We start from the raw sequence: 255481 nt of genomic DNA on the forward strand, positions 1-255481 counted from the left end.
ATTACACTAGTACAGATTGTCATTTTTTGCCGTGTTTTTAGTCTTTAGTAGAAGTCTAGCTTTAGTTTACTAGTCTTAGTTTCATATGCATAACATTCATCTCTGTTGGTGGTGGTAGAACAAGCATAAATGATCAATGAATAATGATTAAAATAAATGTGGGTGCTTTGTGGATTGCTGCTTAAGGTGTAGAGAGAATAATAATGAGATGTAAATGCTAACTTAACTGTAAGTCTCTCTCTCTCTAAAGCAGAGTAGATTCTAAATGATTCAATTACAGACAGTAAGGTTGATATATGAACCTGAGGCATTTTGTATAAAGTCATTATAGATAATCGATTAGCCGAAGAAACGCCAAAAATCACAATTTGATGTGACTTATTATTCCGTATTTGTAATTATAGGCAGAGGTGAATAGCAAATAAAACCGGCTTAACTTAATCGGGTCAATATTTAAAAGTCAGTTTATACATTCTGTTTATTGAAAATACTGTCATATAATTGACATACAATAAGATGTAAACGGTTACTTTTATTTAGCTCTGTTTCATTAGATGGAGGAAAAAAGAGATATTCACACACAAATATGTGTGAATTCCTAAAAATGATAAATATTTAAATCTGCTTATATGTCTTTTGTGCTCTGTATTGTATACAGTTGATAGTTATTTCATTTTAATATATTAATATTTGACTATAAACACTATATGACACGATAGTATATATAATGAATTAATTTAAAACATGTATGTGGTTTGTTTAGGATTCACTCTGAATATACTACTGTCCCTGTTTCCTTGTAACAATTCAATTCAGTTTTATCCAATTTTATTTGTATAGTGCATTTTAGCAGGGCTAAGTCTTTCGCTTATGACGAGTTATACAGACCATGACTTTGTGGTTCAATGCTGCAAAACATCTGACAAAAACTAAGCTTGACGTGTTAAATCAGAAGAGATTACTGTCATGGATAATTCAATCCAGAGGGAGGCAGTACTGCAACATTACAAATGCAAACTGAGGAAGAAGAAGAAGAAGAAGACAACAATAACATGCTGATGAAGGTGGTAATGTGTGTGATACTCTGTCTCTGCAGTGATGAGACGGAAGATGAGAGTGTCACTCCCTCACCTGAACCTAGGACCCGCTCCCAATCTTCTGCCCAGCCAGAGTCAGGGATCAAACGCCTGTATGTGTCACTCACTCACTCACTCACTCATTCACTCACTCACGCACTCAGTGAAATTGAAATGGTAGCCTTGCATGAATAGAATAAAGGTGAATGCTCACTCATTTTCATATTATATACCTCATGACCTCATGTGCAGTAGTAATAGCATATAAACCATAAAGTTATTCTTTTGTAAAATCCTTTTTCTTTGATTATATGTAGAAATAGAACATTGACAAGTACTTAACACATTTTATCTGACCGTACATCATCAAAATATCCCTTTTTTCCGGTGTTGAGGAAACGTCAACTCACATTATTCTACCATTTCCTACCACGTTCCAGTTGAGAAGGTGGAGCGTCGCACTTATCTCTGGCTGGCCATCGTTAGCCACTGTTTGTTCGATACCAGTCCATAATAATGCTCTATGACACATGGTTCCTGTGTAAGGAACGACCCCATGACCTCCTTCTGACTAAGCCAGTACTGCTGAAACTGTGTGTGCCCCCTGCTGGTCAACAAGCAGAAGACAGACTTGTTTACTCCGTGAAAACAGTGAAAACATGGCTTTGTCAGTGAGGAAAAACACATTTTTATGAAATCTACACTGTGTTTTATGCCTTATCCTGCAGTTAAATAGCCTTTTCTCTCACTCTCAAAGTTCATAAAGATTAAAGAAAATAGGATCAACAACTTCTATTTGCAGTGATATTAAATTGCTGATTTTGTCTATGGACTTGACAAAATGACACAAAGCTGTAAATAACCGACCAACTACAGCTATCATATTATAATGAAGTACATGTAAGTAGTAGTAGAAGCAGTACTAAGTGACGTACTATTACCTCATATATGTACTTCATGAGAGTACAAAGTCATTCTATCATTTACACTTGTGTGACTCCGTGAAAGACGCCTTTCCTCTCAGCCTGTGTTTTCTGTGCATGTTTAACGCTGAGCGCATGATACACAACGCGTTGAGTTAATAAGCTGCAAAGTGCACATGTAATGTCTCTGTCTACTCTCTGCATGACGTCTTCTCTTGTTTTCTTTCATTCTGTTTGGGAGCCTGACATGAAGTCAAACAGAGGTTCAAAGGTTGACATGGTGCTTGTCTCCTCCCCCCTCTCTGTGTATGTCTTCCCATCTGTTTGTTTGTTTGTTTGTATGTATGTGTGTGTGTGTTTGTTTGTTTACGTCTGTGTAACAGGATCTTCACAGCTATTATGCCAATGGTGGCGGCTGGTTTGATCCCTGATGACCCCACTTTACAGCCAATCAGACGTCTCTCATCGCTTGTATGACTTTATACTTTGTTTGCCTCAGAGTCTGTCGCTTCCTCCATTAACGGCATGCGCTGCCTTGCATGCGCTTCCTTTAGCCCCCCTTTTCCATCAAGTGGTACAGTTCAGTTTAACCCTTTCACATCAAGCGTGTCGCAGACGACACATTGCATTACCGTAATTGCACAACGGTTTCTGAAAACAGAGAAGTTGCACGTCAAAGTCAACATGTGGTTATTACGGTAAGGGAAACAGTGGTAAAAACGCATGTGATTGGTTTAAATTTTTTGGCCTGTTTTTGGACATTGAGACAAAAACTAAAAGATTTAACAAGCAAAATCTGATGTTCATGTACAACAAGTGTTTTTCTTTATTTTAAATTGAGTGTATTTGATTTAAAATACACTACTTTAGCATGCAGTTAATTGTAAATAAGTGCCAGATATTGAAAGTTATTCTGGAAAAATGTGAAAAAGCACTTACTCACAGGACATTTTCTAGCAATTTTAAGGTTTAAATAAGCAAAAAAACATTTATAGAGATGCAAAGATCCATACTTATGTTGGGGAACCAAGCACAGTGGTCTAACCTATAAAAGGTGGACACACTTTAGTCTGTTCCTTTCTGAATCTCACGACTGTTTTGATGATTCAAAATGATTTCCGATTCAAAATCATTTTTAAAATCTAAATTGATACATAAAGCAGCTAATTTTAGGGTCTACTATCTATCTTTGAGTATAATAATAATCACAATTCGCTTTTCTATGTCTCGCAAACAAAGCTTTTCTTCTTCTTGTGATAAACACAAATTGGTCTTAGTTCATTGTGTCACTCCTGTGTCACTTTAAGTAGCTGAGTTTCTGTGTATTACGTAAATAGAAAGTCAGATCAGGTCGAGTCTGAACTGCACTGTATCACCTGGTGGAAAGAAGATTTGTCCAAGTCCTCCTCTCTCTCCCCCTTTCCTTCATTCTGATTGGCTGATTGTGGGGTTGTCTTATTGTCGTCCTCCACCTGGATGACTGTGGATATTAAACATCAGCCAGTCAGAATTAATATATCGTAGTCCCGTCTTCCCCTCACTGACCTCAGTAATCACCTGATCACCTCTGTAGCTGCGCCTCCAACTGACAAAAATAGCTGATCTAGCTGTTCGTCATTTACAAAAGGCAAAGATCTAAGCTCAAATTAAACATGTAGTCCATAATTCTTATAATTAATCTGAGTTTGTTACATGGGCAATGCTGATTAAGACTTTTAAGCTTCTTAGAAATAGTTTGATGTCGACAGAAACTAATAAAGCGAGACGACTGCAAACGCTAAAACAAAGAAATGAAAAGTATCAGAAGTGAATTCTCCTGCTCATTTAGCAGTAGTTTGACAAGATAAACACTTATTGACTCCACCCACCTCTGCACAGCTGCTGTATACACACAAACGCTCCCTCAGTCAGGTCTGATAGTATTGCTTGACAGAGGTGTGCTCCAGGTGAGCACTGACTCAAACCGTGATGAAAAAGGGATCTTTCAAACATGTTTCATTCCACAGATTGCATTGTGGGAAATGTGGTTTTAAATGTTAGAGATCAACACAAATTGATGCTGCAATTCTTATCAGATTTAGTTGATATTTACGGCGCTAAAGGGCAAAATACAACATTTTCTCTAATGTTTAATGTAACATTTAAATAAGTTGTATCTTCTGGTCATCTTTTATTTACTGAATATTTTCATCATGTTGAGTTTAAAGATGTAGTCATACCGAGAGACACACACAGTACACAGTTCTTATGCCATAGTAACGCTTAACACCGCTTCACAGGATCTTTAATATCCACTGCAAATGCTACATATTATACGTCTGTCACTGACAGCCAGTGTCCGTTAAAGACTTGCCCTCTCGTCTTCTCTCCACTCTCCTCACACAGGTTTAGTTTCTTCTCGCGCGACAAACAGCGGCCTTCGCAGCGGGGTGTGCAGTTTGACGGCAGCTTCGGCTCGTGGGCGAGGAAGGAGGACGTGTACACAGAACAAGCGCAGGAGGCGCTACAGCACATGTAGAAACTCCACAAAAACAAAAACAAACTCTTAACACTCCGCATTCATCGTTCTAGAATCTCCACTGTGACTCGCGCTCCAGATGAAACATCGTGAGAGGAGAGGAGCGACCGCAAGAAGGGTGAAAAACTCGTTTTTTTTAATAAAAATGTTAATTTAAACACTGTAGATCCACATTAATGGCTAATGCAGACTTTTAAAAAAAATGCAAGAATATATATTGTTGCCCTGAAGGTTTTTACAGAAAAAGACGAGTAGACAGAGGAGGAAACGTTGTGGTAAAGTCCAGAGAAAATGAAGAGTGAACATTTCTACATAGATGAAGATGCGGGACACAAAAGTGTGCAATAAATATTCTGTCTGAATACACAACTCAGTTGTTTGAGTGGAAAATGGAGTTGATATTTAAAGGGTTTCAAAGGCAAATCTGCACAAAGATGAGATTATTGTTATTTTTTTTCCCCTCATTCTGAGCTGAAGATTATTTTTCAAAATAAGAGCAACACTTTTGTGTCCCATTAAAGCTGCTGTCAATGAAATGTGTTATGTAGGTCCATATTGGGGCTTTTTTTCCAGTATCAGTAGACTCTTTGGTAGGAATGCGTCTTATTCCCAGCGTCCAGACTTGTACCGCCACCCGATGGTGACGTCAGATACTACAGGACCCTGACGCGCGAGTATACCAGGGTCCGCGATGTGCGACGCACACTGTGTACCAGGGCCTTAAATCTAGGACAAACATTGTCCAATATCTGTCCTTTCTGACCAAGAAAGACAGGAAGTCTGGGAGAAGATCACTGACAGCAGCTTTAATTGTTCCGTCACCAGCATTCAGTTGAACCTATGCAGCTCCACAGATTTTATTCATTCGGTGCCTTGCAATAAAATGTATCAACTGTATTATTCATGCAATGCAACATACAGTAACTATGGAAGCCCATTCTGCCATAAAAAAAAAAAAGAAAAGACATAGCTTAATTGTGATTAAAAATTTTAACTTTGACAGTTTTAACTTACTTACTGGTCAAATGTATGACTTTTCTCTTTTTGGACTCTTCATGCCAAGTTTGTCAGAGCCGTCATTAATTATTTTATCTTATTTAATTATTATTTGTAACAACGTTGACTTAAAGGTAGATCTGCAACTCACGTATTCAATAACTTTTCTCGATTGATTGAGTGTGAATTCTGAGATTGAGGGTGTGGCTCAGGTGTAGAGCAGGTAAACAACAACAGCAGTAGCAGTATTATTAGTTTTCATGAAGAAGTTTTCAAACTGTTCTTCATTTCTACAAATACATTTAAAAATTAGTTTAATAACAATTGCTCTATATAACTTGACTGTCTAACATTTATTTATGAAACTGACACATTTAAATGAAAATATGTGCAGTTAACTGTAATGCTTTGATTTGTTGGCATCTTAACTGTAACCTCATAAATCTTAACTTAGTTTATTTATTTATTCTGTATTATCTCTTCAGATTCTGACATTAATGGGCTTCCATACTGTGTGTGTATGTGTATTTTTGACTCAAATCAACCATGACATGAGCACAAATGTTCACCCTGTGAGAGCAATAGTTTATCACCGTCAACTCACGTTGCCAAAAAATGTCCCTGCTCCTCGTGCACCTTCTGTCTGTGAACCCACAGTGAGGCAAAAAGCAGAATTTTACCTTTGTATTGTAGCGTTGTATTTATTTTAAGAAGACTTTTGAGAGGTGAAGAGCATCGGTTTAAAACTGGTTATAAAAGACAAAGCTGAAGTTGGAGTAACGTGTTTTTAAAACTGCTAATCAGTGGTCGGTGCTTGTGCATTCGTAGCTCGCGTTCACACTAAAGCCTGACACTGACGGGTGTCTATGAGAGGCCGTGAATAACTGCAGTGTGAACAGGTGTGGTTTTTTTTTTTTTAATACTAGTGGCACTTTGTCTTCATTTATGGAAGAATATTAGGGCCACGTGTAATCTAAAAAACAATGAAACGACATGAATTCTGAGGAAAAAAAGTCAGTCAATTCATGCCGTTTTATTTATTTATTTTACATGTGGCCCTAATACTCTTCCGTATTCATTTATATTCACTTAAAACAGTGAGAATACAGTCGGGTTGGGAATCACGTGGCCATGCATTAATAATTTTGTGGGGCATTTTCCTCTATGAACAGCTGTGGCTTTGGTACAAGTTTTGGGTTTTTTAGGGTCCACGGTGGTCATGATTTTAGCGAATATTCTAAATTGTTTTAGAAATAGACACATGACATACGTCTACAGTGATTTAATGGGCACTACACTACAGAAGAATGGCCAAAAATCAGGAAAAGGTGTGTATTTTTTGCAAATGGGTGTTTTTTTTTGTTTTGTTTTTTATTTTATAGTGTTGTGGTGAAGATATGGGCAATTTGTAGACGGTCCCTGAGTAGTTCTGCATCACAGCCAGCTGTTCACAGAGGATAATGAGGTTAGAGGAAAAATCCACCACTTGTGTCTCAACAGTAACACATCATGTTTCTTTCTTACTGTGGGACAATTGAATTGTCAATAGAGTTATTAAAAAACAAACATAACAATGTGTTATTAATGCCTGGCTCCACGTGCCGTTATCATCAAAGGGAACTGAAGTTTAAATTCAATTCATGTAAATATTTAAAGGGAAATTTGGTCACAACAAGGCAACATTTTTCCATATATGATGCCAGGTTTATTTAAGTCAGTGTTGACCACATCTCTCATGTGTTTCCTTCCAGTCTTCTATGAACCCCAATTCAAATGTATATTTAAAAGACATCAGTGCTTTATTAAATAAACTGGCTTTTATTTGAAATGTGTCCTCTCAGACGTTTTTGTTTTCTTTTTTATCTGCCTTCATTTATCATTTCATGTAATTATGGAAGAGTATTAGGGCCACATGTAAAAATAAATAAATACAGAAAACAGAAAACAGAAAAAAGTCAGAATTCTGAGATTAAAGCCAGAAATCAGAGATTAAAGTCAGCATTCTGAGATTAAAGTCAAAATTATAAGATTAAAGTCAGATTTATGAGAGAAAATTCTGACTTTTTTTCCCTCAGAATTCACATGCTGTTTAATTTATTTTTTCTTTCTTTCAATTTTTTTTTAACATGTGGTCTCAATACTCTTCCATATGTAATGCTGACAGGTAGGAGATGATAACTATTCAAAACACTGTCCTTATTTGTGTTTATTTTAACCAGAAAATAGAGGAAATATGTACATTCATGTCATTTCTTGGATAATCCTGGTGTGACAGGTGTTTCCAATGACATCCAATGACATCTCTGTGGGTGTGTCTTATCCCTCTATCACTGATTGAGGCTTGTTTCCACCTTGTTGCAAGACATAAACCACACACACACACACACACACACACGTCATGACTGTGATGCTGAAGTTGACATGGATGAGACCAACCTTGTGGCCTCTGCTACTGTAAGTTGCATTCATCATTCATTTTGATGCTTTTCTGCTCACCACAGTTAAAAAAGATGTTTATCTGTAATGAAATATTATTATTATAATAATAAAATAATAATTATAACAATAATAATAAAAGGGGAGAATTTCCAGAATTTCCCCAGTTGTGCCAGTTGTGGGAAACAGATCCCGTCCACCACCAAATGTGTCCAAAGCAGTCCGCCCTGGTACTAGCTTGGTTTAATCACGGCTGTGACAATAATCCTTAGACACTGGAAGTCATGAAACAATATATAGTTCACAATAAAAATGTTGTTGTAATGCAAAATGAATCATTATATATCATCATAATAACAATAATAACTTAATAAAACTTAATATTGATTTGAGGGCCACATGAAATCCACTGTTTTAGAACATAACTAATGAAAGGCCCAGTGTGTAACAGTTGTGGCGTGTTTCCACCGGCACTACTCGCCTCGGCACGGCATGGTTAAGTTGTGTTTCCTCTAGCAGACTTTTTTTAGTACCTATTCTGGTGAGTGGTCAGGGTTAGGGTTAGTTTAGTGACTGTGTCAGACGGAGTCTAACAAATATTTTTAATTAACTGATTCTAATGATTCAGTTGCACTGAAAACAACTGCTTTACAAGTCACTAGTCACTCGTGTGTGTGTGTGTGTGTGTGTGTGTGTAAAATGGAAGTCACCACAGTTTCATGCAGCCGTGCAGTGATGACTCCGCCCACGTTGAGTAGGTACTTTTGAAAACTCAATTTCAAAGGAAGTCTATGGGGAAATATTTTCCTTCATGGTGTCAATCTAGTTTCATCTAATTCTTCATCTAATTCTTCTCCAAAATAGATGATAAAATATGGAACATGAGTGGACACATGAGTGTGATTGACAGCTGGCAGGAGCCTGGTTACGGATGACATGAATTTCCAGCTTCAAAAAATGACATGACAGCAGTCGTACAACAATCTTAAAGCTTCAGAACTGGAGTTTATTTTGCACCCGCAAGACTACGTCCACTTTTTAAATGGCGTCTATGGTTAAAGCACAACCTTTGCCTGAAATACATAAAAAAAAGGCTTATTCTAAAGGCAACAAAACCCGTTTTCTTTCATTTTAAAGTGATTACACACTTCATACTGGTCCTTTAACAAAGGCTCCTGATTGTATCTGCATGTTTTTTTATTCATTGATCTGCTGCCAAATGATTGTATAACAGCAGATTTTAAAAAAAACAGAAAGAAAAGTTACACCATTATCTTGCCACATTTATTTCAACACGAGAACAAACCACCCATGCCTGTTCATTTGCATAATACATCTTTATTCATCGATGCCTAAACCCCAGCATTAAGATTTATTCAACGCTACAACAGCAAAGATCTATTTATTACATCCTAAAATGGCCAACAGGTCAGTTTGGCCTCCCAGTAATTATTGCATTAGTTCTACATTAAGAAAAATGAAACGTTGGTTAAAGAAAGGCTCGTACGAAAACATTTCACACTTTCTAACACGATGCTACCGTTGGAGGTGACAGAGGAAGTGTTGAGATGAAAGGTCAGAATCAGTGTTTTCATGTATCAACAATGACACCATAACATCAAAAGAATCCTTAAAGTTCAATAGCCATCTGAAGATTTGGGAAACTTGTGACCCGCCGTCGCCATTTGGTGTCCGATAGGTATGAAAAGAGGATGGTTTAGGTTTGGTCGAGTTAGCATAGATTTGAAACACACGCTGCTACAAAATAACAGAAATGATTTTGTCATCCACTCTCTGTAACAAAGTAAATAAGCACGTCACTAAATGTTTATCTTAAGACAGTCTCATAAATCACCCCCCAAAATAATAACAACAACAATAATAATAAATCACATTGTCATCCTGCAAGAAAAAGTGAAGATTCACATCATGTGTTCACTAAGGGAAGGCAGAAAAGAAAATCAAAAAGTGACATGTGGGATATTCTATAGGTTTTGACTAAACAAACCCCATGAAACGCCCACTATTAGCAATGACCTGAGCCATCAACACGTGTTTATGTGATAAAACTCCATTTCTGTCCTGTCACCTCAAATACTAACACCACCACCACATGTGAATTCACCCACCACTGAAAATAAATCCCAACAAGTGCACCACTTCCGTTTGTTAGATAAAAACTATTCTAATGGGCCGTTTTATGATATTTAAGAACCAGCGCGTTGTTTGTTTGGGGTCTTTACATTTCATTTGTCCTCTGTCCCAGATGACGTAACGGACAGAGGACAGAGGATTGGCCTGCTACCTGTGCAGCACGCTTGTCACCATTTTCCTGTGGTGAAATAAATTATAGCAAGATTCTAGAACACTGTTAATAACACTAAGATTCTGTAGTATTACTGTTAAATTAATTAGGTCATTAGTTGCTAGACATTTTTTTTCCCTATTTCATTCATATCAAGGAATTTTTCAAGCAAAAAATGTTCAGTGATTTTTGGAAAAATTATATAAATCAAGTAAAAGAGTTTAAAAACCTTTTTAAAAGGAAGTAGGTGAGAGCTCTTGGACCGTCTGGCTACATACAGATAAACAAAAGGTGAAAAGGCTACTAACAACAATGTATGAAAAGTGACATGTTGGCAGTTCAGCTGTTCAATAAAACTAACAAATAAATAAAATGTTGACATGAAATATCTGCGTGAACAGAATGAAAACAGCAAAGCGAGGGGCGTGGACCAGTTTACCGCACACATGGCTACATGTGCGACGTATTCAAGAGTCACATGTGGTTTAGCTTTGGCCCGTTTCATGTCACAGGAATAACATGACGTTATTATGCTTTGTTGTGGAGAATTAAATGAGAAAAAGTATGAAGTAACAACCACCAGGAGACAGACAAGTTAGCCGAGGGTCAAGACTGGAAAAGGCGGCATAAAACGTTCGCCCATCTCTGCCCACAGTTAGCAACATTTAGTGCTTTCACTTTGGGCCATTGGGGAGGTTTTCAAACAACATCTATGCCTACTTTCAGCCTTTTCAGACTGGAAACTCAAGTTTGTAAAACCCTCACTCCTCACACCAAAGTCCATAGAGAAGAGCAGAGTTTTAACATCCCAGGAGGTAATGTTGTTATTCTGCTGTTGCCTCTACCACAAAGTTCAAATGTGTTATTTTTTGATTTTGGGGTTTAAAATCCTCAGTCAAGATTACCATAATTGACACGAACGTACAAAATGAGACAGCAGCAGACCAGCAAACCCACAAGCTACAAACACTGTTTTTTTCTATGGGTTTTGGTGCAGGACTTAAGGCCTGTACATATTTGTTCTCTCTCCCAGGGCTGAAAGAAAAGAACTACATCATATGAGTATGTACAGACCATAAGGGTGACTGACAAACTTCAATAACCAGTTGAAAAAGTGCATCCAGCGATGAGATAAAGGAGGGAAGGTGTCAAATTTATTATTGTTAAGTGGCTAAAAGTGGCTGTTTTTGGTCAGACGCCATGTCAATACCACTGCAACCACAACAATAACACTGAGGAGTTCAATTTTTGAAGCTTAGAAAATGACACTGTACTGTAGCTGCAACAACACTCCCGGGTTATGTTATCTTTATGTTAGTTCCAATCTTTAAAGTTATTAAAACAAGATAAAAAAAGAAAATAGTTAATTCATCAGACCTCCAGAAGATACTGGAGTTCAAACACTGCTGCCTTCATAAAGATAGAAGCTATGGGTGAGCTGCTCTGACAATCACATGTGCACCTGATATGGTGAATACTGAGCACATTTTTTCCTATTCAATGTATCTGGTCGTAGCAATTTAGGTAAAGTTTACATTATATTGGTTTTGTGTTTCTATTGTTCATCTGCTCTTTAGCTTCATATTCGCTAACTCAGCCACAAACACAACAGGAAGGTTGTGTGTTTCTGCAAATTAGTCTCCTAAAAATAAATTAAAACTGAACTGAAAGTCAAACCTCTTCAACTCACCCCTCACAAGAAAATAAATATATTTACACAGCACAGTCAAACAGAGACTGCGACCACCTGAAAAATCTTTATGCAAGTGAAATTAAAAAAAGGACCGTGGAGCACACTGGCTGGATAATCACAAGCCAGTATAAATTCAGTAAATCATGAATTCATAATAAACTGTCATAAACATTTGCCTTTAAGGAAACATAAGAAATCATAAAAACTACCTGCACTTCATAATTTAAATATGTATGGTGGCTCAGAAGACTCAAAACAGTGTGCAGCTTTACTATTAGGCAGCAGAGGAACGAGCTGAATGGAAAACTAAGAAGCAGTGCTTAAAGTGGGCCAATAATGTCCGTTACGTAGTACCGGCACTTCTTAAGTTTAATTTGCGTGTGGGCACTTACATTCATTCTTCCATTCAGCATGTTTCTCTGCTTCCCAATAAGTAAAGCTGCACTGTCCCGGGAAACCCAGACGTAAACTGGTGACTTCCGCTGCGGCTTTTGCATTTGTGTTGTGGCTTTTCTGAGTCGTGTTGAGTGTTCTGGGCCACCGTGAATATGCAGCTTAAATATTAAAAAATACTACATGCTTAAGACAAATGGTGCTTTTCCACTACCCAACCCCGGCACGACTCTTCTTTTTTTTTTTTGCTTTTCCATTAGCAATAGTCTGGAAGAGTCATGAGCACGACGTCCGACATAACAATCAAACCAAACAATGCTGAACTGTAGACTTACAAATCCTGAAGACGGAAATGTCTAAAATTTCAACATTTAACAGCGGAAGTCTGGTGTATTTAGCAACAGCACTGCCAAAATCCGCTATCATGGGCGGTGAGCCGCATCACAGTTCAGTGACTGTGTGCTACGGTCATGCAGGAAGTACTGAACTAATGCTTTCAGTTGAGTGAGTCCAATGATCCAGTTACACTGACAAGAAATGCTTTACAAGTCACTAGTTTGTGCCGTGCTATGATGACTTCACCCACGTTTAGGAGGTACTATGACGTAATAGAAAACTAACCAAACCGCGTAGTTGAGCCGTGCCGTGTCGGTACTTTATAGTGATAAAAGCGTGATAAAAAGGCATGAAATCATTCCTGTGTTAAGTCCCTTGAACAATTATTTCACACTTTAAAAAATATTGTAATGCTCTAACCCTGTGTCAAATAGTGTAAGTACCAAAATTGCCTCTTGAATATCAGGAGTGTGATAAACTGTTACACTCTCACTAAACGGTGACGGTCGACTGGGTGAGTTTAATGGCTGGAATTAAATCCCACTCTGACACAATATGTGTTTTAAAAAAGGGGTTTGTAATTTGCATTAGATTCAAAGTCTCTGTGGGGCCAGAAGTAGAAGTATTGCTAATTATCTAACCATGAATTAAGGAAAAAGCGGTATAAAAATGCAGAGCCTCGACTACCACCTACACGCTGGAGAAGCCTTGGTCTATAGGAAATACAAAAATGTACAAAATAAATGTGCTGCAAAACAACTAGAACGCTTCATGTACATGTATAAATAAAACTACCGATGTCGCCTGCCCTCAGTCCAAACATGATCAAAACCCCACTTCCATTATCAGCTACTAAACCCATCCAGCTTCTTTCACAATGGAAGAAAAGGGGGTACACGTTCTGTTTCTAAGGCATTTTGTACACTAGCAGATGAGAAACCCAAAAGTTACTGAATGTTTCCCTGTGTGTTTGTTTGTTTGTTTGTTTGTTTGTTTGTTATTGAGGTCCCCTCAGTCAGTACTTGAGCCACGGGTGAGCTGCGATGGAGGCTTTGCTGCGGTCGCCATAGTCGTACAGCAACTCCTCGCCCTTGTCGATGTCTCGAGAGGCGACGAGGATGAGGTGAGGGACGCCGTTGATGTCGTGGAGTTTGGTTTGGCAGTTTCCGATTTTACTGTGGTTTATTAAGCGACCCATTCGACCAGACTCTTTTGTGGCATCCACGCTGTCGAGAGACACAAAAACACACAAGGTCAGCCTCCGTATATAAAACATTAACACATAACACAAGAAATTTGCAGAATTTTCTTTAACTGCAAGTGAGGATTTGGGTGTAAATTGTTAAAATAACATGCATAAAATGAAGTTGTAATAAATATATCAAATACTTTTTCATTTATTAATTACAGACATTAAATTATGCAGAAATGGGTCATGGTTGATATAGTGATTTGGATCATAAAAGATAGATATTGAAAACTTAAAAAGATAAATGACTTAAATGAGTAGATGCAAACATACATTGATCAGTCAAAACATTAACATTAATTGCTGATTTAAATTTGTGTGTCTAATCCCAAGAAAATTATTGTAAATCGCTTTGGATAAAAGCGTCTGCTAAATGACATGTAATGTAGTGTAATGTAATCTAATGTAAAATGCCCTTCATTGTGATAGTTAAATGATTTGGGGTTAAATATCCAAGTGGGATTTTTCAACCAGATTTGATTTGCGATTTTCTTAAAGTCAAGATTTGATGTCTACACTAAACAAATTAGGGTCTAATAAAAAAACTGAACAATAACCAGTAGAAGTGAAGAGCAGATTATTTGTCTGTATTTCCATTTCTGTCCTTTATAAACCAACATATACTCAGCTAATGCCCTTATATATTGTGGTAATGATTTAAGAGGCTAAAATAAAATAAAAAAATAAAAAATGCAGTGTACATACCAGTATGTTTTGCAGAGGTACTGGAAGTAGTACATGTAGCAGCCTGTGGCAGGGTTCTGAGCATATTCAGCCTCCCTCTTTTTGGCATCGGTGATCTGCAGCAGGTCTCCGTGGTATTCCACCACATACTCGCCTTTCTGGAAACACCGCATGGCAAACACTCCTCTCCCCTTTCCTTCTATGTGCTGCACCTTTAATAAACAAACCAGAACAAGTAGAAAAACATGCATCACTCTTGTGCCTGTAGCTTTAAATATGACCTGCAGTATGGTGTGACTTTTAAATATCAACCCGGTTGTGCCGTATCTTTAGAGGGATTTGAATCATTTATTTTCTGAGGTTGGGACAGTCAGGATGACGACTGGTTGCTAAACCCGCATCACTGATAGTTTCTTGAATATAACTCTGGCTTTGAGGTACTGTTAAGGTTCTGAAAGCAGAAAGAGCAGCGTACCTCCATTCCTTCCTCTATTCCGTTTGTGATCAGGTCGTCTATCTGCTTCTTTTCTTCACACTGTGAACATGAAATGATATTACAGGAAAGCATCTATAGGGCAGTGTTCACACACAGTTCTACCAATTCCTTTCAATTCAGACTCTATTGAAGCAAAGGTTGGCCTCTATAGTGACCATAGGGCCCGTTAATGAGGCTCTTACTTTGTGCTTTGTAGCAAAAATGTAACATGTAACATAACGCGTGTGTCACGCGTGACGTGTAATATGTGACATAACAACTGTGTGTGAGTGACATTCATGCAGCTTGGAGTCTTATATCCCACATATAGTATACGATATCAAAGTGGGCCATTCTTAATATTCCAAATTAAAAACTTTGCCAAAACATTCACTCCCTTCCAAACCATTTCCAGGCCTGGAAAACAGTTTTTCTGATTTAAAACAACAATTTTTCCAGGAATTTCTTGGCTGTGATATAAACAGACTCCTCTATTGCCCCCCAAGCAGCAAGCCATTATTTACATGACATGGTTGTGGGTGAATTTCCAAAGCAGCAGAAAAACCAACAGGACATACAATGATATCTGTTCAACAGAAATGGCTGTGACAAATAACAAAATGAGTTCCTTCTTACCTTTAGAGCCGTTTCACTTTTTCTTGAGCTTCGTCTGATTGGATAATAGTCGGTAACTTTACGGTTTTGGGAATTTTTCCCAGCTGCACTTTAGTGGAAAAAGAGAAAACAACAACTATTAAACACTAATGTGGTTTCTTTATGTGCCATCATGGCAACACACAAATATGTTCAAAATTCCAGTATTTTGTCAAAAAGATTGCCGAAGATTCTCAGAAACTGTTCTTCCCTTTAATATGCAAATTGGCTGTATATAGACAGGTAATACATTCTAATCTACCAGACCCAGTTTGATAAGGGATTATTTTTGTATTTGGTTCTCCTGTGTGTGTGTGTGTGTTTTACAGTGAGATCTTCGGCAGCAGAACACACAGAAAACAGCGATGTGTAGTCGCGATCCATCAGTGACAAATACACTCAATAAAATGTGAAACAAAGGACAACACAGTGGCTAACAACTAGTAGGACGGAATAATAAACTTCCTTCCTTACTCTGATGTTTATAGGGGTTTTCCCTGGAAGTTATAGAGAAGACAGTAAAGTGGATGACGCCATCAAAAGTCCATTATCTTGAATAGAAATACGGATTTAAAGGGAGATGGAAACATTTTGGCACTACACAAGGATACCGCTCAACAAAATGTATTACATTAGTCATATTTTAATGCAGAAATGCTACATATAACATCTTTAAACTATCGTGCTTCTACTACTTATATTTTATACCATATTCAATAGCGTTACAGATGTCAGGGTGATGAGATTGTGACATAAAATAAGAGTAATGGGAACCTGCGTACATTCTTTGAGCCATTTTCTTTCCCTCGACCTTGGGCCGCATTTTTCTCCTCTTGTGGCCGTGAAGAGTGCTGCTGTTGCCAGTGAAGAGGAGACTGTGACACCGGCCGTTACTCAGTGGCAGGGAGGGCTCGGTTGGTGAACGTAGGCAGGTCTGAGGGCAAAGGAGCTGCGGAGGTGACAGCTGTTGTTCATCTGACCAGCAGGGCGAACACAGGCTCTTTGAGTCTTTTGGCATAGTGGTGGTGGTGGTGGTAGTGGTGGTAATGATACTTGTTCTGCGACCTGGCGGGGATGAGAAATGGGCTAAATTAGAATAAGGTACAGTATATAGGGATATAGGACCTTCATGCATTTGCAGTTCTTCTCTACCACTCTTACATAATCTGCCGACATATAAAAATAAACAGCGTTGTGTTTGCTCTCCTGCCTGTGGCATGAATCCACAGTGGAAACACTCTCTTTTGAACTGGAAATCAGCTGCAGCAAACAAACGTACCTTCTCCCTGCCTATGGGCATCATTTTGCTGCGAGTTTACTGGAGGGCACCTCCCTTCCTGTGTCAGCTTGATCGTCATTTCATCCTGACCTGGTTGTGTGGATTTGCTGTGGTTTACGATGGTGACTGAATTGCATACAATGTCCTGTAAATGCAGAGAGAAGAAAATTATCACATACAGTTTTCATACAAACATCAACGCTAAAATGGCAACTGACTCCTTTCTATCGCCAGTGGAGGAGTTTGTTTTTCCTCCAGCGAGATGTGTGATGGCACATGGAATGTGCACCCTGAGGGTGAGCTAAGATGGTGACATACCGTGTTTACCCAGGTTTCAGGTTTACATGTTTGCCAAATTAAACTACAGCTGATAAAAAAAAAAAAAAGGGTTGTCACTTTTATCCAAAATTCAGACACAGAGTTAAAAAATATACAGGTGGGAAGTGCATCAGACCATCTAAAAGGTATAAAGGTTGCTTGGCCTTAGATGCACTTAAATGCCCATCAGAAAAATAAGACGGTTGCTTTGCTGTCCTCCTGAATGGACATTCACAACTCTCAAACATCTGAATAATAGTGAGTGGAAGCATTTTGCGTTCTTAACTGTAGATGGCAAAGTTACAAATCTGTCCACTCAATTAGCTCAACCCAATTGAGGTGAAGCTAGAAGAATCACAAGGCCGGTCCAATACAACTAGAGTTCAACCTCACGTGACTGATGGTAAGAGTAATAATGAACCATGTCATCAGTGAACATCCAATTATCTTTGAAGGAATTGTCCACTGTGTAACATTTGTTTGAACATGTTAGACCTACTGCAGAGTCTTTTGATTTTAGAAGGAATGCTTACATAGTTCATGCTCCTCGTGTACAAACATTGGTGCAACTTGGATGTACTGTGGAAAAATGCTGATTCGCTCAATGAGAAGATAGAAGTCCCAACATTTTACAATTTTCCAGTGACCATTTCTGACCAATAATCATTCCACTAACCTCCAACTGGCTTTAAAACACAACCAGCTGCCTCTTCACTCTGGAAAATGCCCAATCACCTGTCTTCATATGACCATCACTAAACATGCTTCATATTCATTCCTAATAACTTCCTTCTGTTTTAACATCCGTTGTTGTAAGCTTCAGTCTTTAGACAAAGAGGATATTCTAAAGATAAGATATGACTGACAAAACCAAATGTAGATTTTAAAGATGCACTTTTCCTTTTGTCTTTGCTGGTGGCCATGTTTTCACTCATAGAGAAAGGTAAAAAAAACAATAATACACACAGTCACTGATTCTCTCTATGGACTTTAGTACGGGAGAGTGAGTGTACAACCTAAACTACCCCTTAACAATTCGTGATGATTGAGACAAAACACAACACGTACTCAGGTCCTGTATTTTCCATGAGTGGTGTGGGAGGGGCTGTGAGGAGGGTTCACGCTGACTCCACACCCACTCTCCCGTCAGTCCATTTAAAACCAAGTCACAGGACACAGGCCCTAAACTCTTCTTTTATTAGCCGAATTAAACACACACATTGTCACATGCTTTTAAACCACAACCCGCCCATCAGAGACAAACCTGTGCAACTGTTTCCACCGTCTAATGTCAGAAAACAGCGTGTTTTTATGATTATGTGCTCAGCGGAGGAGCACATGAAACCCTCATTACTGGCTAATGTTAGCAAAGCAGTACTCAACGAGGAAGCTCATTTGTGATCACTTTATACTTAAAACACTTTATACGTGTGGAAATTGTAATGTTATTTTCTGCAACGTACCCCAGCAAACTGACACTCCACTCTCACTCTGGAGTAAAGTGGCTTTCTTTGGAGCTACTTAGCCGATGTTTGACAGGGAGGTGATGCCCTAACAAGCAAACTTACCCCGTTCATGACTTGTTTTCGTCGCTCCTTACTAGGCTCTGGCGTCTCGTTTACGGGTAAAATAATAAATGAAAATGTCCGCCAAGTCCGAGTTGAAGCTAGTCCTGCTACACGGCAGTGTTGTCCAAACCCGCTGGTCCCGTCCACGAACGACTTTGGAGCTAGTGGTGTCAATAAACCTCCAGTCGTTTAGACTATGCAGCCTCCGCAGCTCCGCTCCGCCATTTTTCTACATGGAAATGAAAGAGAATACGCGAGGGAATGTCGCCCTCTGTTGGTCGACAGCGACAGTGCATGTATGCTCTTTTTAACCTCCCCTCAACCTACGGTATTTTGAAAATGAAATTGTGGGTAACAAAACATATTACTGAAAATTATCAGTGTAACCGTTTTAAATATTTTATTATCATTATCATTATCATTATTATTATTATTATTGTTATTAACTACTGCAATAAATATGACTAATATTGTCCTTTCTTCTAATCTTAATGCAGTGCTCTATGTAATTGAATACACACACAAATGAGTTTAGCATGAGCAAAGGCTTTATTTAATGGCTCTTCAATGATAAAGGGACGGGCTGTTCATAGCCTGTTCAACAAACTATTGGTTGAAGAGGTTGTGTTTATTTCTTTCCAAAAATAAAACAACTCAGTCAGATCTTTTTCTTTTTTTTCAGTGAAGCATGAAAAAACAAGAAAGTGATGGCGTGTCTACATTCATGTCCATTTTATTAGGTATGTCACATGTAAATGTTGTCAAAACGAGCTGCTGAAGTTCAAACTGAGCATCAGAGTGGGAATAAAAGATGCTTATGGTACTTTGAGCATAGTATGGTTGTTGTAGCAAGATGGGCTGGTCTGAGTATTCCAGAAACTGCCGATCTATGGAGATTTGCATGCACAACCATCTCTAGGGTTTATAGAAAATGTCAAAGTAAATACCACAGTTCACTGGGTGACAAGGCCTTATTGATGTCAGGGGTCAGAGGTTTGAAACAGGCTTGACATTATTGAACGGCAACACTAACTCAACCAAACATCACACCAAAGGTATGAATGGTAAATGCTCTGTATTTATATAGTGCTTTTCTAGTCTTGATGACCACTCAAAGCTGCTTTATACTACAGTTTTGCCATTCACCCATTCACTCACACTTTCACACAGCGCATCTATGTGCAGCACGTTTTCTATCACTCATCTTTCATCAAGGCGTTGAAAGATGACTCGCTCTACCACTGTAAAGAAGACCATCTCACAACACGTCCAACATTGAAAAAGCTGTAAGACAGCAGCAGAAAACCACACCAAATGCACTCCTTACACTTTATGAGGTGAGTTTATGTTGTATGGTAATCCAGACTGAAGGGGGCAGCAATACTCCATCGTTGCATCTGGCGTGCCAAATCAAAGACGAAGAAGAAGAATCTATCACCGTCACTTCCGACGCAGCCCTGCCTGAGTCACGTGACACCGTGTTAGCTCTGCGATTCTGCTATGTTTGTCGTTAGCATTAATGTTTTTAAAATGTCAAATTTCTCGCTTTGGTCGGTGCTCCGACGTCGAGGGGCGCGCCGCGGCTCTTCCGAAGCCCGTTTTTATTTTTTTTCATCGACGCCGGGACCGAAGGTTGAGCGAGAACATAGCCACTGTTCAGTCGCATGTCACGTGACCAGCATGCGGCGGAGCATTTGATAAAAAGATGGCGTGAGCGCGTCGGAGCGAAGAGGACAACAAGCCGCCGACAGACACAGCGACCAACCGACTGCCAGGTAACCGCAGCTCTAGTGGAGGCAACTGTTTGTGTAACAGTAATTGGATACACACTTGACTAAAGATGAAAACAAACAATGGTGGTTTGACACCATGGTAATGCTAAACACGCGGGTTGTTCAAGGTTTTAGGCGGTGACTGTAGCGTTTGTTAATGCTTCTTGTTGCTAACCTAAGCTAGCTACAGCAATGACACTGCGCGAGAGCAACAAGAAGAGTTGACCGACCTGCAGGATAACAGCCGAGAAACCGACAGACAGACACAGAGAGAGGACACCTTGAACCCTGCACTGGTGTTTCTGTAAGCAGAGGTGAGCGTTGTCGCTGCAGGTTTGGTAACATTTATTTGTTATTCAGTTTCATAAGACAGTAGCAGTGCGAGTTTGTTAGACACATTAATACTGTGTATTTGCTAACTAAATGATTGTTTGGCGTTCAGGGGTGTCACAAAGAAAGTTGGAAACACGAGGTTATTCAATTCATAATGTCACCGTGTGAGGAGAGGTTACAGCGGACAATTGTGACAGTTAAGACTTGCATGATCATACCGAAACTAATGGCTGCAGGATGCCACTTTCTGTTGTATTTCCTTCTGTTGGTTTGTACATATTTTGTTCCACTGCCTGGCTCAATTTAAGTGACGAATGTGAAAGTTTAGTAGAACACCACCGCTAAGCTGTGTCACCCTGAGCTATAACCGATCAGTCAGAAGCTAGTGTTGACATCGTGGGTACTTTCTGCATCCGATCGCCACCGATTTACCGGAGTATTGTTTTGCTACGATGACACCGCAGAGTTAGATCCTGTTTGTTTATAATTATTAACCGGTTGAGTTATTGCAGAGTCCGGGAGGGTAGATGGGGTAGTGGGGGCGGGGGGGGGGGGCTGTGTTGAGTCAGAGGGATCAGGAAGTTGAAAGCGGGGCATTGCAAACACGTGTCTTGTTGTGGGTCACTTTAGACCGAGACTCTGAAGGGATCTGGCGTGTAAACGCTTAATTTACGGATGTATGAATCTCATTCTTTTGTGGACACTGTGATAGTAAGTTGATGTATTCCAGTGTTCACGTACTTAAGTTTCATTTTCACGGCCCCCGGAGATGGTGTGACGAACGTTGAAAACGAAGCATTGGTGTTTTTATTGAATCACAATGAAATAACAACCTATATGTTACATTTGTACATTAGTTTGGTCGTTTTTTTTTTTGGAATGTGTGGAATCATTTGTTTTTTTTTCCTCCTTTTGTACTTGTACACGGCTGAAATGTGTTTATTAATTGACCTCACACGTGTGCTCTACGTAGGGCTACAGCTAACATTATTTTTGCTATTGACTGAGTAAAGAGCTATATCTCTAATTTGACAATTAGTACATCAAATGTTTTACCCTTAAATTGTCAAAATTACCCAAAGCTTATTCATTATCATATACCAAGGCTGCAAATAATATCAAAAATAATAATTATCACTGTAATTTAAGTATTGTTTTATTTCAAAAATTATATCTCTGACCAGAGTTCTAGTTGAATATGACATGGTTTATTCACATATTCTTATATGATCGTTGAAGTATTTAACTATCACTCAGAACTGCATGGGTAGAAAAATGCAGTTGCTTGTTAGCACTAAACCTTTCCGTTCAAATTTTAAATTATGCAATGAAAAAGTGGTTTGGTGAATAATAGAGTCGAAGATTATAGACCTTTTTGATGTATACATGTGAATTTGCCTTTCATTTAGTATGCAGCATGAAACCTATGATTTGCAGGTCTTTGTGCTGTATTGCTATATATTCTAGGACAGGCAACTATTGGCTTTGAGGAATATGCTAAACATTAAATTAATTTGTCAAATCCTCTGTCTATACAGTGTAAGACAATGGTGAAAAAGCCAGACACATACACATTTTCCAAAAATCCAATGCACTGTCTTCAAACTGCTTGCTTTGATTGGGATTAAAATTTCTGTAAAATGAGAGAAATTGGGAAATAGAATCTGGAAATCCTGGCATTTGTGAGCCTGGAGCAAAAAAAATATCAAATTGTAATTGGATGAAAATATATTATTCATGAATAAATAGTGTTCATGAATGATTCAACCATAATATTCCATACACTTGTCTTGCAGATGGATCCTGGACAGGATTTACTTCTCGCTGCCCTAAGTGAGAGTGGCATTTGCCCCAATGATTTTGGTCTATTTGATGTTGAGTCTCAGGATGTTGCACAGTCCAATACAACCCAGCAAGTAAGATTGTCTTCAGTTTTTATTTTTATGGAGTAGAAGCAATTTCTTAATACTAGTAGCTTAATATTCTATTTGGTGTTCCTATTTCAGTCTATCTCCATCAATGCCCTGGATCTTGGAGCGGGGACAGAGGTGGTGGAAACTGAGGCTCCAGCTCCAGTCCCAGTAGTTATCAGGGTGAGGTTGCCCAACATGAAGTTCCTTTAACTTACTGGCTAAGACATGATGCTGTGTATATTAAAATGAAACCTTATTGTCCAACATCTCCAACAGCACAAACCTCAGCCATCAACCACCACGTTTGTCTTAAATCAGCTGAATCAGTTGCCAACACTAGGAACTGCTGTGGCCAAGCAATCAGTTGCAAACCCGATCAAACATACCATAACTGTCACCAAGGTGGTCCATGTCGCTAATTCAGCCCTGAGAGGTTCGTCCTCCACTACAACGGCTTCATCATCCACAGTCGTCGTGCCTTCTAACAGAGATCAGGTATGTTGGTGGAAACGGTGTGTCAATATTGACTATAAAAAAGGAAATGGAGACTCGTAGTGAAACATAGTACTCTACTATTTTTTTCTTCTTAGCAGATTCAGTTGAAAGACCTGCTTAGGACAGGCCATGTGAAGAGCACTGGCCTAAAGGGCAACAGTCTGATGGAGCTGATGAGGCTGAAGCCTCCACCTGACATCGCTCAACCAGTAGCAACAGCTACCGGCCCAAGTGAGTTATTCAAATGTAGAATTAGACACAGTGTAATGGTGTGTTGAGAGGCCAATATGGTAAATAAAGTAGTTTGGATGACTGACGGAAAAGCAAAATAATCAGCTGAAATTGATAGATTCAGCACTCCAATGGTGCTTTTCCACGATACAGTTACAGCTAGCTCAACATGGCTCGACTCTGTGTGGTTTGGTATTGTTTCCATTACTACAGTACCCCCTCAATCATAGCGCAGCTGCATGAAACTGTTGTGACTTTGTTGTATATGCGACACACACAAACTAGCGTCTTGTAAATCAGTTGTTTTCGGTGTAACTGAATCAGTAGCCTCGGTTAATTAAATATATTTGTTCGCAGAATCGTTTAATACTTCCTGCAGACTCCGTTTGACACATTCACTGAACTGAAATATGGTAGAAGGGGTTGTGATGCGCCCTGCCAATCTTCATGTGTTTCATGAATTTTAGACATTTCCTCGCTAAATGTTGGAGATTAAGTCATGTCTTCAGGATTTTTTATGTCGGACGGTGTGCTTATGACTCTTCCAGTAACAACACTCTGACCAATCAGTGGCCGACAGTCTGTCTACATCACATATAGTAAAGACTCAGCTTGCTTGGAACCCTGCCAGAGCAGGTTCTAAAAAAAGTTCCAGGTACTATCGCTAAAAAAAAAAACGGAACTGCCAGAACTAAACAATTCCTGTTTTAATAAATAATAATCTAAGGTATTTTTTTAGCACTCATCTGAACCATAGAATGGACTTAGAACAAGTAAAATGCTACACATAAACCAACCTGTTCACATAGTTGAGTATGGTTTTAGGAGACCTGTATTTTTACTTTCTGAACATAAAAAGATGACCAGATACCTGTGTGAAGAGATGACACTATTTAAAAAGGTCATACATGAGCCTTTTGTGTATGCTTGATCCCATTTCACTCGTTGCCCCTAGAGAAATCTGTATGTTATACATTTATACAAGATTAACTTGAGTATCAGAGGAAATGGTGTGGTATATTGGAATATGCACACAGGCAAGGTAGAGCGCAGAAAAAATATTTTAGAACAAGTTCAAGAACAAAAATAAATGGAATAAGTAACTGTAAATGTCCCCATCTTATATTTAAGCATTCATTGGCATAAGCATAGGGTGTCAATTTTTTGTTAATGTAGAGGAGTATGGTGAAGTGTGGCTGCTATTACGCCCTTTAAAATATATTGATTCTTTATAGGCACACTTAAAATGGAGGGTATTTCCCAGAAGCCAACATTAGTTAGTATCATACAGCTATGCTAATCACAAGAAAACCTGTTTGCGGTCTCTTATATGCACCACAAACTGCTCCACCAGTATTCCCAGGTTTTAAAGACATTAACACTCTGTTTCAGGTGATGTTAACAATGGGATCAAGAAGGAAGTCATGGGTAAAGATGCTACCAGGATCTGGATTAATGATGACATTAAAATGCAGAACTTTTCACTTTCTCAGGTTAGTGCATTTAAAATTTATTTTTATTTTTATTTATTTTTGAATGATTCTCAGCTGCACATTATTTTTGATGTTGGCTTTGATCTGTTTATTTCTTGTATTTAGGAAACTGCTTAGAAGCCTGTGATTATTATAGAATGTGTCTCTTTTTTAATCCAGTTCAACTTTTTATGTAGAAATATTGAATACATTTTGTAATAAAACACCAAAACACAGTGGAAAGCAGTCTCTTAAATGGATGGGGGAAACTGCACATGATGGGTAAATAACTTGAAAATTTCATTCTGTCTTCAGAAATCTGCAGGGATGAAGGAGGAGGATGAGCCTGAGGAGGAAGAGGAAGATGAGTTGGGTCATGCAGAAACATATGCAGAATACATGCCAATGAAATGTAAGTACCCTGTAACTATTAGTGGTGTATTTGTTTTAAAAGGATCATGTTGAATTTGTAACGTCTAATGGTGAGACTGGAGATTGTAACAAACGGAGGTCTCCTCCAAACCATGATGATCGTGTAAACATAAAAGCGCAACAAGCCCTCTCTGGCTGGTTTGTCCAATTGGGCTGCTGTAGAAACGTAGTGGTAGCAGCCTCCATAAAACAAGGTCCCTGTCTTAATTACATACAAAATGCCAATTCTAATGCTATGAAAACTTAATGACTTTTATCTTAAAGCACTTGTACACTAATACAAACATCCTTACTGGTTGTATACTAAAATTCAGCCAATAAACTCTCCTAAATGTGACACGCCAGACCTTTTTAAATTTATGTTTAATCCACTTTTTTTTACAAAGAATAATGTCAAAGTATTCTATAACAGTGAGTCTGTTATTTTAATGTATAAGAAAGTGACTTTATTTTGAAAACCAATTAGTGTCCATGTTTCTTTCTCTCTTTTTTTTTTGACAACTTTAACAGAATCAGAGTCTGGTTATTGGCCAGGTAAATCTGTCACAATAGATAGATACTTTATTCATCTCACAGAGAAATTCACAAATTTCACAATATGAGGGCTTTGTTCTGTGTTGGTGCACTTAAAAGGTGTAAGAAACAAATAAAACAAACACACAATATGTGAAAATAGAACATAAAACCGTACAATTGTGCAATCTGCAATAGAAGACTGTAATCATACCGAATTAAGTTGCACCATTCAACCAGATACTACAAAATCAGACATGATGAGGAAAATTTAACTGACCAAGGGACAAATTTCACCGCTCGCTGAAAATACTTGATAATGTTGAAGGAAAAGCTTCCTCTCGGTGTGAACCAAACCGCTGACAGCCAGTTTTTCCTCCCTGTAGTGAAAATTGGCCTTCGGCATCCTGATCCTGTGGTGGAGACCAGTTCCCTGTCCAGTGTTAATCCCCCAGAGGTGTGGTACAGACTGTCCATCTCAGAAGAAACCATTGACCGGGGCTGCCTGTCAGCTCTGCAGCTTGAAGCCATCACATATGCAGCTCAGGTAAGCAGCCTGAATTCTGCAGACATGAACCAGATAATGAACCACATGTGTCCAAGGGAGCTGCAGCATCACAAGCCTGATGTGCATTTTTGCAAACATCTGCATTTGGTTTTAGGCAACTGGACTTGCTATGACCTGGATGACTGAGAACCTTCACAGACATTTTACAAACCAGCCATTTACACACATATTGTAAACTATCATTCATACCCTTTTTTACATATATAAATCAATATTTTTCTGCTGGACTTTTCACAGCAACATGAGACATTCCTCCCTAATGGTGATCGAGCTGCCTATTTGATTGGCGATGGAGCTGGTGTGGGCAAAGGCCGAACCATTGCAGGGGTCATCTATGAGAATTACCTTCTCGGCCGGAAGAGATCCCTTTGGTAAATGCACACAATATCATGCATTATGGGAATTTGACATTTCTTTTTACATTACAAGATTTCTTATATTTCCTTTCCTCTATTCCTATTTCAGGTTTAGTGTCTCAAATGATCTCAAGTATGATGCTGAACGGGATTTAAGGGATATTGGAGCCAAAAACATCCAGGTTCATTCACTGAACAAGGTGAGGCTTCACTCGAACAGTCAGAGGTTTTTTTTCTGACTTGCCAATATCAGTGTGACTAAATTACACTTTTGTGTTTTCAGTTCAAATATGGCAAAATCTCATCCAAACACAATGGGAGTGTGAAAAAAGGGGTGATCTTTGCCACGTATTCATCCTTGATAGGAGAGAGCCAGTCAGGAGGGAAATACAAGACGAGATTTAACCAGCTTCTGCACTGGTGTGGGGAGGATTTTGATGGAGTTGTATCCTTTTTGTGAAAGCTTTTTGGATGGCATAATCATTAAATGAAGCACCCGGTACTCACAAAATGATAATTCTGTTCAAGGCAACATCCATACTGCTACATTTTCATTTGAAAATGGCCTTTTAAAATGGGGAGGTGTCCATATAATGTAGATCATCCTTTGATCAGCCTTTTTTTAGACAAAAAGTGTTAACTGAGCTTTCTGTTCTAATTGCCAAGTTGTAGCAGATGAGACTCAATTAGAAATAATATCTTAAGTTTTTCACCAGTCAGTCAGAACTGAAGAAGCCTCTTTGATGTGATGAGAGGTGAAATGTTTAGTTGTGTAGTTGCCTGCAGCTACACTGTTGAATATGCAATGGCCTAGATGGCTTGGCACAATCGGTCAAGATAATCCTGTATTCACTTGAACGATTGTGCCAAGCCATCTATATCTAACTGTGTAATTTTTTCCCAAAAGTCTGTTTTTGCCCGGTTTTTTTTAAATTTTTAAATTTAAAACGAATCCACCAGCATTCCCAAATGTCTGTTTTAGGTGCTCTGAAATGCTGGGGGAAGACGGGTGTATCAAGTGCAGAATTAATGTGTTTTTCAACCAAAAATGTTTATTAGGGATGTTTTTTGTAGAAATGCAAACACTTTTCCTTAACCTAATATGTACAGATTGTTTATGATGAGTGCCACAAAGCCAAAAATGTTTGTCCAATTGGATCGTCCAAACCTACAAAAACTGGGCTTGCAGTGTTGGAACTGCAGAACAAACTCCCCAAGGCTCGGGTTGTGTATGCAAGTGCTACAGGTTCGTAAATGTTATCAAGTGACATTTGCTCATTAAAATTAACTGGCATAATAAACGTTCAATACTGACAATAGTGTATTTTTGTCTAGGTGCCTCTGAACCTCGGAACATGGCCTACATGAACCGACTGGGTATCTGGGGGCCCAAAACACCTTTCAGAGAATTTGGCAACTTTATTCAAGCTGTTGAGCGCAGGTAAATTGTGCTTTTTTGGATGTGACATGGTTGTTTTTTTTCTTATCCAAAAATAGCTAATGTTAATTGGCCGATGAGAATGAAATCTCATATCTGTGCTCTTATGTGATGTATGATTGTGTGTGTCTTACAGAGGTGTTGGTGCCATGGAGATAGTAGCTATGGACATGAAACTCAGAGGGATGTACATTGCCAGGCAGTTGAGTTTTACAGGTGTGACGTTCAAAATTGAGGAGGTTCCCCTGACTCAGCAGTACATCCACATGTACAACAAATCTGTGAGGCTGGTAAGGAAATAAGATTGAGATTGTCAAAGTCAATTTAAGCAATTACTTCAACAGGTTTGTACTTTAATTTAATGACTTCATTATGCTTCTCCAGTGGGTGAGTGCACGGGATAAGTTCCAGCAGGCTGCTGGACTGATGGACGCAGAACAACGCATGAAGAAGTCCATGTGGGGCCAGTTCTGGTCTGCTCACCAGAGATTCTTCAAGTATCTCTGCATCGCATCCAAAGTCCGCAGAGTGGTGCAGCTCGCTAGAGAGGAGGTTCACAATGGAAAGGTGAGACTCCAGTTGAAATACAAAAGAGCCTAATTTGAATTTTAAACAAAAATGTTTAATAAAGATAATTGGCATTAGCGAGGTCACGGTTTTCCAAATCCTTAATTCAATTCCATTCTATTTTCCTCTTTCTTTTAGCGCAGATGAGTGTGCCATTTTTGGACTTGTCTAATTTAGTCAAGGATCATCGTTTTATGTCATGATAATTGTCTATGTGATGTCATGTAGACAATTGAAATGGGAATGAGCGACATAATGTCCCTCATTTGTTTGCAATGTTCCACAGTAAGGCCTCCAAAACCTCTAATAATCTTACATGGAAGGCAACATCTTTGTAGTAAGATGTGCCAGGCATTTCGAAGCATGGTTCCAATGCTTAAATCGCATGTCTGATGCTACAAAACACGCCAATAGTGTCAATTAGCACTTTCGCACCATGGTTTTGTTTTTTCCTCCTGGCACGCCTGCAGGAAATCCAAATGGGGGTGTGGTTAAATCCTCAATTCCACCTTTGCTCATTATTTGGTTTACAATGGAGATAGCGATTCCCCTAGTTGGCATCCATACTGTTGCATTACTCTTCTTCATATTTTTCCTTGGTCCCTACTGCCTCCTTCTGTACTGTGTCCATGTGGAAACAATCTCTGCTTTATAATTATATTTATGCCCTTTTGGCCTTAATACTGATCTAAGTTAGTTCATTTGAGTTATTCCATGATTTTAGTGAACAGCCTGTGAAGTGAATACTTGTAGATTAGTTCATCTTGTACCCTTACACTCCTTGGTTCATAAATCTAAAAGTGTACATCAATGATGTGAAAGTCCACGGGGGAAAATTCGACTGATGCAGAAGGAAGATAACACCATGTTTTGCTCTTTTTTTTTTATTGTAACTGAAGAAACAGACTGATTTGCTACTGATTATTGTTGTTGTACCTCAGTGAATCCGTCTCCCCTGCCCTATTGTTTGAACTTGGTATCACTGCTTTTTCCTCTACAGTGTGTGGTGATTGGTCTACAGTCCACTGGTGAAGCAAGAACACTGGAGGCTTTGGAGGAAGGAGGAGGCGAACTCAATGACTTTGTGTCGACTGCAAAGTATGCACTGACCTTCACATGATTATTCTCATTCTGTTAAATCCGGGTAAACAAAGAATCATTGTGATAAAATATTCTCTGTTACAGGGGTGTCCTGCAGTCCCTGGTAGAGAAACACTTTCCAGCCCCTGACCGACAGAAGCTCTACACCCTGTTAGGCATTGACCTCTCAGCTAAGAAGTCTGTTATTGACACTACAGCACAGGCTGAACAGAAGGGCAAGAAAAGAAAGGGTAAATCCTAGTAAAACCTAACCTGAGATCAAATAAAATTAAGAAATATCTTTTCTGTGGATAGCATCAACGTTTATGTCCTCCTCTGATCATCTCTCTAGGTTCAGAGGTCAAAAATCAGCAGAAAAAGAAGCCTCGCAAGCACGGCGGCCTGTCGGGCACGAGCTCGGAGGAGAGTCAGTCAGAGGATTCAGATAGAGAGTCTGGTAAAGACAGCGACGACAGCTTCAAATCTGTCAGCTCAGCTGACGAGGACGATGACTTCAATCCGTTCAGAGACGAGTCGGGTGATGACGGGGAAGATGGTGAGGCTGAGAAGGGTTGTGAATGTTGAATAAAGGCATCGCATAGAAACCCTTACACTTTCAAGCTTAATACACTAAGGGATTTCTCCAACTCTAAGTTTTGTAATCTGTTATTTGTTGTTGGAGGGGTTGTGTTCTTTCAAGTATTGTATGATGATGCTTAATGACTCTGTCTTGGTAATTGGTTTTGTTTGTCAAGAAATATCCCATTGGTCAAAAACAGGTTTAATCCTGGGATAAATGGGTTTTTGACCAGTGGGAAAAAAATAGTGAAAAAATCTTAATATTCTTCTCACAGTGTGACTTCCTAGTGAAATAAAGGTTAAAATAAATACAAATGTCACCCCTTATCTTGTTTCAGATCCATGGCTTATCAGAAAGGAACCAAAGAAAGGGAAGGAAAAGAAGAAGAAAAAGAGAAAGAAGAGCATCGATCCAGACTCGATTCATAGTGCCTTGTTAGCCTCTGGGCTGGGTTCCACCAGGCCCGCTTTCACCACCTCTACTACTATTGCCAGTGCTCCTGCCACAGGTAAGCACACCACTGCATGGCAAAGCTGAGATAAAATGTTCTTTGTGTTGCCTTGTTACATATACGTAACACAGTGCATTTGCTTGCATTTAAGTCAAGGCAGAGAGTCAGGATCCCTACCTGACAAGTCAGGATGCAGTGGAACATGCCCAGAAAATGAAGAAAGATCTACTGGAGAAACTTGAGAAGCTGGCAGAGGTTTTACCTCCCAACACTCTGGACGAGCTCATAGATGAACTGGGTGGACCCGACAATGTAGCTGAGGTATGACCATCTCGACGTGTATGTCAGCAACAAAGTCATTATTTGTTTATGGATGAGTATTTGATTTAATTAACTTTCTCGTTTCTTCACCCATGCTTCAGATGACCGGTCGTAAGGGTCGCGTGGTCAGCAACGATGATGGCAGCATCAGCTACGAGTCTCGTTCCGAGCTGGACGTCCCTGTGGAAATCCTCAATCTCACAGAGAAGCAGAGGTTCATGGATGGAGAGAAGGTGAGGAATCAGTTACATTATTCATGGACGTTTGGTGCCATAATTGTGTCTTGTGTTGCTTTCACACTTGTAGTTTGGTTCATTTGGTCTGAACCGAGGGAAGAAAAATGAAATGGAGTTGACAACATGCTGCTGACTTGAGTTTTATTTTATTGGATACAGCAGAAGAAGAGATGCTTTGCCCAGGAATATTAAAAGCACATTTTTAATGTTAGATCATTGTTTTGTTTGCTTTTCAGTGTGGAACTGTCAAAGTATGTGGGACATAAGCTATTCATCCGCGTTGGCAACTTGTCAGTCTAATTCACTCAGAGAAATGTCCACATTCATATGTTGACAGGCACATCTTAACCACTGGATGACAAGCTGTAGTTTGTTTTTAATTATTATTGCACCACTACAAATGCAGAATTGTTCATTGGTTGATGTTGCTTTCACGCAACAGATGAAATCCTTGCTGAGACCAGTACAGACAGGGTTTTTATTTAAATTTAAAAAAAATAAACAAGCTGCAAATATATCCACTTTATGTGAAAAGTAATACTTGTTGTCTTTGTATCCGACCAGAATATAGCCATCATCTCAGAAGCTGCCAGCTCAGGTATATCCTTGCAGGCCGATCGTCGAGTAAAGAACCAGAAGCGGAGAGTCCACATGACACTCGAGCTGCCGTGGAGTGCAGATAGAGCCATTCAGCAGTTTGGTCAGTACATTATAGAAATAGAGATTTTGAATAGGAGCGAATAAGAATATGGTTGAAACCTTTTCTGTTTGTTTGGACACAGGGAGAACTCACAGGTCAAACCAGGTCACAGCTCCAGAATATGTCTTCCTCATATCAGAGCTTGCAGGGGAGCAGAGATTTGCATCCATTGTTGCCAAAAGACTTGAAAGCCTGGTAAGATCTTGCTGAATTTTATTTTGAAATGAAATTTCTCATAATTATAACTCATACATGGGAATCTTTCTGACAGGGTGCTCTCACTCACGGAGACCGAAGAGCTACAGAAACCAGAGACCTGAGCAGGTTTAATTTTGACAACAAAGTAAGTACATCACACATTGTTCTAAATTTAGCTTCTGCAATTGTCTTCGTTTTCCAGTGGCTGACTAATTTCTCTTTGCCACAGTATGGCAGAAATGCTCTGGAAATTGTGATGAAGTCAATCGTGAGGCTCGATACTCCACTCGTGTCTCCACCCTCTGACTTTAAAGGGGACTTCTTTAAAGGTATGACTCATGCCGCAGGGAGTCTTTGTTGTTTCAGTATGACATATACTCTGTCCAACAGGTTTGGCTTCTAATTTACTGTAATTATCGTATTAGAATTTGAAATCAGTAAAGTCATTTTGTTTATGTTTAAGTGGTTCTTGCCTTTTTTGCCCTGTAGAAATCCAGACTGGATTAATAGGTGTGGGCCTCATAAATGAGGAGGAAAGGTCTGGCGCCATGTCACTTGACAAAGGTGTGTGGGTTTTTTTTTTTTTCAAATCATGAAAGTATATGACAATACACCTATTTTTATTGTGGACTAATAATTCTAACGCATATGTTTTGTGACTGACAGATTACAACAACATTGGGAAGTTCCTTAACCGTATCTTGGGCATGGAGGTCCATCAGCAGAACGCCTTATTTCAATACTTCTCTGATACACTTGCTGCAGTCATTCAGGAAGCGAAGAAGAACGGCAGATATGATATGGGCATTCTTGGTAAGACAGTGTTAAGATACAAATTCATGTAATTGTGGATAGTCACAAGTTGTTTTGAGCAGCTAAATTCCAATTACACTTGTCTTGTATCAGATCTGGGTTCTGGTGATGAGAAGGTGAAGAAAGTAAACTGCAGGAAATTTCTGACACCAGGCTACACCACATCAGGACATGTGGAACTCCACACTGTAAGCTCATGAATGTACAGTCAGTTGTCGTGTGTTGCATTGGTAGATTACATGGTACCTGATTTCATGTCTGCGCGTCTCCTCACAGGTGAGTGTAGAGAGGGGAATGTCATGGGAGGAAGCCACACATGCTTGGGCTGATCAGAACGGACCAGACGATGGTTTCTATGTACAGGTATTTAACAGGTTTTTCCTGGTTTCTTCTATTTGATTGAATGAGCTTTTCAGTTCAAAAAGAATATCACTACCTTTTTGACCGTACTGATGGATTCAGCTATTACTATTAGAAAATGGTAAACATAGTGAACATTTCCAAAGCCATCACATCTCTGTGCCTGTGGGTTTGATTGTAGCTGTGTTGTTTTAAATGCATTACATTTTAAAGCTTAGTCAGAATGCACATATCAGAAAACTGGAAGTTAGCTTGCCTAAATTAAATGTTCTTGTTTTTAAATGTGCTCTATGACATGAGGTTTTCATTCTATTTAAAAGAGAATAAAGAAAACCTTAAAGTTGAATTTTTTGATTTTTACATTATTATGTCATTTCGCAGACGCTTTTATCCAAAGCCACTTACAATGGAATTGAGTACAATCAGCCAGACATGGAGTCGAACTTGCGACCATGATGTGTTTCGCACACAGGGTACCGGTCTTAACCACTGAGCCACTCCACCCCATTTTATATCCTAAAAGTTTTTTGTTATTATTCAATAAACTGATGAATATTTTTTTAGGTGAATTAGTTTCAAAATGGCCCTTCATACATCAGAATCGCAGAAGCAGCAGAGAGAGAGAGCCCATTAATGACAGATGGAGTACAACATCTTGCCAAAAATAATTTCTGCGACTATGCAAATGTATTCATTAGTGCATCTGTGAAAAGCAAGATATTGGTGATGTTGCTGAAGCAAATGAACAAGTCAACAATATTGCACCAGGATAAACGAAATGGACATCTTTTGGTCCTTTTCCCTTTTCCCAGTTTTAGCATAACTTGGCTCGACTTTACTTAGTTCCGTTCTCTGGTGCTTTTTTTTTTTTGGTACCTGCTCTGGTGAGGTTCCAAGGGAGCTGAGTCGATACTAAAAGGTGACGTCAACAGACTGCGGCCACTGATTGGAGTGTTGTCACTGCAGTCAGTGACAAGTGCGACGTCTGACACAAGAATCAAACTGAATAATGTCGGACTGTAGATCGGAAAAGACATAAAACCCTGCTGGATGTAGTGAACGATTCTGTGAACAAATCTTTTAAATTAACTGATTCTAATGATTCAGTAAACTGAAAATAACTGCTGCTATGCTGGTCACTAGTTTGTGTGTTTTTGTCACATTTTAAAACAACATCACAGCAGTTTTGTGCAGCCGTGCTATGATGACCCCGCCCAAGTTGATACCTGTCTGATACCCGGTCGAGCCGAGCACTGCTAGAACTGTATAATGGAAAAGCGCCATTTCTTAGTACCTTGCATTTCTGTCTATTACGTCGTCAAATAAACCATACCTCCTGGTATCCTTTTAAATCTGACACCCCTTCATCAGTTAATATAGTGTTATAGAACTGTCTCTCAATCCCATGCTGAATTTTTTTCTCAGATTTGTCAAATCTCCCCCAGAAACAAGTGTTTACACAAGCTTGACCATGTCTTCTTGTGTGTAAAATCAATGGATGCCCTCAAGAACTTGCACTTTCTTTTTTAGATGAGGAACAACAAGAAAACAGCCATATTAATTAAAGAGCTGAACACCAAGAAGAGGCTGTTCCTGGTCTACAGGCCGAACACCGGGAGACAACTCAAACTGGAGACGTACACAGACATCAAGAAGAAGTTTAAAAAGGTTCCACATCATCTTTAAAGATCACTACGAGACCACTGCACTAATGCAACGTGATACCGAATGGTTACATCTCTCTTTCTCTCTGTTAGGTCTTGTCAGACGATGCCAAACAACACTGGACGGATCAGTACATGTCTTCTGCACATATCTGCTCTCATGCATATTGGTATGTGCACTATGTGGAAAAAAAATAAACCCTGTATTTTGTGTGTGTATCGCAACAATAGAGCTCCGGAAGTCATGTGACCCAGTTAACACAGCCATGTGACAGGAAAAGCTTCTGAAAAATGAAATAGCGGTTCCAAGCTGCATTCAATGTGCAGTTTAGATTCATGGAAATCAAGCAAAGTATCACAGAATGTGACAGTCTGAACATGTCTGGTCCTTATACTGCCCCCGGTGCTGTAATGGGCCTGTGCCGACATTATTCCAGACATGTAGCATTACATCTCTAAATTTCTCACTGACCTTTGCAGTAAAAGCACGTAAAATATACAAGATATTTAAGTTGATTAGTGTTGGAATCTATAATGATGCTGAACTTGGCATTCAGTTCCACAACTTCCCTGTCTGTAGTTAAGGGAAACTTAACAGCGTGCCCCTTCCTCTTTAGGCTTCTTTTTTAGCGGTTGATACAGTGTCTGCCATCTTGTGTCCTCTTCTGTTACATCAGCTGTTCTCATGTCGTCCTTCACAACATCCATTAACCTTCTCTGTGCTCTTCCTCTTTTTCTCCTGCCCAGCAGCTCAATCTTCAACATCCTTTGCTCGGTGTAATCGCTTTCCTTCCTCTAAACGTCACCAAACCATCTCAACCTTGACTCTTACTTTATTTCAATTCAACCTGAATTGTACCTCGAAAAAGCTCATTTCTAATCCTGTCCATCCTGGTCATGCCCACTGAAAAAAAACAGAACAATCACTTGCCCGTAACTTTATCAAATAGAATAAAGGTTTTGAAATGTCATAGTGTCTCAAAATATAGTAAGGGTGAAACCTATACAAAAGCAACTTTGTGAAATTAAAAATACGGTTAAATTTCCATCCTTTCCTGATATTTGTTGATGATGAAAACTCAAGTACATGATTTGCCTTACATCCTTTTTTAGGTTGCTGCTCATTGCTAATTTTGATAGGACTTTTTGTTCTTCTGTCCGCAGGCGAGGAAACTGTAAGAAAGTATCTGTGGGTCTAAAGTGTGAAGTTGGCCTTCGGTGTAGGACGTACTACGTTCTCTGTGGCTCGGTTCTCAGTGTGTGGAACGAGCTGGAGGTAGTTCTGACTCCTGTCAGCGGAACAAATGTCAAGGTGCAGATTGTCCGTCTCAGAACAGAAGACGGACAGAGGATAGTCGGTAAGTTAAAATGCTGGTGTTACTAGTAACTAGTAACTATCAGAAACACAAGGCTTTATTGAGCTTCCTCCATTGTGTTTACGCATGTCTTAAAATGAGTAAATTAGATACTAAAAAGATTTGGCATTGCTTTTTAATGATTGAATGCAGAATTTCTATTTAGCTCCATCACCTGGAGCAAACACAGCTGTAGTTCTCATGGTCAAGGTGCTCGTCTTCTAAAGGGAAAGCAAAATTTAAAAAAATGCGTCCTTTTCTTGCTACTCATTATCATGAATTAGATTATTATAACCTGTACTGCTCAGAAGATCAACTTTTAATGTTTCATGATGTCACACAGACTTCTGGGCCTTTACCTCGGTCTTTTTTTTTTTTTTTTTCTCCATCTCCAACACCCATGCTACTGTCACACTGTAGATTCAGACTGACTTTTAGCTTGGCTCATGAGCGCTGTTTCTATCAAGTGTTCAATACAGTATGGTGACTTTCCATTTGCATTGTCTTGAAAAGAGTACCAAAATAGCTTCACAGAAATATACAAATGTTGCATCGTTTCTGTTCACAAAGACCAAACAGAGTTGCCATCAACAACAAAAATCCCCAAAAGTTACACACTGCAGATTTAACATGTGGCACTGGCAGTTTGAGTGAGAGTGCTAATAATGTAGCCAGTAAGTATGCCAGTATACAAAAGTGTCCCTTCCATATTTGACATTAAAGTAAACATTCATCACTGGACTTTGAGGTATTGCATTGGTGCCTAGTTGACGTTTAACCCTGTCTTTCATCCTCAGGTCTGTTAATTCCAGCCAACTGTGTGTTTCCACTTATTAACAAGCTGTCAACATCGGACCAGTGCCAGCAACTCGCTGTGCAGGAGCAGCAGAAGCGACAGCAGCTCCACCCTCAAAGTCTGAGTCACGCACCCAACACATAGTCGGGTGGACCACTCCCCTTCGTTGGCGTCAAGCCTTTCTCCTCCCCTCTAGGCCGCATCCCATTCTGAAGGGATCTGGCTCTGGTTAATGTCTCTGTGTGCACTACAGGCTCCAGGACCACTGTTCCTCATTCTGCACCCCACCCTTCCCATCAACGCTGAGGGTCAGAGGTGTCGCGGCACCAAGCTGTGGTGATTGTCAGTTGTAAAGGAGCGGTTGTACAGAGAAAATATTTCAGGGTTGTTTGTTTGTTTCTTTTATTTTATTCTCTGTAGACTCTTGTTTTCACCAAGAGAGATTTGACAGGTGATGTATTTGTCCTCTGACATTCAGAGTGAAAGGTTTAGACATTATTATTGATCCAGAGTTTAAGCAAAGAGGGCATTTTTGCCTGTGGCTGTTGTTCACGCTTAACCCGTGCTTTAAGCTATTTAGCCCAGATCACCTGGTATGAAGTGAAGACTTGGTTTCTTGGTCCAGACCAAAGAAGGATGAGACAAAGAGTTCATCTGTCAAAGTCTGACAACTTCATTAATTCACTAAAACAACGGCATTTATTACTGAAGTTATGTATGCTGAGAACCGTTTACAACTCTGCAGACATTATTCACGTTCTAATGTGGAGAGGGGAGTTGGTATGAAGTCGAGGAGGTGCAGACCTTTAGTTCAATTAGGTGCTGGTGAACCTGACGTGTTTTCAAATCTTTCTGATGCTCTGTAGCTGTTTTCTTCACTTTTCTTCAGAGACCAAAATGTCATTGTCGTTTTTTTCTGTCCATCATTGTGTTGGTGTGACACTGACCAAAATTCCTCTCTTCCTTTTCTTCCATTTTCATAATTTTGTTGTGCTTTGTCAATAACAGCCACTTTTTCCTGTTTTCAAATGTGCCCACATGTGGGTACAAACAGCCACTGCAATTGAACTCCTTTACAAAGAAAACATTAGTTTGCTGTTAATTTCTTTTCTATTTATAGTGCGTGATAAAGGGTAAACTCCAAAAAAGTGTTGACGAGACACGACGTTATGTCCTGAACACCTCAGGCTGAATTTACACATGTTGGATAACTGGTTTAAGGAGACGACAGTATTGTATTCATTATAGTCTGTTTATTTTATTTTATTTTGCAGTTACCACACACTAGTAAACGTGAGTCCAACTATTGAGGACATTTTAATATTAATGTTTAGTATTAATGATAAAAACTTCTCTTGACAATAATTGATATAATGGCTGTAGACGTCTTTCACAAATTGATTAAACACAATGGATATTCACAGGAGTTGAATTAACATAATATACACATCATACAGTCACATAATGTTTCAATTTACAAAATGTCTGCTGTTGATTTCTTCTACTTCATCTCACGTTATCAAAAGTACATATTCTTGATTTGATTAAAAACCACCACTGGTCTCCACCTTGACTTTACCTCAGTCAACAATTTTCTCCTCTGGTGTGATGTTGGTGATAAGTGTGGCTGCACTAGCTATACTAGACTATATAAAGCAACTGAGAAATTCAGAGTAATGAGAAAATGCTCTTGACAAAGATTCATTTGTTTGTTTTTTTTTCCCCATTTCATAGCAGGTACTGCATATATGCATTTTCTTTTCTTTCTTTGCTTTAATTCACTCAGGGGTTGAACTTGTATAATTTAAAAAAACATCTTTTGAAAAACACAAATCTAAGGTTTTACAGTGTATCCGAAATGCATGACTTCTACACCTCTTCTCAGTAATGTTCCTCTCTCGTTCTGTCTTTAGCTGGCTCTACAGCTCGTTATCTTTGTAGTACATGTTCTTTAACATGCCTCCCTAATGCCTCTGCTTCCTTGAGCCTGGTCGTAATTTAAATCAATGATGGCTTGTTTAATCCCGCACCTTGTTGCCTCCTCTGTCTAATATTGCATTCTCCTCAATCTGCACTGGATGAAACGGACTCTCGTCTGATTTATATGAGCGGTCCTCATGAAAGATGTTTCACCTGTGACTTAAATACTGGTGTTCAGTGTGTATTCTCTCTTGTTCTTCTTTGACGCATTTTAAGACGAGTGAAAAAGGAAGCAAAAGTCTTTGTACCATACCAGTGAGCATTTTGTACGATTTGTAAAACTAATTTCTTCGCACAGCATCTATTGGACAGTATTGGTAGATGCCTCATTAAAAGCATGGGGTCTCTTCTCCGTAATTGCAAAACACAATTATAGTTTTAAAAATGCATAAACGTCGTCTATATATTGAAGCCAACACATTTTTATTTGCTTTTTCTTGCTGTTCTGTACATGGGCTGCTGATGTATCATTGTTTTCAAATGCGGTGAATGTGATGGCAGATCAGCTCTTCTGAAGTAGAAACACTTGAACTATTGTCGTCCTATTTTTTTTTTCTTTCTCCCCTTCGAACATTGCACGAGTTGCACTACTGACATGAGTTGTACAAAAAATTTGACATTACCTGTACATGAATGAGTCTGATGCTCAATAAAGCTTGGTATACTTCTACCTCGTGTGTTGTCTATTATTGTGTAAGACTAGATGGTGTCTTTATTCTACTACAAAAAGGTACACATATTAGCAGCCATTAATACCTAATTATGTTAGGTATTGGTGTAGCTGGAGCTGGAACTTTAGAGGCTACAACAACTACTAAATATAATTTACTATTTGCACACTTTCATTTGCTTCTCAGCCAAGAAAAAATATTATGGGGACATAATTTGACCACAAATTGCATGTTAATAAAGTTTTCTGTGAACTATTTGAGATTACAAAATGTGTATCAGTTTTTCTACCCACCACCTTTGTTTAAAATGTAAACCAAAGGCTTATACATATTTTCATGATTATTGTTAATGGATGAATGTGGAATCTTTTCATTTAAAACCACTGCTTAGGATATTATTTACTCCCATTATAGAAGTTCTTATGCAGAGTGGCCTGTTTTTTTATTTCAAAAATAATATTGGGTGTTACACCAAGGGCAGTAATAAATAAACAATTTTGCTCTTCACAATTCATATACAATGACAATAACACATTGTATTTATAAAGCATTTTTAAAGGGTTCTCAAACACTTTACTTATGTTAAAAGTCATAAAATTAAACACAGGGAAGAAAATACACACAATTTCCTGCTGAATTTTCACAAGGTTTGGAAAAAATGGCTGTAGAGTATTACATCTATTCATTTAATTTAATTATAAGTATGAGTTCCTGTTATACAGAATGGCCCATTTTAGACAATAATATTACTTGGTGATATGGACTGATGCTGTATTGTTCTTGTTTACCATACAGTGTGTTAATTGGGGTTCATTTTAATCATTCATATACTACTGGGTTGTTGATTTTTGCCAGTAAATATTCAAAATTGTGTTTCCATTAAATGTCACTCTATTCTGTGTCCTTAAGTGCAGAGCTCCACATCTTCAGTGGTCCCAGGTCATGACCCTGAGGAACCAGGCCTTGTTCTTGTGCTTCCAACCATGTGGCTCAGTGGGGGTCAGAGCAGAGGGGGACAAGTATAATAGAGCTTCCCCTCTTTTTCTCCTCCTGTGTCTTCTGCTTCACAGCCACATGCTTCCACTATAGAGTGGCTGAATCCTTTAATTTTACTTTCTGAACAAGTTAATGTGAGGAGCAGCAAAGATTCATTTTATTCTCAGTGGCTGAAGCAATGGACGCGCCCCCACAGACAAAGACAGGTATCTGCCTCACTCTGTTTGTGTTCATGTGTGTGTGTGTGCGAGAGAGAGAGAGGAAAACTTAAACAAAAGCCTTTTACTGCACTTACTGTGTTCACTGTGAACTTAAATAATCAGCAAATATATCGTGTATGTGTGTGATTTATTTAATAAGTAACTTATTAATGCCTGTTTTTTTAACGTGGTATAATATTTGAGTTAAATTAAAAATAATTCACAGTAAAGCGAAGTTGACTGAAACAAAAGCATTTTACGACACACGTACAATGGCCGACTCATGTAAACATTTACCTAAAACTGTTTACATATGATATGATAATGTGCTCCTCAATGGTGTTTCCCTGCCTTTTAACGCGCAATAAAAACCGAATAGAGTTTAAAAAATGTGACAGAAAGCGACTCACATGTTCACACGCGACATTTAAACAAAAAGGCGAGATCATCTTTTATTAGAGTTTAAAAAGTGCCTTTTAAGTTAGCCCGCTGATAAATGTCACCGAAACGTGTTTAAAATGCGTTAAGCCGCGTGTTAAATTCCCCGTTCCGTGTCAGAAAAATTACGTTTTTTGTGTGTATTTCATTATTTTAAGGAAGGGGGGGAAAAAGCCAAGGGTTTGGTTGATAAGCCGTAGCGGTACAGTGTTACAAAGCACAGTAGTGGGTGTCAATATAAAGTGACGGCCATATTTGCCGGTGCCGCTGTTGTAAACAAAAAGTGAGAGACAGACGCTTCACTGAATTTCGGGTCATTTTTATTTCTTTAATTTACAATGTCTTTGGGAATGTCTTATAAACCCAATATCCACCAGCACATTCCGGGAACTTCTGGGAATCAGGGTAAGGAGAAAATTGGGCTGAAAATCAAAGTATCCGTGGGTTAAACCGTGTGTTAAATTCGGGGTCTCGGAGAATACCTGGAGAAAGACCGTGTCTGTAGTTTTTGTCCAGTTATATATATAGGGTCAGATCCTGGGAGCTAGGCTAATTCATATCCGCCATTATTACTAATGTAAAAGAGCGCCTTCCGTGGCATCGGTCGGCGGAGAAACACGGCCGGGATGTGTGCTGAGAAAGCGGCGGTTCCTAAAATGCGGTTCTCCGTCGTCCGAGGTCGCGGTCCCGGCGGGCGGCTGCCGTAACACGGTGACAAAAATGTATCACTTGTGTCTTCTTGAGCCAGCCTTGTTCCGTTTCCTCCATGATGCTCCTCGGTGCTCGCTGCTGATCGATCTGCCTCTGAATTTTTTTATGACTCTTTGAGGACACCTGGTGTCGCAGACGGGATATTACACGCGAACAAAGCAGCAGGGGAGCAGCGATGATGATGGAGGAGTAAAAAAAACACAAAAAAAACACACAAACAGGGGAAGAGGAAAAAAAAGATTAAATAGCGAGCAGTTTGTTTTTGATGTTGTGAAGTAAAATCAGCAACACATGAGTGTGTAAATACATTACAGCAAACATTTGGAGGGGACTGTGTACTTGTGTCTTTGTCTGCTTTATGATAATGTTGGATCTCTCTTGGTTGTTTTCTGTATGCTAATTTTTGCATCTTTGTGTGTGTATTTGTTTTTTGTGTGTTCGTATCTTGTCCCCTGTGTTGTCGCCTTCACCTTGTTTTGTTTCCTTTCATCGTGCATCTCGTGGTGGATCAGTGTATCTAGATTTTGTGTCACTCATTTGTTCTGCATCTCTCGTGTTTTCTGTCTTTTTTGGGGGCTTCTTTTCCGTCTTTCTCATTTTGTTTTTGACGGAATATTTTAGAGAAATGCTCATGCTGTGCAGAGGTCTATAAATGACTGTTGTGTGTCATGGTTATTGCATCTCTGTCTATTATTTTGCATCCTGTGGTCATGTGGTGTCTCTCTGTGCTTCTCTGTTGCCTTATTTGTGTCTTTTTTACTTGTTTGTCCTGTATATTTTACTCCTTTTGATCATTTCACATGTTTCTTTCCTGCCTTTTGTGTTCTTTCACTTTCATTTAATTTAATATCATGGGCAGCCCATGACCAAGGCTTGTGACCCAAGGGTTGCCGGGTTTGAGTCCCTGCCATGTCGAGGGAGAAGCTGTTCTTTATCATTACACAATTTGTTTTGTCTCATCGTCACATGTGAAAGACTAAATGAAATCAATATATTTATTGTTAATGATTAACATTTTTGTTTTGATCTGCCAACAGTTGGAAACCTCCAGTCTTCCTCAGCAGCGAACCTGGCCACGTTGCAGTCTTACAGGCCTCTCCTGAATGACTACGGACCTCCATCTCTGGGATTCTCTCAGGTACAGTAAAGCTTCACAGATGTTTTTACATGAAGTGTCTCCTAACAACATTATCTATTGACAATGACTTATAGCAAGTATAGCAAGTTACTCGGCCTCTCATTTATGTTAAATTAAATCAGGGCTGCATCTAACAATTATTTTCTTTACTATTATTCTGTTTTATTTAAGAAAAAAAACACAAAAACCTACAAAATGTCTTGTTTTGGCCTCGAATCCGATGACTTGATCATCAAAGTAGTCTGTACTTAATTAAGTATTGATACAACAATCAATCAATCGATACATTAATTTGCAGCTTTTTTAATATATTAAAAATTATTTTTATATTTAAATATGTATATGTATCATTTTTACATATATACATATATATATATATATATGTATATATATATATATACACACTATCAAAAGTGGATATGTGCCTCAGGACGTTAACTGAACTGAAAAAAGGCAACAAACAAAATTAAAAGGAGAGAAAGTCTAGTTAAACAAAAAGAAATATATACGTATTACAATTAAGGGCATGTCATCCTTCTAATTAGTGCTCATATATTTATCTGGGATGGATTGTGAGCCAAAAGGGTAAAAGGATAGGGCTGAGGGGCCCCTTTAAGATATAAGGGGTGAATGACATGGTATGTTTGAGGGGACACATAATATAACCAGTGTTACCTGGTCTCAGGGCCCATTAAAACATCGAGGTGAATATCATTCTAGTGAAACTATCAGGATAGTAGTGCAGAGACTTGGGCCTCAGGGCCCCTGAACTGGGGTCTGACAGGCCCATTGTTTATCCTGCTACGTCAGCTTCTGTTTTGTGATGCTGTCAGCAAACAAGTGCATTTTCACTTACCAAGAAAAGAGAAAGAGAGAGAGAGAAAAAAAGAGACAATTCGAAGTGTGTCAAATGTGGCTCATCTCATCTGGGTCTGCTCCAACCTCAGGGCTCCACCGGCAGCCAAGTTCCTCAGAACAAATATGCAGAGCTGCTGGCCATCATCGAAGAACTCGGGAAGGAGATCAGGCCCACATATGCTGGAAGCAAGACTGCCATGGAGAGACTGAAAAGAGGCAAGTAAAACAACAAATAACCCTAGATATGCAGATATGCAAGACTTTATAGGGCCCTAAACTGAATTTGAATTGACTAATAACTTAGCACCTTTCATACAAGGATTGCAGCTCAAAGTGCTTTACAATAAATACACAACACAGGGTGGAATGAAAAGGAAAGGTCTAAAGTCAAAAAGTAAAAACCTTGTTTTTTCAAACAATGCAAATAAAACGGTAAAATACAACACAGGGTGGAATAAAGTAGGAAAAGGCTTGAGTCAATGGCTTGAGTCAAAGGCTTGAGTCAAAGGCTTGAGTCAAGAGGTTTGAGTCAAGAGGTTTGATTTGATTTTATTTTATTTGAAAGGGACCATGTGCAATTAAAAACATAAATGTCACCATTTGATGCATTACACCAGAGTTAGCCTTGGGCTAATTTACATCTCTAATTTACATCTTACATCTAATTTACATCGCTACCTAAAGATAAATACAACACAGATAAAACATCAAATATCACTCAGCAGGTAATGTCATGTAGAAGGACAAATAAATACAGCACAGATAAAACATTACGCAACAAGTAAGAGCATACAGCAATGTAGGAAGTGCCCCTCACAGGTGCACACACACACACACACACACACATACACACATACACAAATAGCCACTGGCTAAAACTTTGTTTTTAACTTAAAACTTAAAAACGAAATGCAAATTAAACACAACACAGGATGGAATAAAAAGGAGCTAATTGAAGGCTAGAGTAAAAAGATAAGTTGTAAGTCTTCTTTTAAAAATATCCCCTGATATCTAAGGGTAGTGTGTTACAAAGTTCAGTGGCATAAGTAACAAAGGCGGCATCCCCAATTTTCTTTCCACTGTTGTGGGGAACCTCCAATAAACCAGCAGCGGAGGATCGCAGTGGTCTTTGCGGTACATAGAGAACAATATGCACTTTCATATTCAAAGTGAAGCACTAAGTGTGGTGATACTGAGCTTGAATTGAACAAGTAAACGTGTTTAATGACTTTTGGATTTTGCATATAACTTGAGCTCAACACTATTTCGATATCTAAATATATCTAAAAATGACTATCTCCACACACAGCAGCTGCATAATCCAGGCTCGGTGCACGTGTTAAACACAGAGCAGCAGTGGGTGATTAAAAGTCTGTTCATGGAGCGTGTGTGTTTGCGTTTCCTCACAGGAATAATCCACGCCAGAGGGCTGGTGCGCGAATGCTTGGCAGAGACGGAGAGAAACGCCAGGTCCTAGCTGCAATCCCACGTTCGTCCCTGCAAGAAGAACTAACCGTCTCATCGAAACAATAAATAAACTTGCATGGTATTTCCTCTGAGAGGAGGAAGTAAATGAACAAAGGATTGGAAAAGCAAGCTCATCTCCTAGAGGAAAGAAAAAAAAAATATACATACAATTCATGACTCCTGAGGATTCTGGAGGATCATTTAAATCACATGTCGCTCATTGGAATTCAAATATCATCGAGGATGTAGTTTGTTTTTAACGCCCCCAACTTTTGGGATCTTAATTTTGACTCCATATTTAAGCATTTTGGTTTCTGCATGTGAAAGGGCCCATGGTTTTAATTGTACCACACTGCATGGCTTGTACAGGGTTAGATGGAGACTTCTTTTTTGATAGTGTTCAGTCTGTTTTTCAGACCCATGTAAGACATGAATGAGTGAGTGTGTGAAGGACAGATGTGCCAAATGCATTGGTTCATTCGTGTTGAGGTTGGTTTTGGTATTAAAAAAAAAGGAAAATGCTGTTACTTGCATCTTTGTATGTATTTATTACTCAGTGTAATAAATTGTATTTTCAATATAGTTGTCCGTGTGATTAATTTTGTTTTAGAGGAGTACGGTGGCCCTGAAGGCCGAACTCGGCCGACATTTAAGACAATTTAGAAGGCGTGAATTGAATTTTAGAATCTATTTTAAAATCTTGACCCTAACTTTTAGAGTGTTGCATGGTCAAACCCCTCATTACATCTCTGACCTGCTACAGCTTCACAACCGACACCCACCAGTCTGAGGTCAGCAGGTCAGGTCAGATTACTCATAGTCCTAAAGACCCATTTTAAGGTGATTGCTCCTTTGAAGCAGAAGCACCTCGACTGTGGAACGCTCTCCCTTTTTCCCCTTTGCTGCCTAGACAATGTTGACTCTTTTAACCCTTAGAACACAGAGCATTTCAGCTGCTTTTTTCCATTACAATGTTCAAACGTACAGTATATACAGAGGCTATAAGAATGTGCAATATAGAGTGTCTTATATCCTTTTTTTCAGCACAACCTAGACAATCTATATAAACACACCTGAGCAAAAAGTACTCGAAATGTTTAAAATCGGATTGAACTTGTGAAATTTGGAAATTCGTCACAGTTCAAAGTTCACTTGGCTCGTTTTTATGAACAAAAAGAAGATATCACTACTAAAAATGTGATATATAATGAATCATATCTTTGACTCAACAACACATAAGATGGAAAAAAAATGAATATGTATATATATATATATATATATATACATATATATATATATATATATATGTATATCTGAGAGGAAGAAATAATTATATATGGCCATTATAGCATAAGCACACCTTCTTTCCTAAACTTCTTTACAGCTACTCAGACTTTGACTAAACTTTATTGATCCCTTTGGATGACTCCCTCAGGGAAATTAGATGACTCCAATCAAGAACAGAAAATAACCGAGAGAGTATTAGAAGAGGTCATTTAACCTGAGTAATTGAAGTCAAGATAGCTGTAAAACCTAATACATACATTTAAGTTTGTTTTTTTAAATGTACAACTACATTGGTACTGAAGGTAAAGCTAGTGGCCTGTATGACATTTGCACAGTATTGTATATTGTTTGTTTCCCTTTTTTAATTTAGCATAAATACATAAATGAATCTAATTCAAGATTCAAGATTCAAAGTGTTTATTGTCATATGCACAGTAAAGAAACACGTTTCCCTGTACAATGAAATTCTTACTTTGCTGTCCACTCAAAAACACCAGCATAAAGTAAAAAGTAAAAAAGAGATGCTTTTGTAAAAAAAAAGTATAAATATACATAAGAAAAATATAAATATTACAAGAGACTAAAATAACATATATGCATAAAATAAGTGTAAAAATAAGAACTGTACATAAAGTGAACACAGATTTAAAGTGACACACAGATTTAAAGTGACAATGTTTCAGGTTTTAAAGTGACGGTAACAGATAAAAGTGACAGTGTAACCAGGTGACAGGATTATTGTAGTCCCGTTCAGCTGTTGAGGATTCTGATGGCAGTGGGGTAAAAAGAGTTCTTTAGACGGGTTGTCCTGCATTTGGCACTCCTGTACCTCCGTCCTGAGGGCAGGAGTGTAAACAGTCCATGTTGTGGGTGGGTGCTGTCTTTGATGATGGTGGCAGCTCTCCTGTGGACTCTGCGGTGGTAGATGCTGTAGATGCCATCAGGCTGAGAGGTGTAATGCTGGTTATAATTTTTTTTAGCTCCACTTTTCTGTCTTAAAAAATGTGCACGCCCCCTTCAGATATCAGCCAATAAAAACAGGTTTTGAAAGTGACAGCCAATCACTGCTCTTCATTTTAATCACGTTCTGTCCAATGGCGTCGCAGCCTGTAAACGGCACAGTGGCCAGCTATCTCTGCAGTGCAGTGTCCAATTAGCAGCTAGCGAGCTAACTTGTCTACATAGAGAATTATGGATGAAATGATGACACAAGTCAACGGGTACGTCAGCTGCTCTTTAATGGTGTCTGTCTCTCCTTCTCTTCTCTGTCACGCAGTGTCTATTCCGCCGTGTGTCATAAATCCACGCGCCCTGCCTACGCTGTGCTTTACAAACCTGTAATACACCAACTTAGCTCAACTTAGCTAGCGAGCTAACATTTGAATTGACTGTACGCGGTGGTTGCAGCATCTGAAGCTAAAGAGGCTAATGTAGCGTTTATCATAAAGATGTCCCGTTAGCCACTGTGTTGTGTTTGTGTTGACGCTGGTGAATTTATATTAGCTATTATATCAAGACTGGACAGTTCAGACCACGCTCTTTACATTACAGTATCATTACATGATAATATGACACATAACACGGACAGACAGGAAGAACAGGTCATGTCAGACAGAGAGGAGAGGGAAGTGGATGCAAACGTGATTTAACGTTTACGTGTTTGGTTGTGATAAGACAAGATAGTCCTTATTAGACACATAGCGGGATAATGTACAGTGTTTCAACAGTAAACTCAGCCAAAGGTACAGGTAATTAAAAAGAACAAAACATCATGCATTTTGAATTTCCCTTTTCCATATCTATCTATCTATCTATCTATCTATCTATCTATCTATCTATATCCATTATTTTCTCGATTAATCGATTACTTGTTTGCTCTGTAATATAAAATGTTGAAAAATGTTGATCTGTGTTTCCCAAACCTGGAAATTATGATATTCTTGAATCTTCTGGTCTTATTTTGTCCACAATCCAAAATTGTTCAGTTTTAATGATTTCTTTGTCAAATGGAGCAAATAAATCAGAAAATATTCACACTTCAGAAGATGAAAAATTTGGAAGCTTGATTTAATCGTTGAAAAAACAACAAATGTCATGTCAAATGTTGATGATTCATTTAGTAATCGATTAAACATTTATTAATCATTGCAGCCCTAGTTAGTAACTAGAATATATAATGCATGAGCTTAATATTTAGGGGCCCTATTGTAAATGTTCTGTTCATTACAGAATATGTTTAGTAAATTTAGATTATCTTTGCCAAATAGAGGAAACATAATTTATCAATACAGACAAGAACTTTTTAATTTTTGAGTTTGGAGTTAATTTAGACATTTATGGCTTCTTCAGGTCTGTGGTTGTAAAACTTTTCCCTTGAGGTCGTCTTAAATATATGAATAGAATATTCAATGAGAGGAAAATACATATACAAAATGCAAAAGGAATAAACATTAAAAAATAATTAAAAAAAAGGGTATTAAAAGTAATGTACAAATATACAAATACACACATATACATATATGTCATGTAGGAAAGTTACTTGTAAAAAGTAGGAAAGAACCTAATATATTTAGAATATATTTGTTATGCTTCTTAATATTCATTGTAACAGAAAAAAATAGCAGTGAACTTGAACATTAGATATCTGCAGGAAGAAAATTGCAATCTTAACCTTTTTGAATACAGATCACACAGAAGTAGTGTTAAACTCCTGTTTGATGCCGGGATGTTATGGTTAAAATTAACAGATATAAAAGTGGTAGAAAATGGATCGATGGATTCTCATTTAGTGTGTCCTTGAGGACTTTTTTAGCAGTAGGGACAGGGACTAGAAACTGTTCAGACTGTGCAGAGGCTATACGTCACTGAAAATGTCACTTCTCTGCACGCTTGTTGAACACGTGGTATAACACTGTAGCTTTGACATTACATTTCTGTACTGGCACTGCCAGGTGTCAGTCATGTCATGGTGTTGTAGAGGCAAGTTAGCATAAGTGTGTTACAGCCCCCACTATGACAGTAGTATCTGTATGAGTGTGTGTCAGTGCACTGGAAAGAGAGATGCAGCAGATCAAAACGTCACAGGTGAAGTATACCTTGCTGATTTGTGTGTCTATTCAGATGTTAATAAACAGAATAAAAACAGCAGCAAATGCAGTGATGGTAGTGTTGAACATCACCTTAGGTGCAGTGTGGAATAAAGCCAGTTGTTGGCAGCAGTGGTCAGATGACATGATCTCAAAAACATCCATCGCTTTCTGTTAAAGATGAATGAAATAGCTGTTGTAAATTCTGTTTAGGATAATGTTATTTAAATAAACTGTTTATTGAAATATGTATCATGGTTTCTGTATTGTGAGTATCGTACCATGGGGTTGTAGGAAATAGTAAAAAAAAAGCACTCCCACATGTCATGACATGTGCTTTGATCTTGGTTCCTTTGGTACATTAATTATTTGTTTTTTATATCAAGGATGTGAGAAAAGAAATAAAGGAAGAATCAAAAATGAGGCACTCATCCAACATTACCAATGCCATCTCACGTAAAGAGCAAAAAGAAAAAGAAGACTAAGAGAGAGAGAGGGAAACAGTGGAGGAGTTTGAACACAAGGTGTGCAGAGGAAAGTGAAAAAGGCAGTAAAAAAGAAAGAGGCAGTGATGCAACGTTGTAGATATTAACTGCTGTAAAACACCAACCATTGTAAACATTCTGGTCATATCCACACTGAAACAGAACATCCCTTATATGTTCATTTCTAATTGTGCGGAAAAATTTTTTCTGTAAACACTGCATCGTTTAAAGAAATGTCACACACAACCAAGATTACTCTAAATGCTGTAGTACTGTATGTGTTCCGCGCCTGTATCTGGCACTATAACGCTGCCACAGAAATACACCAAAAATGAAGAAGAGGCGAAGGATGCACACAACGCTGGGGTGGTGGTCTGTGAAAAGGTTATTAATAAGTGCCATTTTGATTTTTTTGTCACGCAAATATAGTGTTTAAGAGCTCCCAAAATGTCTGTTTTGTGTGGATAAAATGCCAAAAAGATACAAAACTTCTGCTGATTCTCCTAAACTCGATCTCGTTTGTACTTCTGCTGTTCTGAGTGCTCCTCGTTTCCCTCTGCTTTGTTTGCAGCTGTCAGACTGACCCCCTCTGCATGGGCCCATGAACATGTCCACAGATGACAGTATCTCTGAGGACGTGTCCAGCTCAGGGGCCTTGAGCCATTGCCACGTCAGTGGTGATAGGGATGGGGGTAAGGAGAGTGAGAGCTCCCTGGTGTCCTCTGAGGGGACGTCTGCCTCTGGCCTGGCAGTCTCAGAGGACAGACACGCGGCTTCCCAAACAACAGGAGGCGCTGTGGAGAGCAGGCCCGCAGACAACACACCAGCACGCAACAACATCAGGTGCCTGACTGTAAACACACTGATAGAATGTATGCGTCACATAATAAAACAACAATACTGACATCCCCCACACATGCACACACTCACATTACATCAGTCAAAGTTTTTAAAGACTAAAAATATTATCTGGTTAAAAGCTCAGAGAAACACTATTTCAAAACTAAAACAAGATTAGGTTAAAAGCCAGATTAAAAAGGGTGGGTCTTTACTGCCTCCTTTAAAAATCATCAGTGTTAATGTACTGTAAAAGACATTGGAATATAAAAAGACTGTACAGTTTCTCTGCACAGATTGACATTTTAAACTTTTGATATTGTGGTTATCGGCAATAGTTACTGTATGATTTGAAAATTTTTATTTCCTGCAGATGTGGTTGGGAATGCAGAGTAGTTTGATGTGCGTGTAGTTTTCTTTACCACAGCAGCCCACGTGCAGATCAAAGGCACTTCATTACTTTTCAATGGCAAAATGTTAAAGGTTACAATTATCAATAGCAGACAAGTGTAAGCATCAATGTAACCAAAGGAAGTGAAGGTTCTGATACCAGAATGGCTGACATTGGACAAAGTATGCAGAAGATGAAGACTATAATAAACTGTGGAGGAACCAAGAATGATAGAAGAAACGGAAACTAATTATACATAATTGTACACTAAGAGTGACCCCATAGTTTTATACAATATATACCAGGACTGTAGTGTATAATAATTGTACAATTGTACATTAATGGTGTGTATGTAAAGTAATCAATTTGACAAAGAAAAGCAGTAAAGGGGAAGGGGGAGCCTTGAAATTACCAAACATACTTACATACTTTATAAATGTATTCAGGGTTCAAATTGTGGAACAATATGTTACATTCATCTCTGGAAGAAATTACATCACTGTCAATAAAGATCCATTTAAATGAGAGTGTGTGGATTTTCACCCACATTCTACAGTCTACATACATGCACAGTGTATACAGTAGGTCTATATAAATAATCATGGTAGCAGTGCTTCTTTAGAGACTTATAAAGGTATTGCAAGTAGGTCTCGGAAATTCAAAATTCTATCAAATACATATGTCTCTGTCCTAGCAGAAAAAACAGTACTTGAAATACATGAAAACAAGTCAGTAATTAAGTGCACATTATATTTTTTATCTATTAGACTGATGTATTTTGTGTTTATTTTTTGGCTTGATTTAGAGCAGCCACAGCTCTGGTTTGGTAAATGGTAATCACAATTATTTTTTAACCAATTTTTTAACCAATATTGAGATTATGTTTATAGATTATATATATATTGGTAATTGTAGGGAAGAAAAGCCTGGCCTTGGAAATGTTTCAAACTGCTTTCTGTGCCTCTAAGTCTTGTATAAGTGGAGCACATTAAACATTACAGACATTAAACATTACAGACATTAAATGTAGATTGGAGACACACTGTATTGTTATTGAAGTTTCTTTTGTATTACTTGTTATGGAGGGGAAAAAAAAATACTTTTACTTATTAAAACTTCATTTTAGGAGCCTGTGTCTGAGCACAGAGGAAGTATTTGAACCAGGGAGGAACCTCCCATTCATCAACCCAAGCTCTCTGGAGACCCTCCGGGCTTTGGTCCAGGAGATTGAGAGCAGCGGAGAGACGGACCCTGAGATCTGGAAGGATTGTGAGGTGGGAACATTTTGCAGAGTCTGAAACACTTGACATTTAATCACATGAAAGGATACGAGCATGTTTATGGTGGTGAGAGAGAAATTGCTGCTGTGACAGTTGCGCTTGTGCACTGTGTTTATCAGTATTCTTCACTGTAATGTAATAGCTAGGACACACTTCATCTTGCACTGAAACACTGGATGATTTGTAAGGAGCAGACAACTCTGAGGCAAAGACACTTTCCTGCATAGTTTATCAGGATTTAACTTTTTTGGTCTAAAGCCCTGCCTTTTTGTTAAGTGTTGTATGTTGATATTGTTTTTCACTCCCTGATGAACATTTGTATCAAAAGCACAGCTGCCTAACTAACCAAAATGTACGTGTTTAGCAGATAAATTCAATGAATGAACTATTTATATTGTAAATAATGCAAAGAACTTGTACATAAAAGGTCTCCGACTTCAAATGAACAATAGTGCAGACGAGAACCCATATTGAAGCAACATTGTCGGTGAAGGTCCTGTTATCCAGGTTATAATCTTCTTCAGTAGTTAGCTGTGGGTGACTGGACTTGCTTGAGTTGAAGATGTTTCATCTCTCATCCAAGAGGCTTCAGTTCTGATTAACTAGTGGGAAGAAGCAGGTATTTAACCTCTGAGGCTGATACTTGTCGAGAGATTTGTTAAATTAAACAATGCAGATTATTCACCCCTTCCAGTTTCAGGTTGTTGGTTTCACCTGAGACAAGACGTGAACGGGTCGTTGAGGTTAAATAACACTGCATATTTTTACTGTAATGAGTCCAGTCTGTCTTCCTCTATGTGGTACCTTGGACATCTCATCTCTCCTGCTAGTTTCAACAGTGCTGATACTGTCTTTATTCTTAAAGGAATACTTCACTTAAAACATATCTGAAGGGGTTCACCGAGTTACTTCACTGAGTTGAGAAATATCTTCATTCTTTTGGCGGACACTGTTTACATTCTGGGAATGAGGTCCCATCCCCCTACGAGTGTGTCTAAAAAGTGCAAATTGGTGACGTATTCCTTTAATGTAGATAATACATTTTCAGTAATGTTATTTATTCCCATCTCCTAGTGTCTGCGCATCTGTTGGCTCCTACTCATTACAGTTACAATATGCAATGTTACATAATTACCTTTATTTAATTACTTGTTAAAACTAACATCAAATATACAGTATGCTTCAATATGAGTACTTGTGCACTGCACACTTGTTTATTTGAAGTCAGAGTCGTTTTATGGTCATTACAAATTCCTTTCTTCAGGATAACATTCACTTTACCCAATTCTGCCCCGGACGTCTTGTAGTGATAGCTGTCAATCAAATATAAGAAGTTCCTTGTGGGTGTGATCACACTGAAAGTGAGAAAGCTGCCTGAACTGCTTGCGGTTGTTTAATATGCAGGCGAGGACCTGTGTTGTGCGGGCGTATGTTAATATCTGCGCGCATGCAGTATCATTATTTTCATTATCATTATCAGTATTTTTATTTTTATTATTTTATTTTTATGTCAAACTCAAATGTTTTCAGTGTAGAGCAAAAATAAAGAAATTGACCTCACTGTCCTAATACTTTTGGAGGGGACTGTACAAGTAAAGTCACAGAGCAGTATATTGAGTCACTCAAAGCCCCTTCAGCTATGTTTTAAGACAAATATACGATATTCAACACTTGGTTTCTGTTCTCTTCTGCAACAGAGCCGATGGTTGCACCTATTTCAGCTGGTTGAGAAGCAATACCAAGCGCAAATACTCGCTCAGCAGGAACAATACCAGTGCCAAATACAGGTAAGCTCTCATTTTGGTCATTAGCTATTGTACAGCATTTGTTCATCCAGTGGATTAATTCCAAACCATTTTTTTTCCAGCTGATTCAGGATGAAATCAAGGCCTTGGTTCAGCTCCAGAACCGCCAGACCAGTGTCCAGCCACACACAGACTTTCCTCCATCTCCACGGGTCAAAACTGTTACTGACACAAAGGACTATATTTTCCCTCTCCTCTCCAGTGACTGTACAGTCCCCAAAAATGTGCCTAGTGACCATGACAACTTGGCAGCCTCTGCTCACTCCCCATTTAGCTCTCCTTCGCCTCCCCTCCACAGATCAGAAACCACTAACCAGGGGGAGGAGCAGGCAACTACTGTGCTCAGCAGTGGATACGGGACTCTGTCTGCTTTGGAAATGTGCCTGGAAGCTGCAGGGTCTCCAGTGGAAGAGGAGAATGGTAGTCTAGGGAGGAAGAAGCATCACTGGTCCTCTAACTTCCAGGAAGACAGAGATACAACTGTGATTGGGTGTCAGCAGGGTTTTTCCAATGAGAGGAATGTTGGTGTGGAGCAACTTGACCCATCAGTTTACCAGCAGAGAACTACTGGGTATGTGTATCTTTCTCAGGGGTTGCTCACATTCAGCATCTAAAATGCTTGACAGACATGGAAAAAGCCAGAGTTTTCAATAGAAATGCACGATTATTCTCATAATCGATTAATCTGAGATTATTTTCACAATTAATCGAGTAATTGCTTGGTCCATAAAATCTCAGAAAACGTTAAAAAATGTTGATCAGTGTTTGTCAAACCTGGAAGTGATGATGCCCTCAAATGTTTTGTTTTGTCCACAAACCATAGTTATTCACTTTTAATGATTTTTTTTTTATGTGGAGCAAAGAAACTATTATATAGTATATAAAATATTCACATTTAAGAAGCTGAAACAATCAGAAATCTTCAAAGATTTATAAAAAAGCTTGAAACGGATTAATCGGTTATCAAAATAGTTGACGATTAATTTAGTAATCGATTACTAATCGATTAATGGACTAATTGTTTCAGCTCTAACTATATTGGACTTTTTTCTGATATCTGAAATGCCGATATTTCAAAAGTGCTTGGGCTGATGACCAATACAGACACTGATATTGATACCCTTTTCCCTCAGGTAATTTAGTCTCTTCTGTAGTGAAATTAACATAATATTTTGCATACTTGCATTGCAGCGGATGTACATTTTCTTCATTGTGCAGAAGAAATAAACATAACAAAATAGTAATAATAATAAGGAGGAAGCAGTGCATTCAGCCTACTGTTTTAGTCATTAGTCATATTGGGGGAACAACTCTTATTTATTGTCTTTAAACTTAATGATTCAAGTAAATATTCTAAGACTAAAAACAAAGTACTCTATGCATGTTCTGCATAACATTGCACAAAGACTACCTTATTATTTAACAAATGAAATGATAAACCTCAAATTCTGTCCTGGATTGTACAAAAATCACCAACAAAAAAATTGCCCAGTGTGCTCCAGATTATCTTTTAAACAAATCTCATTATTACGAACAAAATCCCCAAATAGAAATTAATATACTATTACTATACTGTATAGCCCTATTAGGACTGTCAATTAAGTTGAACTAATTTATAATGATCCGTAATGTGTTCAGTTAATTCAAACACCCATGAGTGCACAGAAACACAAGTCTGTCAACTCTCTTTTATTACATTATTAGCCACTGATGAGAACACAGCGGAGGGGCGCTGGGTGCTGTGTGTTTGTACACAGGTGTTCATTTATACGTCACTTTCCTTCAGAGTGACACAGCGAGGGTTTGTTGAGTGAGCCTTGCAGGTTTATCTGGCTTTTCTTGAGATGTGGGGGCTGGCTTCTCCATGTTTCTGCGAAGCTGTCCTGAGCAGCAGGGAAAGCGCTTACAAGTCTACTAGTGGTCATGTGACACTGAAATCCTGCTGCTCAGGAGTTTATGTGTGTGTTTCATCTGTTTCATTTGAAATTTAGTCAACACTGTTCCTTTGGATGAAATTGTTTTGTTTTTTTGTTTTTTTACTGACTCTGACCTCTTCTGTTTGCAGCAACAGCCAATCTTTGACCTCCTGGGCCCAGAGACAGAAACTCAGGCCTAAGAAGAAAAAAAACAGACAAGCTTCTTCCCAAATCCCTGGGTACCAGGAGCAGTCATACAGCCACACAGAATGTCACAGTCCAAATCCCAAGGAGAGCACACACTCCCACGACCAGGTACAACTCAAGAAGTGATAACAGCTGATTCAGTTTGGCAGGGATTTTGCTTGCCCTGAATGTGTAGTGTTCTTATTTTTGGTGTATACTGTATGTTTGTTGTGGTTGCTGTTTGTTGATGACACCCCTGCTGCTGGGATTAATCCACTCTCATCTCTTTTGGGTTTCAGCATCGACCGACTGGGCCGCTGTCCAGTTCTTTTCCTCTGAGGAGGAGTGACAGCCTGATGTCTGAGGCATCAGGTAACAATCCGCTGACACAGACAACCAGTGATGTGGTCTATGGCGTTTTTGCCTCTTTGCATCTTCCTCGTGGCAGACATTCCACATGCCTTCTAACCCTCCACTGGTGCAGCTGCTAATGGCCAATGAGTCAGAGCCACTGGTTGATCGCTGTTTCTTTAGGGCAGACATGAAGTGGATTAGCAACTAGTGTGATTTAGCTGATAAACTGATGCGTCTGTGCAAGAGCATAGAACATAGCAATGATAGAATGTGCCCTATAGATAATACTGCTTTATTAATCGACAACTATTTTCATAATCGATTAATCGGTTTGAAGCTTTTTTTTCATGATTAAAACAAGATTTACGATTGTTTAAGCTTCTTAATTGTTATTATTTTCTTAATTTCTTTGCTCTGGTTAACAAAGTGAATCATTTTGGTTTGTGGACAAAACAAGACATTTGAGAACATCATCATTTCCAGATTTGACAAACACTAATCAACATTTTTTAGGTTTTCTGATATTTTATGGACCAAACGATTCATCGAGAAAATAATCAACAAATTAATCGATTAAGAAAATTCTATATGTGAGCAGCAGCATGACAGGAAAGTGTTGAGCGACACTTTTATCTGTCCATAGTGATAAATCAGGCTTTAGTCTTTCATTCAATTTGTGTTTTTACTTTTGTCTCTGGCTATTAAAATAAATAAATGAAAATGAAATCACACTGTTTTCTTCTCTGTTGTCGTAGGCCTCACCTACTGGCGTCTAAATGACTATGATTTGTACTGGCCATTACCAGACAGCTTTGCCAGCGACGCACACATCCTTCTGCAAGCGGCGACCTTGAGTCTTGTGAGTAAAACATCACAGCTCTTCTTCTGTCTTCTGTCTGTCTGTTTCATCAGTGAATTTTCAACACCATGTTATAAAAACAAGAAACAAAGAACTGAAGCTCTTCAATGCAGCTGTGAAGTTCAAATTTCACATCCTAATTTACTGGTTTGTTGAACCAAGCGTTCTAGTCTATCTTCCTGAATACACTGGTTTTATGTTGTTGTAAAATATCTGTAGGATTGTTGACGTGAAACTTCATGCTGTAAAGTCCTGTTACTGATCTGCTTACAGATGTATTTTAAAAATATATCACTTGTAGCATGGCAACAGCGCCACAGCAGACACTCGCCCTGTGTGAACAGACACACATGAGACGCAATAGATGCTCATCATGCACTGCATGACCCAGGTGTGACAGTGTTGATTAAATCTTCTGTCTTTTCTCAATGGCCTGTAGACTCCATCCCAGGATCAGCAGCTGTCTCTCAAAGACATATATCGGAACAAGCAAAGACCAGATTGGGAAAGCCCTGTTACATCCAGTCCTTCATCATCACCACAGGTACAGTATATCACATGATCACATGACTCGAGCGCAAGAGATCCCTGACTTCACTGGTTTATTCTTAGGAATCAGTGATTATATTATAGTATTAAATTATAAACCTGGAATATTATTATATAAAAAAAGAAAATACAACTGACTGTTGATTTGCTAGTCTAGTTTCATACCATTTATCATTTCCCATTTATTTAATCAATTAGTTAATGAAAACCAAGATGTGTTACTGATTAATCACTTGTTAAAATGCTTTCTGTGCCTTATTCTTTGTGCTTTTTCATATTTATTTTAATAACTTTTATTAAAGGTTAGATGTATAAGAATTAGTGGCATCTTTCGAGGAGACTGCAGATTGTAACAAATGGAGGACGCCTCGCCTAACTTACATTCATTCATTCATTATCTACCACTTTATCCTCCGCATTGGGCATTCATTCTCATATTCACACATACGGTCAATTTAGAGTGTCCAATTAACCTCTGTAGGTTTTTGGACTGTGGGAGGAAACCGGAAAATGCAGTGAAAATCCACGTGCACACAGGGAGAACAGAAAGACCCTCGGTCAGCCCGGGTCATGAACCCAGGGTCTTTTTGTTGTAAGGCAACAGTGCTAGCTACTACTCCGCCATGTGGCCCCTTACTTACATGTAAAAGGTTTATGCTAAGGCTATGGAATCAAAACAGTTTTTTTTATATTTTAAAGCAATTCTCTTCCCTCTTTACCCATCAGATGTTGACTTTGGACCCAGCAGCGAGCATGCATCAGTGGGATCGCACCTCTGGCTTCACTTCACCTTCTCACTTCAGCAGCCCTTCATTTGCCAACCAGCCCTTGCTCAATCCTACAGATGGGACTCCTAGAGATGGGACCCCTGACAGCATGGTGGAGTGTGGCCCCAACCCTGGAGATGCAGACTGTGTCTCTGATACCACCAGTATTTCAGTTACCAGACCTTCCCCCTCCAAGGGGCAAAGCGTGTGGGCAAATGCGTTCCATGCTTTACCGTCTTCCTCCCAGGATAAGACCCAGCCCTGCTCCCTCATCACCAACCAGCAACACAGAGCCTGTGCTCCTTCAGCCAGCAAAGAAGATGGCAGTCACACCCACACCAGCACCCTGAAGCCATGTCCACCCTCTGGTGCTAGTCTGCGGCTTGCAGTCAGTCCACACGTGGAGAGAGCTGCACCACTGGAGGATCCTGTTGTCCTTTCCCTGTGAGTGTAGTATATTAAAACAAATTAAAAAGTAGGGTGTAACTTCTCAATATGAACAAATGTCCATTACATTCAAACCATTGTCAAATAAGTTTTGATTTAGTCTACCAGCTGCACACGACTCCGTAATTATGTACAGTACATCCTCAGTGGAAAGGAATCGTGTGCTCTACAACAAGAAATCTGAATACGTTGTGTTTTATTATTGTCAAAACCAAGCAGCAGCTCCTTGAGTGTCTGTGGTGCTGTTTTGATTGTGCTACAGTATGTTACCTCAATCAGACTTTAAGATATCTTCCACTTCAAACACAGCATTCATTTATTCTGATTTTTTTTTTTTTTTTTTTTTTTTTTTTTAAACCACAGACTACGTCAAAACCTGAGAGAGAAGCACTCTCGACATGTGGCTGACCTGAAAGCCTACTATGAGTCGGAGATCCAAATACTGAGAGACAAACTCAATTTGACTGAGGAGAACGGCAATGATGTCCTCATCGAGAGGTTTGTGTTCACTGCATTTATTTTTAGCATATTTTATTGTAAACCACACACAAAAAAAATCTATGAAAAAAAAAAAATATATACTTAAGACAACTGTAAGACTGGTGAAAACCAACTTCTTCTCTCCTCTTTAAGGTCCAGAACTGAGCAAACATACCGTTTTATTGTAATATATCCCTAACTGCAGATATTATTTACAGATATTTTACATGACATAGAGATTTAATATGTAACATTTCTTCATTAAAATATCTAAAGAGAAGAAGAATATATACAGTGTATTGTCGGAGTAGTGAACTTTCATTCGTCAAAATGTTCCTGTCTCTCTAAATACATAGGAATCTTTAAAAGAATATAGTAACAGATCTTTTTTTTTTATTTCTTTTAAATGACTTCATCTACAATTCTTTAAAATTTGCATAAAATGCTAGGACTCCTGCAAATATGACAGGTGACAGATGAAAGCGCTGACGATCTTCTCAGTATAGTTGTAGTGAGGCGTCTAATCCAGGGTTTCCCCACCCTGCTCCTCAGGGAACACTGCCCTGCATGTTTTAGATGTTGCCCTGCTCCAACACACCTGATTCAGATGGTCAGCTTGTCAACAAGCTCTGCAGAAGCCTGCTAACAAGCTGTTGATCTGAATCAGGTGTTTTGGAGCAGGGCAACATCTAAAACATGCAGGGCAGTGTTCCCTGAGGACCAGGGTTTGGAAACACTGGTCTAATCATGCTCTTCACTAACGAGCAGAGAGAGTGAGGGGAAGGAGGGCGAGTTAAAAAAGAAGCTGGAATACAAAGTGACTTTGGGAAAATGATTGAGAGATCAATCATTTAATCGGGACTTTTGTTTGTTTTGAATGAGTGAGAGAGAGGAAGAGTGATCCTTGCAGCACAAATGATAAACTGTGCATTTTAGTTATATTGTTTATGATTCTCAATCATCACACCTTCTGTATATCAGCAGATATACAGACATTATAATATTTTTCTCACTAAAGTCGCTGTCTGGATCAGCCACAATAAACATCTCTTTTGGGTTCTAAAATAATATATCAAAACTCCAGTGGAATGAAAGGGCATTACTCACAAATCTCTTGTGTCCACTAGAGAATATAATGTATCATCATAAATCAGATACTAGGAAAACAAAAACGGTCTCTAAAAATAAAATAAAGCTAATGTTCAGCAAAAAAGACGAGGAAGGTAACAGATTAAGGTCTGCTTGGTCAAAACTCCTCAGCTCCACGCCGATCACACATCGTAGCATATACAGTAAAACAGTATTTCTAATTTTCCTCCAAGTACCACCAGATGAAGCTCATGTACCACTAGTGGTACACATACAATAGTTTTTGAACCATGGTCCTAAATAATAGTTAGTGCTCCTTTTAAGGTATCGGTCCTGTACAGACGCACATACTGTATGTACTGTTAGGTGTGTCTGAGGTATTCATTTGATTTTGACAATATAAATAATCATAATCAGCAATATACAGTACCTTACCTTGATTTTTGGTCCATGTTATTTATTTAACCATATATTAATGTGACATTTTTGTTAATCCACAGGTGTGAGCATTTAGAAAAAGCTCTGGCCGAAACCACCCGTCGTGTTCAAGAACTTGAGGCGACTAACAGCTCGCTGGAGAAAAAACTGGTAAGGTTTAGAACATTGAGTTTTTCTCAAGTTTGTGACTTTTCAAGCTTGTACTTTCAATCAATCAATCAATCTTTATTTATATTGTACCTTTCATACATATATAATGCAACACAACGTGCTTTACATAACAACCAAAAAACATCTCTCACTCACTGACACATTTACCCACCCAGATATATTTATAAACACAGCTAAGACAAATGAGCATGCACTAATGAGAGTAAAGAGAAAATGATGTCTCTATTCAGAAACTTTAAATTGAGCCAACTATATTAGAACAAATTTGGCCCCTCTCTTGCCTTGTGAAATGAATTACCTTTGCAACTTGTCACCTAAAAACCCATCTGTATGATTTGTTCTTGAATGTAATTACTTTTGTTCTTAGTCATAAATCATGCATTTCTTCAACACAGTGAATTAATCACTCCTGCATGAAGGCTTGTTCCTAAGTGGAGCTCCAGATGGCTTATTAATATTTTGTAACTGTAGCACTTTGTTAAAATTGGACATCAGTAACTTCAGTGACAATCTAAGCCCTGAAAACGAAAGCTTGTTACTCATGTTGACTCATGTGACGTCTGGTTTTATAGGCAGAATGGACGGAGCGATACGCCGTTGCAGGCGCTACTGTGAAAACTTTGCAGCAGCGGCTAGAAGAAGGCAAACGCTCCAGCAAAGAGAAGGACACGCTGACGGCCCAACTGAAGAGCCGTGTATGGCAGCTGGAGGAGGCGACACAGAAAGCCTGCAAGGATGAAGATGAGAAGGAAGCCAGGAGGGACAGAGAGCACAAGATGCTGCAGGATGTGAGTCTGAGAAAACCCCCCCAAAACATCTACATACGGTATCATGAGCACCAGTGACTTATTTAAATGATACTGAAAAGATCTCCCGACATCATATGATTCATGTGTTTGTTTACACCACCATGGGGGCAGGAAAAGCTTGTGCAAAAACGAATGTCACCAGGGCTGGTTTTAATCCGTCAGGGATCACTGCACACTTTAAATCAACTGAGACTGAGCAGTATATCACAGAGCCTGACAGACTGAATATATCTGACCTCCAAACATTATTCCAGACCTGCAGTATTCTGACAGTTTCAACTGATAGCTTATCATACACTGGAGAATGCTTAGACAAGATAAACAAGATATTCAAGTTAATAAGCATTGGATTCTGCACCTAATATGAAGGGATCACTACAAGGTGGAATCCATTGCCTATTGATTCCCCATTGCTCCATCGTCTATACTCACTGCAGGTGTTTTATGTCAGTGATCCACTCCCACTGTCTCTCGGGATCTTTAGTGATCTGGTAAAATGTTTTCCCTTTGCTTGACCCCGACTGTGGATAGCACAAAAGCTATCCACTGTCTTCAGTTTTTATGAATACAGCTTGTGAAGAGACCAGTTCTTTGACATTATTAACTGATGAATTTGTTGCCTGGTCTGTAGTAGGGCAGCAACTAACGATTAATTTCGTAATCGATTCATCGAGAAAATAATTGACGGATTAATCGATTACGAAACTAATCGTTAGTTGTTAGTAATTGTTTGGTCCTTAAAATGTCAGAAAACGTTAACAAAACGTTGATCAGTGTTTGTCAAACCTTGTCAAACCCACAAACCAAAATGATTCAGTTTGAAGGATTAAGAAAATATTCACATTTAATAAGCTAAAGCAACCAGAAATCTTGTTTAGATAATAAAAAAAAGCTTCAAACTGATTAATCCATTATATTAGTTGATGAGTCATTTAGTAATCGATTAATTGAGTAATTGTTTCAGCTCTAGTCTGTAGGTCTATAGATCTAAGGAAATATTCCCCTTTAACAAGCTAAAAAAAACAGAACATGTTTCAGTGATTAAAAAAACAACAAACATACATTCAAACCGATTAATAATCGATTGATCTTTGTAGCCCTATTCCAATCAGGGAAAGGCACTTTGAATTTGTTTTCCATTTAGGGAGGCATTCATTTGAGCCGACTGATAGATACAGTGCCTGCTTAATTACTGATGTTTTTAATCAGACTGTTTATAATAAATGTGAACTAAATATTCTGTTGTTTGTTTCCCCAGCTGCTCAGAGAGTATGACTTTCTGATGAAGGAAAATGAAGGAACAAAGGTGATGCTTCTTTTATTGGAATATACTGTACATTCATGTACATATTAATAACATGGGACACAGAACCGCATCTCAAGATATGATCTCTTTTGTATTCACAGAACAAGCTGGTGACAGCAGAGAACAAGCTCGTTGATGCCAATGATCAGATATCAGAACTGAAGAGGTGAGAATTAAGGTCACTGAGTGAGTGAGAAAGCGAAAGCATTTGTGACCTTGACCCATTTTGACTGATACATTTTATTTTGTCAGCATTTTAATTTGTGAAGGTTTGCCTTTAATTAAAAACAATCAATTAATGTGAGATCTGTATCCCTTTGTCCTTTTTGCATGACACAAGAAAGAACCCCAACCTAAAGTAACTAAGTAACTTTTACTCTGAGTAAATTGTAAACAAGCTACTTTTTTTTAACTTTTGGACCAGTACATTTACTTGTAGTAAATGTAAAGTACAATTTTTTATCAGAATAGTGGTACTTTTACTTGAGTAGAATATGTCAGTACTCTTTCCACCTTTGGCCTTCACATGCCAAAACGTATATTTTTCATTTGTATAGTAAGCTTTGGCTTCAAAATAAAAAACACACATCTGCAGTAGATACTGTACAGGGTGGTTCAAGATGGTATATTGACTACAGTAGACTATACTACACCACTGATATACACCTGTGCTCAATCACCTGTCTAAAAGGAATTGTATGATTTGAACACAATGTGACAATGTAATCCAAGTATTCAGAATGTGTTACACTGTATGTGTATGTTGTTGTAAAGTGTTCCTGAGCTCTGGTACAGAGATGTGACCTCATTGCTCTAGTCTGGTTATTGGCTTCAGGTCAATGAATGTCACATTGACAGGCTCAGTCAATTCTGTGGAAGGAAAAAAAAAAGTTGCAGCATGGTGCTGTGAGCAGAAGTAAGATGAAGAGCAGAGCTTTCATCAGTAGAGGCTACTGATTTGGTTTATTTTGTGGAGAGTATGTCAGGATTAGCATTTTATTATTATTATCTGCTGCTGGTGTAAACACACAAATTCTCCCTCGGTTAGGGCCGATGTTTTTAGATGAAGGACATAGTATACAAAGAATGTCAATTTGTTTCTCTTCATGAAGACCAAACAGAGGCTTATGCTGTAAACTGTTGGGAAACGCAGCTCTTCCAATCCAATCCAATTTTATTTGTAAAGAACTTTAAAAAAAAAAGTGCTGTACAGTAGAATTATAAATAATAGTCTTCTTCTTCTTCTTCTTCTTCTTCTTCTTCTTTTCCTTTCGGCTGCTCCCTTCAGGGGTCGACACAGCGAATCAACCTCCTCCATCTCACCCTGTTCTCTGTATCCATCTCTCTCACACCAACTAACTTCATGTCCTCTTTCACTACATCCATATAAATAATAGTAATATTTAAAATAAAATAGAGTAAAAAATAACTAAACAAATTTTAAAACAAACAAACAAAAATAAATAGAGACATAAAACACGTGAGTAGACATAACATCTCACCCATAAAATGCAGAACAACAGGTGTGAAAGTGAGGCCTGGCTAACCTCAACATAAAGGGCATTACAGTAGTCTAGACAGGTTGTGATAAAAGCATGAACAAAAAAGTTTTTTTTATCCTTTTTTTTTTTTTAAGAACAGAGCTGATCTGCTTGTCAAGATTTAGCTCTTATCAGACGTCATATCAATCACAGAGCCAGAAAGTTGAAATTTGACAATCAAAACGCAGAAGGTTGTAAAATGTTGTATGTTATCCACGATCATAAGATAATGGTAGATAATGGATTTACAGAGTAAGTGCAAAAGATATTGTGAGGTAACGCGTGTCAAACCAAAACAGGAGACACTAATTAGATCAACCACATCGTGGAAGCAGGCGCAGTAATCTACAGAAGTCACTGCTGCATTTAGGGTCAGCTTTGGGTCATTTTATTTCTCTGTGTTGAGGGAAAGGGTTTCACTGAAGCTAACTGATTCATGAGGACATTAAGAAAGAATGTTCCAGGAGGCTGAGAACTCATAGACCCAGGTCTAGACCTGAAATAGGCCTTTTTAAATAATCCCTTGACATTATTATTACCAAGGCTTGACAAGATATAATTCAAAGGTTTTTTTTATCTGGTAAATGATAAAATGTTTCACTGCTTTTACTAAACGTTTTCAGACATCTCTTCCTCATGATGATCTCCTTGTTCATTCTAACATTATCTTTCCAAAGACCCACAAATACATGAATGTTTCTTCTTCTGGTGAAGAGTTTTCTTTTCATATGACTGTCTGTTTCCTCAGAGTGATTTCCAAACTGGAGTCTCAGGTGAAGCAGCTGGAGCATGAGAATCAGGCCAGAGCGCGCCAGGCTTACCACAACAAAGCACAACCTTCTGGGGCTGGGTAAGCATGGAAAGACTAAACTGCACAGTCTTTATTATCATTATACAAAAAGTACAACAAAATGATAAGTTGCAGTCCCATTCATTGCAAACAGAGCAATCTAACTATCTTACTGCAATGTCACAAAACTTTACTAAAACAATGTACAAGGATAAAGAAAAGAAAGGGAGAAAATTACAGATCAGTGTATAAATAAATGTGTCTATAGATGAGAAATATGTAGTTTAAATAGTGATAGTACCTCATTGCATGGTTAAACATTTTGAGGGTATTTTTATTTTTTGATTGCACCATATACTTAACATTTTATTTTAGCTGGAATGTTGCACAGATACACAGGTGGAATATTATTGGTAAAAAGAGGCATAGCTTTCAGCGTTTGTTTATTTGTTTATTGCCCTGCCTGCACTAGATCCAATACAGTGTCACAGATGAAAAAAAGTAAAATCGGAATACCTAATCAGAATAGTTTGGGTCCTTTTGTGGATAGGATATAATTCAGGGGTGTCAAACTCAAATGACCTGGGTGTCACAACTGAACAAGGACTTGGACGCAATCGCAACAATCTTTTATTATGAAAGTGCAACAAAAAACCACATATCCTGGATGCTGAACCTTAAATCTTTATCTTGACTTATAGGATATGACTTTGGCCTTTTCGAATACATTTCCTTTAGGCTTCTCCCTCTCTAGAGGTTTCCACAGTGAATCGCCTGCCAGTCATGCACACATTAATTGATTTGGCAGAGAGATTTTTTTTCTATGCCAGATGCTCATCCTGATGCAACCCTCACATTTATCAGGGCTTGGGACTGGCACATGGCGTGCTCTGGATGTGGCCCCTCCTGTGGCCGGGGTCAATTTAGAGTGTCCAATTAACTCAGTCAATGGTAGCAATGAGGATTGGGCACCATGCTCAGGGGAACCCCAGCCCTTGACCTGTCACGATTCGAACTGGCAACCGGCATTTTAAACCTTGAATTTTGATGATACTGAAAAATAGAAGTGGAAATTAGACATAACTTCAATCCAGAGGAGAAAAAAAAGTTCAAATACATAATTTCAGAAATGTCAATTTCCACATTTTACTCTTACATATGAGAGTCTTATCATCTCAGGGAATGTTATTGTCATTACATTGTTTTACCTGTCGTGTTCATATAAAGTTTGAATTTCCTCTTGACGTGTCCACAGTCTTTTCCACCATCCGGACCTGCTGCTGTCTCACAGTAAAAGCAACGGAGAGTCTGATATGGACCGTAGAAAGACGCCCCGTCCTCTGCCCGACCAGATGAACGGTGGAAGAAAGTCCCTCAGTCCCTTCTCTCAGTCAAGTGTCCACAAAAGGTCACACCATATGTTTAATGATCAGTCGCCCGGACCTGGGAGCTCTGTGGACATGTCCTTAACTGCTGGAAGCTACAGGTAAGATTGAATAGTTGTGGAAATGTCCTCAGCTGAAGATAGTGACGATATAGAGTGATTTATGGAAATCCTGTCTTGCAGGTGTGCGTCCCCCCCAGAGTGTGAACAGTCTCTGCCTCAGAGCAGAGCACAGGAGCAGAGCCAGTGGGAGAGCGGTCGGTCTCAGGTGTCCTCTGCCCTGACACCCATTATGAGGGCCCTGATAGAGCTGGAAGATACCAGAGCCACACAGAGCCGGGCCCCCTGTAAGAACAGCTCCTCCACCTACAGTATGACTACATCCACTCAATTTATATAGTATAGTATAGTAATAATATGGTCATATGATAATATATTAATTATATGATAATATATAACCTATACTATAATATTACACCTATACTTACAAGTGGTCAGGCAATTTGATCACAAAAAACACATTTTAATGCCAAGTTTAAAGGGGTTTTATGTGTTATGTACAGGAGACAGTGTTTAGCACGCTGCCTGTTGGAAGACTGGTGAACTCAAACAGGTTTTTACGCTTAGCTTGTATGTGAACAGGGACAGGCCTCTCCTGTCTTAGTATTTTCTTATCATATTCCTACAGTGGGTGCATTATGAACCAGACATTGCTTCAGTCTAATTCTTGTTACTTTATGTATTTCTTGAATGTTAGAATATTAATATACAACATCGTGCCTGTCGCATGTCTAAGTCCTAAAGCATTATTTTTGTTTTAATTAATGCATACAGTATATAATTATATACTATACTTATAATTGTAGTATATGATACATGCAGTATATAAAGTTGTTCATAGGCAGATGAACAGTGACCTGTGTTGTACAGTATATGTGACAACTTTAACGTCTGATTGATCAGGTCTGTGTTTTATCTCTGCAGGGGTCGGCAGTCAGAGGCCCACTGTGGGTTTTGTGGAGCGGCAACATAAAGAGCCAATTCAGGAGCAAGCCAGGCTTCAGGCTGACAGAGACGTGGTTCAACCTGGAGGATCTGTGGCTGCAGGAGGAGCAAAAAGACACAGGGGAGCAGAAAGAGCTCCATCTATACTGAGGCCTCAAAGGACTCTGTCTCCAGAGAGCCACAGATCCTCCTCACTGCCTCCAGAGCAGCGAAACATACCTCCAACTACTCCCAGTATGTACTCCCAGTCATTCCACACTCACTTTGCCTTAAAGGTGACATTATTTTTCTTTCTTCCTTACCAATATAAGTTTGAATTAATGGTGTGCTATTCTCCTCTGTCCAGCAAAGAGAGAAACCATACTCCATCCCATCTCCGCCAAGTCCAGCCCCAAGCGCTGCCCCACTGACAACTACTCCACTGCTTTTGATCACATGCTGCCAAGAGAGGAACACCTGCAGAAAAGGTGAGACACACACCGCATAATATGAAGCATAACAACAGCTTACCTTAAGCAAACATTGAAAATGTATTTCCTGCTTTTTGTCCTTTACATCGCGGCTTGTACTCAAGGGTACGGCTGGCCGATCAAATCGCTCAAAATCACTGTGCTGGATATCGGGGAGAAAGAAAGAGTTATAATATGATACTATCCAGAAACCTTAAATTTCGCACAAATGCTTCACCAAGCAGTCTATAAAATTTGCACTGTTTATTTCTTCTTCATTGGAGCAGAACATGTGTTTTACAGATGGAGTTTTATGTTTTTGAAATGGCTGGTCAAGGTTGAACAGATAACAAATTGCAGATTAAGGAGTAACTAAACTAGAACTAAAGTTCTGAGGCTAACTCCGCCCAATGCCTGATTTTGAAAATCTACGAAAAGTGGGCATCAGAGAGTGGGGTGGGGAAGGAGGGGTGATTGAGCACTGCAAGGGGCGTGATGATCGTGTGACAGCAAGCGCAAACCACTACCGCGTTTAGGGGATTAGTTACTCTTTAAACAAGCAGTATTGGGGTTGGTAGAAAACAAATGTCTTAAAGAGTTAGAGTAGGGTGAGCTGCTTTAGTCATTTAATGTCCAAGAGTCAGTGTTTAATGATAATTTAACACAAAAACATACAGACAGCAGACACATCTGTACAGTCAGACTCCGTGTGTTCACTATTTGCATACATGGAGTGAGATCCAATCCGCATTATGTAAATGTGCCCCTGACCCATCTGTTAAAATCATACATACAGTAGAACTCACAGCAACATGTGAATATTAAATGCTGACCTAGTCAGAGTAAGATACAAAGAAGGGAGTCAATGTTAAACCATAATGTCCTTTACAGGTTAAATGGCCATGCTGACCAGAGACGTCACTCATTCCACTGCAGCAGTCCCAGGAAGAGACTACAGTTTACATCAGCAGAAAGAGAAGATGGTAATGTATTCAAAATCAAACTTTGTAAATAATCAAATACTTGTAAATAAAATACTTATATGTCCCCCCAATGGTAAGATCAGATTATGTATCCCTGTGTGTTCTGTGTTGTCAAATAATAATAAAAATAATGCTGTGTTGCTAGACTTGTGGGTTCTCTGGCTTTTTAACTAGAAATTATTGAATTAATTAGCCCTGTGTTAACCCTTCTGTTACCATCATGTCATCGCCAACAGGAAAGACTGTTAGTGAACTAGAAAATTCAAAAACTATGGACTGGCGATGTGTCCAGGGTGTGACTCTGCCTTTCATCCTATGTCAGCAGAGATTGGCACAGCATCAAAGATTCACCAGCGCGTCACACGTTTGTGACGTCAGCTACTCACTACCGTAATTCAATAAATAAAATATGTGAAAAATGTTACACTCTGCAGCTTTAGGTACCAAATACATTTAAAATCAGCCAGTTATAGTCCTTCAACTGATGATGTTGACGTGCACCGAGAAGCATGCTCGTCCAAAAAGTTCCTTCGCAGTTTTCTAGTCATAAATCCGACTCTTTCGACTTTTTCAGACCATCGGCAGCCAGATTCCACCGGCACTGTGAACCCTCGTGATGGAAACTCCCAGCTGGGCTGGGAGGATCAGACGGTCTGTGGTGGCTCCGACCTGCACGACACCTATGGTGACTCAGCTCCGCTTCTCCTGGACAACCTCAACTCACTGGCCGAGGCCGAGAGACTGTTTGACGAACTGACGCAGGAGAAGCAGCAGGTGAGTGGGCTTCTCGTCAGCTGTGAAGGACATACACCCTTCCCTCCATTTTTTATATATCCAGCAGAGATGAGAGGTGATGTAGTAAAAGGGCTGTGCACTTGTTTCGGTTAAAGAGGTTTACAACTCTGACACACAGGCCTCTAATCGCCCACCAATCTCTTATGTAACGTGAGCTTCATTGTTTTTAAACCACAACTTTTATTTTTAGAAAGTTCATATCCATGACCTTCTCTCTGCCCGCTACACACACACTGATTGCTTTTAGTAATGGTCTGTGTGTTTATGTGTGTTACACAGATCGAGGCAGCTTTGAGCCGGATACCTGGCTCAGGGGGAAGAATGAGTCTACAGAGCAGGTTAAATGAGGTAAGCCTCTCCACATTATGTTTCTATAACATTCCCCCACATTTTACTCGCGCTGTTTCAAGGAGTGGGCGAATCAGCGTCTATGTCACCGGAGAGTGGGAAGAACACCTGTACATAGTTTCCATTTTTGGGCCTGTTTTTGCACGAGAGACTCAAAAAATGTTTACATTTCAAATTTAACACACAAAATCTGTTCTTCGTGTACAACTGCAGTGGTTTTCCTCATTTTAAATTGTTAAAACAGTATTCTAACATGCACTAAACTGTAAATAACTGCCAGATATTGGAAGTTATTCTGGAAAAATGGCCAAAAGCACTTAGTTACAGGACCTTTTCTGGTCCTTTTTATGGTTAAAGTAAGCAAAAAACAACAACACTTCACAGTTTTGATAAACAAACTTGACTTTTATTAGAGTTATATTAATAATTATAATTAATGATGTCTGCTTCATTGTCTCCCTCAGGTGGCCTTAGAGAAACGTCTGGACAGAGTGAATCGTGAGCTGGGATGTCTCCGCATGACTCTGAAGAGATTTCACGTCCTCCCCTCCTCTGCCAACATTTAGCAACATCTGTCTATTAACGACAGTGTAGATGCTACAGCGGCGTGTGTGGCATTTACACACACACCAGTGATTGTCCTTTACTCGCTCTCTGTGCCATAACCCCACCTGTACACCATAATTTTTATACGTATGAATTATTATTATTATTACTCTGGGATATTTTTTATGTCGGAAAAAAAATGTAAAGTATATTTTTAGTAACACACAGATTTGTAAAGTGGTTTTACTTTTTTAGTCTCACAGAAATATTAATCTGACATGTTTTCCTCGCCATATTTAGGTGTAGGTTTTTAAATAAGCTGAGTTTCAGTTTAAATGTGAGCAAATTAAAAGCAAAGACTTTCCAGTGCAGTAGACATTCATGGACTTGGCTGCCAATTGTGTTCTTATGTTGACTGAAGTTTTTTTCATTTGCCAAAGTCATGTTTTATACTGCAAAGATTGTTGGTGCATTTTTAACTCTTTTTTTTTTTTTCCTCTTATTTTTATTTGGACCAAATCATCAAACTTGAAGGAAATATTTGTTTACTTGAATCCACTTGACTTTTTTCTTTGTTTACTTTACATGACCACTGGTCACTTTTATGCTTCATATTTTAAATTTGCTGCCCACATTTTCAATACACACAAATCCTTGGGCTTCTTTTTCCCCCCTCCTTGTTCTTGAAAGTTTTTTTTTTTTTGCACTGCTTCTATTTGCCGTATGGTTTTTTCTACGACACAACTTCACTGGAAACATAACAATAAATCAAGTTTTTTTTTTTAAATAATTAGAAGTGTTGCTGTTCTTTTGTGTGATAATCTCTGTTTTCAGTGCCGTCTGTCTGTCCAGATTGTATAAAACACAACCATATCCTGTACATTTAAACCTCTGTCTCTCTGTCATTGTTTAAACTTACTACTTACTACTATTCTCATTTAGTTTTGTATAGTTTTATGGTCATGTTGTGCATCAGTGTTTTATTTGTTTTGCCTCTGTGGGTACGTTTATGGACATTTTGAGCCCTTGTGGCCATTTTGTGTTTTTTGTTTTACTCTTTGTGGTCATTTTCCATATTTGTGGTTGTTTTGCAATTTTGTTAGGTATTTCTGAGGTAAACATTTTGTGTTTTTGTGTTTATATTACATGAATTTGTTTTTGTTTTGTGTCTTTTGAGCATTTCTGTGGTTATTTAGTGTGCCTGCTTGGTTGGTTTTTCACACATTTGTGGTCTCTGAGGTTGTTCTGTATGTCTTTGTGGTCATTTTGTGTCCTTGTGGTCATCTTATTGACTTTCCTTCATGAAATGAGGACAGTCCTGTAAGACAAATGGTTGAGGAGCCGGATCCTTCCGTACCTCTGGGCCAGTCTGTAAAGGTAACAGTCATTCCTCCACCACTGATCCACCACTGTTCATCATAGTTTGTTTTAGCCCCTGCAAGGCGCTGTGCGCCAGTAGGGGGCGCCTTTCTCCTTTTGTTGTCCAGTAGAAGGCACGTCCTGCATGTGTTCTGATGTAACCGCGAACCTGGTTTAATCTTCATCATCAGCTGGGAACACTAGCGCTGAAACCACGGTCAGAACATCCATGTGTAGGATCCACAGATCCACGGTGACGTCCGTCCGCCTGCAGCGGTGCTGACAGCGGATACTCACCGGGGGAGTGAGTGTTGTGTTCGGGCACTACAGGACGTACACACCGCGGTGGACACACACGGCCAGCTCACCGTCCACTGGGCTTCACCGTGGGCAGACATCCAGCTGAGGAACTGCGGACACGTTCATAGGAGGTGCGTCTCTGATGGTGATGAGTGACTGCTGACACGGTGTGTGTGTGTGTATATATATATCACTGCCCATAAACACACACATTCACGCTGATGACACGGGTGACCAATACAATATTAATATCGATCATTGCTAACAATGTTGCTAGGAATGTGAATGGGAAAGGACAGTGGTCACATGGTGTTTATCATTTATCATAACAAATCAGCTGACACACACACACACACACAGAGAAATTCACGCAGCTATACATTAAAGGACTCTACATTGACTTTGATAATTCATTTGGACAGACAGCCTGATCAAAGTGTTATCCCTAAACTTGACTATACCCAGTTAATGCTGAACCTTAACCACAATTCAAATCTTAGCCCTAAACTTAATCAGTGTCTGCCACTGTAGGACCAGGTTTTGGTCTTCACCAGACTATTGATCCTGAGAAATACAACAGGTAACAAATACAAGATCTCTCTCACACACAATCTTTTACAGCATTCATATTGAGAACATTCATAGACATCATGCATTCTAGCCTTTTACCCTAACACTAATCCTAACCCTTAACCTAACCATATCATAAACAGAGTTCTAACCCAAACACTAAAACCAGGTTTTAATTCCGGAAAATGTCCTTTAGAGTTGCAAGGACCAGCTAAAATGTCTGTTCTTTTCCCAAAATGTCCTCACTTTCTGTGGTTTATAATGCATATAATAAACCATAGTTGTATCTTATCAGTCTCCACACAAACACACGGTTGAATTAAGAAAGGTCACATTCATGTTTATTTTCAGGCCATTAGTGGTTCAATGTTGTAATTAATTCTTTGTCACCAGCCATCACTTCCTTGATTTATTTATACCCCCATATACAGATAGTCTCTTGGTAAAATATTGACTTGGAGTGCTCCCATTTGTCAGCAACTCCACAGTTCACCTTATAAAGTCTTCAAATTAGATTGTGGACAAATGCAGAACCTGTTGTAGTTAATATTCTGTTAAATCCATTCATTGTCTTCCATTTTATCCTACAAACGAGGGTTGCAGGCCGCTGAATCCAATCCCAACTGACACGGGATGAAAGGAGGGGTCACACCCTTGACGGGTTTGCCGGTCCATTGCAGGGCCGACATAATAGAGACCAACCATTGATTCTCTCACTCATTCACACCTATGGTCAACTTAGAGTGTGCCAATTAACCTCTGCATGGAGAAATCCCACACAAACATGGAGACAACATGCAAACTCTAGCCGAATAGCGGCTAGCACCATAGAAAGACCACTATTCGGCTGTGCCGCCCCAGTTCAAGTCTATTCTATTCAATTCAATTACAACTACTATATAGCTATATCATTTCTGGTATAACCCCATAGAACAATTTTGCAAGTAATCAATGTGACAGCCCAAAATGACAGTGAATCTTTGGATTTCGGAGTCCAAAGGTAACTTGATCCATTGCTGACCTACTTCCACCTAAATGACCTTGGTGTAATGTAATAATCTGTGTTTGTGCAGTTCAGTTTACCATGGTACAGTTGGGAATGGTTAACATTGATCTGACTTGTGTTTCCACTGCTGTGTATGTAGGTTGGATGTCAATAGCTGTGTCTCTACATACACACAGTGACACAATGTGACACTGACACACCAATAACTTAAATGAAGCAGTTAGTAACACATGAAGCACAGTTGAACACAAATACTGACGTGACATACCAGACTACTTGCGCTTGGTTGAAACAGGGTTATAGTATGTAGCTGTGAAATTCCCTGTTAGAATTGCAGTGGTCTTCTGGTACACAGAAATGTGAAATGCCCTCTCTAGAGCCAGTGTTGGGATTTGTCCATTCAGGACTACAGTATAGGACTGTCACTTTCCCCAAAAATCACGTTTAAATTAATGTGTAATGACCCAAAATGTGTTTGAATAAATTGTATCTCCAAGATAATAGAAAAATAGAAATTATATTGAATTTCAAATAAAAAGTGACAGCCCTACTACTGTAGAAACATTGTGATGGAACATGGAGGAACACCTCATTTCTAATTAGATAAGATAGGCTCATTATAGGGCAATGATTTTACATTCAAACCAAATTTAGCTTAGTTTCCAATTAGAATTTTGTCTTTAGAACTGAGAATCACCGATGCCCTTTTGTTCTATGAGTTATTGCTGTTTACTCCAGCTTCCTCCTACTATCCAAAGATATGCAAATTGGGGTTTGGTTAATTGGAGAAATCCAAGATGTAACCTGCCTCTCAACCAATGTCAGCTGGGATTGGCTCCATCTCCTCCTACAACACTGAAGGGATACTCAGTAATCAGTTAATACTTGAATTTATGTACTTACACTGAGCCCAACACTGGTGAATTCAACGTTTGTGCTACAGTGAGGGAGGTATCTGATGTGAGACACTGCAGTTGTTTTCATTTGCCAGTGTCACTTGTCTTTTTTATCAGGAGTCATTGTAGAACTCCAGCCGCTAAGCTAAATTTGATGTGGGCCCCCTCTCCCACCACCTAGGACTTGCCTGTGTTAGACTATTATTGATAGAAATGTAACACAACATAATATATAGTATATAATAATAATAATAATAATAATAATAATAATAGCTTTGTTATTTACGCCCTACCAATGTCACATCCATTTTTTTGCCTAATTTTGCACTAATTAGTGTGGTGAAAATGAATTGCATTTACTGCAAACTAGTAAAACAGTTTAATAGCCATGCTTTTTAGAACGGAAGCTCAAATTTGCACTAAACGTGCAATCTTCAACTAAAACACAAACAAAAAAGATATATGAATATATCTAAAGATATCTAGATTTCTTTAATATGTTAATATGTTTTCTTCCCACTAGCGTTGTCCCGATACCAAAAGTTTTGTTTCGATACTGATACTGTCATGGTTTCAATGTGCTGGAGATGATCTTCTTTAATATATTCAGACGTAACACTTCTTGTCCCTGCCGCTGTATACACTCAAACACTCCCTCGCTCAGCTCTGAAAGTATTGCCTGACCGAGCCAGTTTTCAGATGAAGAAAGCAGCGTATACATATTGAAACATCATTTCAGTTGATGAAGACCAAACAGAGGCAGCTTGAATTTGGCTTGTGTACTCAGCCCACTGTGTAAAAATCCCCCTGTCCTTATGACATATGTTGTGTGCTTAGTGCTAACAATGTCTATTCTGAGACAGAAGGTGAAGGTGAAAACACTAATGGAGCTCTTGTGAGTTTGATCCTCACTGGCAGCCTCTGACTTATTTAGACAGATGCAATGGAACCTAAACTTTCTAGGAAGCACAAGTGAAACCTAGGAAGCAATTATCAGCCTGTGTGTGTCCTCCGTGCTTTAAATAATCACTATTATCTGTACACAGACGGCATTAAGCCATTGTAACAGCTCTGTGAGGCTGTGTTGCAGTGGTTTGTCATCACCAGACACAAACAAACGTGCTTCTATAGCTTCTATTGGTTGAGCTGAACAGATTGCATTAGTGTTGATATTGGATTTTATTTTGATATCAGTGCCAGTGGCAGTTCCTTCGCAGCCATTTCTTTAGTTGTCTGTAGTTAGAATGTCTGTCATCTCAGATTCAAAAGTACAAATCAATAGTTACTTGATGGAGGTGATAGTTAAGGTTAAAGAGCCTGTGAAGTGAATAGAGACAGCTGGTGCATCCTATTAGATGTTACTGGGTTCATTACATCAGTGATGATTACATCCACTACACATGTACTGTATGTAGCCTTGACCTGGAGGTGAGGTCATCAGGTGGTGTCCAGAGGACTGTTTTGATCCACACTACAACACTCTTCAGTTGCTGGGTCAGCGTTTGTGGCAAAGTCACGACCCCTCTCCTCCAGGCTTCCAGCTAATATCCTCTCTTGTGCCACAGCCAATAAGAGGCTTTGTCTGTCGCTTCCCCAAGCACTTTGGCAGCTTTTTTTTCCCCTCTTGCGGCCTCTCACCACATATGGTCGCAGGTATGTGGACAGTACCACTTCTGGAAACTGCATTCTTGTGCCTAAATCCCCTTTTCCCTCAACTCGACTCACCTCGCCTCACCTCGGCACAGCGTGGTTTAGGTTGTGTTTCCTTAACAATATAGTACCTCCTCAACATGGGCGGAGTCATCACTGCACAGCTGCATGAAACTGTACTGTACTGCATGAAACTGCACGACACACACAAATGAGTGACTAGTGACTTGTAAAGCAGTTGTTTTCAGTGTAACTGAATCATTAGAATCAGTTAATTAAAAAGCTTTGTTCAGTACTTCCTCCATGACCGGAGCACATACTCCATCTGACACAGTCACTGGACTGAAATACAGTGGCAGGGTTAGTGAAGCTGCTTGCCGGTCGCGATTGCAATCAGCAGTGCTGTCGCTAAATACACCAGACTCCTCTGTTAAATATTGATATTTTAGACATTTCTCTGGTAATTGTTGGAGATTAACCCACGTTCGGCTTGATTCTTGTGTCAGACGTCTTGCTCATGACTCTTCCTGTGACGGCACTCGGACCAATTAGTCTGACGATGCCATGCATAGTATCGCCTCAGCTCGCTTGGAACCTCGCCAGAGCAGGTACTAAAAACAGTACCAGATACCATTTACTACATTTACTACGCGCTAGTGGAAAGTTGACTCTCTATTGGCTTGTTTGTGGCATGTTTTACTTGGCTTCTTGCTCTAACCCTAACCTTAACCATGTTATGTGTGCTTAATTGTCTATTTGGCTCTAAATGGAACGACTTAATTTCCAAAATGACATCATGCTTCATTGAGTAAGACCTGGAAATAGAGATCGAGACTATAAACTGCTTAGTGCATAAAACCCATGTAATGCATGTGGATGGGGCATCTCTTAACATAGCCTTCTCTGCCACTTCTTCGGCCAGGTAACTCCGGCCCAAGTCTCCCTCATTCGTTTGAGCAGCACCGCTGCAAGAAGACATGAAGTAGTGATGCCCAGCGAGTGAACCTGGCACGTACTGTCTGATTTAGAGCGCTTTAAATTGTAAATGAAAATATCTATATTATCCCTGGCGTATTGATTATTGTATTGCACCAAATCGATATTTTGACCCACCCGTATTATAAACTGTAGCCATGCCAGCAGTGTGGCTCTTGGAGATGGTGCTGCTTTAGTGACAAAAAGTCAGAACTTCACCAAAATCATTGTGATTAATTTCCTAGAAGCAGTTTTCGTATGAAAAAAATGTACGACGCTTGTGTAATGACTGTCAGTGTGTTATCGGAGGATTTAAGCAGCTGCAGGAGCAGATGTATCACACAGCTTCCCTATCGTCACAACCTCGTTTGTTTGTATATCCTGTTCTATTTCCTCCCATTTCAGGTTCATTGTGCATGATTTTAATGTGTGTGGTGGGGAGTGAAAGAAGATGGAGCTTGACAGGATCTGATTGTTGGGCCAAAATGATTAGGTTTGCTTTAATGAATGCTGTTAGGAAGTAGCCACTGCCGAAAGAATGAGTCATAGTATTGATTGCCTCCCCCTCCTTCCCTTGCGCCACCCCTCCACCCTCCCTCCCATCTTCTCTGATCATCTGTCCTTCTTTCCCTTTCTTTCTTTATCTCGCCCCTTAAAATTCATATTTTGCTCACATGGCAGACCCACCCCTCCTCTTCTCCAAAGAAACCACTGCCAGGATTGGAGGAGAGGTGGTGGTGGGTTGCATACCAATAACGGCGTGAGTCGCTCAGTGCTACAGTCTGGATGAGGGGGGGAGAGGAGGTTGCGGTGGGGGCCTTGTCACGAGATGCCACGTCATCTCCGTGTGTGGAATCTATTTTTAGCAGCGTAAACAGAGGGATTCCAGCCCACTGATCATGGCATCACAGTTGGGGCCGTGTGGAGACTCACTCTGTATTTGCTGGATGTGAATGAACCACACTTGTATGAAGCTCTCTGTCTGTCCGCCTCCGCTGTCACCACCCCCTCCCCCCCTCCACACCCACCACCTCTGTCCGTCATTGCAGAACAGTGTGCCACAAATAGACCATGGAGCTCTAAGTCTGTCTTTCTTCATCTGTGTGCTTCAGCTCACTTGGCATGCACATGTGTACTGGGTCTCTCATATGCAGTAATGCTTTCCAGTGGTGGAGAACCTCCAGTAATTATAACATGGATGAATGTGATTACATAGAAGCAGCAAAACACAATAATGTCATGTAGGCAGCTATTTTTTCTGCCTTAGCCACTGGTTAGGAGGAGAAAATTGATCAGGAAATTTGGAACAAACCTGCTTCTTTTTCTACAGTTGCAGAACTTGGACTATATAGTTGAATGTTTTGACATTGTGTGTAATTTTTGGCGATATTTGTTTTGTTGTTGATATTAAGGTGCCTCTGTATAGTCTTCATGAACCGAAACAATCTTAAAGTTATCTGTGTATTGTGTATCTGAAAACAGGGTCCTGTCAAAGACTACTATCAGACCTGACCTAAGGAAGCGTTTTTGTATATGTGTATAATGCGGCAGCGCATGGATGCGCTGAAACAAATAAGATTTATCTCATCAAACTGCAGAACAAGCTGGTTTTTCATTCACCTTCACATAAAATAAATCTCTTCCTGTGTGCACCGTGAGAATAATGCTAAACAAAATCTAAACACTGCAATACTGAGAAACAATACTGAGAGTGAGTCATATGGACCTGTTAAGGCCCTGTATACTGTGTGTCGCATTGTGTATCACGGACCCTGGTATACTCGTGCATCAGGGAATAGCACGCATTCCTACCAAAAAACAAGGGAATGATGCTTCATCTACCTCGTACACGTCTAGTTTGAGCGCCTCATCAGCTGAAAGGTCTGCCGAGCAGGGGAGTCGGGGTGTCAGCTCGGATGACTATCCTTGGCGGCTACTTATGGTGTGTGTGGACCTATTTTGGACTATCGTTTCCACATTATGTGACCGAGGGTCACGTGAAACACACACCAAGCACACTATTCCCAGTCAAACCTCTCATTGTGATAAATTCTTCTGGCAGTTTCTCAAAACTAGACTTACATGGTGAACAGCAGGTAGTCCAATGGTGCCCTCACAAGACCTAATTAAATATAGATTCATACTTATGTGAAGTAGGTATGGGGAGAAATGGGGTGGGGGGGGGTCATGTGAGACCAAGCTGGTGGTTGGGGGATGGGGGGGGAGTTTGTTCTGAGAATCTAAAGCAGTCACGTTTGGCCATGTTTGCAGAGCTTCATTTGTGCACTTACTCTAATTAACATTCTCAGGGCTTTGTTCAGCTAGCTCATCAAATATTCACAAACATATACATTCTGGAGTATGGATGAAGCGGAGCAGCCAGCTCACTTGACACTCAGAGTGTCAAAGTTAGTTAAAAGTAGTCTTTGCATTTGCTTTCCCAGATTAGAGGCCGATTGAGGATATATGCTTGTTTTCCAGGTTAATCTAGAACACAGGTGCCAACTGGCGGCCTGTGGGCCAAATGCTGTTCTACATGCATGTTAAAAATAACAATAATTTTAATTAAATTAGTTTTTTTTTGTCAATCACATTCACAGTATGTCCACTGTGATTGTGACTATTTGCTAATTGCATTCTTTCAAATTGCAATTTCATTTGAAAATTAGTAATTGTTCAGCCCTTATTCCATGGCAATCCAACCAATAGCTCAGACCTCGCAAAAACAGATCTGCGAGATGTTTTAGTGCAGCGTTGATTCGTTTCCTCTCAGCTCAACTCTGTCTCTGTCAGATATTATTCTAACCCTAATGATTTGAGTAATGAGTAATCAGGAAATTGATCTTTAGTCTTAATAGAAGCCTAATCTGTGTGACAAATGAAGGTAGATGGAAGAACTGGCTCCGTGCAACCCACACTGGCACAGCTTGGTAGTGTATTAGGCAGCCTCTGAGGCCAGGAGCCAGGCCAAACTGTAATGATATTAGGGTTGAGGAGTGGAACTTCCCCTACTTTACCTCTGGGCCCTCAAATCTCTTAGCTCAATTAACAACAGTGGTCTTCCTCTGTTGTCCCACTGTTCCCTTGTCTGTATCTTATTAACAGGAACTCCTCCTCTTTCTGTCCTTCCCCACTCCCATCTCTCTGTGTATGATGTGTAATCGACAAGGCTGGAATAGCAACTGCATTTAGGAGGCTTTATCGACAGAAATTAAACGTATTACCTCGATGTACATTTGCATAAGTGTAAAATCGTTTTAATGGTTAAAAATACAATTTAATTGTAATTTAATTAAAGTACATCCTTAAATCATTTTAAATGTACTTTAGGCAAGGGTCTTGCTTTAAGGAGGCTGTCATTTTGTGCTGCCAACTGCACAGACTGGACAAACCAGTGAGAATGTGCTTTTTGTGTATGAAACATTGACGATTTATAAGAACTAGATAGAGCACCGCCCCCTCTGCCTTGCAGCCAATTTTTTGCAGTGGCCACTCCTAGTACCAATAAGCAGTTTTCCCATTAACCACCATAGAAAACCTGTTTACCTGTTATTACCTATAAGTTTGATGATGTCAAATAAACATCAAGTTTACGGAAAAAATGTTCCTCAGTGAGACAAGCCTCAGAAAGAGACGACAAAGTGACACCTCCTGTGTTTAAGAAAGCCAATGGCAACATTTGAATGTAGTAGCTGGTGTGAGGCAGTAGATACGCCCATTTTTATCACAAAATAAACTGTGAAGATTTGGGAATTATTAGATACACATATACATTGGTTTACACCTGGAGCTATGAGCTATGAGATATGTCCCAGATTAACAAATAATCTAATTAAACTAATGTTACTACCATGAGCGCTAGTATTGGTGAGCATTTTGTGTAGCTATGCTAACCATAATTGTATGTAAAAAAAAAAAAAAAAAATGGATGTAATGCAAATGAATTGAATAGCCAAGTTTCAGTTCTTATTCATTAGAACAGTATAAACATTTTGTAAATTATGTTCCCATTTAGAGGGAAATTGATGATAAAGAATTGCACATATGAGTGGACAGTTCAGATATGTGATGTTGATGTCACTTCCGTCACTAAAAAGTCACTAAAAATCAACTGCTTTTATGATGCTGCCTCGTGATGATGATGATGACGATAATGTTCTTGAAGGGATATCCTAGCATATCAGGGTGTAGTCACCTCCCACCAGCAGACATGAATCAAAATGCCTCTGTATGCAGTTGGATAGACCTTCAACCAAACAGACCAATGATGACATCAACGTCGTTTTCTAGTAGTGGCTGTCTAGTAATGGCGTCTAACGACTTTTGCACGGGGAGCAAGTCGCTTAAAATGGGAGCCAGGGAATTGAAAGACAGGGAATATGAGAATTGGGACTTGGCCAAAAACTGTTGCCAGCAGTGATCAGTCTAAGGCTTTAATAGAAAAGTTATAGCTGTGTTTGTAAGTGAATGCGAACACCATGATGGATGCCTGACGTGAGCGCAGGCCCAGATGAAGAGCGTGAGCAGTGATTAGCTGAGCTCCCCTCCCTCCTCAGACAGTGATGCATCGCCGTCATTTACCAGAACGCGGGGAAGCAGAGCTATTTACAAAGCGTCACGACCAACCCCTGCTCTTATCCACCACCATCACCATCATCATGCCGCTCGCTGCACCCTACCCCCTCACCCTCCCCCGCCTCCCCTCCAACACTGCCCCTGAGTGCTAAAAATAGCTCATCACCCAGCCACCACGTCACGGCGCGTGTTCACTCTCATTTGCTGCCCACGCCTGTTTTTCTTTTTTTACATTATGTTATGACGGTGTCATATGATCACTTTGCTGTGGATAACCACGTTTGGCATCCATCAAGGGAACTTCTTGCCAATTTCATACAAAAGATTTCATTGTGTTCTTTGCTGTAATATTTCCCTCCATTCTGTACAATTGTCTCTCTTGTTTTGCTCAGACTGGATCAAAGAAGGAAATTAGTTTTGCCACACGATACTGTGTGTTATTATGAGTGTGGCATTTTGGACAACACACACTTTTAGGCTGTTGTGCTCTGCATTCATGTTACCGAACATGCTTCATTTAGAAAGACATCAGCAGGAAGGACGTCAGCTGCTCGTTGAACCTCATCGCGGCTGTTTCTCATTCATAGGGAGATGGACTGCAGGTCAGAGATGATGGCACGTGTCTGTGGTTCTGAAAACCCACCTGAGAAACACTGGCTGTCAGCTGCATAGTATTCCAGTCTCATGTAAGTAAAACTACAATTACAGCAATGCACAAGTAAAGGTCCTGCATTTAAAAACCTATGTTCTCATATTAGATATCAAAAGTTGTAATTGTGCAGTGAAATTAAATGATTTGATAATCATGTTAGGTTGTTGTTGGAATAATTTTTCCAAATTAGTAAATCACAAAGCATGACATTAAATAGTTATTTAGAGCTGCAACAATGAATCAATTATTAACTGATTACTGAAATAATTGCAAACATATTTGACAGCTGATTAATTAGTTAAGTGTGGTTTTAATAAAATAAAAACCAGCTGTGTCATTTCATTCTTTTTTTTTTTTAAATTGTTCTATAAGGACATCACTTTCTGTTGCAAAAAAATCAGAGCAATTGTACATTTTAAATATTATAATTATCATCAAATATGGCAGTAAGTGAGCAGGAACCTCAGCTATGATCTTGAAATAATTCATCCAAAATCATGTCAGCTTGAACATAACCAGAAGGTATGGGCGAGGTCAGCCGGGACAAGGACACGTCCATTACAAGCCTCACTAGTGCCAGGAAAATATCACGCTAATTTAAATTTACTTAGATGCATACTGTGTAGTACTTGATGTGAACATGTCCCGTTTCTTTTCTCATCCATCACAGTAAAGCGAGTATCTTTTGTTTTGTTGACAAAACCCAACAATCTCAGGACATTGTCATTTTTAGAGTTTGCAAAACAAGATGCGCTTTACAACATTTAATGCATTTCATGGATGAAAACAAGAGGATGATGAAAATAATTGTTAATACATCATGTAAAATCGTTGCATTCAAGTATAGTGGTGAATATTGTTCACTACTATATAATGTTATAGCTATATAATGTTTTAAATATTTAAATGGTCAGTATTTATACATCACTTCTCTCCCTTTACACAACAGTTCACCCGTTCAATACCCAAAACCATCCAGTTTGAAAAGACGACTCACTCTACCACTGATCCACTGTCGCCCGTATAAGTGAATAATACACTTGAGCTCATGTAAAAATGGAAAAGTAAGCATAGGCGCCTTAATTGTAATCAATTTAGGACTGACCTTTACATATTATTTTATTTCTAATTACATGTAAGTGCCTCACACACCATGTCTGCTCATGGATAGAGAGGGAGAGAGCGAGTGAGCGAGAGAGAGAGAGAGAAGAAGGGAGGGGGAGTCGTTTGGTGTCAGCTGATTGATGAACATTATGTGACGTATGCGACAAAAAAAAACCCCAACCTAGAATACAAAGTAACTTCAGGAAAAGGACTGTGGATCAATCACTTAGTCAGGAAGTGACATAAATAAATGAATAAAGCTGCAGAGAGACAGTGAGAAATAATTCTGCTGCAGAATCCCTCTGCCTCTATTATTTTAGACTGTTTGCATTATGTCGACTCTGTAGCTGGGTTCATTCATCTGTCCATCACTGACTGTGTAAAACAGAGAAGACAAACTAAACTGGAAAATGTTGTGTCTGACGTTGTCACCTCAGGCTCATTGCACAAGTCTGTTTATATAGTATAAACAGACTTGTTTATATTCACACTTTAACGGATATCACAAATAAGGATAATACATCACCAACGCAATGTGTACATAAAAGAGACCATAAAATCCATATTATAAGAGATGAACAATACTTTGACCCAGCTAAAGTAGTAAGATTTCACTGCCGTGAAGAGATAAGAGATAATTTCACATCTATGTCATAAAGAGGGAAGGGTGTTAATATTTTAACAACCTCGTTAAAACTCAAAAATTTACACCAGCAATACTGCTTAATGCAGCTTTAAGTCAAATATTGATACAACAATAAATTGGGTATAATGTTCGGAAAAAAAGTGTAATTATTGTATAAGTCTGACTAAAACCTGGCTTTTAAAATACTATTAAACACTACTGTAATTGTACTAAATTGAATTTTAAACTAACACACTCAGATAATGTGGTTGGGATCACTACAGCATGTATACATTCATCTGGACCCAGTCTGTGATTGAATGATTTTTTGGTTTTCTTATTACACAATAATCCTAAATTGACACGTTCCTAAATTCAATGATAATTCTTAATTTTTTTGCCTTTTTAGGCATTTCTGAAAATGAATAGAGAGCTACGCAATTTTAACTCATCATGAAGCTCCATACAGAGTTTGACTCCCAACACTGAAACGCATCTATATACTCTTCAAATATAAACTACCCTCTGAAATGCTGATTGATTTCCTTCCCTTTGATTGAAATGTATTTGTATAGAGACAGGAAGGCTTCTGTTCACAACTCTTAATAATATTTCTAACATTTTTAGACACACAATATCTGTAGATTTAAATTAAAGTCGAGCTTGTTTAAAAACTGATGAGTATGTTCAAGGTACCAAGTTTAAGTATAGGGTCTATATTTGTTTTGTAAGCATTTCCCCAGACTTTAACACAGTATGACAGAATTGCAATAGATTTGGATATTTTTACCTTTAATAATCTGGAAATAAAAGAAGAAGCCAGTTTACAGAAGAAGAAGACAACAGGGGGGAGACAAACATGTGAACTGAAAAACCCCCACGTACACACAGGGAGAACATGCAAACTCCATGCAGAAAGGCCACACCTCGTTCAATAGATCGAAAACACATCCGTACCTTAATTTAACACAGAATAGCACAGACAGTTGCCGGCGTTTGAATAGCATCAGTAACATCACAGGAGAACAGTGTACAGCAGGTACCTGCAGCCCAGGCCCGTGATTATTATGTTATGTTCAGGATGAGAAACAGGAGTGTCTGGTGAGGAAAGATGTGTTTGATACCGTCCCAAATTAACAGCCATAATCAAAACAGATGTTCACGTGTCACAGGACTGTGGTGTTTAGAGATCAGGGATTGATTCTGTTAGTGTGTGCTCTGCTGATGCTCAGATAGTGTGTGTGTGTGTGTGTGTGTGTGTGTGTGTGTGTGTGTGTGTGTGTGTGTGTGTGTGTGTGAGAGTGGGTGGAGTAGCCATCAACAAGTCATTTCACTGGTACATCTCTGTTGCTCGCAGATAAAGGCAAAGGCTGTGAGCGAGGAGAGCGATGAACCGCAGAGCTGCTGCTGCACAAATCTTGAAGCTCATTGTCATTCTGAGCCTCACCCTGTGTACACTGGTATGGCAGTAAGTTAAAATGTAGGTGTGCCTTCTGTGTTGCCTCGTAGTAAATCTCTTCAGGTTCATTCTCTGAGCCAAACATTCTGCTGTTTGGAAATGTCCTTAAAGGAGAAGAAAAAGAAGAAGCATTAGCTCTAAAATCCCCCTGAACAACACGTCTGGCTCTGGCTGCTGCCGAGTTATTTTTAAACTCAAACCCACTGACACGCGTCGGCTTGATGTAATTAAAGAAACTTTTATCAAACGCTCACGAGTGCACATCAGGTCTCATTCAGAGGAAAAGCTCCACTTTGTGCCCCTCAGACATCACTTTTACGTTTGAGTCACAGAGCTAAATGTGAATTTCTGAGAAACAAACACTCACAGGCTGTTTTATTGCCAAGTAAGTGATATACAAGGAATTTTTTTAAGTGGTTTTATGGTGCTAAACTAACCTAAAAACAAGAAGCTAAAAAAAAAAGGCTCAGGATATTAAAAAGATTAAAAAGCAAAAAAAAAGAAGCAAGACTGCGCGAAAGAATAACAAAAAGACAATAAGATATAAACTACAACTTAAATATATAAATTACAGTCTACGCATAAAATACAGAACAAGAGACACTCTAGGTTAGCTTAGCATGAAGACTGGAAATGGAGGGGAACAGCTAGCTCACAGGCGCTAAGTATGCTAACAAACCACAAAAATCAGATTATAATTCGAACCCTGACCTATGCCCAAGGTTTTTATATTATATTATTAGTATTTATATATGTATATATATATATTTTAACGACCCCCACAGTTGTACTAAATTAATACTAAAAAAAAACACTAACACAAATTATTAATTGTGGAAGACACATAATGTGTCTTTAATGATGTGTCTCTTCTCTCCTTTTAGGTTTTTATTTTGCAAATATTAAAATTACGGAGAAAACCATTTACAATATAAATATATTGGTCAGTATATGCAGTATACTGTATATTATTAATAATAAATAACATTGGGCAATGATTCGTAAGATATTATCAGAAATGTATTTGAAGCTTGATATTTTCCATAAATTAAAATTCAAAAGTAAAAAACATATCAAATGCACGTCTATTCTGCGTGCTGAAAACAGATGTTAATATATGATGATTGTTGAAAAGATTTAAAATAAATGATAATACTTACAGCCAAATAATTTTTCTGTATTTCTGTAAAACTCTTCTAAACTTACAATCATAAAAGAAGTGCAGAGCTGATCCTGGATGAGTGTTGACAGAATGATGTACACTGAAATGAAAAGGCAATCAATCCTGTGGTGGGCTGCTCCGTCAGCTTGCTGCATCACAACAAACCTCACCAATCGGGCTTCAGCCTCGTGCTTCTCCATGGTAACAGAGCTTCCTCGGTCCTGGTGAGGTGGAGACAGTGAGAGGTGGAGGGGAGGGGGGTGGCGGAAAAGGGAAAACAGAAGAGAGGTGGATGAGAGAGAAGAGGGGAAGAGAGAGAAAGAGGGAGAATCGATTACTTCTCTTATTTCACAGTGAGAGGCTCCTTTCCCAATCTGAGGTGGGGAGTGTGTGTGTGTGTCCGGGGGGGGAGCAGTGGAGCCAGTGTGGATGGGCTGACCGCAGACGGCACTGGCAGGAGTGGAGAGCAGGGGATTGGGGGAGGTAGGATGCCTCCGCTCGGAGTCTCTGTGGGACCAGGATTTGTGACGGCCCCTAGAAACCTCAGCTCAGTGGATCGCTGGTGTAGCTGCATGTAGGTGCTTCCTTCTCTAAGGTAAACATCAGATTTCTGTCACTTGTCACTGAGTCACAGGCTCAAAGAAAAAGAACTGTCTCCTCCTCAAAAATCTGCCCTCTTTGAACTGTTACTGTCACAATGTAGATTAGATGATGACAACATGGATGCCCAACTGCCTGACAGTATAGTCCAGGTTGATGTAAATGCAGGCAGAAGAAGAGTTTCTGCAGGTGACAGATGTGTCTGAGCCGTGGGCTCATTCTTTGCATGGCTGTTGTTATGAATGTGACGTGTGGCATTCATTTGTCAGGACCAGCATGAATGTTTTGCTGATGTGCTGCTGCAGGCGAGCTTCTACCGCGTGTAAAACACATGTTTAATAGTCATGTTGGTGGTTGTGATGGTGTATTTATGAGGAGTGTGCGTGTGTGCACTGATGAGGTGAAGCAGAGAAACAAAACAGCTGTCAAATTGTCAAATCTCATGCATTTTTTTTAAACTTTAAATTGTTGTGTAGCCCTTTAAAAGGATCACTGTCAACATTATTGCACTGTTGCTCTCCCATCAATTCAGAATGAGAATGGAAGTACGCAACGAGAGCTCACACCACAGCATATGTCTCGTGAAATCGGGAGGAAAATGTCTGTGTGCGCGGTGGCGCACGTCATCTAATTGATTAAGCATGGCAGTGTGTTTCTTCAGATGTGAATATCACTGTGGTTCATTTGCTTTCATCAGAAGCGGAGACAAATCTCATCGGGGGGGATCCTGTCAGTGCATCGCGAGTCGTGTCACTCGCCACATCTACACCGGTGCAAACTGTGAGGTGATGGATCAGCTTCTTGCTCTTGAATTTGCTCGCCTGTATCAGATTACATTGTGACATACATACGCAGTACATATGGTCTGTTAGCATATACCCTCTGCTTCCCCTCTGCCCTCGGGATTGTGATAATCCTGTGGCGTTCTGCCAGAATGATGTAAAGAATTTAAATTAGCTTCCATTAATTAAATATGACTGTTATAACTGAGAGCTAATGAAGAGATCAACAGAGTTTTGTGCCTTAAATTGCCCAAATAGGAGATAATGATGTTAAACATAACACATGAAGACTATTGACCGTAGCCCTAAGTCTGTATTTTGTCTTTTTTAATGCAAATTTTAACATTTATTATTTCTATGCTGACATTTAAATGCTAATTTTAATTTTGTTTTAATTATAACATTATTTTTTACAGACTCATTTAATTTTCTTCATCTTTTACTTGATATAAAGGTCCTAACCGTTGGGTGGCGCTGTTTGTTGCAGTTGAGAATGCAGGTCAGGTGAAAACAAAAGTAATGTATGCAAAAGTAAGTTATTTTCTGAGTCCAGGAAGAGGATAATGTTTTAGTAAAGAGCAAGCTTCCTTTGGAAGTAAATCCTGTGCGTTTAATTACTTTCTGCCACTATTAAGCAGTCTGTCTTATAGTATATGTATAATAATAGTATATATAATAGTGCATTCAAGCAGAACTCATGATCACAACATGCACATCATATTCAGGGCATCCTGAACTTGGGGCTTCCAGAAAACAAAAGAGAATGCAAATATGATGGTGGAATATGAAAATATTTATACAGTCTAGATCAGGGGCCTCAAACTCAAATGATCTGGAGGCCACTGAGCATCTAGGCTGGTCAAGCAAAAAAAAAGAAACGAAAATTGAAGTCTTAGTGTTAGCAGGTGGGGATATAAGCTCAAAATTATATCACGATATTCCATGACCCAGTAATGATATTTCTGACGATATTTTACAGAATTTCAAAATAAGTGGAAAAAAATGTTGTTTTTTTATATGCAACGATACATAGTTCACCATAAAAAATATTCTATAAATAATAGAATAGAATAGAATACAAAAACACACATAACTCATAATATCCAGTGGCAGACCGTGTGGGATTGATTGTGGGGCTCGCGTTTGTCATTTGGCCCACAGGCAAGTTTGAGACCTCTGGTCTAGATGGTCTATAAAAAACAGAAGCCACATTAACAACCCACAGTGGAGCATGACTTCTATATCATGTATTCACTTTAGTGATATTTTATTATTATTTTATTTTCTACTGCAGAATGTTGCTTATTGCACCTTTTAATGATAAGATAATAATAATAAGACTAGGTGTGTTGGCCAATACCAACTTTTAGGACTGAAACGAACGATTATTTTCATAATTGATTATGTCAATTATTCTCTCGATTACTCGAGTAATAGTTTGGTCTATAAAATGTTTTTCCAACTAGGAAATGATGATGTACTCAAATGTCTTGTTTTGTCCACAAATCAAAAATTATTCAGTTTGAATGATTTCTTTGTAATAAACTTTAAATAATCAGAAGGCGTGTTTCAAAAATGAAAAAAAACAAAAACCTTTAAACCAATTATTCAATTATCAATATAGCTGACGATTTCTTTAGTAATCAGTTAATATTCGATTAAACAAGTAATTGTTTCAACTTAACCAATTTTACTGTAATAATGTGATTATGTAAGGTAATTATGTTCTTTATTACTAATTTTATTCTGTGCCATCCCATAGAGAACAGCTGAGCTTCAAGTGGTTTTAAGGCGGAGGCTGCTACGGGAATACAAAATCCGTGATAAACAGCTGATTCTGAACTAGTGACACATTCTAATCACGTTCCAGTGCACGTTTAGTATTGAAATAAATACGACACAGAACATAATTTGATGACATTTTAGAGAGAGCAATTGCCACCCATCACAAAGACTCAGAAGCTCTTAAATAAGGGTAACAATCCTTCAAAGTTCTGCTTTAACATTTCTGAAGGTTTCCATTTTTACTTGTCCAGACTAAAACACCAACAACCAGCAGTGTTTATGAACTAATCAGTTTCTGGGCCTCTAAAGTGCCACAAACGGTGCCCTAAGTGCCATACCAAGCAGAATGCATGCATTTTTAATGAAAATGTAAGTATGGATGTGACCATTGCTGTAAATATTTCCCTCAGTAGGTGCTAGAGACCAATGACACTAGCTATGTTTACATGGATACAAGTAATGGGAATAAAAGCCTGATAGGATTAAAAATATGTAATGTAAACATGCCAATCTGAAAACTAACAAACAACCAGCCAGTAGCCAGTCGCTAGTCTTAGTGTGGCAGATGAAACATTTACTCTGACTCTGGTGCTGGAGTGGACACACCAGTTTAGTTAGGAAGCTTTCCAACTTAGCCAAGAAGGCCTGGGTTTTTTCCCCAAGTTCCCCTGTGGCTGCATGAAGACAATCCTCAGTTGGGTTATGTTAGTCACTGTGAAAATGTTTCACATTTTGGACCACACGGCAGTACTTTCAGCTGTTGATTTCTGTAAAAGCCAATCTTCTTCTCTGATTTGTTTTTCCCTTAATACCACAATACCAAGTGTCCCAAGTATAGTAGAGGTAAAGCTGGAAGACGGAAAGCTAATTTTCCAACTGCTATGGTTTGGTTGTTCCTCATTTACATGTGTGAGAGGATTCTCCCAAATATAATTGAGGAATCTGAGCCATATTTTAAGAGAGAGGAGAAGATACTGAAGGATGGCTAAGTGCTGAAAAATCATTACAGTGCGTCTACTCCCTGTTATTGGGGAAAAAATGTAATTGAAGTATGTGCCAGGATCATCTGCCAGGATTTTAATGCTCTACTTTCAGGGCTGAGTGCTCATCGAGCGCTGAAATAAACTTGGGCTTTACCGTATGTTTGCACTGGACAAAATCAAACAAATGTGTACTGGAATCCACATATATTTATTTCACATGTGCACTGGATAATGGACAAAAGTCATATCAGTCTGTACAGTATTAAATACTGTACCTTATTCAGTGTTTGAGGAGAGCTGTTGTATGAAATGAATGGTTAGTTGCAGCCTTGTAGGAAGTGTAAACTATCTTTAATTTTAGTAATGAATAAAGGGGGCTGTGGTGGTCTAGTGGTAGAGCGGATTGGATCCTCGGCTCTGCAGGTCTACATGTGAGACTGTCGCTTCTAAGTCACTTTGGATAAAAAAACATCTGCTAAATGACTAAACGTAAAATCAAGTGTCGTTTGTGTCCATCAGATAAATAGAAATCCAATAATCACTCTTTTTGGCTGTGTGTTTGTTCTCCAGCTCCTGAGACAAACAACTTTCATTTACCTGCTAAATGCTCCACTTTCTTCCCCGTGTGTGATGCTTGGAGGTGAGCAGGTGGTGTCTGCGCCACAGTGGGATTTCACAACTTTACTCACAATAGCTACCAGCTGTGTGCTGAAAAAGAAGCCAAAGCTGCTCTTTAGATCTCAGTGATGTCGTGTCGAACTTTTCAGAAATACTACTTCACTTTTACAGTGAATCCTAACTCATAAAGTCTAGATTGGATGGAATTAGGAGTGCCTTCTGTCTTTGTGGAGTTGTTTCCTGATGAAAACTTAAGGGACAGTATCAGAATGCTGTTGAGCGCTCTCACTTTTTCATACTCTCTATACTAATTTTGCAACACATGCTGTCAGATCTTCACTTTATGCTGTTGTGCACTTTGAAAATCCGGGTAAATAACGTGACAATTCACCAAACAATCATTGATTTAAAGAGAGATAGAAACATTTTGGCTAATACAAGTAAACTTCCTTAACATACGGAAGAGTATTAGGGCCACATGTAAAATAATTCAGAATTCTGACTTTATTCTCAGAATTCATGCTGTCTTGTTTTTATTATTTTACATGTGGCCTTAATACTCTTCTGTATTAACAATATAACATTTAATCTCATCGTTTTTGAGATGTTTTAATGCAGAAATGTTACATATTGTATCTTTAATTGTTACAGGCTTATTTAAATGGACTGTTTATAACGATACATTTACAGTATTTCTCTAGTTTCCTGATGGGTTTTTATTTGTTTGTTGTTGAATAGAAATAGTGACATTTTTGCTGAAATGGTGAACTCTTAGACTTTTAAAACACTGACTCCACATGTCCTCTCAATTTTTGTTTTAGTTAATGCAGTCAGCGTTTTTTGATGTGCTGACTCACTGTCCACTTTACAGACCGAGGCAAATAAAGAAGCTGGACTTGGTCTGACATGTGTGTCACTTTTCATCCGTCTCCGTCTGACTCTCTGATGTATCGCTGCATCTGAGTTTAAGTCAGACTTCATTCAATCAATCCACAAAGCATGGAATTGTGACAGAGGACGGACCCTGTCTTCTTAAGTTATCCAAGTGAGCATCGTGGACTCTGTCAACTACAACTAGTCTGTGGAGGAGCTCAATTCTGACTTTTTTCTCAGAATTCAGATTTTTTTCACTTTAATCTCAGATTTCTGATTTTTTTTAATCTCAGAATTCTGACTTAAATCTCAGAATTCTGATTTTTTTTAAATCGCAGAATTCTTACTTAAATCTCATAATTATGATTTTTCACTTGAATCTCAGATTTCTAACTTTAATCTCAGAATTTATGCTGTTTTATTTTTTTTTCTTTAACATGATACTAAGGTTCTACTGTATCTACGGAACCGCTGCTTGATGGATTTTTTTTATGGCTCCATCCTGTGTAAAAACTGAACAACAAAATCCCATCAGCTTCAGAAACACTCAGACAACCAGTCACTGTGGTCATATTTCTGTATCCATTCTTGATGAGGAAACAAAATCTCTCACATCGCTGTGTAATGTACACGCCTGAAGTTCTTTTATGAATCATTGCTTATTATGATTCCGGGAAAAATATTCAAAACATTCAAGGACAGATAAGGAGGGTTTGATTAAGTAGGGGACATTTTCAATTTCAACACTATGAGCATTTGATCAGGAAAGGTGTTTCCTTATCAAACATTGGATTGTGGAACGGTGTTAATATGGAAGTCAGGCAATGTCCAAATATATGATTTTTAGTGGTTCACTTCTCACAGGTTACAAGGAGGTTCCTTGAGGGGTGACTTAATATTTACTGCTCTTTTTTATTATTACTGTTTTTCTCTAATTAATGTATGTAAATTTGCATTTAAAGTCTCTCAAATCAATACAAAATCATAAGCCCAAGACATCAAACTAAGTGGCTCCTTTGGCCTCCATACAAACATATTTGGATATTTAAATTGAGCTGAAGTTATTTGGTATTATTTTTATTATTTATTATAGAAGTTTTGCTCATTTAGTGCACATTTGTACAAGTTACAAGTTTTAAAAGCCAAAGTCATTAAACTGGTTTACTTGTTTCATCCAAGTTCAGTATAACCACACTTTTGTGATTTTACTGCCCTCTGATGTTTCCATTACAATATAGTCCCTCCTCAACGTGGGCGGAGTCATCACTGCACGACTGCCTGAAACTGCTGTGACTTTGTTTTACACGCGACACACACACAAACAAGTGACTATTGACTTGTAAAGCAGTTGTTCTCAGTGTAACTGAATCTTTAGAATCAGTTAATTAAAACTATTAGTTCAGTACTTCATCCATGAACAGAGGACAGACTCCTTCTGACACATTCACTGGACTGAAATACAGGGGCAGGGTTTGTGATGCAGCTCACCGGTCGTGATCAGCAGTGCTGTCACTAAATACACCAGACTCCTAAATGATGAGACATTTCCTTGGTAATTGTTGGAGATTAACCACCGTTTTTAGGATTGTTAAGTCTTTTTAAGTGATCTACAGTTCGGCATTGTTCGGCTTGATTCTTGTGTCAGACGTCATGTTCACGCCTCTTCCTGTGACGGCACTCTGACCAATCAGTGGCCAGCAGTCTGACGAAGTCACACATAGACTCAGTCAAGTAGAGCTAGTGGAAACACGCCAAAATAGAAAGAAAGAAAGAGACTAAAATGCAGCATAATATCCTAATTCACTTTAAATTGATTCATTATTAATGGATTGATAATGACTGATAACATTTGGACCTAAGAAATGGTATAAATATACATTAAAATGTTGTTTAAATGCTGGGCTAATGCATCTATGTCATGTTAAACTAACGATACCTTGTGCTGTTTTTGGGGAGAAGCTCACTGTCCTCACTTTCAGTGGACACCATGACCTCTGTGGTTCCTCTGCTTTAGCAGCTTGTCCGAACATGCATTACCTAATCATGCACAGATGGACAGACCGCGGCAGGCATGCATGCACGCAGCTTTTCACATGACATTTCACATTCTCCTCCTCCCTCAGTCACGTTAAAACTTTGTCAGATTTACACTCAGTCTTAATCTGTGGCCATTGTCACGTGACCCTCCCCTGCTCATCCCTGTTTGCCTCGTTGATGCCTCTTGTTTCAGCAGTAGCAGATGGACTAACAGTGCATCAGCCTGGCAAACATCACGCTGGGAGATGGGAGAGAGATATTGTAAAATAAAAATACAGCTGTGTATTCTTGTGGAAACCCCCCCCCCCCACCCCCACAATATGTATATTCAATTTCTGCCAAATGATCCTCTGACATGTCACACACTGGGCCTTTAACAGGTGATGACGTGTCAGTGGTGTGTTCACGGCGCCGGTGACAGTCAAACACGGTGGAGAAACTGCGTGGATTATGTGGTGGAGTCTCGCATGAAAAACAAGTACCTGAATACAGGACTCGATTAGGAGAACTTGAATAAATGTATTCTCGGTCGCTAGCAGAGGAGCTTTGTTGGATTTAAAGGCTGAGTCTTCAGTGTGGAGACTGGGGCTGGGATTTAGGTTGCTGGGGGATTTCAGGGATGAGTCGAGGTCAGTGGATTACCTTGTAACAGATCTGTAGGAGGGCTTGGCTTGGAGGAAACGCACAGGGTGTGTCGGCTTGGTTGGAGGTAGAAAGTGTGTTAAATCCTGGGGCTGAACATGGTGAATTCCTCCTCCTCTGGTTTGTAACTAACAGTAGATGTTTAGATAGATTATATTCATGCACCTTTCTCCACTAAAAGTCGCATCTTTTTGTCTTGTCTCAGGTGTGAATAATAACGATGACTCCCTGCTGCTTGGAGAGTGAAGCCGACTGAGAGGAGCGCCGCCCCACTTTAACACTCTCAACGCACACCCACACACACACATATACACTCAGAAGAATAACCATGCTGATCAAGGAGTATCGTATCCCCATGCCAATGAGCGTGGAGGAGTACCGCATTGCTCAGCTCTACATGATCCAGGTGAGTGGTTTCCATCTTTAATATCATGATATCAATAGTGACTCAGGAGGGCCACGCGGTGGAATATTGGCTAGCACTGTTGCATCACAAAAAGAAGGTCCTGGTTCATGACCCGGTCCAATCGAGGGCCTTCCTGTGTGACGTGTGCGTTTTCTCCCGGTGTGCTACATTCTTGAATGGTTGATTCTCTTTGAAATCCTTGAAAGTTTTTGAACAGACACAGGTCATTGAAAGTGCTTGAATTTTGTGCACGAAAGAAGTTAAGTTGATATTTAGGTAAATGTCTAAGCGAGTATGGTAAGTTTGTACTCATTTTTGAAAAAACCCCAATGTAAAATTGCTAAATAACATTGCTTTGTTATTCACAAGGCTAACTTTATTCAAAGGGTGTTTTCTATGAATGAATGAATGAATGAAGTCATCCTGGCCGCTGTTGTTGTTGTTAGTGTTTGATCATGTGTGCTGTGACGTGTGCAGCCATCATTGCTTGTCCCTCTCTGGCTGTAAACACCACACAGAGATCATCATCATCATCATCATCAACAGGGCTCGGATCTGATTCAGAAATCGCTCAGACTTACGATCCGTAAGCGATTGTGGGTTGATAAGCTGAGACCGGATTATTATGGGTGAGACTTTATAACAACAATGCCGTCCTATGGATTGCACGCAGAGAATTTTGAGAGGGAGCAGCTAGTCACAAAATGGAGTGTTTTTCTTTTCTTTTTGTTCAAAAAAATGACCAATTGAACTTTGACATGTGACGTATTTCCAAATTTCACAAATTCAATCCGATATTCAACATTTTGAGTACTTTTTGCTCAGGTGTGTTTATATAGTTGGTGAAAATTTTTTTTTTTCCCCATTAGATTGCCTTGGTTGTGCTGAAAAACATGTAAGACACTATATTATACTATATACTACACTCTATATTGCACATTCTTATAGCCTCTGTATATACTGTACGTTTAAACATAGTCGTGGAAAAAAGCAGCAGAAATGCTCTGTGCTTTAAGGGTTAAGTCGTGGGTCAGGGTCTTTGTCAAATGAAAGCCTTGTTGATGAAAATGAATGGAAACGGAACAGAAACACTTAAGTGCCTTAAGGATGTGTTGTGTTTGTGAGTGTGGAGTTGAGGTTTGTGGGTGAGGGTGGTAGAGGGCAGATGTTGTCATTGTGTCAAAATGCACCCGAACATGAGCGTGGTAGCGGTGAACATGGTGGAAGGGTCATGGGTCTGGTGTTTTTCCTGCAGAGCAGATGTTGCTCCATATGCCTGTGGAGTGTGTTTGTTTCAGTCTATAATGTGTGCAAACACAGACACACACACACACACACACACATGCACAGGTTTATGGAGCTATTCTACTCAGGACACTGCATTGACTCCCCAGCCTAAACTAAACCTTATCCTTAACCTTAACCATAACCAGTTAATGCCTAACCTTAATCTATAACCACAATTTAAATCTTAAAATGTGACCAGTTCTGCCTCATCAGGACCAGGTTTTGGTCTCTATGGTCACTGATTATTTCAGAGAAGGTCTTAGAAAAGGTAGCAAATACAAGAACACACGCACACACACGCTCATGCATACACACGTCAGCTGTAGGACCCCTCCTTCTTTTCAGTGTAACAGCTGAGAAGAACCAGGTTGTCATGGTAACCAGTGACATCAGCTGCAGCATGGCGGGAGCTGCCATCATTTGTTTGTGATATGGAAAGAGAGAGAGAGCAATGTGCTGGTGCTGTTAGCATTGCTTTGACAACATCACGTCGTAAAAACACCATTTAGTTTATACGTTTCCTTATGTACTATATGCGACACAAGCATCATGCTATGTATGTATATATGAGCTCCTCTCCCTTTCTCTTCCTCCAGTTCAACCACTCTGAATGATGACGCAACAGTTCCGTGTTGTCATGCTAACACATGTAGCTTTGAGGATTTCTGAAAGCAATATTCTAATGCGACCAGCTTGAAATATAATGAGCAACCGTTGATCTATACAAAAACTAGCTGGTCACATAGCAAAAGCACGTTAAAAAAAAATTAGCAGTGAACTGACTAAACTAACTACAATAACTACCAACTAGTGTAGTGATAATATAATAATAATACTCCCTAGTTCTCTCCTCGAAGTGGATTTAGAACTCGAGTCCAACTCTAAACAGAGTACTGGGTAAATCTATACATTACTCTCATGATTTAAAGACACACCCTGTGTGTGCGTGGGTTTTCTCCGGGTTCTCCGGCTTCCTCCCACAGTCCCAGTTTAGAGTCACAGTTTTGAGTGTCCAATTAGGTTAATTGGTCACTCTAAATTTACCATAGGTGTGAGAGTGAATGGTTGGACAGGCAAACACACACAAGGTGTGACCATGCCTATTGTCTTATGTCAGCTGGGATTGGCACAGCGTCTCCCGCGACCCTCCTGTGGAGGATAAAGCGGTAGAAGATGGATGGATGGATGGATGGATACTGTGAGGCCTCCAAAGTGGGCTGGGTTGCAGTCATTTTTTCGACCCTTCTCCATTCATGTGTATGTGAAAATTCTTTACAGTTTTCTGCGATTTTTGTCACCATGGTTACTAGAAATGCTTAGAAAAGACAGACCACACCATTTACAGTTTAACCGCACGTTTTGATATCAGATGTATGGGGTTTTTCGTGTACTCAGTGACTCTAATGATAAAAAAAATTGTCCACCATGAACTTCTAAATTTCTCCCTCAGTTGTTGAGCTCATTCAAAAAATACTAAAATTAATTCAAATCAAAGACATTTCTCAGTACTTTTGGACTGTGGACTGTTAATCTCTCCCACCGTGTGTGCATGTACATTGCATACTTATTCCATTTAAACAACATCCTGACACTTTGAAACATGAGTGTTGTTTGTTGCCAGTGTCAAACTCAAAGAAATTGAAAAATTACCGCTTGGCCAACAGAAGGGGTTTGATCATCCCCTGAGCAGCTGGTGATAACGTTTGATGCATGAGGTTCTGTTTGTGTGTGTGTGTGGACCCAAGGAGGGCAGCTGTGCACCGCTGCTTTATGCTAACCTTGTGGTGTCACATTAATTATTCAGCGATGGCTCAGTGCAGCAGAAATGAGACCCTCAGTGAAGGCAGATTCCACAGACGTGGTCCTCACAGTGACTGGTCAACCTCACAGCACCTCTGCTACTGGACATATGCTCTGTTTTCTGTCATTTATTCCCCTCATCTTTCTTCCCCTGTAAGCCTTTTTTTTTATGATTCTTTGTTTTTATGTTTTTTTTCTTCTCTGTTTTCTTCCATTCAGTAGTTTTAGCATAAAACCAGGCAAGTATCCCTCCACTGCTCCTAGTTGTGCTTATATCTGTTAAATAAAGGTTTTAGGTTTATATTAGGGACCAGCCAAAAAGAAAAAAGAAAGGTGTAAAATCATTATTTTATTTTTCTTTAATGAAAATAATTTAAATTTGCAAAAGTATAGAAATCCTAATAAAGTAAAGTAACTACAAAGTAAGGAAAAAAAAATAGGGCCCAAACACAAACGTAGACTAAAAAAAAAGTGTTGTGGTTGTAGCCATTGAAGCACGATTGCACGTTACATCCTCCCGCTAAACCGAAGATGCTGCCAACTAATAGTAACCATGGCAACTGCTGATTTGGGGCGACACATTGAACTAACTCGTACCCCCTCACTACCACTTCTCCGAAATCACCAGTGTGTAAATATTTTGCGTTCCCTGTCAGAAAACCACAGTGTGTAAACTATATTCAGCGCGTGTAGCAAAGCACAGGATGTCTCCGCATGCATCATAAGGACGTAGACGTAACTATGAAAAACAACTCTGTTAACACTGGCAACTGTTCCGAAACTTCCTGAAAATGAACTCGCAGTTAAAACCAGTGATCCTAGAATAGACCTAGACTAGAACTAGACAAGACTAAAAAATGGCAGATCTATCTGCGCTAAAAGAAAAGATGAAGGTGAAAAGTTGTGTTAACTGTTGAACGACAATGTTATTGAATATGCTCTTATACTGAAGGAGACAACAGGAAGTGGATGTATGTGATATGTGTGGAGGCGTCTGTTCTGTTCCGGTCAAGGCTGAGTACGTGATTTATTTCCTTCATTATGTATAGTAATATAAACTGGTATTCCACTCCTTTATGATGGCAATGCCATTTTATTGTCTTTCATCACCTATAACTGTCCTGAATTAATTTTTATTCTCTAAAATTGAGTCAACCTTTCAACCACTGAGTCAATATTTGAGCATCAACTTGAGGATAAACAGACTCTGGTGGTTCCCTAATATGATTTTTGGGGACAATTGCAGTCTTTGCACAAGATGAAATGTAATCATTTCTGCTGCTACTTAACCTGCTCGCTTCTTCTCTTCACCATCATTGGGTGGAAATGTAGCTCCCATCAGCCTCAGCCTCATTCTCCGTGTTTACTATTAATAATCCTGTAGCTATCCTTCGTTTTCATCTCAGTCACCGTGCAGCTCAGGCAGCAGAGTGTGTGTGGAGAGGAGTGCATTTAATGAAGCACAAAGACATTAACCTTGTTAAGTGAAATCGAGCACAGCACAGTTCAAGCCAACTCAACATGATCCTACTCTAACATAGAGTATAATCAACTGAATGACTTCTATTGCTTTGATCAACAGGAATATATTAATTGCAACAACATGTCATAAAACAGACTCATGTTGTGGGGACCTTTACACAGTCACATTATGGAGACTTGTATTCCTTATCAAGTCCCCTTTAATATATATTATTATATTTTAAAGTGAAGAAATGTTGTATGGTTAGGATGTGGTTAAGTTAAGGTCAAGGGTACGGTTAGGGTTAGGCGTGTGTGTGTGTGTTGCAAATGCAACATTCTTGGTTAAGAAAGCTTCCAATTGGCTTGTTTGTTTTCTGTTGTTGTTTTTTGTGTCTACACACATGTATTTATATCCAATTATTATGTTAATAAATTTAGTGGGCAACAGTGGCTTAGTGGTAGGATGTGATGTCTTTCAAATGGAAGGGTGAAACCCTTGTGTTGCTTCTGACAGCTCACCAATCACTTATAGTGAATTTTACTTCCTTCTCCTTATTACACACATGAGCACTTACCTTTATCTTGCTCTTTTTAGGCCACATCTACACAGAAACAGCAAAAAACAAAAAAAACAATCTTGCTCTTTTCTGTTTTCAAAAAAACCAGAATCAAAATCCCTGTAAAGACGGCAGAGTTTCAGGAAATATCTCCGTCCACGCTGAACCCCCTGAAACGACTCAAAACGCTGTAGTTCATATGCCAGCACTGTAAGTGGCGCTGTAACGTTACACCAAAAAACAGAGAAGAAGACGACGTAAACATTAGATATAATAACAGAAACGGAGACAGAATCAACCGAGCCAGGACAAAGAAAGGAAATAATGTCTTTTTGTTTACGTTTATGTTTCGTGATGTTTCTGTGTGCATATTTAGTGACATTACAGACCCCTGGCGACTTTTGTTCATCTTTTAAAAAAAAGTAGACTAGGGACACATCTAGGGACTTTGTGGATATTTTTCAAAACTGCTAAGAAAAATATCGTTTTTGTTTTTTGCCGTTTCCGTGTATGTGGCCTTAGTCTTTGTTTCCTTTGACAGTATGGACTGATGTGAAAGACAGTCGCTTCAGTTCACCACTGTTGCTCTCATAAACCTCCTCAAAGTTCCAGGGATAAAGCTGTATTATCAACACTTCAGCTTTGCCGCCTCAGGCTCTAAGATTTGTGCATTAATGCCGCTCTTCCATGTGCTATAGCAGAAGGGACTCGGCCATGAAGAGGGTAATTTAAGACCCTCTGCTCCTCACCTAAATTACATTACCTGCTAGATTACAGGAATTTTCCAGCTGTTTGCCTCCCCTGACCTTCATTACTGATATCACCCCCACCTAAAGTCTTCAGGGGAGAGAGCTCCATGTACAATCTCAGCTCTCGCTCTTGACCCTGAACACTCGGCTCTCACTGTTAATAAAGATTGTGATGATTTGTATTCACATAGCGCAGCTCGTTGACTCGCTGCGACTGCATATTACAATGAAGGGAATGAAATACCTTTTCAATCATCACAGAACAGCGTCCGCGGCGCGGTCATCACGGCAGCATTTACGCCGACTCAGCGACACGATTAAAACCTCATAGCCAGTGTCAAAAGATGTTTAAGCGTTTAATAATGTGTAGGGGTTTCACAGTCCCAATTGTAAATCGAATATTGATCCAAATGACGTCACAATCTCGACCTTTGAAAGCAAAGGTGGAGTCGAGGATTTAACCACAGCGTTGTGCTTGTAGCCATTGACTACATGTTACCACCTCCCACTAACCTGAAGCTGCTGGCAACTATAGCTCCTTTTCCACCTATGGTCCCAGCTCGACTCGCCTCGCCTCTGCACGGTTTAGGTTGTGTTTCCATTATAATATAGTTCCTCCTCAGCGTCATCACTCCACGAGCGACTAGTGACTTGTAAAGGAGTTGTTTTCAGTGTAACTGAATCATTAGAATCAGTTCATTAAAAAGATTTGTTCAGTACTCCTCTGTTAAATATTTTAGATTTTAGACATTTCCCTGGTAATTGAACAAAACAAATGATAGACATCATATCACTCATGATATGTAGACAGAGTTATCATGATGTCAATCCAATGATCCTAGACTAAAATAGACAAGTCTAAAAATGGCAGACCCATCTGCCCTGAAAGAGACAAAAAAAAAGATTGAGAATCGAATCAAATTGAGGATTGGGAGAATCCTCAATCCTGTACATTTTATTCCATTTTAATACTTCTCTCTGTTTTTTTATTTAATTTATTTAAAGCCGGAAGCTGGTCCACACTGTACTATCCTGACTAACCTAACTTTCTCAGCAGTCTCTGTATTTAAATAGAGTTTAAAAATTTAAAGTGTGAATTTGTGGGGATGACATTGGTAGCACCTTGTGTACAATGCGAGGCATGGAGCGGTAGACGTTGACGTTATTTTGTTTTTGTTTCCTTACATAATTTGATTTTTCCTTTCAAACTGAAGGTGGAAAAACAAAATCAGCCTTTATCTGACATTTGGCTCAAACAGAAAAACAAATAAACACATTTTCTACTCGCTGGAATAAATAATTTAATGAACAGATGATACACGGACCTCAGAGCCTTTATTCTGAAAAAATTATGACTTGAGTCAGAAAGCAGTTTTAAGACACAGACTAACAGTCTTGTTAAACACATCTCTTAAATTTGCCATTTTTGTACAATATTGAATAATTCAGATTAGAAGAAAAAAGTTTAAAAACAAGTTTTGCCTCATCAAATATATGATGTTTTGGCCTGGTTGCGTTAGTGTCTATTTTTTGGTCAAATAAATTGTGTTTACTTTAATGCATACGCTGTGTATGTACATCTGTCATTCTTCACTATTTAACACACTAAGTTTGTGTTAAATGAACCACAGAAGGGAGGTTTACAGACCGTCTCTCCAAAAGCAAATTATAGTCGTCATATTAAACTGGAATACTTCAATAATAAATATAAATACATGTCATCACTCATAAACAGTTCATTTAAATCAGAATAAAATGGCATTTTTCAACGTTTTATATTTCATTTTTAATCTCCTGCACAAGCTGGCTGTGAGTATGGGTTGCTGGTTTTATAAGCATCAATTTATGTACTGCAAATGATGTGTGTGTGTGTGTGTGTGTATATGTGCATCATTTATTCATATAGCCCTGGTGCAGCCCTCTTCTAAACTGCACTGAGGATTTAATATCCTTAATGGCAAAAAGCTTCCAAATGCTAGAAGAATAAATATGATGAATGTTCAGTTCTGTACGAGAAATAACATCAGTTTTGTCTTTGACTGTTGTTTAAAATATCACCCAGTGGGTGTTCCCGGACCACGAAACATTAACAGATGACAATGTGATTGGTTGTACCACACGGTGGATTTGTATTTCCATGTCGTGTGATGGTCATGGGACAGTGACAAGAGGAGTCTATGTTTACTCTATGTAGATCCTTGCATAATCGCAGACAAATTTCCATGGTTACCATCTTCTTTGTTTTTGACTAAAATAAGAGAGTGCGCCACCAAGTGGACTGGACAGCTACAGGGAGCATGCGCAGTTGGCACGTATGGTCTGTGTGGACTCAATTTATAGCGGCGCTCGCATTATCCATATAATATATGTATACCATATAAGGAGTTGTGTATTGTTCCCACGGCAGTTTACCATGGGTGCACCTGCGGCACAGATTTGTGCCATATGAGCACTAAGGGTTAAAGTTATATTAATTTCAATTTGAAGCACTGCACAGAGTGACACCAGGTCATATCACTTAACCCCCCCATCCACCGTGTGTCTTCCAAACCCTCTTCGGGTCTGCATCAGACCTAATCTTAACACAGCCTTGTCAAATGATTTGTTGTTTGAAAGCTCTGACTCACCTGATTGTGTCTGTGCAAAGCATTTTGGGGATTCTCATATGACAACAACAGCTGTTGACACAAAGCTGGCACAGACTTGTGGCTCTGGCTCCAAGCAGTGTTTCTCACAAAAGATACAACTAAAGGCATCATAATCACAATGTCTTATTTATGTGAAAGAAAAACACACTTCTAATGTACTTGTAGTTTTGGTTCAGCATCCCATTTTTACTCATTCTGAATCTTTGGCCGAAAACATAGAACACATCAAGAAAATGTGAGTGTTCTTGTTAGTAATTTTAGGCAGTTATTATCACGCTAAGGTGTGTTCAAGTCAATTTGTTAATTTGAATGACCGTGGGGCAGAAAAAGTAGCCTTGTGCCTTGTTGTAATGTAACCAAGCAGTCTTATTCATACTGTTGGTCTCTTTTTATTTAACAATTGCAGCACTCACTCATGACACTTTTTTGTTCTGACAGTTCTGACACCTTTAGTTCTTAACATGTTGACATGGATTTATTTGCAACAGTGGATCAGTGATAAAGCAAGTCATAATTAAAGGGGTAGGTTGTGGGTTTGATTTTCTGGCTTCGCTAGTTCACATGCCGTTGTGTCTTTTCTCCTGATGGCTATGCCAATAGTGTGTGAATGGGTGAATGGCAAAAAACTGTTGTGTAAAGCAGCATTGAGTGGTCATCAAGACTAGGAAAATGCTATATAAATACAGAATGTTAACCATTCTTTTTTACAATGCTATTGTGTTTTTATGGTTTTATTTTAAAACTGATTATTCTACATTTTTCTTAAAAAGACGCTGCAGTCTAAATGTGGAGCGTCTTAAGAAGATGCAGTGTGTTTATAAAGTCATGTTGTAATCCTAAACTCTCTGTGTGCATCTACACGCTTAAACTTACAGGATACAAGAGACATGTTACATGCTGGGCAGAAAGGGAAAGCATTGATTTTTTTGGTTTTTTTTACTTCCTATTTGCACCCTGTCTGGCAGGTCTGCTTCTCCATGACATGAGAGGTTTGGTTATTTAAGGAGAGGAAGTGTGAACTGGAGGGTTTGAAAGAGAGTAAAAAAAGGAAAACCACTGTCTTTTTCTACGTGGCAGCTTTTGTCCTCCCACCTCAGCACTTTGGCTCTGCTGTGTCTCCCTCTGTAAGACTCTGATGGAAGTGTGTTTCACAAGGTGAACTGGAATGAGGGACAGGAGTATTATGTAAACGCAGTCAGGCTTTTATTGGACGTTGTAACAGCAAAGAAAGGAGAATGGGGAGGATGTGTAGAAAGTGGGTGGACACACTGCTGCTTACATTTGCTCTTTCTCGGCCAAAGATTTAATTAAAACATCTTTTTTGACAAGTTTGAGATTAATGTGTAAGGATGTTAGACATGATAAAGAAATATATTTTCATCAAAGGCACTTTTGCGAGGAATTTACATTTGAATTGAATTATATGAGTCTATTAGTCATGCACCAATCACAGCCTCTTTCCATTTAAATAACACTCGTTTCTTGTTACGCCAATGGTGCCTCACACTGCTGCTGCTGCATCATAGTCTAACTGGCTCAAAAGTTTAAAATATTATGCAATGTCTTGATTGGGTTCCCTCTTCTTCCTCCTCCCTGTCTTGCTGCTGCAGGTCAGAGGTCAACTGAGGAGGCGGACTCTAATGCAGGGGTGTCCAAACATTTTTTAACGAGGGCCAAATTTGATAATGTAAACATTTCCGGTGTTGTTGTTTTTTTTAACAGTAAAAGTTACATACAAGTGCACTGTTTGATAATAAATTTATTTTCATTGTCACAATTATAATTTTTAAATGGCAACGAAACCAAATCTAAGCCACGCAGCAGGTGTTGAATCGATGTGTTTGTCTGTCACAGCTGGGTTGTGAAGCTGGGACTCCTTACCAGATGAGCTAATGGGGGAGGACATGTGTCTGTTTGACTCTGTCCCAGGCCATAAATAATACAGTTTAAAACAGTGGGAAGTTGCCCCTTATATGCTTTTATATTCAGTATCTTAGCTGACTATACTTACATGATGTAACATTTAGAATGATTTTTATGTGAATGGAGAATTTTCCTTGTATGGTATTGTCAGATTCATCCACAATGACGTGCAACACCGTCACAGGTCTGTTCCACTGTTTAATAAATCTCCCCCCTCTCTCTGTGGCCTTGCAGAAAAAGAGCAGAGAGGAGAGCTGTGGCGAGGGCAGCGGGGTGGAGATCCTGGAGAACAGGCCCTACGAGGATGGCCCCGGAGGCTCGGGCCAGTACACACACAAAGTCTATCACATTGGGAAGCACATCCCGTCGTGGTTCTGTTCCATCCTGCCTCAGGCCGCTCTGCGAGTGGAGGAGGAGTCCTGGAATGCCTACCCTTACACACGAACCCGGTGAGACCACACAAACACGAGACTAAGAGACGAGTAACTGCACTAAATGTTTGCGTTATTTTATTGACACAACAGCAAAACCACTGTCATCAGTATTATTTCTGTGTTTTTTGCAGGTATACTTGTCCCTTTGTGGAGAAATTCTCTATTGACATTGAGACATATTATAAACCAGATACTGGAAATCAAGGGGATGTCTTCAGTCTGTCCTCTGTCGAGAAGAGACAGAGAACTGTTGGTAAGCAGAAATCACACTCCATTCTACCATCAGTTCACAAAAATGAAATGATGTTTAGTCTTATATCTTAATAAGCAGGACCAGACACTTACTGGACACAGAGTTATTTGCAGGGACAACCACATGTGTGTGATGCAGAGTGTACACCAAAAAGAGATTGTGTAAATGAACTGTGGTTTCTCCCTCTTCTCCCGTCTCATTGCAGACCTCATAGATATCGTAAAGGACTACATCGCTCCTCATGAGTACCTGGTGGAGGAGGACCCAAAGCTGTATCAGTCCATCAAGACCAAACGGGGTCCACTGTCAGACGACTGGATCGAGGAGATCATCCAGAATCCTTGTGAGAACCAGGTCATGTGTGCTTACAAGCTCTGCAAAGTGGAGTTCAGATACTGGGGCATGCAGTCCAAGATCGAACGCTTCATACATGACGTGGGTACGTATGCCACATTTTGTGTGTGTATATTTGTGTACTTTCTGGCATAAAACCTGGACTTAACGAGGCAGGAATTTCTGAGGAACAGGTTAAGTTCAGGGCTAAGATTTTAATCATGGTTAGATTTAAGCCGACATAGAATGCTTGTATCACACATATATGTTAGTTATGGAGGTCTACTTACATATATTAACTTGTTTTCACGGTTAAAAACCTCCTAGTCGCTGCAAACGAGCCGATCAAAATATCTCCTCACTGACGCGCTCGTCAGCCGCGCTGTTTCAGACCAAAACCACACCCCCAGTACGTGGACTGTGTTGTGATTGGCCAGCCAACGAGAGCTTTCCTACTGTCCTGTGATTGGCCAGGTACCTGGAAGTGACGTAATAGATAGGCCAGCTCTCAGATACACAGCTCCCCCTCTAGCACGGTGGATGCTCTGCATCTCAGCAGCTACAACGAGAGTAGTTCTTCTTCTTCTGCGGTTGAATGTACGCAACCGGATGTGCCCGGACTAGTGCCCGCACCGGGAGGTTAATTGGAGCTTCCGGTCTATGTGGCCTTTAAGGTTAGGGTCAGGCATTAGTGGTTATGTTTAGGGTTAGGGATAATGCTTTTTTTAAGGCTGTCCAAATGAATAGAAGTCGATGTGTCTTAAGACAAAAAGCTGTGCAATGCTGTGTGTATGAGTGAGTGCGGGAGAGAGATTTAATATGTTAAAACTGTGGTAGGCAGGATGTCTGCTCTCTGTCCCGAGTTCCTCTGATCAGATGAACACAGACAGGTGCATGTTTCCTTGCACCATCGACAGTTTTTGTAGGTGCTAGAGAAGCAGTTTTTCCGCTGAAAGGACTTTTATGCAAATAGAAGCTTCTGCACTCTGAACTGCTCTGTGATTGCTCAAAATTATAAATAAATAAATAAATAAATAAAAACCTCCTGTGAAGAGACAGAAGTGGGTGCTGTAAGCATGAGGCCAGATCAGATCTGCCACTGCACACTCACAAATGCTCCCTCAGTCACGATGAAGCACGCAGCATACAAATAATATTACACTCATGGTTGCCACACATTTTTACCGATATATTTTCAAACCTTTTACACAATATTTCACCAAACTTCCATGACTTCCTTCATTTAAGGAAGGCCCATATAGTGAGCATAGGGCCCAGTAATGAGGCTCCTACTTTGATGTGCGAGCCCTATTGCAGGCTTTGTTTCTCTTTTGAGCCAACAACCAATAACTGCGAGTTCCCTAATACTGCAGCTTTAATTCTTTACAAATAATGGGGAAATAAGCTTTTCATAATTATGTTGCCAGTTATACGAGAAGGTGTGTGAGAAAACAACAGCCTGTACCTCTGTCATGATTAACCCCTGATTGATGAAAACCCTCCAGTGAGGAGCAATGGCTGAGAAAAGTGCAGGAAGTACTCGGGGACGCAGGAGCGGAGAGACAGGGCTCAGTTTCCTGAGATAATAGTCATTTCCCTGTTCTCATTGCTGTGATCTGAGGCTGTTGAAACAGCCCGACTCTCCCTCCAGACTAATGAAGTGGCAGCTGATCTGTCTTCGTGATGACACTCTTCACTCTGGTCTCTAATCAACACATCTTTAACCACATTTTCCTCTTCAAACTTTATTTTACACGTGAACTTTGATGTTGTAGACTCTTACTTCTTCACATATTTTCCTTCCCCTCATCAAGCCGGATTGACACATGTTCCTTGTTCCAATGAAGTGTCTTTTTTTCTGTAGTGTGTCAGTTAGTATTTATACAACCACTAAATGTTACAATCCAACCATTGCTAATAAATTCTGTGGCGTTCTTAACAGATGGAGGCAACAGCAACATTGTGCTGTTGAAGCGAGACATCTGCAAACAAGTTGGAGTTTGACAGCAAACACAGGCAGTGTCCAGAAGTTAATTCTACTGCTCAGAAAACTGGTCTATGAGCAGTTTGATGGGATAAATGCCTGCCTGCCTGCTCTGCTGTATACACACAAACACTTCCTCAGTCAGGTCTGATAGTATTGCTTGACAGAGAACAGAAGCAGAATAATAACATCAACAAAAAGATAACCAAAAGTTATCCATCCATTCATCCATCCAGTTTTAGGAAAACAATTCTAAAGGTTCTTAATTAGAATTTTCCTTCCTACCCGTGAATCCCTGAGACCACGTCCTGTAATTACCAGCCATAACATTATTCCTTTCAAGGTTAATCCAGTATTTCTGGTTTATGTCACAGGAACATGATTTTGTTCTTCACTCAAATGAAATCACATGCCAATCAATCCTTGTTGCCGTCCTCCCAGGTCTGCGTAAAGTGATGGTGCGTGCCCACCGGCAGGCATGGTGCTGGCAGGACGAATGGTACGGCCTGACCATTGAGGACATCAGGGAGCTGGAGCTGGAGACCCAGCTGGCGTTGGCCAAGAAGATGGCCCAGTACAGCCTTACCGAGGAAGGGGGAGTGGAGACCAATGGCTCGTCTGTGAGCCAGGACCAGACATCCGGAGCTGAGGCCATGGGGGCAAAAGCAGAGGCAGATGGAGGGAAAAATAGGGATTCCCTGGAGAATCGAGGAGAACTCACCAAACAGTGGTCAACGTCGTCCAGATCCTCCAACAGGTCATCAAAGAGAGGAGGTGAGAGGGGCACCGATGCCAACAATTAAATTCATTCTGGAATTATTGTTCCAGAATTATTCCAGAATTATTTGTAGGTTGAACATATTTTTACCGAACTTCATTGTTCGGTCTTGACTTGTCTATACTAGGGTTGTTTTTTTGTGAGATTTAGTTTTGATCTTGTCATGTCACTTCATCACTCCCTGGTCTATGTCCTTTGAGTCAAGCATACTAGCATCACTATTCCTTGTGTGATTTCCTAGGGCATTGGTCAGCAACTAGACGCCTGTGCACCAGAACTGGCCTGCCAGCATTCGTATCTGGCCCGGTAGATTAATTGAAATAATCAGTTTGCTTTTCTTCTCAAAACTACAAAGTCATGCAGAATTCAGAGCCTTTAATCTGAAAAAAAGTTCAAGATACTTTTTCAAACCAACACATCCCTTTAAATTGTGTCAAAAAGTGTAAAATTCTTCTGTATTGTCTTTACATTAATGTTATGTTGACCTTGATTTAGGCAGGCATCGAAGGTCATCCATTATTCCTATTCTGTGGGAATGTTACCATCCAGAATACAATATAATAAACAATTGCCCACAGCCCAAGCTCTCACACACAACTGCACTGTTGTCATCCTTTCACATGACCTGTGGATTTGAGAATGACCTCCCTCCCTCCCTCTCTTGGAGTTTAATGTGTTTCGCTGTGTAAATGTAATATGACAAATTTCACTGACCCCTGCCTTTTTAAATTTCATGTGGTCATTGTTTGTACTCTGTGACCTGACAATATCCATTTTCCTCATGTTTTTTCTTTGTGTGTGTGTGTGTGTGCACAGGAAGTCCGTCTCATCAGAGCATTTCAGAGTGGAGGATGCAGAGCATTGCACGGGACTCTGAGGACAGTACAGACGATGAGTTCTTTGACGCTCATGGTAAAGTCATCACTTTCTTCGTGTAGATTAAAAAAAACTCTTAAACAGCTCAGAAAAGAATGTGAAACAACTCTGTATCTCTGTGTTTCATGCAGAGGACTTCTCTGACAACGAGGAGATGTTTGCCAAGGAGATCACCAAGTGGAGCTCAAATGACCTGATGGACAAGATAGAGACAATAGAGGTGGATGAAGCACAAGGTAAGGAGAGCCTCCGTCTGTGTGTGTGTACTTACAGTCTGGGGGTTACTTTTACAGAACAAGGCATCATTTCTTAAAACACTCAAACACAGGACATTCTTTATTTTCTTTCAACCTTTAATACGGCAGTGAATACTTCCTGTTTTCACAGAAGTCTTGTATCAGGAGTCAGGTGGGGAATATGCTGGGATGAGTAATGAGGAGACGCAGATGGAGGTAAAGTTTCTTTCGCTATTTCTTCATTCATGTTCCCCTCAGACTTACACCTTAAATTACGGTGCTTGTAGATAACATCCCTCCTCTTAAATAGGCTCTTAGTTTCATCCTGCCAGTATCACGGCATTAGGATCTATCCTTTACTGTGTCAATCAGCTGACTTTCACTTCAACAGAGGTAGAAAATTCAGGTTATTCTGCTCTTGCAGAGAACTGAGCTCTCTCTTGTTTTCTCCTCGTGTTGTGTGTGTGCCAATGAAAATTCAATGTTTATATTTAAATATGTCCCACATGTGAATATTTGGAACAACATTTGAATTATTTTGTTTAACAATGCAAGCCAAGGCAGATGTATTTGTATAGCACATTTCATACACAGTTTGCTTTGTGCCACAGAAATGGAAGATAACTATGTAAAATATGGCAATTTACACACATTCTCTGTGACCCATTTGTTAGTAATAGTGCTGAGAAGATATTATAGGAAGTACACGGTACGTGTTTTATTGAAATAGATGGAGATAATCCACATAAACGTGGCTAATTAGTGAGCTAATCTTGTTTCCTTGAGTAAATGGTCTGCATTAACATTATCTATACTTATATAGGCTTGATGATCACTTGAGTTTTCAGGTTTTTATTCTACCGTATATGCAGCATCTTTTGCACGTCTTTCACTCACACATTTGACAGTGATCCTTTGACTCGTATTGCCTTTAAAATATTCAGCAGTTTTACAGCAGTAATTGTTGTAACTAGTAGTACATCTTCAGTTTGTCCTCATATTATGACCTTAACACAGTTTTTTGTCTCTGCCTCTGTGTTTGTTTCATGTCTTACATGCAGGATTGTTCATCCCAGCAGTGTCTGCAGCCGTCCAAAGTTCACGTCCTAGTCCTGGTCCTGCACGGTGGAAACATTCTGGACACTGGCTCAGGTGCAGCGCCAAGTATCACTTCACACATGCTACAGTTACATTTAGTTTGAATGACATCAAATACAAACTGTTAAGAATTAGAAACATCAGTGAAAAAAGATCCTTATGACTCCAAGTTGATTTCGGACTAGGACTGCAGTAAACGTTTTCTTATTGTTGATTGTGTGGTTCATGAATATTAATGTAAACACGAGTAATGTAGAAATCAAGCAACAAAATACCCAAAATACTTTCCTTACAGTGACATAAAAGAGCGATGAGCTAAAGGACATGATGAAGCAAATATTTTGTACTTTTCTTTGATAAAAGATGAATTGATGTTTCAAAACGGTACATTTTTGTTTTTGACAGACAAACAGCAAAAAAAAACCATTGCTGTTCGGCATGTATTTTCTAAATGAACTAAGATTAGAAAAGTTTTTTTCTAATTTATCCAATAAAACATCATTTTATTTGACCTCATCAGACGTTGTAAATTCCTCCTAATGAAACTGTCCGTTTTTTGGTTGTTGTTTTTTTACGAGTAACAAAGAGTTGTATTTCTTTTCTCTTTTTATGACTCACAAGTTGACATGATTTGTATTACTTGTTCTGCAGGCGAACAGAGCAGCAAGCAGGGGGATGTAAACACCCTGAGTGGGGCTTTTGACACCGTGATGAGGGTCCACTACCCTGCGGCAATGGGACGCATCACCATCCGGATGGTCCCATGTCCCGCTGTGTGTGCTGACGCATTCTCGCTAGTCTCTAAGTGAGTGACAGTCTGGAGAATTCTTCTTTAAAATGTGCACACATTGCACAGCCTGCTGTGTAGACATTGGACACAGAAGTATGTCTGGTGGATAACCTTTGCATCCTCTCTGCTCTGCAGCCTGAGCCCCTACAGCTACGATGAAGGCTGCCTCTCCAGCAGTCAGGACCACATCCCGCTGGCTGCTCTGCCTCTGTTGGCTACCTCTGCACCACAGTATCAAGATGCTGTGGCGACTGTCATCCTAAGAGCCAATCAGGTGTACAATGACTTCATCAAATCTTTAGAAGGGACATCCTTCAATGGCCAGGTCAGTGTGATACCTGGAGGTGGTGGTGGTATTTCTTTTATGTTTCAGTACAGTGGAGATGCAAGGAGTAGCGGTAACGAAAGTGGATGAGTTAAATACCTGGGTTCAACCATCCAAAGCAAAGGACATTCACAAGAGAGGTGAAGAAGAGAGTGCAGGTTGGGTGGAGATGAGTGTCAGTGGTGACGTGTGAGAGAAGGATAGCAGCAAAAATAAAAGGGAAGGTCTACAATACTTCCTGCTACGATGTATGGCTTGGAGACAGTGGTGCTGTCTAAAAGACACAAGGCGGAGCTAGAGGTGGCAGAATTGAAGATGCTTAGATTTTTGTTGGGAGTGACCAGGATGGACAGGATTACAAAAGAGCATATTTAAGGGACAGCTCAGGTTGATTATTTGGAGATAAAGTGAAAGAGTCAAGGTTGAGATGGTTTGATGTTTTTGACAAAGGATGTTGAAGATGGAGCTGTCGGGCAAGAGGAAAAGAGGAAGACCACAGTGAAGATTCATGGATGTCATTAAGGAAGACATGAGAGTAGTTGGTGTAACAGAAGAGGACAAGATGGAAGCAGATGATCCGCTGTGGCGACCTCTGAAGGGAGAAGCCGAAAGAAGAAGAAGTCTAGTATTTCTCTTAGTACCTACTGAACAAGACTGTTACGATCTGGGCTTGCTTGAGTTGGTCTAAGATGAGCAACATCCTGTTCACAACTGATGATTGAAATATATTGAACGACTAGGTTTTTTTGAAGCATTCATCAGGCTCAAAATGTGAAAGATTGGTTCAGGCAGCATGAGTCATCATTTTCACATTTGGATTGATCACCACAGAGTCCAGACCTAAACCCCCACTGAGAATCTTTGAAATGTATCTGGAGAAAACAACACACCAGTCCAACTCTCCCGTCAGTGCAAGATCTTGGCCTAAAATGCAATGAATGCAGCTGTGCATTGAAATAAAACATTTTTTATCAGGGACTGAGAGAAACAAGCAGAAACCCAGAAAATAACACAGCAAAGCAGGAACACATGGAGATCACTGCAAAACCACATACTGAATGCAAAGTAGCAAGTTTTAATAGTTTGACTTTATGTGTGAGGTTTTTATCATAAAAATCTGGAAATAAGCTCCTCTCGCCTAAATAAGTAAAGCAATGCCAAAAGCATTTTTTTTGTTTCTGCACTAACTTTGCCTCAACACTTTGGCCTCAGTGGCTTGGTTTTGCTTACAAGTGAAAGCTGAATGTGTTTGTGTGCTTTGTTTCCTTGCAGGTGTGTGTCATTGGCGACTGTGTTGGGGGAATCCTGGGATTCGATGCTCTGTGCAGCAGCTCAGTGACGGTGATAGAGAGTCAGAACAGCAGCAGACGAGGCAGCACCATCAGTGTGCAGGTATCAGCCTGATGAGAAACATGATAAACTAACAATAAACTGCCCCGTGAGTCTCAGGGCAGCAATGAATCCAGGTTAGATGGTAATGTCAATTGCAAGAAGGGAAAAAATGACAATTCTAACATGCTGAGGGTTGAAGGCCGACGATGTGCTGTGGCGACCCCTTAAAGGAGAAGCTGAGAAAAGAAGAAAATATTGTTTTATCTGGAGTATGAACAGCATGAAATCTGCACAGTCAACAATTTCCAGGCTGCCTGCAGACGACTGTACTCTTGCAGACACGAGTGGATGACATTTACATCTCGCTGACCACAGCAAACCTCTGTGGACTTGTGGATGCAAAAACTATGAAATGGCCTTATCAGGAATAATGTTCCAAGCTTCTTAGCTTCTTGCTTCTTCTTCCAAAAAGTTCCCGATCATATTTTGAAGTCTTATATCACAGTTTGAAGTTCTTAGACACAGATCTCATCCTTATTCTCACTCATAATCACTCTAATCCCCAGTTCCCTCTTGGTGGTTCTTCAGCACAGACGTTTAAAGCTTCCCATCGCAGATCAAAGTCCTTCTCCTTCTAAAAAAGTTTCTGTTGCTTCATGTTCTTGCATATAGACCAGTTCCAGGAAGAAAATACCAAAAAGTGATGATTCTTCTCAATATTGAAAGTTGATTTTAAGGAAAAACATGAAAGCCCAGGTCAGCCAGTTTAATAAACAGCTGTTGTGATTCTCTTTTGAACCAACCACATTTAAAATGTCTGTGGATGTTCACACTGGCACAAACCCTCTGGGTGTTTTCCCATAATTTTCAGATAGCTAGCTTAACCCCAATGTCTCAGTCTAGTTAGGAAAATCTCATCCATTGTCTTAAACGTAATTAAAAGCCATTTAGCTGCTGAAATGAACCTCACTTACGTTTACTGGCAGTGGAATTAACTCCCAGTGCAGCTACAATGAAATACAAGCACACTAAGTAAGGATCTGTAGTTCTATAAAAGGCGAAATTCAGAAACTTAACAGGTTTTGACAGTAAACAGGTTTTTGTTGGTGTACAAATACCTCACACGGGGTAGAATTGGAATCAGATGGTTGTTATGAATGACTTATTAGCACTAAACACAAAGTACAGTACTTGCTGAGGTCAAGTATTGGACAAATGAAACTGGGAAAAGTCAGCAGACCATTAAATGATTGCATTAATTAAGTTTGTCATCAGCAAATTTAACTGCAAGCCTAAACAAAAGGATATTTCCTTCGAAAGATGCACTGGTGGAAAAGTGAGGAATCACTAAAGTCAGCAGGATTTATCCTCTGTGGATGATAAAATGTTTCTACCCAATGTCAAAGCAATCCTCTAGTTTCAGACATATTTCAGTCCAAACTGAAATGATCTTACCTTTCTGGTGTGTGAAGGCCACCATAGTTCCCTAACTTCTTCCACATTGGACTCCCAAAACTTTAGAATTCATAAAACTTTAAAGACCATTTAGCCACATCTTTCATGTCTGACCTAGTTGTTTCTGTCCTCTCTCCATGTCCGTCTCTCAGGACACAGACCTTCTCTCTCCAGGTATCATCATAAACAGCGTCTCCCCGTCCTCGCCGTCCCTCGAGGGAAGCCGCCACCTCAGCCGCAGCAACATCGACATCCCTCGCTGCTCGGGGCCCGACGACCCCAAGAAACAACTGCCACGCAAGCGCAGTGACTCCTCCACGTACGAGCTAGACACCATCAAACACCACCAAGCCTTCCTGTCCAGGTGAGACGCAGGAATGGACAAAAATGTGTCACATGTGGTTCCTTGCTTTCTTTGTCTACAGCGATAAACTCACTGGCCATGTGACTTAAATTCTTTGAACATGTTGAGTTAATTCTTTCTACAAGTTTTGTTTTGCTTGGTCTTTTGGGTCACATGGTGGCCAAGTGGCTAGCAGTGTTACCTTACAGCAAAAAGACCCAGGTTTTTGACCTCGTCCAGCTGAGGACCTTTTTGTATGGAGTTTGCACAATCTCCCCATGTGCATTCGGTTTTCTCCCACATGTCCAAAAGCATGCAGAATTTAATTGGACCCTCTAAAGCCATGTCTCCACTACATAGTCCCCGCTCGCCTCGCCTCTACACGATTTGGTTTGTGTTTCCATTACAACATAGTACCTCCTCAACGTGGGCGGAGTCATCACTGCGACACACACAAACGAGTGACTAGTGACTTTTAAAGCAGTTGTTTTCAGTGTAACTGAATCATTAGAATCAGTTAATTAAAAAGATTAGTTCAGTTACTTCCTCCGTGACTGGAGCACAGACTCCGTCTGACACAGTCACTGGACTGAAATACAGCCACAGGGTTTGTGATGTGACTCACCAGTCGCGATGACTGCTTTCACAGTGCTGTCGCTAAATACGCCAGACTCCTCTGTTAAATATTGAGCTTTTAGACATTTCCCTGGTAATTGTTGGAGATTAACCCACGTTTCTAGGATTGTTAAGTCTTTTTAACTGATCTACAGTTCGGTTTAGTGATTTAATGTCTTTACATTTAAGGCCAATCACAAAATAAAACTTTAAAACTCTCCCATGGGAGTGTGTGCTTCAAGTTTAGTTTAATAATAGTTTTCTCTACTTAGTTACTTCCAGGACTATGTTTCTGATTCTTCTCAATGAATATTTCTTATTGTAGTTTAAAGTGATGAATTTACAAAGTGACTGCACGAGTCATTCTCTCATCTCTCTGAACAGTCTTCACTCCAGTGTCCTCTACGCTGAGCCTGGGTCACGGCGATCCAGCAACAGCACCATGTTGGAGGGAGGCTCCTTGGGGAAGTTTGACTTCGAGGTGACGGACTTCTTCCTCTTCGGCTCTCCTCTGGGGCTTGTGCTCGCGCTGAGGAAGACTGTGGTGCCCTCGTTAGATGGTGAGCAATGTTTTCTTCCCTTTTGTATGTCATGCCACGGTTAAGGGCAAAAGAAACTAAAGGAACCTGCATGCAGTGTAGTTGTAGTAAACCAGCCTATAGGAGTGCCTGCTCTCTCTCTCTGAACTGGCCTGTGATTGGTCATTGTTGTCTGTAACTGTCTAAAATTGGAAAAGACTGTAAACAGAGTTTAGAGGGGGCACAGACACGTCATGCCTTTCTTAGAATATATGATTTACATTCTATAAAATGGCCCTTATTTTATAAATCTTAGGATTTAGCAACATCTGTATGTATCTGTATCTGAAACTACTTTAGCCTTTGCATGGAGTTTGTATGTACCCTGTTTCTCTGGATACTCCAGCTTCCTCCCCCACTCCAGAAACATGCAGATTAGGTCAATTGGATACTCTTGAGTGTGACTGGACTGGTGACCTGTCTTGCTCTGTACCCCACCTTTCTCCCTTTGTCAGCTGGGATTTGTTCCAGCTCCCCCCTCTGACCCTCATGTGGAGGTTAAAGCAGAAGAAAATGGATGGATGGTTACACACTGTACCTCTAACACCACATCTCTCCTCCTCTCCTCCCAGTGTCAGCCTTGCGTCCAGCCTGTCAGCAGGTTTACAACCTGTTTCACCCGGCCGACCCCTCGGCCTCGCGCCTGGAGCCGCTCCTGGACAAGAGGTTCCACCTGTTGCCTCCCTTTAGTGTTCCACGTTATCAGCGCTTTCCTCTGGGTGACGGGCACTCTGCTCTCCTGGGTGAGCCCATGCACACACACATCCTCTACATCAGCATATTGTATGTATATATGGGTGAGTCTTTATGAACCACCACCAATGTGGCTATGTTTTTGGGAGACTTTGTCTGCTTGTCTGTGAGCAGTATTACTCAAAAAGCTATGTTTTAAAGACAGAAAGGAAATATTAGGTTGTCAATGCTTTCTCTTGTTGTTAACCAGCTTTTACTGGATATGTCTTGTCTCTTATGTCTTTATCTAGTGGAGACAGTGCAGAGTAACCCTCAGCTTCTCATGGAGTCTGCTGCGGCTTCCCAACGTTGCCAGGAAAGTGTCGTCAGTGAGACCACCATCCCTGTGCCTATCCTCAACTGGCAAACTTCACAGCTCCACACAGAGAGTGTGTTTCTCTTAACTTTGTCTCATGTCACTGTTATCACCCTCCTGTTTCCTCCTTTAATACAACTTGAATATTAAAGTTGGAGGAAAAGTTGAATAAAACAGCAATAAAGACAGACTCAGGTAGAGACCAGCTGGTGAAAATGAAGGAGCATTAAGCAGCAACAGAGCGAGGAGTTGGTGACCACTCATACGTTCATCAAGTTACCAGACACCTTGGAAATAATTAGTGCTGCACTTATTGTCATTATCACACAGTACGTGCATTTTCTCCTTTAATCATTTTGCTGTATTGTTTAAAACAGGACCAACATAAAATCCTCCTGTTGCATATCTTTTATAAAATATAAATAAATAAATCTAAAGATTATAAGATTAGTCGAGTGCATCTTTCAGCAACATGGTCACTGGTGTGCTCTCAGGTTCTGCCCCTGTCTGAATTGATTGATTCATTCTTTATTTATGTGTTTTGCACAAAAACCTTCATGACACCAAAAAAAAATACATTTACAGTGGATATTTGAACCTTTAGCGCTCACAGTTGCAACCATGTTAATTTGCTGTGGGAATAATACACAACTCCTTATATGGACGTCCTGAGGGTGTGTGTTTACAGGTCACATATTCAGGCTTTTTTGGCTTCTTATGTGTTGTTGAGTCAAAGTTATGATTCATTTTATATCACATTTTTAGTAGTGATATAAAGTAGCAATGCTCTGAGTTCTAAGGGTTAATGCAGTTTCAATGTATTACAAAGTTACAGGTTATTTCACAGCGCAATAATAAACTAAATATTCTTCTCTCTCTCTCTCTCTCTCTCTCCCAGGTCTGGCAAATCAAATCTGCAAAGGTGAGCAAAGATTTTCTTTCTCAGGCACATTTGAAGTTTTTCATAATCATAGTTATATTTTTATATAGTTATATGTCATGTATCCTCTCTCTGCTCGGCTTGTCATAATATTTACTTCTCTCCCCACAGCAGATGCTCTTCACACACATAATTTCGTGGACGGCCAGTATCCGCCGCCCACGTCACCCGGCGTCCCTCACCTCCGCTGCACGCGCAGGGCCAGCGAGGCCAGCATAGCGAGTCAGGTGTCAGGCTTAGCCGACGCGTACACCGCCTCCAACATCGCCACGAGTGAGTTGACCTTTAACCTCTGGAGTCTGATCCATATCTTTGTCAACAAGGTGAGGTTTTTTTTGTATGATGACGAAAGCGTTTCCCCCCCTCAGCACACAAAGTGAGCCTCAGTAAAAGGCCCAGTCTGCTGTCCCACCTGACTCTGCCCTACAATAAATTTGCCGCTCGGACGTCGTCCGCTCGGTCGCGCAGCAAAATGCGTCGGGTGTTGCAGAGATCCAACGGTGTGGAGTCAGAGCAGAGCTCGGACTTTAGCTCTGACATGACTTCTCACCTGACCGATGACATGTCTGACGTCACTGACATCAGCTCTGCTCCCCCGTCACCGGGGGTGTTGAAGAACATAGAGCAAGGTATCCTGGGAGCTGTAGTGCAAGGACATGAGGGATGGATGCTAGAGTCCATCCTCATTCCTAGTTCCTAGTTGTTCTGTTTCTAAAGATCTCATTTGAGACCTGTAAACCTGTCTTGTGTGACTTCTCCCTAGAGTTTGAGCTGAGTGTCCGTTTCAAACCTTTTTAAACACATTTCACCCTTCACACCCTGTGCTGTCCCTCTACTTCAGTGGTTCTTAAAATTGGGGTCTAGGGGAAAAGAAAATGGTTGGACAAACTTTTAAAATATTACCTCACCTAATAGCACACAAATTAAGTTCATTTAAAACTAAACAAGGTATATGAAATTATATAACACTGACCACACTTGTTCTCACTGATAACATGGCTGCTGTCAGGGTTTTAGCCACCAAAGGCTCACCCAATACAATCTACACCTCATAAGATATCATAAGAATATGTCCCCCACTCTAGCTTGCTGTTATACAGTCTGTAAACTAAAGTTTGTAAACTGCTCACTTTCCCATACCAAAGTCCATAGAGAAATCACTGAATTCCCAGGGTAACATATTTATTTTACTGATGAAGGCAGCGATGGATCAACGTCTCAACTTTCGTGTGGGAGAGTTTTTAGTCAGAAAAGGATAAATAACAAAAAAAAAACAGTGGGCATAATATTCTTAAGATATCAATTACATCTGCACGTACCTTTTAAAACCATACTTCAAAAAACATGAACTATTCCCTTAATGGTAAACTGATTCCAGTGAAATACACGAGGGCCATGCAGACAACAGTGAGAACCTGTGCTGTCCTCATTTCAGTTTTCGATCCTTCTGCAGTGGAAAGAGATGGCGATTCTGCTCACACTGATTCCTAAACTCACTGTGACCTTTTTCCTGGTTCCCCTCTCCCTGCTGCAGTTGCCTCTCGGTGGTGGGGCAGTAAGAGGACAGACTATGCTCTGTACTGTCCTGACGCCCTGACAGCGTTTCCAACGGTCGCTCTGCCTCATCTCTTCCACGCCTCCTACTGGGAATCCACAGATGTTGTCTCCTTTCTACTTCGACAGGTACAGTGAACCCGGCTTATTCTTTTCATACATTCAAAGTACATTCAAATACATTTGAATTTACTATCAACCTTGATAGTAAAAACAAACAAGAGTTAGCTGTGGAGAGCTGAGGGAAACAGTGTCCAGATCAGAGACAACAGGCTGTGATATTTATTTTCTTGACAGGTGATGAGACATGAGAATTCCAGTATTTTGGAGCTGGACGGGAAAGAAGTCTCTGAATTCACTCCGTCCAAACCTCGAGAAAAGTGGCTTCGCAAGAGAACTCACGTTAAAATCAGAGTAAGACCTGTTGTTGTTTTTAGCTGCAGCTCCTACGGGAAATATAAAGAGGAAATGTTAAACTTTTGTTAACCAATATAAAAAAAACGTTGGTATTAATATGTTTTTAAGTTTTCTTGTTTTATTGCAATGCCAGCAAGTCAAAGATAATACAACATTGTAAAAAATGAATGTTTTATTTAAGTTTTTTTTATTGAGACATCTTTTTTTGCTCCTCTAAAATGTATCAGTGTATAATGAAGGCCACTTTGAAATTCTCTTATCTGGAGCTGAGCAGTAAAATGACTGAATGGAAGTGAAATGGTCAACATGGAGAAATCCTTTTGTCTTTGTGTCTCAGAACGTGACGGCAAACCACCGCGTGAACGACGCCGTGTTCACGGAGGACGGAGCGCAGATGGTGATGGGACGCTTCATGTACGGTCCTCTGGACATGGTCACCCTCACTGGAGAGAAGGTATTAACACAATCAGCTGTCACAAGTCATGTCAGTATGTCATTACGGTCATTGACAGTAAAAAAATGTTTTCCTTTCTTGCAGATTGACATCCACATCATGACCCAGCCTCCCTCTGGAGAGTGGGTGTACTTTAACACAGAGCTCACCAACAGCAGTGGGCGTGTCTCTTATGTAATCCCTGAAAACAAAAAACTGGGTGTCGGTGTGTATCCTGTCAAAATGGTCGTCAGGTATGCAGAGTCATTGTTATTTCACATTAAAAGTGCTGTTCATTACACTCACTTATAAACGGAAGAGTATGAGGGCCACATCTGAATTCTGTGAAAAATAATCGCTCTTTCTGTTTTTTTAGCCTGTTTTTGCACATTGAGACAAAGGCTCAACCAAATGTTATTTTAAATACATTTTTCCAAACAGTAAATTGTAAATAACTGCCAGATATTGAAAGGTATTAAGGAAAAATGGGCAAAAGCACTTAGTTACAGGACATTCTCTGGTGCTTTTATGGTTAAAATAAGTCTAAAACTTCAGACGGACATTTTGAGGCTTAGGTGTATCCAGTTTTGGCCCACGGGCCACCAGTTACTGAAATCAATACAAACAAAGAAAATCTCTTGGAGCCATATTGTAAATCTGGGTGGGACGTCAGCCAATTTGAATTTTGTGGTAATTTTTGGCAAATGTATGTCTCTAAAAAGAAATTTACTACCAGCAGCCAGTAGCCAGAGCAATTCACATCAACGGCAGACGAGGAGGAAATCACATCCTCCCTGTTCCCTGAGTTATTAGCCATGCACAGCTTTGTTGGCCACCATCCAGTGTGCAACACATGCAGGAATATGAGCGCCCAGTCACTGCTGATGGCAGTTTTTATTTATTATTTTACTCTTGACCTCTTGCTACCTGTATTTTCTTATCTTTTAGTGTGTATATTTTTATATACCCTCATAGCACCAAAGCTAATCCCTTGTATGTAAACATACATGACTGATTAAATCAACAGTGTCTGCTGGTTCGACAAAACAGGATTTCTGCTGCACATTACTGACTGTTTGTATGTACCATTATGCAACCCTTCTTCTTCTATGGGGGGTAACGGCAGCTTGCATCCATGATGTTGCATTACTGCCATCTTCTGGAATTAGAAAACTCCTACACTTCCCAGTCTATCATTATTCTGTCTCGTCTCTTATTAGGTTATTCTGTTGTGTCCATATTGCTGTTAACTCACCCTGTCTTGGCTGGGATTCACTTTTATAAAACAATTTAATCTCACATTCTTCTTCGGGGTGAGATACTGATCAATACTGATTGTTATTTTCGTATTCTCTTCTGCTTTTCCTCCACCAGGGGTGACCACACATTTGCAGACAGCTATCTAACTATTTTACCACGGGGAACAGAGTTTGTTGTGTTCAGTATTGACGGGTCGTTTGCTGCCAGTGTGTCGATCATGGGCAGTGACCCAAAGGTTCGAGCTGGAGCTGTAGATGTGGTGAGGTAAGGATTGTTCCCAAAACAGAACAGTTTTCTACATAAAGAAATGCAGCCCATAACTGCCATTAAAAGGCACACATTTAACCTGTTATTGACCTGTTATTTAACCTTTTCATCTTAGATTTATTTGTGTTTATTTGAATTATTTATAATGCTGATAGGTCAGTTATTGCAATTTGATCTTAACTGAATGACAAAGACAAAAGGTTTTTTATTATTAAAGTTATCTGTGATTACTTTTCAGAAAATATACAAATTTCTCATTGCCTGTAAAAATTCAACACTAATCTTTTGTCCGCATGTAATGAAGTTAACTGTATGTACAGTGAATAACTATTATTATCATTTGCAGATACTGGCAGGACTTGGGCTATTTGATAGTGTATGTCACGGGTCGCCCTGACATGCAGAAACAGCGCGTGGTGGCCTGGCTCTCGCAACATAACTTCCCTCATGGCATCGTCTCCTTCTGCGACGGGCTGGTTCACGACCCCCTCCGCCACAAGGCCAACTTCCTCAAACACCTCATCAATGAGGTAAGAGAGGCCGACACACGCAGTGCTGTCATTTCATACTTGAAAGTCTGTAAAATCTGACCCTCGTGTTTGACCAGGCCCACATGAGGATCTTCGCAGCCTACGGCTCCACCAAGGACATCTCCGTGTACACGTCCATCGGTCTGTCTCCGTTTCACATCTACATAGTGGGAAGACCCACAAAGAAAATGCAGCACCAGTGTCAGGTGAGCAACAAATCACAAATCATCTTGACTGCAGTGCAACTTATGGAGCCTTTCCATTTTACAGGCCGAGCATTACTTGGCTGGATTTGACTCTACTTGGTTTTTTATTCCGCTTTTCCTTTAGTGATAGTTTCTGGTACCTGGTGCGTTTTTTGGGCACCTGCTCTGGCGAGGTTCCAAGTGAGCTGAGCTGATAATAAAAATGTGACGTCGTGTTGACGGAACAGAAGCAGAATAACAACAAAGAAAAGCTTAAATACTGATGCATCGAGAGGTTCAGAGGATAGAATTTGTGTGATAATTATCAGGAGATAATTAATTTTGAAAGAAATCATCATGGTTCTTTTTTTATTTTAGTTTATTTATTATTATTATTATTATTATTATTATTATTATTATTATTATTATTATTATTATTATTTATATGCATAATATCTCAATTTCTCATTCTTAAATGCATTGAAGTCTAGGTATAAAGCAGTAGCATTTCAAAGTTTTTTATTGTTATTATTATAGTAGAGTATATTTGGGGTTGATTAAAGGATTATTTATTTGATTTAATTACCAAAATCTGAACAAATATTTCCTCCAGTTCATCTCGGATGGCTACGCCTCCCACCTGTCCCAGCTGGAGTACAACCAGAGGTCTCGCCCCGCGAAGCCCGCCAGCAACCGCATGGTCCTCCGGAAGGGCAGCTTTGGCCTGGGCGCAGCTGGAGGAGACTTCCTGCGCAAGCGCAACCACATCTTTCGCAGCATCCCGTCTCAGAAGCCCGCAGGAGCCGGGTCGGCATCGCCCAACCCAACGGGCCGGCCCGAACGAACGCTGAGCCAGTGCGAGACAGAGCGCGAGCGAGTCATCGCCACGGCGACCCAGAGAAGTATGAGCCTAGCTGCGGGCTGCTGGGGCCGCAGCGGGAGCACCAAGGAGGGCAGTGGAGGGTTACTTGGGCCAAAATAATTAAAAGAAGGAGCTGCAGCGGTTGTAAAGGACTCGGCCTGAGCCACCATGATCTCTGGATGAGTGATGGCTGGAATGAAGAGAGGAGTGGAAATAGGAAGTCGAGATAAAGGGGTTGTAGTCTAGAAATGAAAGATAGTTGAGGGATAAAAACACACTTTTATTATTCTATTAGAGAATAGGAGGAGAGATATTTAGGGATCTGTTCAGGAGGAGTGGACTAATCAGGCCAAATGGGACGCAGTGAACAAAAGACAGTTCTGTAGCATGACTCTTTTACAGTAATACTTTTTATAGGATACATTTACTATTAAAAAGTGACAAGGAAGGATTTAGAGAATTATTGTAAGCCTTAAAGTTATCTCGTATAACGGGACGAGCCCGAACCCCCCCAACGTTTCTACACACACACACACACACCCACGCCCAAACATTCCCCCTCATGAGCTCAGGACAAACAGTTAGAGCCAGATTCATCTTCAAACAGTCAACAGTCTCGGGGGTTCGGGCCACGTGAAAAAAAAAGCCAATGACTTTCACCTCGGTTTTTGTCCCACCTGTCGGCTACGTGACATGTTTCACTCACACTCAGCAATGACTGGCAATAAGTACGACAACAAAGAGAGAGAGAGAAAGAGAGGCCTCACAGTGCAACAGAACAGTGTGAAGAAAATGTCAATCTTCAAGGATCAGGTCTCCCAAATTACAAAAGATATAATTTTCATCTTTTACCATTTCTGGTATTTATTCATGAAGCTAGTTTTGCTTTTATTTGTCCAGAATGTGCACAAGAAATCATTTTAGAAATGGCATTATCTCATCAGTCAAATAAGCTCAAAATCACTGTAAAACTCACATTGGTCTCATAAATGTTCACATTAGTGTAAGTCCCTCAATGTTTTACACTCTGTAAACAAAGGGAGTGTAATATTAAGTGCTTTAAAAAAATACACACAATAAAAATGCCACAAAACAAAAAGTGTCTGCACAGTGACAAAAGCTACATTTATTTTATTTTATTTTTTTAAATTTGACAAATTTGAAAAGTATTTTGATCATTTAACAAAAATGATTTTAATCTGAGCTAAAAAAAAGAGAAAAAAAGTTGAGTTGAGTGCAACCCCTCTACATCATGTCTTTAAACTTAAAGGTACAGTGTGCTGAATTTAGCAACATTGATTAGTGAAGGTCCATTTTGTGGATGAATTATTCCTCACCTCATCCTGTCCTAAGAGAAGTGTGTTGGAGAAACAGTGAAAGATAGCATTGTGGTTACTGTATGGCGGTCTCCATAGAGACGACACACCTCCTCAAATAAATATAAAGGGCTCAGTTTGGATTAATGTACCTAAATTGTGCACACTGCACCTTTAAATGACAAACACAATGGTTTAAATGATAAACCTTGATATTCAAACAAATACAATACAAGGTTGACAGTGACATGATTATTAGGTTATTTGAATGATGTGCATTACTGACACACACACACAGTGATATTGGGTGTTTTTGTTCTAATTTGGGTGAACTGATCCTTTAAACATGTGAAGAGCAAACGTATCTTGTAGCAGAGAGGACTGTACTTGTTGTCTTAGTCACAGGTCTGTTGTGTTCAGTTCATCTGTGGTGTGTTACTTTATTATTCTTCCCTCTCAGTGTGGCCTGTGGGCCACCCAAGGCCTTAACATCCAACCGTACACTTACTTCACAGGTGGAACAAGAAGCAGAAAAACAGGGCATGCAGCATTTAAGCAACAACTGAAACTCTGTACAGTCCACAGCAACAATCCCTTTATACTATTATGTCCATCTGCTTGCAATACCTCTGATCTACCTGTAGGTGGAGTTCTCTTTCCGCACATTTGCTGCTGTTGCTCGTCGACATTTGTGAGGCGTTTCCCAGCTTTCCGCTCTCTCTGCTCGCGTCACATGCAACGGACCCGGTGTTTCTCGTTTCATTTCAGACTGGACGCTCGGTGGGGGCGGAGCCAGGATATACCACTTTACACAGACCAAATGGAGCGAAGAGTGTGGGCCACGACTGATTCAGCGTGAATGTTGAAATGGCTGAGTTGATGCTTTCAGTGGTGAGACAGCGAACGGTGTCGTCAAACATCACTGTTTTTGTCGCTTCTGTCGACCGTTGAAGTGTTTTACATTCAAACAGGAGAGTATGGAGTAAGTAAAACCCAACATGACAACGTGCACAAAATAATCAGATTTTCAAATCTGCCTTAAAGGTACAGTTGGCAGGATATTTTATTTTATTGAACAATAATTACACAATAATCACTACTTCTGCTCCACCTCTAGACTCTTTTTTTTTTACAGTGTTTGGTGGAATGATAGCTGCTCCCGCTCTGACAACAACTGCCTACGTCACAAAGAAAAAAAAAAGAAAAGAGTCTAAACCAGAGTTGGACAATTAAGCACCTTTCAACATCAGCTGACTTTTTCAGAGAATTGCAATCCTGCCTACTGCAGCTTTAAAATAACATCCACACACACACACAGTGAAGCTAGTTTTACTTACTCTACACTATAGAGACACACATTCACAATTGACAGTTGTGTTTTGTGTAGAAATGTATTCCAGCGCAGACATTTTTGTCTCAGTAGCTTCAGATGAACTTTATTGACATTGACATACAAAAAAAATGACAGCAAGTAAAGTCTTTTTCAACTGTTTATAGAAATGGACGTTACATCTACATTCCCCCCTGAAATATTCAGCTTACGATGTCTGTGCCCGAGAACAGTCAAAGGTTTATTTAGTATGAAAATCATAGTTGAACAGGCCAAAAATATACAGTCATACAAACTCTAAAACTATAGATTTTTAAAGAATTCTAATATTCCACAATAGTAGATTAAATCAATCAAGGTCCCAAAATCAATTCAAATTGAAAGCTTGTTAACAAAAAATGTGTCTTACTTTTACAACTGCCTGAGTGATCCAATGACACACAGATCAATTACAAACATGATTGCTCCCATTTCACCCTGAATGTCTTCTCAGAACAGAAAACCCAACGCAGAAACCACAACTGTCACAATATTAACACTGATCAATACATGATAGAGATTAAAAATGAGATTAACGCGATTAAAAAACATTACACGCTAAGTATGACTGTAATTAATTAATCACAGTTAAAGCGATATTTTGACACCCCTAATTAAAACCAAAACTATAGGCCGTACACAATCTGACAGAGGGCTGTGATTGGCCCGCGGGCCAGGCTTTGAACATGCCTGTCGTCCCTGCTAACATGAACTATACTGCAGCAAGACTCCAGGGGTCATTGGTTCAAACAGGAAACCCATGAGTTGAGCGCTTGTACCCTCTTTGTCCACTGTTGTTTTTTTAACGTCACACTGGAGCGTCAGAAAAGTCTTCAGCCCACCACCAAAGCCAAAATCATTCTCTTAAACTGTAGTCAATCAACTGTCTTACCTCATTGTTGCTTTTTTTGCACTAGTTCACAGTGGAAATATGCTGTCGTTGCTGTGTAGAGCATAACATCTTTTTGTATTTTAAATTCATTTCAGGGTATGTGCAAGGTTGCACACATCTGTATATTATGTCAGGACATCAGGTCACATGACATAAATGCAAGGAAATGTGCCAAACAGTATATTAGGGGTTTTCATTGTCGTGACTCTGAGACAACGTGTCTGGTGTTTATTGAAGATAATCATATATACGGAAAATTCATGTAAAAAATGTGTGTCATAATCTGGGTCTTCTGATTTGACACATGGATTGTTGAGGCTAATTGTGGCTGTCACGGAACAAGGGGTATTAAAGGGGAAGGTTTCAGTTTTTATTAACGGTGTCAACATATAGCTGAGTGCACTCCCTGTGACGCACAGTGTCTCTCCTGTGGGTTCTTGTCATGTCATTTGTTAAATTTGTGTCACATATAGAGACAAACGGTCAATTCAGAGTGTCCAACTCTTCACCTAATCCCCATATTGCATGTTTTTGGACTGTGGGAGGAAACCGGAGAACCCGAAGAAAACCTGCACACACATACGCACAGGGAGAACATGCAAACAGACTATATGTAAGTACTTCATACAACTAGACTTAAAAAAAAAAACCTTAACTATCTTTTTAATTGCACTCGGCCATGTTGCTAAAATCTAGACCAATTTTTTTTTTATTATTTAAAAAAAACCATGCTTTCCCCTTGTTTCAGCACAGTATCTTTGTCTCGTGTCTGTTTGAAAACTCTATCCAAGCTTTCAGTGGAAAGATACATGGACATGTATTGTATGAAGAGTTGAGTGTGTCTTTAAAAGCCTTTGATTGAGGGCGGGGGGTTGAGTTACTGTGTTTTGGGTGGGTGGTCACTTCTTTTTCTCTTTTATTTCCACTCATTTGGCCATTGTTTGACTGCTGTGATGAATGTGTGTTTAGGAGCCTTATTATGTGTCAATGTACATAGTGTAAAGATGTATATGTAGGACCTCTATGGTTGAGAGTTATTTATTTACCTAAAGATCATGATATGAAAATTTCAGGTGAAATATATTTGAAGATATGTAGCATTTTTATTTTGTCACTCATTAACGTGATGGACCAACACATGGAAAGGCTTTTTATTTTTTAACCAGTGCAATATTATTGTTCCAATCCCAACCAGGCAACATAAGCATAGCTGTCACAGCAGGGTCACAATGGTGTACACGCTATTACACACACACACACACACACATCTGCAGCCTGCACTGTCTCACACCTCTGACATTTGTACTGGGACTACGTTCGACCTCTGCTGTCACTTTACAAACTACCGCTGAGGCTTTTCTAGGACTCACTCGACCGGTTTTTCTGACTGTTTTACAGAACCTTTGAAATATAACTCCAGACTGTGTTTTCGGTCAGTGGTGGGTGCATGGAAAAAAAAAAAGAATCTAAATCTAAAAGCCCATAGTTGAAGCAGCTCTATTTAACAGGCTGTTGCATGTCATCCAGTCAGATTGGAACTACGTAACCTTCATGTTTAACAATAATAAAGCAGTTATGTTGTCCTCTCTATGTCCTCACTTTGTTATTTTCTAGTTGAACATTGCGAGTCAAATTGTCCGTATATGTAAAACATAACTGTATTTAAAATGAAAATGTTTTAGTTTTTGTCTCAATGTCGACAAACAGGCCAATAAATGGAAACTATGTACAGGTTTTTCTGCCACTTTTACCCTTGGCTTTGATGTGCAACTTCTCAGCTTTATAGCACAGACTGATGTTTGGTGTTAAAGGGTTCAACTCAGTATCTCCACACTCAGTGTTTCACTTTGAAGATCATCCATTTTCTACCATTTTATCCTCCACAGGAGGAGTCACTGTTGTGATTTTACTGCTCTCTAAGGTTAAAAGAGTGACACTGGTAATAATTAATGCACTTAAATGCAGCTTAAAGAATGGACAACAACTTTTTTTTTTATTAGCTTTAGATTTTCTTATATTAAAGGCGACATAGACCGGAAGCTCCAATTAACGCTGTGTTTGTGTGTGTATCGGCGTCATTACCTCGTTTATGAAACCCTAAAGTTTCAGAACAAACAGTTCAGCCACTGCTGAGAAAATAGGGATTTATAGTTTTCCTGGGCTCTGCGAAGTGGATCGGCACTTCCCTATGCTGATGATGTCATCAGTATACCTCACCACTCCTCTCACCACTGTAGCGCCTCCTGGTGCGGGCACTAGTCCGGGCACATCCAGTTGCGTACATTCAACCGCAGAAGAAGAGGAACTACTCTCGTTGTAGCTGCTGAGATGCAGAGCATCCACCGTGCCAGAGGGGGAGCTGTGTATCTGAGAGCTGGCCTATCTATTACGTCACTTACAGGTACCTGGCCAATCACAGGACAGTAGGAAAGCTTGCGTTGGCTGGCCAATCACAACACAGCCCACGTTCTGGGGGTGTGGTTTTGGTCTGAAACAGTGCAGCTGACGTGAGGAGATATTTTGATCGGCTCGTTTGCAGCAACTAGGAGGTTTTTAACCATGAAAACAAGTTAATATATGTAAGTAGACCTCCATAACTAACATATATGTGTGATACAAGCATTCGATGTCACCTTTAATACATTTTTGTTTTCATTCCTGTTTTAAATGGTATATTGTATTATAAAAATAAACACAATTTAACATACCACAAAGAGAACTGACTACTCAAGTAAAAGCACCACTGTTTTTGATAAAATTCTACTTAAGTACAAGTAAAAGTACTTGGTCTAAAAATGTATATAAGTAGCTTGTTTAAAATGTACTCAGTGTTAAAGTTACTTAGTACTTTTTAAAAACAAGGTTAGGGTTCTTTCTTATGTCGTGCTTACTCATTTTATTTTGTCAGCACTTTATTTTGTAAAGGTTTGTCTGTCATTAAAAACAATTAACGTGAGATTTGTATCTCCTTATCCCAACCTTGTTTAAAACGTAACTAAGTAACCAACTTTTACTCTACTACGCTACTTTTTTTTACTTTAACTTGAGTACATTTTTAGACCAAGTACTTTTACTTGTACCTAAGTACAATTTTACAAACCATCAACCTGTCAGACTACTATAGGAATGTGACCCTTATGATGACGATATAGTGGGAGGAGCTGAGTGAGTGAGTGAGTGAGTTTCAGGGTGCAGAGCCGTCATTAGTGTGATCATTAACACCTGTGTGTTTTCCTACAACACAAAATGGCTGCCGTACACAGGGCTCATTCACACGCTACAATTTAAAGGTAAAAACATTTGTCTGCAATAATCGTTCTAATTACAGTTGTGCATTTTGAAGGTTACAATTACAATTTTACACAAAACCAAGGGCAATTATATATATATATATATATATATATATATATATATATATATATATATAATTGAGTATTTTAACAGTGAACTAGTTTTTCTTTCTCAGGGTGGAGGAAAGTGAAACTGTTGTTTTGTGAAGTGTTTCCTGAAACCTGTTTCAAGTGTTAATGCTGCAGGCTGCACGTTTAATGAGCAACAGTATTCTCATCATGGTAAGTGATTCAGCTTTGTCTTAAATATTTCCACAAAATGTCCACCAACCAATTCCCTTAACCAAATGAATAGTTAATAGATCACTTTTAAAAAGACATGAATAAAAGTGACATTTTGGGTTGCCAGGCTGTGAGAGATGACTTGATAAGTGATGATTAAGTGATTGAGAATGTCACTAAGAGGATTATGTCTTTAAGGGTATATTTTAAGGGCACACATACATGAACATGCATTATGTAACCTGTGTATCAGTAAATACACTCACTGGCCATTTTAGTGGGTACACAAGACACCAGATTTGTCTTGGACTTAACAGTTAATGGAGGTTAGATTTATTTGGTTTGGATTTTTCTTGTGGTTTTCATACTTATTTTCCCCTGGCTTTCGCTGGGTTTCCTTGTGTCTTTGCAGTTTTGTGCTTTATTTTGTAGTTTCCGTCTTGTGTGGGGTGTTTTTTGTTTGATTTTGAACTCTCCTTGCCTATCTTTTTGATTTTTGTGGCATCAACATGGTATTTTCCCTCCCAGAGAACTGCTGAGCTCTAAATTTATTGGTCAATTTATGGTTGATTATATATTTGGTTTGACAGGTGTGCTTAATAAAAAAAGCTGCTGAGTGTAGTTGTGTGTATTTACCGCACAAATGATTGTCATCAAGTCTAAAGTAACAGTAACCTTCATATAGCGTATAATAATAATTCAAATGTCTCATTACATTACGTTGTCACATAAACCACATTAATTTTGCATACTTTAAAATAATTCAAACCAAAAACATACTGTGCGACACACAGCTCAGGCCTTTTTTCCACAATAAATGAAACAAGTGTGGCAACAAGTAGTGTTTTTATTTTTATTACAGAAAATGTCTGGAACGCTCTAAAATCAACTGCGAGCACAGCGCCCTCTGCAGGTCAAGTAACATGATGCAAGGTGAGATTCTTATTTTTAGGGTTGTCAACAACACAAACACACGGTAGCTCAATTTTACTGTAAACACAAAGAAAACATGTCCTGGTCTCTCCTGAGCTGAAGTCCAGGGAACAACAGGAGGATTCTCCTCCAAATATTGCACAAAATGGCAACAGCTATTTATAAAATTGGCCACACTGATTGACTCTATAAAATTCTTTGAAAACATTTATTTTTTGTTTAGTTTAGTTTTTATACAATGAACTGATTTCTCATCACACACAGAACAGAGAGCTGGTAGATACACGTCACAGGAGGATGGAGAGCAAAGACGACCTGCTCTTTGGTTTTACTGGTGGACTGATGGAGGACGGGGAGCGAACCAAACACACGCTGAGCTCCTCCAGAGACGAGGCCTTCGCGTGTCTCCAGACAGATCAACGTTACAGTGAAACGTGTGTTTTTTCTATAGTGCACGAGGCCTCTTGGGCGTGATTTGTTTGCTAGCTTGCTCCTCTTCCTGGAGCGTACAACGGAAGGACTTGACTTTATCTGGAAGACAAGAGAAGGACAGCAGAGTTATTGATGACAGTTTATAGCAGCAAAGACATCACCGTGGTTACAATCTCTGTGGCCACTGTGAGATGATGTGCGGTCTTCTGTTTGTTAGACTTTAAAGGCAAATTATTTTTTTTAGACCTTTTCAAGATCAGCGTGAATGAAATGCAGCATTTTGGCTGCATAAAACATACAAGGAGTTGTGTATTATTCTCGCAGCAATTTATCATGGGTGCTGTTGTGGCACAGGAGCACCAAGGGTTAAGGAAAATCGGATAAAAAAAACGGGTTCTCAGATTTTTCAGCTTCTTAAATGTGAACATTTTCGGGTTTTTTTTGCTCCATAAAAAACAAAGAAATCATTAAAAGTTAATAATTTTGGTTTGTGAACGAAAAACATTTGAGAAATTATTTCCAGGTTTGAGAAACACTGATCAATATCTTTCAACATCATGTTAGTTGCAGCTTGAAAATAAAATCCACATATATATATATATTTATTTATTTAAATATATATATATATATATATATATTTATTTAAATAAACAATGCTAAAGCCTTCAAAACAGGAGTTCAGATTCTTATGGGTGTGATCACGACTCGTGGCCACTTCACGGCAGTTTCAAGCAGTCGTGCAGTGATGACTCGATATTGTAGTGGAAACACAACCTAAAGCACGTAGAGGCGAGGCGAGCTGGGACTGATGAGTTCCATCACTGTCCAGATAAGTACGTGTTTAAAGTCACTGCTGACATGAAATCAATTTACCTCTCAGCTCGGTGAGAATGTCTATCTTCTGGTCCAGGATCTGTTCCAGCTGAGTTGCGTACGACTCGACATCGTAGTCCACCTCCTCTGTCATTTCCAGGAGCACCTTCTCATCTTCTAGCCAGCGGATCGACTCCTGTGGAGGGGACACACACGCGGTTCAACACCCTCTGTGTGAGGCAAGCTTAACAACTGCTGATAAACATCTGCCGTCTCTGCATAGTAAATACTGAAATTAGCAGAAAAGGACCTTCAGTGGAAAGTAAGCAGCTGTGGGTCAGAAAAGTCTTTTCTGCATTAAGTTCTCCCCGTGTGTGCTTCCTCCCACTGTCCAAAAACATGTAATATGGGGATTAGGCAAATCGAACTCTCTAAATTGATCATTGGTGAGAGTGAACGGTTGTTTGTCTCTAAATGTGTCCCCTGTGATGGACGAGTGATCTGTCCAAGGTGTGACCCCGCCTATCGCCCTATGTCAGCTGAGACTGGCACAGCTCCCCCTGTGGAGGATAAAGTGGTAGAATGATATGATGGATGATTTGAATGATAATTTTGGGACTTGACTTTGTACCTGGAACACTGCCCTGTGGTCCTCCAGCACCTGCTCCTCCATCTCTACCAGCTGAGACACAGCTTCATGGAAATTAAAGAGCTGCGGGGAAACCTCTTCCTCCTTAAAGACAAAAAAAAAGTCACAACGCACAATGAGTTAAACTGAGTGAGCCAAACAAAGAATGCTATACTGCTCCTGCTCCTGCTTTTAAAAGATTCAAAATGTGATGGAGCATTACCACACAGTAACATTAAAGGACCAGTGTGTAGGATTTAGTGGCGTCAGCATATTGCAAACATGGCAACATCATTTTAAATGTGTCCATAGATCCCCTAAATTCTACACACTGGAGCTTTAATGATCTATACTTTAATAAAAGGTTGAGAACTTGAAGATATTAACCCTTGGAACACAGAACATTTTGGCTGCATTTTTCCATGACTATGTTTAAACTAAAGTATATACAGAGGCTATAAGAATGTGCAATATAGAGTCTTATATTATTTTTTTCTCTAGACAATCTGATGGGGTAAAAAAGTAATTTTCACCTACCATATAAACACACCTGAGCAAATGTTTAAAATCGGATTGAATTTGTGAGGTCAAAGTTCACCTGGCTCGTTTTATGAACAAAAAGAAGAAAACCACTATTTTTGTGACTTCTGCACAATTATTGCTACTTTATATCACGACTAAAAATGTGACACAACGAAAAAAAACCACATTTTTTAAAGCCTGAATATGTGACCTATAAACACACACCCCCAGGATGTCCATATAAGGAGTTGTGTATTCTTCCCACGGCCATTTACCATGAGTACACTGATCCGTGCCTCATGAGCGCTAAGGGTCAAAACAAAGAATACATACAGCTGTCCTTTCCGACCTACAGTACAGTTGATCTGTGTGTCTTACATTCTGTTCACAGAGCAGCTTCAGATCGTCCCTCTGTGGAGAGCTGCCAACTCCCCACTGAGCCTCCAGCACCTCCAGCTGGTTGACGAGTCCCTGACGGCTCTCCATCGCTGCTGTGGGGTCCACAGTGAGCTCCTTCACCCTGGCAACGCAACACAGACACTGCGTCAAACAGCGAAACTGTAAGTACCTGCTAAGTGCTGAGGGGAGGCGGGAGCGGCTTTGGTGCTGTAGCTGCATGCAGACATAGATAGAGATGTGGGAGGGGAAAATACTCAACATGCCAAGTCAAAAGAGCGGGTTTTCCATGCAGGTTTTTATGGAAAAGCAGAAGAAAAATAATAAAGTTTAGATTCAGTAATTAATGGATGATGGAGGGAAAGGAAAAAAAGGTTAGGAAGCAGATGTAACACTCTAACAACGTGAGTTTTGTGGCCTGCAGGAAAACGGCCATCACACATTTTATGACACATAAAATGTGATGTAATGTTCATTTATGTTATTCCCTCATAAAATAACCCTAAAGAATCCAGAATCTATTAGTGAGCAGCTACGCTTCAGCTATTTGACATGAGGCGCATCTTAGCATCAAGATCACTTTTAGTCAAGAGAAAACACATTTTCAAATAATCTCAAATTTGCTTTAACCCTTTAACACCTAAGCATTTTTTTTTTTTTTTGCTTATTTTAAACATAAAAGGCCCAGAAAATGTCCTGTGAATAAGTGCTTTTGCCCATTTTCCAGAATAACTTTCAATATCTGGCAGTTATTTACAATTTACTGCATGTTAAAAAAAAGTGTATTAACAATTTAAGAAACTATGTTCAGGCGTTTTTCCAACTCTCTCTTCTCTGGTGACAAAGACGCTGATTCACTGGCTTCCTGCAACAGCACGAGTGAAATTACCGTAATAACCACATGTTGGCTTTGACGTGCAACTTCTCAGCTTTCAGAAACCATCAGAATTTTTCAGATAGCACAGGGCAACCGCTATTCAGAGTTATCTCCATAAAAAGTGCTTGTTTTTGCCAATAAATGGCTCAGATTGTTGTTGTAAACAAGGGCGTAGGTTTGGTTACAAGACTGGTGGGGGCGCTGTGCCGCTCTGTTGTCAGAACAGCAAATCTCTCACTGTCTCCCCTGTGATTTGCAGCTATGTGTCCGCTCAGCTGTGATGTGTTCACTGACACTCGTAAAATCCGCTCACTCCTGCTCTCCTCTCGCAGCATTTGCGCACACGTACACGTTGCCCCGTCTCTAATATTGGCATGGAGAATCTGGCTTTCTCCAAATATTGGTGGACCATTCCATACGCAAACCTCTGCCCTGTGAGAGAAGTGCGAGAGTGAATCAGTGAACGCATCACAGCCGAGCGGAAACATTGCTGCGAGTCACAGAGGAGACGATAGAGAGAGAGGAGGTGATGTGCTGTTCTGTCCCCACCAGCCTTGTAACCAAACCAAACCCATGCCCTGAAACTTAACTTAAAGTACTCTTCACATACACACCCACATTTATAAACAAAGGGCCCAGGTCGAAGAATACCAGAATTCCCCTTTAAGTTTTATTTTGCTTCTATTTTGGCAAATTTGAGGGGAAAAAAAGATTTCTCATTCATAAGAATGAACACGAAAAACAACTTAACTAGTAGTAGAAGTAGTAGTAAAGTATTTGTTCTATTATTGATGGTTTAAAAAAAAAAAAAATCATATCTTCTCCAAGTCTTTTCTCTTTAGCTGCAGCTGTCACTGCACAGAGGCATAAAACAAGGAAACTAGTTTTTGTTTGACTAGTTTCAGCGCTGGATTAACATGCACTGTTGTTCTGGTAGTTAGTATTTGAGGCAACAAGAAGGTGACTGTGTGAGCAGGAGTCAAAGTAAACTACAGTGTTTGTGTATGTTTATGGTGATTAAGTGGCTCAAAGAAAGCAGCTATATATGAGTATACACCAAATCAGTCTGTTCAAACAGATGAAATGAGTTAGAATACATTGGTTTTGGTCTTTTCATTAGATTTGTTAAATATCACCACCAGGCTCACACAGTGATTATCAATGGGGAAAGAGGTTGATGTCATGATGCCATGGAAAGGGAACTGTAGAGAGAGAGAGAGAGAGAGAGAGGGAGAGAGGTGATGGGAGGGGATGTGAATTGATTGATATCATACATATCATAAGTAGGGGAGAGCTCAGAGCGACCCCCTCCACCCCCGCTCTGGGAGAAGGGAATGTCTGAGGGACTTATCCCAAACTCCTTTACCCTGAAAACATGGAGGGAGAGAGAGAGAGAGAGACAAAGACATAAATAAGAGGAAGAGGGGATGAGGAAGGTCACTCATATCTTTAAGTCATGTAAACACAAATTTGGTGATATATCGTCGCCTTCTTTGTGCAATACGAGAATTCAAACACCAGGGCAAATACCAATATTTTAACCAATAAATGAAGGCGCTCTAAAGTAAACAATCCCTGGGCGTCACTACATGATGTCTCTGAATGAGGGAAGAGTGAGAGTGAATGGTTGTGTGTGTGTCTCTATATGTGTCCCTGTGATGGATTGGGGTGTGACCCCGCCTATCGCCCTATGTCAGCAGAGATTGGTACAGCGCCCCCCCATGACCCTCACATGGAGGATAAAGTGGTAAAACATATGCTCCATAGGAATGAACGGAACCAGAGGGGTGGTGCTCTATCCAGTTCTTATAATACATCCATGTAACAGATAGAGATGTCCCGATACAACTTTTTCACTTCCGATGCTGATATTGCAGCCTTGAGTATTGGCCGATACCGATATCAGCATGAATCATACATACGCTAATTACATATTTTGTAGTGTGGAATGTTAGCATAGGCTTGATCAAGTAATATTACTTAAACAGAGAACAATAGTCAGTAACAGTAGGTATGAGAAAAACTGGCCCATTTATTAACCAATGGGTTACATACATTTTAACCTTCAACATAAGGATATTAGATTTTTGCCATGTTAATTTCATACAGTCTATGGTTAATTTCATCAGGAGGAAAGTACCAAGTGCTAATGGGGGTGTTTTCAGAGCAACCTTGTTTCACAGGTAACGGCGTCTTCAGAGAACACCCCCTTTGTTTTCACTATTTTGGATTAGCCCAACACGCAGCGCTGAGTGACTCGTCCCGCAGGTAAACCCGGAGCCCGAGGACACATTTGACACATATGACACATTTAAAACACACAACGCTCTTGGCGTGACTGGTTTTTAGGGTATAATTAACACACGGAGGCTGTTGAAAGTCGACAGGTGGCGCTGGTTTATGAAATAATGTTGTTTTAGCAGCTTGCCTCATGATGAGCTAGTGTGGTGCTAATGGCTAACTCGCGCTCGCGCTGTGCGTCGCGGCTTCGTAGCCTCTGATTAAAGAAAAATGCAGTAGCTCACACACGCTGTTGTGATCGCGTGAGCTCTACGTGCATCCAACACGCAGAGTCCACGTGATCACAATGGGCGCTGCGGGATAGAAGTGCTGGAGCGGAATTGACTACTTATATCGGAGATTTTAGGGGCAGTCCGATAAATCCAATATGCGTTTTTTGGCTGATTTTGGACCGATATCAATATCGATAACAGATGCTAACCAGTAACCAGCATGCCCCAGAAGATGCCCCCGGAAGTTTTATGTTAAATCATCAAGTGTGACAGCATTTCAGGTACTTGGCAAACATGCAGCCTCTGGCCCAAAAACTGGTTTAATCTGGCCCCCGACAAGGTAGTTTGTCTAATATAATAAGATATAATCAGAGCTCGCAGAGGGAGTTAAAATGAAAATATAATGGACCGTAAATGTAAAGCTAATTTCACTGCTTGCTAAGCTTGTGAATCTTACTTTCTTTGTTGGTTATTCTGTTTATTCTGGTGAGTTTTTCTTCCTCAGCTCAGAAAAATGTGTTTTACCTGTTGGCGTATCTTAGCGTGTTTAGGGTGTTTTCACATGACGCCATTCCAGGAGAGATGGTAGCGATCTGTGCAGGGGAAACAGCAGATCAGCCCAAATCATGACCTCACTCAAAACTGTTCAGGTGTATCATACATTTCATTAGTGCACCTTAAAGCCAAAGTTACAGAAAAATGTGTCCTTACCATGCACGTCCTGGAGTTCTCTCCGATGAAGGAGTCCCTCAGTACTTGGGTTAACTTGCTGGCTCTGAAAGGAGTGTGAGGTTTGTTTCTACCCAGGGCTCGAATACACTCCTGCAAAGGCAAGGACATCGTCAGTGGCTGAGTGGGGTCGTAGTTTCTGAATAAACAGGGTCAAACACACCCAGAACAAGTCTTTTCATTTTTATCATTGACATTTTTCCAGCTTCTCATGTCTGGGGCTTTATATTTATATTATTCTAATATTTGGTTTGTGCAAGTTGAGTGGACAAATCAAGCATGTGGAATTCTTTCAAATCAACTGTAAAATCCTCTGTGACAGAGGACAGAATAAATAAAAAGCTATCCACACAGTAAATGCAGAACCCCATGGGCAAAAGTTCTAGATCAATTGAAAGAGGGACCAAATGTGAAAGATGCAAAATAGTAGCCGCTGTAACACTGTCATAGAGGAAGAGGAAGAGACCTTGAGCGCCAGCAGACTCTTGTTGATCTCAGCTCCTTCGAGGCGAGTCTGGCGGTCGGCGCTGGAAGTGTCTGCTCCCCTCTCGTTCCCCGCCAGGTCAATGAGGGAAAACTTTCCATGCATCTTCCCCCGTCTGCGCAGGATGATCTGAAAAACGGCGTGGCTCCGAGAGGAATGAGCGTTCGCTGAAGTCTGACCAGAAGTCCTGAAATGAACGCAGAGAATCTTTAATGTTTAAATCTTTAAGGATATTTATAAAAATCGATCAAAAAAAAACTCACCATGCCTGGCTTATCCCAGAATGCATCTCAATCTCATTTATGAGTATGAGTCTTGATAGGATGTGGTCATAAAAATGCCTCTGTACACAATTGGATAGACCTACGACTAATCAGACCAATTAACAAACATGCTGTATGTAACTTTCTAGGAACATGGGCTATCTAGTAACGGTGTCTAACGGCTTTTGCCTGGGGGAGCTTTTCTTTCGAATGGAAGGACAGTTGCTCTTTGGTGGCCGCGAGTGACTGGTTCCTTTTTAGGGAAGTTGGCTAAAGCTGTGTTGTTGTCAGGGGTGAGCTGGGTTCACCCAGCCTAAAACTATTGTCTGACTTAGTTAGCTAACTTAGTTGTTTACTAAGTTTCTGTACATTTGCATGTCTCACTTTGTGAAAGTCACAGTAGAAAAACATAGGAAATGAAAAGATGTTGTCTACCTTTCACTTAATCAACCATTGCATCTGTTTACCTGCAGCTGTTTCCCACTTCTATGAGTTTGAGGACGTCCTCTGTGCATTTCACATCCCTCTCCTGAAGCCCCACCACCTGCACCTGCTGCTTCCCGTCCTCCAAGACCCGCAACTTGGCTTTGCGATTAAGTAGGTCAAACACCTATAATGCACAGAACATATTCACTCATGACTCACATCATTTACTAATGACAATAGGAAAAAAACAATATACATTTAGTGTAACCTTTTGCCCTCTGGAAGGTGCTACAGGTGTATTAAAGCCTAGACAAACGGAGCCATAACCACCCTGAACTTAGACATGAACTAACCTCTACTGTACATATGCTGCACAATATTTTAAACACACGTGCAATAATATTTGAACTTGGGTGCAATAATTAACTGCAATCATCGTAGCGGCTAAGACCCCATTCTTTTTCTATCCTATTTTGTTGCTTGTTTTGTATATGTGCACTGTAAGGAAGCTCACTAAATGTATAAAGGAGTCTCATTTCTTATAAAAAGACACTTGCCTTCCCACTGTAAATCTCAAAAAATGTGGCGAAGACCTGAAGATCCAACTTCTTGTAAATTGGCTTCTTTAACATGAGAAAAACATCTCTGGCTGCACAGAAAGAGGAACACAGACACTTTATTATACATGGCCACATCAGTGAGCAGCAGTGATGAAGGAAGTGAAAGGTGGAAACTAACCAGAAAGTGCGTAGATCCCTTTGGAACAGTCTTGGTTCTTTCCTGAAAAGTCTCCTCCCATTGTCTGAAAGAAGAGCGCGGGTTACAACAGGAAAAGTGCACTTTAAAACTCTTCTCAAGTAAAAATCAAACCACTCACGTGTGTTTTTCCGCTTCCAGTTTGTCCGTATGCAAAGCAGGTCGCCATGCCTCTCTCAAAGATGGTCTCAACGAGTGGCTGAGCAGTGAACCTGTCAGAGTTTACTTTTAGCAACACTGGTTTCTGCTTTTTGCTTATTATTTATTTGAGTGTTTGAGTGCAGGGAGAAAAACGCATCACCTGTACAGCTGAAACAATTAATCGATTAACCTATTATTAACCTATTACTAAATTAATCGACAACTATTTTGATTATCGATTAATCGGTTTGAAGCTTTTTTCATGATTAAAACCAGATTTCCGATCGTTTAAGCTTCTTAAATGTGAATATTTTCTTAATTTCTTTGCTCTGGATAACAAAGAAATCATTAAAAGTTAATCATTTAAGAACATCATTTCCAGGTTTGACAAACACCAATTAACATTTTTTAAGGGTTTCTGATATTTTATAGACCAAACCATTAATCAAGAAAATAATCGACAGATTAATCGATTATGAAAATAATCGTTAGTTGCAGCTCTAATCACCTGTAAACCATTTCGTTGGTGGAGTTCTCGTCGAAGGCGTAGTCAAATCGGAATGTTTGGTTTTCCAAGAAGCGCGTCAGGTCTACCTTCTGCTTGGGCTCATGGACCATTACCACGTCTTTGCTGGGAATGGTGATGACATCCAAATCCTTCACTGTCAACTCTAGGAGACAAACATGCGTCACTCATGCACATATGTAACTGTATGCTGCAGAGTAAAGCTTTACTTACCTTTCTTATTGAGGGGACGTGCACGTACGCACACACATATCCTGTGCTCCTCAATCTGAAACACAAGAAGGTACAAATCGAATATTCATAAGAGCTTTGTATAGTTTTTATTTCTTATCTGATCAACTGAACACCTGCAGAGGGTGAAGGACAGAGGACGCTGTATCTTGTTGTGCAATCTGTACAAAAAACATTTGGTTTTAGATCATAGAGGAACCACAGTCAGGTCTCTAAATACCCACACTATCCAGATCATTAGTGGTTAAAGGCCTGTAGTCCAGACTGGCTCTGAAGTCTCTGATCATACACATGATTTCATAGTTTGGTAATTGAACGTCCACCTCCTGCAGAGAAACAGAGAGAACAAAGAAAATAGTGTAAATCAATGAATATTACCGGTTTGCTCCTCTTTGACATTAAACTGAATAACTATGGTTTGTAGACAAAACAAGACATTTTTTGGGGGGGGGGGGGGGGGGTGTTCTACCAATATCCTAAGTAAGTCACCTGCCAAGTTTGAAGCCTGTGAAGTGGCTTTAACATCACTCGTTCTGCTTACTACCACCTCCGTAATATCAATCGCCTCCGCCCCACAGCACCGCCATCCTCGTTCCTGCACTGGTAACATCCCGTTTCGATTACTGCAACTCTCTAATTTTTTGGTCTCACTGGCTCCCTGTCACATACCGAATACAATACAAGATCCTCCTTCTCACCTTCAAAACTCTCCACAGTCTTTCCCCCTTCTACGTTTCTGACCTCCTTCAGCCTCACACTCCCTCTTCTTCTCTCAGATCATTAGCTGCCCTCTAACTCACTACACCCTCTGCCCGTCTTGTTACCATGGGGTCCAGGGCTTTCAGCCACTCTGTCCCCCACCTCTGGAACTCTCTCCCACATGACATCTGCAACAGAGACACCCTTCTCACATTTAAATCCAGATAATACCTCCCTGATTCTTTTTAGCTTTCTCATTTTAAGTTCTTAGGATTTAAGCTTTGAATATTGTATTTTTACAGCCTGTATTTTATTGATTTTTATTGTATTTTTCCTGCTCTTTTAATCATGTACTCTAAGGTGTACATGATCGGCTTTGGGCGCCACTGTGGCGCCACTCATCTGCCTCCATCTTGTCCCTTTTGTGTTTTGCACCAACTGTCCTCATGTCGTCCTTCACAACATCCATGAACCTTCTCTGTGGTCTTCCTCTTTTCCTACTGCCCGGCAGCTCCATCTTCAGCATCCTTTGTCCAATATAATCACTAGCCCTCCTCTGCACATGACAAAACCATCTCAACCTTTTACTCTCTTACTTTATTTCCAAACCTTTCAACATGAGCTCGCCATGAAGATGCGAATTTCTAATCCTCGTCTCTCTTGGTCACTTTACAATGAAAATATCAGCATCTTCAGCACTGACACCCTTTCAATATCAAGTGTTATTAGTATTATTATTATTATTATTATTATTATTATTTAAACATTTTAATGTGACCTGCAGGTTATGTTGTGGTTTCCTACAAACTATGGAACTGACTGTTATGTTAAACTGCACTTCTCTTACCTGGCTGGATATACAGTACAGTATATGTTGGCTCCTCACCTGTGCTCTCTTTTCTCTGAGCTCTTGCTGTTGGAGTCGTCTCTTTTCTCGCTTCTCCTGCAGCTTCTCCACTTCTTTTACACAATTAGATTTCTTGCGGGCTGTATTGGGAGCAAATGAGATAAAAGATCAGAGCATTATGCTGTGATGAGTTAAAAAAACATTAGATATGGAAAGTGTTTTTTTTTTTAGCTAGTTTCGGCTGAATAATATGTTCTTAAAAGTGAAAAGGTTATTAAAAAACAAGGAAGTTGTGAATTTGATGGACTATTTTCAGTGGAGGATTAACCCCTGTTTAGTGGCATTGATGTGTTTTTAAAATAGTTACACTTTAAATTCACTGTGTCTGTTTAGATTTTGTAGAATGAACAGGTGTTTCCTTGCAGACTTTAGCTCTCGTCAGGTGACATGGGGTCTTTAAGTCTCTGGAGTAAAATCGAGGAGTAATATTTCAAAGCTTTAGCCTCTTTACAAAAAAATGCTCACCTCATAATATCTATGCCAAATTTACATCACAGCACCGGAGCTCTCGATCTACTGCTGCCTCCATCAGTAGATTCATGTGTAATTTTGACAGTGGTTGAAATTCTTCATTCAGATTTACCTAAGTGACACAAAGAGCAGGAGGCGAGCAGCTCCTGTGTCCCAGTGAGCCAAAAACGCAGAATTTCTCTTTGGACTTTGGTGCAGGAGAGTGAATGGTGTGACAAAATATAACGGTTTAATATGGTAAATAGATTCCCAAGATAGTGTACACTTGATGGCATAGATGGTGGCCATTTAAGTGGCTAAAATAGTTTTTTGTAACTTCTTAGTGCAGTGGGCAAGCACAATGACTTTGTCAGTACCTCATGAAACCACACTTGACAAGGCCTTCACTATCCCTTTAGGTAGAGCTTCTAGAATTTCCTAACATTTGTCAGGCCTGAGTGACATGGGAAATATCATCTTATCATGATATCATTTTTTTAATATAATTTGTGATATGGCTATTTTAGGCTATATCCCGATATACCAGATGTATATGTGGACTAAAAGTTTTCTTTTGACATGTTGACAATACACCGTTAATACACTCAAACACAAAATATTTACTGTTTATAATCTGTATTACATGCTTAAAGTACAGTTATTATTGTTCTGGCATTTTTTCTTTATTATTTCTTTGACTTTTTGAGCCATAGAAATAATATTGTCATACCTAAATATCGTCATATTCTGCTATAAGACAAATAAATAGGCTTGAAATTTTTATGATGTAATTTTGTTGATTCCGTTTATTTATTTTTCTAATCAATATACAATTTAACATCTAATATTTGGTGTTCATTCACCTTGTACGTTGTCTAATGTCAGGATATACTGTAGATATAATGTCCTTCCTTGGATACACGGATAATACTTGCTACAGATTTTAATGATGGCCTTTTTGTTGACATTGAACAAAAAAAAGAATCTTACTGTTGCTTTGAGTGTTCTGTTTAGTGCACATTTATGCTAATCTCAACAAAGCCAGCAGGGAAAAAAAAGCAGAACAAAGCCAACGTCAGTGACAAAACTGTGAAAGAGGCTTTGAGGCGCTCAGACTCGCAGCTGTGTCTAGAGCATGACATCACTGGTTCTGGCCTCAGCGACGTGTCCGTCAGAAATCGACACAGCCTGGAAGCTCCATCATGGAAGTATTAGTAGCTGGGGTGTGTTACCGTTCTGTTGTTGTAACAGGGCCTGGTTGAGCGCAGCCTGGGGAGTGATGGCGGGTGGAGGTGGCTCTGCTACTTGGCTTTGCTGGCTCGGGCGGGCCCGCGTGGTCCCGACTGCTGCAGCTGAGGAGCACGCAGTGACACATCATCACTAACTTAAACTAGTTAATAACACAGAGCATTATGGCTGCTTTTTCCTTTGACTCTGTTTACATGTACAGTATATACAGAGCTATGAGAATTGCTACTTTATATCACTACTAAAAATGTAATATGAAATGAATCATAACTTTTCAACAACACATAAGACAAATTCCCCCCCCCCCCCATAGGATGTCCATATAAGGAGTTGTGTATTATTCTATGGGTGCACATGGCGGCACAGATCCTGAGCACTAAGGGTTAAATGCTTTATTGTCTTGATAAAGCATGATGAAATTTTGGATTCTGTGCCATCCCACAAAGAATAGTTGAAGCTGAGTTTCAAGTGATTATAATGCGGAACCTGCTACGGGAATAAGAAAATCACGTAAGATGATCAATCTTCCACGATAAAATCTGAACAAAATAGTGGCAGGTTCTAATCGCGTTCTGTGAGTGACACAGAAGACATTTAGAAATTGTATCTAAGCGCAAGCAAATCCACTTACATATGTGGTTTGAATCAGCTTTGGAAAAATTGGATCTCATGTGTTTTTTTTTTTTTGGGTTACTCCAAAACTTGGGTTACTCCATACTTACTATTTTTACTATTATTACTTTTTGGATGGCAGGTGCAGCAACACATCATGAATTACCTCATATTCAGAATGTGTTTCAGTGGGTTTTTAGGTGTCTACACATGTAAATCAAACGCACCTCTGTTCTCCCGAGGCGTGTTCTCAGCCTTTGGTATTGCTGTGGCACGTCTGGTCTGAAAATGACAACAAAACGACTTAAAGTCTAATAAACTACAACAACACATACGTAGACTGACTTCACAGACACTGATCAGAGTTAAGTCCAATAAGAACATTAACAGCTGGATTTGCACTCAAACTTGTGGCCCTTCAAATGATTTCATGCGGCCCACCGCTTAAATGGCTGTTTCTGATGTTTATATATTCATTAACACCATAAACATGTTTTATAATGTGAGCTATATATCCTTCTGTGTGAAAACACTTATTTTTAAATATTAGATATCATGAATATGGAATATTGGGATATAATTTTAAAGCTCATATCGCCCAAACCTTCGGAACAGTTGCTTTTTGCCACACTGTTGTCTGACCAGACATGAAGCTCATGTGGTCCCCAGGTCATTTGAGTTTGAGATCCCTGCACTAGTGTATGGCGTAAAATACAACATCTACATCAGTGAGAATAAGACAGGTTTAAAAAAACAATATATTTTTCCTACAGCTACAAATCTTTGGCAGAACTAATCATAGAACTAAATAAGTTTTCTGACCATGATGTTGCAAGTCTCAGTCAACTCTTATCAGGGGCCCATCTCAGCTTTAAAAACTCAAGCTATCTATTCATCAATTACCAAATCAATCCCCTTGTAGATTTATTTAACATTGGATTCACACTTAGCAGCAATTATGTCACAAAACAAAAACGAGATAGAAAATGATCAAAGTGATTTCAAGCAAAATTCAAGCAAAAACAAATAATCACATGTTTCAGCTCCTCAAACTTTAACATTAGCCGTTTTATAAGTTTTAATAAAGAAAATGCTTTGATGAATAAAAAAGATTATTTGCTGTATAGGAACTCTACATTATAGTTTGGCAACAGAATTCTCATATGTGATTTAGACAGTAGAAAGAACCAGACACAGATGTACTTGTGTTAAACTGGATGTCATGAACATAGTCAACATATGATCATGAGTTTATTAGCTGCAATTAAGTGAACTCAAAATAACTGACCCTTAAAATAATCTACAGTTAAACAAATTAAATGGTGAATGACGAGGAGCAAACCTTGGGAACTTTGCTGGCTTTGGCAACATTGGACGGATGAAGAGGAGGCTCAGGACTCTGTGGGATCTCCTCATCAGGAGCAACATCTGGATTCAGAGCGAAGACACTCTCTAGGTCGATCTGAGGCAGAAATGAGAGGAGGGGAGGACAGTCCACTGCTGGAGTAACAGCCCCAATTAAACTGTAACACATATAAAGTGGCAGTAATTTGGTTTAAATGAACAACTAAATTAATTGAACAGTGGAGGAACAACAGTGTTGTATACTATCTACACACACACACACACACTCACTCAGCTCTCCATATCGTAAGTGAGAGAAAAGAACAGCGTGGTAATCTGTGAGGTAATGGAATGTGTGTGACCCATCAGCAACAAACAGCACATGGTCTCACTTTGATCTAACAGTGCAGTGGTAATGTCAGCTTAGAAAATAACACAAAAACAGCCATTAGGAGCACCATCTGTCTCTAGACTACTGCATATATCTTACTACTATACTACTATATCTTTACGATGACCTGAGACAACATATCGTCTTAGACTTTGGATATCGTCATATCATGATAAAGTATCTGTGATGACTTTTCCTGCTTTTCAAGGCTGTTGCATTTCTAATCATATTTATTACATTGAATACATTTGTGAAATACACTAAATATTATATAAGTTGATTTAAAAAAATGTATGGAATTAGAATTAGACCTTATTTATAGGGAATAGGGAATTGTTTTTAAATATCATTCATTTAACAAAATAAACCAGGTTTTATCTAAATGAAAGTTAATATTTTCAGCATGTTATACAGTAGACATTTTATTTTAGAGTGTATTTACAGCGTATTGTCACACTCCTTTGATGAGCATAAACAACCCTCTCATATATCGGGTTATAGCACTAAAAATATCCAGATATTATTTATCAGCCATATCACCCAGCTTTACTCTAGACTGTCATTGGTCACAACCCAGAATACCCCATGGCTGAAAACAGAATGTAGAGCAGGTTTTCTCTCTCTGATTTACATTATACTGAAATGTTGTAGAACTATTATATGTTCTACTAACTTCTAACTGTAATGCTGAAAATATGTTGCCTACTCCAACTTGTGGCTACAACCAAACTTTTTGATGACTGATTCTATTCAAATATTGTATCACCCATCAAACCAACTCTGCTGTTTTCAAGGTTGGACCTATCCCGAAGAAAATCTCAGATCCTTGAGATAAATTATACTAAGACATACAAGAGCGAGAGTAAATATGAACATTACAAAGTGAATCAGTAATCAGTGGTCACTGGAGCCAATCCCAGCTGACACAGGGGCAAAAGGCCGGGTCACACCCTGGACAGGTTGCCAGTCCATTGCAAGGCCAACATATACAGAGACAAACAACCATCCACTCTCACATTCACACCTACAGTGTGGTCAATTTAGGGTGTCCAATTTACCTCGGCATGTGTTTGGACTGTGGGAGAAACATGTATCGCAAAATGTAACCAAAATTTCAAACATTTGCAAGTGCATTTATCCATGTTTACATCAACTGCTGGAAAGCAATCTAATGGCAACTGATGTAACTACAGTGCCAATAGCTGTGGATATGGTGTCTCTTTGTTGCTGCCTTTGTCTATTATTGTAGTAATTTTCTTCTTGTACAAAAGAGGAATCTCGCTCCAGCTGCTTCCCCCTATTTTTCCAAAACAGTGAAATGCAGAAGCAGGAGAGATGTGAATTTTAAACATCCTCTATTATTTGCTAAAACCATATCCATTGTATTCTTTTGCAATCACCTTTTATTAATGTGCTAGCTTTACCACCTCCCCTGTCAAGCTTAGAAAATGTAATTTGACATTTCCATCCATCAACTTTCTACTGCGTTATCCTCCACATGAGGGTTGCGGGGGATAATTCAAGAATTTTGTGTTTCTATGCAGGCGTTTTTTTTGCGTAAATGCGTGTTAAAACAAGATGGAACGCCACCCAGTGGCGAGCAGAGGAGCCATACTTCTTTCCCCTTGGTGTCCCCGTTCTCGATCCACTCCACCGTCACGCTCTCGTTGTCCTCGTGCAGTGATGTGACCATCGCCTGGTGTATTCGTCCTGCAGTGAGAGGATGTAGAGATGCTCAGCATCAGCACCTTTACAGGACTCACACACACAGCTGCTCAAGCTTTAAATCACATACAGTTAAACACAGTATCTCGGAATCTGCACTGCTGTTAAATACCATCTGTCTCAGTCACAACTTGAACAGTAAAATAAGATGCTAATGGGTGTGGCTCATATGAAGGATGATGCTGTCACTCAATCTGTGTGCTACTGTCACACTACCGCACCGCTCACTCTATGGCTCAATCACTAGATCATTCAGAGCCGGTGAGTTTTAAAAACATACATGTGAAAATAAGCTTGAAACAAGGGTATTTGTTAAGGCTAGTGGTAGGAGATGCAGTCAGAGGGGAGAGGAAGGATGCAGCCATCACCCATGATTCACAGGCCAGGGTGGATGATGCAGAGCATCTTATCCTCCACTGGAACCATGATGCAGAGAAGGGGAGAGAGGAAAATACACAGCAGAGTAAAGCAGAGTAAAGCAGAGCAGGTGTCTTTTTTTTTGGTCAAGTCAAGGCGCAGCAGGACAGCGGCACAGGTGGACGGACCCGCCCGGCTGGCAGCACCGAGCCGGCGTGTGTCTGTGTAACCGGCAGATGACACCAGTATGGCAGCACAAAAAAAAGAGACCGACTGGCTTCACATTTATAGCGTTCAGCTCGTACATATATGTATGTTTTCTTTTTAATAAACAAAAACCCAGTGTAAATACAGCAAACGTTGCGGGGAGGGTGGTGTAGCAGCGTGCTAGCTAACAGTAACGTCCCCGCTGCGGTGAGCGGTGACGTTAGCTTCGGTCATCCGGACCCTCCGGATGGAGAAGAGCGGTGTCTGTATGTGTGTCAACGTACCGTCGCTCCGTTTTATCTCCACGTAAATGCCCACGAAGATCTTCCCGAATATCGCGGCCATCTCCGCCTCAGCCTTTTATACTGCAGCTTGTATGTGTTTCTGTGAGTGTGTGTGTGTAACGTGTATGTGTGTGTGTGCGGTGTCAGTCCGAGTTGAGCGGTGCTGCAGATACTGAGGTCACTGTCGGTCAGTCGAATAAGGAGAACGAGTCTGTGCGCATGCGCGGGTGGAGTCTCCTCAGGACCATTTATAAATTAAAAAAATATTCTGTCAGATTTTACAAAATCATGCAAATATTTCAGAAGAATTTTAAAATGTGATTTAAAAAAAAACATTAAATACGTGTACGTGTACCACCAGTGGTACGTGAGCTTTCTCTGACTCTGCTTGGAGGAAAATCCACTGTTCTACAGTAAATACCAGGGGATGTGATCAGAGTACGTAGAAAATGAAATAAATAACAAAATGATAAATAAATTAAATAATAATAATTAGTCACCTTTGAACTGTCCAGGGTGTGACCCCGCCTATGAGATTGGGACAGCACCCCCCACGACCCTTGTGTGGCAGATAAAGAGGTAGAAGATGGATGGATGGATGGATAGTCACCTTATCTCGCTCCATTTATTCATTCCATTAATTTCCTATACCAGTGTCTAACGTATATGATATGATACAATACATGATACCAATAAAATCATGATACAGCGATTCTATGATCATCATGTTTTGATCCACGCTGGTGGAATGGCTTACCGAGTGATACCAGAACAGGGGCGTCCCTGTCTATCTTAAAGAAGCTCTTAAAAACCCAGCTCTTCCATGAGCATCTTCTGCCACTTACCTTACCTCCCCTGCTCTATCTCCTTCTGCACTTGGATCCATCTCAGCACTCTCACTCATCAGTCCACTGTTCCTATCTAGTGGAATTCTTTCCAAGACTACTTCTATGTAGCTTATTCTTCTTTTGTAAGTCACTTTGGATATAAGCGTCTGCTAAATGCTTAAATGTAAATAATCAATAAACTGCAAGACAATCATATGGTGATACATTATGATATCTGTCTAACTGAAGAAAACAAAAGGTCAGTGAAAAGTTAAAAGTGTAGTATTTCTCGATTTTGAACATTGAACGTGGATGGAGCATCTCTTAATGTAGTTTTCTCCACCATTACACCGATGTAAACCCCTTCCCTCGGGCAGGTAACTACCGCCCAAGTTTCCCTCATTCATTTGAGTAGCACCACTGGAGGAGACGTGAAGTAGCAGCACTTGGCAAGTGAAACTGGCAGGGACAGTTTAGTGCCTTAATTTGTTAATTAAAATATCAATATTTGCCCTGGTCTATCGATTATAGTATTGCATGAGGAAGGACGACGATATATCACCAAATCAATATTTTGACCCACCCCTAGTTGAGAGGACAAATTATGTCATTGGAATAAATTAGCCTCCTGTCCAAAGTCTGTAGCTGACTTTGCTCGGCCTATTTACGCCACTTTTAACATTGATGAAAATGGTGTTACTTCTCAGGTGGTAATTGGTATAAAACGATTAAGAACCACTGTTTTATGTTGTATATGGAGTGTTAAAGCAACCTTGGGTTTCGTAAAAGGCACTTAAAAGACACTGGTGTCCAATCAAGAAGACCCAAAACTAGAGATTGAGATCAACTTGTAACTGGAAGGTTGTCAGTTTGAATCCTGATGGGTTAAGGGCTGGGGTACCTCTGAGCAAGGTACTCAATTCCCCATTGCTTCCCATTGATTTGGTTAACTGGACTCTCTAAATTGAAGCCTGGATAAATGGGAAGGTTGTGTCAGGAAAGGCATCCTGTGTAAAAAATATGGAGAAGGTGGCGTCTGCAGTACCAGAGACAGCCGTTTCAGGCGACTGTAGTTTTCTGCATTTTTGCATTTTCTTAACAGTGCCACCAGATGGTGTAACACAGAAGACAGCACTTCAGCTCTGGCAACCCCTAGAAAGGGAGAGGCCAAAAAAGTCTTGATTTCCAATTCACAATCCATCTTCAGCTTAAAGAGTTTCAGTTTTAATTTGATAAAACAAATAAATTCAGTGTCGCTACATTGGGTCAAAGAACACCTCTGCCAATTACAACTATTTATACCTGAACTGTAACTTCCTCTACTGACCACAGGGTGGCAGCAAAGACCAGTACAGAGGAGGATACTGACTGATCATGTGCATTTTGCTGTTGACAGATCTGTATCCCAACTCTTGCTCAGTTTCAGCTAAGATTGGCTCCATCTTCCCATGAATAGAAAAAGAAATGGTCAACCTTTGTATTCTCATTGATTTGCTGTGCTTATTTTACACTTAAATCATGAATTAGAATTAGAATCCAAATTCAAATGTATATTTTAAGTTGTAAATAATGTGCACAATTGAGGACGTAAATCTTAATAGGTTTAAATTGTTTCTTATAAGATAAACAAATAATCAGTAATTCTCTAAACCCCGTAGCAAACCTTCAAGTCAAACAGAGGAAATTGTGCATTTGTATATTATTGTTACATGTGCATACATTTTAAAAAGTTACAAGTACACATACAAAACAAAGAAATGCATATTGGGATTTGTAGTTAGTGTTTACCAGGAAGCTTTTATGAAGGCAACACAAGCTGGTACCTTTTAAATAAAATACATGAATGAAAAAATAACTAGTAAAAGTAAGTTTTTTAAACTTTTGTTCCGATTAAATTACATCTAAGACTTAAAAGGGGACTTTCACTTTGGTAACAAACTGTATGTTTTATGGTTGATATTTTTATTATTACTTTAACAAAGGTCACTGGTTAATGCTGCACACGGAGAGTAAAAGTTAAGTGACCCAAAACAAACACACTTTTGACATTGCATGATCAGCAGTCAGGTTGCACTTGGCTCTGTTTAATTACTGAAAGCCGCCGCCGCTGCAGCTACTTTTACATATATTAATTGTGACTTGTATCCTCCGGCCTCAGTGTGAGGCCTCTGCAGGTTTTGACAATAAAACGCTCATTGAGTTTTAAAGTAATTGGAGACCCTGGGGAGGCTGAGCGAGCTGACTGCTTCTGTTTTTGCATTGCAGAAGTTGGAGGACAAGAATCACTGATTGATGCTCAGACATGTGAGTAAAACTCAACAGTACAATAGTGTTGCTTTGACGCTCAGGCTTGTGAGCTTTTATTGTGTGTACGTCTCTTGTGTTGATTGTTGCTATGCTTTGCTTCTTGCCACCTACTTGTTCAAGGTAAACACTTGATACTTTCACTCTGTAGTGCTTAGAGCAGGGGTTGAGCATCTAGTGTGGTCAGGAGGGGCCTGTTCAGTAGTGGGCGGGCAATATGAGCTGAAAAATGCTAACAAAATATTCCATCATGATATCACAATTAAGATATTCATGATGGCATTTCACAAAGTTTAAAAGTAAAAGTGCTTGTTTTGATACGGAATCAAATATACTTCATAATAAAAAACATATTTATGACGCTAAATAAATCTGTTAACATCAAAAACAGAGAAATAAATCAATAACATGGACAACTGCAATTAAAATACCAAAAAAGCTTATACAGGTACGTACTGGATATGTAATTTAATGTTGAATGTAATGCATTTAATAATTTAATAATAATTTAATAATCGAATGTCTTACTATTACTATTATAAAAATATTGCTTAGTATAATAGTCTGTCTATATTCTATCCCCTCACTGGCAGCTGTGCCTCACAGCGTGTGTTTAAAGAAAGAGGAGGCTGTGAGCCGTGTTTTCATTATGTCGGGCCGCATGCAATCGATTGGGGGGCCACATGTGGCCCACGGGCCACCAGTTTGACAAGGTTTTTTTTTTTCATAGCCTACATTTTGACATGTTTTAGCAGGAAATGCACAGGTCTTGCTGATCACATTAACGAGGACTGTGTTCGGTTCATTTAAGTCAGGATGGTGTGACGGTGAACCACCGCGTGGCCTGTACTCAGCCGTCAATCATTGATTATTTACACCTGTGACTTTCCTACGGTGCAGGAATGTTAATGTTATTACAGATTAGATGGTGTTTCAAAGAAGATGGCAATATGACTGGACGGTGGCTAGTATTGTTGCCTCACAGCAGGAAGGTCACCAGTTTGAATCCCAGTACAACTTTTGTGTGGAGTTTCCATGTTCGCAGAATTTGATGGAAATAAAAACAACAATGCTGGTTGTGTGACCTGAGACTTGCACAGGACTGACTGTGTACAGTAAATCTTTGCAGATCTCAGATTTACATTTACTACACGAGGAATAAGGAAGAAACTTTATTTTAAAGTGAGTGACTTGTTGATGGAAGTGGTGGCAAAAGTAGTTGCTTTGTTTACTTAAGTTGAAGTAAAGATACTGTAGTAGACGTACTGTTTTAGTTTTTATGAGAGTAAAGCCCCTTTTCCACCTATGGTTCCAGCTCGCCTCGGCACGGCACGGCACAAAATAGTACCTACTCAATGTGGGCGGAATCATCACTGCATGGCTGCATGAAACTGCCGTGACTTTGTTTTACACGCAACACACAAATGAGTGACTAGTGACTTGTAAAGCAGTTGTTTTCAGTGTAATTGAATGACTAGAATCAGTTAATTCAAATATTTGTTCAGTACTTCCTCCATGACCAGAGCACAGTCACCGAACTGAAATACAGCAGCAGGGTATGTGATGCTGTCGCTAAATACACTGGACTCCTCTGTTAAATATTGAGATTTTACATATTTCTCTGTTAATTGTTGGAGATTAACCCACATTTTTAGGATTGTTAATTTTTTTTAACTGATCTACAGTTCGGCTTTGTTCGGCTTGATTCTTGTGTCGGACGTCTTGCTGGCATTCGGCACTCTGATCAATCAGCCTGATGACGCCACGCATAGTATCATCACAGCTCGTGCCGAGGTGATGCTCTGCGTATGATTTTAGTGGTGAACAGTAAAAATAACAAATTGTACAAATTTTTCTCAAAATGTAAACCCTAGCATCACAGAACACACAATTATATGAAAAATGTGGTTTAAAATGTAGGGTCTAAAAGTAAAAAAAAAAGTATTTTTTGCTTATTTTGACCATTAAAGGGCTTTGGACAATTATTCCAGAATAACTTTCAATATCTGGCGGTTATTTACAATAATCTGCATGTTAAAATAGTTTATTAACAATTTAAAAAGCATTTTATTTAGAAAAAACACTGTAGTTATACATGAACCGTGTTGTTAAATTTGAAATTTGAACAGTATAAAACATATTTAAAATAAGACTTGTTTGAGTTTTTGTCTCATTGAGCAAAAACAGGCCACAAAAATGGAAACTATGCACACAGTGTTTTTCCAACTCTCTCCTCTGTGGTGACAAAGACACTGACTCTCTCGTTTCCTGTAACAGCGCAGGTGAAATTACCGTAATAACCACACGTTGGTTTGATGAGCTTTCAGAAACTGTTGGATTTTTTTCCGATAGCACAAATAGTTGCGTAGTTATGGTAATGCAAAGTGTGCTGTGCAAATGTGTCGTACATTTTTCATACAGTAATTGTAAATTTGTACTTAATGAATTCCCACCTTGTATTGATGGAATTGAAAGTCATTTGCAACGGTGATAATGTTACAGTGCTATTAATAATACAGTTAATAATAGATCCTTTCACGCCAAATACTGTAATTCTGAAGATGTGATGACAGAGGAATCCACAATGAATGAAAACAATCGTCCCACTTCAGACTGTTCATGTGCTCACAGTGGTTCATTATCTGGCCCCGCCTACCGAAAGCCTGCCCTAATCCACAGCTGTCACTCCCCCAGTGGAACAACCATGAGTCTACTATGATGACTAGAGACCCCGCCCCCACCCCCCCACCCCCCCACTCTTTCATTAACAGCACACATTTCCTCGGCCTCCAGTCCAACAGAGCCACAAACACGGACACATCCCCTCACTACCCATCAGTCCACCCAGTCCCCAAGGTGTCAGCCATCACTGTCTCTCCTTTACCCAGCAGCCAGCGCCTCCCCCGTCAGACGTGAGAGAGTGCTTTTCTCTGTTTGCTTTGCTTTCCAGAGGATTGATGGACGCACGTTGTAATGCTGTTGTTGTGCAGAACGTGCACTCGAGCGCGCCAAGAATCACGAGCAGAAACGTTAGCAGAAGTCACCGCGGACTGGCGCATTATGAGCGGTGTTTGCAAAGAAAATGATATATATTTAACATTTGTAAACGATTAATCAACGATGATAATAATCATTAAACTGAATTCTATTTTCAGGACAATTATGCTTCAGTAAAGCTGCATACTCCTCATTCAACCAGACTGCTACTATTTCTTCTGAAATGTGCTCTGGAGCTCATTTGTGTGATACAAAACAGCGGCTGAACCCAGGCTGATATTCATACATATTTCTCTGGATCATTCGCATTATTTTACATACCAATATTACATGTCGAGCAGCGACTGCAAGGGATCTATTTTGCAATCATGGATAATTCATGATCTGCACAGACGCTGCATATGAAAATCCTTTTGAAGGTGGTTTGGGACTTGGGGGAAATTCCCTTTTCTTCCTCTTGGCTTCACTTTGTAAAGGCCTCGCTTCTAGTGTTTCAGTGTCTGCAAATTCACACAGTGAGGTGATGATGTGCTTCTCTCTCCGGTTATATGACTCACCTGTGGTGTGGAAGCACATGTGGTGTAAACGTGGGTAAGAGATAAACTTTTAATTCCCTGTAGAACATGTTTCATTTGGTATTTTTGAAACATCCGTCCATTTTCTACTGCTTTATCCTCCACATGAGGGTCACAGGGGGGGGGCCCTGTGTTCATTTCATTGGGTGATAGGATTGGATAGTTCGCCAGTCAATCACAGGGCCACATAAAGACAATCAACCACTCACTCTCACACCTATGGTCAATTTAGAGTGTCCAATTTACCTAATCCCCATATTGCAAGTTTTTGGAGTTTACAAAGGTTAATGAAAGCTAAAAACAAGACGACAGGCGAGGAACAAACGAGTAATATAAGTGCAATATTAATGGTAAAAAAAAAAAAAAGGTGAGAGGAGAGAGTTAATGAAAACACCTGTACATAGTTTCCATTTTTTGGCCTGTTTTTGGACATTGAGACAAAAACTCAAACAAATGTTATTTTAAATATGTTTTATACTGTTCAAATTTCAAATTTAACTAAATCTGGTGTTTGTGTACAACTACTACAAACTTTTAGATTTTCTTCATTTTAAATTGTGAATACACTATTTTAACATGCAGTAAACTGCAAGTAACTGCCAGATACTGAAAATTATCCTGCAAAATGGGCAAAAGCACTTACTCACAGGACATTTTCTGGCCCTTTTATTGGTCAAAAAAAAAAGCCCAGACAGACATTTTGGGGCTTATGTGTTAAAGGGTTAAAAGGCTCATTCTGGGGTAATGAAAGACAACAATTCATACAGTCAGGTGATTGAATGCTTATAAAGAATTCATTATAATCATTTAAATTTTACACATTGGACCTTTTAAGTAAGAGTTTAAATGCAGGGCACGTTTGTTGTATCGGTCCTTCCTCCACCTCTGCTTTTATACCAGATGCATATGCCGCATCAGCATGCAGCACATTGTTGACTCCGCTGTGACCCCGCGTGGACACGTCATCCACTGAAACGGCACCAATTCCTCTGCTAATTAATAATCCCTGTCAAATCAGAAGACCTGTGCTGAAGAATCAAGACTGAAGGGTCTGAGGACAAAAGAGGCAATTGAATTACGGTCCATTTTACTGATTTCATTTTCATGGCGGAGGCCGCGGCAGCGCGGCAGCATCACTGGTTAATGGTTTCTGGCAATGATGGGGCCCTTAGTCCTGTTCACTGGAGCTGCAACATCCCCCCAGGGTTTCATTGGCAGTTAGAGCCATCGTCTCTCTTCTCTTGATGTCATTTAATGAAAAAAAGAGAGAAAGTTATGTTTGTCGTTAACCCCCGTGCACTAGTCTTTTATGCGTTAAAACAAGATAGGCTATTGTCTTTCAGCCAAACAGTGTCCTTGTGAAAACGCTGTAGGTCAACTGAATGTGAAATGAGATGATTTAGAATTCATATATGGGAGCTGTGTCTTTACTCAGGCTGTAAATAAACCGAAACGCTGCACTGCATTATGGTTATTGTCAAGGAACAGAGCAGAGACCTTTAATTGGAGGGTGAGGAGGAGGAGGAAGAGGAGGAGGAAGTTCAGAAGGGGGAGATACTGCTGCAGTATTTAATGCTGAGGGGAGGAGAGGGGGAGACGCTTCTTTGGGTTAGGGTGCTTTACTTTGAAGTGTGTGTTGGGACTGTGTGCAGCACACAACACAATCCCCCAATCCTTTTCCTCTACCGTGCTTTCTTGACTGCCATGTTTGCTCATTATGTTTTCATGGACTGATGCTGGAAACCTGAGTCGAATCTTTTGGCCCAGGAGAGAGAAACTCCAGGGGAATAGGAATGAGGCTGAGACGCTCATATATTTTCAGGTCGGCTGCCAACATGGATTGATGCTGCTGACATCGAAACTACTCCTTTGAATCGAGTTGATACCTTGGCATGTAAAGAATATGTGATTCCTTGACTCATTTGACCAGGCCGGTCCTTTTTAACGCTATGAAAACCATTTAAATTAGATCATTTGTTTCCTTATGCTCATTAAATTCTTCTTCTTTGGTCTTGATGAGGAGCTCCCGCTTCCTCGTGCAGCCCCTTTTGTTCAAATTATGTCAAACAAATGACATAAAACATCAGTGAAACCATCTTTTTTTAATGATCCTTTGTGATTGTTTGACATTCTCTAATGTATCGTTCTGTCTGTCTCTGGGCAGCATAACTGAAAAAGAGGGTATGTTGTAGCCCAAGGAAGAAGTAATTAGTTTTTTGTGGTCATTCAGACTCAAGTTCACAATTCTTTTTATTAATACCGTAGGAATCTGAGCAGCCTTGGCTTCTTTTTTCTTTCTCTAACCTTACATGTGGTGTAATGAGGCAAACAAAATGTCATCAGGTACAGGATCATTAGGTAAAAGGCAATGATAATTATGTATCATGGTATTTTTATGGATTACACACATGGCATAAAACGTAGATTTTCAATAAAACAAGCAGAGCGAGAATAATTTTAGGAAACTGTACTGCAGAGTCCAGAATGACAAGACCTAGCTCTATTTTCATGCGTGACTTTCACACTTACATGATATACCATTGTCTAGGAATAAACAGGGTACGTTAACATTATTCTCTTTGAGTATGCTGTTACATACATACATACATACGTACATGGAGGATGAAAAGAACGAGGGCGCCTACGCAGAAGAAACCACGACAGGCCGTTCAGATAAACGAGATGCTACATACACAATGAGCTCGTATCCAGTCGGCAAAACTCCGAATACATCTTTCATTAGAAGGAATGACTCCAGTGCCGCTATTTGTTCATTTTTCAAAGAAAAGCTTAACTCCAAATGGTTCAATCCAATCCAATCCAATCCACTTTATTTATATAGCACAAGTTTAAACAAACACAAGGTTTCCAAAGTGCCGTACAAAGAATAAATTTGAGGCCAAAGCCAATTCGAAAGACTGCTGTTCACCAGCAGCAGCCATCTTCTTTATTTACATGTAGCATAGACCGGCAGGTCATCATTATGTTAAACCCGCCCACCGACTCTAAACACGATCTTATTGGCCAAAACAGAGTTTGGATTTTGCAGCTCGCGAGCTAACGAAGTGTTACTAGACAGAACTCTGGCTGCATATAAATTTGCTACTGTTAGGGTGCAGTTGTTATGATGCAGTGATTCTTTTTGTTATTTTAAGATGAAGCTCGCTGATTCAGAACACTGATGGTCTACATTAATCTGGGTGTTTTGCTATGTTAGATGGATTAGAAACTATATTATTGTGTCGTGCACCTTGTTTTACAGTGTTGTGATTGAGATGGATGGAAGGTGAGGTGAGACCTAGCTGAGACAGAGACAGCGAATAAAGTTTGCCTCTCCGAGTGTGTTTTTTCTTTCACATCCACTGCCCTCTTAGCAGAAACAGGAAATTATTTATATGCTGTGTCCCTCAGCTGAAAATGGGCTCTGTCAAGCAATACTATCAGACCTCACAGAGCAGCAGTGCAGGGGTGGGCGGGGACAGGAATATATATATACATTTTTTTTTATTTTTTTTTACATCAAACTAATTGTTTTGAACAGCAGAATTCACTTTTCATGGATGCCTCTTTGTCATCCTCCAATCTGTATGCAGCCTCATTTGCTTTACTAGAACACTGCTCCTGTTGCCTGCATCTGTTTTCTCATGAAATGAACTACTGTGCAGTCAACGTCAGTAGTTACACAGTGGATTTGTTTATATATAAAACTATAAAGACATTATACACTTCCGCTAGCATATATTTTTTATTAGATGAGGCTTACGTTAGGTGGGTTAAATCTGTTGTTCCTTGTGTCTCTGCTGTCAGCCATGTTATAAGTGAGGGAGAGTCTGTGTCTCAGGCTGGCTGTCCATGCCAGCAGCATGCTGGCGGCACATATGGTGATGTCAGTACTGACTGTGTGTAACTTATACATCCACTCTCTCCGCACCCGGTCCATCAATTTGACTGAATTATATTCCTGTAATTCTATTGAATTGATTTTAATTAAATTCATGATATCACATGTTGTTTGGATGCGGACCAGTAGTTCATCTTGAAATTATTATAAAAAAACAAGGTAAAAATAGGTTTGAATTTTTATCCTGTTGCTGAAATCAAATGTTTGTAAGGAGCTGTTGTGAGTGTGATGGAGTGAGTCCATCTAATGCATTTATCTCTGACCTGATGTGCACTCTGAACCAAATCTGTGTGGACTAGCTCTGTAATGAGATGCATTAGAGTCATTTGGCACAGAAATCCAATACTCTCAGTCGTCCGCTCTCTCCAACATCAACCAGACCATAAACTGGGCTAAATTCAGTGGAGTCTTTTGTCTTTGACAGCTATGAAATTTTATAATTTTTTTTTTTTATCAGACTTGTCACTACGCTAAAAATGGATGCCTTGTCAGAAGATGTTTGTGCTGTTTCAAATGTGATTCCATCGATTCCTCTCCCGAATCCCGTCCATTATCTGCAGCCCGTGTGCCCCTCTTGTTGCACTGCTTGTCACTTGTTTCAGTGCGACCGTTTTATGGCGAGATGATAAAGCCATTATCCAGCCTATTCAAAACCTGTCACACACCGTAGCTGAGCGGGTAACAATTAATTTTCTCCGGTGACAGTGCCTCAGCCGCACCCTGGATTGAGATTAAATTTCTTTGTCAATTTTTATTTGAAAATGTATGTTTCACAAGCGACTGTGCGCCGTTCAAATTGGCACACATCACTGTGCTCACAATCCATTTGATGCCCCTCAGTGGGGCCTCCGAGCTGTCAGCTGGCGAGTCAGTGGGATGCTGTGGATTGTGACAAACTGCAGCAGATGACAGCTGAGAGATGATGGGGAGCGATTGTGCCGCGCTGCAGCAGAGGGGGAATTCACTGTTATATAAGGAAGGCATCTCACACTTCACACATATGTAAATGTGAGAATGTGATTAGGTCGCCCTTCACAGGCAAAACACAGTTACTGTAGCACAGAGGCAAAATTGGATGAAGACTGCAGTTTGACTTTTTGACCTCAGAGTTTAGTCATTTGTTAACATTTGGGGAATATGTTTAAAATGGATTATAACATACACATGGAGCATCTATAAGGACATTTTAAGTAATACTGTAGTTGTAATAGATATAATGTGTAATAGTTATGGATGGCTTGATGCCACAATTCCTTTCCCAAATAACTAGTGTATATCACAACCTTGAGTATCTATTAATCTATTAACCCTTTAACACATAAGCCTCAAAATGTCCTGTGAGTAAGTGCTTTTGCCCATTTATCCAGAATAACATTCAATATCTGGCAGTTATTTACAGTGTACTGCAAGTTAAAATAATGTATTAAATATTCAAATTGAAGAAAAACAAAAAACACTGTAGTACGTGAACATTATATTTTGCATGTTCACTTTGAAATTAGAACAGTATAAAACAAATACTTAAATGTTTTAGAGAGGGAAAAATTGCTGTCAATGAGGATTGAAGTATTTAAATAACTTTAATTTATCAGTGGGAAACAGACATGTTTAGTAGAGACAAGCGTTTTCCTCTTTGTCCCGGTTCCGCTGGCCGTTGACATACATGACTGCCCGGGATTTGCCGCCGATAAACTTCTTCTCAGCGGGAACAGCATCCTGCCTTGTTCAGGATCTCTTTGGGAAACTGGTCATTAACGCAGAAGACCATTTCTCGTTGTGCAGACACTGGCGATCCTGCCACTTCCCTCCCAAGCGATGCACCAGGTGGAAGGAGATGTTCCTGGTGGTGTCTGCTGGTAGTGCTGCTGGTGGTCTATTTTCTCCCGCGAGATGCTTTGTTTCCTCTGTGAGGGATTTTACGGATCCTTTCAGAGATACATTTTCACCCCTGTGACTGTGACCTGACACGTGTGACACCCGCAGCACCTGAATCTCTTTATGCAAGACCTCCACTAAGGAAAGTCCAGCATCAAAAGAGGTTAGGATCTTTACAAAATTCGCTGTCGGGAGGAGAGGCTGCTGCGGGTGAATCCTCTGGGTGGCTTCTTTTAGATGAGGGAGTAACTGGTGTTTTTGATGATTTCCCCATGACCGGCCAGATAAAACACTCCTCAATATAGCCCTCCAGATCCTCCAGCCTCTTTTCTCTTCTTAAATATGGGTAAATGCTTTTTTAATTTAGGATTAGTTGGCAGCATTTGCTAAAAAATACATCGTCATCCTATACTTCACATTTGCCCATTTTAGGTATTCTATCTTCAGTCTAGAAGCCACCTAGTGATAAACAGAGAAGACCAAAAATGGTCCCCCCTCTGTCTCCCAGGTGCCATGTATCAGTACATACAAGGACAGTTGCTCAAAGCATACATCTACTCTTCAATGTAAACATATCGTACATGTGAACCCAAACTCCATCCTATCCTGAGGAAGCTTCTGCTCTTCAAATGCAATGAAGTTTACATCTTAAACATATTTGAGACAGAATGTAGCTGTGTTAATGTGTTCATCTAAGTCCGACACTTCACTTTCAAATTCTTGTCACTTGCTGTGGTTGTTATTAACTTACTGTCCACCAGGACAAGTGGGTGCTTTTTTGGATGAGCTTGACTCACTGTTGTCATTAATTCCTGACTAAAACTGCCCATTACTCGTCCTAAGTGACAGAACATCCATGCTCGGCTGACTTCCGATCTCTAATTTACTCCTTTGATCAGACACTAGCTGATAAAGAACTTGACCTCATTCCTATCTGCATCTATTCCACAGGTGGCTTAAAGGTCACATCTCTCTGTCCACAATCGAATAAGCTTGACTGTCTGCTTTCCTGAAATGATACTCTGGTGTCCTCCCAATGAAACTTCTGCAGGCTGTCTCCAGACAACCTCTTTGATGTTGTCTCTGCTTTACCTCCTCTCAGCACATTTTCTTCTCTTGAGGTTAATGATGCCACCGAAACTCTCTTCTCAACTCCTGCTACCTGCCTGGATAGCCTCGAGCCACATCTGCTCATCTGAAGGGCTATCAGTTGCTCCTATTCTCCTTTTCATCAAGTGTCAGTGCTGCCAAAAGCTACTTTTTATAATAAGTTCAGCTGCATAGCGACACTTGGAAAGTATTTTCCACCTTCAAAACTCCACTCAGCCCTGTGCCTCCTCCACCAGACACAAACCTCAGCCTTCTTCTTCACTGCAAAGGTGACAGCCATTAGCAGTCAATTATTTGAGCCACTCAGTGACAACCTGTCTTCTGGCTCAAACACAACATGTATCTGTCTTACCACATATCCTCTTCTGTGCCCTCAGGCTAATGGTGCATCACTTTCCTCATTCACCCTCCTCACTGAGAATGAGGTGTTGAAACTCCTGATTGGTAGCCATCCTACTACCTGCACACTGGACCCAATTCCCACCAATAAATCTCCCACCATTGTGCCTGCAATCACAAATTTCCATCCTAATCCAAATGGGCTTGTGTCATGGTTTCGATTTGAAAAAAAATCCCCAATTCTTGACTAGTCCCTTTCCTGTCAAAAGCCATTGAAAGAGCAGTTTTCAAACAGTTCTGAGGCCTTTTCTCTGGAAGCGCTTTCATGGTCCCAATAAGTCAAGATTCAGGAGTGACCGCTTGACAGAAATTGCTGTGTTGTCTGTGACAGAAGTCCTCAGGACAGCTAGAGCTTGTGCTCAGGCCTCAGCCCTGATCTTGCTGGAATTGTCTGTAGTCTTGAACAGAATTAACCCCTGCATTGTGTTCTCTGTTCTCACCGACATGGGTATCTAATGCACTGCTCTCTCCTGGTTCAAAGTGGGTGCTCCTTTAACATTTATGTGGAAAGAGCCTATTCCAATCATATCATCCCATCCCCTTCCCACGCCTCTTCTTCCCCCATGACACCCAGGTTTCATGCTTGATGACCAGCTATCCTTCTCTGACCATGTTTGCATCTGTCACCCTGCCATGTCATTTCAATCTGTGCAACATCAGAAAAGATCAGGCCTCACTTTGCTCAGTACGGCACCCAACTTTTGGTACAGGCCATGGTTCTCTCCCACCTTGACTTCTGAAACACCCTTCTGGTAAGCCGCTGTAAATGATCCAGAATGCTGATCTTTAACCAGCCTAAAAGGACACTCACTCACTCAACCTCCATTGAATCAAAGTGATGTTGCTGACCCACTGCATACAAAGTAGCTTCTGGGACGACACCTATATGCTTGAACTCCAATATTCAGGCTTACACATACTTCTTCTCGAGCTCTGTGTTCTTCTAATGAACACTGACTTGCTCTGCCCTCCCTGCACACAGGGCAATCCCAGTCCAGATTATTCTCATATATGGTTCCCTGATGGTAGAATGAGCTCCTCAATGCTATCAGAGCAAGAGAGTCTCCTTCTCTTCTGTCTTCAAGAAACCCTTGAAGACTCATCTCTCTCTGAAATCTCTTCACACCACTAACCAACCAACCACTAATCTTGTCTTGAGCACTCTCTACTCCTTTCCTTTCCTTCTTGAACTTACTTAGCACTTATTATTTCTTTCCTCCTGATGGTCTCTCACACTGTCTCCGATTACATTGTAGTTTTTAATCAGTGGTTTCCTGTGTTCACACTGTAACCTTGAAATGTTGATCTCTTGTAAGTCACTGTGGATAAAAGTGTCTGCCAAATGATTAAATCTAATGTAATGTGAATGGAAGAGATAATTGGAAATAACACATAGATAAGTATATAACAACCATGTGTTTCCCTGACGGCACAGCTGCCCATTATAAACACATTTGTCCACTGCATCTTCAAAAAAAACAAACACTTCCTTACATTAATTAAAATAGCTTATTCTGTCGACACTACTCACTGTCCTTGTAAAGCAGTATGTTCTTTTGCTGTTTATAAATCCCAAAAATGTTTTTGACCATGTGATGGCTATGATTTAAAGTGATAATTTATGTACAAAAACAAGTCTTTGACAACACGGCCCCAGATGAAATTACCTCCACTTTCTCACAATTCATAGTGGGGGAACGGCGCTTGATCCCTCTTGAGTCTAAACATCGACAAAGCTGGAGGAGAGAAAACATTTTGGTTATGAAATATGCATGGTGTGTTCTGCACAGAATATGTCACTGCTATCCCGCGCCGCGCCGCTTTCCATGATCTGTCTTTTATGAAAAATGCATGTGCTGCTCCGCGCCGAAGAACTTTTGTGCAGCCAAACTCGCTTCGATTAAGGAGAAATCAAAGTGCGGATGCTCAGTGAGGAATAATTCATCTTCATCGAGATGCATTTTGTTTTTCAAATAATAAAAAAAAAAAGAAGAAAAGATGACATAGAATAAAGTGGCGATTGGAGGATTCCTTTCCTTGCATGAGCGGTCTCCCACATCCTCAAGCAGAGGATTCACTAAACAGAACCACAAGCTGCAATAAATCTCCCTGCAGAAGTCTGCCGCACTGATTCTGGAAATACACAAAATAAATCAATAATTACCGCTCATAGTGGAGGGATAAAAAGTTTTAAAAAGAGCTTTATGAAGCAAAAAGCACATTCTTTATCTCGTGATTGATAGATAGCCTATACGTTTAGACAGAGCTGCTTCTGAATGCTGCGTCTGTTCAACTCTCCTTGAGAAATGTAGATTTATATCAGTGCTACAGCAGCTGAAGGCCTCATCCTCCACCTCTTAGACGACTATTAATCACCTACATCTGCATCATTGCTGACTGAATCACTCCAGTAAATAACCACATACGTCTGTGACATTCGTCTGTAGTTTCTCTGTAGCCTCTCAGACACTGATGGACAACCACGCCTTTAAGACCCTGAATGTGTCGGTCAATAAATGATCAATCACTGATGCTCTTCTTCTTCTTTCTCTCTCGCAGTGAATGGTGTGTGAAGAATGACTGTACTTTTATTTGTGAACACAGCAGTAGTTAACGATGGTGCTTTGACTTCAAAAACTGCTCGGTTACAAATGTGCCGTGGTTAGTGAGGTAGTGAGGACGGACTTCGCCGAGCAATTAATCTACCAAATAATAAAAAAACCAAAAACGGTGTCTCTAGCCCTCATAATCATATAACAATAATTTCATTCAGACTGAGCCAATTAATATGAAGGCCCACCTGTTTACACTGTGTACATAATATTCCTTACAATATTCTAATTATACTCTGTTTATATTGTATATATTTTCATTTTCTCTCATTAAAAATTAAAAATCTAATTAAAGGGGATCTATGTAAAATATACACAACAGCGTATACAGCAGGACTCAAACTTGTGGCCCTTCCAATCAATTTAATGTGGCCCGCAACTTAATATTGAATTATAATTAGTTTGACTGTCTGTTTTTGTAATTTAAAGATTCATTTTGCATTATGAATACATGTTTTCATTGTGAACTTTAATTGTGACTCTCAGTGGCCCATGGTCATTTGAGTTTGAGGCCCATGGCCTATAGCATTTAGCAGTTATGGCAATACAAATCAATTTGATGGTTGCCACAGTTTCAAAATTACATAAAAAGGAGCTGCACATATCCATTGTTACACCCCATGCACATTCATATAACTGTCCCACTGTCTATTTTATTTTTATAAACATTCAACCAATTTGGTTAATTTTCTGCCTGCAACGTGCAGAGATTGAAAGTGAAAGTGCAATAGCAGCTGAGACTCATCAGGAGACGAAAAGGCAACAATAATATGAGTCTTTTTAGGTTTGTTTAAGTTCTGTATGTATATGTACAAATAGTTCCACAATGGGGATATACATATGCATTGTTTTCAGCAGCAGAGTCATAATAAATAATCATTTTCAGTAAAAAAACAAAAAAAAAACATTTACTAATAAGATAATACAAAAATAAAATAGAATTGTATGCAGCATGATATTTCCAGAGATTGGAGATTATCTCATGAGATTATTTACATGAGATTTGGCTCTTTGTAAGTTATATTGCCTTGTTTATAGTATTTCAAGATGTCACAGTATATCGTACTGTCATCCCTGTATTGGGATTTGTATCGTATTGCAAGGAATTTGCCAATATACATCCAATAGTCACTGAGATTTACAGCACTACATTTGCAACTTGTGCTACAGCAGATTCCCTCTTTTTTTTTGGAGGCGGGGGTAATAAAAAAAGAGATGTCACCCTTCCAAGCTCTTTAAATAGCATCAGCTATTGTGACCATTTGGTGCTCGGTGAGTCTAGTGCTGTCCTATGGAGATTTTTCAAAGCTGGAGTCATTTTCCTCTCCTTTGTGTTGTTTCTCTTGTGGCCTGTAAATATATGCATGTGGTAGCCCCGGTGGTCTGCCTCCTCCTCACACATTAATTTAGTTTCCTGGCAGCTTTAGCAGCAATCACTGGAATGACCTGGGCTAATGTAGCGAGGAGATCAGTGGACCACGGTGAAAATCATTCCGCACACACCCCTGCGACAGACTAAACAAAGGACCAAAGAGCCGAGTGTCAAACCTACATCATCAGCAGGCTGAGCCAAAAACCCTGCATGTTTGCCCACAGCTGAGCAGCTTTCTCTAAATGTTAGCTGTGCAACACTTCTGTTATTCTTTCCCCTCTCGCTTTATACGTGGCCTGTTCACACACACTCGCCCCTCAGAAGCAGCTTTGATTTGATGTTAGATGACTGATGCTGTGAAAAGAGCCCAGGGCTGTGTTCTTGTACGCATTAAAATGCATGTTTCATCATAACAGCGCTCTCCCAAATGAATATTGCAGGCTGAAGGTGGGCAGGCAGCAGGATCGGGTGTTAAAAACAGAACATGGCATATTGAGGGAAGCAGGTAGACGAGAGTGTTGCAAACAGGGATGTTAAAGCAGGCAATTGTAAGGGGTCCCAAGCTGAGAGACCCCCCCCCAAAAACACAAAAACTGCTGATTACATTAGTCTACAGCAATAACACTCTTACGAGAACCTGACTTTAGTCTATAATTGGAAATCCACAGGAGACTGTAAAGACATCATGGTTGGAAACCTCCCATTAAGGCTCCATGTCACTACTTTGCATGAATCGTTATGAATTTCAAAATGATACTACAGTGGGTGACATTGTCTAGTGCTGAATAAATTATGCCACAAGTTTAAGTTGTAGAAACTGAAAAAAAAAAGACATAAAATTTACTGCAAATTTTCCTCAAACAAACTAATTTTATAATTTTATAATTTATAATTGTTTGAAACTTCACCACAAAATGTTAACTTTGTAAAGTTATAGGACAAAGCAAACATTAACCCTTTAACACCTCAGCCTCAAAATGTCTGTCTAGACTTTTTTTTTTTTGTTAAGTCTAAGTCTTATTTTAACCATAAAAGGGCCAGAAAATATCCTGTGAGTAAGTGCTTTTGTCCATTTTTTATAGAACAACTTCCAATATCTGGCAGTTGTTTACAGTTCACTGCATGTTAAAATTTTATTAAAGTTTTATTTAGAAAAACACTGTAGTTGTGCTAGTTGTACACAAACACCAGATTGTGTGTTTTAAATCTGTCCAAAAACGGGCCAAAATATGGAAACTATGTAACTCTCTCCTCTCTGGTGACAAAGACACTGATTCGCAGGCCTGTAAGTATTTACAAAACACTTCTCAGCCTCGAAGAAGAGACCCAGTGTTCTGAGCGAGCAGAGCAGTTTCAAGTCACTAAATGTGTCTAATAGTTTTTCAGCGGTTACAATCTAAAGCTCAACACTCGTGCAGGAGTCAGGACTAACTAGCAGTCTCTAGTGCAATGTAGCTGGTGAACTTCCAGTTATGATGTCAAACACATCATTGCCCTGTGTGCAGTGTGGAAATGTCGCCGGGTGACACGGAAACGCAACACTGCTTTACTGAGAGAGAGAGAGACACACACACACACACACACACACACACAGAGTTGTGTGGCAGTGACAGGCGTGAACTCATTGGACAATGGTTTAAATGTAACAGACACTCTTTCTTTGTTGCGCACTACAGCTTTAAATTTTCAGAATGTCTTTGTGTTTTCTCTACAATGTCTTGCCCACATGATGTTTTAATGGCTGAAGATAAATAAGAGTAAAGAATGTAATGCCATCGAGCTGAAGTTACAGTGTAAGGCATTGTTATAATACCATACAGTGTGACCTTTGTGAAGCTTTCTAAAGCTGAATTGGGGGATCAAGAGGTTTCTACACGAATCATATCCACTGACATTTTGTGGGCTAAAGGTTTGCACATTGTGCCCCTGTGGAGAAAGCAATCGATGGCCTCAGTATTTCTCTGTGGACCTGCACCTTCCTGCAGCGTGGGGAGAGTTGGTTGCTACGTGTCCTGTTGCTGTGCAGCCCATGGGAGAGCTGCGTACACAACTCAGTGCACTCACACAAGGTGAAAGCTACGGTCAGGATGCTGCTTACTCATCTATTCAGCTCACGTTTGTACCGAGAGGGGCAGACAGACACGGAGGGGAGGTGGGCACCTCCTTTACAGACGAACCCCCAAATGTCATGGCGGGGGCAGCATGTTATTGCCATAGAAACCGAGCCTCAGTAATATTTGATTTTGATCAGCAGCAAGATGCCACTCGCCTGCGCGCTGCTCTCCAGGTGACAGGATTTTCAAAGTTGAGTCACTGAGCTTGTGGCTGCTGGGATTAGTGTTAACGCTGGTGATAATTGGACTGGGGAAAAGAGGAATCCATCCTGATGATTTCTGCTTCCCCCTCCATACAGACTTCTCCTCAGTCTGTAAGTTTGTCTGTAGAGCTGCTCCCCATGCTGGGAAAGAAGCTCACAGAGAAGCTGCTCCCAGCACACGGAAATACTGTGCAATAACTGTCCAAATGTGCTGCTAAATTACATCATTTTCAGTAGAACCTGCATTACACAAAACAACACTCGTGAATCATGACCAGCACCAGGATTACTGTATATAATACTGCACAGGGCCTTCTGCCTGTAATATGAACCCTTGTGTCTAGACTCCCATTATCCGCCTGCACCTAAAACAGTAGAATCAATACCATCGCAGGGAGTTATAATGGCCCAATTACTGTTTGTAGGTTTGTCAATGCCACGTCTCTGAGGACGCCCGCAAAAGGCCACACCAACACACTGTGTGCACCAGTAAAGCTATACATTTGTAATGGTGGGAGCGTGTGTGTGTGTTGGATTATGCTTCCTTTTCACCTGCACTGCTGTGACATTTAAAAGAAAAAGGTGCCTGAGATACAGTGTGTTGAGACTTGTTTAAACTATGGCACCATGCTTGAATCAACAGGATGAACTGCATGGTACGCATGGCACCACTCAAATGTGATATAACATCAGATGTGTGGAATAAAAACCCAGAGGTTAACTGTATCAATAATATCTGTTAGGTTGTTTAAGAGTTATTGGATTTTATCAGCAGGTTATACACAGTTTTCAAACATGACATATGACCTGAGACTATTTCTCCATCTCCGTCTGCAACTCTTTTAAGCTCTTTCACTTTCTTTAGGTTGCTTTGCAGAAGTGGAAGGGACATGTATGCAGAGTAGTATTAGTTATTATAATAATTGTTTTCTTTGGGATCACTTGTTTCTATTAATAGTATCTATCTATCCATCCATCAATCACAAACATATATGCATACCAGCCATGAGCAATTTGGTTTTAAGTGTCTTTCCCATGAACACACAGGATGTGGTTTACACTGTTAACTGTTAAATGTATACACTAGTTATTCAAGTGTACTAATACTAATATTGTGAGGTGGATCACCAGTTGAATAATTTTTTGCTCATTTATCGACTACATTTGGAAGAGCTGAAATTGGATGACCGTCACGTCACTGCAAATTAATTCAATTAAGTTAAATTGTATTTCTATAGTGCCAAATCACAACATACATTGTCTCAATGCACTGTACATAGTAGGGCAGAAACCCAACCGCACTAGGCATCAGTGGAGAGGAAAAAGAAATTCTGACAGAACCAGACTCAGAGATGTGCATCATCTGCCTTAGCCAGCTGGGGTAAAAGGAAAAATGGGGGAGAGACAGAGAAAGAGGGAGGTGAGGTAGAGACAGGAGAGAGACCAGGAGCAGATATATAACAGTTGTATCAAGTTCTAAGTTTAGACAGGACAGTTCTGAGTCAGTGATGACATGTTTATAGAACTACATTTTCATTTATACAATCAGCAGCAGAGACTATTGATTTAAAATCATACTGATAATGTATGACTAATGACTAATAATGACTAATAATAATAATAATAATAATAATAATAATATGAGGACACAATATATGAGAGAGAGAGAGAGTGAGAGAAAGGGGGGACAGGAAGTAAAGACACAAACTAGGGAGAGAAAGAACAAGGTTAATGGCATATAATGAGATCATATTCATACCCTGAGTGCGAGTGCACCACAGGAATTGCCCCCAGCAGTCTAGGTCTATAGCAGCATAACTCAGAGATGGTTCAGGTTTACTTTCTTTCTTACTTTCTTTTTACTTTCTATAATATTGTAAAGGCTTTTGCCTTACTATGTACATTGCCTTGATATAATGTATCTTGTGATTTGGCACTATACAAATTAATTGCATTGATGATAAGTGATCATATGAACGATAATAATAATGATGATCGCCTTGAACCGGGATCTGGATCCTGCAGCCTGCAAGATGAGGAGAGAGAAAGAGAGAGAGAGGAAGGGAGAGTGACAGAAAATAAATAATTCACATTTTTTTTAGTTCAGTCTTGATTTCATTATCTTGTTTAAATTGTAAAGTGATGTTTTGTATATACTGTAAATCAGTGCAAGAAGGTAAGGTTTAGATCATAGCTGCTGTATCCTCACCGTGATGTAATGTAACAGCATCTCTGGAGGTCAGTGTCAATGTCACTGTAATGGTTGCTCTGATTATATATGAATGAGAGTCATTTGTTGTTTGTTTCATCCAGTGTCATTAATTAATGTGTGCGTGTGTTTTTGCTTTCTTTGTATGATCACTTTTCTCCCCTTCATCCTTCATCACAGTCTCCACCTCCACCTCTACCTGCCTGTGAAGAATGGCTTCTTATCAGCCACATAAATCAACAGCCACAGAGCAGATTACCCACCTCCAAACAACATTGTCAGTTTGGTTTTCCTCTCTACGTTGAAAACAAATTAAATCCTTTTCAATATTTAATTTTTCACTTTATCATTTTTTTTTCTTTTCTTTTTTTGGAATTAGTAACATTAGATATTAAAAATAAATTTTATTCTGAAATGAAATCCTGTTATGGAGTAGAGCCAGATACAAGTACAGTTGTGATGTACTTTGTTGTTTCCACTTTATGCACCATGGTACTTCTGTTGTACTGCACTAATCCAGTACAGTGATTCCATTGGCAAGCCTGTTGTGCTCGAATAACAATCCTTCCAATTGGACGTGTGTAGATCTTTTCATCCTTTTTCCTCTTACTGTTTTTGATTAACCCCTCTAAATCTTTTGACTGGATAAAAATTCATCCATTTTCAACCGCTTTATGAGGGTCGCTGGGACGCTGTGCCAATCTCAGCTGGCATAGGGCGATAGGCGGGGTCACACCCTGGACAGTTTGCCAGGGTCACATAGAGACAAACAACCATTCACTCACACCTACGGTCAATTTAGAGTGTCCAATTTACCTAATTACCATATTGCATGTGTTTTTGGAAACCGGAGAATCCGGAGATAACCCACGCAGAAAAAGGCCCTTGTTCCAACCAGGTCTCAAAGCAAGGTCTTCTTGCTGCAAAGGCAAGAGCGCTAACCACTACACCAACCGTGTGGCCCCTGGATGAACGTGTTATTTTAAAAAGATCTATTTTCACATATTCCCATTCATTGTCAGTGAAAATGAAACCACTACCTCCAAATGAAAGAGATTTTTCCCTAACTCAAGGTGAACTGGGTGCAAAGGGACAGAAAAAAAACGGGGTTCACTTTTAATTACGATTCCTGTGGCATTCACACTCCAGTATGTCACCTGTGTTTGAGTGACGGTATGGGTGTAGGGCTGATGTGAAAGGATTGACCTTATTCACCTTCCTCCTATCTCCCTCTCTCTCTCTGGGGGTCTGTGTCACACTGAGAGAAGGGAATTGAGTAGGCAGCCTGTAGGGGGTTTCTTTTTTGGGGCCATTAGTCAAAGGTGGGGACACTATCAGGCTTTGATTACAATGGTGTTGAGTATTCCCTCAGGATCTTCTCTTCTTCATTCATATTCTGCTCTTTAAACAGTCGATTTATCAATTACCACCACTGCTGCAGCCACGTGTTATCTATTGTTCATGTGCACACACACACACACTCACATTATGCAGATGTACAGTCCATCATCATACACATGCAGATTTTCCTCACACAAACATGGGAAATTATTTACTGGATGCAGTTGGAGATGGAATTTCTTTATTTTTTGGGGCAGTATAATCATTTTTTTTAACCCCTTTGACTCAGATTAGCAGTAAAACTCTATGGAATGGCAACATGGGTCAGTTTCATGCTCATCAGTGATTGGATGAATCTGTGTATAAGGTTACATGGTTTCCCCCCAGGGGAATCACAAAGATTCTTAAAATGATCCATGACCAAATAATTGCAATTGTGACAACATTCATATCATCATTAAACCTAAATCAACATAAAACCTGCTAATCAATTCAATTCATTTGTATAGCGCAAAATCACAGCATACATGATCTTAAGGCACTGCATAGTAAAGCAAAAACCTTTACAATATTATAGAGAGCAAACCTGAACCCACACTCACTCTCTCACATTCACTCTCAGGGTATGAATATGACTTCATTATATGTCATAAACCTTGTTCTTTCTCTCCCTAGTTTGTGTCTTTCCTTCCTGTCCTCTCTCTCTCTCTCTGTCCTCATCTTACAGGCTGCAGGATCCACATCCAGTTTCCGGTTAGGGTGAAAGAAAAAAATCAACAAACCACACGTGTAAATTCACATTCTGAACTAAAATTAATCTTTACAGATGAGCATATCAACATTATAGTGTTTTACCTTCGTCTTGGCGCAAATTAAGAAATTAGGCTGATGAAAAGCATTTACTGGTGGTAAGGTTTAGGAACAAAACACATGTAGTAATGGCTACGACCAGATCATGGTTTGTCCTCACAGCAGCAAACTTTCCAGTGTGTACCACTGAGTAATTACCACAACACACTGGTATTGATTTGACCTAGTTTTTCTCCCCAGTCCCTCACCAGTCACACAGAGCGAGAGGGGCAGAAACCACTGTATAAAGACAGTTCTTTATAAGTTCTGAACAAGACTGATAAAGTTGTGTTTTGCACATTTATATCTACTGGTGTACTGGAAATCAGATGTTTTTGTTGTACAGTTTTAGGTTTAGGGAAACTTCAAGTTAAATGTCTCTTGAGATATAATAAAATAGTTTTCCATAAGTTCTGACCAAGACCAACTAGGTTGTGCTCAGGATGTTTATGACTGCTAAAGTCCCACATTGGCACTTTTAACTTGAAAAAAAATAAAAATAATGTTTTTTCCATAAGTTGTGGAAAAGATGTATTCAGGACATCTATGGCTGCTAGCATACTGGAAATCAGACAATTTTACTGTACAGCTTGAGAGACATTTCAAATTAAATGTCTCACATTAGCATCCACATTCTCGTTATACAGTTGCTGAAAGTCCAGTTATTAGGTCTCTGAAACTCATAGCCGTGGGGATTGACATTGTTTTTTCTCGGTCAAAGATGTGCTTTCACATTTGCACACAGACAGAGATACAGCTTAATTCATTGGTTTGCAGGCTTCTTACTATAGAAGCCTTTGTGTGGAGGGCATTAAACTTCAGCGTTGGATAGTTTTCCCACAGAGAAAGAGTTTGACCACAGTGGCAGTTGTTTAGGAGAGCACTGCTGATGCATTTTCAATCACGTTTGTGAGAAGCTAAAATTGTGATAAAAATGGAACAAAATACACAGCGGTGTTTTTTTGGATTGATATGGTACGGCGGGCGACAGGGGCAAACACACTGCAACGATGCTGGTGTTTTCTCTCCTGCTTGTGTTTCGGGTCGTTTTGTTTTCGCAGCGTGTTTCTGTTGTTGCATGTGTCTTGTTTCTTTCTGCAGGTATTTTTTTGTTTTGCAGCGCGTTTCTTACGTTGCATTTGTTTTTGTTTACCTTTGTGCTTTTAAATCTGCAGTGTTTGTGAATGTGCAGCTTGTTTCTCCTCCTGCATGTGTTTTGGGTCATTACAGTGTGTTTGCCCCTGTTGGCCACTGTATATGGACTGAATGAATGCTGTCAGCTTAAAACATAGCTAGCCACCAGCTACAGTTGTTTTTGTCATTGATTTAACAGGTCAACAAGCTGAAAGGAGGCATATCGCCATCTAGTGTAGCGGAGGCAGACACTCTGAGTTCAATCAATTCCCCACAAATGCAGCAGTGCAGCACTGTTGCCTCACAGCAAGGAGGGAGGTCCAGGTTCACGACCCAGTCTGATAGAAGGCCTTCCTGTGTGGAGCTTGTTCTTGCTGTGTGCACATGAATGAGTAGTTGTTTATCTCTGTGCGATGACTCTGCGATGGACTGGTGACACGTCCAGGGTGTACCGTGACCTTCGCCCTTTGTCAGCTGAGATTGGCTGCGGCCTCCTGCGACCCTGATGTGGAGGACAATGAATGAATGAATTCCCTGTAAATGCTTGTATGCACGAGACAAGGACAGTAGTCCAACCCTAGCCCCTAACCCCTCGACTTAACTGTGCATGGAAACTTACTTACTGACTACATTTTCTCTGAGTGCACTTGAGTCAAGCCTTTCCCAGCTCTATAGTCTATCTATCTGTGTGTGTGTGTGTGTGTGTGTTATGTAGCCTCCCCCTCAACCTTTCATTCATTCTCTCTTTTATCTTTTTCCCCTGGTGCCTCATTTGCCCCTGTGCTCTGTTTGTTTGCTCTGTGAAACACTGAGCTGGGCCGGACCACAGTGAGTCTCGGCTTGCTCTCCGGAGGGTTGTCTGTGGAGCACAGATACATTTAGGGTCGCAGCAAATTTAGAGTAATAACACAAAGGCTACATTTACCTTTGGTAATGGAATGAGTGAGTAAGCGTGTCTGTGTGTGGTCAAACCTACAGCAGACCTGTGCATATATATATATATCTTTTATTACCCTAAACCTGCAAGTCAGCCACAGCTCATTCATCTTTATCTGCCGCAGCCCCCGGGTTCATATTGAGTGTCCGACTCTGGGGGGATTTAAATCACTCAGGAGGCAGAGTTTCATCTTTTGTCTTCCTCCTGTCACCTCTGTCTGTGTCTCAGTCCTCCATATCTGACAGGCCTGACACCAAAGCCTTGTTTCATCCTTGCTTCTCAAGTTGAGATGACACATCCTTCAGGTAGAGAAACATGCAGCGAGTGACACTTAACTCAGAAGGTGATGGTACACACATGATATCTCGTCCTGAGGCAGACACAGGGAGAGGTAGAGATCCAGATTTCAGGATGGCTAGTCATTCGAGTGAGGAATACATTACAATCTTTTAAAAATCCTCCAGCTGTGTAAATTATTGTGATGGCTTCTTGTCTTGTCCTCCTCCACTGGCCTTGAGATAATTGTAAAATATTCAATCGTAGAGCGCTGGCTGGTTCCTGCCTTTGCTGTGAGAACAGCCTCAGGTCTTTGTGTTCTATAACATCTCAGGTGTGTCTCTGCTGCATTGACATGTAGAGAGAATGAAGGTCAATGAAGGTCACGTTACTGTTTATGAGACCAGACAGACCGACCTCTGCTTTGTGACTTCAAGCATTGATCTGCTGAGTGAAGCAGCTAAAACTGCCCAGAAACCAAAATCATGACTTTGATTAAAAGATCCCAATAGCAACATCAGACTGTAACATGGTAAACATCTGCAGCATCAGGAAAAGTCACTAAATGCCTTTTCATCAGGGATAGTGTCTAGTACCTGGTGCTTTTTTTGTAGCGATGCCAAACTGTAGATCACTTAAAAACACTTAAAAATCACAAAACATGTGTTAAACCTTAAAGGTGTGTTTATATAGTTGGTGATTTTTTTTTTTTTTTCATCAGATTGCCTGGGTTGTGTGGAGAAAAAGGATATAAGACACTCTATATTGCACATTCTTAGAGACTCTGTATATACTGTATGTTTAACACAGTAATGTTAGGGTTAATCTCAATATTTATCACAGAGTCTGGTGTATGCTGTGATGACTCCACCAATGTCAAGGAACTGTATAATGGCAAAGATCCAGTTCACTATTATTTATATCACACCAAATCACAAAATCTAATCTCAAAGTACTTCACATATGATCGAGACCTTATGACATTATGGAGAGAGAGAGAGAAACCCAACTGTTTACACATTGAGCAAGAACTTCTTGTCTCTGGAGAGAAAATGGGAGGAAACTTCCGGCAGAACCAGAGTCTGTGATGTGCATCTGCTTTGGGTCGGTTTTGGTGAAAGGAGAAAATGAGGGAGAGAGGAGATTATAACATTACTGTTAATAATAACAGCAACAGCTTTAACGATCGATCGCAGTAGAGCACAAGTTGCCATAGCGATTTTCCAGCTTATAGAGACATACACATGTCTGGTTTTAGACTCAGACTCAGTCTACAGTTAAAAAGAGTAAATATAAATAAGTGTCAACTAATTCTCTGTTGATATGACACTGAATGACTCAGGCTGGAGATCCGGTCGGAACAATAGCCTTTCTGCATGGAGTTTGCATGTTCCCCCCCTGTGTGTGTGTGTGGGGGGGTTTTCTACGTGTTCTCCAGTTTCCTTCCACCGTCCAAAAAGTCATGGCCTTCGGTCAGATGTTGTACGTCCCGCAGCTTCGGTTTTATTATGTATTATTTATGGCCAGGGACATAAAATTGGCCTCACATGTCGTCCCAATTAGCTAAGCTGGTAAGTAGTTGCGCTTTGAAACCAAAATCTTGGGTTTGTAACCCAGCGGTGACGGACAGACACATGTTATGATATCTGACTCAATAGACACAATTATTTTCATTTGTTCACTCCTCCTCCATGGCTTAGATTTAAATTAAAAATTTAAAAATGATAATTATGACAAGGAAATAAAATTATTATAAAACGAAAGTTTGTACAGGTAGGTGAGTGTGAGAGTGGATGATAAGGCCTTTAGATTTTGCCTTTTATGGGTGCTTTTCTAAAGGGCCTAACTATACAGAGGCTTACTACACAAACCAATAGGGACATCCTTTCTGGTATGTGAAGGCCACCGTAGTTCCCTGACATGCTTGGGAAAGGGAGAGGTGAGAGGATAAGTCCTAAGGTTTCTATAATCTGCAGTCTCACTGTCCATATATAATTTGGACATTTAGACATGAATACAACTGTTATGCATTGTAGTGGACTCCAGGCGGGTCGAGTGCATGACTGCAGCTCTTTTCAGTGTAACTGAATCATTAGAATCAGTTCATTAAAATGATTTGTTCAGTACTTCCTCCATGAATGGAGCACAGACTCCGTCTGACACAGTCACTGGACTGAAACACAGCGGCAGGGTTTGTGATGCAGTGATGTCACTAAATACACCAGACTCCTCTGTTACATAGTGAGATTGTAGACATTTCCCTGGTAATTGTAGGAGATTAACCCATGTTTTTGGTATTGTTAAGTCTTTTCAACTGATCTACAGTTTCGGCTTTGCTCGGCTAGGTTCTTGTGTCGACGTCTCTTCCTGTGACGGCACTCTCTGACTGATCAGTGGCCGGCAGTCTGACGACGCCACGCATAGTATCAGCTCAGCGCGCTTGGAAACTCGCCAGAGCAGGTAAATCACTCATGGAAATGCAAAATAACCGTGCCGAAGTGAGGCGTGTCGCGCTGTTGTAAATAGCTTGATTACTAGTAGAGAATCAAAAATTGAATTTCAAAAAAAATACCCACTTAACTGGTATGAATGTGAGACTGTACATGGAAGCATGCGGGTGTTTTCCAGTATGCAGTTGCCACCTTCGACAGCACAATGAATATTTAGCTCCAGCCTCACCCTCTCGCTGCAGACGCTTGTGCAGAATAACTAACCGGTTGATTTCACGGTCAAACCGTTCAACCTATTAGTGATGTGTTCAGAGCTGAAGCAAAGGTCAGGCCGCACCACTGACTGTAAATGGACTGGACTAATTAAGAAAAACCATAAAAGTGTATTCTTACCACACAGACTCACTGACTCGGTTGCAGCAGATTTTATCCTGTGCTCCGATAATTACACGGTCAAACATGAACGCCTAAATTTAAACAGCCCACTGAGCTTGAAACTGCAGATCCAGTCTGGTAAAGCACATTAATTAAATAGAGGATAAAGGTAATGGGCAGCCTCAGGTGACACATCTCTGTTTTAACAAAGGCATATAAATTAACTTAATGTATTAATTCTTTTTTTATTATTTCTTTATCATAAATCTCACCAGGGGATTGATAACGTTACACATCTTCATCAGGAAACGAAGAATTATTGCAGGGAGGTGTAAAGTTATCACGAGAGGCAATTCTGCCTTCTCTCACGAGTTAATAGCTTTGCCTGAAATGATCTTCTAATTCTATTAAAAGCTGCGTTCCTAGGCTTGTTAGGTAAGTGAATAAATGGTAACTATTACTCATCTGAAGGGGACAATGTGGAAGACACTGCTCAGGCGTAAGCTCCAGAGGTATTAATTAGTATTTAATTATAAATGCCGCTCATAAATATCAATAAAAAGCCTTTGTGTGCTTCCATTTGGGAACAAAAACCTCCTGAGGGAATTTTCAGCAAAGGGCAAACTGGAACTGTGACTGTCTTAAAAACAATAACTCAACTCAGAGGGGATCAAACTATTCTCAGTGTTAACAACTAAACTCTGTCAAGGCTGCGCAAGATATCGATATTACCTCTGTATCAGTGCATGAGACAAGATATGGTCTCAGGTTCTTTGGTGATAAGACTTTTCCTGCTTTAAAAGGCTGTTGCATTGTTAAGCATCACATTTATTAGAGTGAATCGATTTGTGAAATGCTCTAAATATTATTTAACTCATAGAACACAGAGCATTGTGGCTGCTTTTTTCCATTACTATTAGTGCTGTCAAACGATTAAAATATTTAATCGCGATTAATCGCATTAACTCGCGTAGTTAACTCGCGTAGTTAACTTGCGTTTAATCACACGTTTTTATCTATTCTAAATGTCCCTTTCTCATGTTAATGCTCTTATCAACATAGAAAAGTGGATCAGGTTTTATTGAGAAAATATCTTTGTCCCTCTGCATATTTTGAGTTATTGCTCTTATTGTGAGAGCTGCATAATAATGAGGTAGCACAAACCACCGCGTAACTACGCTAATGCAAAGCTCAGTGTTAAAGGGTTAACTGCAGTGGTTTACAGCCTTCCCTCACAACTCTGTCAGATCAACATAAAGATTTAAAACATTACTGATATTACTACGCTTATAAATATTAACAAATGTCCATTACATTCAATACACAGTGTTGATTAAATCTATCGTCTTCATACGACTCACTCTGTGTTTTGATCAAAGGTCTAAACCTCGCAGCCACTTATCTAATGTCTCTTTTTGATATTTATAGATTAATTTTGACCCATTAACCCTTAGAACACAGAGAATTTCAGCTGCTTTACTCCATTACTATGTTTAAACATACAGTATATACAGAGGGTATAAGAATGTGCAATAAAGACTGTCTTACATCCTTTTTTCAGCACAACCTAGACAATCTGATGACAAAAAAATATTGAATTTTCACCAACTATATAAACACACCTGAGCAAAAAGTACTGAAAACGTTTAAAATCAGATTTAATTTGTGAAATTTGCAAATACGTCACAGTTCAAAGTTCACATGGCTCGTTTTTATGAACAAAAAGAAAAGAAAAACGCCCCATTTTTGTGACAATGTGATATAAAGTGAATCATAACTTTGACTCAACAACACAAAAAAACACATTTTTAAAGCCTGAAAGTGTGACCTATAAACACACACCCCCAGGATGTCCATATATGGAGTTGTGAGTTATTCCCACGACAAATTACCATGGGTGCACCTGCAACACAGATCTATAGATTTTGTTGTGTTATGGTTCTACTTATATATATATATATATATATATATATATATTTATGTATATATACCTTAAGTAAATGAATACTAAATGGTTGGGGTGAAGGTTTAGGGGCTTGTTATAATCTCAGTAAAATATAGATGTGATTACAATAATGACTGCACTTGCCGCAGCATTTGTTCTCCCAAATCATTGGCCTGAGTTTTTTCTCTTTTTTTCTTCAGCACTTTCTCAGTTGAAAAGGCTCTCGGTGAAGAGCTGATACTTAACATCGGCTCCAAAGAGCCTCGGTGTGAGCAGCACTTGTTAATGCCAATCAACAGATGGAGGGGGACCTCTCTGTTCTCTGTTGCTAAGAGACGAGAGAGGATATTTTCATCGGTCCAGCGAGACTCTGACTGATCAGATCATTAGTGGCCTCTGGTGTGAGGTTTTTTTTTTTTTGCAAAAGCAACGTTCTTTATTTTATATTGAAGCAAATCCCCCCCCCCCCCCATCAGCTAAATGAGCTGCACATATGCAGAAACAATCTACACGTAATGACGTTGTGTAGTGAAATGAAAATTGTTGCCGTTTCATCATATTCTCTTTGTGCTGCGGTGAAAAGGCTTTTGTTGTTCACACGTGGCCTTTCAGGAAACACCTAATTACTATTGGCTGTTTCGTTTCACGCTGACATTTATGAAAACTTAATGGACAGCAATTGCTTCTGCTTGTGACATTTTGGATTCCCCTTTAAATCCGCGAATATGAAGGTTTTCCACTTTATGGGCCACGGGACTCGGGAATGAAAACGGCTCCCACTCCAGGTCTCGTTGGTGCAGAGATGAAAGAGCGGCGAGAGAAAAGAGACTGACGGTGTTTTCATCCTGTGAGGAAAGGTCATAAATATGTTCCATCTTGATGGAGACAAAAGGTCCTGTTTGGTGTGTGATAGGAATCTTTTCACAGGTTGTTGCTTTGTAATTGAAATGATGAATGTGATGTTGCAGCGCCAGTAAAGAGGCTGAGGCGTGATACTACCTGGGCTTGTTGTTGTTGTCAATGTAAATGGGAGAGGATTAGGGGCCACATGCAGTGCTGTAAGTGGAGAAAAAATAAGTGCTGGTACTCCCCTTATTCAACTGTTGCCAGGTAAAGTAGGCGGTGGGCGGTCGGTACCAGCAGATCATTAAGTGATATTCAAATACTAGAACATGGCTGATGCACAAGGGAACTAAGGGTACTCCACATGTCAATATTGTTTTGGAAAGAAAATATAAGAAAATGAATCAGACAGACAGATCTGTGCCGTGTGAGCAGAACTCTCGTTTTGGCTAGAACCTATTGGAGCTGTCAGTCACACTCACTCACTGTGCTGTGCTTAATCATGTTCTATTGAAGAAGAGTTGAAACTAGTGATTGAGATCATTCACTTCTCAGGAAAGTGTGTAGTGACATAAGTCAAGGAAGAAGTCATTTTTCCATAGACTTCCATTCACACTGATGAATTTATTGCAGTCAGCAGAGTCGCTTCATTGTTGGCAGTTCAATTTTTTTCACCTCCCGGATGACTCCTCTAAGGAGACTGACAGACTACACATATGGTCTATGGTGAGGGCAACAGGGTGATTCACAGATGGTATTGTCCACTAGGAGCCTGGTTCAGGGGTAGGAGCTTTTATTGTGTGGATCCAGAATTGTTTTTATCACTTTCCATGAAGAAATAATTAAATAAGTTTTCTTTTACCCTTAGTGGCACAGATCTGTGCCACAGGTGCACCCATGGTATTTTGCTGTGGAAATAATACACAACTCCTTATATGGACGTCCTGGGGGTGTGTTTTTATAGGTCACATATTCAGGCTTTAAAAAATGGCATTTTTTTCATCCTCTTATTTGTTGTTTAGTCAAAGTTGTGATTTATTTTTGATATAAAGTAGCAATAATTGTGCAGAAGTCACAAAAATTGATTCATAAAAACGAACCAAGTGAAGTTTGATTGTGACGTATTTCCAAATTTGAACAATTCCATCTGATTTTAAACATTTTGAGTACGTTTTGCTCAGTTGTGTTTATATAACTTGTGAAAATTTATTTTTCTTCATAAGATTGCCTAGATTGTGCTGAAAAAAAGGATATAAGACACTCTATGTGTACATTCTTATAGCGTCTGTATATACTGTACGTTTAAACATAGTTCAGCACTGACACAGCCTTGTTTTGCGACACAGAGGCTTTCACTAAAAACATGTCATTTAAAGCTTTAAAACTTTAACCCTTTAATACAGAGTGTATCGCAGACGACGCGTTTGCGCAAGCGCACTCTGCATTGCTGCAATTAAACGTTGGCCAACATGTGGTTATTACGGTAATTTCACTCACGTTGTTGCAGGAAGACGGAGAATCAGCATCTTTGTTACCAGAGAAAAAAAAAAACACCTATACATAGTTTCCATTTTTTTGGCCTGTTTTTGGACATTGAGACAAAAACTCAAACAAATGTTATTTTAAATATGTTTTATACTGTTCAAATTTATCACACACAATCTGGTGTTCGTGTACAACTACAGTGTTTTTTCTCAATAAAACGTTTTGTTTTTCTTCATTTTAAATTGTTAATACACTACTAACATGCAGTACATTGTAAATAAGTGCCAGATATTGAAAGTTATTCTGGGCAAAAGCACATTTCCTGGCCCTTTTATGGTCATTTGCATGTGTGCTAAGACACTAAAGCACCTACTGTACCTGCAGGTCACACTGTTTGTGTGCATAAACAAGTAAAAAAAAAGTCTTTAAAGTCTTTAAAGGCCATGTTTTCATTGCTCACTCAGGCCTGTGATCTGTCAGCAGATCAGCGGCTTCACGCTGCTTTATGTTACAGAGAAGCTGGACCGCTCTCGTCCTCCCTGCAGTCTCCCCCAACTCTGCCTTCATTTGCATATTGGATCAGATTATCATTACATTATATATTCCAAGGACAATACTGGGCTCGGCGGATGACTGGTGCAGTGTAGTCATCTGCACCAAGGTGCTTTTGGACAACCTCAAACCAGTGAGAACACTTGTATATATACATACATTACATGTACACACACATACACAAAACGTGCGGTCAGAGGGGGAGGCAGGGGAGGTCATCATGACAAGTAAAATACTAAGAATGAAAAAAGAAAATCAATGTGTCCACTTGACTGTTATAAATTTGTTTTCTGTAATGTAGTTTTCCACGGTCAAAAACAAATCACTGAATTTGCGCATTTTCTGTTCAAATACATGGGAGAACGGTGAGGTGAGGCAGCGATGAGCTGTGAGGCAGCGATGAGCTGTGCCTCAGCGTGTGTCACCTATTTAGTCTTTCTGACAGGGTGAGGCAGAAAGTCCGTGCCGCACTGATAGGGGGCAGCGCTGAGCCCCATTGGCAGAATAGGTGCACGTCGCTGTGTGCTCTTCTGCGCAGAGGGCGTTTTTTTAAACAGTGTTACGGAGATATTCTTAGGGAAGGATTAGGCACATGGACATACAATATATATATATATATACATGTAAAGGTAAGACCATACCCTATTTTCAATTTTAATTAAAAAAAGAGATCAGCCAAAAAATGTAGGTAAAAATTGTACATATACTGTATATATATATATATATATATATAACTACATTTATCCTGACTCAGGACCATATTTCTGCCATTTATTGCTCCTTTGTTTCCTCAACAACAACAAAAAGAGAACTTCCTGGTCTCCGCCTGCTGTTGACATAAAACAGGAAGTAGATAAGCAGAGCTTAAAATTCCAAATTTATCTTTGCAGGAAGCAAAATAAGCAAAAGGAGAAATGATGGCTTCCTCCTTTAACTGACTAATCTATACTGAGCTTTTATGTGAAAGCTGTTTGTATCTTGTTTGTCATTTCTATATTGTTAATCATTCGTTTCACTGACATCAACATGTTTATAATCAGTGTGTTATGAATTACAACTCACCAACTGATAAATTGGCGACACTGAACTATAATTGTATGAATGAATAGTGAATAACCAGCGGGTTCAGCAGTGGTTAGTACGGAAGAGTATTAGTGCCACATGTAAAAAAAATGATTGAAAGACACCATCTATTCCTGGCACAGTTCACGTATGCCTCAACAGTGTCTGTGTGATGTTGTTCATTCCATCTTCCTCAAAACTCGGCTGCTCTGGCCTTGTGATGTAGTTTTAGTCTTTTATTTTGAGGAGCATTTAGAAAAGTGATTTGTGAAACTTTCAAAAGACTCTGAGTACTGCAGATGTTTACATTCAGAATTCATATGCATATTTAGACAGCATATATATATATATATATATACATATGTATGTGTGTGTGTGTGTGTATAACCCAACCCTAATCCTAACCCTAGAGATAAAAATATACAGTATTAGGGCCACATGTAAAAATTAAATGAAATAAAACAGCATGAATTCTGAGATTAAAGTCAGAAATCTGAAAAAAAAGTCAGAATTCTGACTTTAATCCCATACATTTTGACTTTAATCTCTAAATTCTGTCTTTATCGGATACATTCTGACTTTAATCTCAGAATACATGCTGTTTTATTTTTTTGTCATTACATGTGGCACGAATACTCTTCCGTAAAATCAACTATTGGCCGACAGAGCCACCATTTTGAAATGATAGCTGTTAACACTGTTCATAAAGTCAGAAAGTAAAAACTTCGTAAGAAAGACGTCGTCACTGTGCTGTCAAAAAACTAATTTAATCAAAACAAAATGTTGATTCATTAACAAGTTTATAAAACAGTGATTTAGTTACATAAATAATCAATCAGTGTATCAAATCTTAGTTTCAACTTCATGAGCATGTTGACATGGTTGTACAATCATTGACCTAACGTAATAAATAAACGGGAGTATATTAAGCTTCTAAACAAGAGGAGGAGCTACCGACGGACGACACTGAGAGACAGATGAGCTTTTAAAGCACAGACAGACACTTCAGCTAAAAAAGAAAAGAAAAGAAAACTGACAAAAGTTGTAACCAAACGTCGGCTGGCCTATGAAAAAGGTTTGGTAGTCAGGAACTCCCATTTGGTTATTTTAAAGCATTAAGACAAGGCAAGAAAGAAGGCTGTTCTTGTGTGAGGAATTCTAGAGAAACAAAATAACACAGTTGAAGAGGATTTCAAAAATAAAATTAAAAAATAAAACAAGTGGAACAGTCAGAACCTACAGTACAGAGCAACTTTGTGTAACATTTTATTTCACGGGTTCTGTATTTTACAATCGACTCCTTGGAAACTTTCATCGTCATGTTTCCTAAAATGGTTGGATATGTAAAAAAACAACAAAAAAACACAGTAATATTTGCTGTGCTTGTTGTAGACACGTGGATTGCTAGATTCTGAAGGTGGTGCTAGATTAGCATTTGGATTAGCAACAGGACGTGAACCAAAGAAGAAACTGAATATACTTCTATGAGAGTGTAATGACTTTAAAATAGAAACTATTTGGTTTCTGTAGCATTAGAATGAACCTTTTCAGGGCAAAGGACTTGATTTTAGGAGGCTGACGTCTTGCTCCGCCATGTTTGTGTTTGGAAAGTGGAAACTTACAACAAAAAAAGAAGATAAACATCATCCTTTCTGGTATATGTTGTCATTAGAAAGCTACTTATAAAATGTAAGTTTGAATTGCTTTACGGTCACGTAAACACTCAGTGGCCCATTTTCCTTTGGGGCAGTTGTCTTCTTTGTCCTGAACCTGTTTCCACAAAATCTTCTTAGGAGGATATTGACCGTACATTAAAAAGTGGACATAGTCTCCTGGTTTTCAAGGTTATTGAACAGCCGTGAGGGGACGACACCATTGGTTGCAAAAAAAGAACAGAACTTGAATGGAAATCTAAAAATGATATATAACATTTATAATATCTCCTTCAGAGGAAAACGGATGATAAAACACGGCACATACTGTATGAGTGGACACCAGTGTGATTGAGAGCTGGTCCAGTCGGTGCCTGGTTGCAGGTGACGTCATGTTCTGGTCTAACTGCAAATCTTGAGGCTTCTAGAAGCTACGTCCACTTTTTTTTTTCAACAGTCTATGGAAATGAAGAGACTTTTGTGGGCTTTTCTCGGAAAAGAAAAACGTGTAATTTACGGCTAAATACCAGCTTATCTTTTGGGGGAAATTACGAAGACAGTTTCCAGGAAATGATCAGTAAAACACAGGACTCGTAAAAAAAAAACAACAACACAGGTCTAGCCTGTGCCCTTTCTGACGTGCTCAGAGTTCAGAGGTCAGCAGACGAGGCATGGACACTGGCTGTGAAACAAGCTTTGTGACCCTTTGCGACCTGAATCAGTGCAGAGGGAGACACGAGAGAAGCTTCCTGTCCGCTGGCGTGTCGCAGTCACAGTCCTCTCTTTCTCCCGATGTCTGCCGCGCTCCTCAATACACGTCTTTATTCAGGGGCACACGATATTTGCATGTCCACTTCCTGTCTCCGGTATTTTCTGCAGTTCATTACGTGTCTCCAGATCCAGCGTGTCCTCTGCGTGTCCTCTGCGTGTCCTGCAGTGACGAGCGGCCCCTGATGCAATGCAAGGCCAACATTTTGAAGTCCTTCTGATATGTGTTTTTTTTTTTCTTGTTTCAAGAAACCAAAAGTACTGCAGCTTCAAGTATTGTGCCTCACATAGAATATTCTGTCATAAATTAGTTAACATATACATTTTTTTTTTTCAATATTCAGACATATACTTTCATATATATACAGGACATTAAAATGCTTTTATTCTCTCTCTTTTTTTCTTTTCTTTTCTTTTCTTTTTTTTTTTTAAAAAAAAGAGAAATCCCTGAGAATGTATGTTTGACAGTTTCCACTAGAGCAAGCACTGTGACAGCCGTGACATTATGGTCTGTAAACTAAGCATACTGAACGTTTGAGACAACACTGCAAGAACCAGAACAGTCGGCCTGAATTTGGCAGAAGAAAAAAAAAGAGAAAAGATCCAGTTTATGAACTCTGATCATGGGTTATGAGTTTTTTTCTCTCTCTCCTTTCACCCGACTGAGCAGATGGGTGAGGATGGAGGTGAGGACCGGGGGATAAAGCTGGATCCTTAAAAAGAGGTACTTGATACTTCAGATGGAGTCGCTCCATTTGGTTTAAAGCCGTTTGTTTTTTCTCTTTGAGGCTGCGGATGTTAACTGAGGGACATAGGAGGAGTGCAAGGACATTAAACAATACAGTTTATACTCAGTGTAAAACTCTTACACTCCCACGTTCATACATGTAAAGGGAAACACACAAACACACGTCCATGAATTCTCTACCTCTTCTGCACATCTAATGTTTTTCTAGTTTTTTTTTACTTTTAAGGGTTTGATTTCAAGCCTGTTTTATTTTAGGAGGTAATTGGGATTCAAACACTTCAGTCAACCCGAGGATGTGACTGTGCTAACACATGGTGCAGCTGGAGTTAAATGACGTGTAATTATCTAGAAATTGTCTTTTATCGCGTTAGCCGCTGAAAAAGAGACTCCAAGTCACAAACCTCTGTGGATCAGTTTGGTCTTATTTCCATTGAGTGTAGTCAATAGTTTTGGTCAATATTGGGATATTTTTATTTTAGCATAACATGTGAAATCCACATTCTTGTGTTGCTAATTCCTTTGGGATGCTAATGCTATTTGTGTTATATAATTGAATGTATACAGGTGAGCATATTGACCTGATACAGAAACATTTTCAGCTTTTTTTCAGTCCATTTTTGTGGCTTGGAGTCGATTAGTCTCATCAACGCTGCTCTTAAAACCTTAGCTTGATGTGCATTTAATTACACCCCGACGTCTCATTATCACATTAGACCCAGCAGTTCCAAGTTATTAGAGTAAGATTTGTGTGAATGTCGTTTTAAGTGGATTTTTTTTCTTCAAGTTAGAGAGGATAAAAAAAAAAAACAAGTCTCAAGTATAAAAAAAAGGGTCACATGGTCTTTCGATGCTCTTTCAGCCAAATCTCTCTCGAACAAGCATCATGAGTTTCTTTTTGCCCTTGTATATCTGTTTCAGGTTGTCTATGAACTGAGTGAACTGGATGTGTCCGTCCTGCGCCATGAGAAAAGTCTCCCTGGCTTTGCCGAGGAACTCGATGAACTCGCTGTAGTGGCGTGGGCTGATGTGTGTCAGCCGAGAGTGCGTCGTGTTGATGTAGGCCCCGATAGTGGCGTCCAGTAGCTGCCTGAGCGGGGCCTTGTCCAGAGACATCAGCTTCCCAGAGTTCCTGCGACTGTGCAGCGCCACCAAGCCTGGCGTCGTTAGCGTGCACCGCCGCAGAATGTCCGACAAAACGGTGGCGCACTTCACGCTCTTCACGACCAGGGGGATGACGGCCGCCAGTTCGTTTTTCCCCAGCGAATGACTGAGCGCACAAGCCCAGAGCACGTCGTTGATGGCCGGGTGTGTGTCTTGGTTGTAGCTGAGGTTCAGGTGAGTCATGGCTAACGTTGCTAGCTTGTACGCTCTCATAGGATAACCACGGTGCTCCATGTAGCGTGCTATTGTAAACAGCTGTGTGTAGTTCATTCCTGTAGCAGCTGCGTCCAGTACAATCTGGTAGGCCGTCTCGAAGGCAATGTGGTCCTTCTCACAAAGCGTCAGGGCCGACAGGGCACAGTTTTGGGGGTCCTTCATGGCACACTGCAGGGCTAAGGTGCGGGCTGAGTTGGCCAGCTTTTCCTGCTGATGGCAGTCCAGGTGCAGGCGGACGATGGTGCTGTTCGACATGACCGTGCTGGCCACGACACTGGTGGCTTCAGTGGGTGTGAAGAGGGTGAACCAGCTCTGCATGATGCTGTCCAGTGCAAACACACCTGAAGAGAAAGAAAACCAAGTCCATTAAGTTAAGGTGTTCCCCCAGGCTCAATCATAGATCCTCTACTTTTTTTTATTCCCAATATGCAGATAAATAATAATAATAGTAATTTTGTGTAGGAAGATGGAATATTCAGTAAAATGCAGCAAAGTAAAATGTGTTCAACTTTATTTTATTAATTGATCCATTACAAAATTATCGTTTTTGGTTTTTTTAAATTACTGATTTGCCAGCTTCTTAAATGTGAATATTTTCGGGACAAATTATGTGATCATGAAAATAATAATTAGATGCATGCCTAATTTATTGGTGAAAACATATTGAGTGGCTTTTTCCTAATTAATATTCAACAGCTTATTTTTTAAGATGGAAAATGCCAAATATATTTATTTAGTTATGTTTAGATTGAAACTGTAATATCAAGCTGATTCAGGAAACTGTTTAAATTGATTAGTTAAAGTCATTTTAACCTGAACCTTTATTTGATTAACTGCTATGATATCCAAATATGTATCTTAATGGAATAATTGACTATAGTATGTCTCTGTTCAGACTCTGCCCTTCCTTTGATCGTTTGCTCTCATAATTCAAAATTCCACTCCGACATAATACGTCACTGGCTATTTAACTTGTTATGTGATCTTCTGTTCCTAACGCTGTGACATTATAGTCTCTGGCCCCGCCTCTACATCACCAACTGACATGTTCTCAATGAATCCATTCAAACCCTGCTCACAGAAACAGGGACGCCTTGTCACTCCCCAACATTCACGAGAAATCATATGGAAGGAGGGGGTTTCCCCTCTAGACCCCACTTCCTGTCCACTTGAGGAAAACATCAGCCCCTGGGTTTCAGCGTTCAAGTCCAAACATAAGACCCACTTAATCAGCCCCGAGACCACAATCTTCCATAATTACTGCTCTGCCAGTCATTCCTTCCCTCCCGCTGAGAGGCCTCCAAATTTCACATTTTAAGCTCTTGTGAAGACAGACCTGGTTTTTCTCAAATCTCTTTATCCATCCTTCCAAGTTATTTGTAACTGATATTTGCTAATGGTCAATGATCCCCTCCCTCCCCAAAGCAGTTACACACAGTATGAACTGCCGCTGAGGCCGTGTGAGAGGGGCCAGTAAAATACAGATATTTAAAGACATGGTCCCAGCTCGCTTTGACGCAGTTTGGTTGTGTTTCTATTACAATATTGTACCTCCTCGACGTGGGCGGAGTCATTGTTTACACCCGACACACAAACTAGTGACAAGTGACTTGTAAAGCAGTTGTTTTTAATGTAAATGAATCATTAGAATCAGTTAATTAAAAATATTTGTTCAGTACTTCCTCCATGATTGGAGCACAGACTCCGTCTGACACAGACACTGGACTGAAATACAGCGGCTAAATACACCGGACTCCTCTGTTAAATGATGAGATTATAGACATTTCCCTGGTAATTGTTGGAGATTAACCCACATTTTACTATTGTTAAGTCTTTTAAACTGATCTACAGTTCGGCATTGTTCAGCTTGATCCGTGTGTCCGACGTCTTGCCCATGCCTTTTTCTGTAACGGCACGCTGACCAATCAGTAGCTGGTACTATCGCTAATAAAACATAAAATACACTTGGTCCGGGCTTGAAACTGCAACGCTAATTTAGACCCACTCGTAGGGGGAGGGGACCTCATTCCCAGAATGCAAACAGTGGCCGCCATCAGGACCAAGTGTCACTGGTGGGTACGTAACAAAGAAAAGAATCAAGATCTTTCTCAACTCAGGGTAAACTGCAGTTGGGAAGCAAAATTTTTCAAAAATACTGCCCCTATTCTAGTAATACAAAGCTAAATGCAAATCAGTGACGTATTCCTTTAAGCGACACCTGTACAATGCGAGTGTCAGTTTCTTTTTGTGGTGAAAACCAAACTCACCAACTTCTGTAGCACAAGTGACGAGCCATCGCACCATTTCCCTCCTCCTCCAGTTCAAGGTGGACAGGGTCATTCTCATCACCTGTAAGAAGCGTGCGGTTAGCACTGAGTCGGGTCTGTCGCAGTATGAAGTGTGAGGTTTGTTTGTTATTTACCTGAAGGCCCAGCTCCAGGGAGACTTTGAGCAGAGTGATATCGGGCAGACTGTCCATGAGCGTGGCGATCTTGAAGGCATCCTGGGCCAATTTGAAGATGTGTGATGAGGAGTGGATGTTCTTCTGGATGGACTCTAACACTGTTTGTAGTTTACGAGCGTCGCCTGGAAAATGCAAATGATGAAGTGTACAGTGTTTGAAACAGGCAGTGAAATGATGGTACGATGTACTGTAAAGTTATAGTTTCAAAACAAGACAGAGCAACTATAACTACTATACTCTGAGGATGACAACTTTAAGATATTAACGTATAGCATTTGTATGGCAGTAAACATGAAACCAAGAAAATTTCAGTCTTTGTGAAGATTGACCATAATTGTGTTGTTTCAAATTATGATTGGAATGATTCAGTGTTTAGTCCTAATATACGGATATGTAAATATTGCAGAATCACTGTATCATCAACATTATGGACTGTTACCATGGTATCGTGAGTATCTTGAGCTCATACGATATTCAGTATGAGTTCAATACTGGTCAAAATTGCTGGATCAGATATTGGAAAAAAAAAAAAGTCTCTTATGTTCAGAATCCAATACCTTCAAAAAACGCTGAGTATCACAAAAATGCAAATGTAAAGAGCAAATGAACCCAGTCATACTGTAGGCTTCAGAATCTCTGTTACACAGTAGGAGTGATGTGTTTTTGTTAAGGTGATTTGGTAAATGCATGAGCAAACGTGTTGTTAACGGCTTAGTAGTTGATAAGAAGTAAAGTGACTGTATGCAGCTGATACCAGTACAGGTAGATACTTAAGGCCCTGGCATTCCACACTTTTTAGACCCACTTGTAGGGGGATGGGACCTTATTCCCAGAATGTAAACGATGTTCACCATCTGTTACGCTAACAGGACCAAGTGTCACTGGTGGCCACGTAACAAAGAAAAGAATGAAGATATTTCTCAACTTAGGGGAAACTGAGGTTGGAAAGCACATTTTTTTCAAAAATACTAACACTATTCTAGTAATACAAAGCTAAAAGAAGAAGAAATAACATTGCCAAACAATGACATTGGTTTGTACCTTTAGCAGCAGTGAGCATGGTAGAGGCCAGTTCACATTGTTGGGTCTCTATGTGGCTGAGCGTGAACCAGCGAGGGTAGCGGTTGGGAACCACCGACACTATATGGTGGGGCCGGGACAAGTCACCAGAGGAGGCTGTGGACTCCAGGACTGGCAATCTGTGAACACAGAACAGACAGTCGGTTAGACACAAACAGAGAGACCTAATCCCATGGATTGGTTTAAAAATAACAGCTCAGTTACTTTTTCCTTCACACACACACACACACAGTTATAGCTGCCGTGATACCAAAATTGTATATATATATATACATATATATACATATATGTATATATATAAATCCAATGTATTTATTATTCACACGTCTTATAAAACTGGTTTTCAGTAGTATTTAATTATTTATTGAATAATCCAGCAAAAAGAAGGTTTTGTCATTAAACCGTGGCACCAGACAGCTCCTAAATCTGCCTCCATCCCTCCATCCCTCCATGTCTGTGTCATCACACACTTTTTTCAGGAGCTGGAGAGCAGACCCATCAGCCAGCTCATATTTATTCACTCTACCTCCCTCCACTTCACACACATTTTCATCCATTTATATATTAACATGGGGCACAATGAAATGATGACTGACAGTCAGAGGAGCGCCACTGATGCGTTTACATTGAAAAACAAAATGGCTGTATTGAATCTGCTGCTGTGTAAAAAAAAAAACGAACTGCTGCTGCACACACACTGCTTTCCATGACTTCAGAGGACATTGCATTGATTTACAGACTTATTTCCTGGAGACTTACGCTAACTATAACCATAATTACTACTGGTCTAATCCTAACCCTGACCCTAACCTTAACCTGTCCTTTTCCTGTCCATTTAGCAGAATGCAAACATAAATGCTGTGGTATCAAACTGTTCAGCACACATGTATATATGTGCATCATTTCATCATTTTCGACTTGTCGCTGTGCTCTCTCTCTCTCCCTCTTTCTCTACGTTACCTGCAGCCTCACAGCAGCAAAAGTACAGAGCGATGACAGTCGGGAGTATTATTTATTGTGCTGAAAGTGGCCAGTGCACTCTGTTATATACAAGAGTCACATCAGACTGGGTATCAGCAGATGCTGAAAAGTAAAAAAGATAGGATCTGGATGAGGGGCCAAAACAGCTGATCGGAACATCAGCTGGAAATGACTTCCTTGCTAATTTAGGGGGCTGATTGCATTACAGCACCATGACTCCTATTTCAAGAGCTTCTTTATTTGTGGCCAACACAGGGCACAATGGATGATTCCTCTCTGGCCAAACCTCTCCCAGGATTCAGTGTAAAATGAGGTAATGGTGTCCAACAAAAACTAATACATAGTACATTTTTAATTATAAGTAGCATGCTTTAACTAAAAGTATGTAGTTGTTACGTTATATGCTGCAGCTCTGTTGCTAGGTGAGGGTTGTAATGCAATATGAAACGTCCCCCATTGACCTGACGACTGTCTCATTTCATTTCAGCCTCAGTGGTCGACACAGCCAACAGTGATGGGTCCTCCGTTAGTAGACAGCCATCAACACGAACATACTCCAAGTAAAAACATGTGTTTCAAGTCTGTCCACACTTACCTCATGGCCCTCAGTGCAATTTTGTACGCCAGCTCGGCGTCATGAGGTAGCAGTGAGGTGAAGAGATACTTGGCAAAGGTGTGCATGGGAACGCTCTCTCTGTAGAGTAATTCTCCCAGACCACTGTAAGGACCAGCTGCAGGAAAACACAAAGATCGGTGTGAGTGAGGAGTTTAATACAGGTGACGTGAACGCACACACACACACACACACACACACACTCACACAGACTGACCAGATCAGAAGGACTCAACTTGAACGTTCTTAGTCAACCACCAAAAATGTAGAGAGACTTTTGTCGACATCGACTCATACGTGGTCAAAGAACCACAGCTGAGTTATAAGGATGATGCTTCTAAGAAAAGCCTCTTTTTTTCTTTGTCTTTGTGCCATTTTGGTCAAAGCCAAACTTCACATATGTATTAGTTTGATAATAGCTTTCTTACACAGAGGATTTAAATGGCACACTTTTGTCTGCAGTTTTCTAAACGTTTTAAAGGACAAGGTTAATGCTATGTCACATTTAGCACTCGTACGGGAATAATTTTGTTTATAATTAAGAGTTTGAGATCAAATATCATCCAAACACACTTGCGAAAATTGTGTTTGCCATCATTTTAAACGATATCAGTATAAATATGTCTTGTAAATGTGACTGGTTTGTGATCTATAGCTTTTAGGACACTTTCTTTTTGTAACTTCCTCACTTACACCAACACAAGGTCACGAGTTACTAGAGTTACTAGTTACTACCCATTTTAAAAAGCCCCGTTTCCACCAGTGCAGTTCAATATGCTAAATGATTTCTGAGACACACTGCAGTCCGTCCATTTGTCCCCTGCTGAATTGTACTGTGCGGTTAAAACAGGCGAGTGCTGCAGTCAGGTAATAGTACTATTTTAAGTGACAGATTAATAGTAATTGTGGTAGGATAGATACAGAATTGAACCAGAAAAAAACCCACAACGCATTCAGACAACTCCCTCAGGCTGTGGCATATTAAGGAAGACATTTTTCAGTTAAACAAGCTAATTAATTGAGAGAATAACCATCAGATTTATGAGTAACGGAAATAATTGTCAGCTGCAGCCTTGAAAAAATGCTTCCTCTACATTTCCCAGAGTCAATCATGATATCTTCAGTTTTGTTCTTTTGCAAACGTCAAATATGTTAATTTCACTTCATAGAGGACAAAGGACAGGCAGCAAATCAATCGACATGATCTACAACCCACGGCGTTTTGTGATGCTCGAGTCTTGCTCACCCTCTAGCAGGAAAACAGCTTGCTTCTGGAAGACTTTCACCAACGAGTCGTCTAAATCGACTTCTTGGAGCTTGGCCAACAGCTGCTCTTCGTTGCGACACACTTTCTCCTGGGCGTAGAGGCCGTCGGGCATCACCCTCTGCTGCCCCAGACCAATCAGAGCCGTCTCCACGGCCAGCGACACAAACGACTCGCCTTCTTCCAGGAAGCAATGCGCCAGGAAAACGGGCAACTCCGTCGTCCTCCCTGGACTCGGTGAGCCTGGGGGTGAGGCAGAGAGGAGAGGGACTGTTTAGGTTTGGAAGCATATTGTTGTCACGAGTCACTTCTTCATTTTCCCACCAAACAAACAACTTCAAAAGATTCAGATTCTATAACGTGAGTCAGGATTGGATTAAGATTTGAACCCTCAGTGAGGAAGATGACTCAGGGGGGAAAATGTTCCCTTCAGGCTGTGGAGCGAGCGCTGATAGATCTATTGATCTATTTGGTTACACTGCTGTTCCTATTCCTACATAGGGTGTTCTCCTGGGGATGGTAACGTGTGTTTTATTGGCTTAATGATGTCTTGGCAGACCTCAGAGTTCATCCCAGAAGGGTTAACGATCCCTAATGAATTACACACACACACACACACACACAGATAAATATCAGAGTCTTAATTGAAAGCTAACAACTTTTTTCCATGCATCACCATGTTCCTTGTCACTCCACCAGGAGAAACAAAGCGTGGAGCTTTTTCTCTGAGTTCTGGGCTGAGCTCGCTGCATAATTAATGCATTTTAATTGGGGTGTTTTTTTTTTTTCCTCCTGCCACATTCCTTATTCATGAGCAGTTGTAAGAGGATGACTGCAGGCCAATCAGAGCTGTGTCTGTGTCATCACTGCTGATTGCTGCCTGAGGGCCTGCAGTTGTGACAGGAAGACACAATCACTGCAGTGTAAGTGTGTGTGTGTGTGTTTTGTGTACTGTATCTGCAAAGAACAGGAATGGGGGACTTTAATTCAAGTAATGCACTTTCTCAGCTTCAATTCATAGGTATGGAACTCTTGCTGTTATTTAATTATTAGTTTTTTAATGTAATTTAGTACATTTAAAAGGGCCAGTTAACAGTTTCCATGTCTGCAAGTCTACAATAAATAAATCTATAAATCAGCTGCTCTTTGCCACTGGTTAATATTCACCTTGTTGACATTTATTTTCCGAGGGCAATAAAATAACATTTATCTGAACTTTGTATCGCGTAAGAAAATACAATTCTAGTGGAATCAGTAGATAAGTAAGAGGTTTAAACCGGTTCCATAAACAGTTATTTTGTGATTAAAGGTTATTTCATAAAATAATTTGGCTGAATGTGTGATTATTCAAAGACAGTGTGACGATGAAAAGAAATAAAAGACATTTTGTCATGTAAAATTATTTGTTTTCAATGGTTTAATATTGAAATCAGGGCTTTCATTTATAATTGTAGTACTTCTACCTTTAACTAAGTACAACAACTACTAAATACAGTATGTATGTATATATATATATATATATATATATATATATTGTTAACGGTGGTTTTCTGACAGTGGTTTTGTGTTGCTGGCAGCATTTGATTCCTTTCACTCCTCTCACTACACAAAGAAAACTGCATATTGTTCATGCATATGCAAATATTTTCCGCCCCTGTATCAGGATATGAATCGTATCACACGGTTCTTGTCAATACACTGCCCTGATAAATAAACATAAAGTATGTGAGTACAGAAGTGCCTCTGTGTGTACCTGAGAAGTCCAGAAGCACTGAGGCTCCGTCCTCCCTGCCGTGCCCCGTCTCCATCAGAGTGCTGAACAGGGTGCCGATGGGGTCCAGAGGGTGGCCCACCCAGCCCTCCAGGTTGGTCACTGATGTGATGCCTTTGTGGAGCAGCTCTGCAGTAACACACACACACATACACAGATTCATGAACTACTCACAGTACACACACTGGTGTTTTATGTTGAAGACATAAAGTCTTAGAGCAAAATAATAAAATAATAATGTCACTTCTTGTTAGCAATGCTCTCTAAAACTAAGTAAACAGCTGCAGTTAAATGTTTAACATCAGCTCCATCGGTAAATTGGAACATTTTTATGGCAAGACAAACGTGCCCGAGGCTAATTTATGATTTTACTGCAGGCTAAATATGAAACCATATGTGAAATGTTCACAGTCATGATATGGTTGGTGAAGCTTTAGTGAAGCTTTTGCACATTAGAAATACATTTTATTTCTATGCAGCGTGAGCGTAAATCGACTGTCACTGACATCCTTTATTTTCAATCAGTCTTAAATATCTCTGCATTTTTAACAGCTGCCACTGATGTAGAGTTTCATGGTTCTTTCCCAGGATAAATTTTTTATATGGACTTTAGGCAAAGGCCTTGCTTCACAAAAGCCGCCATCTTGAGCCACCATGTTTCGACAGCGGCCCAAATGGACATACTCGTTTTGAAACGTATGTGTAATAGACAAACAAAGTAGAACAACAACCTTTCTGATATGCAAGGCTCATAATAATAGTCCCCTCATGTACTTGGGAAGAGGAGGAGTCGTCCATTTGTTACAGTCTGCACTCTCACCATTATATGTCTCTAATTATTACACACTGGCCATTTTTTAACTCAACTTTGTATATATAATGCATGTCTCACTGTGTCATATTCTTCAGTATTTGCCTCAGAGGGATGAACAGCATGAAGCATCATTCGCCTAAAAACTTAAAAAACCTTGAAGGAAGATAGACCGACCTTTTTTATGAGTGCGGAAGAACTCCAGCTGTTTCTGCTGTTGCCTCCTCAGTGTGTTGACTATGGTGATGGCCAGCCTGAGCGCCTCCTTGGGGTAACCGTGTGATCTCAGGGCATCTACTCGGGCGCAGGCAGTGGGGACATGCTCTGCGGGAGGAAAGAGGAGGGAGATTTCAAGATGTTTTCATTGATTTGACCCGTCTCTCCTCTATCCTCGGGGTGTCCCTGCTCTCTCACCGTGCCACAGAGGCCACCCTCGGGCGTCAAAGAGGGAGCTGTCCAGGTTGTCATGGTAACAGTAGTTGGCGTAGTGGTCCTCTGTGATGATGTGTTGCAGGTGGGGGTCCTGCCAGTGCAGGTCACAGGCCTCAATCGCCCGTGTGAAGACAGTCCGGTGAGGCCGAGTTAGTGGGTCTGAAAGAGATGAATAACAAGTGGTCAACACACGGTGAGGACATGCAAACTCTTGGTCAAGATACATTTTAATCATTAGTAGTAGTGTTAATGCCAATCTTCTCATTTCAAACATCATTATCAGCTTATAGAAATGCTGGTGTGTCTGTTTTTTTCTTTTCTTTGACAGTGGAAGCACAGGCCGGAGAAATTGTTACGAGGCTGCGCTGCAAAGGTAATACGACTCGCAGGCACGAGATTGATAGAAGTAGACTTGATTAAAAGAGAGGGGGAGGGCGAAGAAAGAAGACAATGGTGTTAATGCACCGGCAGGAACAGAAGAAGAGCAGGAGACATAAAGAGAGAGAGCCTCACATGAGAAAAGAGGTGATGTGGGACGAAATTGGGGGGAAAATAAAAACCAAGCAAAAGAAAGGCATGGCTTGTGCTTCAGGTACCATCTCACCTAGGTGGCCGGGAGGGCCCTGGGGCAGAACATTGGTCAGATTGGTCAGCTCGCTGCCATGGTTACCATCCTCCAAGGGGCAGACGTCCACACTGTTCCACCTGCGTAGCTGTCGAAGCCAGAAACCTTTCTGCTCGGGTTTACAGTGGGGGTTCAGCACAATGCACATCCACAGAGTCCCTGCACAGAAACACACACCCATTTACAGTCACACGCACTGCTACACACACACTGCACTCTTATCCTGCAGCATAAGACCTTAAGGGTTGATTATTATGGATAAAACATAATCACAATTTAATTTTTTTGCAAAAACAACTTAGTTTGCTTGTCTCTCAAAGGGAAATTTAAGATAAATATACAGATATCATTTATTTACACAAAAAAGCGAACTATAAAGATTGATAACCTTTAGTGAACATAGTGTCACCCTTGAGAGTCTTTGGTTTTGTTCACATTGCTAATCTTTTCAGTGCAAAGCCGTTTAGGATTTTTATAACACAGCAACAGCTGTTCACACACAACTGAGTCAGACTCATCAAGCTTTATTATTGTGTGCTTTTCACAATAATGGTCCTGAAGGCCTTTTTTGAAATCAAGTCGGTCTCTTGGGTTGAACTTTGTGAGCAACCTTGCACAAATTGAGTCGTTGGAATTAATGCAGTTTTAATCTGACCAATTATGATGAAGAGCACAAATGCACATATTATGCAAAAGACTAACGCAAATTCATTTGTTCATCTGACAAGGTCAATTCTCGTTTCCACTGAAATCCACTAAGACCAGCTAACATCTGGCATTTTTCTGCAAAGGGAGTTATACACAACTGGCATTCACGCCAGTAAAGGTAAATCCGCCTTGATTTGTATAATGCTCTTCTACATGGTCTACCACAGAAATCCCTCAATAAACTCCAACTGGTCCAAAATTCGGCTGCACGGGTCATTTCCAGAACCCCAAGTCATGGTATAGTATTTCGTCCAAAATCACCCAAAAAAGTCATAGTATAGTATGTCGTCCAAAATCAGTCCAAAAAGTCATAGTATAGTATGTCGTCCAAAATCAGTCAAAAAAGTCATAGGTTAGTATGTCGTCAAAAAAGTCATAGTATAGTATGTCGTCCAAAATCAGTTAAAAAAGTCATAGTATAGTATGTCGTCCAAAATCAGTCAAAAAAGTCATAGGTTAGTATGTCGTCCAAAATCAGTCAAAAAAGTCATAGTATAGTATGTCGTCCAAAATCGGTCAAAAATGTCATAGTATAGTATGCTGTCCAAAATCGGTCAAAAAAGTCATAGTATAGTATGTCGTCCAAAATCAGTCAAAAAAATCATAGGTTAGTATGTCGTCCAAAATCAGTCAAAAGTCATAGGTTAGTATGTCGTCCAAAATCACCCAAAAATGTCATAGTATAGTATGTCGTCCAAAATTGATCAAAAATGTCATAGTATAGTATGTCGTCCAAAATCGGTCAAATATGTCATAGTATAGTATGTTGTCCAAAATCACCCAAAAAAGTCATAGGTTAGTATGTCATCCAAAAAGTCCCTATGTTGTTGGGGAGAACATACAAAGTATATGCAGAAAGACTCTTGTTACAACCAGGCCTCGAACCCCTGTCTTTCGCTTGAAAGGCAAGAGATCTAACCACTACACCAACTCTGCAGACTGCAACAACATGGTATGTTGTCCAAAATCACCCCAAAAAGTCATAGGTTAGTATGTCGTCCAAAATCCGTCAAAAAGTCATAGTATAGTATGTCGTCCAAAATTGGTGAAATATGTCATAGTATAGTATGTCGTCCAAAATCACCCTAAAATGTCATAGTATAGTATGTCGTCCAAAATCAGTCCAAAAAGTCATAGTATAGTATGTCGTCCAAAATTGATCAAAAATGTCATAGTATAGTATGTCGTCCAAAATCGGTCAAATATGTCATAGTATAGTATGTTGTCCAAAATCACCCAAAAAAGTCATAGGTTAGTATGTCATCCAAAAAGTCCCTATGTTGTTGGGGAGAACATACAAAGTATATGCAGAAAGACTCTTGTTACAACCAGGCCTCGAACCCCTGTCTTTCGCTTGAAAGGCAAGAGATCTAACCACTACACCAACTCTGCAGACTGCAACAACATGGTATGTTGTCCAAAATCACCCCAAAAAGTCATAGGTTAGTATGTCGTCCAAAATCCGTCAAAAAGTCATAGTATAGTATGTCGTCCAAAATCACCCTAAAATGTCATAGTATAGTATGTCGTCCAAAATCAGTCCAAAAAGTCATAGTATAGTATGTCGTCCAAAATCAGTCCAAAAAGTCATAGTATAGTATGTCGTCCAAAATTGGTCAAAAATGTCATAGGTTAGTATGTCGTCCAAAATCAGTCCAAAAAGTCATAGTATAGTATGTCGTCCAAAATCAGTCAAAAAAGTCATAGGTTAGTATGTCGTCCAAAATCAGTCAAAAAAGTCATAGTATAGTATGTCGTCCAAAATCAGTCAAAAAAGTCATAGGTTAGTATGTCGTCCAAAATCAGTCAAAAAAGTCATAGGTTAGTATGTCGTCCAAAATCAGTCAAAAAAGTCATAGTATAGTATGTCGTCCAAAATTGGTCCAAAATGTCATAGTATAGTATGTCGTCCAAAATCGGTCAAATATGTCATAGTATAGTATGTCGTCCAAAATCACCTAAAAAACTCAGAGGTTAGTATGTCATCCAAAAAGTCCCTATGTTGTTGGGGAGAACATACAGTGTATATGCAGAAAGACTCTTGTTACAACCAGGCCTCGAACCCCTGTCTTTCGCTTGAAAGGGAAGAGATCTAACCACTACACCAACTGTGCAGACTGCAACAACATGGTATGTCGTCCAAAATGAGTCAAAAAAGTCATAGGTTAGTATGTCGTCCAAAATCAGTCAAAAAAGTCATAGTATAGTATGTCGTCCAAAATCGGTCAAAAAAGTCATAGTATAGTATGTCGTCCAAAATCAGTCAAAAAAGTCATAGGTTAGTATGTCGTCCAAAATCCGTCAAAAAAGTCATAGTATAGTATGTCGTCCAAAATTGGTCAAAAATGTCATAGTATAGTATGTCGACCAAAATCAATCAAAAAAGTCATCGTATAGTATGTCGTCCAAAATCAGTCAAAAAAGTCATAGGTTAGTATGTCTTCCAAAATGAGTCAAAAAAGTCATAGTATAGTATGTCGTCCAAAATCACCCAAAAAAGTCATAGGTTAGTATGTCGTCCAAAATCAGTCAAAAAAGTCATAGTATAGTATGTCGTCCAAAATCGGTCAAAAAAGTCATAGTAAAGTATGTCGTCCAAAATCAGTCAAAAAAGTCATAGGTTAGTATGTCGTCCAAAATCAGTCAAAAGTCATAGGTTAGTATGTCGTCCAAAATCAGTCAAAAAAGTCATAGTATAGTATGTCCTCCAAAATCGGTCAAATATGTCATAGTATAGTATGTCGTCCAAAATCAGTTAAAAAAGTCATAGTATAGTATGTCGTCCAAAATCAGTCAAAAAAGTCATAGGTTAGTATGTCGTCCAAAATCAGTCAAAAAAGTCATAGTATAGTATGTTGTCCAAAATCGGTCAAAAATGTCATAGTATAGTATGCTGTCCAAAATCGGTCAAAAAAGTCATAGTATAGTATGTCGTCCAAAATCAGTCAAAAAAATCATAGGTTAGTATGTCGTCCAAAATCAGTCAAAAGTCATAGGTTAGTATGTCGTCCAAAATCACCCAAAAATGTCATAGTATAGTATGTCGTCCAAAATTGATCAAAAATGTCATAGTATAGTATGTCGTCCAAAATCGGTCAAATATGTCATAGTATAGTATGTTGTCCAAAATCACCCAAAAAAGTCATAGGTTAGTATGTCATCCAAAAAGTCCCTATGTTGTTGGGGAGAACATACAAAGTATATGCAGAAAGACTCTTGTTACAACCAGGCCTCGAACCCCTGTCTTTCGCTTGAAAGGCAAGAGATCTAACCACTACACCAACTCTGCAGACTGCAACAACATGGTATGTTGTCCAAAATCACCCCAAAAAGTCATAGTATAGTATGTCGTCCAAAATCACCCAAAAAAGTCATAGGTTAGTATGTCGTCCAAAATCAGTCAAAAAAGTCATAGTATAGCATGTCGTCCAAAATCAGTCCAAAAAGTCATCGTATAGTATGTCGTCCAAAATCAGTCCAAAAAGTCATAGTATAGTATGTCGTCCAAAATCAGTCAAAAAAGTCATAGTATAGTATGTCGTCCAAAATTGGTCAAAAATGTCATAGTATAGTATGTCGTCCAAAATTGGTGAAATATGTCATAGTATAGTATGTCGTCCAAAATCACCCAAAAAAGTCAAAGTATAGTCTGTCGTCCCAAATCACCCAAAAAAGTCATAGGTTAGTATGTCGTCCAAAATCAGTCAAAAAAGTCATAGGTTAGTATGTCGTCCAAAATCAGTCAAAAAAGTCATAGGTTAGTATGTCGTCCAAAATCACCCAAAAATGTCATGGTATAGTATGTCGTCCAAAATCGGTCAAAAAAGTCATAGTATAGTATGTCGTCCAAAATCAGTCAAACAAATCATAGGTTAGTATGTCGTCCAAAATTGGTCAAAAATGTCATATTATAGTATGTCGTCCAAAATTGGTGAAATATGTCATAGTATAGTATGTCGTCCAAAATTGGTCAAAAATGTCATAGGTTAGTATGTCGTCCAAAATCAGTCAAAAAAGTCATAGTATAGTATGTCGTCCAAAATCAGTCAAAAAAGTCATAGGTTAGTATGTCGTCCAAAATCCGTCAAAAAAGTCATAGTATAGTATGTCGTCCAAAATTGGTGAAATATGTCATAGTATAGTATGTCGTCCAAAATCACCCAAAAATGTCATAGTATAGTATGTCGTCCAAAATTGATCAAAAATGTCATAGTATAGTATGTCGTCCAAAATCGGTCAAATATGTCATAGTATAGTATGTTGTCCAAAATCACCCAAAAAAGTCATACTATAGTATGTCGTCCAAGATTGGTAAAAAATGTCATAGTATAGTATGTCGTCCAAAATCGGTCAAATATGTCATAGTATAGTATGTCGTCCAAAATCACCTGAAAAAGTCATAGGTTAGTATGTCATCCAAAAAGTCCCTATGTTGTTGGGGAGAACATACAAAGTATATGCAGAAAGACTATTGTTACAACCAGGCCTCGAACCCCTGTCTTTCGCTTGAAAGGCAAGAGATCTAACCACTACACCAACTCTGCTGACTGCAACAACATGGTATGTTGTCCAAAATCACCCCAAAAAGTCATAGGTTAGTATGTCGTCCAAAATCACCCAAAAAAGTCATCGGTTAGTATGTCGTCCAAAATCAGTCAAAAAAGTCATAGTATAGCATGTTGTCCAAAATCAGTCCAAAAAGTCATAGTATAGTATGTCGTCCAAAATCAGTCCAAAAAGTCATAGGTTAGTATGTCGTCCAAAATCAGTCAAAAAAGTCATAGTATAGTATGTCGTCCAAAATTTGTCAAAAATGTCATAGTATAGTATGTCGTCCAAAATTGGTCAAAAAAGTCATAGTATAGCATGTCGTCCAAAATCAGTCAAAAAAGTCATAGGTTAGTATGTCTTCCAAAATCAGTCAAAAAAGTCATAGTATAGTATGTCGTCCAAAATCACCCAAAAAAGTCATAGTATAGTATGTCGTCCAAAATCAGTCAAAAAAGTCATAGGTTAGTATGTCTTCCAAAATCAGTCAAAAAAGTCATAGTATAGTATGTCGTCCAAAATCACCCAAATATGTCATAGTATAGTATGTCGTCCAAAATTGGTCAAAAATGTCATAGTATAGTATGTCGACCAAAATCAATCAAAAAAGTCATAGTATAGCATGTCGTCCAAAATCAGTCAAAAAAGTCTTAGCATAGTATGTTGTCCAAAATCACCCAAAAAAGTCATAGTATAGCATGTCGTCTAAAATCAGTCAAACAAGTCATAGGTTAGTATGTGGTCCAAAATCACCCAAAAAAGTCAAAGTATAGCATGTCGTCTAAAATCCGTCAAAAAAGTCATAGTATAATATGTCGTCCAAAATCGGTCAAATATGTCATAGTATAGTATGTCGTCCAAAATCACCCAAAAATGTCATAGTAAAGTATGTCGTCCAAAATCGGTCAAATATGTCATAGTATAGTATGTCGTCCAAAATCGGTCAAATATGTCATAGTATAGTATGTCGTCCAAAATCACCTAAAAAACTCAGAGGTTAGTATGTCATCCAAAAAGTCCCTATGTTGTTGGGGAGAACATACAAAGTATATGCAGAAAGACTCTTGTTACAAACAGGCCTCGAACCCCTGTCTTTCGCTTGAAAGGCAAGAGATCTAACCACTACACCAACTGTGCAGACTGCAACAACATAGTATGTCGTCCAAAATCACCCCAAAAGGTCTTAGTATAGTATGTCGTCCTAAATCACCAAAAAATCATAGTATAGTATGTCGTCCAAAATCGGTCAAAAAATTCATATTATAGTATTTCGTCCAAAATCCGTCAAAAAAGTCATAGTATAGTATGTCGTCCAAAATCAGTCAAAAAAGTCATAGTAAAGTATAGCTTCCAAAATCAGTTAAAAAAGTCATAGTATAATATATCGTCCAAAATCACCCAAGAAAGTCATAGTATAGTATGTCGTCCAAAATCGGTCAAAAAAGTCATAGTATAGTATGTCGTCCAAAATCAATCAAAAAAGTCATAGTATAGCATGTCGTCCAAAATCAGTCAAAAAAGTCATAGTATAGCATGTCGTCCAAAATCAGTCAAAAAAGTCTTAGCATAGTATGTTGTCCAAAATCACCCAAAAAAGTCATAGTATAGCATGTCGTCTAAAATCAGTCAAACAAGTCATAGGTTAGTATGTCGTCCAAAATCACCCAAAAAAGTCATAGTATAGTATGTCGTCCAAAATCAGTAAAAAAAAGTCAAAGGTTAGTATGTCGTCCAAAATGTGACATAAAAGTCACTATGTTGTTGGGGAGAACATGCAAAATCCATGCAGATGGGACCTTGTTACAACCAGGGCTCAAACCCCGGTCTTCAGTCTGCAAAGGCTAAACACTAACCTCTACACCAACTGTGTAGCCTGTCATGACATAGTATGTCTTCCAAAATAACCCAAAAAAGTCATAGTATAGTATATCGTCCAAAATCAGTTAAAAAAGTCATAGTATAATATTTCATCCAAAATCACACAACAAAGTCATAGTATAGTATGTCGTCCAAAATAGGTCAAAAAAGTCACTATGTTGTTGGGGAGAACATGCAAAATCCATGCAGATGGGACCTTGTTAAAACCAGGGCTCGAACCCCAGTCTTCAGTCTGCAAAGGCAAAACACTAACCTCTACACCAACTGTGTAGCCTGTGTTGTTCAAAATCACCCAAAAAAGTCATACTATAGTACGTCATCCAAAATCAGTCAAAAAGGTCACAGTATAACATGTCGTCCAAAATCAGTCAAAAAAGTCATAGTATAGTATGTCGTCCAAAATATGTCAAAAAAGTCATAGTATAGTATGTCGACCTAAATCTGTAAAAAAAGTCATAGTAAAGCATGTCGTCCAAAATCACCCAAAAAAGTCATAGTATAGTATGTCGTCCAAAATCAGTCAAAAAAAGTCATAGTATAGCATGTCGTCCAAAATCTGTCAAAAAAGTCATAGTATAGTATGTCGTCCAAAATCACCCAAAAAGTCATAGTATAGTATGTCGTCCAAAATCAGTCAAAAAAGTCATAGTATAGCATGTCGTCCAAAATCAGTCAAAAAAGTCATAGGTTAGTATGTCGTCCAAAATCACCCAAAAAAGTCATAGTATAGCATGTCGTCCAAAATCTGTCAAAAAAGTCATAGTATAGTATGTCGTCTAAAATCACACAAAAAAGTCATAGTATAGTATGTCGTCCAAAATCACCCAAAAATGTCATAGTATAGTATGTCGTCCAAAATCACCCAAAAAAGTCATAGTATAGCATGTCGTCCAAAATCTGTCAAAAAAGTCATAGTATAGTATGTCGTCTAAAATCACACAAAAAAGTCATAGTATAGTATGTCGTCCAAAATCAGTCAAAAAAAGTCATAGTATAGCATGTCGTCCAAAATCTGTCAAAAAAGTCATAGTATAGTATGTCGTCCAAAATCACCCAAAAAGTCATAGTATAGTATGTCGTCCAAAATCAGTCAAAAAAGTCATAGTATAGCATGTCGTCCAAAATCAGTCAAAAAAGTCATAGGTTAGTATGTCGTCCAAAATCACCCAAAAAAGTCATAGTATAGCATGTCGTCCAAAATCTGTCAAAAAAGTCATAGTATAGCATGTCGTCTAAAATCACACAAAAAAGTCATAGTATAGTATGTCGTCCAAAATCACCCAAAAATGTCATAGTATAGTATGTCGTCCAAAATCACCCAAAAAAGTCATAGTATAGCATGTCGTCCAAAATCTGTCAAAAAAGTCATAGTATAGTATGTCGTCTAAAATCACACAAAAAAGTCATAGTATAGTATGTCGTCCAAAATCACCCAAAAATGTCATAGTATAGTATGTCGTCCAAAATCACCCAAAAAAGTCATAGTATAGCATGTCGTCCAAAATCTGTCAAAAAAGTCATAGTATAGTATGTCGTCTAAAATCACACAAAAAAGTCATAGTATAGTATGTCGTCCAAAATCAGTCAAAAAAAGTCATAGTATAGCATGTCGTCCAAAATCTGTCAAAAAAGTCATAGTATAGTATGTCGTCCAAAATCACCCAAAAAGTCATAGTATAGTATGTCGTCCAAAATCAGTCAAAAAAGTCATAGTATAGCATGTCGTCCAAAATCAGTCAAAAAAGTCATAGGTTAGTATGTCGTCCAAAATCACCCAAAAAAGTCATAGTATAGCATGTCGTCCAAAATCTGTCAAAAAAGTCATAGTATAGCATGTCGTCTAAAATCACACAAAAAAGTCATAGTATAGTATGTCGTCCAAAATCACCCAAAAATGTCATAGTATAGTATGTCGTCCAAAATCACCCAAAAAAGTCATAGTATAGCATGTCGTCCAAAATCTGTCAAAAAAGTCATAGTATAGTATGTCGTCTAAAATCACACAAAAAAGTCATAGTATAGTATGTCGTCCAAAATCACCCAAAAAAGTCATAGTATAGTATGTCGTCCAAAATCGGTCAAAAAAGTCATAGTTTAGTATGTCGTCCAAAATCGGTCAAAAAAGTCATAGTATAGTATGTCGTCCAAAATCGGTCAAAAAAGTCATAGTATAGTATGTCGTCCAAAATCGGTCAAAAAAGTCATAGTATAGTATGTCGTCCAAAATCAGTCAAAAAAGTCATAGTTTAGTATGTCGTCCAAAATCGGTCAAAAAAGTCATAGTATAGTATGTCGTCCAAAATCAGTCAAAAAAGTCATAGTATAGTATGTCGTCCAAAATTGGACAAAATGTCATAGTATAGTATGTCGTCCAAAATTGGACAAAATGTCATAGTTGACTTTATGGATGACATACTAAACTATGACATTCTTATAAAATGTTGGACAACAAACTGAACTAGGACATTCTGGTGTCATTTAGGACATTCGGCTATGAAATGTGAGTGGCATGGTGGTGTAGTGGTTAGTAATTGCTGGGTTCCATTCCAGGTCTGGAATCTTCTGTGGTATGTATTTATATGTTCTCCCTGTCTCTTCCATGCCGTACTAAAACAGATTGTGTTTTTTAAACACATGACATTTTTGACACACCAAAATGTTATAGTATAGTACAACATGAAAAAAATATTTTTAGTGAGACATTGGAGACATACTGAACACATAAATATACCAGACCTGGGATTGAACCCACCATATTCTTGCAACAGCAACATAGTTAAGACCTACTAATCACAACACCCCCATGTCACACAGGTCTAAGAGTAAATTGTCATAGTTTAGTCTGTCGTCCTAAATGAGACAAAAATGTCAAAGTTTAGTATGTCGTCCAAAATCTGACAAAAATTTCAAAGTTAGATGACTAATTTAAATCAAACAGTGCATTTGTATGTGAAAGTTACTGTTAAGTGACCACTGGCCCCCGAACATCTTCACATTATCAAATCTGGCCCTCGTTAAAAAAAGTGTGAACACCCCCTTCAAGTTTTAAAGGTTCAATCCACCCAAAATCGGCAGCAAGAAGCAGGCAGATCAAAATTTCGCCTCGGAATTTTCTAGTTTATAATTGCTGCTGTTGAATTTTCTTACACCCAACTGATGAATTAATTGACTAACTGCCACTGAGAGGACCTAAACTGCCACACAGGAGGACACTGGGTACAGACTGGAAGATAAAGGCACAGTGTTGAGGAACAATAAAGGACAAAATTAAATGCGAGAGGGGGGGATGGGTGGGGGGGCACAGGGAGAGGGAGCTTGAGAGGAAGAAGTGTATGGGGGAGGGAGGCTGAGGAATGGGGGGATGGTACCGGAGGAGAGAAGCTGTATCCTCTGTGTCTTTGTTAAAGCTGCAACCAAGGACAACAATGAGGAGGGAAAACAGCAGAGTGATGAAATGCAGAGCAACAATTTGAGGGAGTGTCAGGGAAAACAATGAAAAAAAAACCAGAATCTGAACCTCCTACAGGCTGATTTATCATATATTAAACAGAGGATTAGTGGCGGAGTATTTAACTGTGTTTATTATGCGTCTCCATGTTCAAGAGCAGCCTGTACAACCTGTTTCCTCGCAACTTTTCATGGGAAAACATAAAATACGTCAAAAGGCCGTTAGTGTTTTTGGCTCCTGACCACGGGTAAAACATTTTAGCCGGGTCACAATTATTGGTATTTATTAGTGAGTGTTTTTAACAGGGTTCACCAACGGAGACAGTTTTATTAGATCATTTAAAATGAAAAAGTGGAAAATTGCCAAAATGTATTTGTAATTGTGGCTTCTCTCCTCCTATATGAACCATCTACTGCACCTTCAGCTTTATGCTTTCAGTGTAGCTGAAATAATTGCTAGGCTTTGTTGCTCTACACTTTTGATAATTGTCGATAAAACGCAACAAGTCATGCAACTCTTTTAAAATCCGCTCAAGCGAAAGGTTCTAGTCGTTTCTGTGTAACCACACACCTCCTGTTGACTCTCTATGTTGTATAAAACCAGATCGGCTTGTTTCTCTTTGTCAGTGTTACATTTTCTTTGTTTTGATAATGGATAGATTTGATCAGATCGTTGAGGAGGAAGGGGAAAAAAAAAACAACCGCACTTGCAAAGTTTCCGCTTTAAGGGCTTAGAAACGTTGCACGACAGCGTTAATCATGCTTATATTTACACTGCAAGTGATGTTGAATTTATTGTGTGTGTTTCTTGGTTTGAAACTTTACCTAGTTCATCCCACAGTTGTCTGTACTTGTCAGTCATGGTGGTTCCCTGTTGCCTCCACAGCACTAGCCTGGGGTCGCCCATGAACTGCTCTGTGATCAGCGTTAACATGCGAGCGCCATTGGAGTCCCTCATCTTCAGCATCTCTCTCACCTATAGAGACAGGGGTGGACATTGTGGTTAAAGGTCGCCGTACAGCTGCCACAGTGCGTTGCATGATACTTGCTGGGCTGTCTTTGCGCGTGGTTACTCGCTCTGGAGGTCGTTACCTTGCTGAACAGTAAGTTGAGCTGCTTTCCTGAGCCATGGTACCCGCCCTGGGAGAGAAAGAGCTTCACCTGCTCTTGAACTTGTTCCTCGTCCAGATGCCAGCAGTTGTCATCATCCACACTGGCGCCTGCTGTCGGATCTGGAGCTCCTGCAACAGGTGACACAACAGTCAACAACACACTGCAATAGCTAGACCGCAAAAGCCAACTACACTGAGGGGCAGAACTGCTACTGGTTACATTTACCTAAGTAAATAAAAAGTGTAGAGCTTTAAAAGTTTCAGAGTCAGTGTTTATGACTATCATCACAACCACAGAGAAATGTAGTTAACATAACAGCGTATACAATATAATCACATACTGTATCTACAAGATCAATAAGGAGCTGTAGAAACTATTGAATCATGAGAATCATTATTCAACCTCCATGACTTCTATCAGCTCAGATGTTTAAAAAAAGCACCCCACATTTTGGCCGACCTGAGCCGTGCTCCATTCTTTTTAAAAAACAATTTTCTACCATTTTTTGAACCAAAGAATTATTGATTACCAAGATGACTATGTGACACATAAAACATCGTATGGAAACAGTTGCTTTGACCACAAAATCACTAATATATGTCGACTGGATTACATGTTAAGCGGTGGGGTTTTGGAACAGTCACTGGCATAATACAGTCAATCCTGTAAACCCCCCAAAAGCAGCAGTTCAAAGACGTTTCCTGTTTCACACATTCCTGTGATGCATTCAAGTCAAAACTTGACCTGATTTTGACCCTGTATTGCTGCTTTGGGAGGACCACAAAGAGGACACTTTTGCTTTGTGAGGACAATTTGACTGCTACTCAAATGACTTTGTCTGAAGGGTTTTAAAGCTGAGGTCAGACTCCTGTTTAGGTTTGAGTTAGGGGGACTAGGGAATGCATGATACATTTACAGTACATGAAACAAACTTGTTTCCCTAAACTCTTTATATTTCCTGAATCCTGCCGTTGGACTTCCACTGACGCAAGACAGAGGAAATCCAACATGGCTAACTGCATTTGTGTGTTTCGCCCTGCATGCACATTAAAGACGAAAACACTCTGTTCTTCCAACAACAGCAATTCCAATCATCCAGATCCTCCACTCACCATGGACCTGGTTAATCTCCGAGTTCTGCGACAGTATTTCGTCTGCCAGTTTCTGTGCCGTTGGCAGCACCTCGGTGTGATGCACTGTGATCAGGTACTGTACAAACTTCTGCAGCTGATCTCTGTTCATTTGGAAAAGAGTCTCCGAGATAGGCAGGCGCAGTTTGACCTGCTCCGGCTTCCGTACTCGGTAAAGCGACAGTGCCACAACGTGGGAACAATAGAAGATGTCCTTGTTGCCACAGCTGCACGTCACCGCTGTGATTTTGCATCGGTCGAAGCTGACGCTCACGTTGCAGACCTGCTCCGGCTCCGTGGAGGTGGCAGGTTCTCTGACTGTGCCACTAAGGTGAAAACCTGCACAGAAACAAAGAAAAGAATTTGTGTTTTAAAATGGCAACTGATTTAATTATCGCAGAACCAAAAAATTATTTCAGGATCTCAGCTGTTGACGCAGTCCTTTTACAGTATATTGCTTTTTTTATGTCGTAAAAAATCAATGCAAAAACGCTCGCTTGGAATCAGCAAAGCAAAAAAATACAGACTTTTTGCATATTAAGAATTTAAGAGGAGACGGTTATAGCTGTAATCAAAAACAAAGCTCAAGAACAGTAAAAAAAATGTAAGGTAGTATGTTTAACCATAATATGTGGTATATAATGATATGAAATCATTATATTGAAAACACATTAGTAAGATGCACTATACAAACCAGGCACTCACATGTTATTATTACTCTTTAAGTTAGTGATCATACAGTATTAGCAAAGGCTTGTTTGTAAAAGCACATTGCAGGTATAGACTAGAGTGAGATTGCACATCATTTGAGGCCTTGAAGCGACTGATTAAAAACACTGTAGCCTCGCTCTTATCGCAAATCTCTCACCACCGTGGCACTGCCATGACTCGGCTGTGTGCTCGTTCAGACGGTAACACTTAATAACATACAAACTGGATAAATGAGAGTGGTGATGTAATGATTATTGCTGTTATTGGTTTAATATATAGTGCATACACACACATTGTACACTTTATAAATACCGTTAGCACATCATTCATGTAACATTTCCCCTATTTCTAGGATTTTTTGCAGTGTGGCAATGGTATTTTTATGTTGAGTAAATGATCTTGGTTCCTCCACACCACAGTTCTAACAGTACACTGCATGTTTATCATTGGCTCTTTGTTAAAATGAGAAGTGAAAGCACAGTGGTCAGTCAGGTTTATTTCCTTATCTGGAACAGCAAACATAGACACTTAAAGAAATATAAATTTAAGGTCGCACCCACATTAAAATCTGCATCTGTGACTCTCTTCAGCCTCTCCAAACACACACAGACCCATAAGGGTTTCAGCATGTGACAGGGTCAAAGGTTCATTAAACAATAGCAGGTCTCTGCCTGCAGTGAAGTGATCCCGTCAGTCTTAAGAGTAGGAGGAGGAGGAGGTGCTCAGGGTAAGGTAAGCACTGGAGGTGTTGTGGAAGGGAAATGAACAGGAAATGAGAATATTTGGGTCTTCCCACTCCTCTCCCAGCGGCTGTCGTGCTCTTATACTGTTAAGTTGTGTCAGTTGGAAGCACATTGTCAGGGATCATCATGGACCAGTTGATATTTCTTGAAGAAAAGATATTTATAAAGGTCATAAAGGTTTCTTGTTATGATCTTATCTGTTTTCTAATGAGGTAAAACCACCCTTTTCCCTGTTGGTCTTAACGAACCCGGTGCAGACGAATCCGTGCACACATCCAGATTAATTTCTTGTGGACTGTCGGCTGCACATGCTTTTTGGTGGCACTGTCTTTTCTTTGGTCGAAGGAAATAACGAAGAATGCTGTAACCATGGAAACTTGCTTTAGGTTACATGAGATAAACCACCAGTTCTCACCTATGTACGAGGTCGGCACTTAAAGAATACAAGAAAAAAAACAAATAAGGCTGATTCCCTGATAACATTTGCCACTACTGAAATAGAAAACGAGCTTGCACGCACATGCTTTTGCTCTGATCTTATTAACAGCAGCTATTTTGCCTTTTTTCCGTATCAAGTGTTTCACCTCGACATATGTTTCTATTCTGAGCTGTTGCCTGCTTGGTACACGTCCTCTCCATTTTCTGACCTCGGGGTCTACTTCAAAAAGCTGTGAATGTGCACTTACGACGATTAGTTACACCCATCTTCCCACCCTGGTTTGGCGTTCATGCAACAGACTAAGCCAGGATGAACTCAGTAGCATAGGTTAAGCCTCACTTTGTCAGATATCCTCGATTTGTGCAACGGCCTCCTGATTTCTTAAGATCAGTACTGGCAGTGGCTACAGAAAGTGTGTAAACAGAAGCTAGAAGAGCTACTTCCCTCTGAAATCGCTTAATTTAGACTGTAAGTCAAGAGCACCAGAACAAACTGCAGCCCAAAGATCGGTTAAACATGAACTGAACATTATAAACGTCATGAATAAAGATGAATTGCTGGACTCTTCTTCAGTGTTCCTAATAAACTGGCAACTGAACGTACATTCTATTATGTCACGCATGTCTACAGAAAAGCTTAAAAACACAAGCAGGGTTTTTCACCCTGGAACATCATCTGGAAGGTTTGATTTCCACTCAGATGTTCTCACACATGTGACACACTGCACAGAGCTGACACATATCCGCCCTGCTGTGTGGAAGGAGATTGTAAACAGTGTGGGTGTCTTGGGTTTTTTGTTGTTTTTTTTTTCTTTCTGAAAATGCGGTGCAACGCTGATCTGAGCAAAAACAAAAGAGGTGGAACGACGGCGTTTGTCTCGCTGATAGCGAAAGCGTCTGTTAGAGAAACGCGGCGATTCAGTTTAGCAGACACCTCACAGTAACGCTCACACACTTCCCTCAACCACCAGTCCACATCCTGTCTTTTTGAGTACACAAACACACACACACAGAAATGCATGGCACTCTGTTTCACAGCCCTGCCCCAGTCATGCCTGGCCCACAGCTGAACTACTGACGCAACAGAAAGAGAGAGGCTGACTCGAGGAGGAGGAGGAGGAGGAGGAGGAGGAGGAGGAGATGGCTGGAAAAATCGGTATGCCCTCAGCTGAGTATGAGTGTGTGTGTGTGTGTGTGTGTGTGCACATGCAGGAGTGTATGCTTGGCAGTGAGCCAAAGCCCTGAGCTCAGCATTCTGTAATGCACTTCCTCTGTGTGTGTGTGTGTGTGTGTGTGTGTGTGTCTGCACTTCACAACTTGCATAATACAGCTCTCTGTGCACAGCATGGCAACCAAACTTAACTCCTTCTTTCCCAATACAACAAAGTTTCAGGCAGCGTGCAACACTCGGAAACTAACTAAGAGCATTTACTCATGCACTGTACTGTAAGACATATTTTCCTATGTAAATACTGCACTTTTATTTGTCAGCTTTAAAAAGGTCGACTCACATTACGGATTAAGACAATTTCTTAAAACACCTAAGCAAATTCATTATAGCTTAATTTAGCCTCACCTTAAAGTTACAGAGTGACTCTCACACAAGGGTGTAATTATTATCCACTGAACTAATTTGCGTATTTTCATGCAAGTACACTGCAGGTTGCCAGGAACTGACATTCATCTTACTGTAATATAAGATGCTTGAATTCTCTTAAACTGTGTTCATCCACGTTATATACAGATCTTAGTTTGTTTTGTTTCACTTAGACCGATATCGTGATGTGTCACTATATGACTATATGTCTTGCAATATGTTAATTATCACAGAATAGTTGTATAATGATATTATTGATTGTGGACCATGTATCACATATTATACCTGTGATTCCCACCCCTAGTAAATTGGGTAAAAAAATACTTAAAGACTACAATCCAGCACAGTGTGGTATCAAAAGTCAAAGTAGTGTTAGTGATTTCTTGTTATGTCTACAGGTTGTCAAAAAACACACAAACAAAGGCCATTATAGCCTTGCACACCTTATGGTAGCATCTAAAAATACAACTGAACCCAAGCTGCTCTGCACATGTTCCACAGTTCCCACCCCTGAGTATAAAGTTGGCCTGTGAAAGAGCAGTGGCTCAGCTCCCTGCAGAGATCAGCCTGCGGAGGGGAACGTGAAGCCTGCTGAAGACTGTGGCTGCAGGGCAACATTCTCAGCTACGCTTCCAGAGCCTGCGTTAAACAGGAGTACCTGCACACAAAAGGCAGATAGACCTCCAACCCCCGTCTTCCTCCTCTTCCCTACATTAAACACAGGTATTCACATCAGCTTTCAAAGCTGGCCACTCAGGCATAAGTGAGCCTCTCAACCAAGGTGTGTGTGTGTGTGTACTTTTGATGACAATGGGGAACCTAATCTCTCACCCGTGGAGATGCAGGGGAACCTCTGGGGCTGTAGGAAGGTGAAGTAAACAACCAATCAATAGTCGGTGCGCACTGATTACCAACAGTCCTTAATGATGGTTTTTAGATGAGCTTCCTGTTGCGTTTAAAAATAACTTCTTGGTGTAGCTGTATCATTAACTGAGAACTGATCATCATCATGTGAAACGGGGTTTACTTGTGACTGGCTGATAATGTGCCTTATTTGGAAACGACACACCTTTAAAAGACCACAGGTTACAGAGCGCTGCTGGGATCAATGACTAAAGAAACACCACTGGTTCTCCATCATTTCTGGAAACACACAAACACGCCACAACCTGTGAACTCTGCGAAAAGTCTCAGGCTTGAGTTTGTGAATACCACAAGAATGTGAGGGGCAAGAGGGTGGTTATACGGAATTTGTCGTTGAACAAAAAACATAAAGACAGCATTCATTTTCTTTTCTTTACCACGAACCCCCTGCTTTACCTTTACAGCACGATGCAACATGTATGCATTCTGTATCAAAAAAAGGGTTTATATTTTATTTTAAAACCCTGCCACTGGAAGAAAATAAAACAGTTGGTCCTTTAATACAATTCCTGAAGCAAATCTCAGCTTACAGGTGCAGGGCACCTTAACATTCCGCTTCTGCTTGGTCTTTGTGAACAGAAACAATCAAACGTTATTTGTATGCTGCGAACTTCAGCTGAAAACGGGCTCTGTCCGTTTGTGTGCATACAGAAGCAGTGCGGGGGGGCGAGCAGCATTTATCCCGTCAAACTGATGAACTGCTAGGTTTTTTTGAGCGGTGCAGTTTTCACTTCTGAAACTTTCAGGGAGCGATTCTTTGTGCTTACGGGCATATTTACAACGTGTTTGGAGATTTACTAGCGGAATGTTGCTCCAAGTGTCGCCATATAAAACCAATCACTTCCTGTAAGAGGTGCAGACCTGTCACCTGGCAACACATGATCGAAAAGTGGCTACACTGAGAAACACTATTGCATTATATATAACATGGACGCAAACTGCACTACATACAGTTTAGGTCTGATGGATCTCAACTTGAAACGGCTATTCTGAGAAACAGCGTTATCACGGCTTGTTATCATAGCTAAGCACTGCTCATGTGTATAAGGGATGTGTTGGGGTGGACGTGGTGGGGGAGGGGGCTAGAGGAAGCACCTCCTTGCAAGCTCAGAATTGGGTCAATGGGGATTTGAGTTAACTGGGTCAATCTGTGTCCTTTAAGCTCCCTACACAGCATGACTATGCTAATCAGTGTTCTCTGTTTATTCCGTAAACTTTTTTAAGATGTTCTATTAAATTCCACCCATTTTGCTTTTTTTCCCCCACTGTGTTTGTGTTCACATTTTAGTTCTTCACCAACTTCAGATTTAAAAGCAGGAAAAGCAGAGTTGCAGCATCATAACTTAGACATTTATCAGCCTCTTCCAATCGAGCCTCCTGCGTTTGAAAGGCAAACTCTAGAAATGACAGACTGCGCTGAAATTCAACGAGGAGAAAGGAGTCCTCTCTGACCGAGTGGACAGAAATTCCTCAGCTTTGTCAGAAAAACAAGGTTCCACCTTTGCAATGCATGAGAAATTGTGACTGGCTTTATCACTCTGACAGGAAAACGACTCCGGTAGTGGCGGAGGACACCACTGAAACCACCGTTTTACAGCGGCTTTTAATTGATGCCATTCGGGCCTCCAGTGTAGGTCAGTCTGGACTGTAACTGGTCCCTGAACTTGTAGGCAGAATGAATGAAGAATCTGCCGGTGAGAGTGGAGGGGAGAAATCAAGAGATCGGGCTTTTAACGGCAAGCACTTGAGTAGAAACCTCTCAGCGGTTTTGATCCAAGCAGACCGCAGCGGTGCAAGAGAAAAGTTCGATCACAATAACCAGCGCACTTAGAGATCATACCCCACTGTCCTATGCAAGTTTTATATAATGTCATATAATGCCGGTGTCATGTGACGCAATCAAATAAGTGCTGCAATTATTATATATTGAATAACAGTTACAGGTGCAGGTAAGTTGGGTTGTTCTACTGTAGAGACATTTCCCATCAGATGGTTTCATGGTCAATTAATTCTTATTATCGACTAAAACAGCACAAATCATGTGTATGTATTTTTATTTTTGTTGTGGGTATGTGGGATTTGTGTAACCTGCCTTTTGCCCTATGTTAGCTGGGATTGGCAGCATTCCCCGTGACCCTCATGTGGAGGATAAAATGGTAGAAGAATGAATGAATGGTTAATTTCTTGTGAGATGTGTGTAATAAACACTCCGTCCACACAGAAAAATTGTCATTTTCAATGAGGGAATTTTACTTGTATTACAACTATACATTTATTTAGCTTTTCTCCTGTCACCACACTGCTTGCAATTCTTGTATCATAGTAAACATTTTTTGACAAAATGTGAAAGGATTTCCTCAAGACATTCCATGCCTTGCAGCAAAAAACCCAGGTAAGGGCCTTTCTGCATGGAGTTTGCATGTTCTCCTTATGTGTTAGGCTTTTCTACAGATTTTCCAGTTTTCTCTCATGGTCCAAAATCATGCAGAGTTTAACTGAACACTCTAAATTGCCCATAGGTTTGAATGCGACAGTGAATTATTAGTTGTTCATCTCTATATGTTGGCCCCAACCTACGACCCTCATTGTGGAGGATAAAACAGCTGAAAATGAATTAATTCATTCATTTTGCATAAGGAAGCACATTTGGCTTGAAACTTGTTTAAAATACTTTAAACGCATGTAACTTGATCAAAGGGGACAGTAATAATAATACTGACAAACAAACAAGTAGCAATTTCACAACTTTTTTGCATCATTGTGTCTTTGGTGGGACTAATAAGAGTCATCGGAGGTTTGCCAACCACCTTCTACAGGGACTGAAGAGAATTTTCCCCTCCTCGTCTTTCCTCCCATTTAAAAGCATTTGTTTGAGTGCTGCGTGTTCCTGGTGTGCTCAGTGAAAGTCATTTGTTTAGCCTCAGAGGACCATCAGCAGGGCCAGCCAGTGCCTCTCTCTCTCCAAATGCATTTGTTTCCACTCCTGAGATCCACCACAGAGAGTCTCCACAGACTTCCTGCCTGAGCTGCACCGCTGCTGCTAATGAGCCCAGGAATCCCATGAAGACAAATAAAAATCAAATAAAAGCTTTTAAGTGTTTGCTTACATTAGGTTATTAAATCTTCCTTCAAGATGTGATCGGAGTTAGTGAATATTCTCTGAATCATCCACATTAAAAGGAACAGTTTGGCATTTTCTCGCTCAGAGTAAGATGCAAACAACACGGCTCAAGTTTATATGTCATAAATGACCCCGGGGGAATTATACTAGCTTAGCATAAAGACACCACAAGGGTAAATAGCTATCAAAAGGTGGCGAAAAAAAACAATTAGCTGCACATGTAAAGCTAACTGTTTTACAAATAACATCTGATTTATTTTATCAATACAGAAGCCAAAAATGCTACAATGAGACGATGTGAACAGAACAAAGCAGTCTTTATGCTAAACTAAGCAAAGCTAACTGGCTGTTTACTACACCGCCTTCACTGATATGAGAGAGTTAAGAGGATAATTTTATACTTGCAACTTAAATAAAAAAAAAGGTCCAATGAAAAACAAAAGATAAAATGGCAATAAATGAAAATTATGAAGCTACAGCTACTAGCTGCAAGGGTTAGCTTAGCATAGAAACTAAGGTGCCATCCACGCAGAAATAGGTTTAGGTGAATATGCATGCTTTTTGTCAGAGAGGGCGTTCCGTCCACACAGAAAAGGTGTGTTCGGGTATTTTTTGAAAACGCATTTTCATGTACACAGCAAATATGCTACTTTAGGAAAACGATGATGTCATAGTCCCAGACAGGAAAAGTTGTTTACCAGCAGAACATGACAAAATAAACAAGTGAAGAATTATTGCAGCTAATGTCAGTGGTAGAGATGAAGGTAAACTCCGTCCTCTAAATTACGTACACCATGTTTATGATCACATTAACTGACCAAAATAACCAGAAAGAAAAACAACTTCATGTGGGAACCAGCAGTAGAACAGAGAAGCAGGCCAACGTGAGGCCGATGGGAGAAGCTCACTGTGGGAACAGATGTGTTGGGAAGGATCAGGTCCCCGAGTGGATGAAGTTAACTCAGTAACCTGGCTGCTCCTTCAGCTCATGTGGGATTGTGGTGGTGTAGCTCCAGCTGTTTTCTGCGTTTACTTTTCCTTTTATTGCCCCCATTTCCCTCCACTGGACCACTATCTCCTGAGATTCCATCTGTATTCTGCCACAGTCTCAGTGTAGCTACATGTGTATTTTTGTAGTCACAGTCGTTTCATCTTCTAACTGCCAACTATTTTGATACTTAGATAATCATTATTATAATGTTAAATTCTTGTTTTTACCACAAAAAAATCATTGGGATCGGTGTAAATATTAACAGTCGACTTCCTGGTTTGACACTATCACATGTCTGATCCATGTAAATGTCACATATTTCCTTTTTGTTACTGCTGGAAAAGGATGAAGATCATATTCTTCATTTCCATTCCAAAAAAAATGACAAGACACAAAAGTCACAGATGCGGAAGAGGAGGAAAACAAACCTATCTTTTCAGAATTAAGACATTTTGCAATATTTTATGGAACAAGAGGTGATTTGACGGATTAATCAATAACAAAAATATTACTTTGTAGTCATAGATGAAAGTATTACAACCATCTGGGATTATTGATGCATTCATAGCACTTTGATTCCAACAAACAGTCTAGAACCTAAATATTATCAGCAGAACAACAATTGTCCACAAAGATCAGGCAAGATCAACCCTTCCCACTGAGCATATTTTTACATCTAACTATTCACATCCCACATTTGCATAAATATAAATACGACTGAGGCCAGAGCTGATATAAAGAGAGACTCAAGAGCGTTAACTACTTTACTGTTATTGCATTCAGTTAAATTAAGACTCAGACCTGACTGAAAGATTTAAATGTGGGTCAAGTCTCGTCTAGTCATTCACTGTATCTAACACAGTGCCTTTTGGTAGAGTTGACCAATTTCATTTCTAGGTTGACCAGTGGAATGAGAAAGGAGGATTTATACATACGAGTCTGTTAATCATAAACACAACATGTGTGTGGTGTGCGCTTGAGAAGCTCAGGAGCACATAAACTGCAAGGTGACGTGATGAAGCCCATCCCAGCTGAACAGTGAAGCACCTCCAGCTGGTGAATGAGATGCGGAGGGAGGAGAAGGAGGAGCCGGTTGGTTTTGACACAGAATGAAGAGATAAGGTGGGACGACAGAAACCAAAGTATCAACGTGTCCAGACAGAGACCAAGTAGAGTGATTTTAATACAACTGTAGTAGTATTGTGTATATTCTGGTCCAGTCAGACCTGCTGTTGAAGCACAGTCATTCCTCACTCAGAAATGTTGAACAAGCTGTAATGTCTGTTCAGCCTAAATAGAAGAGGAGGTTGAGGGTGTGTAAATCTGGTTTGATGTCTGCCATGATAAGGTGTGACCTGCATCCTGTTTTAGGAGCAAGGGGCCCCTCCTCCGCAGTGACGCTATAGGAAAGTATTCTTTCCTATCACAGGCACGGCGTTGTGGTGATGCACTGACAGTTTAACGGCTGATCGCAGTCACACAGAGACAAGAACAGGCCTCGGGTATTTCGCTGGATTAGTAGATCAGTAAACACATTTAACATACTTATTCAGCTGGATCCTGGTTTTTCAGTTCTACCTATAATGTGACCATGCAGCTTATTCTCAAGAATCGTGACTAAGCCCCCACAGGAGCTGCAACAAAAGCTGATTAATAAGTAAGTTGACTGAAATAAAATGAATCAGCGATGACTTTTATGACGGATGAAATATGCCCAGTTTGTCCTCATTTTACGCTATAATAAAGTGCATATTTTTAAATGATGCTTTCAATCGAACAAAACAACACAATGCTGGTTGATGAGATGGAGGAAAACATTTTTTCTTTGCTATGTGAAAAGGTGCAAATCCTCGACACTCACATTTTGAATCTTTGGTATTTAAAACATGTAGAAGCAGCCTCTCTATACTTTCCACGTTCCTTGCTCGCAGAGTTACATATGTCTCGAGTTCACACATACATGCCTATGGTTCCATTCATACTAAAACCAGGGTCCATGTTGGTCTGACATTCCAGACCTCACATCCCACTCCAATTTGACACATATGCTCCACATAGTCACAAATTTCGGGCTGCAGATGGACGTCCGCATAGGGGTCCATTCGTACCATAGCTGACTGCAGACTTTGGAACATAAGAATTTGCCTGTATGAGGGACTTACTCACTCTCCGGCAGCAGCTAGCCACACAGTTCACACACATCAACTACGAACACATGAAATTTAAGTAAGACTACGTCGGACCAAGATGAAATCAAATCATCATGTAACGAAAGGAAAAACACACAATTTTAATCTGTGTAATTTAGTGTAATTCGTGTACACATTGTATCTTAGTCCTTTAAATTATTTGTATATGTGCATTATTCATTTTTTGTTTTGTAGGCCCGTTTTATTTTTCAACTGACATTAGAAAATAACTTTTCTATAACCCATCCACTTATAATAAAACATTATTTCAATGCATTAAATTTGATTTGAAATGATGTTGCGGACTACACACAGACAATGATGCACGTAAGTATATTGGTCGTTACCACTTTACCACTAACCACAACTACACTTGTAAGACATCATGATGTTGCAGACCTTGGCATTGAGGACATTTTCTCTATGTGCACCTCTTGGAATTTCGACAACACCTGATTTAGATGATCAGATTGATGAAACAACTGATATTGAGTGCAAAAGCGTCACGTTTTAAACAGTAATGATTGCCACAAACAGTAATACTAACTGTTAAGCTAACGGCCATACAATGAATGTGTGTTGTAGCGACGTACTGGAAATGGCAGCATCTCAAGCACTTAGTCTTGTGTTTCCCCTGATAGCAAACGAAGCCCAAGCTGATAAAAAAACAGTGTGCATTGCAGAGTCATTTGACCTGGGAGTGAATGCCCATTAAACACATTCCCACTAGTGAAAAACCCTGTTTAAAGCCAGCATACAACTGGTTTTGGGACCAGTGAGAATGGGGTATCAGATTGATAGAAATTTGAATGCCTTTACACAAGTTATAAAATTACTGTCCAAGGTTGTTGTGTATTGCTCAACATTGGTTGGAAACAAATGGACTGAACTAGTGAACTGTACACACTGGTCCCAGAGTATGCTACTAAAATGCCAGGGGAACACTGATACTTCCGCATTAGCACCAATATTGTTAAAAATAATAGTATTTCAATCTAAGGTTCCCCTTTTTCAGAATTATTTTGAATAATCATCCACTTGTCTCAGCATTTTCTACTCCCCTCATTTTAATTCATCTGATCATCCTCTCTCCACTTCACTGCATGAAAAGGCCAGTTGATACAGTCCTGTACCAACACTGCTCATGTTTAACAGATGAAAACATTGACTGTATGTGTGGAAACATACCAGATTAATCTCCCAGGCTTGTGAGACCTTGTGGCTGAGGTAGGTGTGCTGTAATGTATGTGCCTTGTTGAGCAACAGGTTACCCGACATTAACTGATAGTTAAGCAAATAAATACACAGTCATTACTTTTGATCATTATCGGATTATCTGCTGATTGTTTTCTTTATTCAAAAAGGTTCATTATATTGATTCTAGCTGTAAAGACAATATGAGCTGACTCGTCATGGAAAGTTTGACTCAACATGTGAAACAGTCAGTGGCTCTGAAATATCAACGTTTCTCAAGTCATGTTTAATTTTCCCACGGGTGATGGTACAATGTTACACGCTAACGCTGAGGGTTGGATTGAATCAGAGTCAAACTCTGTAGGTGAGCAATGAAAAGGTCAAGCAGAAACAAAAATATCTTGTTCTCTCATAGCAACTCAAAGGCAACAAATGAACTACAACCCCAAGGTGGATTTCAGCATGGCGTGTGGAGAAAGTTGATATAAAATAAGTTAATTCATTTGAACTAGAGCTGCAACTAAGGATTATTTTCTCGATCAATTGTTTGGTCCATAAAATATCAGAAAACCTTAAAAATTGTTGATCATCTTCGTCAAATCTGGAAATGATGATGTTCTCAAATGTCTTGTTTTGTCCACAAACCAAAATGATTCACTATTAATGATTCCTTTGTTATCCAGAGCAAAGAAATGAAGAAATGAGGTATCATCTTCTTTTTGTTGACACTTAATAGAATAGAAACAACAAATCATGGTAATAAACTGCAGAATAATCCACAAGGAGTTTATTTGTCTTGTAGGTCATTTTGTAAATACAGTGTAATCTTGAGTAAAAAACAAAAATGGGAATAGGGAGTAGAACGTCTCGAACCAGAAGAAATGCAGAAACTCCTCATAACTGGAGCTTAGTGATTGTATCACTTTTGTTTATAAAGAAACATAAATGGTTAATCACTTAATCGGTCACCTATTTGTACAACCATGAAACCATAAAGTCATGGGAATCTATCACATGTGGCAGCAGAGTTGTGCAACAGTTTGCCTGGAAGTGTTTGGAAAATGGATACATGATCAAACGGGTGCGTCTTAAAAACCTGGTTTTACTTGTCTAAACTTTAGCATGCTGTGCCCGTTGAGACATCAAGGCACTCGCCCAAAAGCAGCAACACATCTCTGAGTCAGATGCTCTGCTGGAGGTTGGGGAATGGCCCGCAGTTACAGTTGGACCAGGAGAACGAGATCATTTGCGTGCTGTTGCAGATACACGGGCCATTTAAAAGGTAAAGCATGCCGAGCAGCAGAGTGATAAACTTAAGCAGAGAGGAGATTCCTGAGGAACGAGCTGAAGCCAGAGGCAGATGCTCTGCCTGTAGTGATTAATTGTGAAAGAATTCCGCTATGTGAGCATAAACCACTAAACAATCCAAATTTGTGCTGTAAATATGTTCTATGTCTTGCTTCCCAGCAAGCATGTCCATAGCCCCTTTTCCACTAGCACGGCTCACCCCGTTATTTTGCTTTTCCTTTAGTGATAGTACCTGGTACTTTTTTAGAACCTGCTCAGGTGAGGTTGCAAGCGAGCTGAGCCGATACTATGTGTGACGTCATTAGACTCAAAGTGCCGTCACAGGAAGAGGCGTGAGCAAGATGTCGGACACTAGAATCAAAGCAAACAATGGCAAACTGTATCAGTTAAAAAGAATTAACAATGGAATGGAAAACCAACCAAACCGCGTCGAGTCGTGCCAACCTGCTCGGTTTGTGACCGTCTCAACAAGACTTCAAGCTTTCTTTGAGAATAAACTGCGGGCGTTTGCCTCGACTATAGTAATATTCCTAATGGTAGCGCAAAGAAAATATATACAGTCTCAAACCAAATCACTACACTCAATGGAGACTATTGTCGATTTCTGCCAATAAACCCTCCTAATTGAAGGCTATGGGTTAACATACTGTATTGTCCTATAAGTCCAAGTGAAAGTTGATACCTGCAGGCTTCAGACTGACTGACATTTGAGGCAGCTACACTGACACAAGCCAACACGGCGGTTACATACTGGTTCTCCTTATACAGTACATTTCTCTAACTGCTATGATATATGTGTTTCTGGAGCCTGTAGAGACGAGGGAGGAGAGGACCATCAGTCTTCATTAAACATGGTCTGGCACTGAGCTACGAGGTAACAGCCTCTGATGGATGGCACCTTTAAGTTCCCATTAAAAGGTGAGCATTGCTCATAAGCAGCTTCTGATTAACACTGGGGCTGGGAAGGTGAGCCATGTGATCCACAATGACAAAAGCTGGTGCTTCTCATTCAGGCTGCGCCACTTGAGCACAGTCAGGCCCTTCAGCAAACACTTTGATTCTCATTTTTCTTTTTTGCTCTCTCTCTCTGGCTCTGTCCATACTACTCTGTTTTCGTTTAAAAAGGCATAAATTCTGCTCCAGATACGCCCATCGTCTACATTACCCTCGCCGTTTAGAGCCCTGTTATGTTTGAAAAGTGCTGGACAGTTGAAAAGGGAGACCTCTGGAAATTAGGACACAACAACCCACATTTGCTGATTAGTGTCCATCAGCTGTGACTCAACTATCAGCAGTGAACAAGAAGCTCCTTTAATATTTAGTTCAGTTTCACATCGTCATCAGTCTTATAAAAAACCTATACGTGTTAGTATTACTTTCTGACACTAAGCAAACAACTGCAAAGGAGCAGAATGGGCATGTTTAGTGTACCTGAAAATAAAAATAGGCTGGATGTAGCCTCTCTTTCATCTTGACTCAATCCAGGTGACAGTCACCGTATTGACCACGTACGTCTGACTCTGGCTCCATAGGTGATTCTGTATCCCTCTTTAAGTCAGTGCTATTGACTCAGTTTCCTGTTGATCTTTTTACATCCCAGACAAACAAACAGCGAATGGTGAGATGGATTATGCCATGGTTCTGTTTGTTTTGTGCGCACTGTACACGTTAATCGTGAGTGGCTCTTCTCCGCAGCGTTTGCCGATGCCATGGTGACTTCAGAGAAGTTGTGCTTTTATGAAGAGCTGATGAAACGCTCCCAGCACTTCACCTGTTAACTAAAGTGCTCTGTTTGCAGAGGTCCGAAGGGCGCTGCTCAGCAGAGACCACCTCCTGAGGCCCAGGTTCTCAGAGAGGTGAGGACAGGGGCAGGCTTTGACTTGCTATGACAGCGCCGGCTTTAATAAACCTCCCCAAACGCCTCCAAGAAAAGAGAATGTTTCTACAAACTCTGAGAGGCCAAGGTGTGCAGAGGTGAGGGAGTTGATCTTTTATTTGCTCGGCAGCAAAAATAATCAGCAGCTATGTTTTTAATTCCTCGTGTGGGAATTTGTTAAGTTTCGTATGACTTGTGATAGTAAATCTGAATGCACCTGCGACTAGTAATCATTTTTATTCGTAGTAAAACTAATATATTGTCATCTACATACTTATTAGGTCTGTAAAACGGCAAAAAAAAGGCATACTAGTGAAGAAGAGTATCATCTCAGAGTGATTCATTGAAATATATTGTTTTATTTGACCAAACCACATTGACTCACTGTCTCAAGATTTAAAAAAATATATATATATTAATTAATTGGTTAATTGATACTAATTGATTAGATGACAAAGACACATTTAAGACATATTCTGCATATTTACCAGCTCCCATCTTCATTAGTACAGCTCTAGGAATTATCATTTATTCTATACATAGCAAAACATCACACTGGATTTAATGCTTGTTTTAGTGTCTTCACATTTCCTTGTTTTTTTATCAACCAGGAGAACAAAGTCAATCTGTTACAGAAGACAAAGAAAAGCAGAAGATTCAACTGAGCAGCTCAAACAAGATATTGTACGCCAATTTTCCCAGAAAAAGATGACAAACTATTAATTGACTATCAAAATATCCACAGATTGATATTAATTCCTTTTTTTTTACAAACTAATAAATTGAGAAACATATCTCACAGATGAATCCATAATGAAAATAGTAGCTGTCCATACTACATGTGTCATATAAGCTACATGCCAATGAGAACTAAACAGGATTTACCGAGACAATTGCGCTGGGGCGGAGGAGAACAAGTTGCTCCCCTCCTCCATCCGCCTGTCTGCTACGCCGCTTCTCCTCTACCTCCAGTTGAAGGTTAATGATGAAGGGATATATGGCAGAGGAATACAGATCAGGGAGACGTGGATGGATGTGGAAAGAGGGTAAAAACATTCGGGGGGGGGCCAGCTGTGGTGGGAGACCAGGTGCACATCTGAACTATAATGCCAAACCTAAACCTTTTAAAGATGTTGATTCAGTTTGGTACAGTTTGGTACAGTTTGGAATGGTAAAGCCCTGGGCCAGGCTTGCGTTTCAACTGAGAACATGGTAGGTCGGGCGACATATTTAGCGTGATGTAGTACCGACGTGATGACAATAAAAACTACATCGAATGTGACACAAAAGACAAGAATGGCTGGCTGCCGTTTGCTGGTATCGTCTCCTTTTTTTGAGCCCCAACTTCCATGGGATATTTACATCGGTTGTAGAGGGGTGAGGTTTTTCTGTCACCCAATCAGCTGACTGTTGTGGGTGGAGCCAGTTAAACTCCAGCTTGACCTCACTGCATTTACTCTGTTACCCAGAGGGAAAGGTGCCAAAAAATGGAACCCTTGGGGCTGGTTATTTTGTTACTATTCCTAATGGAAACGCAAAAGAATGACATGCCATACTGTACCAAACAGAAACACGGCTTAAGACAAAGAAATTTAATATTTTTGAATAGTAATTGATTATCAATTAATGTGATGCTAGTCCAATATAAATTACCGTAAACATAAATACTGCTTTTTTTTTTGATGGGCGGCGTATGTAGGTCTATACACACTACATACCTGCTGCCCCTGCTGCCACAAATGTGGATTAATCCGCTGTTGAATATAGTCTCCAGTGTTCCAAAGCTAAAAACTACCATCCAAACTTTATTAAACAATACAACTATCAGACTTTGTTACAATCCTACACATTTCAGGCAGATTTCTTCCCAAATTCCTTGCCGTATCCGACACGGAGTTGGAAAATACTAGGGCAGAACACTTAAACCAGTAACATCTACAGGAAAACACACACAGTTGTAGAACAAACACCAAATACCGCTGTTTCAATCTGTGAGACTCCTCCTTTTATTTATTTATTTTTTAAATAATTTCACACAAGTAGAGTCAATGTAGTGGAAAACCATACTTCAAAGTGGCAGGCTTTGCCAGAGGCTGGCCTCATGCGGGCACTCGCCTCAAAGAGTACGTGATGTTGCACCAATAAAAATCGATCTTGCAGCGCAGAAGCATATTGAGGTGCTATGCATACACCATTAATGCTGATCAACAGCCTAAAAGCCTGAGCATGTGCGCGCACTCTCAGCATTCCTGCATTCCTCCTACCAATTCATTGATTCTTCATAAAATTGCAGATGAGAGAGCGCTAGCAGCCAGTAATCAGTGTATACAAGACGCCTGAGGCTTCATGTAAGCATCAGTGAGTCTGTGTGTGTGTGTGTGTGTGTGTGTGTGTGTGTGTGTGAGTGTGTGTGTGTGTGTGTGTGAGAGAGCCAGAGAGCTAATGCAGATTAGTACTTTGATATGCTCGCAACGTCAGTACACGCCGCCCATGTTAAACTTTTGAATGAATAAATGTTTGCGATTCGCAGGTTTGTGATGCTGAAGAGCGTGCACCGATCTCATCAACAACTCAAATCAATACTTTGGTCAATAAAATGCAAAAAAGTAATAAATGTCAATATGTTCTCAGCCCATTGTGACATTTTCCACCTCATGTGCAAGATATTCACTTAAGAAAGACGTAACAGCTGAAACTAATGATTATTTTTATCGTCCAATAATCTTTCTTGATGATAAGCATTGATTAGTGTCTCCCTTGTACTAATGATGCATGATGATGTCTGTCCTTAGAGGAGCACAGAAATTAGAAAAAATATGTAATTAAAAAAAACAACACTCAAATATATATTTAAATGGTCATACACCTTTTCCCCGGTCAAATTCAAGCACTTTTAAGGTTATTTTTCAGGCTTCTCCAGCACTTTGCCGCTGTGGTAAATTAATGTGAATATATACATACTCAAAATTATTATTTCACTCATTTTTATCACAATAAAAGAAGTGGAATGTTGCTATAAACAACCAAAATCGTGTTTTATAATCACACATAAGTGAGGTCCAGGCCCGGATTTCATTTAGACTCTTTGACTTATTTTACTCCACCATCTAATAAGCAAACTATTCAGCCAATTAGCTCTTTATGCAAAAGAAATGCAGTCACTTTATCCAAAATGTAAGCACACAAAGCTGAAATTAGACAGCTATTTTTATTATTTTATTTTATAAAAACACAGATTAATTATTTTCCAAATAGTTTGTGATTGTGAGTATTAGACAATTAATGGATAGATTGATGTACCCCTACTAAGGACTGGGTGATCACCCACACGTTCTTTAACAGAACAGGTGAAGCTTTGGCTCAACTCTGGTCGATCTCATTCCACTGATGACAGATGTGCACCAGAGAGACCTGGTGAGATTTCACTGTGTGGTGAAACTATTCAAAGCTGTCAAACAAAGCCAACCTCACATCTCACCACAGAATCAGAAAGGAGCACTTGCTTGAGCATCACATGACGAAATGTGAGGTAAACCTCAGAAACGTAAGATCACGGGTGCAGCGGCAGGACTGTGACGGACCTGAGGACAAAGTCTTAAATTCTACACTTCAGCGTAGCCTACAAAATAACTGTCACACTGACGTAAACGCAGGTCTGACCATTTGACATCTGGTAAACTCTCTCTTTCATGAAGTGACTATCTAGTAAATAAGAAAGTTACATATCGGACATATTTACATTTTAAAACCTAGTTCTTTTAACTGCTTGAGAAATGTTAATCATTAGTTGCATCCTTGGGTCCTTCATCTCTTGGGTTGCTTTCATTCCACACAGTTTGGGGAAGTAAAAAAAAAAAAAGGAAGGAAGAGGGAGTATTCCCATTTCTTCACGGTCAACAAAGGCCTGACTGCTAACAGCTAACTTTTAACCTGAAACAACCGATTCAAGAGTAACAACAAAAAGGTCTGAATAAATATCTAACAGCGAGGCGATTGCGATATGATTCACAATATTAGAGGGAATGAACATTTTTACATAATTATGCTCATTTTCATTGAAAATATTCAGTCTGTAGAATGTGAGGACAATATTTAATCTAAAATGACTTTATGACCTTATGAAATACTGAAAATTTGCAGTAGGCCATATAATGAATTAAAAAAAAAATTTGATTAATTGTTCAGCCCTAACAAAAAAGTACGAGATTAAGTCAAGAAGGCCATGAACCTCATGACCTCACGTAAAGTGTAAGCAGGTTCCACGTGACCTAATAACCAGGTAGCGTAAGTCAAAAAACACATTACATCATATTATGTTTCCCACTATGTATTGAAAACCATGTATTTCTTTGCTAACTGTAATGATATAGACGCGAGTTAACATCTTGTTTTGACTGCGTGTGCGGGTGAAGCTCCTGCGACTGAAATAACCATGCTCGGTTGCACATGTAAACACTGCAGTCTATACTTCAACATGTCGTGGCAGCCTATACTTCGGCTCAAACCTACACATCAACATCCCCAGTGCATTGATGAGCAGCAACGGAGATGGGCTGCTGCCATCCACGGTCGTGATACAAACTAATTCTTCTGCCAGCAACGGAGGTTATTAGCCTTTTCAGTGCTATGGTTAAAATTAAACTTCAGAAATATAAGTAGCCCAGCCTCTAATGCTGATCACAAACAATGCCTTGTTTTTTAACACTTGAATAAGTGATAGGAAATCAATCATTTGTTGATTCTCAGGGTAGAAAACACACTATTTAGTGACAACAAGTACATTCTTACAGGTGTTCTCCATTCATTTCTGACACTTTAGGGACCTGACAATTAATCAGATAAATAAACAGCTGACACATCAATAAATGAAAGTCTTGATCACACACAATCATTGGCTGGGGCCCAAATAGCATAATACGTGACACTGATTATTAAGTTTTAATTGTCAACATTAATAACATGACCTAGAATAGACACAAGACAATTTTACAAATGTCCTGATAAAAGAAACCCATCCTCAAGTAAAAACAAATGTCAATAATCCTGATAGGTTATAGGTGAAAACAGTGACTACGTATGAGAGAGAGAGAGAGAGAGGGAGAGAGAGGGAGAGTCATGTTTCTGACTGGATTATTGAATTAAGTGTGTCAGCATCTGCTCCACAGAGGGCAAAACACTCAGCTTGTTAGCAGTAGGCAGTTTCTGGTTTAGCATGCAGCTAATTGTTAGCATATTGAGCACCACCCATTACCTTAAAAATATCTTTCTGACAGAGCATAAAAGAGTCATTGTCAGTCCAAAAAAATGTTGCAGGGCTTTTCTCGCTGTTGTTTTGTTCTTCTGTGAACAGGCTTTCATTATTTACAGGTATTAGCTGGGCTTGGGAACTATGGCACATGCGCAGAATGACCGGGCCTGATTGAGCCTGATTGAATCCACTCTAAATCACTTGATCTGGGTGAGTTAGTCCGACCTTACGAAATTTGATTTAGTACAGTTTCAGCGGGACTAAGATGTCCCATTTATATTTAAAGTCAACTTACACAATAATTAATATTTGTCTACTGTCACGGAGACTGTAGATGCTCCATGTTGAATGTGTTGTAAGGTGCTGCCTCTCTGTGCCTTGTTAAATAAATATTTAGCTCCGTAAACCTTGATCAGTCTCTGTTATGACATGAACTGGTTGCACCATAGCACACTAAATGGTTCAAGACATTTCACTGCACCAGGTGTTAAATGTGATAGCAGATAGATAGAACTAAAACCTTCTTATTTTATCTTATCTTGTAGACCTTCAATTATTGGCTTGATTAAATGTTAAGTTCGCTGATAGCAATTATAGTGAAGGTTATAATCTGCAAAACCTGCAGTTATTACACCTAACCAGTCAAAACAGGTTAGTTTCTCTATTATTAACAATTTTCACTGGAAAATCTCACGCAATTTCTCACATTCACAAAGTTTGTTATTTTTGGGCAAAAACAGGCCAACAAAGAGACTATTTTTTTTATATTTTTGGGGCTGTTGCCAACAGCAAGGTGTGCATTTGGAGGAGCAGCACACTTCTATTGCTTTGGTGTCGGCGCAAAAGCTTCATCCAGCTCACGGCTCAACTCTATCAGCACAAACTTAGATGGTGAGATCAACCAATGGGGAATAAAGAAGCCCTCAAGCCTACACTCAAGGAGCTGTAGTACTTTCTCTTAAGAGAAAGAAAAAAAAAATCACCTTCTTTATCTGTTCACTGATGAACAGTGAGGCTTTGCTGTGGACAGTCCACACAGCAAATGTGTGCCAATTCATTCCCTCAAGGTCTGCAGTGAGAAAACCCTCCCTGCTCCGGTACAGCCCACACGTGGGGAGATTACATCTTTTATTTATCACTCCTTGGCCCTATTTTTCCAGAAAATTCCAGGCTAGTGTGCAATCAGCCAAGAAGAAACCCTCCCTGTGTGTGTGTGTCTTTGTGTGCGCACTACTGCGATTCCTCTTTGAAAGCGTGCCCACCCCCCTCGTTCTGTGGAATAACAACCCAGATTCAGTTTCTTCCCAACAGAAACATTTCCCAATATGTGGGAATATATTGTAGACCTCTCACTTTGGCAGGACAGAGGCCTGTGTGTTTGTGTGTGTTAGTGTGTGTGTGTGTATTCCCTGTGGCCCTTCAGTGAGTACACAAAGCCCACATGAACCTCCTGAATTTAAAAAGTGGCTGGAAAGAGGGGGCGGGCCGTGCAGAAACTCCTGTGTTCAGACTGCATTACAATTCAAATGAGGTATGCAGAGTAATGGGATTACAGCCCTTGTGGTATTAGTGAAAAGGTGTCCTGAGTCCATTGAGCTCACAGGTGACAGACTGCTGCAACACTTGGAGAGAGAGAGAATTCTCCCGGCTGACCACGTGCTGATAAAGCCCATAAACTGAGGACTGTCTATATTAAAGTGAGCTATCTCTTCAATTCAACACTACATCTGCTTCTCTCTCAGTGCCAAGCATACTTCTCTATCATCTGTTTTTTGTTTTTCAATTACAGACACACACAAAAAAGCTCTGGACCAATTGGCTGTGGACTGGTGTGAATCGTGGCCCATTTTAAAAAGAACCGTTGTGCTCAATACGCTTCCTCCTTCCAAATCTATTCTACTTAACATAGGAGTGAAAAGATGCTTTTGTTTGCCGACCCTTCCAACAGGAAGCTTGAAAGACACAAATGAACATGAAAATAGGAACAAAGTGCCAAACTCACAATGGGAATGCTGGGTATTTGATATGTGTGCTGCCCAGTGATTAAAATCTCAAAGAGGGCTTTGCTCTTTTAGGCACATAAAAAAAATAAGGGGATGTAGAAAAGGGGGAGGTTGGAGTGCAATTAAATAACATAAAATCAATTGCTGCTAAGTAGCAGATTGTTGTGATCTCAACTTGATGTCTATTATTTTACCCATTTCAAATAATACCACATTTCCACTGGCAGAAAAACAGTTTAAACTGGTTTTTGACCAGTGGGTACGTGATTGAGTGGCATTCAGTCAAAATTACTCTCCAATGCAGCCTTTGTTTGTTTTTCTCTGGCTCCAATCAGCATTAGTATGAACACAAGCCCAAGGTGAACACGCTAATTTCCTCATAATCGGCTTCATTAATGGCAGTGATGCAAATTCTAGCGTCATTTCCAGTGCAACAGTACAACACATAGTCATAATCTGGCCGTTAGCATAGCAGCTAGCCTTGAATGTTTTTATGGAAACATTACTTTTTACAACTTGAGACAGCAATAAATATTTTTATATCATTTCATTAGAGACTTAGGGACTGTCCACATGAATATGCTACTTACGGAAAACAATGACATCACAACCCCACCTCTCTATTTCTGCATTCAGTATCACTTATTTTCCTCTTCTTGTGTTTGGAGTTTGTTGGGTCTGTTCACTTTATGTCTCTTCATTCTGTCTCCGTTTGCACATACTTATGCAAATAAAGCTATATTTATAAAATTGTACACAGCACACATGGTATATGCGCATGCTCAATGTCTTCTTTGATTTTGGTGTATTTCTGTAGCAGCACCACATACAGGCCTGGCATATGTACTATAGTGTTTAGAGCTGTTATGGAGGTTTTGTGCGGATGAAGACATTTCGTGAAACAACGCTGTGTTTACTTTAACATTTCGTTCCATTTCCATTTGGATGGAGTCTTCAAACAAGGACTGAAGTAAAAGAAACAAAACAACAACGTTCATCAAGCTCCACTGTGTTGTTGTTTTCCTCTCTGACTCATTTTGATTTCAGCACGTTTGTGACGTCTCATTTCATGCACAGTTGACACATGGGTGAAAAAAACACCACAGGGCAAAACAGCCACTGACAGTTTGAATGGTGTTAATCACCTTTTTTTTGGTGGGTTCACAAATCCTGGGTAACCTGCTAATTTTAGTGTGAAAGAGGCTTAAGCTGTTAATAACAGAGTTGTTCTGGTGCATTAACAACACAGCCAACACCAGTCATTTCAAAAACATAACATAATGCTCAAACAGCATGGCAGACATGTGCAGCCCTCACTCATGTTCTGGTCACATGACAGCAGAGAACATCTCTCTCTACAACATGTCGCCTGTGCTCAGTGACACATTTACATGTATCTTGAGGTTTCGTCTTTTTGCAATAACAGTTCCAGTGCTTTTGACCAATAATGATACCAAGTGTGTATCGACTCACAAATGTAAAACAACACAACGTTCAGTGGGATAAAAAAAGCAGATATACACACCAGAGAAAGAGAGCACATTCTGTATGAATGCCACGAATAACACACTGGCTAACAACAACAACAAATGTCAGACTGCATATTTGACTTCTTTCCAATTCTGTTGTTCATGTTCACTGGCGACTCCATCACAAAGATCACAATGCAACTGCTGATCAAACCCCAAACGAACTGACACACACACAATGTGCCAGTATAATTATGATTCAACAGTCTGTCAATCGTGCCAAACAGAACAACTCATTCAAAACTAATGTTTGTCAGTTGAGACCCAACCCAACACTGGATACTTCCCCTATTACTCAATAGTTTTATGTAATCATTTAAATACAGATTTTTAAGTGGTTCTGAGCAGTTCAGATTAGCGAGTGTGAGATGAGATGTGAATTGTCTTATTTAGGTCAATATAACATAGGAAGTAAAGATGACACGATGACCTGACCACAAAACACGTTTTTTTTGTAATAAACTGGCTAGATTTCACATGTGTGCCTCTAAAGCAGCAGTCGACAGTTAAAGTGTGTTATTTATCTTCTCTCTCTGAACCTTTGTCAGTGGATTGTGGTGATGAGGAAAGACTCCTGCTTTGTTATAAAGCCACAAGCTTGATTTTCTACGCAATTAGTGGATTTGCAGCTCCCCTGCATTTCACATTCAAACTGCCCCGAAGCCAAAACAGGATTTAAATGCCCCAGTCACACAGTGCCATTCATGCAGGCAGCAGCTTTAAAGCTCTATTGTAGCCTCTCAGTGTCGGTCTGTCTGTCACCCTTTGTTGTCAAATCCTGACACTTTATCTACCCACGTTATTCCAGTTCTTCACAAAATTATGTTTATTCCAAGTGATGTCGTTGTTTACTGTAAGGTGGTTTGCAGTGTTTAGTTGTTTATTTGTGCTCGGTGTCCCGTCACATCACTCACCGACTTGCAGTACGTTGTCCACGCAGCCGCTCTCCAGCAGAACGATGCCCCGTCGGAAGGGCAGCCGCGTGTCGTCGCCGCTCTCCCCGCTACTCCCGGTCTCCTCCCCGCTCGTGTTGAACGACGAGTACATGCAGATCTCCCGTTCGCTCCTCGGGAATGACCAGTACACTATCCGTCTCTGAACTGGCTCCGGAATCCGCTCAAAGCGCTCCTCTACCCTCTGAAACGGCCACTTCTCCGCGACTTTCCTCGCCGCGATGTCCAGGAGAGACTCCGGGCTCTGGGTTTTGCTCGACTCGCCCTGAGCGGCCGCCGAACCGCCGCATGTCGCCCACGCGGCCCGCTGGCCTTGCCTGCACGTCGCGCTGTAGCCCGGTCGACAGCAGAGCCGCTTGGCCGGGGGCTGCTGTCCGCGCTCCGCCATGATAGCTCCGCTTAAAACAGCGACGGAGGAAGTCAACGCACCATATGAACGGGGATGTGAAAGGGAAAACGGCTACTCACGGCTCGGTCGTTGGCCGTGTAAGACCAAATCATCCTTTTAAGGGAACATGGAGGCAGGGCTTCTCCCAGCTTGTCAAACCCCTTTGTTGACAAATTAAGAGGAGGCGGGGTTTGTCCAGTTATAGCTCCGCGAGGGCGGAATTCCCGCACGGCCGCTAATCCTTTGTGAGCCACATTTGAGACCCGAAACAGCGGAGAGAGGAGGAGGAGTGGGGGTTAGTTGAAATAACAAACGTCTCTTCTTCCAGGCGGTGGTTTTACCCGGTGAAGGTTCACAGATATTAGCGGCGGAGAGGCGACGCTTTGTCCGGCGGTTGAGTGGTGAAGAGCCAACGTTGCGTGCCTGGGGGCGGTGATTGGCCTGTCAACACCGGAGCCTCGTGGTTTGGGGGGAGGGGGAAGTGAATGCGTCTCCGCCCTCCCGTGTGGCGTTCAGGTTCCGCTGGAATGTGGGTCCGTTGGAAGGAAACACAGTTCGTTATCGGGAACACAGAGAGCACAACACTATGTACAGTATGTGAGCATGAGAACATTCAGTGAAAAGCTCATAACAAACAAAGGGTGGCTTTAAACTCGTACATGTGAGAATGTCAAACATCCCAAGGAAATCTCCTAATCATGTAGTATGAAAACAATACATTTATTAATCTGCTTTTGTATTGTAAAATATTTACAACAGGTTTTAATTAAAGGACTTAAAGTACAGAAAATATGAAATATTCCACTCACCCCTCCTTATGGTAACTGAAGTGGCCTTCCCATACAGAAAGGATGTTGTTCTACATTTGCATAGAATGCTTCTGCTTTACAAATGCACACTTTTCTGGTTTTGCTAATAAAAAGTGACTTTTTAAAACAAACTGTAAATCATTTTCTAACTTTATATTGGGCACTTCTGGAATTCATGAAACTGACATGTACATACAATAGAGGTCAAGCAATATTTTGCAACCCTGTTCCTGGTACCTTAATATGTGGTACGGATGAAGACTAATTTGACACATTAATAACACATTCATTTGAGACATTAATAAAAAGATATGTTCCATTCAAATCTGGAATCTCATAGTTTCATCAAAAAACCCATAAAACAAAGAAACAACTTGAGGTTTAAAAGGGAAGACATCTCTGTAGAGATTGTGACAGTTGGATCTTTTTACCTTTAAAGAGAAATGTTTCCCCATATTGTAATAGTGTGCTATACAACAACAGTTGTAATTGTTTCTTTGAACTAATTAATTTTTTTAAAGAAAATGAGTCAACTCGGGACAAGGTCATCATAGACAAAAGTCACGTTGTTCGAAACACAGTTGCCCTCAGGGGCCTAACTGCTGGATTTGTATTTTATCAGCTGTGTTTCTACCAGGAACCCTATAGGTGTCAACCAGTCCCCAAACTGGTGTCTATAGATGAAACAATAGGTGCACTATGAACACGTTTTTTTTTACAATTGTATTGAGGAGTGTACAAATAGCCTCTATCTGTTTAGAAAACAGTATTTTTGAAGTACAATAGAGTCAGTTGCTACATTTACTCAAGCAGTTTTTACTATATATTATCAATAAATAACCAGATTCTACTTTATTTCATGTCAGGGAACAAATATGACTCGTGAAAACGTGTAGTAAAGTACTGAAGCAGAGACAGTGTGTTTTTCACCAGCCCCTATTTTTGGTACCTATTAGAACTGCTGGAGCCTGTATATAAACATGTTGTGTTCAAATGGGGCTGTTTTCTGTGTTCATAAGATGAGCACTTTTGAACACTTCCCCTTTATTTTCACGACCCATTTACTCCTAAGCTCTCTGAAGTAGTGGGTTAGTAAAGAAAGCAAGATGGCATAAAGTAGTTGGTGTTAAAGAAACTTTCTAGATTTAATTCCAAAGAGAGCCCTTTTCCTCCAGGACCTTTAAGAAACTTCATGCATTTGTAATGTTACACTGTTTGTCTGTTTTAGTGTTGGTGTGGCCAACACACGTGCACACTATCACTAGCTTGTTTGGAACCTATAATGCACACCAATAAAAAACATTTTACATTTTATAAGCAGCTAGAACATTGATGTAATGCTAACACATCACAGTATCTATGGTTTTAATTTTCTTCTACTATCAGCTTCTTCCTTTATGGGTCACCACAGCAGATCATCTGCCTCCATCTTGTCCTCTCCCTTGTGTCCTCTTCTGTTACACCAAGTGTCCTCATGTCTTCCTTCACGACATCCATGAACCTTCTCTGTGGTTTTCCTCTTTTTCTGCTGCGCAGCAGCTCCATCTTCAGCATCCCCTGTCCAATATAATCAGTTATTCCTCCTCTGCACATGACCCGACCATCTCAACCTTGACTCTCTGACTTTGTCTCCAAACCGTTCAACTTGAGCTGTCCCTCGAATATGCTCATTTCTAATCGTGCCCATCCTGGACACTCCCATTGACAATCTTGGCACCTCCAGCTCCGCCTCCTGTCTTTTAGACAGCATCACTGTCTCCAAGTCATACATCACATCAGGTCTCACTACCATCTTGTAGACCTTCCCTTCCACCTTTGCTGCTACCTTTCTCTCACACATCGCCCCTGACACTCGTCTCCACCACCTCCACCCTGCCTCTCTTGTGACTGTCCATTGCTTTGGATGAGGTCTACTCCAGGTATTTAAACTGAACCACTTCCACTGCCTCAGCTCCATGCATCTTCACTGTACTAATACAACTTATCCATGGTTTTAATTCCATTATTTAATTCAAACGTTGCATAACTTTATGTCACACATCTTTTATACCCATTCACACACTGCCAGCAAAGCCATCAGGAGCAATGTGTGGTAAAGTCTCTTGCCCAAAGGAAACATCGGCATGTAGACAAGCAGAGCTGGGAATTGAACCCACAACCCCCCAGTTGAAAGATGACCTGCTCTACCACTGAGGCCATTCTTCACGATTTCTACACTGGAGTGCAGTTCATTTTTGCTCACACTGACCACTGGCAACATTAACCCTTTAAAACCAAGCGTATCGCTGATGACACGTTTGTGCAAGCGCACACGGTGGTTCGTGCTATAGAAAAATTCATAAACGACAGTTTGCAGGTCAAAAACAACATGTGGTTATTACGGTAATTTCACTTGCGCTGTTTCAGGAAGCCGGAGAATCAGTTTTTGTCGCCAGAGAGGAGAGAGTGAGAAGAATACCTGTACATAGTTGGCCTGTTTTTGCACATTGAGAGACAAAGAAACATTGAGAGACTGAAATGTTATTGTAAATACTGTTTTTATACCGTTCTAATGTCAAATTGAACATGCAAATCTGTTGCAGGTTCTTTTTTCTAAATAAACCTTTTTGTTTTTCTTCATTAAATGATTAAAATAATATTTTAACATGCAATAAATTGTAAATAACTGCCACATATTGGAAGTTATTATGGAAAATTGGGCTAAAGCATTTATTCACAAGACATTTTCTTGTCCTTTTATGGTTAAACTTAGCAAAAGACTTAGGTGTTAAAGGATAAAAACCACGTACCAGATGTAATATCAAATCAGAAAACAACCAGTACAGTATATTGTATGAACACTTATAAATGTGCCAAGCTAAAGATTGTGATATTGATAAACAAAGAAAGAAATCCTCACCCCAGCAGCCCCATCAGAAGATAATATCTGATATATCCTTTTGATCAGCACCATGGGAATGTTTCAGGCTGGATTTTTGAAAAGTTTTATTCGTGCATAAACACATTGTTTGTCACTGTAATGACTAGATCTGTCTCTTTTTTCCTGCCATTATTTCCCGGTTACAGTGCCACCTGCTGCTCCTGCAGGATAGCGTTATCAGCGGTCTCATTTCAGCACACTTGCTCCATGCTGTGTAAATGATTTAGGCCCCCGGTTAAAAATCTTTACCAGTGTCTCATTTTACCCGGAAGACAGTGCAGCAGAAGCAAAGTAATGACTGAGCCTATTCGCCCAGCATGGTGGTAACAGTATGTGGGCTGAGAGAGGAAGACAACAGCACAGACACACCGTCTTCAACAAGATGGAATCACCTTCTAACATCTGAGTTTGGCTTCATTTTTTAAAAAGGCATTTCACTTTCTCTGCATGGTAACGGTAATGAGGCTCCTGCCTTCTTTTTCATCAAATGCGTCATTACCATGACGATGTCTTTAGGTGTTCTCCACTGGGAATTGGGAAGTCCGATTTATTAAATTCCCGCTTCAGATCTTTCAACTCAGATAGTTGAAAGACAGTCACCAAGCTTAATTTTGGTCCCAATTTTGTCCACTCAATAGACAGCTGGTATCATTCAGTACTGGAGTGTTTCCACTAGTGCGACTTGACACGCCTCCTGGTACTTGGTACTTTTTTAATACCTGCTCTGGTGAGGTTCCAAGCGAGCTGAGCTGATACTCTACGTGATATCGCCAGACAGAGTGCGGTCACAGGAAGAGTCGTGAGCACGACGTCCGACACAAGAATCAAACCAAACGATGCCGAACTGTAGATCAGTTAAAAAGACTTAAAAATGCTGAAAACGTGCGCTAATCTCCAACATTTAGCAAAGGAAATGTCTAAAATCTCAACATTTAACAGAGGAGTCTAGTGTATTTTGCTGAAAACCGCGATCACAGCCTGTGCCGTGTCAGAGTCTGTGCTCCAGTCATGCAGGAAGCAGTGATTCTGTGAACAAATCTTTTTAATTTACTGATTCTAATGATTCATTTACACTGAAAACCACTGCTTTACAAGTCACTAGTCACTAGTTTGTGTGTCACCGTGCTATGATGACTCAGCCCACGTTGAGGAGGTACTACAGTAATGGAGTCAAGCTGTGCCATGCCGAGGTGAGGCATGCCGGAACCATGTTGTGGAAAAGCACCAAAAGTCTCCGCTTAATTTTTTTAATGCACAATATCATACTCACTCATTCATTGGCATCACCAAGTTAAACCTTTCACCGTGCAATAATTGGGGTTTTGACTAAACTCATGATATTTACAGCAGTTTCAAGTGCACGTGTCTTTGTTTTCAGATATTAACCCTTAGTGCTAACGCGGCACGGTCACATATTAAGGCTTTAAAAATTGTTTTTTTTCTTATGTGTTGAGTCAATTATGAGTCAATTATAATGATAAATTTTATATCATATTATTAGTAGCAATATAAAGTAGCAATAATTGTGCAGAAGTCACACAAATAGAGCGTTTTCTTTTCTTTTTGTTCATAAAAACGAGCCAAGTGAACTTTGAACTGTGACGTATTTCCAAATTTCACAAATTCAATTTGATTCTAAACATTTTGAGTACTTTTTTGCTCAGGTTTGTTTATTAGGATGGATAAGGATATAAGACACTCTTTATTGCACACTCTTTTAACCTCTGTATATACTGTATGTTTTAAACATAGTGATGGAAATAAAGCAGCCGAATTGCTCTGTGTTCTAAGGGTTAAATAAAGTTGATAAACATACAGCTACTAAACATTATCATTTAGCTCAAAGTACACTATACAAATTCAACACACTGTATGTAATTTTGTTGTTGTTGTTCTGCTTAAAACGTCGCAAAACTGTGTTTTAACACAGAGCTCATGGTATGTTTTATACAATACAGGGATAAAGAAATGCTTTAAGACTCCCATTAACATGAATTCTATAGATGGCCTCTCTCCGCTCTGCTGAGATGGCTAGCACGGGTGATAATGACACTCGACACTCACTCCTGGGGATAATCAGACACACACATGCACACACACACACACACACACACACACACAACACAAACCATAGTATCTTTTCACGCTGGGCCCATTTGCATTCTCATCAGTATGCATGAAATTTCTCACTGAACTTTAATACCCTAACTGCTGCATAATACACTTTAATGAGCATAAAAGTGAGCATGACAATTAAAAATCGCATTAATCACTAAACGCTGAGGGGCGGGGATGCGATGAGAGGGGGGCGGAAAGGAGGGAGGGAGAGGAGGAGGAGACACTGCTGAGGACTGGGGGGGATAAAGAGCACTCCGGAGAGGATGGTGGGGGGAGAGAAAAAAGACATTGAAGTGATATTAAGAAAGGACAGAGTGAATAGTAAAGAGCATCGAAATGATATTCATGTCTCAAGGAGCCGACAGACATTTCATGAATGATGTGTTTTAATCTCAGAAATGTGTGGGTGCTTTGTTCTCCCTTTTCCCCCCTCATGCTTCTATATTATTGTTTCCTTTTCCCTTCACCTTCTCTCTTTGCTCTTCTCCCTCTAAACTAAAGCGAGCAGGTTTTTACACCTTTACCAACCCCCCACTGTGCTCCTTCTCTTCACACAAATGATGATTGGGGGTTATGAATATTCAGATGTAAAAACACAAGCTCGTTTGGACTTCTCACATATTTCCATCTCTCCCCCAGAAACTGCAATCAATAAACTGAGCTGCAAATTCTTATTCTCGTCTTTGGTTGAGTTTTTTATTGCCTTTTTTTTCTCTTTTTTTTCTTGCTGCCAATATAAACAGTGCCGTTGGGCACGTGTGAAATCTTGCCGTCACTTATGCTGGGAGTCGTGCAGACAAAGGACATAATGAACAAATGCTCACAAACTTGTGCAAACAAAAGACAGTGTCCGGGAAATATGGCACCATGTTTACTCGGCACATACGGTTTGTCAATACAGACACCATTTCTGTTTATGTGACAATAAACTATCATTTGGTAGTTGGATTAAGATTTTATTCATAAAAAAAAAAAGAAAATACAAACATAATCCTGAAAAATATACATCACTGAAGATGAAGCCAGTGGTTTCTAATCTTTCGGGCTCATGAACTTGACACAGACTGAATGTCTGTCCCGTCAGTTGACAGTTAATATGCAGCCTGAGATGATAAAACATGATTAATTGCCTCAATCATCCATCATCCAGCTCTCGGATGATCAGCTGGGTTTCTGATGGTCAGTGTTTCACTTGGAGCTCCATGGTGTGAGTTGTCACATGGCTGCTGTCAGAGTGTCTTATATAAACTGTAATGAGATTATTTTAATATTAATGGAACGGTAATTTACTGCAGTCTTAATTGAGACTGTGCCATGACAGAACAGCTTCCTTCGTGAGAAATTGCACAAATTGCTTATTTTAACCATAAATCCAAACATAAACCAGAAAATGTCCTGTGAGCTTTTTTCCAGAATAACTTTCAATATCTGGCAGTTATTTACTGTTTACTGCATGTTAACATGACAAAAGGTTTTATTGGGTTTAACACCAGATTTTGCGTGTTAAATTTAAAATTTGAACAGTGCAACACATGTAAATAGAGTTTTTGTCTCAATGAGTAAAAAACAGCCGTTTTTTCAACTGTCTCCTCTCTGGTGACAAAGACGCTGATTCACCAGCTTCCTGCGACAGCGCGAGTGAAATTACCGTAATAACCACACGTTGTCTTTGACGTGCAACTTGTCAATTCAATTTTCCGATTGCGTAATTACAGTGATGCAAAGTGCGCTCGCGCAAACGTTGTCGCTTGCGATACGCTCGGTGTTAAAGGGTTAAGATAATTATGTAAATTATTTGAGCTGTATTAGAACTGAATGTTAACATGTCCCTGCACAATAGCATCGTTCTCTTCTTCTTTGGTAGGAATGCGTCCTATTCCCGGCGTCCAGACTTATACTGCCACCCGATGGTGAAGTCAGATACTACAGGACCCTGATGCCGGGTATACTAAGGTCTCGATAGATAGATGTATAAATGTTCAATGTTTAACAAAACTTACATGTTGCAGCTTTGCTCTATAGTCATTTTTAGTAAATAGCCATTCTGACCCCCAGGCCAAGGACTACAGATGAAAACTAGCCTATTTACAGAATTATTGATCACATTATGCCAAATGTCCATGCACGAAAGAAAGAAAGAAAGAAAGAAAGAAAGAAAGGAACACATGCAGTTGACTCACAGACCTGAGCATGAATTACTGACTGCTTATATCAATACATAATAGATTAGGGTTCTCACACATGTTAATTATACCAATCAGACTTTCCTATAATTATCACGGACCCAACATGCACATATATGTAGGCTACACACGTATGTAGGACACACACACACACACACACACACTATAATAACTGTAATCATTAGCAGCTAATGCCTAACCCTGACCTTCCTCAGAAATGAGGTTCTGCCTCATTAGGACCAGTTTTTGGTCTCCGTGAGGACTACAGTACTGGTCTTACTCATCCTGACAAGGTCAGTGTTTATGCCAGAACGGTCCAAACTAATACAAGAACACAAACACACATAATTTGTGATGTTTCTTGTGTCTTGCAGTGTTTGACCCTCTTTGTCCTTTCTTTACCTGCACCCAGGAGTGTGTGTGTGTGTGCGTGTGTGTGTGTGTGTGTGTGTCTGAGTGTGAGAAGGAGGCATAATAAAATCTCCATATTCATTTCCATAAATCAGAGTCAGGTTCTTAGTAACCCAGTTGAGGGGCCTGAGAGCAGAGCCTCCGGGGTCCATAGGGATTACAAGTCATGTCTGCATGTGTGTGTGTGTGTGTGCACTTGTGTGTTGCACTCATATACTGTATGTATCAACATTTTTTGTACGAGTACCGACAACTTGTAACCATTGCTGCAGACATTTAATGTTTTCAAACATTGTGGTTTTCTGTAGTTATAGCCCTCAGACCGTCTCCATTGCTGTGTGTGTTGTATGATCTCGGGTGCCATTGTCTTCATTCAGCTCCAGTTATACAATATGTCACAGTAAAAAAAGCAAGTTTGTCCAACTTTATCCAATGAAATTCATCCACTGTTTAGGGAAACAAAATTTGTTATGGGAAAATTAACAAGTGCACTTTGCATAACTGTAATTACGCAACGATTTGTGCTATTGGAAAAAAAATAAACGGTTTCTGAAAGCTGAGAAGTTCCCAGTTCCCAACATGTTGTTGTTACGGTAATTTAACTTGAGCTGTTTCAGGAAGCAGGCAAATCAGCATCTTTGTTGCTAGAGAGTGGGAAGAACACCTGCGCATACTGTCCATTTTTGGGCCTTTTTTTGCACATTGAGAGACAAAGACGCAATTTTTTTTATTGTAAATATATTTGTTGTATATTTGTTAATACACTATTTAAAAAACACTATATAAACTGCCAGATATGGAAAGATAAGACTTACATTACAGGAAATTTTCTGGCACTTTTATGGTTAAAATAAGTAAAAAAGAAGTCCAGACGGATTTGGAAATACACAAAAAACCTACTCAATTACATTAACACAAGTAAATGTAATTCATTATTCTCCACCACTGCTCTTCTCCCAGGAAAAACACAGCTTTTTTCTTTTCTACAAACCATGTAATACATTTTACATTTGTACATTCTGTACAAAAACTGTACGAAAGTCACACTTTGGTGTCATACACGTTGTACTGTATCACCACTTCTAAAGTGACCTACTTCTCAAGTGTTTGATGTCACCTGGAGGAGAAAGGGCTTGGAGGTGGTGGTGTGTGACACAGTGAGACGTTCACCCGCTGTGTTTTTACCCAGAAACACCTTGTTTTCTTCAAGAGGTTGTTGACAAGGAAACACTGTGATGTTCCCCTTGCCTCAAACTGGGTGCTTTTGTGCTTAAAACCCAACCACATTCATGCTCAGGAAATCCTCAGCCTCATTTCTCCATTACAGCCAAAACGTACCATCTCTACTGTGCACGTCTTTAGAAATGCGATGTTGGCTCAGAAACATGATTTCACTCATATCTGTGGTTTGCAGAAGCGTGCGTGCTATATGACACACATGTTCCTACTTAACTGTTTGAAAGGAGATCTGTACAGATAATAGATAGATCGATAGACAGACAGACAGACACATAGATAGATAGATAGATAGATAGATAGATAGATAGATAGATACCAACTATATAAACATACCTGAGCGTACTCAAAATGTTTAAAATCGAATTGAACTTGTGAAATTTGGAAGTTCAAAGTTAACTTGGCTTTTTTATATGAACAAAAAGAAAAGAAAAACGCTCTCTGTTGCACAATTATTGCTACTTTATATACTACTAAAAATGCGATATAAAATGATTCATAACTTTGACTCAACAACACATAACAAGACGAAAAATACACACAGTTATTATAGCCTGAATATGTGACCTATAAACACACCCCCCCAGGATGTCCATATAAGGAGTGGCGTATTATTCCCACGGCAAATTACCATGTGTGCATACTGATATTTCTGGATTATTGATGGTGTTCAGTTTTGATTGTGAATTGAACCGATCATTAGAGTAATAGTGGCAGTTGTCATCAATACTATTGAAAAAGTTGTTGTCAGGATCATAGTCATTTTCAATTTCCCCGATGATAGTAGTCATTGTGATGAAATACCCTCAAGATGAGCAATCCTCAACAGGTCTCTCTGTGTAGAGTGTGTTCGAGAGGTGTTTTGTTGTCATGGGGAAGACTGTGAATCTGGAAGAATGTTTATATGACGTGTTCATACCTGCATGTCAGTTATATGTCACTGGTTGGTTTTGGTTTCATATGACCAGCTGGTCATGGCACAGATCAGCAATATCCCCTCTCTTGCTTGTGGCATCCAGGTCCAGCATCAGCTCCCTCCTTCTACTTCTCACAGCCTCTGTGAAGTCTTTGTTGCTGAAGATTTTAGTGACTTGTTGCGCTGAAGAATGGCAGATTTGTCCTTGTATCTTAGACATTCCACCACTGTAGGCCTTGGTCTGTCCTCTCCATGTCCATCTCGTGCTGCAGGTGTAGCTTCTCAGCCAGGACCTTCTCCGCTTTCTCCTCCGTCTCGGCCCAGGTCTCTGTCGATGATTCTGTTATTCTGTCCAGGCTGTGTCTTCTGGACTGTCCCTCCAGATACAACAACTTGTCCCTGTCTTACACGCAACCCATTTACAACAAAAAAGATGTTTCTATCCACATTTGTAATTTAAGCTTTGCCTAAACAGACTTAGACAGACTCTAATTTAAGACTCTTTTGGCGCTTTCCCACTACAAAGTCCCTGTCACAGTCAGTGGACTGAAATACAGTTGCAGGGGTTTGTGAGGTTGTCTGCATCCATGCTAAATGTTGGAGATTAACACATGTTTTCAGGTCTTTTTAACTGACCTACAGTTCGGCACTTGGATTCTTGTATCGGACTTCGCGCTCATGACACTCTGATCAATCAGTCTGATGTCACGATGTCACATATAGTGTCGGCTCAGCTCGCTTGGAACCTCGCAAGAGCAGGTACTAGATAAAGTACCAAGAACCAGGTACTGTTGCTAATGGAAAAGCGAAACAAAAATTGTGCCAAGTCGAGCCATGCCGGGCTGTGTAGTGGAAAAGCTCCATTAAGAAACAGTAAGACGTTTTTTAAACTGTTATCAAACCAGAACCTCCTCTCTGACAAGTTTATCAGAAAGTTAAAAAAAAACCTAAACTTTTTTAATAATCTCTTCTCAGCGTGGAATCCCTGAAGATTTCACCCCGCTCCTCAGAGAGGCCTGCACACCCACCATCACTAAAGACAGCGTGGGTGTTTGAGTGCCCGATCTGAGCTTATCCAGCAGGTTTGCACTGGTGAAATTGATCCCTGTGGTAGATGCACTGACAGGCCCGAGGAGCCCGTGTTCAAACGAATTGGGAAAGAGGGGAGGAAGACGGCGAGGGCTTTCTGTTTGTTCTGCCTCTAAATAATACAGCACAAAGGCAGCCGGCAAACAAAAGCGTGGCGTGTAGGAAGGGGCGGCAGCAGCAACACCGAGGAACAAAGCTTAAATTACAGATGAGGAGAGAAACATCTTTTTTGGTTGTAAATGTGTTGTGTGTGAGACAGTGACGGGAGGCAAACACAGCGGGGGCGGAGACAGCGCGCGGTGTTTGACCATCAAAAAAAAAACAGGCACCGGAAGCCTGTGAGCAACACAACTGTGCTCTGCTCCCAAATGGACACAACTTATTGTATTTTTTATTTGACGGCATTAAACATCATCCAACTTCTTCTTTTTGGCACTTAATTGCGTCGCCTCGGGGTGAAAAAGTGATAGAAACCAAATTCCCTGAATGTGATTAAACGCAAATGTGTAAAGGGTCGGTTGGGGAGATTTCACACTGAATAATTGACGGAGAATTTTTATGGCTGTAGGAATTATTCTGCTTTTAAAATGCTCATTTAACTATGCATGTGTTTTTTAATACTCATGCATGTGAAAAAATAATTGAAGGGCCGGCACGCTGCTAAATATTTCATCCCACTCCTCCACCTCAACCTCTTTCCCCAAATTTTCACAGGCTGAACGATGGCTTTTCACCCCAAAAAAAGGTTATTAATTTTTCAGACGTTTTAAATAATTAAGCTCAAAGTGTTTGGGGCGGCGAAAGTGCTGATAAACTAATCGTATATGGAGGAGAAAGGGGAAGAGACACAAGGTCTGAGAGGGACATTGGAAATGTATTATTTTATCAGTGGCTATTTATTATTAACATAGAGAGACCACATTAGCATTCATAGACAAAGAGACTCTGGGGAAGATGCCCAGTGGATTTCAAGGTGATACATTAAAGCAGAGAAGTTAAAAGGAGGCGAAAGCAGAGGCTCCCAGACCCCCGACCTGCAAATTAGCCCACGTTTTTCAGTCAGTGGAGAATGAACGACTTCTTGAGTAGATTTTTTTTTGTGTGTGGATGGAAGATTTAGCATGGGAATCTGAATTTTACTTTGTTAGGTGGTGCAGTGGCTAGCACTGTTGCCGTGCAGCAAAAAGACCTGGGTTCATCAACTGGTTTGAACAAGGGCCTTTCTGCATGGTGTTTACATGTCCTCCCCATGTGTGTGTGTGTGGGTTTTCTTGTAATTCGCCCTTTGTTATCAACGACTGACCCTCTTTTGGTTTTTGGTCTGTTTTTGGTCTGTTTGGTCAAATTGCTGTTTGGGCCACTTGAGTATCTGTTGTTGTAGTACCACAAATGACCACTGGGAAAAAAACAGTTGTAAGCCAGCACTCTATCCAGTTCATGTAATACATGACCAGTAGCGGCCCGTCCATAGAGGGCATTAGAGAGCCGTCCCACCAGTCTCACATGAAGAAGAAGAAGAAGACAAAGACGATAGGAATCATCTAAAATCATTTATAAAAAGATGGACATTTTTTCTTTCATTTTCACCAACTATATAAACACACCTGAGCAAAACATACATGACATGTTTAAAATCGAACTGAATTTGTGAAATTTGGAAATACATCACAGTTCAAAGTTCACTTGGCTCGTTTTTAAGAAAAAAAATAAAATAAAATGACTTTGTATTATATTATATATTAAATGTGATATAAAATGAATCACAGCTTTGACTCAACAACACATTTTTAGAGCCTGTATATGTGACCTAAAAAACCAGGATGTCCATATAAGGAGTTTTTTTCCCACAGCGTTTTACCACGGGTGCACCTGCGGCACAGATCTGTGCTGTGTGAGCACTAAGGGTTAAGAAAACCGAATTGTCTTAGTCTGACTAGAATCAGACTTTTAACATGCATGTAAATGCACTGACTCATCAGCCCCCAGGACAACTCTGATCTAAATGATAAAGTACATTCAAAATGTGTCTGTAGAACTCATTCATTTCAGTTTGAACCTACATTTATTAAGATGTTACCAATCATTGTCTTTGTGTCAGTGTATGTACAGTGAGTTAAGTAGAGTGACAGCTGAGGAGAAGCCTGTGAGACCTGTCACTCTGACCAAGGCTGAGCAAAATCAAACATGACCAAACAGAGAGAGCGTGTGAGAAAAATCCAATATCTGTTTGTCTGCTCGATGTAAGAGGTCACGTACATCCATGGGTGAAGGAGTCAACCCCACCACCCCCCTCCATCCCTTGAATCCTAGAGGAGAGGAGGAGAGAGGCTGGGAAGGGCACTAAACACGCCCCCCACCCCCATCTCATACCTCATGGCTTTTATGGAAATATCCTAAATTCAGCCAGGATCTGCAAGTTTCATGAGCTGGGTCGTCTTCCTCCTGAATTTCTCAATGTGGTGTCAAAACAATCTCGACAGTGACATGTGACACCGTGAGCGCTGAATCAGAAAAGCGGCTCATTCCCGATCCTAAACCATCTTCTCCCAGTTATTAATCTATTCTTATCTCACAGCCTCACAGA

General features: G+C 39.9%; 8 protein-coding genes and 2 long non-coding RNA genes across 26 annotated transcripts in view; 7 read left to right on the forward strand and 3 right to left on the reverse strand.

The window, feature by feature from the left end:
* rilpl1 (Rab interacting lysosomal protein-like 1) overlaps positions 1-7341 on the forward strand; it is a 17327-nt gene extending 9986 nt beyond the window's left edge. For 2 of the 4 annotated variants that reach the window (XM_058617542.1, XM_058617545.1), the window contains 2 exons: positions 1097-1189; positions 4385-7341. In XM_058617542.1, coding sequence (XP_058473525.1) covers positions 1097-1189; positions 4385-4517 — 226 coding nt within the window. In that variant the 3' untranslated portion in view covers positions 4518-7341. Of the gene's footprint in view, positions 1-1096; positions 1190-2382; positions 2477-4384 lie in introns of those variants that run through there. The other 2 variants (XM_058617543.1, XM_058617544.1) reach the window with 2 other exon arrangements.
* Positions 7342-9211: 1870 nt separating this feature from the next.
* Positions 9212-19147, reverse strand: kmt5aa (lysine methyltransferase 5Aa). The gene is made up of 7 exons (XM_058617577.1): positions 18904-19147; positions 17018-17162; positions 16521-16803; positions 15721-15808; positions 15085-15144; positions 14631-14821; positions 9212-13902 (listed from the first exon to the last, which is right to left on the reverse strand). The coding sequence occupies exons 1-7, from the start codon at positions 18910-18912 to the stop codon at positions 13692-13694; spliced, it is 987 nt and encodes a 328-aa protein (XP_058473560.1). The 5' UTR covers positions 18913-19147; the 3' UTR covers positions 9212-13691.
* A 1195-nt stretch (positions 19148-20342) lies between these two features.
* sbno1 (strawberry notch homolog 1 (Drosophila)) lies at positions 20343-40197 on the forward strand. 5 transcript variants are annotated; one of them, XM_058617194.1, is made up of 34 exons: positions 20343-20678; positions 20856-20989; positions 22805-22924; positions 23015-23101; positions 23198-23416; positions 23512-23647; positions 25040-25140; positions 25435-25531; positions 26451-26611; positions 26870-27003; positions 27098-27188; positions 27272-27433; positions 28099-28234; positions 28324-28429; positions 28563-28716; positions 28811-28993; positions 29994-30091; positions 30179-30324; positions 30426-30629; positions 30991-31161; positions 31256-31425; positions 31527-31658; positions 32226-32361; positions 32444-32556; positions 32633-32704; positions 32789-32888; positions 33049-33123; positions 33226-33372; positions 33466-33560; positions 33649-33735; positions 35263-35400; positions 35490-35566; positions 36561-36754; positions 37549-40197. In XM_058617194.1, exons 3-34 carry the CDS (start codon positions 22805-22807, stop codon positions 37689-37691), a joined length of 4185 nt encoding a protein of 1394 aa, XP_058473177.1. In that variant the 5' UTR covers positions 20343-20678; positions 20856-20989; the 3' UTR covers positions 37692-40197. The 5 variants fall into 5 exon arrangements, with proteins under 5 accessions (XP_058473177.1, XP_058473174.1, XP_058473175.1 ...); XM_058617195.1 differs by having other exon boundaries at positions 20590-20678; positions 20860-20989; XM_058617191.1 differs by lacking the exon at positions 20856-20989.
* Positions 40198-42073: 1876 nt separating this feature from the next.
* LOC131445839 (cyclin-dependent kinase 2-associated protein 1) lies at positions 42074-46584 on the forward strand. The gene is made up of 4 exons (XM_058616533.1): positions 42074-42237; positions 43581-43681; positions 44629-44755; positions 45949-46584. The coding sequence occupies exons 1-4, from the start codon at positions 42171-42173 to the stop codon at positions 46014-46016; spliced, it is 363 nt and encodes a 120-aa protein (XP_058472516.1). The 5' UTR covers positions 42074-42170; the 3' UTR covers positions 46017-46584.
* A 1839-nt stretch (positions 46585-48423) lies between these two features.
* On the forward strand, positions 48424-73176 carry LOC131445964 (M-phase phosphoprotein 9). 3 transcript variants are annotated; one of them, XM_058616782.1, is made up of 24 exons: positions 48424-48513; positions 51436-51707; positions 53219-53366; positions 55070-55159; positions 55240-55748; positions 57243-57408; positions 57579-57651; positions 58389-58492; positions 58932-59036; positions 59768-60252; positions 60619-60753; positions 62325-62412; positions 63006-63221; positions 64501-64548; positions 64650-64714; positions 66838-66939; positions 68135-68365; positions 68447-68634; positions 69248-69502; positions 69615-69735; positions 70609-70700; positions 71275-71474; positions 71775-71843; positions 72308-73176. In XM_058616782.1, exons 2-24 carry the CDS (start codon positions 51466-51468, stop codon positions 72407-72409), a joined length of 3834 nt encoding a protein of 1277 aa, XP_058472765.1. In that variant the 5' UTR covers positions 48424-48513; positions 51436-51465; the 3' UTR covers positions 72410-73176. The 3 variants fall into 3 exon arrangements, with proteins under 3 accessions (XP_058472765.1, XP_058472767.1, XP_058472766.1); XM_058616784.1 differs by having other exon boundaries at positions 68447-68610; XM_058616783.1 differs by lacking the exon at positions 48424-48513 and adding an exon at positions 50790-50903.
* Positions 73177-73894: 718 nt separating this feature from the next.
* On the forward strand, positions 73895-129901 carry LOC131445963 (membrane-associated phosphatidylinositol transfer protein 2-like). Of its 7 annotated transcripts, none has more exons than XM_058616773.1 (28): positions 73898-74179; positions 84308-84406; positions 97248-97448; positions 108111-108325; positions 108442-108563; positions 108769-109002; positions 111322-111654; positions 112475-112570; positions 112666-112770; positions 112922-112986; positions 113832-113922; positions 114520-114673; positions 114794-114983; positions 116256-116375; positions 117923-118134; positions 119113-119288; positions 119879-120049; positions 120290-120427; positions 121253-121276; positions 121406-121567; positions 122829-122977; positions 123146-123262; positions 123603-123719; positions 123804-123952; positions 125073-125222; positions 125572-125755; positions 125833-125961; positions 126554-129901. In XM_058616773.1, exons 3-28 carry the CDS (start codon positions 97371-97373, stop codon positions 126920-126922), a joined length of 4050 nt encoding a protein of 1349 aa, XP_058472756.1. In that variant the 5' UTR covers positions 73898-74179; positions 84308-84406; positions 97248-97370; the 3' UTR covers positions 126923-129901. The 7 variants fall into 7 exon arrangements, with proteins under 7 accessions (XP_058472762.1, XP_058472756.1, XP_058472761.1 ...); XM_058616778.1 differs by having other exon boundaries at positions 121409-121567; XM_058616774.1 differs by lacking the exon at positions 73898-74179 and adding an exon at positions 74578-74628.
* Positions 129902-134778: 4877 nt separating this feature from the next.
* Positions 134779-153006, reverse strand: LOC131446690 (kinesin-like protein KIF2A). 2 transcript variants are annotated; one of them, XM_058618090.1, is made up of 21 exons: positions 152846-153006; positions 151888-151982; positions 149880-149999; positions 148765-148819; positions 147910-148029; positions 146207-146307; positions 144846-144947; positions 144604-144658; positions 144373-144535; positions 143845-143935; positions 143706-143769; positions 143525-143616; positions 143009-143151; positions 142261-142465; positions 141777-141887; positions 141591-141658; positions 139830-139919; positions 137658-137799; positions 136761-136862; positions 136190-136325; positions 134779-135415 (listed from the first exon to the last, which is right to left on the reverse strand). In XM_058618090.1, the coding sequence occupies exons 1-21, from the start codon at positions 152904-152906 to the stop codon at positions 135330-135332; spliced, it is 2202 nt and encodes a 733-aa protein (XP_058474073.1). In that variant the 5' UTR covers positions 152907-153006; the 3' UTR covers positions 134779-135329. The 2 variants fall into 2 exon arrangements, with proteins under 2 accessions (XP_058474073.1, XP_058474074.1); XM_058618091.1 differs by lacking the exon at positions 139830-139919.
* Positions 140692-182294, forward strand: LOC131446691 (uncharacterized). The gene is made up of 3 exons (XR_009233952.1): positions 140692-140820; positions 143015-143138; positions 182226-182294. It is a non-coding gene; the product is annotated as an uncharacterized LOC131446691 (long non-coding RNA).
* Positions 182295-189834: 7540 nt separating this feature from the next.
* On the reverse strand, positions 189835-241658 carry zswim6 (zinc finger, SWIM-type containing 6). Its single transcript, XM_058617217.1, has 14 exons — positions 240789-241658; positions 215985-216341; positions 214852-215000; positions 214585-214735; positions 203158-203337; positions 202536-202712; positions 202299-202445; positions 201293-201439; positions 199522-199782; positions 198258-198393; positions 196643-196800; positions 195560-195723; positions 195405-195486; positions 189835-193478 (listed from the first exon to the last, which is right to left on the reverse strand). Exons 1-14 carry the CDS (start codon positions 241213-241215, stop codon positions 192616-192618), a joined length of 3399 nt encoding a protein of 1132 aa, XP_058473200.1. The 5' UTR covers positions 241216-241658; the 3' UTR covers positions 189835-192615.
* LOC131446162 (uncharacterized) lies at positions 192972-199565 on the forward strand. The gene is made up of 4 exons (XR_009233896.1): positions 192972-193095; positions 197918-197975; positions 198150-198439; positions 199445-199565. It is a non-coding gene; the product is annotated as an uncharacterized LOC131446162 (long non-coding RNA).
* Positions 241659-255481: the final 13823 nt, after the last annotated feature.

The sequence above is a fragment of the Solea solea genome, chromosome 19, assembly GCF_958295425.1.
Source record: "Solea solea chromosome 19, fSolSol10.1, whole genome shotgun sequence".
Taxonomy (NCBI): domain Eukaryota; kingdom Metazoa; phylum Chordata; class Actinopteri; order Pleuronectiformes; family Soleidae; genus Solea; species Solea solea.

Coding starts and splice junctions, on each gene's coding strand:
- LOC131445839 (XM_058616533.1), top strand. CDS start 42,171: ATGTCTTTGGGAATGTCTTATAAACCCAATATCCACCAGCACATTCCG. Junction 42,238..43,580: donor GGGAACTTCTGGGAATCAGG/GTAAGGAGAAAA, acceptor ATCTGCCAACAG/TTGGAAACCTCCAGTCTTCC. Junction 43,682..44,628: donor CATCTCTGGGATTCTCTCAG/GTACAGTAAAGC, acceptor CTCCAACCTCAG/GGCTCCACCGGCAGCCAAGT.
- LOC131445964 (XM_058616782.1), top strand. CDS start 51,466: ATGAACATGTCCACAGATGACAGTATCTCTGAGGACGTGTCCAGCTCA. Junction 64,549..64,649: donor AGGAAAATGAAGGAACAAAG/GTGATGCTTCTT, acceptor TTGTATTCACAG/AACAAGCTGGTGACAGCAGA. Junction 70,701..71,274: donor ATCAGCAGAAAGAGAAGATG/GTAATGTATTCA, acceptor CGACTTTTTCAG/ACCATCGGCAGCCAGATTCC.
- LOC131446690 (XM_058618090.1), bottom strand. CDS start 152,906: ATGGCCGCGATATTCGGGAAGATCTTCGTGGGCATTTACGTGGAGATA. Junction 146,308..147,909: donor CCTGTTACAACAACAGAACG/GTAACACACCCC, acceptor CTCCCAATACAG/CCCGCAAGAAATCTAATTGT. Junction 143,770..143,844: donor CTGGAAGCGGAAAAACACAC/GTGAGTGGTTTG, acceptor CTCTTCTTTCAG/ACAATGGGAGGAGACTTTTC.
- zswim6 (XM_058617217.1), bottom strand. CDS start 241,215: ATGGCGGAGCGCGGACAGCAGCCCCCGGCCAAGCGGCTCTGCTGTCGA. Junction 203,338..214,584: donor ACAACTGTGGGATGAACTAG/GTAAAGTTTCAA, acceptor GTTTCTGTGCAG/GGACTCTGTGGATGTGCATT. Junction 202,446..202,535: donor AGGGTGGCCTCTGTGGCACG/GTGAGAGAGCAG, acceptor TTCCTCCCGCAG/AGCATGTCCCCACTGCCTGC.
- kmt5aa (XM_058617577.1), bottom strand. Junction 16,804..17,017: donor TGCCCATAGGCAGGGAGAAG/GTACGTTTGTTT, acceptor CATCCCCGCCAG/GTCGCAGAACAAGTATCATT. Junction 14,822..15,084: donor GAATAGAGGAAGGAATGGAG/GTACGCTGCTCT, acceptor TGTTTATTAAAG/GTGCAGCACATAGAAGGAAA.
- sbno1 (XM_058617191.1), top strand. CDS start 20,568: ATGTCACGTGACCAGCATGCGGCGGAGCATTTGATAAAAAGATGGCGT. Junction 23,417..23,511: donor TGCCTTCTAACAGAGATCAG/GTATGTTGGTGG, acceptor TTTTCTTCTTAG/CAGATTCAGTTGAAAGACCT. Junction 32,557..32,632: donor CCAAAAGACTTGAAAGCCTG/GTAAGATCTTGC, acceptor TCTTTCTGACAG/GGTGCTCTCACTCACGGAGA.
- LOC131445963 (XM_058616773.1), top strand. CDS start 97,371: ATGCTGATCAAGGAGTATCGTATCCCCATGCCAATGAGCGTGGAGGAG. Junction 118,135..119,112: donor CACCAAGCCTTCCTGTCCAG/GTGAGACGCAGG, acceptor CTCTCTGAACAG/TCTTCACTCCAGTGTCCTCT. Junction 121,568..122,828: donor CGCCTCCAACATCGCCACGA/GTGAGTTGACCT, acceptor TCCCTGCTGCAG/TTGCCTCTCGGTGGTGGGGC.